At 43.1% G+C, this 283,946-nt stretch overlaps 1 protein-coding gene and 6 long non-coding RNA genes across 21 annotated transcripts, besides 16 other annotated features; 2 read left to right on the forward strand and 5 right to left on the reverse strand.

The window, feature by feature from the left end:
• Positions 18,161–18,390: a silencer, noted in NCBI's record as "silent region_19182". NCBI's record gives its function as "represses an Ori minimal core promoter by ATAC-STARR-seq in GM12878 lymphoblastoid cells {active_cell/tissue: GM12878}" and the evidence as "EXISTENCE:reporter gene assay evidence [ECO:0000049][PMID:35858748]".
• Positions 18,461–18,570: a silencer, noted in NCBI's record as "silent region_19183". NCBI's record gives its function as "represses an Ori minimal core promoter by ATAC-STARR-seq in GM12878 lymphoblastoid cells {active_cell/tissue: GM12878}" and the evidence as "EXISTENCE:reporter gene assay evidence [ECO:0000049][PMID:35858748]".
• Positions 18,761–18,840: an enhancer, noted in NCBI's record as "active region_27332". NCBI's record gives its function as "activates an Ori minimal core promoter by ATAC-STARR-seq in GM12878 lymphoblastoid cells {active_cell/tissue: GM12878}" and the evidence as "EXISTENCE:reporter gene assay evidence [ECO:0000049][PMID:35858748]".
• LINC02947 (long intergenic non-protein coding RNA 2947) lies at positions 19,498–21,728 on the reverse strand. 3 transcript variants are annotated; one of them, NR_183463.1, is made up of 3 exons: positions 21,646–21,728; positions 20,704–20,860; positions 19,498–19,999 (listed from the first exon to the last, which is right to left on the reverse strand). It is a non-coding gene; the product is annotated as a long intergenic non-protein coding RNA 2947 (long non-coding RNA). The 3 variants fall into 3 exon arrangements; NR_183462.1 differs by having other exon boundaries at positions 19,498–20,002; NR_183464.1 differs by lacking the exon at positions 20,704–20,860 and having other exon boundaries at positions 19,498–20,002.
• Positions 33,702–34,265: an enhancer, noted in NCBI's record as "OCT4-NANOG hESC enhancer chr8:49442616-49443179 (GRCh37/hg19 assembly coordinates)". NCBI's record gives its function as "activates a minimal SCP1, AML or CMV promoter by ChIP-STARR-seq in primed H9 embryonic stem cells {active_cell/tissue: H9 hESC(primed)}" and the evidence as "EXISTENCE:reporter gene assay evidence [ECO:0000049][PMID:30033119]".
• Positions 45,648–46,261: an enhancer, noted in NCBI's record as "OCT4-NANOG-H3K27ac-H3K4me1 hESC enhancer chr8:49454562-49455175 (GRCh37/hg19 assembly coordinates)". NCBI's record gives its function as "activates a minimal SCP1, AML or CMV promoter by ChIP-STARR-seq in primed H9 embryonic stem cells {active_cell/tissue: H9 hESC(primed)}" and the evidence as "EXISTENCE:reporter gene assay evidence [ECO:0000049][PMID:30033119]".
• Positions 46,262–46,874: an enhancer, noted in NCBI's record as "OCT4-NANOG-H3K27ac-H3K4me1 hESC enhancer chr8:49455176-49455788 (GRCh37/hg19 assembly coordinates)". NCBI's record gives its function as "activates a minimal SCP1, AML or CMV promoter by ChIP-STARR-seq in primed H9 embryonic stem cells {active_cell/tissue: H9 hESC(primed)}" and the evidence as "EXISTENCE:reporter gene assay evidence [ECO:0000049][PMID:30033119]".
• Positions 48,803–49,368: an enhancer, noted in NCBI's record as "H3K27ac-H3K4me1 hESC enhancer chr8:49457717-49458282 (GRCh37/hg19 assembly coordinates)". NCBI's record gives its function as "activates a minimal SCP1, AML or CMV promoter by ChIP-STARR-seq in primed H9 embryonic stem cells {active_cell/tissue: H9 hESC(primed)}" and the evidence as "EXISTENCE:reporter gene assay evidence [ECO:0000049][PMID:30033119]".
• LOC112268027 (uncharacterized) lies at positions 53,651–61,937 on the reverse strand. The gene is made up of 2 exons (XR_002956708.2): positions 59,866–61,937; positions 53,651–56,202 (listed from the first exon to the last, which is right to left on the reverse strand). It is a non-coding gene; the product is annotated as an uncharacterized LOC112268027 (long non-coding RNA).
• On the forward strand, positions 55,213–202,156 carry LOC101929268 (uncharacterized). The gene is made up of 4 exons (NR_105002.1): positions 55,213–55,311; positions 55,462–55,718; positions 199,070–199,132; positions 200,204–202,156. It is a non-coding gene; the product is annotated as an uncharacterized LOC101929268 (long non-coding RNA).
• Positions 85,236–86,820: an enhancer, noted in NCBI's record as "VISTA enhancer hs1431". NCBI's record gives its function as "enhancer in: limb[7/7] | branchial arch[7/7] | facial mesenchyme[7/7]" and the evidence as "EXISTENCE:transgenic organism evidence [ECO:0001131][PMID:17130149]".
• Positions 93,316–94,515: an enhancer, noted in NCBI's record as "BRD4-independent group 4 enhancer chr8:49502230-49503429 (GRCh37/hg19 assembly coordinates)". NCBI's record gives its function as "activates an origin of replication core promoter dependent on BRD2, P300/CBP, MED14 and CDK7 cofactors, and independent of BRD4, by STARR-seq in HCT116 cells {active_cell/tissue: HCT116}" and the evidence as "EXISTENCE:reporter gene assay evidence [ECO:0000049][PMID:35650434]".
• Positions 93,795–94,089: an enhancer, noted in NCBI's record as "tiled region #14341; HepG2 Activating non-DNase unmatched - State 23:Low, and K562 Activating non-DNase unmatched - State 24:Quies". NCBI's record gives its function as "activates a minimal TATA promoter and a strong SV40 promoter by Sharpr-MPRA in HepG2 and K562 cells {active_cell/tissue: HepG2 | K562}" and the evidence as "EXISTENCE:reporter gene assay evidence [ECO:0000049][PMID:27701403]".
• On the reverse strand, positions 96,571–98,956 carry LOC124901943 (uncharacterized). Its single transcript, XR_007060909.1, has 3 exons — positions 97,701–98,956; positions 96,927–97,080; positions 96,571–96,659 (listed from the first exon to the last, which is right to left on the reverse strand). It is a non-coding gene; the product is annotated as an uncharacterized LOC124901943 (long non-coding RNA).
• On the reverse strand, positions 100,732–124,617 carry LINC02847 (long intergenic non-protein coding RNA 2847). Its single transcript, NR_187517.1, has 4 exons — positions 124,414–124,617; positions 105,754–105,875; positions 104,258–104,382; positions 100,732–101,164 (listed from the first exon to the last, which is right to left on the reverse strand). It is a non-coding gene; the product is annotated as a long intergenic non-protein coding RNA 2847 (long non-coding RNA).
• LINC03054 (long intergenic non-protein coding RNA 3054) lies at positions 124,049–127,541 on the forward strand. Its single transcript, NR_105004.1, has 2 exons — positions 124,049–124,175; positions 127,318–127,541. It is a non-coding gene; the product is annotated as a long intergenic non-protein coding RNA 3054 (long non-coding RNA).
• Positions 127,790–128,294: an enhancer, noted in NCBI's record as "H3K4me1 hESC enhancer chr8:49536704-49537208 (GRCh37/hg19 assembly coordinates)". NCBI's record gives its function as "activates a minimal SCP1, AML or CMV promoter by ChIP-STARR-seq in primed H9 embryonic stem cells {active_cell/tissue: H9 hESC(primed)}" and the evidence as "EXISTENCE:reporter gene assay evidence [ECO:0000049][PMID:30033119]".
• Positions 130,867–132,066: an enhancer, noted in NCBI's record as "P300/CBP strongly-dependent group 1 enhancer chr8:49539781-49540980 (GRCh37/hg19 assembly coordinates)". NCBI's record gives its function as "activates an origin of replication core promoter dependent on BRD2, BRD4, P300/CBP, MED14 and CDK7 cofactors, with strong dependence on P300/CBP, by STARR-seq in HCT116 cells {active_cell/tissue: HCT116}" and the evidence as "EXISTENCE:reporter gene assay evidence [ECO:0000049][PMID:35650434]".
• Positions 140,463–141,662: an enhancer, noted in NCBI's record as "BRD4-independent group 4 enhancer chr8:49549377-49550576 (GRCh37/hg19 assembly coordinates)". NCBI's record gives its function as "activates an origin of replication core promoter dependent on BRD2, P300/CBP, MED14 and CDK7 cofactors, and independent of BRD4, by STARR-seq in HCT116 cells {active_cell/tissue: HCT116}" and the evidence as "EXISTENCE:reporter gene assay evidence [ECO:0000049][PMID:35650434]".
• Positions 149,505–150,005: an enhancer, noted in NCBI's record as "H3K4me1 hESC enhancer chr8:49558419-49558919 (GRCh37/hg19 assembly coordinates)". NCBI's record gives its function as "activates a minimal SCP1, AML or CMV promoter by ChIP-STARR-seq in primed H9 embryonic stem cells {active_cell/tissue: H9 hESC(primed)}" and the evidence as "EXISTENCE:reporter gene assay evidence [ECO:0000049][PMID:30033119]".
• Positions 200,070–200,569: an enhancer, noted in NCBI's record as "H3K4me1 hESC enhancer chr8:49608983-49609482 (GRCh37/hg19 assembly coordinates)". NCBI's record gives its function as "activates a minimal SCP1, AML or CMV promoter by ChIP-STARR-seq in primed H9 embryonic stem cells {active_cell/tissue: H9 hESC(primed)}" and the evidence as "EXISTENCE:reporter gene assay evidence [ECO:0000049][PMID:30033119]".
• A 12,278-nt stretch (positions 202,157–214,434) lies between the features above and the next one.
• Positions 214,435–238,957, reverse strand: CLXN (calaxin). 13 transcript variants are annotated; one of them, XM_017013827.2, is made up of 8 exons: positions 238,740–238,957; positions 238,181–238,330; positions 236,783–236,905; positions 234,994–235,149; positions 234,186–234,290; positions 233,366–233,517; positions 232,688–232,792; positions 227,037–228,447 (listed from the first exon to the last, which is right to left on the reverse strand). In XM_017013827.2, exons 4-8 carry the CDS (start codon positions 235,019–235,021, stop codon positions 228,388–228,390), a joined length of 450 nt encoding a protein of 149 aa, XP_016869316.1. In that variant the 5' UTR covers positions 235,022–235,149; positions 236,783–236,905; positions 238,181–238,330; positions 238,740–238,957; the 3' UTR covers positions 227,037–228,387. The 13 variants fall into 13 exon arrangements, 10 of the variants coding, with proteins under 10 accessions (XP_011515891.1, NP_001136329.1, XP_016869316.1 ...); XM_011517589.2 differs by lacking the exons at positions 236,783–236,905; positions 238,181–238,330 and adding an exon at positions 218,567–219,174 and having other exon boundaries at positions 228,362–228,447; XM_005251303.2 differs by lacking the exons at positions 236,783–236,905; positions 238,181–238,330 and having other exon boundaries at positions 227,037–228,280; positions 228,362–228,447.
• Positions 238,319–238,993: an enhancer, noted in NCBI's record as "H3K4me1 hESC enhancer chr8:49647232-49647906 (GRCh37/hg19 assembly coordinates)". NCBI's record gives its function as "activates a minimal SCP1, AML or CMV promoter by ChIP-STARR-seq in naive H9 embryonic stem cells {active_cell/tissue: H9 hESC(naive)}" and the evidence as "EXISTENCE:reporter gene assay evidence [ECO:0000049][PMID:30033119]".

Here is a 283,946-nt window from a genome sequence, read left to right on the forward strand (position 1 = left end):
CTGTGTAGGTGAAGTTTGGCTGATGTTTTCTTTCCTTTGCTATCTGAATTTGGGAGATGGGTTGGGGGAGGGCGGTGGAGGAGGAACTCATGTTTTCTCTGTTTGTGTCTCTGGTGGACACTGCAGTCCAAGAGGGATGCCCTCTGGGCACGGTGAGGCAGCCGCATGCGAGAAGCCGATGGTGGGAGCTGAAGAGAAGAGAAGGTCAAACCTCAGCAGGAATGTCCATCTCAGGGAATTGTGCAGGGGGCACCTAAAGAGTTTCCCAGAGGACCCCCCTATCCCAACCAGCACCCCCAAAAGGTGTAGCCAGATGGAGAGAGGGCAGAGAAGCCAGTCAGCATTATAGAGGGAGACAGTCACAGCCAGAGAAATAAAAGGAAACCTGTCCTGTTTCTGCAACCTCCTAATCCCTCCAACCAACTGGAGAAGGTACATCTTGAAGAGACAGGAAGGAAATCTCTTAGAGCAACAGAAGGACCTCCCTCCCTCCACTCCAAAGAGTCAGGCACCTACTCAAACCTCCTGTAGACTGGGGAAGGGAAAAGGTTTTAATTGGGGTTAAGACTGAAATTTAAGTGGGACTGGGATTTACTAGCTGGAAGAGATCAGAAACAGGAAGTCTGTCATACATTTCGGGAAGAGACGGGAAAGGGAGATTCAGAGGAGCAGAGATCAGCAAACATTTTCCGTAAAGGGCCAGGTATGAATAATTTAGGCTTTGTGATCCACCAGTCTCTGTTGGAATGACTCAACCCTGCTGTTATAGCACAATGGCAGCCATAAACCATATGTAAATGAGTGGGCACAACTGTTTTCCAATAACACCTTACTTACAAACACAGGCATCTGAGGCAGGTTATGTTTGCCAACACCTGCGACAGAGTATGACTGGAGGCAGAGACTGGAAAAAATAAAAATCTTTATTTTGATAATGCATCAGCCAGTTCCTGTTAAAAAATCAGTTTCCACAATATGTCCCGAATCTCTTCGGGCCCATGTATGCTTCCTCTGTGCTGCCTTCCCCAGCTGTCCTGGCTGGGAGCGTGCATGCCCTCTTCAAAGGTCCTTCCTCATAGGACTTGCTCCAGGCTTCTTCATCTGCAGACTTGCGGGTCTCACACACTTTTGCGTTTTGCCACATGGGTAGATTTGAAAGAACTTCATGAAGTTATGCACTTTTGTTTGTATTATGAGCCAAATGTGCTTTCATGTTTCACAGCCAACTTAATTTACTGAATGAAAAAAATAAAAAATCAATATATAAACTTTAAAGGCAGATGGCATATTCTTTTTGTCCACTGCATATTAGATTACCTCACACTTACTGCCCACTGAGTGTCTTGAAACCACACACATTTGCTATCTCACAGTCTCTAGGGGTTGAAAGGCCAAGAGTGGTGTGACAGGGTCCTCTGCTCAGGGTCTCACAGGGCTGCAGCTGAGGTGTTGGTGAAGGATGGAGTCTCACCTGGGGGCTCGACTGGGGAAGAATCCACTTCACCATTTGCATGGCCATTGGCAGCTTTCTGTCCCCTGCAGTCCAGTCATTTTCCTTTTCTTCTATTTCACTTTCTGCAGTTTCCATTACCTGCAGTGAACTGTAGTGCAGAAACATTAAATGAAAAATTCCAGAAATAAACAATTTATAAGTTTTAAATTGGGTGCCATTCTGAGTCGCATGATGAAATCTTGAACCATCTCTTTGTCCCGTGTCTCCATGCTGGTAGGCTTGTGTGCTGTCAGTCACTCAGTAGCTGTCTAGGTTGTCAGATCAAACCAGCACGGTGTAGATAGGTTTGGGAGTATCCACAGTGTCAGGCATCCACCAGGGGCTTGGAGTGTATCCTGCAAGGACAAGGGGGATCTGTGTTTGTAGGAAGGAGAGCTTCAGTTTCCTTTTCTTTTCTTTCTTTTTTTTTGTTTGTTTGTTGTTTGTTTTTTTTTTTTTTTTTTTGTCTGTTTGAGAGGGAGTCTCGCTCTGTCACCCAGGCTGGAGTGCAATGGTGTGATCTTAGCTCACTGCAACTTCCACCTCCTGGGTTCAAGTGAGTCTCCTGCCTCAGCTTTCAGAGCAGCTAGAATTATAGGCACCCACCACCACAACCTGCTATGTTTTTTGGTTTTTTTTTTTTGTATTTTTAGTAGAGACAGGGTTTCATCATGGTCTCAAACTCCTGACCTCAGGTGATCTGCCCACCTCCACCTCCCAAAGTGCTAGGATTACAGGCATGAACCACCACGCCTGGCCAAGCTTCAGTTTTCTGTTGACTGGAGGCAGGAGGCCTCCAGTCAAGGAACTGAGGTTCCTTGCTACATGGGCTTCACCAACAGAGTTTTTTATCTCATCAAGCCTGCAAGGAGAGTCTCTGGCACAAGTCTACTGTGAGATGGAGCCCTACAGAGCTTTGGCAACCACTGAAAGGACATCTCCCCACCTTGCCACATTCTATTTGTTGTCCTGTCCACCCTCAAGGAGAGAGGTAGCACCAAGGCGCACAGTCAGGTGGTGGGGGTTGTTGTTGGTCCTACTGTCTGCCTGCCACAGATGGTAAAGGTGTTCATATGTTCTGCAAAACCCCGAATTGAACTAATTAGTAGCAAACTGAGGAGCTGACTGAGGTCCTTACCTTTTCCCTGCCTGAGTATAAGAAGAGGAAGGAGGCAAATTCATTTCTCCCTAGCATCTCCTGCAGACGGAGTGGTCTCCAGGCCTCCCTGTCCACGGTTGACTGAAACCAGCCCCAGTGAGGAGCTTCCTCACAGGACTTGCTTGGTCTTCAAGGGAAATCTTCCTATTTTTAAGGAAATTTTAGGAAGAGTTCCTTTAATTCCATCTAGCTAGAAACCTGTCTACTCATAGAAGCTGTCACATCAGAAAGGGCTTTTTTATCTGGACAACAGCAGCAAAAATATCCCAGCCAGTCAAGTTTTTCTCTATAGGGAAACTGAGGCTCAGAACCAAAGACCCCAGAGGGCGGCTCGGCATGATGGTAGCAGAGTTCTGGGTCTCCCAAGGCACTGGCTGAGATTTGACTCCCCAGATGCTGCCATTTCTCTTTCAATGGCGGGGGATGTTAGCGCAGTCCTGAACTTCGTCAGCAACCACTAGCCACAGAGTAGCTCTGGCAGGAGAGTGGGAAAATCAGAGGAGAACATTGTGCCCCTTCATAGCAAATGAGTTCTGAAGAGACTGTCTTAAAGTTCAAAGTACTTTTTTTCTGACGTGAAAACTTTAAATTACTGTTCGTATGTTCCATGAAAGGTATTTTGTTTTTTACATTTCTGGTTTCATCAGGAAGAAAGTTGTGTTTTAATCTATTAATACCTTGTAGAATTATTTACAGTCAATTCAGACCATTAGTTCCCCTCTGTCCTAGTTCGGGCTGCTATAGTGGAATACCATAGACTGGGCTGCTATGGGCAAAATTAATTTCTCCCAGGAGGTTGGAAGTCTGAGTTCAGGGTGCCAGCATGGTCAGGCCCTGGTGCGGGCTTTCTTCGGGAATGCAGACTGTGGGCTTCCCATCGTATCCTCACGTGGCACAGAGAGAACTCCCTGGGGTCCCTTCCATAAGGGCACTAATCCTGTTCACAACGGCTCCATCCTCATGACCTAATCACTCTCCAAGGGCCCCACCTTCTAAGGTCATGACATGGGAGGATGTGTTAGGGTTTCACGAAGTGAATTTTGTGGAGACACATTCAGTTCATTGCATTCTTTTAACCAAAAGGCTATGTTCTTGATTTAGGATTTGCACATTATAATAGTAGTTTGGGGTAATAAGGAAGGGTTTAAACCTGGAGCTATTCTGAAAAATAGAATATACACCAGTACACGGGGGAAATATTTTAAATGAATCTTCAATTCTTGTTTGTGGAGCGGTGGTTCTCAAACATTAGCATGCATAAAAACCACCAGGGAAGTGTGTTATAAAAGTAGATCCCAGGATTCCATCCCAAGATCCTGATCCATGAAGTCTGCTAAAATGCTCTGCAGTTGTTTGTCTTTTGATAAGCACCCAGGTGAGGTGAGGCAGGTGCACAGAGCTGTCCTGAGAAGCCTGGCAGCCTCCGTGTCTCATCCAAAGCCTCGCTTTATAGATGGAGAGCTCAGGTCCAGAGAGGTGGATGATGTGCCCACATCTGGGCAGGTCATAAGAACCCCAGCTCCACTCTCAGGTCAGTCAGTATTCCTCTCAGGTTGTCATTTCTCACAGGAAGATTTCTCCTGATTTATATTTTAAAGAGAAGAAGCACTGCAGGAAGATGGCATAAAGTAGAATTTGAAGAAAGTTCCGAAACTGATAACTTTGCAAAAGTAAATAAAATTAAAAAAAATTAACTATTTTTCATCAATTCCGTGTCTTGAATTGATTCCTTGCAGGATGGTTAGAGAGATGGGGGAGTCATAAAAGAAAGCAGGCTCTCTCCTGACACTGCATTTTTCCTCTGCTGCTCCCACTTGCCTCCTGTGTTACCTCGGTGCCCCTTGGAGATTTGCTCCTTGCAAACCATGCACCCATAGGCTCTCAGGGCATGCTTGGGGCTGGCCTTGAAAAGCAGCCCAGGAACATTCCTAGTGCTGCATAAATGCTGGTTATGAGACCAGCACACTTGCTCAATAAAGCACTGGGACTGTGCAGTGTCAGCCCACATGGCAGGATGATGAGGGCCAAGGACCCTGCTTGGGCTTGAGCCATGCTTTGCTGTTTATCTTTGTCATCTAAATGACTTTTCTTTCTCATTTGGTCTGAATTCTGAAAATCAATATTTTAAACACAGAGGACAAAATAGAATGAATAAAATTAATTGTCACATTGGGAAGGAACATCATTCTGGTGAGATTTGAAATCACAAATTAGTTATCATTTTTAGAAAGCTGAAAGAAAATGGCTTTGATGGAAGAAGTTAATTGAGCAGTTTAGTTTCTTCCCTCCTGAAACCTAATTCAGAACCTGAAGTAAACGGATAGTCCGGGGACAGCGCCCTGGGAGCTCTCTGTGAACAATGGTGCTCTTGGGATCTGTACTGACACGTCCAGCCCGAGAGCCAAGAGCAGAGCCTGTCGTGGCCTCGATGCCAGTGTGCCTGAGAGACAGCACCCAGTGGGTGTCTCACACAGCCTCCTCTGGATGCCATCACAGGCGGCCTGCAGTAAAGGAACATTTTGCCATTAGATGATAGAATCTTTTCTAAAAGTTGGCAGAACTCCACAGTTCCACCTGTCAAGTTCAGCCTCCTTAGAAATCCCTCAATTAAAACTGGGCTCAGGACTAGAGGTGTGCCTGTGTTGCTGGGTTTGACTTGGACCCGACCGGCTGGGGAAGGTCATGCCTGCCTTTGCTGTTTGTTGCAGTAACACGTTGCTCACAGCAAGCTGTCTTGGGGGTGTGGTAGAGCTGAGATGTGAGAATGACTCATAAAACAAATCTCAGGCTGGGGACTTGTTCCTATGGGATTCCCACGTTACGTGGGAAAGTGTAGAGCACACTGTACACATCCACCCTGGAGCCAACTGTTTGGATGCTATATTGTGAGTGATTGGTCCCTGAGTGCAGGCAAAGTGTCAGGGTGTTTCAGCAGCAACACCCACGTGGGGTAGAGTTGGAAGAAGTGCCAGCAGCTATGTCATGCATCCATTTTTAATAGTTATTTAATTCCATTTTTCTAGCCTGAGTCAATCACCAAAAAGGTTGAGAAATTTCAAAGCTGGATATATCAGATTTGTATCAGATGTTCAATTTGTTATAAAACAAACAGCTTTAAGAGTGTTCTGGTAATACATAGAGACAACTATATGTTTTAAAAATAAGTTCTTAAAGTTGTTATCAGCTTATGTCATAAAACTGATGATGGTAGAAATACACCTTTATTGTATATTAAATTTTTTTATATTTAAAATATATTTTTAATTTAAATTTGAACTGTTTAGTTTCTTTTTTCTTTTTTCCTTTATGGATTTGGCAAATGGCATAAATTTAGTTTTTAATGTGAGACTTAGAAATCTAGACTGCAGCTCTTTGAAAAAGATAATTTCTAAAGCACTTAATTTAAGATTTGGTATGACTTTGTTGTAATGCAATGTTGGCAGACATAATAGACATATATTAATTTTTTAAAAAGAAAGTAAACTATTTTGCTCTACTCTAAAAGGCTTAGGATGATATTAAATGTGGCTTAAAATAACTTGTACATTAGTAACAGCTTTAATTTTAATATTTCCATGTTTATTAGTGGAGACCACTTTGATCTGCAGTGCTCTGCTAGCTTTTGATTTAAACTGATTTTGGTTATGAACTAAGTGGGAAAGATCACACATTTTTTTGTTTCGACTGTTCTGAAACCACTTTACTTAAACACTCTACAAATAAAACTGACTAGTTGGCCAGTGCCAATGAAATTTACATATAAAGGTGGCCATGAAATCTTGCATGTCTTGTCATTTTAGTCTGGTTCCAAGGATAAATACCTTGGTTTCAAATCCAAATTTATTCACTTTCTTAAAAAATATGCTATTTGCATGTATTTTTAAAGCACATAGGCCTTTTTTTAAGCCAACATTTTGAGGAATCAGGGTGGTACTCAGAGGCATTGTGTATGGACTTGGACATAGCTGCTTTCTTTTCTACCTGGGGTCTGCTGATGGGATTTGGTCCCATAAGGGAGGGCAGAGATGGGCTGTGGCTTCCTTCCCAGTGATCCCAAGGCCTGGCATGGCTCTAGCAACATAGCAGGTGCTCAATAAATATTTGTAGAACCAGTAAGTGAAATGCTTGATAATTTCATTTTTTAATTAATCAGTTAATAAATAACAACTTTGGGAGAAAGTGCTTAGTGTGACGACAAATGGTTCACTGCTTCTGCACTTACTGGTCCTTTTCCCACCTATAGGCAGCTGTCATAGAGAAATACTTCAGAGGTACTTCTCAAACCAACCTAAATTTCTTTCCTTTTGTATATGACTATATAATATATGATTTATATGAATACATCATTATATACAATTATAAATAATATAAATATATACTTTGAGTATATTGATATGACATATACATATATATAGTATTTATCCATTTTCCTTTTGGAAAGGCAAATGATATGGGACTAGAAAGGAAATTGCCACGGTGCCAGTGTTTCTGCATGGTCCTGCTTGCTGCCTGCTTTTTCTCCGCCCCCAGTTTCTTTGGTTGAGGCTCATTTTCAAAAAAATTTGTCTTCGGAAGGCTGAGGCAGGAGAATCGCTGGAACCGGGGAGTCAGAGGTTACAGTGAGCCGAGATCACACCACTACACTCCAGCCTGGGTGAGAAGAGCGAAACTTCATCTCAAAAAAAAAAAAAAATAAAAATTGACTTGATTCAGTTACTTAAAAAACCCTTAAGAAGGCACAAGTTCTCAGCCACTTTGCACCAAGTTCTCAGTAAAAATTAAAATGTCCTCAAGAAAATGAAATGGTCTGAACATCCATTTTTGGGTGCTTCTAAGTATGTGTTCTTTCCATTTTTTTATTTTAATTTTTAGTTTTCGGTACATATGCAGGATGAGCAATATCCAGAATCTACAAGGAACTCAAATTTACAAGAAACAAACAAATAACCCCATTAAAAAGTGGGCAAAGGATGTGAACAGACACTTCTGAGAAGAAGACATTTGGTTTTTTATAAACAGTATTAAATGTGTGTGGCTATTTTGCATAAGAGTCAACCAGGAAAGAACCCTAATAAATGTCGTTTTGCAGAATGGATTAGGCATTGAGGGCAGTGCCAGGTTCCCATCCTATCAACGGCGTGAGAAAATTTCCCAGGGTGTTCCACGGCTGGGAACCTGCTGCGCCGCTTTGTCCCTGGCCACTCGTGGCCCATCCCTAGAAGCCAACAGCCTCGCTCACTCCGGCGCACCTGCAAGCCCGGCTGGAGGCAGCTTTCCCACACCGCTGCTGCCGCTTGGCTTCCTGGAGATTGTGAAACCTGTTTATTGAGTGCGTTTCACGGCAAGCTATGGATTATGCATTTCCCAGGAAGCCCTGCCCTTTCTGTTAGGGTGGATAATTAGTTCATCGGGTTAAATTTTACTGTGTGGCCTGCCAAAGCTTTGAATGCTGTCACTTTCTAGGGGTTGTTTCTGGTCACTCAGAAGAGTTTGATACAGCAAAGTTCTTTGATCCTCTTGGGAATCAGATTCAGTTTAGTGGCACTCATTCAGTGTGTCTCTACTTAACAAACTCACAGATCAAAACAAGTAGGTCTTATACCTCCCAAACACATCCTACCCAGGATAAGATTGAAATAAAGCCAATGCCTCTGGCTGTCACCACAGAGCACCTTCTCTGTCTCAGGCCACACTGCACTGCTGTGGAAAGGGGGTCCCTGATGCTGGAGATTCAGGCTCTGACACTCTGCACGGAGCCACCGCTCTACCTGACTTCATCACGTGGCCCCTTTTTCATGTCAAAATACATAAAAATTTGTGGAAACCACCCCATTTGGGGAACTTGTTTTTTCTCTCCTCAAAACTCAAATTTGCTGAGATGATCCACCAGCACTGGGTAAGCAAGGACTAACAAAATTGAGAGGGAAGAGCCAGGACGCATCTGAAACCACGATGTTTGAGAAGTATCATTCGCTTCTTTTTATCTTGCTGTACCTTTGCTCTAACCTCAAGCAAAACTCTCTATGATGGCTTCCATGAACAATCAGTTACAAAGATTAAACAAAACATAGCCTCGAATGCACTTTCTGTGCGTGGATTCCTCTCTCAGATGCACTCTTGCTCCACTATGCGGACCTCTGACTTCCACTGGGTTGAGGGGTGCACTTGTGAGGGACGGGCTGGCCCAGGGGACTTTAGGAGGTCAGGGGGTGGCTCTTCTAGGGATGGGCATGGTGCCCTCTCAATCCAGCACACGGAAAGTAAAATAGCTCCCTTAGTCCTTTATTATCATGTGTTCCAATGCAATCTATTATTTTTTAGTGAAGAACAAAAAATAAAACACATGAAGGTAAATTTGGTTTTGTCTTTGTGCCGGATCCTCAGGAAAATGGAATCGAGTGCTCTGTCTTCTCACATCAACCTACTGCTTCCCACTGGCTATACTGATGACCCACAGGGTCATTCATTTTTCTGAATAATGCAAGTTGTAACCTATATGAATGGTTCAAGATTTGACTGCTGTTTGAGTCTGTTTCATGAGAAGTTAGAAGTTCTGCATTAACTGCTTTTGCATTCAGTGCTATTGCAAACCTTAGGTGGTGTGCAGGGTTCACTCATTAACTATTCAAACTCGTGGAAGTCATGATAAGTATCAGGCACTGTACGAGGTCCCGGGACACAGTGATGAACAAAATCGCTCTCTCCTGACTGGTGGAGTAACTCTACAGCCTGGTGAGAAAGAAAAAAGTGACCTGTGGGCAGAAAGTACTCGATAGTCTATTTGTGTGTGTTTTCTATTATCTTAAATATTTTAAATTATATTTTGGTATTGTATTATTTAGCATATACAATATAAAAGTACATGTACATACTTTGAAATGAATAAATATATATGTTGCATAGATGAATTAAATGGATTTTTTCCTAATAAATGAGATAAAACAGATGTGGGGATGGTCTGAAGGATGGTCAATGAGTGAAAGTCAGCCAGAAGGTAGAGAGGCTTGGCTCACATAGCAGTTGGCAGTGATTGGATGTGCAGTGAGCACCGTGCTGGTCCTGGCTTCTGTGTCCTGATACACACTGCTGCTGTCCGCTTGGAATTTCCTTTTGCAGCTTGTCCACCCAATTCCCACGCATTATCACTGGGCTTGGCTGAGCTGCCTCCTCCAGGCAGCCGTCAGGGCCGCGGAGGCAGTGTGCAGAGCTGCGCCTATAGGCTCCTCAGTTCCTGAGATAAGCGGCGAGGGCACCGCACCGCAATGCCACTGTGCCCTCTGTTCTGTGGCTGTTGGCGGTGGCATTGCCTCTCTGTGACAACACTGCTTCTCATTCTCAGCCTCTGTTTCCCTGTGGGTTGCCCCACACTGTGATAGTCTCTGCACCTCCGAGATGCCAGATGCCAGCTCCCTAGAGGTGGAAAAGCCTTGAGGAAGAGGGCCCGTGCAAGGTGTGGTCACTCCAAGTATGGGGCCAGGAGGAAGACTATGGAGCTGCTGTGAGGGGTCGCCCTGAGCTGAGGGCCCCGGGTCCCACATGAGCCGCAGTGGACAAGGGGCGAAGTGCGTCTCTGCTGGGACATTGGCAGAGGTGCTGAAAGCTAATGAGGAGTGCAAGCTCATTGGAAGACAGCAAAGGGGGCACGTTTTCGTGTGTATCTCTCTTTCATTAAAGCTCATTGTATAGGGAGGTAGTATTATTATTATGAAAACTTTTGCATGTAGTAAAATATCATTGATCTCTCTTGCCATAAAAAGATTTGAAGAGGTTCAGCCATTCCAGTCTTCAGGTTGAAAACTGGTGTCACTTTTTAGACCTACTGTCCACTGTAGATTCCTTATGTAAACTTTAGGACTTCAGTGACTTGACCTCATTGCCAGGCTTAACTCCAGGCTCTTCGCATTTGACTGGCTTTGTGGTCAACTGTCCAGCCTGCAGCTGCACTCGTCATTGTGTTACTGCTTTTTACCTGAATCCTAATTTACCACAGAACATTCTGGCTATACTACACTGTGAGAAGTTAGTCAGGCCAAGGTAGGGAAAATTGAGAGGTGAAGCCAGCTGAGCTTCTGGGTGGGGTGGGGACTTGGAGAACTTTTGTGTCTAGCTAAAGGATTGTAAATGCATCAATCAGTGCTCTGTGTCTAGCTAAAGGATTGTAAACGCACCAATCAGCACTCTGTAAAATTGCACCAATCAGCACTCAGTATCTAGCTAAAGGATTGTAAATGCACCAATCAGCACTCTGTGTCTAGCTAAAGGATTGTAAACGCACCAATCAGCACTCTGTGTCTAGCTAAAGGATTGTAAACGCACCAATCAGCATTCTGTAAATGGATGAATCAGCACTCTGTAAAACGGACCAATCAGCGCTCGGTAAAATGGACCAATCAGCAGGATGTGGGCGGGGCCAAATAAGGGAACAAAAGCTGGCCACTGCAGCCAGCAGGGGCAACCCACTTGGCCCCTTTCCATGCTGTGGAAGCTTTGTTTTTTTGCTCTTTACAATAAATCTTGCTGCTGCTCACTCTTTCGGTCCGCACTACCTTTATGAGCTGTAACACTCTCTGCAAGGGTCTGTGGCTTCATTCCTGAAATCAACGAGGCCACGAACCCACTGGGAGGAACAAACAACTCTGGACGTGCCACCTTTAAGAGCTGTAACATTCACTGCGAAGGTCTGCAGCTTCACACCTGAAGTCAGCGAGACCATGAACCCACCAGAAGGAAGCAACTCCAGAGACATCTGAACATCTGAAGAAACAAAGTCTGGACACACCATCTTTAAGAGCTGTAACACATACTGCGAGGGTCTACGGCTTCATTCTTGAAGTCAGTGAGACCAAGAACCCACAAGAAGGAATAAATTCCGGACACAAAATTACCAGGAAGGCTTGGTGTAAGCAGTTAGAAAAATGAAACCATAAGCATAGGAGGCTTCCAAGTGAGTCAGAAGGAACTGCAAGCCAATCTCTGCACTCCTCTTGAAAATGTGTCCTCCTCAGATTTTCATGCTTGTTGTTCATTATAAGCCGCTAGACTAAGCGGCATCACTGGAGTACATGTCAGCCATTCATAAAATGGTGTGGGTAGATGGCAAGCTGTGTGCAGCACGTAGGAAAAGCTGAGTCTTCCTCACTAGTTTGTGCCAGATGCCCTGATGGACCTGTTTGTTTTTAATCGCAAAAGAGTTGCCCAGCAAGGGGGCCTGGAAGATTCCTTCCTTAATGGAAAGCACCAGGACTTCAGTTACTATTATGATATAGCATCAAAAGCAAGTAAAACAAAACAAAACATTTTCCTCATATTTTCCTGTGATCTATTACAAGGCATGTCTCTAAGTTTTGCTTTATATGGCTTGTGTTTTGTAGTCTATTAGAGTAAGGCACTTGTCTTAACAAATAACTCTAAAATCTCAGGGTTTTAATGCAGTGGTTTATTTCTCACAGTTTGCATCTAGACTTGGAGATGATAAAGGAGGGTGGAGACAATTAAGTGGATATGCAGGATGGAGGGATGGGCAGTGCTTGCTCCACAGAGTCACTCAGAGATCCAGCCTCTCTCCACCTGCAATGTCGGCCATTGTCTACAGCCAGGTTTCTCAATCTCAACACTATCAACATTTTGGGCTGGGTAAATAGTTGTTGTGGGCACTTTCCTCTGCACTGTAAGATGGTCAGCAGCATCCCTGGTCTCTACCTACCAGTTGCCAATAACACCCTGCCCAGTTGTGACAACCAAAATATCTCCAGACATTGCCAGTGTCCCTTGGGGGCAAAATTGCCCCTGAGAGCCAGTGGTCTAGGGCCTCCACATCCTCCCTGGGCTCCTGTGAAATGACAGGAGAAGCACAGGTGACAGGAGCAGAGAGAAGGAGTGGAGGATCACACAGGGAGCTTTGCCAGCCAGTGCTAAAAACTGTGTGTCTCATTTAACCCACATTCCATTGGCCAGACATAGTCACACGATGGTACAAAGAAGGCTGAGAGTTGCAGTGAAGCTGTGAAAAAATAGAAAACCCCTAAAAGACACAAGTAATATTTTTACTTAAAATGACAATGATAGACTGTATAATAAATGAATGTTCTGATTCTCTGCAAATAATATCTATCTTCACATATTTCTGAATTTTTCTTCCTGGTCAATTGCAGCTGATTTTTGGTGGAGATATATCTATATATACATTTTTTTTAATTGAAAAATTTTTAAGAAATGAGACAGGGTTTTGCCATGTTGCCCGGGCTGGTCTCAAACTCCTGGACTCAAGCAATCTGCCCACCTTGGCCTCCCAAAGTGCTGGAATTACAGGTGTAAGCCACTGCGCCTGGGCAGGCAAATATCATATATTGTGCGTGTATGTGTGTGCATGTATGTGCACACATGTACATATACAGACGTAAACGCTTTTCCCTACATAATGTCTCCATACAACGCAGTTGATAACTGCAGCAGAGACTGATAGGAGATGTAGCAAAAGAAAGCAAAGCAGTGGGTCCTCCATGGCTGGAACATAAACGGAAGGGATTTTAATCACTGCCTACTCACACATAATTGTTGCGGGAAAGCCTTTGAGACTTGTTGAAGGGGAGATTCTAGAGAGGGGAGCCATAGGCTCACTCTAGGTGACAGGTCCTGTAGTGATGGAGACCTTAATGTCTGCCCGTACTTGGCGAAGGTGGAGCGCTCTATCTACACTGTAAAAATCTGTTAAAAAGTGTGCTGGTAGCAGGAGAGAATTAACCAAATAAATGTGGTATATCTGATCTTATGTATTAAAATAATATATATGGTTTTGGTTTTTTTGAGGGAGACGTGGCTTGTAAAAACAGGTTTAAACATTGAACAACTGACAATGTTTACTGACTATGAATTTCATGCAGGCTATTGTACTATGTGCAGGGGAGGGGTACAAAGGAAATGGAAGTCATGGCCCATGTACTTGAGGAATTTACAGGCTAATAGATTACATACACATGCTAGGGAATAGGCAACATGTTGGCTGACAGCCAGCTGGAGATCTGTTTGCTCGTTCACTCTATCTTCCTATATTTTCTGAGCGGTATCTCACACCAGAATAAGCAGGCCAGTTTCAAAGAGCTCTTCTTCAATTAGATGAGTATTCTTGTGTCTTTTATCATAAATACCAGACCACTTAGAGATTAGGCATGGGTTTACATGGGCAGAAAGAGATGAGTGAAATACTTTTTGAGTAAATTAAATCAGTGTGGATTATCACTCTGGGTGCTATTGATTTTTCACCACTCTCTCTTACTATTCCCAGATCTATAAAGATCCCCCATAAGTCAGGTTTCTGCCAGAAACAGGTAACTTTAATTTCACAGTTTATTTTGCTCACACAACTATTGCTCAAGTCCCTGATGGGGTTTGTGGGCCGGAGGCCACTATCCCAGGCTGCTTCATTGAGGACAGGCCTGGGCTTCTGCTCTCCTGGGGAGCACAGTCTTTTTCTTAAGGGGAGGGATCTTTCCTGGGAGGAGAGGAAAATCTCCATATATGAAGTGGAGTCTTGAAGCCCTACATAACTCAGGGTACTGCCATTCTTCACCTTTGTTAAACAGGGGGAAAACCCACCCAACTCAGCTACTGAAGAATTCCTTCAGACGTCCCCTGTCTGTTTCCTCCCCACTCTTACCCGATGCTGACCCTAGGTAATAACTGATTAGTCAGGAGAGGTATAGGAAGGGTCCTGCAGGGCAAATGCCTCTGCCTCCCATACTGCAGCACCAGAACCATGGGGCCTTCGCAGAGCAGGGTCACTGGGCAGCAAGAGCTTTTAAACATATTTGGTTATTTTTGTTTGAACTCATGTTGGAGGAAAAGACCCAAGTGAAATAACATAATACCTATTCAGGTTAACACTGGCTGAAACTCTTTTTATTTTTAGCATGCGAATTCCTTCATTTCCCAGGTTTCCTGTAATGGCTGAACTTTTAGTGTAAGCTGATCAGTTCTCAAAAAGCTAACTGAAAAATAATCTGAAATAGAGCTCCTTTTCAAATAAACTAACAAGGACTTTTGGGCAAAGGTACTTACTTCATTTCATTTTAGTTAAATAGTGTTCTGTTTTTAAATAGAGGTGGGCTTGTGAAAAAAGCTGATTTACTGATTTCCTGGCCCTCCACAAAGTACCATTACATGCATTATCTCATTAAAATCTCATAGGAAAACCCTTGGAATAAGCACTTCTTAAAAATCTCTATGTATGAAGAAATGAGATCTGAAAGACTATCTTAGTCTATTTTGTCCTGCTGTAACAGGATACTACAGGCTTGGTAATTTATAAAGAACATAACTTTATTTCCTCAGTTCTAGAGGCTGTGAAGTCCAATATCAAGGTGCCAGCCTCTGGTGAGGGCCTTCTTGCTGCATCAAGCCATGGTGGGATGGCAAAGAGAGAATGAGGGAGAGCAAGAGATTGAACTCACAACCTCAGGGTCTTTAATAAATTGGCATTAACCCATTCATGAGGGTGGATGCCTCAAGACCTAAATACCTCCTATTAGGCCTCACCTCCCAACACTGTTGCACTGGAGATTAAGTTGTCAACACATGCTTTTTGGGAGGCACATTCAAACCATAGCAAAGATCTTAGAGCAAACTGCCAAGGTTACAAAGCTGGTACATCTAGGGGCCAGAACCTGAATCTAGGGCCACATACTCTGAGGTTGGTTCTTAATGCTCACAAAGCTAATGCTTTAAGTGGGGCCAATTAATGAGGTGGTAGCATAAGGATAGCTCAGGAATTAGTTGGTCATTTAGTTCTCCCCATCCTCCTTCTCTACTCAAGTTTCAAACCAAAATATATTTGGGGTGTATCTGATGTATATTTTTGTTCCCAAAAATTTCTAGTTGTCTAGCAGATGTATATATATATATTTTTTTTCTTCTTTTTTTTCATCAGGTCATGATATGTTGTTCTTAGTACATGAAGGAATCCTGTGTGTTGTGCAGTTTCTCTTGAGATACTAGCTTTGTATTCTCATCCAGTCAGTCAGGGCCTACAGCCAGGTGATGCAGTAAAACCAAGGATGTGCATAGTGCTCATTTGGAGGTGAGCGCTATGAACTGAATGATGTCCCCTTCAGATTCCTATGCTGAAGCCCTAACTCTCACTGGGATGGTGTTTGAAGGTGAGGCCTTTAGAGAGGTAAGTAGACTTAGATAATGTCCTGAGGCTGGAGCCCTCAGGTGCTATTAGAGCCCTCAGAAGACAGACATTGGAAAGCTTGCTTCCTGTCTGTACTTGCCACCATGTGAGGATGCAACAAAAAGATGACTGCCTGCAAACTAGGAAGAGACCCTTTGCCGGACATCAAATCTGTTGCCATCTTGATCTTCCCAGCCCCCAGAACTGTGAGAAATAAGTGTTTGTTGTTTAAACCACCCAGTCCATAGCAATTTGTTATAGCAGCAGAAACTGACCAAGACAGCCCATAGATGGATTTGGTTCAGCTATTCATTAGCCATGTGACTCAAAGTATTTAATTTACCTGACCTCTGTTTCTTCACCTGTTAAGTGGGGGATAACAACACTTACTAAAAGAGTCATTATAATAAAATAATATAGGGAGGTGTGTTGGAAATGACCAATGTCACTGCAGGCAGTAGTTGTTATTGCAATGTTACTATGAATCAAATCTGACCTCATCCCCAAAGAACCATCATCATGATCTCTAGCTTTGATCTGGACAAATTTCAACCTTGAATCTTGGTAGAATCAAACCAAAGTTGGGAAAGGAACAGGGGTGCAGAAAGAAAACATTTCTACTTGCTTTACCTTCCCACTTTCATGATACAGACTGTAATTACAACTGGGAAGGTTATTAGTAAATATCATTTGGTGATACTTAGTATATTTTGTTATTGCTCCTTAGAGGCCCAACTGTAATACTCTGCAATACATTCTTGTTGGCTCATTGGGATTTCATTTTTTTCCTACTACTTGTATATGGATAAGAACCTAAATCAAAGCATAGAAAAGTCAGATGGGCTGTTTTGAAATCCATGTAGTTAGAAATTCCTTTATTCTCAAAATGAAGACTTTTCTAGATCATTGGTTAATAGAGATAGGGCCTTTGAGTATTTTGAACAGTTTGAAGAAAATCAGCTGTATAAATTTAGTTTCCCCCAACAAAACAGATTTGCTCGGTTTTCCATATAAATCCATTCCCACAAGAGCTAATTTCTTGTTTCTCCACGGTACCAGAAATTGTGCTATAGATAAAATCAAAATGAGATTTTTATCCTTTCAGTTGTTGTTCAGTATACATGTGTTCAAGGGTTTTCTAAAAATAAAGCTCCTTGAATCCATGCACATACTTTTATGTCTGGAGAGTGGAGCCAGTGTTTAGCAGTATTTGGTCTGTAGGAGAGGAGGCAGGTATCACCTTCATGTCACCTTCAAGTGGCTGTAATATGCTTGTGAAAACTCACCTGCCATCAGATGGCAAGTACAAGGCAAAACGCCAGCATCATTGTAGGCCTCTTTGGGGTTCTAAGAAACAATACAGGGTACATTTAAGACAGACGCCTAAAATACTGGTATGTTCTTCTCAGGAAGTTATAAGAATCTGTAAAGTCTCAGTACACTGATTAAAAAATAAAACAACCCACTGTTCTGCTCTATACTTGCAGGCCTCCATGTCTCAGCTCTAAGACTAGGCCTTGTGATGCCTGCCTTCACTCAGGTCGCTCAGGCTTCTGTGACCCCCAGGTCTTTCTTCTCTTGTCAGTGAAGAACCCATCATAGCCCCAGAGCCCTGTGAGGGTAGTCCTGTGTGAATCCAGTGGCCTCCAGCATCTTTGCCTCCTTTGGCCAGGATCTTGGCCATGGCTGACATTTCCAAGCCTGCCATCTCCTGCAGTATATTCAGCACATAAGATGAGCCAGATGCGCACTATACAACACTGTTGCATAACCTGGCCTTTCCTCTGCCTGTGACCCCCGTGTCCCCACCATGAGGTCCTGGAGTTGGTTCAATTAATTGTAGACAGCATACTATAAATTGTATGAGATGCTCATTGGCAGACACTGTGAAGGTTTTCTTTGGGGTTGCTATTTATTTGCGTGAACATGCTGGAGGTATAAAACTGCCTGTGTGTGCACACTGTGTGAGCGAGGCCAGGGCCGCCACTCTCTGGGGCTCCTTCTGGTTCTGGATAGGTCCTTGTTGGGACTCTCAGCAAGCTCATCTGGCCCAGCCCACACAGTTCCAGTAACATGACGAGCAGCCTCCTGGCCAAATTCCTCCTGTGCCACAAGGAACAGTTACCTCCTCTCAGTACCCCACCCCCTCTTGTAAAAGTAGGTCCAGAGGCAGTTGTGTGAGGAGTGCTATAAAGAGCCTGGGTTGTATCCTGCAGGCAGCAACATCGCGGTTCAGGAAGGTATTTTATGCGGAGGATGGCTCCCTCCAGGACCAGGAGAACTGGTGGAGGGAGAGAGACCCCCAGGCAGCTGGCCCCCTGGTGAAGCCCCAAGCTTCCCCCGCCCCCGCAGACACCCGGCGCCCTTCAGTCTCAGGCGGAGCGGACCCGGGTGTCTGACTCGGGCGGGGGCGGGGTGCTGACGTCAGCCCGCGCGCATGAGCTCTGGCCAGCGGCTGGGCGGAGCCAGGTGGGCGGGGCGGCTCCTGCTCCGGGGTGCTAGCCGCTAGGCGGCTAGTGATGGATAGCTGGGCTTGAGCCCCGCCAGGCCGCCGAGTCCACCCTGGCGTCCGGGGGCTGGCAGGCCGGCCCTCCACAAACAGCGGCCTCCCGCCCAGGCCGGCCACCCGCCACCGGCCTGGTCTGCTCACGTCCCCTGGACCCGCGGGCCAGCCAAGGAGCCGCTGCCCTTGGCACCTGTTCTCCGTGCCTGCAAACAGACAAGGCCCTGCACTTTTCTCCTCACGTGTTTCAGGGACTGGTCTGTCTCCTAATTCTCCCAGCTCTGGTTCTCCCAATTAATTGCAAACAGTGTATTGAAAAAGGCATGCTGGGACTGCCGAGCAGGGTTTTCCGCGGAGGGAGGAGCGGTTCCCTGCTGGCGATGCCCGCGGAGGCCAGCCCCTCCCGGAGGCTCGGGAGGAGGGTTTTGGGGAGGAGCGCCATGCAGACGCAGCCAGGACTGAGAACGGCTTCCGGGCCTTCATTCCCACCAGCATCGCCTTCTCTCCACGCATCTGTTTTCATTTTCTTAGTATTTAAACTTGATTCCGCCCCCACCTCCGTGTCCTCCCACCACTCCCATGAAAGACAGAAGATGGATTTCATCTGTGTCCTGAAAGAGGGCAGAGAACACGCAGTGACTGGATACCCTAGGGAATGCGAAGTGCAAACTGTCGCCTGGGCTGTCTCTGGAGAAAAGTAAAGGAATGTAACAAGTTTTCATTAAGAATCCAACTGAAAGCATCATCATTTTTCCCCGCTTAAACACGCTTTACCAATGACATGTGAGACCTATGAACTAGAAGTTTCTCAGATCTATTGCCTTTTCCCCCCTTCATTTAAACTTTAACACCGATAAGCTGTGGGATCATGAGACACTCATTCCATCTCTTTGTACCTCAGTATTTGGATGTTTAGAAATGGCACAACCCTATTTACTTCACATGTTTCGTGTACATAATCCGATATACCACCCACATTGTCCTAGTATAGTTTCTAAAAGTGGGCAGCAAAAAAATTTGCACAACATTGTCAAAATGTTCTCTTTAAATTGGGTAAATGAGTGTTAGAAGACTCATTTGGGTTTTCTAACCGTCCCGGTGGCTGCCCCCGACCCCCAACATACCTGAGGTCTCCAAGTACACAGTCATGTCCCTTCCCACTCACAGTCTCACAGTTTGGGGGCAGCTGTATTTTATTTAAATACTTTTAAGCTACACTTCAAACTAAAGGGATTAAGCACTAAGGTCAAATTGGAGTCTTTCCGGTAGGGTGACAATGATTCGAACTTTCATCATTTTATATCATGGAGATTTCCTAATCTCCCCACTCCAAGAGAAGCCTACATGGAAAAAGAGTCCTTTCCCCTCTATTCCTATAAAATTCACTACTCCTCAAATTCCTATCAGATGGCCTTGTTGACTTAGGACCACTTAGCAGGAAACTTGTCCTGTGCTTACTCCTTGAGAAGAGCTTGGGTCTTGTTTCCACTGCACTGTGGGGTGGAAGGAAAAACCGTGTAGCTAGAAGCTTCTTGGCAGCAAGAAGTGGGTATCGTGGCCGGGTGGTGAGCTTCTTCCCAGAGTTGTTTCAGAAGGTATTTTACTTTTTCTTCAGAGCTACTGTAATGCCTTTGACATGGCACTTCAGTAGGACTTCAAATATTATTGGGGTTAAATCTGCTAAAAACACAAAGAGCTTTGTTATTTTCACTTGAATATACTCTTCAAAGTTTCATTTGATGAGATAAATTCTAAATTGCCTAATGCAATTACCTAATATAAACTGACAAAAAATAAAAAGGAGTGAAAAATTTCAGTTTGTGTACTTATATGATTGTATAAATATTCTAATTATTTTACCATTTAATTAGTTTTCATGGTGTGTTAGATGTTATACAGACATACACAATATAAACAACACTTGGAAAACATATGAAATGACCTATTTCACCATAGGGATTTAAAATGAAAATTAGTTTTCTTTGAATCCATTTTTGATTCATTTGAAAAGCTGTGTACCAAAGGGCACAAAAAGATAACAGAATCTAAAGTCAATCCCTCATGAAATATCTAGGTTAGCTCAGTCTCACAAATCAAACCTCATGTTCAGTGTGGCTGCTCAGTAAACCCCGTAAAAATGGAAACCAACAATGAGAATTGCCCCCCAACCACTCTCTTCTTCCTCTTCCTCCTTCTTTGTATTAAGTAATATTCAAATAATATTTGAAACCATCAGCCGCTTCTTTGGCCATGGGTAACTGGCAGGAAAGCAGAATGAACCATTTCAGAGCTAGAGAAGAAAACACTCCTTGACCCTCTTTCATTGTCATCTAAAGAAGCGAGCCATTGAAAGTATCCATGTGGTGTCAAGAGCTGCCTACCTGCAGGGCTGCTCACTGACGGCTGGGGCCCCAGGGGTCCACCCCATTCCCACCATCTTCAGAATTCCCCCGGGGCTGTGGATAATCTCTCTCCTGGCCTTCCATTGTGAACACTGGAGAGGCTAAAGTTGTTATCAATGCAGCACCTTCACTGGAACTTTGAATGGACAAGGAGAGAAGATTCAGAACCACAGGGAAAGTAAGCAATGTGAACATTCTCAATGGGAAGGCTGTTTTCAACGGGCACTGGGTGACCCTTGCATTGATAGAAGTGGGGCACAGTATGCTGTTTGTGGAGAAGAAACACTGTACCTTTATTCAGAGCTTGGAAGGTTAAGAGGCCTGAGATTTATGGAAACAAGGAGGGATTTTAAAAAGAAGAAACTTCCTCTTGCCTGGCTGCAGGTGCAGGGGCAGTGGGGCCTCTCCTCCCTAGTGGGGCGAAGAGACCTGCCTCCTGGAAGTCACTGTGAGGTAATGTTCTGGTCTGCAGAACCTCATCTGACCCTCTGTGTATTGGGATCAAGGCCCAGGGAGGAGGTGAAAGCTCCATTTGGGGAGAGCAGGCTTGCTGTCCAGAAATAGAGCTGGGATATGGAGTGGAGCATTTGAAAGGTTCTAGGATCCCAGTGGATAAGCCTTAAAGTGCTATGTTCTGGATTATAGCAGTCTCTTGAATGCTCTTCTGGGTCTCTGTGTCTCAGTTGAACTTCACAACAGTAAAAAGCTGCCTGTGATAGTGGAATCAAATAATGACTGTACCCAGAGTTGCTTGGATAAGTTAGTAAATCTCCCTGAGCTGGATTTGGTGTGAGATTGCTCAGGTTTCAACACTGGCACTAGCTCTGCAATCTTGAGTAAGGCATTGTATTAGTCCATTGTCACGCTGCTGATAAAGACATACCTGAGACTGGGAAGAAAAAGAGGTTTAATTGGACTTACAGTTCCACATGGCTGGGGAGGCCTCAGAATCACTTTGGGAGGTGAAAGGCACTTCCTATATGGCAGCAGCAAGAGAAAATGAGGAAGATGCAAAAGCGGAAACCCCCGATAAAACTGTCACATCCCGTGAGACTTGTTCACTACCACGAGAAAAATATGCGAGACACTGCCCCCATGATTCAAATAATCTCCCACCGGGTCCCTCCCACAACACTTGGGAATTATGGGAGTACAGTTCAAGATGAGATTTAGGTGGGGACACAGAGGTAAACCATATCAGGCATTCAACCCCTCTGCACCTTAATTTCTTGCCTATAACATGGACATAGTAAAGTACCTGCCTCATTTGGTGGCTGTGAGGGTTAAATGAGAAAACGCTTGTGATTTAGTTATAATTCTTGCTTGCCAACATTGTAGATGACCACTGGCTTTCCAAAGCAGGGATGAGCTTATGAGAAGGCAACCATCGCATGACTGAGGAAGTAGGTTTAACAATGAGCAAGAGCCAAAGCAGCTGGACCTTGACCATTTCTCATCCCTCATGGGTAGTCCACTGCTGCTGCAGGGGAGACTGGCCAACTGTTTCTGAAATGAAACCATTTCTTCACGAGTCAATGGCCCATCTGAATGGTAGGATGCAAGCCACCAGAGGGTGTGCTGAGGGAAAGTGGGACTCATTCCTTACCTCCACTCCTCAATAGGATGGGGATTTAGATGCTGCACTACTAGTTAATGGAAAATGTGCCCTAAGACACATAAAGTGTGTAGGATAATGCTTGGTGCGGGGCCAGCACTCCCTACAAGCCAGTTGTGACAATGATTCATTTTTACATTTCATGAGTAGTTATGACAATATCTGCCTGGAAAGGCATAATTATAGCAAAGACCTAGTCCAGTACCTGGCAAATAATACACGCCCAACATGTGCTAGCTGATGTTGTTACAATATAGTATAGATAATCAAAGTTTACAGATGCATTAAAATATTTTAGTCTGATCTGTAGCTTCAGTGCCCTTTTCCACTAATATCATTTTTAAAAATTAATATAAAAGAGCAAATTAGCCGCAGTTCCTCTCCCTGGTTTACTTTTCTACTTCGCCATCAACACCTCCTTGTGCCATCCCAGCTTTATAGGAGGGAAAACATTTGCTTAAAGCTGAGTTTTCTCTGAAAAACAAATTCTAATAAAAAATGGCCACATGACACAGAAAGTAGCATTTACTCATTTCCGTTTTATTTTCTAAATCTCAGGCAAATGCTTATTTTTAACTTAGAGCAATGTATACTGTCTTGGAAAAAATGCACATGATATAACTTCATAGATTTTTCTCAAAAGGTAGAGCTGTGTGTGTTAGTGATCCTCTTAGGTTTTATTTTATTTTTTAGTCACATCAGCATTGTGTGTAGGTCCTCTTAGATTTTAGATGAGAACAAATTAATGATTAAGGATTTCAGGTATTTAATATATGTCTTTAGCTCCCTGGGAAAAATGTAACCTGTTCCAGGCAGGGATTAGGATCTAGAGGAGAGAAAATGCATTTGGTGTGTGCTTTCCTTTCTCCCTCTGAGAGGGCCTGTGTGTTTCCATATAAGGAAACTGCACATTTGCAAGGTACGTCTGCTGCAAAATTTCCATAGTGATCTGTACTTTCTATTCCTCCTGTGCTTATTTAATGTTATTTGCATTTGTTTAGTTTCTGAATTCTCCCTTGTGGGACCCATGAGGGCAGGAGATGTTGGTATTTTGTGTGCCAGGGTACCCCAGGCCCTCCAGTGGATTCGTGCTTAGGCTTCTGAGCCAGGTGACCTGGGTGAGGTGTCACATTTGCTGCTTCCTTGCTATGTTGTGTGTGCCAGTGGCTTCACAGCTCCGAGTCTCAGTTTCTTCATATGTAAAACTGGGGTAAAAATGTCATCTACCTCATAAGGACATGAAGAATGGGAGGGAATGCCTGCAAACTACCCAGGATACTGGAAGGCCTGAAATAAATGCCAGCCAGGAGCTAGCAAGGCCCATGAGCTCAGGAAGTGCTTGGCGACTGGCTGAGTTGCAGATAGGCTGTCCAGCAGTGAATGGATCCACCTACCCCAAAGATGGAAAACTTTAGAATCATTCAAGACAAACTAAAATAGCAAGGCCATTTGCAAGAGGCCATTAGAGACACAAACCTTAAAGGCTCGGGCTTTAGGATGCATGTTGGAAGCAAAACAATGGAAAACATGAGAAGATCCTTGTGAAATGTCCAGGTTTGGAGACTGGTGTTGACTTAGAAAAGCTGACTTGGAAAGCATTTTCCACTCGGGCAGGGGTTTGTTTATAGTGCTCACCTGAAAGCAAGCCAGCAGTTCGAATGGTTTTGAATGATCCTAAACACCTTGGGGGACTTGGGAAGGGGATTTCTGCACACTGGCAGTAACATGGCACCAAAGAGGGTGAGGATCTTAAACAGAGAAAGCTGGCGCTCTTTGTGCTCCGCCCGGCACCTGCTCACTCTGGTGAGATGGCTTTCGGGTGGTGGGCGCTGCTTTTTCAAAAGGGAGTTAGGTGAAGATAAACATACAGTGAGGGAACAGACACGTTGGATTTCTGTGCACATCCCACCCCTCATCCTTTTAACAGTGTGTAACCATTTTAAGACCCTAATTAAGGTTTTACAAGTCAATGTGCTTGACTCTGAAGCTCCGGGAAAGAATGCAGCTGTCCATGGGTAAACCCAGGTCGCCACGCTCACGATTGTATTTCTCAGCTGCGGGGCCCTGCCCAGGCTTCTTTGAACACACATGCCATTTTCCATTGAAATCAAAGCTGCTGAGAGAGTTGGACTGATAGACAAGGGCCTCAGTTACACAGCTTTACCTGTGGCCAATAGCACAGTAAAGTTGCAAAGTAGAGCAGGTGGAAATTGGCTGTCTAGGCTGGACATTTCCCATGTCCATGGATCCCCTGGGCCACCTAGCTGTGCTTGTGAGCCCTGGCAACCTTGCCCATCCCTTTCACAGGTGCTTCGTGGGCTTGGTCTGCCTGAGGGTCTGGGTCTCCCATCTTCCTGTGACTTGCTCCTGTAACTGAGTATTGTTTGCCAGGTTAAATGAGATGCTTCTGCAGCTGGCTTAGTGCCAGTATTTTTCACTGTTGCCTCTGCATTGGCACTGCAAGAAGAAGTAAGCCTTGGGCTTCTGAATATCCATGCTAGAAGGGCAAAACTTGACTGACCTATGTTTATAAGTGGTCTGATGGTTAGGAATGTGCTATGGACAAGGCTTTTGGGGGAGGGAGAAGGGATGATAATACGTTGGCAACATTAAAGATGGCACCTTCATGGAACAAAATCCAGGGGGAGACCACAATATTGACCACAGTGGGCCTGACCGCAGACCACAGTCCAATAATAGACCAGTCACCACTTCCTGAACACAGTGGCTCTGTTTGCTGTGACCATGGAAAGGGGGAAGCTGGAGCAAAAGTAGGAATCTCCCAGCTTTTGCCTGTGTGGAACACTGGGGATTTGGGGGCTCTGCCCAAATTGGGCTTCAGATATTTCACGGCAGCAGCTGTTCCTGCATGGCAGAGACAACAGGAAAGCACTCTCTGGCCCACACTCTGCAGCTATAACCCAGGAAAAGAAGGGCACAGCCAGAGGACTTATAAAGAACCGTCAAATTATTTTTCCTTTGTCGTAAAAACATGTCTTCTCTGTGTTTCATTCTAATCTGAAATTAGTCTATGGAACACACTGATGCAACTCCCCATTTACACGTGGGTTATCAGGGCGCTAGGCTGCTCTTGAAGAGTCTACTCATCCATTGTAGCATAATGAAAGCATTCCTTATCTATTATCACCTAGGCACTAATTCAGTGTCTCTGTGCAATTAGATTTGGCTTCAAATGGGATTCATTTCTCAGCAGGATTACTCAGTGAATTACTTTATTGTCTCTTTGTTCCCATAGTGGGGTCCTTTCATACAAGCACAGGGGGAAATGTTGCTTCTGGGCAAATCCCAGCACAGAGGGCCAGGAAGTGACTGATGGTGTCCTCTGGGCCTTGGTTGTCAGGGCTAGTTCCTTTCCTACTGTTTGGCAGCAAAGAGTTATGAAGAAGAATCCAAAGCTGGTTGCTTTTAATTAAAGAAAATCCCAAAATATGTTGGATGTGGAAATTCATGCTCCATAGTGAGCACTTTCTTTCACTCTGAAAATCTAACCACCCCATTGGGCTCTTGAGCTCCACAGAACTTTCCTCTTCTCGTTGTAAGAAAGTGTGAGCAGCAAACATTCTTTTTCAATTGGAGACAGAGAGCATTGTTAAGAATATAACTGTGGTTCGCAAACACCTGCTCACCCTCCCACATCATGCGTGCACGTACAAGTAAATTTTTCAGCAGGTACAAGTCTATTTCCCAATTGCTTTAACAGGTAAAAACTGGCAGAATTTCCTGGCAGAACACGTACTTTAATTGTCCTTCTAGCTGATACCTGTTCTGAGTTGCTCCAAGTAGATTCATTATAAAGTCCTCTTATGACCATTCAGCTATGAAGCATTCCAGTGGACTTGCTTTGAAAGCTCAGTGGTTGCACAGACCATATAGAACGAACTGGAGAAATACAGAGTTGAAAGACGTTTCCCAACCACCCTGGGCAGAACAGGTGTATGCAAAGGTGACCCTGACTCCCAGGAGACAGTGCCTCCGGGAGCTGCAAGTCAGAGCATGCGGCAGAGTTTTCAGGAGTGAGGTGTAAAATTCCAAAGATTTGGGTTCAGTTCAGATAAGCACCCACATGTTTGGGTCTTTAGCAGAAACCTGTCTGAAATGTCTCCAACAGCCTGTTAAAACAGACTGGAAATCTTGCAGCAGCTCCATCCCTCCTGAGGTTTTTGGTACTTCCTGTAAGACTCAGCCCAGAATAGCCTTTCCATGTCTGAGCCAAAGATGGAAAAGTAATGAAACAGCCTTCTCACTTTCCATTGTTTTGTGTTAAAAGATTGTGCTTCTTGGATGGTTGTGAGCACTTTATGCGTAGATGAAGTAATAGAAACGTTCAGACATTAAGGCTCCTGTTTGGTTTCGGAAGTCTGCAGAGGCAGTGTTGGGAGAGGGTTCTCATTTCACTCAGACGGTTTACCCATAGACAGGCATTTCCCTTGAAGAGGTCATTTTTATTCTGAGGAAGGGGGAAAGTAGCAGAACTGGAGAGTGGTATTTGTTCCAGAGCTCCCAGTTTTTAGGAGGTGATGAGACGACACTGCTGACCAGTGAATCCGAGTTGGTTCCTGGAGACTGCACCAGCAGGCAGCATAGGGATGGGGCTTCCCCGTGGTGGCCCTGCAGGGCTGAGGTGGGGGCTACAGGCTGGGAGCCAGCGGGATCCCAGCTCTTCACAAACTCCTGCTAATCACAAAACAGCCACTTACTTCAGCAGAAAAACTGGCTGGTCTTTCCTCATGGGGAGGAGAGACACCACCATGGCTGGCACGTCCGTTCCCTAAGGCTCCCGCACAGAGGAGCCTCTTTTCTGGGGGGCAGGAAGGCCATGAAAATGAGACCTTCTGAATGGTGATGCCATGTCTCAGCATGTCAAGGTGCGCTTTCTCTGGATGGGAAGTGTGATAGTCTGTGCCTTGGTGATGGATACAAAACACTGTTGTTGCAAATTAGCTTTAGCTTCCCTGTAAGTCCCCTCTGGTGATGGCACATCTGATTTTCGAAATTGAAAAGGACTGGCAAACAGCTTGTTCAGCCATTTCCTGCGTTTTCCTGTTGCCCCTGTCTATAACTTACATTAATACAACCACTTGATTCCCAGTTGAGAGGCTTCTCACCCACCTCCTCTGGGGGATGCTGGCCTGGCTGCAGCGTGGGTCCCTCTGCAGCAGAGAGACTAAGGTCAACCAGGAGGCAGCTCGTAATTGTGGAGAAGTGTGATGGTATCTAAAGCCAAATGATAGAGAACATTTGGAAATATTTGAAGAACAGATCAAAGCCTGTGAATTTAATTACTCCACCCTACCTAATTAGCTGCCGCCTGGCTGTGCGGTCTTCCCTGCTGATGATTATTGATGGGCTGCTGCCCTCCGTGCTCCCTTTCCTGGGCCAGCTGCACCCCCAGGGTGGCAGGTTTTCAGAGATTTGCAGATGAGAATTAATGACAGTTTGTGGTGGGGGAGTTGGAGGCAGAATGGCCGGGAAGAGAAAGGGTTGGGGTGGTGGAGGGATACATGTTAGGGGTGGAGGCCTCCTCTGACAGGCTGCGGGCTTGGCTACACCTGTGAGCAAAAGTCATGGTGGTTCAGAACCCGGAGACACCAGATGGACCCACCGTCTCCTATCCGATATGCAAACCTTGGAGGTATAAAACGATGAGGCATCTCCAGGGAAGAACATTCTTTTGGTAGAGTTGGCTGGGGCATGGCGTGGGTTGGGTGTGGGGTGTTACAGCCTCCTAAGGTGAGGGTCTGGATGGCTGTGACCAGGGACCGTGGCTGGCTGGAATTCAGGTTGGTCCACTGTGGGGAGTGGACGCTGGGGGTCGAGGTGCCACTGCCCTGCTGACTGGACCTGGGAATTTTCCCATTTCTCCTGGGTCGGCCTGCGCTGCACAGGGCTGACCCCACCTTTGAGCAGAGGAAATGTCCCTGAGAGGTTGGCTGGCAGTGGGTTCCTCTTGTCCCTGTGGAGCTGACACCACGTGCCTTACACATGATCAGAACAAAGCATATCTTTCATCCAACCTCCATAAGAGAAATATTTTAAGAAGACATTGCATTATTCTATTTGATCGAGTCCTTAAACTTTGCAGATCAGTTTGATGAACACAAAGACTCCCATAAAATGATTCTTTTAGATTTCTTGGTCTGATGATGAAAAAGATGGAAAAAAAGTTGTTTTGTATTTGTTTCTGTGGGCACAAGTCTTCGGTAGATGGTGTATTTTAAAATGCTCACACATCCTGAACCTCTTCACTCACCTGTCTGGTGTGTCCTCAGACCCTGTCTTCTTTGAGGGCGCTGCCCTTTCTGGAAGTTTGGGTGTAGCAGATATTGACAAAGTGAGTCTGGTTGCTCAAACCTCGTGCCACAAAGCTGACTTTCCGTTCAGGATTCATTTTTTTTTGTTTGTCTCTCAAATGCTTTCCTCAGGAAATCTATTCTGGGTCACTCCTATCCAGGAACCCCACACCTTTCTTGGGGATGCATGTTATGGGCTTTATTTCAAGGTCGGGCTTTGGGTTTCTCTTCCTGCACCTGAATTACTTTCCTTATGCAGTATCTCAGGGCTCCCTTTTTTCCTTTGTATTTTATGCGTAGACTAAGCCTTAGGTCTCTGTATTTAAAACAGCTCCTCTATTTCCTATTCCTAAACTTCCTTTATTGACCACAAACTTCACAGATTATGGGACTTCAACAGGAGATGGGATTGCCCAGCCTGAGCCTCAGGGAGCTCTTGTGGAGGCTGGGTGGGGGGCAGAAAGAAGCCCCTGGGCAGATGCAGTTGGGAGCACCAAGTCCCTGAGGTGGACCGTGCACAGCCTTGCACAGCCCACCTCAGATGGACCCTACCCACGGCAGGGTTGCAGCCACACCAGCAGCTCTTCCAGAAACCCTGATCTGTCCCCTGGGGTCCTTGCTGAAACTGGCTGATTGTTTTCAAGTTGTACTACTCTTCTAAATAGCACTTTGGAAGTTCTGCATTTTATTTTCTAGAGAATTTCACTAGCCTGTCTTCTCTGCAAGAAACCCAGTCTGGGAAACCCACCAGAGTGCAGCCAGCTGGTGCATTAGTGCCAGAGGTGAGGTGAGTGCAGACCTGCCCCCTAGGTTGTCACGGGGGTGCAGGAGGGTCCTGGAAAGTGTGGAGAGAAGGCCAGCACTGTCCTCTGCCATCCCTTCCTCAACAGCACAGCTGAGTTCACGCCTACCTGTTTGGGGGAGCTGGGAGTAGTTGGTGTAGTCGGCTTTCTGGGCCTTTTCTGACCTGGCCAGTCTCAGATTTTCAGTCTCCGGATCAAAAATTGACCTGGCCCTTGGCCCTTGCCCTTTAATCCCTACACTGCCCGGGGCCCACATGCAGGGCAGCCCGGGTCTGTGGAATGCATGCCTCCATCTCGGGCTTCGTAAGCTTTGTTTGTTTACCCTGCGCACATGTGTCTGCCGCCGAAGCAGTCAGAGTGGGGGTTCTCACTTTTTCCTTTGGGTGTGTAAAAAGCACAGACATTTCATGTTTATTATTGTTGAACTTTTCTCAGCTAAGCTGAAGAAATATATCGAGATGGTTTATTCTCAGGGGACTGAGTTCAGACATTTCACGACGTACAAATAATTATCTTTAACATAAGCCACTTATTCTATGTCTTCTTTGTTTACAAAAAAATTCCCTTATTCAATGTTAATAAAACAACTAATGCACACTTTGTGAGCTCAGTGACTAATCCTGTATTCTTGACCTAATCTCACATCTTTGGTGCTAAGAACATTCTCATTCCCACGTAATATTGGTGCACTTCACAAATCTTTGCCCAGCCCCACTGTGTACTGTGTACTACACCAGGGGCTGGGGATGCAGTGTGGAATGAGACAAAGACTGACTGTCTACCTGGGGTTCAGTCTCAGTGCCTTCTCCAAATGAGCTTTTCTAACTACTCTTTGAATGGCAATGCAAGTCAGAAGGCCAAAGGGACCTTAATAAATCATAAAGCCGTAAATTAATTTCTTCTACAGAACTTTAATCCCAGGTCTTTTTAAAACTTACTGGCCATTCAGTCTGTGACTAGGAGCTTCTGTTAGTTTTTCAAACATAATACATCATGCTTTCTGGAAAGGGCTGTGTGCAGTGGCTAACCTGACCCCCCAGATTCTGGCATCTCAAAATGCCCACAGGAGTTTCTGAACCAGAATGTGTGGAGCAGAATTTCTCCCTAACTAGAGGCAGGCTAGTTCCCCTAAAATCCACATGTTCTCTCTGAAAATGTGCAGTATCTATGTGAATCAGTACTTCTGCAAAAGTCATGATTTAATTTAACAATGTTGATTTTGGTTGCCTTTACCGTACACGACGAACATATTCTGAACCCTAAAATAAAATTGGAGGCCAATTCTTCTTCATCTTGTTCCCATAACATTCCAGACTCAGATTCAAGAAGGAGATTGTGCCAAAATGCAAAACTTTTGGGAAACAAGAAAACCCAGGAGGCATTATTAAGCAATCAGCATCTGAAGGTTCTAGGTTTTGGCCCAACAGCTTATTTAAACATGCTTTGGAGCCAGGCCGACCTGGATTTGAATTCACCATTGCCACCTTTTCTGTCACTGGACAAGTTCCTTTGTGATCCAAGTGTCCTCTTCTGGAACATGAGGTGGATAGGCACCCACCTCACAGGACTGGGTCCACACACCAGCACCTGGCAGAGTGGGTGCTCAATGTGAGCACATTTGCTTTCTAAATTTTTTAAAGGCCAGGCGCAGTGGCTCATGCCTGTAATCCTAGCACTTTGGGAGGCCGAGGCGGGTGGATCACCTGAGGTCAGGAGTTCAAGACCAGCATGGCCAACATGGAGAAACCCCGTCTCTACTAAAAAAAAAAATAGAAAAATTAGCCAGGCATGGTGATGGGTGTCTACAATCCGTGCTACTCGGGAGGCTGAGTCAGGAGAATCACTTGAACCCAGAAAGTGGAGGTTGCAGTGAGCCGAGATTGTGCCACTTCACTCCAGCCGGGGACAGAGTGAAACTCCATCTTAAAATAAATAAATAAATAAAATAAGTAAAAAATGTTTATAGATGTAGCAGGTACAAGTGCAGATTTGTTACATGGATATATTGCCTAGTGAAGTCTGGGCTTTTTGTTTAACCATCCCCTGAACAGGGAACTTGGTACCCATCCCTCAAAACCTTCCACCTTTCCCAGCCTCCAATGTCTATGATTCTGCTCTCAGTGTGAACACATTTGAACATTCCCCATCCTGTTCCTTCCTTCCCTGACTGTAGTCTACCAAATTTAAGAAATGGGATCCCTTAAAAGTTGATCCCATTGTGATCACAGTCAGTGAACTTTTTCTCCTAAGAAGGGAAGAATGTGGTCTTGTGTGGATATTAAGGATATGAAGGGTGTGAGATAATGGTGGAAAGAACACTGAGTTGGATCAGGCCAAATGCATTGATACGGGCCCACTAAGCAGAGATTCTGAACTAATTTTTGCAGCGGCTTGGGGAGTTGAAAGGGGCTCTAACTCTTGGGCTGTTTGGCAGAAACAGACCAAAAGCCCACAGTGAATGAGTTAGAGATGATAACCCTGTCATGGCTTAATGCAGAGGAAGGGATTCAAAGCCTTGGGGAGGTTGGAATGCAAGAGAGGATTCGTCTTTCCAGACATCCTCACTCACCCTGGGAGGGCCCAGAACTCACACCTTTTCCCACGATTATGGGAAATGCATGTGAGAGGGGAGCCCCAGAACCCTTGATGAGCTGTGACTGCTCTTCTCTGTGGGCCACACCCTACAGTGGGGAAACATCCACACAGTGGGAGTATTAAATCCTTAAGTGGCAGGGGCCAAGTAGCATCACTGCATGGATGTGGACCCTGTAAAGGATGGCAGAATCCAAGCTGCAATCAGAAGAGCCTGACTCATGCCAGCCCGGGGCATCGGCTGGTGGATCATGGTATTCTCAGCAGTGAAACACACAGGAAACCTACTAAATTCTTACTCGAGCTGTATAAGCAGTTAAATTCTGGATCAAGCAAACTAAAGTCTAACTTGAACCATGAAAAGAGAGTCATGCCCCCTCAATCAATTCCCAGACTTGAGCCAGTTTACAGACTCAAACCCATTGAATGAAGGGGAGGTTGGGTCTCCTTGAACAAGGACCCTGGTATGCAGCCAAAAACTTACACTCCATCTTTCTTCCAGCCTTCCCTAAAGGAACTTACAGCCTTCAGAATGGGACTGCAACATAAGCCTTTTCCTAGTTCTCCAATCTAATGGCCATTAGGCTTCAGCTGCAACATCAGCCTTCTTGGGGTCTCCAGCTTGCCAGCCCACCCTGTAGATTTTGGACTTGCCAGCTTCCATAATTGCATGGGTCAATCTTTAAAATAAATTGCTCTCTCTCCCTCTATGCATATATACCTCCTATTGGTTATCCTTCTCTGGAGAACTCCAGTTAGTACAGGTATAGTACAGTCATTGTACACAGAGCGAGTGGATGTCACTGTCCACTCACCCTGGGGTTGCAAGTTCAGAGGGTGGTGATCTCTGTCTGATCACAGGGTGAGCTGTGTGAGCTGGGGACACTGTTCCTCATGTGCTTGGCATGGCCACTTGTGCTTTTGTTCTCTCTTTGCTCGTCCCACACAGGCCCAGACTCACTGCCTGTGCCCCTCCTATGGCGTGCTCATTCTCTGCCTCTGCACCTTCAGAGCTGTGTTCTGTGACACTTTGGAAAGCCCAGTTTCCCCATTCACCTCCTGGCCCCTTCTGACAGTCACTAACTAGTCTCTGTCCTCGTTCATTTTCAAACACTTTGCAGGACTCTGCTTCTCCAGATGCTCTTCTGTTTAACCTCTCTAGGCTCTAGTTGAACCCAGCTCTGTGAGCCACCCACTGCTGTCCACCAGGCTGTGTTTAAGATGTTCCCATGGCTTGCTCTTGGTGGGGTCCTCCCTCGCAGGCATTCAGTTTATCATCTGCTTGACTGTGGAATTGTAAATGTTAATGTTTTGTCTTTGTTCTTCCTCTACGTCTCTAAGGAGTACAGGCACCTAAAGTGCAATGCCTGCTGTTGACAGGACTCAAGTAGATGCTGAGTGGTGACACTTAAAAGTCCCCTTTTCTAGAATTCATAAAAAACAAGTGACTTCACCTGTCTGAGTTGTCATTCCTTGGTGCCTTGTTGAACTTTTAGCATCGTCACTGCCATACATGATAACTTTTCAGCGAGGTGCTTCCTAGCAGCAGGGCAAAAAATACTAAAGTCTGACTGTTTTCCCCCATGTCTTACTCCTTCATGCAAGCTCGTCTTTGACATCATGGTTCTTTCTTTGCAGAAGCTCTTCAAGGTTCTTAATGGTGTCTGTCAGCCTGTCTCCCTTCCTGCTGCATTCTGTGGCTTTTAACAAAGGCAGGCATTGGAATGCATGAATATTGAAGAGGTACACGCCGACAGTGTTACAAACACATCTTGAATTTTGAATTTTAAGTTAACATCCAGTAGAGCCAAGTTCTTCTGCATGTGTGCACCACCCATGAGCCTTAACACACGTGTAGATTTGTCTCATTACAGGCAAGACACAGGGTAGCTGCAGCACCTGGAGGCCCTGAGCTGCCCTGGGGCGATCACACCCTCCCCCATGCCACCCCAAAGCCATCAGTCTGCTCAGTCATGTAAATAGGGTCATACAGGTAGAAACCTCTTGATATTGGCGGTGGCTTCTCCTCCTCTTCCTCCTCCTCCTTCTTCTTCTTCAAGCTATTATTATTTTCATTTTAGGAAACAGAGATTCAAATAAATTAATTGTATAAGGTAACAAAATTCAGGGATGCCAGAGTTGATTCTGAGCCTAGTTCATTTTGAGTTCCAGTCTTACAATTAGAGACTATACAAATCTGTCCCCACACTGGATTCAGAGCATCTTTAAAATAATGAGATATTGTACTTGATAGATTGAAACTTACAATAAATATTATTTGCCTAGCAGCATACAGACATGGTTTGAAATATCATAAAATGGAGGAATTAACTTTGGATATTGGCATCTTCTGATTCACCCATGTGATTGAGGATATCAGTGGTTTGTTCCTTGTTGCTGCTGACTAGTATTTCATTGTATAGATGTGTCATAGTTTGTTTATTCATTGGTTAAAGGACATTTATATTGTTTTCTGTTTTTCATGATTATTACTAGAGCTGCTATGAATATCCATTTACAAAATTTTTGGTGAACATAAGTTTCCATTTCTCTAGAGCAGGGATGGAAATCTTTTTTTTTTAATGGTCAGATAATACATATTATAGGCTTTTCAGGTCACAAAACAACTCAAAATCGAGGCTACTATGCAGGAACTTTTATAACCACTTAAAAATGTTAAAACGATTTGAAGTTTGCACAAACCATAAAAAACAACAAAATGAAACAAAGCAAAAACAAGTTCCACTTGTTTTGTGAAGTTTTGCTGAAATATAGCCATGCCCACTTGTTCATGTATCTTTGTGTGGCTGCATTCTACAACCGGGGAGTTGACTTTCTGTGACAAAGACCTTGAGTCTAAAACATTTACCATCTGACACTTTAAGAAGTTTTCCAACTCCTGCTGTAAACACTGAGGAGTATATTTTTACATTTGTAAGAACTGCCCAACTTTTTCAGGGTGGCTGTGCCCTTTTACACTCTACCAGCGATGTATGAAAGACCCAGTTTTCCCCCATCCTCCCCTGCACTCAGTATTGTCAGCAGTTTTTGTTTCAGTCATTCTAATTTGTGCGTAGTGTTACTTTACCGTGGTTTTAATTTGTATTTTCCTAATGAATTATGTTGAACATCTTTTCGGTGGGCTTATTTACCATCTGTATATCCTCTGGGGAAATGATAAGTCTTTTGCACATTTTTATTTTTATTTTTATTTTTTTGAGATGGAGTCTCACTCTGTAGTGCAATGGCACAGTCTCAGCTCACTGCAACTTTCGCCTCCCAGGTCCAAGTGATTCTCATGCCTCAGCCTCCCAAGTATCTGGGACTACAGGTGCCCACCACCACACACGGCTAATTTTTGTACGTTTTAGTAGAGACAGGGTTTCACTATGTTGGCCAGGGTGGTCTTGAACTCCTGACCTCATTATCCGCCCACCTTGGCCTCCCAAAGTGCTGGGATTACAGGTGTAAGCCACCGCGCCTGGCCTTTTGCATATTTTTTAAAAATTGGGTATTTGTTTTCTTATGCAGCACTTTGAGAGTTCTTTACATATTCTGGGTACAAATACTTTTTTGGATATGTAATTTGCAAATATTGTTCCCCAATCTATACAATGTTTGTTTTACTCACTTAACAGTATATTTCACAGAGCAAGAGTTCTTAATTTTGGTGAAGTCCAATTTTTTATTTCTTTTATAGACTATGCTTCTGGTGATACATTTAAAAACTCTTTGCCTAATTCCATTCATGAAGATTTTGCTTCATGCTTTTTTTCTAGAAGTTGCATAGTTTATGTTTTACATGCAGATCTATGATCCATTTTGAGGCAAATTTTGTATGAATTGTGAGGTTAATTTGAGGTTCACCTGGATATCTGGTTGTTTCAACCTCATTTGTGAAGGTGACTACCCTTTCTCCATTGCACTACCTTTGCACCTTTGTCAAAAATCATTTGGTCACGATTGTGTGGCTCTATTTGTGGACTCTGCATTCTGTTCCATTGGCCTACATGTCTATGCCTCACCAAGACCACACTCTCTTCTTTAACACAGCTTTCCGTGTGAGTCTTAAAAATGGGAAGTCCTTCACATCTCTCCTGAGCATTTACCTTGCATGTTTCACAGGCATCCTGGTCCTCATATCACTAATGCTTAGTTTAGTCCATCAAACCTCCATTTGGTAAAAGGTAACCCAGAAAACAGGAGCACAGGCTTGCTTCTGTTTCTACAGAATTTGCACCGCAAGGCGCAAAACCTTGTAACTCTCTTAGTTACAGAACTTGGCTCTTTACAAAGTGTTTCCCAAGGCATTATTTTGTGTGATCCTCCCCCAGGCAGCATATTTTCTGAGGTATATTTAAATATAAGGAAACCAGGGCTCCTCATCTGCCTGAGGGCCACGGCTTCTAAATATGGAGAGGGGCTCCTGGGCATCCCCTATTCTAGCCCCAGTTCACACGCTCCCGAGAGTAGGGTCCAGAGAGGGCATAAGGTCCGCTGGCCCTCCCACAGCTGCCTCACTCCATCGGCCCACTCCGCTCCAGCCAGGCTTCTCGCCTTGCAGGCCCCAGCGAGCTCCTCCCACTCTTCTTGCGGCTTAGCGCGTCCTTCAGGCCTCGCCCGACGTTTCTTCCTCGAGGAGTGGGCCCTGACTACCCCATGGAAAAGAGCGTCTTACCCCTTCCTGCTGTGTGGTCTCAAGTAGCATGCATCACCACTCTGCACCTTCTGCCTCTTACTTGGCTATTTTGTTTATTTTTTATTATTCTCGCTGGACTCTAAACTCAACGATGGCAGGAAGTTTTGTTTTGTTCACCTCCCAACCCCTAGCCTTTGGACAGTGCCTGATATATAATAGATGCTCACTATTAAATAAAAAAATACCATGAGAGATTGGCTTCTTATGTAGGATAAGTGGTTTATCTTTTTTCCTTCTTTGGCCTCCAATATATAGACAGACAGCTGCAAAAAGGTGAGTCTCGCAGTGCTTTATAACCCCGCTTCTTGTTAGGGATATTTCCTGGTGATACCTAACCTCTTGACACATTTTAAAAATCATCTCCAACACACAAAAGTCACTTGTGATTTTATCTGCCAATAATAATCTGAAAGAGAAATTAAGAAAACTATTCTACTTATAATAATAATATCAAAATGAATAAAATGCTTAGGAATAAGCTTGACCAAATAGACAAAAGAATTGTAGATCAAAAACTAAAAAAAAGTTGAAAGAAATTAGTCAGAAATAAATGGAAAGGCATCCTGTGTTTATAAATTGAATGACTTAATATTGTCAACTAAATTAATTTACTGTTAATAAATTGAATAAAATATGTGAATTCTACAACCCCTATCAAGTTCTTAAAGGCATTTTTTTTTTGCAGAAATAGAAAAATTAATCCTAAAATTCGTATAGAGGCTCAAGGAATCTGACTAGCAAAAGCAATCTTGAAATAAAATAACGAAGTTGGAGAACTCATACTTCCTGATTTTGAAACTTATTACAAAGCTGCAGTAATCAAAACAGTGTAGTGCTGGCATAAAGGCGGACATATAGACCAATTAAACAAAAGAAAAAGCCCAGAAGTGAATCCTCATATATACATAGTCAATGTATATGAGGTCACAATGGTGTCAAGAGCATTCAATGGGGAAAGGACAAGCTTTTCAACAAGTGATCCTGGGAAAATGGGATAGCTACATTCAAAAGAATGAAGTTGAACCTTTATACCATATACAAAAATTAACTCAAGTGGATCAAAGCTCTAAACATAAGAGCTAAAACTATAAAACACAGTTTTGTAGAAAACGGGAAAAACTTCATGACATTGAATTTGGCAACTATTTCTCGGATATTGAAACCAAAAGCACAGGCAACAAAAGAGAAAAATAGATAAGTTAGATTTTATCAAAATTAAAAACTTCCGTGCATTAAAGGAAACTATCAACAAAGTGGAAAGAAAATATTTACAAATCATATATCTAATAAGAGATGGATATCCAGAATAAACTCCTACAACTCAACAACAACAAAAACAAACAACTCAATTAAAAAAATGGGCAAAGAACTTGAATAGACATTCTCTAAGGAAGGTATACAAATGGCCAATATGCACATGAAGAGACGCTCAATATTACCAACCATTACGGAAACACAAATAAAAAAATTTGCTACTATCAGAAAAACAGAAAATAACATGTTGGCAAGGATGTAGAGATTACATTACATCCTTAGGATGGCTACTATCAGAAAAACAGAAAATAACATGTTGACAAGGATGTAGAGAAACTGGAACTGCAATTACCAGCATTGTTGCTAGGAATGTAAAATGGTGTAGACGCCATGGAAAACTATATGGAGGTGCCTCTAAAAGTTAAACACAGAATGACCATATAATCCATCAATCCCTTTTCTGTGTATATATCCAAAAGAAAGCAAGGACTCAGATATTTGTACACCAATGTTCATAGCACCAGTGTTCACAATAGCCAAGAGGTGGAAATAACCCAAGTGTTCATTGATGGATGAATGAAGAAACAAAATACAGTATACATATATACAGGAATATTATTCAGCCTGAAAAAAGAATGAAATTCTGGTACATGCTACAACATGGATGAACCTCAGAGATATTATACTAAGTGAAATAAGCCAGATGCAGAAGGACAAATGTTGTCTGAGTCTACTTATATGAAGTATCCAGAATCAGCAAATTCATAGGAACAGAAGGTATTATAGCAGTTGCTAGGGTATAAATGGGGGGAATCATGGGGAATTATTGTTTAATTGGTACAGAATTTTTGATTTGGATAATGAAAAAGTTCTGGAGATGGCGGGTGGTCATGGCTGCACAGCAATGTGAATGTACTTAATGCCACTGAACTGTGCACTTACAAAGAGTTAAACTGGTAAATTTTATGTTATGTATATTTTACCACAATTAAAAAAGTCATCGTGTTACTGTGCAGGAACCACAAGGTCCATATGTAATGCTAAGTCTCCTAAAACAGTGCTCTGTTCATGCCTGCTAGAGAAGTCATTCAAATGTAACTGGTGACACATGTGCGTGGTAGGAGGCCACAGTGACTTCTGGGAGCCATCGGCTCATTCTAAATAAAGCAGATTCACTAAATGAAAAAAATGAGCTGCAATTGCAGAAAATTTTCCTGAACACACGATTATTGTATTAAGTTCCCCTGAACCACAAGCTCTTATTACATGAGTTCTTTGCCCATGTCTGGAACTCTATCTTGTGGTCAAAAAAGGGAAAATTTTGTTAAAACTTTGAGGATATATATTGCATGCAGAAAGAAAGAGGCCAATTTTTTAAAAAGCCTTTCAAAGCACTTAAAAAATAGCCATCCTCAACACCCTCTGAGAAAACGGACAGTAATTGCTGTATGGCTTTGACTAACAGCCCCCTCTTTTGTGTGGGCTCCAGTTTAAACCACATGGCTTTAAGGTTGCAAAGTGGGTGTGGCTTATAAATGCCCAAATTACAGCAGCAAGTCTGCATGAATGATTTTTTCCCCTTTGTAATAATAATGTCAGGACTGTTATTACACTTGGCTCCACGGGGGATTGGAAGTGTTTCTCAGAAGGGAAGTGCTTCCAGCTCTAGGGCTCTTTCAAGAGCTCCATTCCCATGTACTTGCTGGAAACTTTCAGGAAACCGCATTCCTTTTCTTGTCCCCATTTAGCAATGTGATCTCTCCCAGCTAGAATGCTTCCCAGACCACCTCATCAGCCAGGCCTGGGAATGGAATGTGGCCGCGAGGGGCTAACGCGTTGGGGTTTAGGTCTAGTTTCCATGTTGTGTTTGTGAGTAAGAGAGGAAAGGAATGATTTTTTTCTCCTGAGAATATTTTGTCAACCCCCAGCATATTTCAAAGCATTCAAGGTCTCTAATGAATCAAAGGATTCAAAGTCTCTAATCTGGGGATGAGGGGGAATGGAACTTGAGATGGCAATGATATCAAGTTCTGTCTCAAAGTGGCTAGAGTTGGCCTGTATTTTAGGTCAAGAGGCATTTGACAAGTGTCAGAAAAATCCATAGGAATCTTACTAGTGATTTTCTGTCACTTCCTTTGGAAATGATCAGACTAGAGGAAATTAACTGTAAGAAGAGCAAGACTGTGTTAAGACTGTTAAAAAGGGTTGGGGGGGAGGGCGTAGGAGGCAAAAAAGAAAAATCAATTGGAATATTATATGATTTTGGACGAATGATTTCTTTATTTTAGAAAATGCAGTAAAGCAAATTGCAACATAAAGCAATAGAATCCAACAAATTGTACCACAAGGATTATTATATACAATCCCAAGACAAAGTCAATGTTGCCATGGAAACACTTGGCCATAATGAAGTTCCTTGCTACATGGAGAACAGCCTCAGTGGGCTGTTCCTTTCATAGCGTGTTGTTTGCATTTAAATGGGTAAGTATATGTGGGGGAGTTTTGACAGAATGGAAGACTAGATTGTGGAAGTGATAATATTCACAGGGGCAGTGATATTTAGTGGTTATATGTGGCACCAGTTTTGTTTTTTCAGGTATGGATTTGATTCAACTACTTAGCATTCTATATAAAACAATTAAAATTAATTTTCTCCCTGACTAAAGTCTGTAAACTGAAATCGTGATAGTTGTCAAAGATTTCTAGGTAGCACCAGAAAATATGGAGGCAGCCCTTTTAGTCCCTAAACTACTTCCTGTGGCAGAAATGTTGACCCTACAGTCCGCTTCTATGGGAAAGAACTGGAGACAGACGTGGAAGTCTGTTTGTAGAATAACAGAGCCCAGGATTTGCTAGAAAAATGATACCAGAGAGGCAATTTCTGTGCTTGTTACCCAAACGGCCTCTTCAATCATAAGCTTTCGCTATGTGCTGCATAGGTTTTATGTACATTTTAAAGTCAATTGTTTAGATTCACATGTGCGTCCCTCTGTGTCTCTGCTCACTGACGCTTCCTGCATTTACGTTTTTCTCTGGCTTCCTCTCCCATCTTCCTAACATATATCCTTAGCAGTTATTTCAGTGAAGGCCTCTGACTGATAAGCTCCTCTTTATCTGAAAAAGCCTTTATTTTGCTCTCACTGTTGAGTAATAGTTTGACTAAGTAGGGAATTCAGGTCAACAGTAATTTCCTCTCCAGGCTTGGAGGGTCTCATTGCATTGTCTCTTTCTTTTGAGGAATCTGCACTGAATCTGTGATGTCTTTTCTCTGTGGTTACTTTAAGATTTCCTTTCTCCCCTTGATGTTTTGAATGTGTCAAAGTACAGACTTATTTTTAACCTTTCTGGTTGGGACTTAGTGAGACTCTTCCTTCTAAGTGTTTACGTTTGATTTGAAAATTTCTCAGGGATTTCTACTTAAAGTATCATCTCACTTCTGTTCTCTTTATTCTCTCCTTCAAGATGCCTCTTAAACATTTTATCAGTTAGAGACATTACATCCAGCTGCATCAGATAGAAAACACAACTTCACAGTGGCTTGAATAGATGAGAGTGATTTTTTTCCTCACATACCTAGCTGCCTGGAGGGAGGCAGGCTCAGGACATTTTAGCTTTCTGCTTCATCGTCCCTTGTACATCTGCCAGGTAACTGCTCCACCTCAGCACTGTCTTTGGTCCACACAGAAAAAACCCTAAGGACACAAGGTAGGATTTTAAACTATACACTCAGGAACGCCACTTGGAAATTTCTGCTTCTATTTCACTGGATAGAATTATGTCACTTGCTGACTTTTTTGCTCTGAGGAGCTGGGAGATAAATATATATTTAGGGGTATTGTCACCCCAAACAAATCAGCAATCTGGGAGGAGAGGCGGCAGAATGGAAGCTGTGCGAGCAGTAAGCAGGGTCTGCCCAGGCATGTGGGGGACTCTGTTCTCCAACTCAGGTCTCAGTGCTGCTTGCATGTTATTGTCTCTCTCTCTCTCTGTGTCTTGAGATTCTGGGTGACTTCCTCAGATACATATTCTAGTTCACTAATTCTTTATTTACCTATGTCTAAGGTGGTATCCCAGCCAATCCTGAATTTTTAATTTTAATAACTATATTTTATTCTAAAAGTTTTATCTTTCTCAAAGATATCTACACTAATTTTAAAGTGTCTTATTATTTATGCTAGGATTCTTTATCTTTTTTTAATTATACTTTAAGTTCTAGGGTACATGTGCACAACGTGCAGGTTTGTCACATATGTATACATGTGCCATGTTGGTGTGCTGCACCCATTAACTCATCATTTACATTAGGTATATCTTCTAATGCTATCCCTCCCCCCTCCCCCCACCCCATGACAGGCCCCAGTGTGTGATGTTCCCCTTCCTGTGTCCAAGTGTTCTCATTTTCCAATTCCCACTGATGAGTGAGAACATGCGGTGTTTGGTTTTCTGTCCTTGCGATAGTTTGCTGAGAATGATGGTTTCTAGCTTCATCCATGTCCCTACAAAGGACATGAACTCATCCTTTTTTATGGCTGCATAGTATTCCATGGTGTATATGTGCCACATTTTCTTAATCCAGTCTATCATTGATGGGCACTTGGGTTGGTTCCAAGTCTTTGCTATTGTGAATAGTGCCACAATAAACATACATGTGCATGTGTCTTTATAGCAGCATGATTTATAATCCTTTGGGTGTATACCCAGTAATGGGATGGCTGGGTCAAATGGTATTTCTAGTGCTGGATCCTTGAGGAATCACCACACTGTCTTCCACAATGGTTGAACTAGTTTACAGTCCCACCAACAGTGTAAAAGTGTTCCTATTTCTCCACATCCTCTCCAGCACCTGTTGTTTTCTGACTTTTTAATGATCACCATTCTAACTGGTATGACATGGTGTCTCATTGTGGCTTTGATTTGCATTTCTCTGATGGCCAGTGATGATGAGCATTTTTTCATGTGTCTGCTGGCTGCACAAATGTCTTGTTTTGAGAAGTGTCTGTTCATATCCTTTGCCCACTTTTTGATGGGGTTGTTTGATTTTTTTCTTGTAAATTTGTTTAAGTTCTTTGTAGATTCTGGATATTAGCCCTTTGTCAGATGGGTAGTTTGCAAAAATTATGGATTAAAGACTTAAATGTTAGACCTAAAACCATAAAAACCCTAGAAGAAAACCTAGGCAATACCACTCAGGACATAGGCATGGGCAAGGACTTCATGTCTAAAACACCAAAAGCAATGGCAACAAAAGCCAAAATTGACAGTTGGAATCTAATTAAACTAAAGAGCTTCTGCACAGCAAAAGAAACTACCATCAGAGTGAACAGGCAACCTACAGAATGGGATTCTTTATCTTTTTAATGTTTAAAAGTACTTATTTTAGGCTGGGCATGGTGGCTCATGCCTGTAATCCCAGCACTTTGGGAGGCTGAGGGGGGTGGATCACGGGGTCAGGAGATCAAGACCATCCTGGCTAACATGGTGAAACCCTGTCTCTACTAAAAATACAAAAAATTAGCCGGGTGTGGTGGCGGGCACCTGTATTCCCAGCTACTCGGGAGGCTGATGCAGGAGAATCACTTGAACCTGGGAGGCGGAGGTTGCAGTGAGCCAAGATCACACCACTGCACTCCAGCTTGGGTGACAGAGCAAGACTCCATCTCAAAAAAAAAAAAGTACTTATTTTATCTTATTTTATAACTTTTTTTTATAACATCCTTGAGCACATTGTTCTATTACTCCTAGGGTTTATTGTGTCTGCTAACTCATGCTTAGTAAATACTTCTTTGTTTTGAAATTTTTGGTTATGAGATTCTCTTGAGAGAGAATCTTCTCCTGCAATCCTGTGTGGTCTCCATTGAAAGAATGTCCCTCAGTGCCGCCTTGTGCTTACTTTTCCAAGTGCCTCTAGGGCTCCTGAACAAAGGATCTGAGACCATGCAAGTCACCATCGTAATGTTTCTATTTCTCAGAAGAGACTTTTGGAACTACCAAAGTCTAGGCATCTGGCCTGGTTTGCAGCCCTTTTTGGTCCCAGCTGCTTTGGGGTTTTGGTTCTCATGTGTCTCTTTGCCCCATGTGGTTCCTGGTTGGGCACACCACGTCAAGGCCTTGGAGGGATGGGCAACACAGCAGAGCTCTCAGCTCTTCATGGCACAACTCCTAGCTTGGTGCAGAAATGGAGGCTGTGAGAGAAAGAAGTGTCAAGGCAATTCTGATCCAATGAGGTATTCTGGGGCCTAAAGTTGAAATGAGGAATGGAAATCTACAAAGCAAAAGGACATTCAAGGTGCCACCTTGCATGGGCCTTAAACCTCAGACTACATGTGCATCTTTAACAGCAGCCTGAGCTAGCCATGGGGGCTGTCACTCCGGGCGTAGAAGTAGGAAATAATGTTGGGAAAGTAGAAAATGATCCAAAGTTTCATTTCTTTAACTGCCTGTGGCCATCCCACAATGTGGATGTATTCACATGGTCATCCTCTTACTGGGGCAATTTTCTTCTGACTGCCCACCAGGTGCAAGGTACTGTGCCATACTGTGGTCAAGGTGAGTGAGGCGGGGCTCCTGCTCTCAAGTGTGGAGGCAAAGCTACAAACACTTCAGTCTAATGTAATAAAATCCATAGTGAGAGGACTAGAGGGCACGGAGGAGGGGGCTCAGCTTTGTAAGTAAGGACTTCTTGAGGACGTGGCACTTGGGCTAGGTTTTAAGAGACAAGCAGGATTCTGACAGGTGAATGAACAGGTCATGGAGCCCTTAGCTCACCCTGATCTCAGCTGGGATGTCCCCACCTTGGGGAGGCCTTCCCCGACAAGCTCGTTTAAAGGAGCTCTCCCATCATTCTCTTTAATCCACTTTGTCATACTTCTATCTGACATTCCTTGTTTGTCTACTTCTGTCTTCCCCCTAAGATGGCAAGGCCCATGAGAGCAGAAACTTTTTTTTTTGTCCTAGTCATAGTAGCACACCCAGAACAGAGAAAAATATTTAGCACATCAGAATGTAGCTCTGTTGTGTGAGTGGAATGGCACACCTGGATTCCCAAGGCAGGAGGACAGAGGACACTCCCTCTCTGGACTCTGGCTCTATGGGTGACCAGGCACACAGGAGCTGTACCGCGGCCACCTGTGCAGCCACAGGCCCCGGGCACACCATGTGCCATCCATGTACCCTGTCCTCTGGCCCTTCACTGGTGGCTATGCCAGCCAAGACTCTTTTTATTTTCTTTTTTGTAGAAGGGAGCGAAATCATCTTTTTCTCTTAAACATTATACATAATATCTACAGAATTTACTTATATTTGCCATGAATTACTTAAAAGGCGAAGCAGTTTGTGTCACTCAGTCTGGTTTGCTTCATGAGAAAAATCTTTATGTTAATCAGATCACGTCCTTTTGCTTTGTGTTATTGTGCAGATGAGGAACCCATCTTAAAGTTTAAAAATTATAAAAGAAAGAAAAGAGAAAAATCATTTCAAATCCAAAACAACAGCCTATACCTTCAGCTTCTTCTTCTGGTTGGTGTGAGTTCATCAGATAACTCTAAGGATTAATGTGGTGCTAGCATCATAATGTCTTTGAAAATCAATGTGCGCTGAACACTTTTAAGGCTTCCTTACCCCAATAGGAGCAACTAACTGGGTGCAGGGTCAGCAGATTTAGTCCAAGGTCCACACAGACATTTCCACACATGCTTTCACTGAAGAGGCCACAGAGTTCTTGCCCACATAAAGTATGTGCATTCACTAATAAATGCAAACACTAATTAGCCAGGTGCAGTGGAGTATGCGCCTGTAATCCCAGTTACAGGAGGCCAAGGCAGGAGGATCACTTGAGCCCAGAAGTTGGAGGCTACAGTGAGTTGTGATCATGCCACTGCACTCCAGCGACAGAGCAGAGGCCCTGTCTTTAAATAATAATAATAATAATAATAAATACAAGCACATAGCCTTTACTTTCTTATTAAGAAAGCAGGGATATAGCCTTACTCTTTTGTTCTCTGTGTGTATTCTTCTAGAACTGCTAAATTTGTAGAGAGGAAAGTGGTTCCCTCTTACACCACCCCCCCGGACTTCTTCCCAGTACAGTGAGAGGCGCAGCTGTAGCACCCCATCTAGCCAGTCGCAGGCCAGGCTGTGCTTTGGGCAGTGTTCACAGCCAGCAGGCCCACGGAGGGGGCAGCACCTGAAGAACGCCTTTCAAAGAAAGACATTTCCGCTGTCTTCAGAAGGGAGCGTCCTTTTGTTCTCTTTCCAGAGGGTCACATGGTCAGGCAGCCTCCTCCAGAGCAGGAGAAATTCCTCAGGAGTTCCCTGGAATTGTGCTTCTGTTCTATATCAGGCCACAAGTGGCTGGCCGCACTGTTTACAAGATACCCTGTGGCTTCCAAGAGTGACCTGGTTTCAGAGAGCTGGTCCCAGGTGGAACATGAAAGCTGTCCAGGCTCCCAAGACAGCAAAAGGCATTTGTCTGAGAGGCAGGCTGCTTGATGGAGAGAGTGCAAACGCCTGTGAGAGGGGCAGGCCTAATGCAGTGCTCTGGTTCATTAAGGAATGTATTAATTTGTGCTGGCAAATCAGTGCCATTAATTTCTCTGCCTGATCAAAACCCTTCCAGATCATTTGGTAGGTAAAGAGCCTGAGATCCCAGGAAGGAGAAAAGCAACACTACAAATGTCCTCTGCTTCTAGGGAACAATAAATATCAACACATTTCTGTTTTCTTTCCTATCTTTTCTTTTCTTTTTCTGAGATCATCCATGGGAAAACACATTTTAAGCCATTTTGGCAAGACAGCAGTTGGAGATTTTCAAGTTGTTGTTTGGGGAAAAAAGACACCAGTTGAGCAGGATTTAAAAGTTCTGTTAATGGAGGAGAGCAGAAGTTGTTTTTCTTAATTAAAAAGTATGAAGACAGATTGGATAGCAATTTTCCCTCTTCATCTCCTCCCCACCCATTGAACAACCCAATTAATTTTTCAAAACAAATTTTATAAATACATGTAAAAAAGCTTTACTGTATAAACTGCTTAAAAATGTGCCTTTCCACCTGTCCTGGTGGTAGACGTCTCAGAACTGTCTTTGTATTTGTTTATAAATAATAGGACAATGTGAGCTGTGTAATCTGCTTGGAGATTAAAATAATTTACCCTCTCCAACTCCATGGGCCCTGTGAAAGATGTACAAACTAAACTCCATGGGAGAACAACACTGCAATATAAATGCAAGGAATGGAACGTGAGAGAGATAGAGATGAAAGGAAAACGAAACAGGAAATCCTAGTGGCGAAGCTCCATTCTCAAGTCCCATTAAAGGAAGAGGTCAGAGTTAAAGAGAGTGCTGAGCCCACTCATTCGCATATTTATTTTGGCCAGACGTCTGCCTTCTAACCTAGAAAACTGCAGTTTTGGAGCTGGAGGCTCCCACGTCGGATGGGGACCAACTTGTAACATGCAAGTCCTGTGAAAACTTGTTAGTAGCTCATGAAACAGCTTCTTCCACATTAAATATTTTCACTTCATGGTTTTTGAAAATGAAGGATGTTTTAATAGAATTCTAGGCCTGAGATAGAACTTATAGTTGCTCAATCAAGAAGAAAGGGCTGGCTGTGAGTACACCATCTCCTCTGTGGCACTTTTAAAAATATTGCTTCTTTCTCCCAAAGGGAGATTGATGCATAACTCCCAGGACTTAGCTTAGCTGTCTTGGTTTACTGGGATTTTAAAGTATGCAGAAGTACCATTTTGAACCAGAAGAATAAAAACCAGTATTGTGCTTTGGAAAAGGTTTTATGTGCTGCTCAGCCTGTCTCAACTGCTATCTCAAGTTTCCTTCCTGAAATGCAGGGGAGCAAGCATTCGTTTTTTTGTTTTGTTTTGTTTTTTTTTTTTTTTGAGACGAGTCTCGCTCTGTCCTCCAGGCTGGAGAGCAAGAGCGATCTCGGCTCACTGCAACCTCCGCCTCCTGGGTTCAAGCGATTCTCCTGCCTCAGCCTCCTGAGTAGCTGGGATTACAGGCGCCCGGCCACTACACCCGGCTAATTTTTGTATTTTTAGTAGAGAGGGGGTTTCACTGTGTTAGTCAGGCTGGTATCGAACTCCTGCCAAGCATTCTCATGATCGGTGTGGTGGTGAGTTAGAAAGACTAAAGCACTTTAGCTGAAGTCACTTCGTGTTTTTGCAAGCTGAGGGAAAGCCATGATTCAACCAGCTTTGACTTGTTCCTCACACAGATGATAAGCATTCAACAAGGTTTGTCTACAAATGTAATTCTTTAGCATTTTTCTCTTAGTTTTTGATGTCTGTGTTTTTGTTGCCGCACAATATAAAGATCAGCGGACAAAGTTTGTTTTCAAAAAGTATTGGTGACAAGAAGCCTGATTTTGACTGCATGATGCTCTCTGTACCTAATCCTCTTAAATGAAACAGCTTTCTCTGCATTTCATGATACAGGACAGTGACTCGCTTTGTGCCCTAGGTGAGCTCAGGCTGCCACCAAAGAATGCATGACGTCTCATATGAAGCTTGCATGAGCACACAGATGTTTTCACACCCCAGATGGTAGCCGGTGTTTCAGGAAGCTGTCCTTTTGACACCGCATCACCAGGAAAACCCTAGGAGGTTAACGATATCATAGAGGCAACTTTGGGAGTAGCTCTGCAATTTCAAGGGCACCAGGCCATTGTACCAATGCTCAGGTGTGGGGACCGGGCTTCAGGGCAGCTCTGTTGATAGTGTACTTGGCTGTCCTGCGTACGTCATTTTGCCTGCTTTAGAGTTGATCTTCTCACCTATAAAACAAGGAGCTTGGGCTAGAAAATCACAGGGCATGATGCCAAAGTCCCTCCCGTCTCAAAGAAGTCATTACTACAATGGGGCGGGCCAGGCAGGTGAGGCTTTGAGGAAAAGCTCAGGTCCCAGCAAGGGCAGGAGTCTCAGTAGGAACCCCGGCCGCCTTGTCTTGCAGGGTCTGCTGGGAGGTGGGCAAAACGGCTGGCCACAGGGGGGCGAGCCTGGGAAGCCTGGGATCACCTGAGATGCTGTAGAATCGGATCTAATGGGGGAGGGGCTGACAGGAAGCAGGATGGCAGTTTAGAAAGAGCTTGGGCTGTGGAGTGTGGTACGGGAAAACCCCAACTTTAAATCCGATTTCTGTCACAGTGAATCAATCTCCCAGTGATTGTGTTTAGAAATGAGGATAACAATGTCCATCCAGCAAGATTGCTCTGCAAATGGAGTTGGATATGGGAAAGCTCTTAGTGTATAACAAGTGTTTGGCAGATGTTTGTCCCTCCCAGGGCTTGGGGATTTGGTCTGTGGCATGCACATAGTGAGGCTCTTAGGGCTTCAGGGACTGCCGTCCAGTGAGCTGGACTAGCATGGTCCCTGGTGACCCTTCCTTCCAGTTTGGACTTCCTGGTTGGGTCCCATAAGGGCACCGTGCATTCCTGAGACACACCTGGAAGCTTTGCTGGAGAGAGTGTATGTTTGTTTGGTTTGCTTTCAATGGCAACATCACTGAACTTAGAGGCAATGGGGCAGCTAACGTCAATGGTGCAGCTCTGACCTTCCTTGGAAAGCTAAGGGCAGACCAAGGGTGAAGGGAGAGGGTGAGGCAGGCACAGTGTGTTTCTGTGTTCCTTCAGCTTTCCTTTTTGATGCTTAGAAATGTCAAGAGAAGGCTTCTCCTTTAATCTCATATCTCCTTTAAGTCTCATAATCTTGAGACTTAAATGTCAGGGGCAGACTTTGGTTCTCTTACCTTGTGTTGGATAACATCTCTGGTGCAGACACACCCTGGAAGCATGCCTCCCTTTTAAATGTGGCACATGCAGTTTGCTTCAAGATGGTCTGAGTAATGTCCTTTACAATTTATAGAGAGGTCGTAGATGCCATCACACCGCATAAAGATTGCATCTCAGCTGCAGGGAGGGTTCACAGTGACCAGGGTTTGCCCTGGTGCAGCCTCCTTCCTCAGGTTGTTGGCCCATTCCCAGGGCGTCATCACACTGGCATGAAAATCTCCCATCCACAAGAAGAGCAGAGGCTGGCTGCCCCCCATCCCATTCCACCTTGGATGGAAAGACTGACACCTGTATTTAATTTTGCAGCCCTAGCATTCAGCACAGGGCCTGGTACACAGTTGATGTTTACAAAACATTAGCAGAACCAAAGGCTGGAGCGTGCCCCACGGAGCTGCAAGACTCCACCTCAGCACTGTGCCCCTTCCACATTATTCAGGTCTCAGCCCAAAGGGCACACACCCCACCTCTGCCATGTCGAGGACTCCATCATAATTTCCTATTGATGTCCTTCTCAGGACGCATCCTACCCTCATATGATCTGCTCATGAAAGAGTTCACTTGTCTACTATCTCCCCCTTCCCACTAGAATGCAAGTTGTGGCCTGTAGTGTAAGAGACATTTTCCATCTTGTTAGTTGCTTTTCCCCAGTGCTTAGAACAGTACCTCATCCAAAGTATGCACTCAATGACTATTTCCCCAGTGCTTAGAACAGTACCTCATCCAAAGTATGCACTCAATGACTATTTCCTGAATTTGTTGGGTGGTTTATGATGATCATTGAATAAATAAGTATAACATACAGCAATATGCTCATTTTCTAGGAGTCAGAAATTTGGCAACTTGAACTTTCTGGAAAAGTCTTCAAAGTTGGAAGTCTCAAGAAGAAAACTCCTACACACAAAAGAAGTCTTAAGCCAGGTTACCTTGTTTTCAAGCCCACACTGCGTTAGAAGGAGTGAACATGAATAGTGTTGAGGGTAGATCCAGATGCAACAGCTTTCTGACAGAGTGCGGTTCAGAAAACTCAGAAGTAGCTAGGGTTCTGTGAACATGGACGCCAGGCTGGAGCTCCTGCTGCAATGGGGGCCCCCAGAATTGGTTGGGAACCCTGCCATGCTGAAGGAGGGGCCACAGGTAGCTCGTCTGTGCATATGGGTAAGGCCTGCAGAAGTACACACTGTTTCTGGACAGGTGCAGGCACTTAGAAGGGCAAGCTTCATTCATCCGGTGCTCATTTAGCTGTTTCTTCATTGTTCGGTGGGTGTTTATTTTGTCAGGAAAAGTAAAAAAATGATGTTGCTTCCAAAGTCCCACATGAATCTATTTTTCTTTTTATGTTGCAGTTTTTGCAATACACATACTTTGAAGAAATTGCTGGAGATAGATCCTTTAGATGACTTCTTGTCTAAAGACAATGACATTAGAAACACAGCTGTCTTACCAAAAAAGACCTACACACTCCCGTCCTGTAAACAAGGCTCTGTGTGCCTGGCACAGGCATGGCTGCTCTTATTTTTAACTGCTTTTGTGTGAGAATACAAAGAGAAATATTACGTAAAGAGCAGGATGTTTTGGACATCCACTGCTACTGCATTACCTAATCCCATGACTGCAGATTTCAAGAGATTCATCTGCAGGTGTTGAGAGCCTCAGAAATGTGTACCACAGGCATTGGTATATAAGAGCAAAGTTGAAAACTCCACAAGTGATATTGGAGATGTCAGAGGTAATTGTGTGTCTTCTTGGACTGGAATGATGACACCAACTCAATACAGAAGATTCCATTTATGGAAATTGGGTTCTAATTGTGTCACCTGGGGGAGTTAGCTCACTTTTTTGAGGGGGTTGGTTTCCACGTCTGTGAATTGGGAAAAGCGATGCGCCCTGTGACTCACGTATTACAGTCACATGAGATGTCAGGTAGAAGGACTGTGGAACTCTGGGTGCCGCCCATATGAGGTTATTCATATTTGGAGCTTTGAACTTTTTCTCAGAGCATGCTCTTCCCTCTGACTCAGTGGTCACAACAACCAATGAGGTGCCCATGTTTCACCAATGAGGACTCACTTCCAAGGTCAACTTAGTGGGAAGCTGAATGTGGAACTGCCCTCTCTCAGCTCCTGTTTGAATCCTTCTTCTGTTACTCAAAACAACAGGGGCTATAGGTTAAGATTAAAGTGCAGCTCCATAACTGTTCCTTCGAAGACTAGAAGCAGCCAAGGTGGCTCATTGTCTTAATGACTACTCCAGAGGACAATGTGAGCATCGCTCATTTACTCCAGCCAGGAGGCACAGTGAAGAGGGGAGCATCATGGTGGAGAAACAGGCAGCCTGTGCTGAAACCTTAGCTTCCTCCGTCTGTGTGACCCCGGGCAGTTATATAACCAGTCTGTGACTCAGTTTCCTCATTTGTACTCATAGGGCTCTAGGGAGATTTAAGTTAGATGACATATGCAAGCCACCCAGACCATGCTTGGCACATAGCAAATAAAACACTGCTAATTGTTCTGTTAGTATTAAAGCTCAGCTTACGGGTTAGGAAACTGAGGCTCAGGAAGTAAAATGACTTGCTCAAGATTCAGTCTAATGCAGCTAGTCTACAGGTTTCTCTCTTAAACACGATACTGGTTTAAACCTCACAACCAACGCTGTAACGCAGGAGGAAACCTCAGAAAGCCTGCTGTTCTCTGCTGAGGACAGAGTTTTGTCCTCTTTTGAGGTAGGACTACCCCTTTAGGCTTCTCCAAGATGAAGGCCAGTGAAATGCTGGGATCATATGAGCAAAACCCCGAGGATTGCCATTTGCAGGAGCTATCATTTATTCTGACATCCATTCTGAAGTCTTCACATCTTACTCAAGGAAATCAGATACAGACCACAAATGAATAGTGCTACTGCATAACAGGGCAAAGACTTTCCTTTTTTCCTTTCTAAAACTCACCAAGATAAAATATTTTTCTTGAAATCATATGCCTGTAATTCTCGCTAACTACTTGGCAGAAAGTGACCGTGGTCTGAGGGTGACATTGATTTTTATTTCAACCGATTTTTGTAGGGGTTTGGGCCATCACTCTTGCTTTGCGCAGTCTACGCTGACTTCTAGTTCTGGTGAACCGACTCGATTGCAGGCTCTTCTGCCAAGCTGTTGTGGCAGCTCCATGTTGGCTCCTGCCTTGGTAGCTATGAAGTCAGAGAACACTGCGGGACAGTTGTATTGACACACTCTTTTGGGAGGGGAAGGAGGGGGGCTCATGTGTTAAATTGGGGTTCTCAACCTTGGCACTGCTGACATTTGGGACCAGATCCTTCTGAGTTGTGGGGTAAGGGCTACCTGTTTACCGTAGGATGTTGAGTAGCATCCCTGGCCTTTACTCACTGGATGCCAGTAGCACCCACACCCCACAGTTGTGACAACCAAAAACATCTCCAGACATTGCTAAATGTCTCCTGGGGGGAAGATCACTCACAACTGAGTACCACTGTGTTAAAAGCCTGGAGTCTTAGGCTTTTCCAGGGTGATCAGAGACATGGAGGATTTTAGGGTCCCAGGCTAGGTAGACATGGAATAGGTTGGGAGGCATTCCTTGATAGGGTTATTTGCATATTAAAACACATTCTGATTACCTGTGTTGGCTATGTTAGCAGCATAGTTCTTCAATGTGTGGCATAGCTGTCCTTATAGAAAAACAAAATGGTTAATTCAGGTTTGGTTTTTGAATGATCTTGTACACCTGGAGGTATGTTGGGCTATGTTTCTCACTATTTACAAAAACCTGTTATGTGTAAATACATCTGATGCTTACCCATATCATCCCCAGTTCTGTAGAAACAAATTCAACAAAAGAGGAGAAGCCTGGAATAGTGGAATACTTTAATCGTCACACCAGTACTGTTGTGTGGTTTTCTTTTCTTCTGCCCTGGTTTCTCTAAGCTCACAATGTGTTTGCAGGGCTGGTCTAGGTCTTCCTTCTTGCCTTTACTGGGCAGAACTAAGATAATAGGAATAAAAAGGGGAAGCAGAACAAAAGGATGGGCAGGTTCTCCCAGGTAGAATCGACAGTCCAGTCCAGTGCTCCTGCCACTTCTCTTGGACCTGCTGCTCCCACTGTGTGTGTGTGTGTGTGTGTGTGTTTCTGTGAATGAGTGTATGTGCACATGTATGTCTGCATGTGTGTGTGCACATATGTCTGTGTGTGCTTGTATGTGTCTGCATGCGTGTGCATGCATGTGTCTGTGTGGTTTGGACTTGGCGTGTTATCCCAGGCGGGCCTTGCCATCCAGAAAAGAAGAAGGCAGTTAGGAAATGCACTTAACTGCTGCAGGGAAGCTAGAGTTGCTTTGTGGAGCTTGTTTCAAATGGGTTTTGTTTTGAATCTACAAGTTCATTCAAATTCAATCACAGCAAAATTCACAGATTGTGATGTCATGCGGATTGAAACCAAAAAAGGCTGTATAGAATGCTTTCTGCCAGATTTTACTCATGGCTTCAGGAAACTCCCCCACCCACCAGTCTTTTTTCTTTTTTCTTTTTTTCCTTTGCATTGTGAGCCAAGACTTAAGGGCTGTGCCTTACTAAGCCTCACTTCCATTTACAGAGTTTTCTTTTTTTAACAGCCCTTGGGCCTACGGCCTTGACATCTGTGCTGCGATTTCTCTAAGCTCCTATCACTCTGCTTTGCTTCCGCATTAAAAAGAGAATAGATCCTTCTAATTGTACAGACACCAACATTGTCTAGGGCAGGGGGAGGGTTGGGTAGAGAAGGAATTTATCAATCATGAACCTAGTCCACCTGTTTATTGTTATTAAGCTAACTGCATGGAGAAGACACCCTCAATCCACAAGGAAGGCCCCTCGGAGGTGACTGTTACTACTGGGCCTTCCTTCCCCATGACGTGACACTTGCATTCCTCTGGCCTCCTGGCAGATGGAAACCTCACTTATGTCATCCCTGTGTGGTGGCTTGGACTTTGGTAGTCCAGCACTGTTATGGGATGACTTAAGGAAGGGCTGTGCCCTGGGTCTGTTTAAGGGAAGGTGTGGGCCTCGGGCTCTTAGGATAAGGAAGGAGCAGGAGCTGGCATGACCTTTCATTCCTGTGTGTCGGCCATGCTGGGGCTGTGGCTGGGAGCACACCAGTATGGCCTTCCTGGACGCAGCCCTCTGTGGACAGTAACTGGACCCTTTTGGTCTAGATTGGATTAGAACTAGGATTACATTCGATTCCTTGTGGTGAGTCTTTTTCTAGCTAGAGAAACCTAAACCCACCTTCTCCCAGTGTGATTCTTGAGTGATACCAACATGTAAGAATGTTAGTTCAAACTGTCAGGCACAGGGAGTGGAATCTCAGTGTTCCCACGAATGAATGGATAAATATAGAAGTGGCATAGGAGTCAAATTTACTTAATTTCTTGTCTCAGTCTAGACCACTGATGGGCTGAATTCCTATGAGTGGGGATGAGACCCTCAATCTCCCTGTGCCACTCGGGGGCTCTTCGCCTTGTGCCTTGCCTTGAGGTCAGTGGTGGTTCAAGGATGATCTCGACCTCTTGAGAGTCGTGAATTCCTTCTTCTTGCTGCTGTGACACTGTATTATCTCTTATCACAATGCTCACTGTTTTGTCTTGTATGTTTTCATCCATGTCCTCTCCCAACGCTTCCTTTCAGAATGCGAGCTTCTCCAGAGAAGCTGTGGCTTCCCGTGTCTCAGCACCCAGTGCGCTTCCCAGCGCCCAGCACGCTGATTTGAAACTCTCTCAATAAGTGTGCCAATGAAGTTTTGTTGATAAATAATTAAGAAATAAATGAGAATAGTCTCTCTGGTGCACGAGCCTTCCTATTCGCTCTCAGTGAATTCTTGGTTTGAAAATGCAGTGGTGTGGTAGACCAGAAACAAGGTCAGAACTCCAGTACAGAATAGACAGGTGAGTACTTTAAAGTGCAAAAAAATTACAGTGGAATAATTATGATATTATTTAACCTGCATGAATCAGTTTCTTCCCCTCCTCCTTTCGCTCCTCCTTTTCTTCCTTTCTTCTTCTTTCATCTTATTACAGTTTTACAGCTTCTTCCTCTAAACAGATTGTATTCAATCTTTCAGGAACTCAGATTTATTCAAAAAATAGTTAGTGGGGCTCTGTGCAGCGGCTCATGCCTGTAATCTCAGTACTTTGGGAGGCCAAGGCAAGGAGGATCGCTTGAGCCCGGGAGTTTGAGACCAGCCCTGGTAAGGTAGCAAGACCCCGCCTCTACCAAAAGTACAAAAATTAGCCAGACATGGTATTGCATTCCTGCGGTCCCAGCTACTCCGGAGGCTGAGGTGGAAGGATCACTTGAGCTCAGGAGGTCAAGGCTGTAATGAACCAAGATCGTACCACTGCTCTTCTGCCTGGGTGACAGAGCGAGACCCTGTCTCAAAAAAAAAAAAAAAAAAAAAAAAAAAGGCGGCTATTAGGCACCAATCACGTTTAGGACATACTGTTAGATGCTCTGTGGGTCACATCCCTCCAAAACTTATACAATTGCATTTTTACAAAAGGTACTTAAATATCAAATGAGTACTCACTCGCTCACTCAGGGTACCGTATATCAGTCAGGACATGAGTTTTCTTGGCAGAAAATGCTCTCAACCTGGGCGGTGTGAAGAGAGCATAATGAAGGGAATATTTACCAAGCTGTGAGCAGGCTTAGGAAGAGCAGAAGAAATAGTGCAGGACCTGGGGTGCACGGTGGGAGGAGCAGGTTCCCGCCCGAGCTGCACTGCCCATGGGAAGCTGGAGGACGGGGCAGCCAAGGGGAGTGGGGAGTGGCCTCAGAGCACCAGGCAGAGTGGGCAAGGCTGAGGGGTGGACCTGAGGGGCCCTTTGGTAAAGGTGGCAGTGGTGATTGGCCTGAAAACACACACTTGCCAAGACGGTCCTGCCCACGGAGCCCTGGAAGGTGGAGGAAGGTGGCAGGTGGCAAGTAGAGTCCTCTCTAAGAAGCAGAGCGCCAGGTCTCAGTTGCTGCTTGGACTTCAGAGTGGAGAAAGGAGAAGAAGCCCGGGGTTTCTGAGTTTTGATTTAAATAAAACCAGATAAATAGACCATTACCCTAAAGTTAACAAATGGAGGATATGAAAGAATGAAGAGAGTTCCAGGGGAAAGACAAGGAGTTTGATTTTAGCACTTCTGAATTGGAAGTGTGGTGGGACATCTGATAGGCACCAAAACTGTGGAATGGACCCAGTGCTGGGGATCAGCCAGTCATTGACCTCACTGGGGGTGGACAGGGTCTCTCTGGGTTCAAGGGCCATCCCTGCGGAAGCTTGTCCTCTGCAGAGGACTGTAGATTTGATTTTGAGTTTGAGGTTTGGTTAGAATTTACCCTGGTAGAGAGCAGGAAAGAGTTTAAATCTCCTTTAGCAGCCAAGATCTGTAGGAATGGCTCCCCAGGCTGGGTTTGGGAGAGTCCACAGCAGGCAGGGGCCAGAGAGGCTCCCGAGGATGAAGGCGGCTGAGGACGGAGGTTGTGGTGGAAGAGGAGGTTATCACCAGTTGTGGAAGTTTCCAAGGTTAATGCACGTGAACTTTTTCACACAAGGCAAAAGTGAGGGACCACAGGGACAGCAAAGTTTTGAACAGAAAACTTACACTATACTGTGAGGGTGTTTGATGGGCACTGTGATTGTCTGCTGACTGGGCGGGAATGGGCTTCTGGCTCTCTGGTTCACTATTTGTCTGCAGAGCAGGGGGACAACACCCAGAGCTCTGTTGCAGAAATTAGAATACAAACCAAGCAAGAAAGGAATGAGTTAAGGAATGAGCCTATGGGCCTCTATAATGAGAGAGTGATGCTATCTTTGGTAGAAATTGGAGAGTCAAGGGGGCTGAGTTAAGGGAAGGTGTGGCCCTCTGGCCCTTGGGATAAGGAAGGAAAACCACGCATTTCCTTGTCAATGCACCAAATTTGAAATGATGATGTGAAATTCAAGGGGAGATGTCTAGTTACAGCTGGAAGAATGCACCTACAACTTGAGAAAAATGTCAAGGCTGTAGCTTCAAATTTCAAAGTCAGTTCTATTAGTGTAAAGACAATTGCCGAAGAATACAATCTGCAGAGACAACTGCAAAGGGCAAGGTCTCAGCTGCAGGGTTCGCCCACAGTCAGGTGGGAGGCGAGATGGTGCGCTCCCACAGAGAAGCAACCAAGCACTGAGAGGAGCTGGAACAGGCTTGCCAGCAAAAGCATGACACTATTTTTGACCAGTTCTGAAGAGACACAACTAACCTGCTGTAGACCTGCCTCTGGTAAAACATGCCCAGCCTGTGGGCAATGCAAATCGGTAGGTCAGGGACCCAGTTCATGAGGATTTTCCAGTTAGTCTCTGATGACAGCTTTTCCACGAACAGACTTCAAAGCTGTATGTTATGAAGGTAAAAGTCATTGGCAGATAAGGAATTCTTGCTGTGCTCATTTCTATCTCAGAAGAGGGCCCAGATATAAGTAAGTCCCTCTCTGGACTTTGGAGATACAGACACAGGCATGGGGAGTTGGGCTCGGGGAGTAGAGTGTGCTCATGTTGGTTCTGTGAGAATCTTCATCTCTTGTCTGGTTTAATGTTATTTTAAAATAGTGTTTGTGGTTTAATCATTTTTTGAGATCTTGCTACTAGATTTTTAAAATCTGTTGTTAGAAGCCAGGATAATTGGCTCATATAATTGTTTTTGAAACAGATCTAATGCAAGACATTTTGTCCTGGTGAAGCTGAGCTGTGCATCTGCTGAGCTATGGGCAGACACTAAGAAGGACCCCAGCTGATTAGCAGAGTTGTGCCCTTGCCAGGAATTGGATCTGAGGCACATGTGGCCATCCTCATGACTCAGAGGAGGTGGGGACTGAAATCACTGTGGGCTGAAGAGGCCTGGCTGGAAGCCGGCCTGCATGCTGCTGAGATAAGCAGTTCTCTCCCAGCCAGCAACATATGCCTCCCTGTCCCTGGGGAGTGGGCCCCAGCTTCCTCTCCTCACCCCCCTACCCGCCACCCCCCAACTCTCCCACTCCCTGGAGGCCCTGAGCTATCACAGCCCTTCCCTGGGAGAAGCCTGGCCCAGCCCGGGTTTTGGCCTGCAACTAACACATTGCGTACACCACCGTTATCTCTTCACTTAAGTCCTGAAAGGGGTCAATAAAGTTACTCAAGAAGGACTGGGAGGCTCAGCCAGATCCATTTCAGATTGTGATGTTACAAGTTCTTGGACTCTTGACTCTGGCAAAAAGCAGAAACAAACAAAAAAAGATTTCGATCATCAGAATTACTGTAAAATTAAAAACCGTTTTCAGCAACCATGACCACAGGCCGCTTGAAGCCGGTGACTGGTAGGAACTTGGGATTGTAAAAAAAATAGTTCCTGTCTTCTCCTTTTTATTACAACTCAGCTAGCAACGACTGTGTAGGCGGCGGGCGATCAGAAATAAATGTCTGACTTGGATTTTGCACAGTTGGGTCTCGCTTCAAAGCATACTGCCTGCCTGCTGACCCAGCTAGAGTTTTTACAGGGACAGCAACTAGGTGTCGTTTGGGAACTGACAGGGCCGCTCCGGGGCTGCGCCTGGGAGCTTGCTGCTTTGCAGGTCTCTGCTGATCAGAAAGCCGCCAGCTGTCCTGTTTCCCGCGCTATTCCCGGAACACCATAGAAACGCATCCCTTTTCTTTTGCTTTTTTTTCCCCCCCAGGTCATTTTATTCTTCTTTGATTCCTTCTCCTCCCTCCTCTTTCTCTTTCTTTTGTTTTTACAGTCCCCTGTAATGACTAATTGGCAGTGTTTCCCAGCTTTTTTATGTTTCTCTTGCTCTGGTTACAAGTCGTACTAACGCGGTAATACCCACAGGGACCTATAGACAGCCAACATTTCCAAATGATATACAGCATTCCCCTTTCTTTCAAAGTGTAAAACATTTACAAGGAAATGTACAAATGTATTAGGAACATTTCCCCGGTCGGTCATTAGCGCGCGCTCTCCCCGCGCCCAGGGTGCCCCCGTGCCCAGGGTGCCCCCGCCCGGCGCCTCCGCGGTCCCCTCCCGCGCGCACCTTTCCGAGTGCCAGTGGGGCGGCCCCGAGACCGCAATTGCTCTGGCCCGGATTGACGAGCCTCCGATGCCCATTTACTGCGCGCGGCAGCCACTCTGGAGCCGCGGCACATCTGGATGGAGTCAGCTGCCTAGCGCCAGGGGCCAGCACGGCCCAGCCAGCGGAGCGCGGCGGTGAGCGCTAGGGAGGCCGGCGCCCGGGCCGCCTCCGCGGCCGACCCCCTGTCCCCACCCGAGCAGGATTTCCTGATGTAAACACAGCGGCTCTGCGAGAACAGAGCTGCTCTCCTGAATGTGTCATTTAGTGTTCTTTATCTGCTTGGGGTCAGCATAGCGACTTAGAAAAACAGCAGTCTTGCTTTGAATTTAAACAGCGAAGAAGCCAGAGGGTCCTGTTCCGTATGGGGGGAGGGAGAGGCCTGGAAACCTAGCTCCTGCTTTCGTGTTTACTTTTTCCACTTTATGGTAATTTGGGGGCTAATTTCATTATCTACAGCCAAACTGGAAACAAGATGCTGTTTCTGTGAATGGTGCTAAAGGCATGTGTGAGTTTCTGTGCAGTAGGTTGAAAGTTCCAGAGGCCCCACCAGTGCCTGGCAGGCTCTTGCCCTGCTGCAAAGTGTTCGGACAGTGACTTTTTCAGGGGGAAGCGACTGCCCCGCAGGTGGCAGAAAGAGCATCGCTTTCTGTCATTGAGTACCAGCCAGGAATGTGCTTCCATCCTAGGTTTCCAGAAAGGCTCTGGTCTTGGGGGCTGAAGGGACAGGTTTCCTATCCCAGACGGTGGGATGTGTTTCCTCTCCTATTTTTAAAGGAATGGGAACAGCTCCTCTGCTGTGTCTGGCGGCAGGCTGGTCCCTTTCTCCATTTAGCTGTGCGGGTGGGCTTTCCTCTTTCTATGACAGGGAATGGGATCTTAAGGATTTGTGGTTCTGAAGGTTCATTAAAGTAGAAGTCAGCCGATGATAAAGCATGATAAAGTCATTTTGAAATAGACGGTAGAGAGGGAAAATACAAAATGATGGCAGAGTTTGTGTTGTCATCACCAATAATTAAAATGAAATGTAGATGTGTTTCCAGTTCAGTCACAAGCCATTTAAGCCGTCGCGTCTAGAAAATTTCAACTGGCGGCATCATCCTCAGATACTGGCAGAGCTTCCCTAACCCTCAAGTAGGAACGAGGTTTGCAAAAGCCTTTAAATGGAAATCAGGAGGCCATGTGTGCATATCTGAGGGTAGAATTTGGCCAATATGCAGGATATGAACAGGCTTGGGAGAAGCTCTGGGCTGCTGGTATAAGATTTCAGTAGTGCAGCTTCATGGAAAGATTTGTCACACTGTTTTCAGTCTTCTGCCACAGACAATGGCTGGACTTCAGGAGCACTTTTCTGTTGGAAGAATTGGGGTACATCACCAAACTTCACAGTCACTTCTGTGTTAACGAAGGGGTCAGTCAAAGCCAACTCTTATTTGTGTTGGGGGATTAATCACCAATGAATTGGTTAATAGAGAACACTTTTTCATCCCACACACTGTATTTTGATGAATTTGCCAGAAGGTGAGCCAGGACTGCTGGAGAGAACCAGGGTCCGACTTGGCAAATTGGCTGTTAGCAGATCTGCGTGGTTGTTTGATAAGGAGATGGGGCCAAAACCAGTTAAGACGAGGTTTGTTTACAGCAATTCCCCCCGTGCCTGCAAAGGCAAATATAGGACTGGCTCTGAGCTCCCTTCACGTGCCAATATACTAATGTCACAACTAGGATATTGATATTGACACAATCCACTTACCTTATTCAGTTTTACTTGCACTCATTTATGTGTGTGATTATTTGTTCTGTATAATTTTATCACATGTGTAACTTCCCACACACACCACCGCAGTCAGGAAAATAGTTCCATCTCCACAGGTATCTCCCCTGTAACCATTTTATAAAAGGCCACATCCACTTCCACCCTGCCTGTGCCTTCCCTGCCTCTCCTTTTCTAATCCTTGCCATCATGAATTTGTTCTCTATTTCTAAAATTTAACCATACCAAAAATGTTACATAGAGAGAATCCCACAGTGTAACCTTTTGGGATTGTTTTTTTTTTTTTTTTTTTTTTTTTTTTTTTTTGCTCAGCATGATTTCCTGGAGATCCATCCAAGTTGTTGCATGCAACAATGGTTTCTTCTTTCTGTTGCCGAGTAGTGTCCCAGCACTACTCAGTGTTTGTCTCAATCACAGTTTGTTTAGCCATTCACCGGTGGAAGGACATATAGGCAGATCCCCACTTGTTGCTATTACAAATGAAGCTGCTACAAATTTTGTGTGTAGATTGTTGTGTGAATATCATTTTCATTTCTCTGAGATAAATGTCTAAAAGTACTATTGGTGGGTTATATGGTAGCTTAATGTTTAACTTTATTGGAAACTACCAAATTGTTTTCCAGAGTGGCTGTTCTACTTTATATTCCCACCAGCAATATATAAGTGACCCAGTTTCTCTGTATCCTTGCCAGCGTTGGTATTGTCTCTTTTTATCATTTTAGCCATTCTGGTAAGCGTATAGCAATATCATTGTGGTTTTAATTTTTTATTTCCCTAATGATTAATGATGGTGAACATTTTCTCAGATGCTTATTTGCCATGTGTATATCCTCTTCAGTAAAATACTTATTTATGTCTTTTACTTATTTTCTAATTGAATGTTTTAAATGTTGAGTTTTGAAAGTTCTTTATATGCTCTAGGTACTAGTCCTTTGTCAGATTGGTTTGTCAATATTTTCTCCAGTCTATAGCTTGTCTTTTTATACCCTTCACATGGGCTCTTACAGAGCAAAAAAGCTTTTTAATTTTAATGAGATCCAAGTTATCAATATTCCTTTTATGGATGTGCTTTTGATTTCAAGTCTAAGGACTCTGCCCAACTTGAGATCCTGAAGATTTTCTCGTAATTCTTTTTCTAAAAGTTCATAGTTGTACATTTTACACGTGTGCCTATGATTTAGTTTGAATTAATTTTTGTATAAGAGGCTTAGGTTTAGGTTCTTTTTCTTTCTTTCTTTTTTTGTCTCTACATGTCCAGTTGCATCAGTGCTATTTTGTGAAAAGACTAGCCTTCGTTCATTGAATTGCTTTCACACCTTTGTAAAAAAATCAGTAGAGAGCATTTGCCTGGTTTTATTTCTGGGTTCTCTATTATGTTCCATTAGTCTATGTGTCTGTCCTTTCAGCAGTACCATACTGTCTTGATTATTGTAGCTGTAAGACTCGATATTAGGTAGATTGCTTCCTCTTACTTTATTCTTTTTCAAGATTATTTTACCTTTGTCTTTCTACACAAATTTTAGAATAAGCTTGTCTGTATCTACAAAAAAATCTTTGCTGGGTTTTGATAGAAATTGTATTTAACCTATAGACCCATTTGGGGAGACTCGACATCATTACTAATGTTGATTTTTTTTCAATTCATGAACATGGTATGTCTCAGCATTTATTTATGTCTTCTTTTATTTCTTTCATCAGCCTGTGTAATATACAGTACAGAGCTTCTGTTCAAGCTTTGCTAAGTGTATATCTAAGTATTTCATTTTCTTTTGTGTGCTTATAAGTGGTAAAATGTTTTTAATTCCAATCACCACCTGTTCATTGTTAGTACACAGAAATGCAATTGATTTTTCAGGCTGATCTTGTATCCTGTGATCTTGCTGAACTCACTTCTTACTCTAGATATTTTCTTTGTAAATTTTTTGGGGATATTACCCTTAGGCAATCATAATGTCTGCAAATGCAGACAGTTTTTATTTCTTCTTTTCCAGTATGCCTGCCTTTTATTTCTTTTGCTCGCTTTTTCAGTGGCTAGAACTTCTAGTACTATGTTAAATAACAGGGGTAGAGCATTGTCTTGTTCCTGATCTTAGGGGGAAAGCATTCGGTCTTCTACCATTAAGTATAACGTTAGCTGTGGGTGGTTTTTTGTTTTTTGTTTTTTGTGTTTTTTTTTTTGTAGATGCTAGACACTTTTTTATCAAGTTGGGGTAATTTTCTTCTGTTTCTAATGTCTATTTTCATCATTCATAAGTGTGGGATTTTGTCAAATGCTTTTCTTACATCAATTAATATGATTTTTCTTATTTGCTTGTTGTTATGGTGGAAGACATTGACCAATTTCCAAATGCTTAACAAGTTTGCATACCTGGACTAATTATACTTGGTCATGGTATCTAATTCTTTTGATATGTTGTTTGGATTTGATTTGCTAATATTTTGTTAAGGATTTTTGCATTTAAGTTTATTACATATATTGATCCGTAGTTTTCATTTTATTTGCATTCTCTTTGTGTGGTTTTGGTTTCAGAATAATACTAGCATTAATAAATAAATTGGCAGTGTTTCCTCTTCTTTCATTATCTGGAAGAAATTGTGTAAGATTCATTTCAATTTTTCTTTAAATGTTTGGTAGAATTCTTTTATCTAGTAAAACCATCTGTCCTGGAGATTGCTGTTTTGGGCAGCTTTTTAATTATAAGCTAAATTTTGACCAATGTCTTTATTGGTTATAGGACTACTTGGATTGTCTATTTTGTCCTGGTTGAGTTTTGGTACTTTGTGGCTTTCAAGGAATTGGTTCATTTCTTTTAAGTTGGAGAATTTATAAGTGTAAATTTGTTCACAGTATTCCCTTGTTATCTTTTTAATGACTGCAGCATCTGAAGTTCTGAAGTGGTATCTTTTATCTTATTATTATTATTATTATTATTATTTTTTTTTTGGAGGGAGAGGGGACAGGGTCTTACTCTGTCACCCAGGCTGGAGTGTAGTGGTGCCATCTCAGCTCACTGCAGCCTCGACCTCCTGGGCTCAAGCAATCCTGCTGCTTCAGCCTCCTGAGCTGCTGAGACTACAGGCTCAAGCCACCATGCCTAGTTATTTTTTGTAGTTTATCTAGAGATGGGGATTTGCCATGTTGCCCAGGCTGGCAATCTTGTAATCCCAGGCTCAAGCAATCTGCCTGCCTCAGCCTCCCAAAGTGCTAGGATTAAAGGTGTAAGCCACCATGTCCAGACTTTCATTTCATTCTTAGTAGTTGTGATTTGTGTTTTCACTCTTTATTTTTGTCAGTCTTACTATGGGCTTATCAATTTTATTAACTTTTTTCATATAACTAGTTTTTTGTTGCATTGATCTTACCCATTGTTTTCCTATTTTCAATTTTATTGATTTCTGCTCTATGTTATTTTCTTCTTTCTGGCTCCTCTAGATTGTTTTTCATTCTTTTTTCTCTAGTTTCTTCAGGAAAGAATAGAAACCTTTTCTTATTTCTAATGTAAACATTTAGTGTTATAAATTTCCTTCTTATTGCTGCTTTAATTACATCCAACATCTTTTGATATATTAAGTTTTTTGTTTTCATTCTGTTATATGCTTTTTAAAAAATATCCCTTTAAGGCTTCCTTTATAGCCCATACATTATTTAGAAATTTGTTTGGAGGTTTTCCTGTTGTCTTTGTTACTGGTTTCTAGTTTGATTCCATTGTGGTCAGAAAAGATATTCTGTATCACTTTAATTCTTTCACATTTGTTGATGTTTGTTTTATTGCCCAAACATATGAACTGTCTTGGTAAATGTACCATGTACACTTGAGAAATATTTGTATTGTATTGTCGTTATGTAGCTTGTTCTATGTATGTCGGTTAGATCCTATTGGTTGACTTTATTGTTCAGTCCTGTATATCTTTGATGAATTTCTGTCTTGTAGCACTATCCATTGGTGAGGTAAGGGGCTGTCAAAACAATCAACTATAATTTTCTATTTGTATATTTCTTCTTTCAGTTTCATCTGTTGGTACTTCATGTATTTTGAGGTTATGTTGTTTATTGCATACACAATTAAGATAAATATTTCTTTCTGGTGAATTATCTTTATATCCATATAGACTCTTCTTTCTTGTTTCTAGGAATTTTCTTTGCTCTGAAGTCTACTTTATGAGATATTAATATAACTACTACTGGTCTTCAAAAATTTTTATGTTTATATAGCTTATCTGTTTTCATCATTTTCCTTTTGACCTGCCTTGTGTAAGAGTTTTTTGTAAGCAGCATATAATTGGGTCATGTTTATGCATTCTGATAATGTCTACCTTTTGATTTAGACAATGCACATTTAAGGTGATTATTGGTATGTTAGTACTTAAAAGTGGTATTTTATTATTTGTTTTCTCAGGTGCTTGATCTTCTGTGTTTCTTCCTTTTCTCAGGATTACTTGAATGTTGTTTTAAAATTCCAACCTGATTTATTTTTAGTGTTTTAATGTGTCCCTTTGTATAGTTTTTGTCATGGTTGCTCTGGGTTTTACAATATACATATATGACTTACAAAAGTTGATTGGTATCAATATTTTACCATTTTCAGCTGTGTGTGGAAATCTCACTTCTCTTTAGGTCTTTTTATCTTTCCCCTTTAACCATCATTTTGTTATGAATCAGAAGATATTATTTTTGATTCAATTATAAATATAACTTATAAAACTCACCAGGAAAAGGGTAGTCTAGTGTATGCACCCATGTGTACTCTTTGTCATTTCTTTTACTTTCCTGATTCTCAAAAATTTTTTATCATTTTCTTTCTGTTTGAAGTACTTCATTTATATAATATTTAAGGATTGACCTGCTCATGACAAATTATTTAGTTTTCTGCATCTGAGAATGTTTTCATTTCCCCTTCCCTCCTGAAGGTGAGCTTAGCTGGATATAGAATCCATGGCTGACTATTCTTTTCTCTCAGCACTGAAAAAATATTGTTTAGGGTTTGTTCAGCTTTTTGGATCTATAGATTGATATGTTCTTGACAGATTTGTGAAGTTTTTAGTTATTATTTCTTTAAACACTCTTTAATTCCCCACCCCCTTCCTTTTCATTTTGAGACTCCAGCGATTTGAATGTTGGCTCTTCTGTCTCAGAGGTCAGTGAGGGAGAATGTTTTAATTTTTTAAAAATATCTACTTTCTCTCTGCTGTTCATATGGAGTGAATTCTATTGTTCTGCCTTAATGTTCACTGAAGGAATGCTCTTCATCTCTGCTCTACTGTTGAGCCATTGGGCAATTTTTTTTTTTTGAGATGGAGTCTCACTCTGTTGCCCAGGCTAGAGTGCAGTGGAGTGATCTTGGCTCACTGCAACCTCCACCTCCCAGGTTCAAGCAATTCTTCTGCTTCAGCCTCCCCAGTAGCTGGGATTACAGGCACCCACCACCACTCCTGGCTAATTTTTGTATTTTTAGTAGAGATGGGGTTTCACCATATTGACCAGGCTGGTCTCACACTCCTGACCTTGTGACCTGCCCACCTCGGCCTCCTAAAGCACTGGGATTACAGGCATGAGCCACTGCGCCCGGCCTCCATTCGGTTCCTTTTTATAACTTTCTTGAGATTTACTTTTTCATTTGTTTCAATAACATTTTAAATTGATTGTTGAAGCATTTCCATGGCTATTGCTTTTACATTCTTGTCAGATAATTCCAAATTTGTATTAATATCACTGTTGACATCAGTTTATTGGCTTTTTAAATTCAAGTTGTGAATCTCCTAGTTCTTGATATGACAGGAGATTTTCAGTTGTATGCTGAACATTTTGTCTATTATGTTAGAAGTCTCTGAGCCCTATTTAAATCATATTTTATTTTAATTTTTTATTTTATTATTATCACTTTTTTAAGACAGAGTCTCACTCTGTCACCCAGGCTGGAGTGCAGTGGCGCAATCTCAGTCGGCTCACTGCAACCTCTGCCTCCCATATTCAAGCAATTCACATGCCTCAGCCTCCTGAGTAACTGGGATTACAGGCGTGCACCACCACACCTGGCTAATTTTTGTATTTCCAGCAGACATGGGGTTTCACCATGTTGGCCAGGCTGGTCTCGAACTCGTGACCTCTGGAGATCCACCTGCCTTGGCCTCTCAAAGTGCTGGGATTACAAGCGTGAGCCACCATGCCCGGCCCAAATCTTATATTTTAGCAGCAAGTCACCCAATTTAGGTTCAGCCCACAAGTTTTGGACTGTTTTTGTGGACTGTGGTTCTGATGGCAGCTTAATTTTCGGAGTCTTTGCTGTGTTGTTTGGTCTGCTTGGTTTTTCTGGTTCCCTGGGGGCTCCCACTGGTCCCTGCTGGTGTGGCCTGTGGATTGGGAAAGGCTTCACTGGGCCAGCTGCCAGGAGGCTCTTGGTGGAAGAAGGATGTGGTGGGACCCATGTGCCTGTGTCCTGGGCAGCCCAGGCACCTCTGGTCAGGGCAGGAGAGCCCCAGGCCATGGACAACAGAGTTTCTCTGAGCAGCTGCTTGCAGTGGCAGGCCCCTTTATGGTTCCGCCTCCCACTCCTGTGTGTCTCAGCAGGAAAAGGGCATCTCAGGCCCAGTGGTAAGGAGACCTCCCCTCCAGCCACTGATTTCTGGTGGGGCTCTGATGGGCCCCTGCCAGTGGTTCCCCTGGTGCTACTGGAACAGCTCTGCTCCATCTGGAGGATGAGCCATCTGAGGACCTGCTGGTGCTGGGTCGGGGGTGGAGACCATGACTAGTGGCCGTCCTTGCTGGGTGGAGACTGAGACCTGGCACTGTGCTGCTCCTCTTGGGTCTTGGACCCTCTCCTCCAAGAGTCCTCCTGGAGTTGCTTCATGTGCCATCCATGGTTTCGCAGTTGTGCTTAGTCAGGGGAGCAGGAGCAGGGGGAAGGGTCTAGCCATCTTGTTCCTCCATATGGCTTCTATCTCAGCCTCTTATCAGTAAAGTCATCCAGTGATTTATTGGGTTTTCCATCATGCAATGAAGCAGTATGGCTATAAGCCCAGCCCTGAATTCTGACATCCTGGGCTCCATTCAGTCTGTACCATGGCCTTGTAATGTGACCTTGGCCAGTGCATTCTCTGTTCAGGACCAGGATGACCTTCATGCCAGTGTCCTGAGCTGGTCCAGATTTATTCCTGCTGCCATGATGCAGTAATTAATAGTGAGCCCCTCTCACTCCCTTGGGACTTTGGGTTGGACAGTAAGTTATGTGGGCATCTCATCCCTATGGCTGCTGTGAGAATTCATTGAGTTAACCCAGGTGACCCAGGTGAAGTACTTGTAATAAATGTCTCAATAACTGTTACCTATTGTTATTATTATAAGAATTTATATCAAAAGTGTTATATGTATATAATACATATACATGTCCCACATCAGTCATTTATTAAGTATTAATAAAGCTCTACTTTTTAATTTTAGTAAACACGAATATAAATACAAGTTCTAATCTCTCCTCCCACACCCTAGTGGGTTGTCCAGTGTGCCCCTGGAGTCTGATGCTCACAGGTGAGCACAGCAGGGCAGTGAGTGGCCGCACAGATGCAGGAGGGATGCATCACTGCTCGGTGAAGAATAATGCCACATGGTAATGCAGGGCACTGATTTTGAGGCTCCTCTCCATTAACTTCATATCACATACACTGTTCCCAGGGTTATTCCTGCTCTCAGAAGCTCTTAGGATGTGAAGAGAGCAGTGACTCTCTTTGCTTTCAGGCTGGGACTTAGCTTAGGTGTCTGGCTGTTGGGAAAATTTGGGAAAAGCTTGGCATGTTAATTTAGAGAGGGAAGGATTTGCACAGTGAGGATAAAATATCATAAGGAGAATACAGGATGCAATATGCTGTTTAATTTGTGATATTCTCTAATTAAGATTATTTCATATTTTATGATGCAACATAGTAGCATGCGATTACTCTGCCCTTGGGAGTAAGCAATCTGGTGAAAAAACAACTCACACAATTAATTGATTCGTGGATTGTCCCCTCTTGGCGGAATCTGTTTGAACTTTGTTCCCCTGCTGGCTTATTTAGCACCCAGGCATTTTTAATAGTGACAGAAACAACTTTCTTGGTAATTTGCTTTGCTTGTCGATTACATTTTTGTGTCAGTTTAATGACATGTAGGACACCGGGCGTGGGGCCAGCTCTGCAAAGGTGTTGGTTTTACCTGTATTTTCTTGCCAAAGGATTTTCTGACAATATGGATGTTTGGAGAAGACTTACCAGTCTGTTTTTCAAAAAAGATTCATATTTACGGAAAACTACTTTTTAAAAGTTGCGAATAAAAGTCCTTTTTGCCATTCAGGGAAAGAACTGAAGAAATATTAGTCATTTATGTTAGGAATTATCCCTACTGCTATCTGCTATAAAGTTTTTAAGAGATAATCTTTTCTTCCCCAGTTTTTATTTTAATAATAGTTTTTAGTTATACAGATGTCTTAAAGGGAGTAAATGAGATTCATGGTTATACAATGTGGGAGTCAATGACCCATCAACTACTTTCTTTCTTAATCTTCAATAGCATTTTTCTTTTATTCTATAAAAAACTTTTAAACCAATTAGTTCTCCTCTGAACTATCAGACTTAAAATTGCTTGAAATTAATGTTCTTTGTACCCCAGTGAGATATTGAATCTATCTAAAAATCCTTCAATAATATGATGCCCTAAATGTATTTCTTAAGGGCTTTTGGCTTTATCTCTATAGCTATGTTTTCTTTTAAAAAGCGCTGGAGACCTTTTCACCTATGGAGTTATTTCTATGTTATTATTAAAAGAGCATTCAGAATAAGACATTTCTCAAAAACCTAATACTAGAATTATATCTTGTTTGCACAACTTTCCAAACACCTTTAAAAATATTTTATGTTTTCTTACCTGCCTTTTTTCCCCCCACTGGAAAAACCAAGGCCATTGATTCTATAGTTTTGTCATCCTGATGGGATACACTACGGGCCAGTGTGCTCATGCACATTCCATCCTGCAAGTGCTTACACATGGCAATTAATTTATGAAGTACACAGATATTTAAGAAAAAGTCATTCACAAATAGGTATCATATGATGTGAAAGTGAAACAAATGGAAAAAAATTCCATGCTCATGGATAGGAAGAATCAATATCGTGAGAATGACCATACTGCCCAAAGTAATTTATAGATTCAATGCTATCCCCATCAAGCTACCATTGACTTTCTTCACAGAATTAGAAAAAACTACTTTAAATTTCATATGGAACCAAAAAAGAATATAGCCAAGACAATCCTAAGCCAAAAGAACAAAGCTGGAGGCATCACACTACCTGACTTCAAACTATACTATAAGGCTACAGTATCCAAATCAGCATGGTACTGGTACCAAAACAGATATATAGACCATGGAACAGAACAGAGGTCTCAGAAATAACACCACACATCTGCAACCATCTGATCTTTGACAAATCTGACAAAAATAAGCAATGGGGAAAGAATTTCCTTTTTAATAAAATGGTGCTGGGAAAACTGGCTAGCCATATGTAAAAAACAGAAACTGGACCCCTTCCTTACACCTTATACAAAAATTAACTCAAGATCGATTAAAGGCTTAAATGTAAAACCTAAAACCATAAAACCCTAGAAGAAAATCTAGGCAATACCATTCAGGACATAGGCATGGGCAAACACTTCATTACTAAAACACCAAAAGCAATTGCAACAAAAGCCAAAATTGACAAATGGGATCTAATTAAACTAAAGAGCTTCTGCACAGCAAAAGAAACTATCATCAGAGTGAATGGGCAACCTACGGAATGGGAGAAAAATTTTGCTATCTACCCATCTGACAAAGGGCTAATATCTAGAATCTACAAGGAACTTAAACAAATTTACAAGAAAAGAAACAAATAACCCCATCAAAAAGTGGGCAAAGTATATGAACAGACACTTCTCAAAAGAAGACATTCATGAGGCCAACAAACATTTGAAAAAAAAGCTCATCATCACTGGTCAACAGAGAAATGCAAATCGAAACCACAATAAGATACCATCTCACACCAGTTAGAATGGCAATCATTAAAAAGTCAGGAAACAACAGATGCTGACAAGGATGTGGGGAAATAGGAACACTTTTACACTGTTGGTGGGAGTGTAAATTAGTTCAACCATTGTGGAAGATAGTGTGGCGATTCCTCAAGGATCTAGAACTAGAAATATCATTTGACCCAGCAATCCCATTACTGGGTATATACCCAAAGGATTATAAATCATTCTACTATAAAGACACATGCACACGTATGTTTACTGCAGCACTATTTACAAGAGCAAAGACTTGGAACCAACCCAAATGCCCATTAATGATAGACTGGATAAAGAAAATGCAGCACATATACACCATGGAATACTGTGCAGCCATGAAAAAGAATGAGTTCATGTCCTTTGCAGGGACATGGATGAAGCTGGAAAACATCATTCTCAGCAAAGTAACACAGCAACAGAAAACCAAACACTGTGTGTTCTCACTCATAAGTGGGAGTTGAACAAGAAGAACACATGGACACAGGAAGGGAAACATCATACACCAGGGCGTGTCAGGAGGTGGGGGGCAAGGGGAGGGAGAGCATTAGGACAAATACCTAATTCACGCAGGACTTAAAACCTAGATGAGGAGTTAATAGGTGCAGCAAACCACCATGGCACACATATAACTATACAACAAACCTGCACATTCTGCACATGTATCCCAGAACTTAAAGTAAAATAAAAAAAAAAAGTGATGTGAAAGTGAAGTGTTATGAGCAGCTCAGGTCCGACCATGGGGCACTCAGAAGAATTTGGAAAGCCCACATGGGAGGATTAACATCACATCAGCTCTGCACTCAGGGTGCTGGTCAAGGGTGAGGATATCAAGTAGGCCACTTTCTGGGTGCATCTCTGTTAAAAGATAATTTTCAGAAAGTGAAAGTGTGATATTCATATACATACAAAAACAAACCCATGAAGATTTTATTTTACTTGTAATCAGTGAGGGAACCAGATGTTAAAAGCAGTCCAAAGGAAAGTAAAAAAAGCACAAATTTATATGGAGTAAATGAACTGAATTGCAAATGGAGGCAGAACTGATTTTTCACAGGAACCCTGAAGTCAGCTGAAATTCCACAGAACACTACAAGTTTGCACATCCATCCCTTGCCTGCTGTTTACTAAGAGGTGCAAAATAGCTCGGTGACAATGAACAAGGTAAAAATCAGACCATCTGGAAGAATGTGCTATAGACAATGCAACATTTCTTCACTGAAGCACAAATTTTTTTTTTGCTACTCCATCCGTGGGTTCATTTTCATTCCTTGCCTCCCCTCCATAAGTGAATTAAATCAGGGAAGGGAGCAAGGGAAAAATCCTGCTTGTGCAATCCTTCAGCTCACTGGGAACAAACCAAACAAATGAATACACATTGTTTCTAATTCACTTGATGAAAGGCACACTTGAGTTATAATGGGAATGGCCTTTTCATTATTAGTAATAGCGTTTTATTACTCTTCCAACAATACATTGAGGCTGTTACATTACTTTTGAGTCCAGCTAACTACTGAACCAATACCCTACTGAAGAAAGATCAGAAACAACAAGAAGGCAGGAAGTAACAAAGCTTAATAAAAGTAGTGGTAGATTAGATAAAATAGTTACAATTTTACATTATGTATAAGAAAAACATTCCCTGTAATATCTTCTCACATATAATTTGAGTGCATCCTCTAAAGAGAACCATGCAGAGTCCATGTCCCAGTGCTGTCCTGCTCTGGTCTTGTGACCTGGACATGCCTCCTCTAGACCAGGAGGATGGGATTTAAAAGTTGGGGACTTTAGTTCACAGGTTCCTCATCCACTGCTTCAGCTTTTCCTTATCCACTGCTTCAGCATACAGTGGCAGTTTCTGAGGGCAGCTTACAGGTAAAGAGAATTTAAAATGCTCTCAAGAATTTAGGCTTTGGTCAGCTTCTGGGAAGGGGAGAAATGGAAGAGAGTGTTGAGGAACTAGTTTTCCTTCTTGGTAAGAAAAACAGGGTGCATGTACAAAAGAGCTTAAGGAAGTTTTGAATGGTGCATAATAACAAATTCTAGCAGACAAGATGAGCTAGTTGATGGGCTTAAGAAGGATCTTGAAACCCTGTCACCTGACTGGGCACTATATCTCACACCTGTAATCCTAGCACTTTGGGAGGCCAAGACAGGCAGATCAACTGAGCTCAGGAGTTTGAGACCTGGGCAACATAGTGACACCCTATCTTCACGAAAAAGAAAAAAACATTAGCCGGGCCTGGTGGTGCATATCTGTAGTCGCAGCTACTCTGGAGGCTGAGGCAGGAGCATCACTTGAGCCTGGGCGATTGAGGCTGCATTGAGCTGTGATTGTGCTACTGCACCCCAGCCTGGGTGACAGAGTGAGACCCTGTCTTTAAAAACAAAACAAACAAACAAAACCTTTGTCTCTCATGGGTCTGGTGCTCTAAGTCTGAGGAGAGATCTGCTCGGGGCCTCTTTTCTCAGATAGGAGCTTGATTAGGTGTCCTGACTGCTGAAAGCCACTTAGAGCTTTGTTTTGTTACAAAACCTACTGAATCTTGGTTTCCTCATCTAATAAATGGGGATAATGATAAGTACCTTGCAGGGTTGTGAAAGTAAAGTAAAATAGTGTATACAATGCAAAAGCAGACTGGTTCTTACTCACCGGTGACTCAGGGAACGCAGCTGTGACGGAGGCCTTCCTGAAGGAGGGTGCTCCTGCGGCTCTGCCTGGCTCAGGGATGGGATGGGAGGTGGCCTGGCACAGGGGAAAGGACAGGCTTTGGACGTGGAAGAGTGCAGATTCACATCCTGGCTTTGTCCCCAGCAAGCTATAGGTGTGGGCAATTGGCATCTCACTAAGGTCACCATCAATGCATCATTTCTGAAATGGAGATGATTCTGCCCCCGCAGTGAGAGTTTAGTAAGAACAAAATAAGTTTAGTAAGAACAGATTGAAAGCTCTGGGCATGTGATGCGTAGGAGATGGTGTCCTGTCACCATCATGTTCCTACTATCACCGTGGTGATTCAGCTACCTCCTGCCAGGCCGGAAGTCAGCCATGCCATTGCCCTCTTCTATTGGTCTTTGTGTTCCATTCCCAGTCTTCTATGGAGATCTGGCACAATGACTGCTCCCCTGTGCTGCCTCTCTGACCTCCTGGTGGATGGTGCAGTAGCTGCCTCCCTCCCTAGCCCTTGGCTCCCAGGCGGAGCAACAATGGGCCTTGGGCCATGAGCACCGGGCACCTGGGGGCTCTCAGCAGAGGCTGGGGAAGGCATTTCAGTGCTCAGAGGTCTATCTGTGACTGTGTGCAAAGGGAAGAAACTACACCCTGCCCTATTCCTGGACAAAACTTGGCAAAAACATCTCTTAAAGTCGGAGATATGAGGGCAAGCTATTTAACTTCTCTCAGCCTCGCTTTCTGTATCATCACAATGAGGATTAAATGTAGCTCATAGATGTTTGTTACAGTCTTCTGAGCAGGCCGCTTCTGGGCATATAAAACAAGAGCTTACTAAACGGCGACTCCAGCAAGCCCAGTGTCGAACTGGATTCCCTCCGTAGGTCTCAGGCTGGAGTGTACACAAGTGTGTCTTCACAGTCAGCCCAACACAACACTTATGGCAGAAGCCCCTCTTGGCAGGGGGCACATCCTCTCATCCTTAGGACCTGGCTCGGGTACATGCTGAGAACAGAGAAAGCAGCTCTCATTGGAGGTTTTTCCTCAGCATTTCCTCAGGGTGTCCTGAAGCCACCCAGCACATGGTCCACCCTCTTTCCCTTGAGCCTCTGATGGTTCCAGCAAAGTCAAAACCCAGGAGCAAGCTCTTCTCCACTCAGGCTGTTACCTAACCTGCTCTCTGATCATGCAGCTTCTGTTGTGAGAGGGTGCAGCCTGATAGGTGAGTGCCAGCCACAGCTCTCTGGGGGCAGAAAGGGCTTCTGTCTCCTGCTGTGTCCTGCATTCATGGTGCTGGCAGGGACAGTTTTACTTGAGCCACTGATTCCTGAAATACAGCACTTGAGCAAAGCTGCATTCAGTTCAGGGAACAAGGAGATATAGCAAGCGAAAAAAGAGAGCACTCTGGGCTTAAATTGTGGTGATGAAGATGATTTTTCAAAAGCTTCCTGGATGGGATGGTCTTTTGGGTTGGGTACCTCGCCACCTGTGTGGCTGACCTTTCCTCTGGAATTTCCTTGTGTTTGAGGCCACTGTGGTGCAGTGAAGTGGGGCCTGGCTTGGAGTCCGGTGTCCTGGGCCTAACTCAAGGTTCTGTCTCTCTCTAACTGAGTGATCTGAGATTATTTATTTATTTATTTATTTTGAGATGGAGTCTCACTCTGTCACCCAGGCCAGAGTGCAGTGGCGTGATCTCAGTTCACTGCAACCTTTGCCTCCTGGGTTCAAGCAATTTTCCTGCCTCGGCCTTCTGAGTAGCTGGGACTACAGGCGCGCGCCACCATGACCAGCTAATTTTTTTTTTTTTGTATTTTTAGTAGAGATGGGGTTTCACCATATTGGCCAGGCTGGTCTCAAAGTCCTGACCTCGTGATCCACCCGCCTCAGCCTCCCAAAGGACTGGGATTACAGGCGTGAGCCACGGCACCCGGCCTGAGATAATTTATTTAACCTTTTTGGTGCTCCATTGCCCCAGCTGCCATAAATGAGAATAATAAGACTTATGACTCATGTGTTGTAAGGAATAAATGAGAAAATCTGTGAAGTTGCCGGGCACTGAGGAGATACTAAATCAAAGTTCGTTTATATATATATTTTACTTTGCCAATCCTCGTGTTGACATGATTTTCCTAGGACTTTATTTTTTATTCCTATTAAATAGCAGTACTTTTATTATTTATTCTATCATTATTTATGATGGCTTTCTACTCGAGAGCCTCTATCCCCACGCTCTGTGGTGACACTTGGACCCTGAGAACTGAAAGCACGCCCTCCTCTGTACATCAGCATGGCACTGTGCAGGTCCTCTGCCATGAAGGCCTTATTTAATTTTTCCACCCCATCTCCTGCCTGGAAGAATGGTTTGGTTGTTTATTACAGGAGCTTCCTCAAAGACGCAACAGAGCTTCGGTGGAAAACATCCACAGTTCATGCTCTTAAGACTCAAAGGTGTCCCTCAGCTCAACGTCTTCACCTTGCTGTTTCCTTCCGTATCTTGGACAGGTTTGCCATGATCCTTACCCGATTCTAACTATGCCCTGCTTTAAGCCAAAATTTGCAATTTTCAGTCAATCCTGACTTCACCTTCCCGTCTCTCAGTTCTGACAAAGCTTGCAAGATGGCCTTCTCCCTTACTGCAGTTAAGTAACAAACTCGACTTCGCTGTCCCAGGTGGTATTGTTAATATTTGGGGAGCCCAGCTGCAATGATTCTGGAGGCGGGACTGAGACTCCACAGCCACAGCCCTTAGCTGGTAGACGAGCCCTCCCCAGGCCTAGGGCTCCTGATCACGAATCCGGGGAAAGTAGGTGCACTGGGGAGAACGCCAGTCTCACAAATGCCAGGATCTCAGATGCTGAGTTCATTTTATCTCCTAGGAGCAGGAAATGCTTTTTAGATCTCCATTGGATATCTGATTGGATTTGAGAAATGCTGTCCTTGGTGGAAATCTGACTCATTATTCACCCTCTGGTTTGCCTCTGCCTGTCCCTGTCATTTTTATTGTTCCCTACTAAGAGGGACCTTGATAGGAAACTATTCCTTGGGCCACCCCCAGGAGCTGGGAAGTTCCGACATTTTCCTTTGAGACAAGCATTCTTTGAAGACAGTTTGCCCCAGGTCAGCCATCAGCATATCTGCAGGACTTACCCCAGTCTTGCCTCCTTTTGTGGGAGGCAGAGTCTGGTTCTGGGAGATATGGCCTCTTCAGGCCTCTCTGTTGTTCTGGGGCCACAAGCCTCTTTGGGGGTTTGTAGCTTGATGGCCCATCTGTACGGTTGGGGGGTCTGGGGCATGTTTTTGACAGAACATTCCTAGACTCTCGTGCATTTGTCTCAGCCTAAAGCCCAGGCTGGCCTCTTGCCTCATGAATAATGTGTTTATGTTACAATGCCAATTTGTGGGCTTATCTTTCTAAATGGTGTGCTTTCACTAGGATGTTTGTTAAACTTTTGATATGATCAAGAGAGTTTGAGAGATGTCTTTGAAGAAAAAAGGAGCAAAATTTCAAACTTTGGTAATCTTTACTTTTTAATTAGTATGAGGAAGCATCAAAAAAATTTAGTTTCCAGAATCTCTTCCTTAAGAGATTCTATGACTAAGGCAAAAGAAAAAAAAAATTGGAAAATTTTAAAATTGTGTCTTTTAGAACTTGAACCTAACAGCCTACTATTTCCTTGCCACACCGTCCTCCATTTTTTCTGCCCCTGTCTCTCTCTTTGACCCACTCCCTTCCCTCCTGACAAGCCAGAAACTCCCAGGACTCAGCTGCATCTTAGAGTCAAACCTTCAGAACAGGAGCATTCGCTGTTGATCAGAAGACCTGGTCTTACTCTGAGCTGAGAGCCGTTGTGAAATTTTTCAAAAGCTGGCTGAATAGGGAGACATTTGCAGAGGGATTTAATTTTAGGAATTATAATACAGGGCTCTCTGGTATATATCAGTTGATTCATTATTAGTGAGGACCTCAGTTGATAAAAACTGGGTGGAAAAAGCAGGATGAGAAGCCCCAAGGAAGATTTTTAAAATCTCGAATTTCATAGAAACGAGAGGGGTTTAGAAAAGCTGTCAGTGTTGGAAAAGATCTGTAAAAGACTATACCCGAAGTCTTTCCTATGAAGAGAGATGGGACTTTGACCAGTCTTGTAGGAAGAGACAGGACTGGGGATGGGGGCCTCTGACACTGGCAGGCAGCCTCCAGGGTGGACCTTGAGTCAGATGGATCCCCACTCCCTCCTTGCTTTTTGTAAATGTTATTAAGCCAGAAATTGGGGATTCATATGTAAGTGCAAACTGGAATGAGAAATAAACCCAGCATCAGAACTCCTTGCTAAGCATTTTGAAAACACCTTAGAATGGAAGTAAAGTAGAACCTGAGTAAATGCATGGCTTTATAGATAAACAACCAGATGCCCCTCCCTTTGTGGTTCAGCCTCAGGGGAGGGAGTCTCTTGACAAAGATGCCCATGGATGCTGGAACAGAAAGGATGCTGGAGTAGGAACCACCTGTCTTGGCTAAGAAAACACAACATACATAAAGAGTGAAACAACTGATTCATACACTGCTCAGAGGGAATTTTCAAGGTGAAGTTGATCTAAAGGTTAAAGGATCTCTTCCAGCTTGTAGAGATAAATAAGTGCAAGTAGTGGATCGGAAAAGCTATGGCATGTTGAAATCTAAGTGAAACTTGCTTAATTTTGATGAGCTTGTTTCTTTGGTTTACTGTTTATTGTCATCTAAATTATGAAGGAGTATTTTTTCTGTGTAATCTGTCAAAGTACTGTCTTGCCAGCATACCTTTTTGGGCTTAATCAAGTTACCTTCTACGTTTATTTCTAAGCATTTTATTGTCACTTTCAAATAAGTAGCAATCCCCTGCAGTTACAAAGGGACAAGTGTATTTTAAAATATTTCAGCTTCCTGAACACCATCTAATATAAATGCAATGTATTTTTTTCAAAGTTCAACACACAATTATTTGATTTTTTTTTTAAGTTAATGACTGGCTATTTATTGGTCAGTCTTGTACCACCCCCAGACAGTAGATCTATCGAGGTGGTGCTGGCAACGATTGGGGTGGAAATGAGCATCTACATGTGCCAGGCTTTGTGTTAGGAGCTGCACACACACCACGCCATCTTTACCCTCCCAGTGACCTGCCATGGGCCCACCTTGTTTTGCAGATGAGGAAACTGGCTCTCAGGTTAAAGGATTTCAGACCCATGTTTGTCTTCCTGTCCTTCCCCAAGTGCTGGGCACAGTGTGGGCTGTCCAGGGACACACAAGCATTCACAGACATGTAAGAATGTCACAAAGTATTGTGACATTCTTTGGGAGATGCAATGATGTACTCACAAGGTGTGTTGGGAGCATTCAACTCCTAAAGAAGGTAATGGGCCACCTAAAAACGTGGCAACCAGCCTGCATCTTAGGTCTCAGCTGAACTAGATGGTCGGAAGTTCCCTCTTCCCCAGAGACTTCTCAAGGGCTCCCCTGTTGGGTGCTGCCCCTGTCTTCTTGTTTGCCTGGAAGGCCAGCATGTGGAGTTAATGGTCCTCATCTTCTGCTGCTATTGCCCTTAGACCACCAGGAAGTGTGGGCCAACGTCACCCTCTAGTCCCACGGGGGATTTTGCAAGCTCCCCGTCTGTGCCTTGCCATTCTTAATGGGCTTCCTGCAAGGGTTCTTAGGTTCTCTTTAGTGTAACTCTCTTACTACGTTCCCGATCTGGTGCCTGGGGAGGCAGAGGGCATTCACCCATGCCACACAGGTGCATCTCCATGTGTCCTTTTCTGTGCCAGCCTAGATGGCAAAAAGTCACTTGAGGTCTTCAACTTTCTCTTACATCAGAAGGAACTTGCTGTCCTTTTAGAGGTTGCCCCACAGGTAGTCCAATCTTTCTCTTAATTGGTTCTCTCAGGAAAACATGAAGTCTTCATGCCAGGGAACTGCTGGCTCACCATGAATTCCCAGAGAGAAAATCAGATAAGGTGGATCTGGGATATTTAACACACACACACTTTAAATGACTGGATTCCTTGCAATGCTCTCAAGTGTTATTCAGGGTAGCTTTTCTTAAAATGAAGAAAGCACTCACATTGTTCTCTCTCTTGCCCTTCCCTTCTCTTGCTCTGTATTTTCCTAAATACTGTCCCATCAGGTAGCTATTAGGAAATGTGCTGGAGGACATCTGAGCTTTGGGAAAGCAAAGCCCTTCTCAACTGTCATGAATTTAATTTAGGTTACATAACTTTTCCTTGGGCCTCGGCCAAAGAACATTTTTATTGGGAATAAGTTATTACTACTAAGTACTACATTCCTAATACTTTTGGATATTTAAGAATCTTTATCAGAAGCAAGTGGGACACCAGTAACTTTTGGTCCTTTCCAAATAAAATAACTTTGTTCAAATGTAGCAGGAATTTATTTCAGTGTTATGACAGATTTTAATTGTATTATTTACAATTCACTTATTTGTCTCTTAGAGGGGATGATGCCTTGAGAGAAAGTTTAACTGAATCAGATGTGGGCAACTTTTCAGCATTTCAGGACAAAGAGTGCTTCTCACCCTGTGCAGCTCTGCTGGGACTGGTGCCTTTGACCACCTTGGGCTGTTGGGAGGGGCACCATGGAAGGGATTTGGAGATGGGGTAAGGCCAGTGAGTCAGCGCTGGGCTCTAGATGCAAGGATAAGGGGCTGTGTAGCATCAGAGTAAATCACCTGTGATGTCAAAAAGCAGTGCTGAAATCAGCATCCATCCAACGAAAATAAGATCTTTTTTGTTTTGAAAACATCGTAGGTTATAGAAGCCACAAAACATTGAATGAAAATAAGAATTCTTTTAAAAATGCAAAGGGAAGGCCAGGTGCGGTGGTTCATGCCTGTAATCCCAGCACTTTGGGAGGCCGAGGCGGGCAGATCTCTTGAGGTCAGGAGTTCAAGACCAATCTGGCCAATATGGCAAAACCCCGTCTCTACCAAAAATACAAAAATTAGCTGTGCGTAGTGGTGCGCGCCTGTAATCCCAGCTACTTGGGTGGCTGAGGCATGAGAGTCACTGGAACCTAGGAGGTGGAGGTTTCAGTGAACCGAGATTGTGCCACTACACTCCAGCCTGGGCAACAGAGCGAGACTCTATCTCAGAAAAAAAAAATGCAAAGGGAAGTCTATTTTTCTTCCAAGTAATATCTCATATGATATCATCTTGAGCATTTTGGCTTGGGTAGCTCTCTCTGCTTTGCAGTGGAATTAATTTTATTTTTAAAAATTCATTCATCTCCAGGTAATCATTGCCCTCTGCTGATGCAGGCCATTCTTCAGCAATTCTATGGAGTAAGAGCCTTCATTTCAGGTTTCAGGAAATCTTTTTTTGTTGTAAAATGAATTCACAGTAAAACAAAATGACAGTTGATAGATTCTTTTATTCAGAACTTACAAGTTCTTTATAATCATGAATACATCCTTACTAATTTGAGTAAATGGCCAAACCTCTGATAGTGACAGACAGAAACTCCGGGTCAGAGAAAGCCCAGGTCAGCTGCGGTGGGTGTCACTCTTTCTCTGTATGGTCAGAGCCCTTGTGAACAAGGGCCTGTTTGCTTTGCTTGCAGAGTAAAGATGTTAACTCTCCCCAGTAGATTAGATTTAGTGTCTGGCCACATCCTTAGTTTACAATGTTAAACAACAGAGATCCTGCACTAACCTTGTAATGCACTGTCATCCTCAAAACTTTAAATTGAGTTAAATGAATAGCACACAAGAGGTATGTTGTTGAGAGCCACATCTGTTTTATCAGCAAATGCGTGACATCAGAGCCATCTTCTCTGCTGCTTTTAACATCCCATAGTTGCCTCAAAGGCAGCATAACTGAGTAACATTAAAAGGTGTATGTAGCTTAAGGTTGCTGAATCAGAAGCCTGCAAATATGGTTTATTAATTTACGAGGCTCATTCAGGTATATCTGGATCTCTCTGTGATTGTTCTAGTCATTGTCAGATGGGTGTTTACTGAAGGCCTTGTCTCAGCTCCCCAGCCTTTTTGGGCACAAGCTGAAAGTACTGCATGTTAATGAATGTCACTCTTCAGTTGCAATTCCACTTTCACTGCCCCAATTAAAGCTTTGAAACATGCTGCAAATTTACCCGTGCTGCCATCGAAGAGTATTTGGAGGGTAAAATAAAAGAGAAACTCTGGTTCTGAACAAAATACCTGAAATTACAGTTAGAGTAAAAGTCATTTACAAAGAAGCAATGCTGAAACAGTCTGGCCAGCGACCCCAAAACTGCCATGTAGGGTTTGTTTGGGTAAACCAGCCAATTTGGCTGTATTGGGAGTATCAATTTGATGAGCTTTGCCATTTTCTTAGGCATAGCATGAGGCCCATAATTGCTTTGTTTCCTTATGCAGGGAACACCAACTCGCGTTAATTGGAGTTCCTAACTAGATTAAGACTGGTTCGGAGAGAGGTTGTCTGTTCTTCTGGTAGTTGTGTTCTGAGTTAGGGGAGAAGGCACACAAGATTGCAAACCTGGTTCTAGTAATGCCTCCTATTTTTATGCGCTGGCTGCACCCACATGGGCAGGGCTGATGGTGGACTCAGTGCCAGCTACAGTGGCCAGTGGAGGGTGTGGCCAGTGCTGACTTCTGTCTGTGAGAACATTGCATGAATGGGGATGGGCTTTTGGCAAAGCAGCAGGAAAGGATGGGATGGCTGGGAGGGGCTAACTTCGAGAAAAAAGTGTTACAAACCATGTACTTATCATCTACATTTTGAAATCTCTGACTTTGCATCCCTAAAATCTAAAGTTGGCCCTAACAAATACTCCATTGGGGGAGAATTTGGGTGAAGTCACCATGGATGGCTTACTTGTGCTCTTTCAGGATGGCAAATGGCATTTCTTATCTTCTCCACACTGGTCTTTTCAGTTGCTTGCCAAGTTTAAGGGGGAAAAATCCTTTAATTCTGGTTAGAAGTGATTTATGTGTTACATAAAGGATAGCTTGGTTGGTTAACATGAAGAGAAGTGTGCTAGCTTCTAAACAAGTTTATGTTCAGAAAGCGTTTATGCATGCTTTGTAGGATAGCACTGCTAGTAAATACCCGTGATTTAATGCCCTCCGTACACCTTGATCTCAGCATCCCCTCTTTACTGACTCATTTTTCTGCCTAAGCGCACCAGTATATAAAACAACAAATGCATTGTGTTTGCTGAAATTCTTTGGTTTATATTTGCAAAGGTGCAATGAATTCCAAATTAAAAAATAAAATTCTCTGATGAAAATGTTTCTTTTCCTATGTTTTAGGTTTTGCATCTTGACCTTCAAAGGGAATTCGAAAATTGGCACATGGTAAAGCCAGAGCTCCCATATGATTCCACACTTCTAGTCCTAAAATTCTGTTTTCATTTATCAATGAAATCAGGAAATGCTGTGCCATTGGTAACATTTTGACTCTCCAAGTGTTAGCATTAGATCAGTTTTTTGGCTATGTATTTGTAATTGTGTAGATCAGAGAGCCAAGACAAATTCCACTCTCCACTAAGTGTGGAGAGGGGAGCGTTAAGCATTTATGCTATAAAAGTCTCTTTTCCTTTAACCTGGCATTTGCAGTTTGTAGGAACAAATTTTGTGTCCCTGTTCCGGTAGACTCAGTGGATGCCACAATGGTGTGTCTCAGTGCTTTGTGGTTGGGAACAAAATTTCATGGTCAGTCACAAGTGGAAAAAAGTTATTCTGCATGACAGGCATGGCCATGATGGAGGACTGTGCGGTGGCTTCTGCAGCCGCAGGGTAATGTCACCAGGCACTTAAATGAGCGGGGGCAGCGGCTAGTGGAATCTCTTCAGCTGTTGGCACTTCATTTCTGGGGAGAGCTTGTTCCCAAGTGCGTGAGTGATTCTGTGCCAGGACTCATTTGTTATGACAAATGCAGTTCTTATATTTCTGAGTATGGTGGGAGCTACAATGTTTGCACAGGGCACCTGTCATCAGCAATGATATCTCTCCAGGAAATTTCCAGCGCGTTGTCCACAGATGCTTCTCTAGAGGTAAACATCCTCTCAGGGGAGCTGACTTCACTAGGTGACTTTCTGGGGCTGGAACCTGAGCTGATTCCGCGGAACACTCAGTCCTCTGCACAGGCTCCCCATTCATTGCCCCAGTCATGAATTTATTCCCTAACACTCATTTTGTTGCTCTTTAAGGCATGATTTGTTTTTCTTAAGAATTCCTTATATAATACATGGAGCTTCTCATCAAACCTCCATAATTGAATGCTGTGTAGAGAACAGAGAAGACAATTAAACAAATATGAATTTATATTATTTCTATGAAAAGATGCTGCACCGACTAAGTGTAACCGTTTAGGCCAGCAGGTTAGATAGCCTGCATTTTGCTGAAACACACACATCAGTGACACACTTTAAACACAATGTGTTTTAAAATGCAGGGATACCGTGGATTGCAGTGAGTCAGGGATCCTGGATGGGCGAGCCGGGGGAGGAGTCCAGTGCCCAGGCTGTAACGGCTCTGTTAGTTCGGATAAATCGCACAGCCCTGGTCCCGGATCCCCAGTCTTCAAAGCCAGAGTGTCCGGTTACATTTTATAAGTAGAAACTCAGATTCAAAGGACTCACAGAGATAATCTAGCCTTAACTGGAAGGCCCTTCATACATACTTTTGATATTTATATGCTTTATTTTCACAGGCACTATCTTCTGCCCGTCTTTTTGTAGGTCAGTGGTTTGAAGGACGGTGCCATGGTCATCCTTCCCAGCGCAGGGCCGGCGTGGCCCTGGGCGGCTGCATCATCCCCATGGAGGCTGCCCTGCCCGGGCTGTGCATGATCTCACAGGCGCGCTGCCAGGGGCTCTGCTGTCGCCAGCCCGGGCTCCGGGCGCTTGGGACAGCTCGCCGGACAGGACAGGGTGACTTGTAATTTACTCCCGCCTGTGTGCGTCTGTGGGGCGGTTTCTCAATCAGTGCAGGGCTTGCTGTACAATTCCATGTTTAACTAGAGGCATCTGGTGCCTCTGCTGCTGTTTACTGAAACCCTTCGTTGCACTTCATAAAGCGGTTGGCCGGGGGCTGTTCTTCCTCAGGCGCCCAGCCCGCCCCGAGCTGGCTGGGATGAGGCTGTGGGAGCGAGGTCTGCAGGGCGGGCTCCGCGGGCCTGTTTGGACGGATGCAGATGCTCTAGCGGATTTGCTTCTACTTCAACCCCTGGGCTGTCTTAATGGGATTTGGGCCTCTTGGCCAATGCCAGTTCAGAGAACCATTAGACACTTCCTGGAATCTTTGCTTCACCAGGAACCGCTCCATGTTCTGTGCCGGGGCTCCTGCCGGCTCCCGGCAGGACTCGAGGTCCAGGCGAGGGGCCCTCCGTGTCTTCTTCCCCTTGGCGCCACGTGGGTCTTTTGCTAACAGAACACAGCCCCTTCCCAGCTGGGCGGTCCCCGCAGTCCAGGCTCCCCTCTCAGCCTGGGGATGCAGCCTCGCCAGGCGCTCCTTGCCACCCTTGCGAGGGACATGGGTTGCTTTCTCTTGCATTCCACCGCCCCCCTGCTCATTTGAGCACTTTGGAAACCCGCTGGTGGTGGCTAAGGCAGATGGAGGCAGGGCTGGAAGGGGAAGAAAAAGCCCAGGGAGTAACTAAGTGTCAAGGAACTCATTGTCTGCTCTCCACCTGTTGTTATTCTGGTCCCAATCAACCTGCTCGCCAGGCTGGAGCCAGCGGCCATCTGGAAACACTGCTCTGTTTATAAACTTGGCATGAAGCAGCACTCCCGGGCCCTGACCTCCCACACGAATCTGGAAACAATTAGAGCAAGATGATAGGCAGGCGGGGAGCGCTCCGGGGAGGGGAGGGAGGGGGCGCCACAGAGGGGGGCGAGCGGGAGCCAGGGGTGGGAGGCCGGTGGGGGAGGAAGTTGGGATGGATTTGGGAGGAGCGGCGGTGAATGGGGATTGGGTGGTAGGGGGGCGAGGGAAGCCTGGGTCTGGGCTGGAGCTGAGGGACTGGGAAAGAGTCTGGGGATATCTGGGTCTGGGCGGGGTCCGGGTGGGAGCCAGGGATGGGGTGAGCCAGGGGGAAGGGTGGGGATCCCCAGGACGGTGGTTTTGGGGGCCCTTGTGGGTCTGGGAGAGTCAGGGAGGAGTCTGGTGAGGTCTGGGCCCTGCTGGGAACTGGGGACGGCCAGCCCTCCTGGGGTGTGAGGACCAGGAGAGGGGCCTGGGCTGTTTGCTGAAGATGGTGTGATGGCAGCCAGGCTCCACACTCCCCTGCGGCCTCAGCCTCACAGGGTGCCCTTCCTGGGACCCCCTCAGGCAACAAAACATACGGGGTGGGGGGTAGGGGGAAGGAAGTCATTCCTGCCTGTGCCTTCGCTTTGAGCAGCGAGCAAGTGGACTCTGGTGAATGAAGTTCTCTCTCACCTTGTAAGGAATGCATTGTAGAGTTTCAAGTCATTTTATTAGTTTCAGAAACACATTCTTGAAGAGCACTTTTTAACCAAAGGAAGTTTAAGCGTGTCCCGTTTTGCTGGAGAAAAGCTGAGATTCTTGGGCCATGGGGGGACATTCCTATACTTGCAGAGCGTACAATCTAATCTGTGTAGACGCATGCCATGTTTCTGTGTCTGGGGAGCTGATTCAGGCTTTCAGAGTCCTGAGTATTTGTGAGATGAATGAGTCTCTTCCTCTTTTCTCAAGAAACAATCTCTTTCGCTCGCTTTTTTCCCTGCAGTTTTGAAATGTGATTCTTAGCTCCGAGTCGATGCTGTTTTCACGCTCAGCTGGGTTTCTAACTCCTGAAATATTAATCTGTGGGAGTTGCTGGCAAACCAATAATTGGCACCAATTAACAAGCTCCTCGTTGGCCAAATGATACTTGAAGAGGGAAGTTGACTGTGCAGGTCTTCTTGGCTCCTGGGGCTCAGGCCCGGCGGCCTCTCCCTGGCCTCTTGTCCTGCTTCAGATGCACAGAGCTGCTGATTTCAGCCGGGAACATTGGCCCCGAGTGCATCTGCTTAGATCTTTAAGAAGAATTAATCCGTGGAAAGCGGTGCCATCAACCGACACTCGTCCTCCCGCCCTTCCCTGCCCAGTCCTCGCCTGACTGGCCTCTTCCCTACATGCTGTTCTCCACGTTGCCTTCCCGTGAGCTTTCCTTTTTGCCTAAACACATTTTTCAGCTCCATGTTTCTGACAGACTGGTTACTAAAATCCAACCCAACAACGTGTAGGACGGCCAAGTGTATAATATGCATCAAGGTGAAAAAATAACCAGCAAGGCCTGCAGAGGTTTGGGGCACAGCCCACAGGGCACGGCAGTGGGAGCTGCACCTGGGTGGTGCTTGTTGCCCGGTGGCTGCAGCTCCGCACAGGGCTCATTGCTGTCCCTGGAGAGGCTGAGTCTGGTAAACCAATTTTTCCCTTTGAGTCTTGTTGCAAATGGATGCATTTGAACTGTAATATAAAGTATTGTGTTTATTTAACCCTGCAAACGGATCTCCTTTGTCTTTGTGAACTGGCTGGGCAGCTAAAGACCCACATTCCTTCCACAGTTAATAAAACTTCTTATTTTTCTCTGTGCTTATAACTTTAATTACACTCAGACTCATTTAGTCTACTTCAGTTTTTCAAACCACCTAAATTAAAAAAGAAACAGCCTCTCTCAATGTGCAACATAATCATCATCTTTAGATTAAAAGACACAAATTGAAAACGCATCTTGTCAGTTTTGTCTTCAAGGCGTCATCTTAAGTATTGTCCATTTTCAGACCTGGAGCTGGTAGAGATGTGAATGGACTGGGCTGTACTTCCACCTGAGAGAAAAGATTTATGCTTTAAAGGACTCCATTACTAAATTTCAAACTTATTAAAATAAAACAAAAAAGCGCCATAAAACAAAAACCAAGCCAGATCTAGTTTACTTTATATAAGACTCTGTACATTCTCTCAGATATTCAGAATGTACTTGGGTTTGCATATGATCAGGAGCTGGAAACTGAGCTGCCTGGGTAAGGCCCCAGCCTCGACGCATCTCCCTCACAGTGGTTAACACAGTTTCCTTCTGTGCCTGTAGCTCCTCACGGGGTTTTCATGAACATTAACGGCATTTCTGTAAAGTGTTTTGCTCCTTCTGAGAGACGTAAATGCAAATATCAGCATCCAGGAGCTCCCTGAATCTCTGGGCAGCCACCTTACAGACTGGAGTTTCATCCTTCAGCTAATGGCTGAAGTGTTGTCTAGTTTGGCCTTCTCTTGAATCTTCTCAAAACAACATCTATTCACATGGTGCTTAAAAATGATCTTTTGTGATTAAGAACACCACGGCCTACTCTTAGTTCAAAGCATTCATCTCCATTATCAGAGATTTGCTTTCTTCTCCTTCCCCATGGGCTCTCTTTAGGGAGCCCTTACGTTTTCCTCTCTGGACAGATTCATTGCTAACCGCTGCCTCCTCTGTTCCTATCTGTTTGCTACCTTTTGGGTTTTTCCTAATTTGATTGGTAAGATTAAATCTTTGCTCTCCCTCCATATACAAAAATTAAAAGTTGAAAACCAAAACTTCAAAGCAAAACAAAACCTAGATATTGTCTAGAGAATTATTTTTTTATTTGATTACTTCTTGAAATTTCATTTCTACATAATGTGTTGTTACAATAACATTTTGCTTCAATGTTTGGCCCAAGGAAGACTTTACAAAATGATCATCTTTGTGACTTTCTCATTGGGTAGTCAGTAGCTAATGGGGAACTATTTGCTGAATGGAAGAGCACAGCTTTTAGGTTTTCTCTCCTGGAGAATGGAGCTATAGAGGAAAGTAGCTTTGAGGTATTCTCTCTTTCCAGAAATGTGCAGCTATGTAGCTTGGATTAAAATTCTAAAATTCGTGACCTCGAACCCCCATCTAAAGACTGGACATTTTATCCCTGCTCCAATCTTGTTTCTGGGGAGATGTTGGAGGGAAGCAGAGTCAGGAGCATTTCCAGCCCCCTGGTGCTGCTGTGTGGACTCTACTGGCTGTTTGATGACCAGATCCTTTAATGGAGGATGATTTTTAAGGGAAATGTAGGACTAGGCCCTCTGTGGGTTAGTTCCAATGATTGCTCGCCTCTTTTTCAGAGGAGTGAGTAGTTCTTGGACCTTTGCAGTTGTTCACAGCAGTTCAGACTCCTGCAGCTACAGATAAGCAATGGATGAGACTGGGCTCAAGCCCACATAAGACTCGCATGTGGTGCTAGCGATGCTTGTGTGAGCATGGCGTGCTCCATTAGGGCTTCTGTAGGAAATGCTCCATAAACCTGTGGTGCCATGGTGGAAGAGCTACGTAGGGAATGCCGAGAGGGCTGTCTGTGTGACGGTCCCTCTGCCTGTCTGCCCTTCTAGATAACGTGCATCATGTCTGCCTCCTTCGCCACTATACACCTGGTTCCTAGCATATTGGCTGGTGAATTGTAGGCATTCAGTAAAAATGTGCCGAATGAATGAATGGCCGGCAATATTTTTTGCTTTGAGAAATTGAGAAATATAGCAAAAATATCAGAAAGTCCAAGTCTAAGCTGGAGGGATAGTAATCAAATAATGTTCTTTCTATCTCCTACTGTTCCGCTCGAAGGAGGCTTTGCCACGTAAACATATTTGTCATTATTACTATTATTGGGAAGCAGCATTATGCTGCTACTAGTGGTGATAATAGGAACTGGAATTTTGCAATGGGGGTGATACTTGCAGACATATTGTTATATCATCTTCATCTTGTGTCCTACAGACTTCTGGTTTTGGTTCTACTGGAAAAGGGCAGGTATCTACTGAACAACAAAGATTTCTCATTTTGAAATTCACATCCACTTATGGTTTGGCAACTTAATGTGCTGGAAAGCAAAACTTTGCAGAGAGAGAGAGGAGAGACAACACACACACACACACACGCACGCACGCACACACAAACACATTTTCTAAATTCCTTAGCATATCAAGCATGGGCGATTCAGAGCATAGAGTGTCACCCACCAGCATCAAGAAGATACCGCCATGGTGGTGCTGCTCCAAGGAAAAGGAGTGCATTGACTAAGAGGTCAGAGAGCCCAGGGCCCCAGTGCTTCTGGTACAGAGGTCTACCAAAAGAAGGTAGAGCCTGTTTCAGTTTTTTTTTTTTTTTTTCTCTGAGATGGAGTCTCGCTCTGTCACCCAGGCTGGAGTGCAGTGGTGCGATCTTGGCTCACTGCAAGCCCCACCTCCCAGGTTCGAGCGATTCTCCTACCTCAGCCTCCTGAGTATCTGGGATTACAGACGCGCACCACTATGCCCGGCTAATTTTTGTATTTTTGGTAGAGACGGGGTTTCACCATGTTGGCCAGGCTGGTTTTGAACTCCTGACCTCAGGTGATCTGCCTGCCTCGGCCTCCCAAAGTGCTGGGATTACAGGTTTGAGCCACTGTGCCCGGCCTATGCCAGTTCTTACTAAGAGCTTAAGGCCTACCTCAGGTACATTGCTTTAGAAACATTCAGATTAGCATGGGGAGCCTGGAGAACTCGAGGGCTGGAGGCCTCCCCATCTCTCAGGATATGAGGGCTGTGGCTCATGGGAGCCCCATTCATAGCCACCAGGACATGGGCCCTGTGCATACCTTTGGCCCATGGGCAACATCAGAAAGGCTGGTGAGTCCAAGTTATCCAAAGGGGAACGTTTGAAACAACCCTGGTGGGGGCTGTGAGGACGCTGGACAATCACAATGCTGCTCACACCTTTCCTTCTTTTCTGGTTTGTAGAGGTAGGGAGTGACAAGGATTGTGGGCTTCCGAGGGCAGGGTATAGTCCCTGTCTTCAGGGACAGGTGCTCTAGCGTCTAACAAGCTGCCTGGAATGCAGGGGCCCCTCAAGTGAACAGGGGCACATTGACTACTCCTGTAGCGATGCTCAATACAGCTTTGTTGAAATCAGAATGGTCCTGTCTATTCCAGATGTTCTCTTACTAAGGCTGTCCCCGACTGCACAGAAATACTGGACTGAACAGCAGGCTCACAGCAACCTTACTTATTGGGTGTATGCATGTATAGGTATTTCTATTCTGTTCTTCTGTATCCCTCTTTTACCAGGCCAATCATAGTTTATTTCTGTTTGGACGTCTGTGGAGTAGTGGCCACAATGGTACTTCTGTTTTTGTTTTTACTTTTTCATTTTTTTGCTTCTAAACTGTGCAAATTTTTCCGGTGTATCATCTCTACTGCTCTCACTTTGCGTTTTCTTTCTCTTTCAACCTCTGTTCTTTTATTTTGCCTTCCCCTCCCATTCTCTACAAGGTGGTTATTCCAAGCAGTGATCTTAGCCGTGACTGCAGCTTGTTCAGGTTCCCATCCTAGCTCAGAGCTTCCACTCAGAGCCCACACCTCATTCCACACACAGCACTCTGGCCACTGTCTCTCTGGGAGATGGATAGCAAAAATAACCCCAATTCTCCCTTCTTCCCTGCAAAGATATCCATACCATTTGCAATATGACTTTGCAATTTTCCCATTTGAGGCTGATCTATTTCTCCAGTCTCTGGGGCTGCATAGTCTAGTGACTTGCTTTGGCCAATAGAATGTGATAGAATGTGCTGGTTCCAAGGCTAGTCCCCAAGAGGTCTTGCATGCATCCTGTCTTTATTTTGGAACTCTACCACTGCTATGAGAAGTGTCTGGGCTAACACTCTGGAGAATGAGTTTTTGTGGAGCCCAGCCACTCTCAACTGTCAAGCCCCAGCTGACCTACACAAAGTACCAACTCATGAATGAAGCTGGAGGACACCAGCTGAGCCCTTTCCAGATCAGTAGAGCTTCCTGGCCAATCCATAGCCCATGACAAACAGTACATCATTGATTTTTCAAATCACAACATTTTTGGTGTGGTTTGTTGGGCAGCAATAAAACTGATACAGTCAATAACCACCTTTTGTTGCTACATGGAAAGGATCTTTCTTATCAGTCCTTATGGCAGAAATTGTAAAGGTTAACCAAAATCTGTTTCCTTTTCCATCACAGGCACACAGCTAGGTGATACTGCCTGTCTTGCTTGTGGCCATGTGACTGAGTTATGGCTAATGGGATATAGGTAGAAGGATGCATGCCATGTCTAGGTCCAGTCCATAAACGCCTCCATCTCTTAATCCCTTCCCCATATGCTGGCCCAGTGGAGAGGAGCTGGGGGAGGCCAAGCCACTGGATGGAAGATGCACGGTCCCTGAGTGACCATGTGGATGACTGCGACTCAGCAGGGATGTCTACAGAAGACTTTGTGCAAGTGAAAAGCAAGTTTTCATTGTGTCGAGTCACTGGTACTTTAAGGTTCATTATCACAGCCGGAGTTACTTACCATCACCACCCTTCTTCTCCCTCTTGGCCTCCCTGTGGCTGTGGGCAGTAGATATCTCCCTCCTTTATAACTCCTCTTCCCTTGGTTTCCTGGATGCCACACATCATGGTTTTCCCACACCTGTATCAATGGCTCCCACTACCTTGCAGATAAAGCCCAAGATTCTGAGCTTGGTTGAACTCTCTGCCCGTCGTTCTCACCACACACCTTCACACCCTGTGTGCTTCCCTAAACACACCATGCTCTCATTTACTCTGTGGGTTTACATTTGTTGTTCCCTCTGCTTGAAATACTGTTCCTACTGATGTATTGCTTGTTCTGAGAACACTGGGCCCTGAGATTGGGTTGCTCCCATGGGTTCTGATGGAATCCTGTGTTTGCGCCACCATGGGACTTGCTGTTGTAACACTTCTCCATCTCTTTCACCAGCTGACTGTGCAAGCTCTGAGTGGTTTCAGCCTGCTGGGCTCATGACTGCGTGCCTAATGCATAAACAAGTGCTTGTCACCTAGCCATACTAATCACCATTTGGTGAGTGCCTGAATTAATGGGCTTTGTAGGACTGGGGAACCAACAGGGCATGGAGTCTAGAAATTGGACTTAAAGTTCAATAACTGCTAATGAATGAGGAAATCAACCAGAAAAAATGATGCTGCTTAACTTTCCTTGGAGATTATCTGTACTTGGTCCCCCTAACAATGACTAGACTGTTTGCAATTATAGGTACAGAATAGCCTTCTTTCAAATAGTATTTCCTTCTATCATCATTAGTGATGAAAATTGGCCAGGATTTATTTCACATATTACAATGCAGAATTTGATGTTGTTTTTATGTGAACATAACTGCTCTCTAAAACCTCAAGCATTTTTCTCTATTAGAATTGGCAGAGGAGAGGTTATATAAACTTGTGGCCAGTTGAGAAGTTCCCAAAACATCACTATTGAAGTAGAGGGAACTGAGAGCATAGCATGGTGTGTGTGATTTACTCCTTTAGGATGGCTTAGACCCATGATTGCATCTGTTCTTGATTATGGCGCCGCTTTTAACCACAGAGATGACTCAGCACTGGAAGGTTAGCTGTGCTGCCCAAGGTCACACAGCAACATGGGTTTGATGGGGTATCCAAAAGCAGGGATAGCTGTTTTTCCCTAGGAGCCCACACTGACTCCCTGCCTCCAGCACATGGAATGAATCACAGAAAGCCTCTGTTGAGTCATGATGACAAACGTTGAAGTTGACGGCATGTACCCATGAGGTCATATGGAGAATTCCCAAGGGGCACCCTAGCCCACGTTCACTATTGAACACAACGGAAGGGGGAATTATTGTGCTTCTTGCTTTGATTCCCAAGCTGGTGTTGTCTGAGCCTGTCTGGCATGTGCTCTGCCTGCCCTGACTTCTGACCCCAGGAGGAGCATTCAAGGAGCCAAGGAATGGGTCCAGGCATTGTGCTAGTATCTAGCCATGGCAAGATGCTAGATCTAACCATGACGAGAGCAGCTAAGATCGGACTGTACCTGAGTGAGCCCATTGAATCCTCCACCAGCACCACACGGGGTTTCTATTGTTTGTCTCAGCTGCAGGTGAGGAAGCTGAGCTGGAGAGGGCTTCAGTGGCTGGACCCAGGCTGTGTGGGCTTCAGACTGGTCCCCAAAATGCATACCCTCCTCTCCTTACAGGGTACCTGTCATGAGGAGCTCTGCTCACTCTATGACACATTCATCCCAGGGGGTCTTTTCTATGGCCAGGGCTCCTTTCCACAAGTGCTGTGTCCTGCCTTCAAAACAAATCCTCTTTCATGTTCTCTTTCAGAGTCCCTTCCCCAGATATCTCTCTCCTAGCCTCTGACTATTTAAGCTTACTTTATAAGGACTACTTCTTATACCTGAAGTGAGGGCATATGAATTTGAATGTGCAAGGATGGAGAGTGAAATGATCCCATTGAGAGTAAATGAAGCATCCTTATATCCACAAAATATTTGTGTTTGTATGGAGCAGTTTGGCTGAGAAACCTACATTCTTTGCCGTTTATTTTTATGTTGATTTGAATATGCCCATCACAGACAGCAAAGGATGGCCTCTGTGAATGTAGGCAGGAAGGGACTCTCCTCCAGGCGACATCCATCTCGTTATTTTGAGTGCATGACCCTCTTATGACTCGACCCTTCCACACAGGCCGCTGTGCAAGACCTACCCCCATGCATCCTGTTCAGGGTCAGCGTCAGACCCTGCAGAATTTTCCTTCTATTTTTCAGCAACATAATATGAGACAAGGGCCAAGAACTGCAGAACTGTGCACGGTGTTTAGAAGAGGCTGCGAGCTGCTGCTCTGCAGAGTTGGGAGGTGCTTTCGGGCTCTGCAGGCTCCCTGCAGGCCCTTGCTGACTGTCCATGGCCTGCACCTGCCCTACCTGCTGAGCTGCCCCATCAGCTGCTCCTGGCTGTGGTTTCCTGAGGGGTCCCGTCTGCATCGGCTGCCCTGTGTCCTGACACTATGGTGGGTTTGCAAGTGGCAAAGTCCAGGGAAGGAGACTGGGGAGCATGGCCATGGGTCATCCGGGGGGCACGGAGGGTTCCGGCTCCCGCCCAGGTCCACCTGCTTCATCAGCAGTGGTCACCAAGATTGCATAACCAGGACGATGACAACGCTGAGAGCTCTGTTGCAGTTAAAGACTTAAGAACAACTTGTGCCTGCTGACTAATACATTTTATCACCCAGGCAGCGTCAGGACTCTGAGAGCCTCTCACATGCTGCTGTCATCTGAGCGAGACCTCAAGATTTGTCATCGAGCAGGCTGACCCTTGCCTGAATGGACCTCACATTCTTGAGGCAGGGAGAGATCTGCAATCAGCATGATCGATCAGCGATTTTCATAAGACGTTAGAAGTCATCAGAGCTTAGGAAACAGGGTGAGGAAGTAGGGGAGGAGCCGGAAGGGCCCCCATTTAAAACAAGGTGGCCAGGATAGGCCTCTCTGTAGGGGTGACATTGAAGAAATGGTGGGAGAGGGTGTGAGGTGCACATCTCTGAGGGCAGAGTGTTCTGGAGACAGGAAACCATCTGTGCAAAGGCCCTGTGGTGAGAGGGTGCTAGGAGCTAGCAAGCCCAGTCTACTCAACACAGCCATCATTTTAAAACCTCGGTGAGCCCTGTCCCTTATCTTCTGAACCCCCTCCCACAGAAGCGGATGTCACTGAGAGTGAAAGCTGCAGTGTAGGGTGGCCTCCTCTGCACACCGGCCCTGGCCCTCTGACCTCTTCTACCCCATGATGGTCCCCTGTCAGCTGGGTCTAGAGTGGACCGTCGGGGCAGACCTGGAAGGGGAAGGCTGTCAAGTTCCTGCTCCCCTGTGACATACAGCAACACATTTGTTTCCCCCTGGATTCTGGGGATCAGCAACATGTGCGGGTGGGGGCAGGGCAGTCCTGCTGCTCTGGGATGGGCTGCCCCCTCAGGGAGGACTGGCCAGCTGGGTGGCTCTGCTCCTGGAGAGTGACCGGCCATTTGCTGGGTGGATGGGGTGACTGTCCTGAGAGCTTGGCACCACCAGAAGTGTAGTCCACGCAGCCCTTCACAGGTGGCTCAGGGTGCCCAGCGGGGCAAGAGGTGGCCCTCAAGCTAAGCTTGAGCTTAAGCCTAAGCCTAAGCTTGCCACGCTTGGGCTAGGATGCCAAGTCTCCATGCTGGCTGCTGGTCACAGCTCTGTCCCTGTGGGAGAAGACGACTGAAGCCTGGCCAGGCTGGGCCATCTCCCCAGCAGCCACCAGGGCTTGCTGTGAGATGTGGGAGCCATGCTAGGGTCCTGCCCCGGGGATGTTGGTAGGCATGGTGGGAAGCAGTGCAATTATGGATATTTTCTGGAGATAATCATCAACAGGATTTGCTGATGGAATGGACCTGGAATACAAGAAGAAAAGGAATCAAGGATGGCTCTGAGGTTCGGGGCTTGAGCAACTTGGATGGGGGTGCTGCTGAGTCAGGTGGGAGGGGAGCAGGCTCAGGGGATGCGGACTCCATTTGAAGTGGCCGCGTTGGAGATGTCTGTGGACATCCACGTGAAATGCTGAGTGGCCAGCTGGACATGTGGATCTGGTGTCCAGGGGGAAGTTTGGGCTGCAGATACAGATTTCACCAGGACATATTTTTAGTGATGCATAGACTGACCAGGCTCGAAAGAAGCACAGGGTGTGCAGCCCCATTCTGGTAAGCGTGTCTCTGCCTTTACTGAGGTGTCTCCACTGCATCCTTGATTTAATGGAATTCAACTGAACCATCATTGAGCATCTGTTGTATACGATGTACTCTGGAGGCATAAAAACTATTGGGAGAAATGAGGAAGTAAATAAGTAATATTGATATAATTCTTCTATTAATAAGAATCAATTTATCTGAAAACAAAAAGTCTCTTAAGCATTTGAATAAAATAGAAAGCCTTTATTAACATATGAAAATAAATCCATACCCATAAATAAAAATCTGCACACTCACGGGTGCTGACCAGTATATCCTAGCTCACCAGCACAGTGGGCTGGGTGTGGAGAAGGTGGGCATTCAGCTTTCACATCAGGCAGAGGGAGCCTTGGAGCGGAGGGTGCTGGCTCAGGACTGCTGGCCAAGCCCATGGTGGAGTCAGGCCGGCCTGCAGTTGGACACTCTTGACTGATTAAACATTAATAGGCAATTCTAACAAAAACAGAGAGGATGGCAACTCCATAGGAAGGAGGGCCACATGTGGGGGTGAATTCCAAGTCAAACATTTTCCCCAAAGAATTTGTTGTTAAACTTTTAATTTTGAGATAACTGAAGATTCACATGTAGTGGTCAGATATAATATAGCATGATCTTCTGTGCCTTTTACCCAGTTTTCTCCGTCATAACATCTGCAAACGTAGCACTATATTACAGTATCTCAACCAGTGTATAAATGCATACACTCACCAGTGTCACTGGGGTTCCTCCAGTCTCAGTTCATTTGTGTGCATTTATTTTCCGTAACTGTATCACTGCTGTAGAGTAGGATGGCCACCTTGACAGTCAAGAGGCAGAACAGCTCCACACGAGGGTTCCTGTCTTCCTTGCTCCTGGAACCATTAATCTGCTCTCCGTCTCTATAATTTTATCCTTTGAGACTGTTACATAAACAAAACCACACAGTAACCTCACAAGGCATTTTTGCACTCAGTAAAATGCCCTTGAGACCCATTCACGTTGCTGTGTGTATCAGAGCCCGTTCCTTTCCATAGCTGAGCCGTGTTCCTGGTGTGGACACACCACTGTTTAATCAGTCATCGTCGAAGGACGGCTGCCTTGTCCCCCATTTTCGACCATTACAAATGAAGCTTCCATGAGCATTCATGTACAAGTTTCTTTGTGAACTTAAGCTTTCAAGAAATTAAAAAAGAAATGTTTTCAAATGCTTGAGCAAATAGCCAAGATCCCAGGGCACCGTGGGAAAGTGTGGAAGTGAGGATTTTTTTTTTTTTTTTGAGATGGAGCCTTGCTCTGTGGCCCAAGCTGGAGTGCAGTGGCACAATCTCGGCTCACTGCAACCTCCGCCTCCCGGGTTCACACCATTCTCCTGCCTCAGCCTCCCGAGTAGCTGGGACTACAGGTGCCTGCCACCACACCTGGCTAATTTTTTGTTTTTGTATTTTTAGTAGAGATGGGGATTCACCGCGTTAGCCAGGATGGTCTTGATCTCCTGACCTCGTGATCTGCCTGCCTCGGCCTCCCAAAGTGCTGGGATTACAGGCATGAGCCACCGCGCCTAGCTGGAAATAAAGATTTTAACTTGAAAATTGTATGAATAAAAGTTACTAGTTGGCAACCTCGACCATGAAACTAAACTTCAGCATGGCTCACTTGGAGCCTGTGACTTTGAGAGCGCTGCCTCCTGCTTCTGCCTCCCTGCATGAACTGACTTAGTGAAAGACGCTATGGAATATTACCCGTTTGAATGCTGGAGAATGCCTGACAAAGACCATTTAGCTTTGCCACCGTCAGCGTTCTTTCTAACTGCACCGAGCTGACACTGAGTCTTCAGTGTGCCTCTGCGAATAATACAATTATGCTACCAGCTGAGAAAATAGCTCCCATCTTTCTTTTGGCTTGGGCAGGATGACATGTGTTCATTGCATTTTTTTTTTTGAGGTGGAATCTCGCTCTGTCACCAGACTGGAGTGCAGTAGTGCGACGTTGGCTCACTGCAACCTCTGCCTCCTGGGTTCAAGCTATTCTGCCTCAGCCTCCGAGTAACTGGGACTACAGGGGCACGCCACCACATCCAGCTAATTTTTGTATTTTTAGTAGAGACAGGGTTTCACCATGTTGGCCAGGATGGTCTCGATCTCTTGATCTCATGATCTACCTGCCTTGGCCTCCCAAAGTGCTGGGATTACAGGCATAAGCCACCATGCCCAGCCAATTTCAAAATTTTAAGTGGTTATTTTGAGAATTTAAAACGTGGGGGATGAGGACTTTGGATGCTGCTGTATCTGTAGTGATTCTGAGAGTTGTGTTATTTTGTAGTCATACCTTACACAAGGCCTCCTCTGCTTTCTGAATGTGGCATGCAGGGGAGAGGGTCTGCACTGGTCCTCAACCCGGGTACAGCTGGAGTATGTGGCTGACACCAGCGTGAGTGCTGTCCTTGGAGGAGACTGCATTTCCCAAGTGGTGCTTCAGAAGAAGTTCCTGGAATAATAGTGGAGGACATTTCACTTTGATTTTTTGGGCATGCTGTCTCAAATGTCCTCCATGCCCTCGGGCAAATTGGAAGTCAAGGTTGGTCAAATTTAGGGGTGTCTAAGACAGGCATCTCCACCGGATGCCTTACATTGATAGCAGTGACATCATTGTTTAAATGATCATCTCTGAATAATCAAACATAACATGTTATGTGTGGATTTGTCTGCTATCGCTGAAACTGTTCTGGATTTGGAAGAACTGGACAGAGGTGCCTTGAGTGACGGTCAGTATTCGAGTGTGAGGGCCATATTTTGTCACCTGAATGAAGTAGGGTGCCATTTCCAGAGGAGGCGTGGCGGAAGTGGTGCTTCTTGGCTGGGTGCCGGCTCATCTATTCAGCCTGACACAGTTCCACATGTGCCTTTGACCAGTGCCACCCCTGGCCTGCACTGAAATGCCGTAGTCTCTCTTCTTGGTGTGTTTCTAGACCTTGATGATCTTCCTGCCTGGTTATCCTCTGAATACTGCATAGCCATATATTGTCTTCCCTTGAAGGTCCAGATTCAAACTTTTAGGAATTCATTCACCAAGTATTTACAACATGCCACAGATTTTGTTAGTGTTGGGGAGACAAAAGGTATAGTTCCAAGTGCCTTTAGATGCCTTCAAGACAGACACAAGACACAATCTGCACACGAATTCCTGGTGTGGTGGCCCTGGTTGTGAGGTGTGACGGGAGTGCTGATGAGGGACCCCAAGCCACCTGGGGCCAGAAGGGTCCTTTCCTCTGAGACCTGCTGGGCCACTATCTCTTAGCTGGGTTAGCAGGTCTCCTTGATAAGCATCCACGTGGTCCATGGCACACTGAGAGCTTCTCTCCCTGTCAGGCACCTAGGCATTCCCTGTGTGTCTGTCTCAGGTCTTTCAACTGGCATTGCATTTGATTTCTTTTCAGCCTTTGGTTAGTATTCTCACTACACTAGGAAAACATGTGAGGTGACCTCCACAACAATACACAGGACCATTAAAAATAACATCAGGGGGAAGGACCAGCCAGAGGAAGAGTGGGAGATGATGCCAGCAAAAGTCTGTCTGCAGGTGCATCTGTCTGCAGGTTGCCCTGGGCTCCAGTGACCAGCCTGCTCTGTCTACCTTTGCATGATCTCCTGCAAATTGAGTAGCTTAATTTTTTTTATTTTTATTTTTAAAATGGTATCTCTCTGTCACCCAGGCTGCAGTGCAGTGGTACAATCACAGCTTACTGCAGCGTCGACCTCCCGGGCTTAAGGGATGCTCCCGTCTCAGCCTCCCAAGTAGCTGGGACCACAGGCACATGCCACCACGCTTGGCCAGGTGGCTTACTTTAGTGTTAGTTGGTGTGCTACTAAAGAATTAAAAAAAATTATCATTGAGAGTGTAATATAAGCTGATAAAAGCTTGAAAATACTAGATCTTCATTGTTTCTAGAAAATTTGGAACTCCATGTTGGGAATTCTAGAATGGCTACGGCCGCCAGCCCTCATTAGACCCTGAAATGAAGGAACTCAGTCCTGTGGTTTGTTTTTAACTTCCTTTCTGTTTCTTTGTCCCTGTCTTTCTGAGCCTGGCTTTTGTTGTTGTTGTTGTTGTTGTTAATCTGTATTTAATCCAAGCTCCAATACTTTTCCCTGTGCAAGTCTTCAGGACATTCCTTGCTCTTGAGTCCAAGTATTTGCCTGTGAAAAACAGGGAAAATGATATGTACCTTATGCTGATGTCACTGGGTAAATTAAATGATGGCTAACTATATAAAATGTCTAGTGAGGTGCCTGGAAGAAAACGTGTTCTCAGCAGCTCTTAGGAGTCCAGGTTTCAGTCCTGATCTGCTGACTTCCACTGGAGTCCTGCTGGCACTCTGGGTGGTTAGAGGACAGGAGAGCCATGCAGTGCACGGGGAGGAAGGCGGCAGTGCCAGCTCACATCTGGCAGGGGGCAGTGGCCCTGGTGTTGGGAAGCCCATACCTCCTGGCTGCTGTAGTGTGCTGTGACCCGCTTCACCTGCACCCATCTACAGACCTGCCCTCGGGGTCCCTCAGTAAGAACCAACTGGGATTCAACTTTAGCTGACATGGAAGAGTGATCTCTACACTGTAGATGAGTAAAAGGCAAAAGTCTTGTATTTAATGATATCAAAGCATGGTAAATTATTCAAAAATTTTCACATGGAGCAGTTGTTTTGAATGAGGTCCACTTAATGCTACTCAATAAGGTCTTAATTTGTATATGATTTCACCATTAAGTCTATCATGGTGCAACCATTAATAGCGAGCATTGGTTAAATACTTGCATTATTTGTAAGGGGATTCCATAAAATATATATAGTCATTAAAATTGTTTTGAGTAGGTAGCACAGTCATAGAGTTCCAAATTCAAAACGTACAAAAGTTTAAATAATGTATTCTTCCACTCTTGTCTTGACACAAATTCCCTTCCTATGAAACAGCCAGTTCTATAATTTTTCTAATATTTTTCAGAAATAGGTTACATCTCTACAAAGGAAGTTAATTCATGTTCGTATTCTTCCTTCTTTATATAAGTGGTAAAAATACTGTACACACTCTTCTGCCCTTGTAAGAGCAATATATTTTCAAGTGCATTCCATATTTGCACACAAACATTCCTTGCATCCTTTCTACAGCTGCATTATATTCTATTGTATGATATGCTGTATTATTTAAAAGTCCTTTAATGATGTATACTTATGGCTGTCTCCAACATTTTGATCTTACTAATAGTGTTATAATAACAAGTATGTGTATATGTCATCTCACATGTATTAGAGTATTTCTGTGTGAAAATTCCTAGAAATAAAATTGCCAGATCAAAAAATACATGCATTAGTAATTTGTATGTATTTTGCCAAACTGCTTTTATAGAGGTATGACCAGTTAGCAGCCTCACCAGCAGCACAGAAGCAATGTAGATATGACATCCCCACAATCTCTCACTGACACACCATGTTACCCAATTTTTTTTCCTCAAAGATCCTTGTTCTGACCATTATCCAAATTTTGATCTCTATGAGAGAGGTGAAAAACAATTTAATATAATTTTATTTGACATCACCTTATTAGAAGAGAGGTCAAGCCTTCTTTCCAAATGTTTGAAGGGCATTTGTATATTCTTCCTTTTCCCCCCACATTTTCCTACTCTGTTTTGACCTGTTGGTTGTTGGTTTGTAAGAGTATTGTATTTATTGGAAAAACTAGCATTTTTATGTTTGCGAAATGCAATTATGTTCCCTAGCTTGTCTTTTTTTTTTTTTTCGAGACAGAGTCTCGCTCTTGTCGCCCAGGCTAGAGGGCAATGGCGCGATCTCAGCTCACTGCAACCTCTGCCTCCCGGGTTCAAGTGATTCTCCTGCCTCAGCCTCCTGAGTAGCTGGGACTACAGGCATGCACCACCACGCCCAGCTAATTTTTGTATTTTTAGTAGAAACTGGGTTTCACCATGTTGGCCAGGCTGGTCTCGAACTCCTGACCTCAGGTGACCCACCCACCTCAGCCTCCCAAAGACCTGGGATTACAGGGGTGAGCCACCGCGCCTGGCCGCTAGTCTTCTTTTTTAAGTACTCACTTAGAGTGGTTCTTTTTTGTACACAACTTTTTATAATTAAAATTGCTACAAAGTTATTAATTTTTCTTTTATATCTCCTGGGTTATATGAAGTAATTTTAAAAGGCCTCTTTCATTGGAAGATTATTAAAAGTGAATTATTACATACTTTTCAAGAAATGTATTGATATATATTCACATGGATTATGTATAAAGAGGTATATATAATTCACATGAAATATATATAAAAATATACATTCTGTGTGAATTTTATTCTGATTGTTAGGTGTGATATTTTCAATGAATCTATATAATACTGTTTTTAAAATTGTGTTACAATATATACAACATGAAATTAACCATTTTAACCATTTTAAAGTGTACAATTCAGTGGCATTGATGGTGGTACACACTAGCCATGTGCACAACCATCACCACTATGTGGTTCAAGACCTTTTTCATTGTCCCACGAAGAAAACCCATAAATTAGGCAGTCTCTTCCCATTGCCGCTTCTCTCCAGCCCTAGGCAACTACGCATCTGCTTTCTATCTCTATAGATTTGCTTTTTCTGGGCATTTCATATAAATGGAATCACACAATAATGTGGTTCTGGCTTCTTCAGTTAGCATGATGTTTTCAAATTTCATCCATGTTGTAGAATGTATCAGTACTTCCTTTTTGTATGACTGATTAATAGCCCATCTTCTGGCTATGCCACATTTTTAAAATCCTCTCATCAGTGGATGGACATGGGGGTTGTTTCCACTTATTGTGGATAGGGCTGCTATGAACATTGGTGCACAAATTCTTGCTGGAACACCTCTTGTCAGTACTCCTGGCTGTGTACCTAGATGTAGAATTGTGAGATCATATGGTAATTTCATGTCTACTTGTTGAGGAACTGCTAAAATCGCATAGAAGGAACTTTTCAGAGGCCCTGTTTACCCGAGGTGTCACAGGCTGGTTTTTCCTCCCAGGCTTTGGGCGCGTCTGTTGTCCACTCCAGCTGTTACTCTTTGCTCCCGGCAGCAGTAGCTTGCTCACTCACTTCTGCTGTTCTGGGAAGCCCTGTCCTCTTAGCCACCCGCCCTGATCACTCCGAGATAGGCAAAGCAAGGACAAGCCCTGTGACCCAGGAAATCCCCGTCGGGTCAAAACAGACACAGTTCCCTGAGATCCGGGTCTGGTTTGCTTCCTCGGAGCCCAGTACTCACCCCAGGCATGGGAGCAGCCACCTCGCCAAGGAGGGCAGTTGAGGCTGCAGCGAGGGTCTTGGTCGCCTCTGTCCTAGCTGGGCTTTCACTTGGTTGCTGCAAACCATTGGCTATCTCCCAGCAGTCTGAAAGGTTGATTTGACATTTTTTTGTAAATTTTTAAAATTTATTTATATTTATTTATTTATTTATTTATTTATTTGATACAGAGTCTCGCTCTGTTGCCCAGGCTGGGGTACAATGGCATGATCTCGGCTCACTGCAACCTCCGCCTCCCGGGTTCAAGCGATTCTCCTGCCTCAGCCTCCCAGTAGCTGGGGTTACAGGCACATGGCAGAGGCCTGGCTAATTTTTGTATTTTTAGTAGAGAGAGGGTTTCACCATATTGGTCAAGCTGGTCTCCCACTCCTGACCTCAGAAGATCCACCCACCTTGGCCTCTCAAAGTGCTGGGATTACAGGTGTGAGCCACCGTAAGTGGCTCACTTAGAGTGGTTCTTTTTTGTACACTCTAAGTACTCACTTAGAGTGGTTCTTTTTTGTACACTTTAAGTACTCACTTAGAGTGGTTCTTTTTTGTACACAACTTTTTATAATTAAAATTGCTACAAGGTTATTTTCTTTTATGTCTCCTGGGTTATATGAAGTAATTTTAAAAGGCCTCTTTCATTGGAAGATTATTAAAAGTGAATTATTACATACTTTTCAAGAAATGTATTGATATATATTCACATGGATTATGTATAAAGAGGTATATATAATTCACATGAAATATATATAAAAATATACGTTCTGTGTGAATTTTATTCTGATTGTTAGGTGTGATATTTTCAATGAATCTATATAATACTGTTTTTAAAATTGTGTTACAATATATACAACATGAAATTAACCATTTTAACCATTTTAAAGTGTACAATTCAGTGGCATTGATGGTGGTACACACTAGCCATGTGCACAACCATCACCACTATGTGGTTCAAGACCTTTTTCATTGTCCCATGAAGAAAACCCATAAATTAGGCAGTCTCTTCCCATTGCCGCTTCTGTCCAGCCCTAGGCAACTACGCATCTGCTTTCTATCTCTATAGATTTGCTTTTTCTGGGCATTTCATATAAATGGAATCACACAATAATGTGGTTCTGGCTTTTTGTCATATGGCCTTTTTGTCATATTTTTCAGTGTTTTTGGGAGGGACAGGTCCCCAGAGTTTCCTACTCTTTCGTTTTTGCTGTACAAGTTTTAAAAAATTTGAATAACTTCTGTCCTGTAGTTGTAGACTAACAGCAAAGTAAAAATGTTGCCCTGGTTGACTGCTCAGCTGCATGCTCTGCCAGGCTGGCAGCTCAGCAAACCCTCACAGGTGCTCGATAATCACAACCCTCAGAACTTATGAATGAGCCCTTAGATCATCACAGGAGGTCAGTGAGATTTTTGGCCCCATCATCAGTTGGGGATTTAAGCTCAGAATGCAAATTACCTTTGAGACCTCCTACCTGAAGGGGGCTGCTGGCTGTGGGGTCCCGCTTGTGCCCGCCTCCTCCTTCTCTGTCTTCTATGTCATGTGAGGCTGGCATTCCCACGCGTGATTCCAGGCTTGTTGTTCATCTACACAAAACTTTTAATACGATTTTGACAAAAAACATAGAAAAGGATGACTTGCCCTACTGAATATTGAAATGAACCGTGGACTAACTATGAACTTTCAAACAATCCATTAGCGGCTGAGAAATAAACAGAAAAATCAATGGCCCAACACAGACAGTGGAGAAACAGGCTGAGGAGCATGTCCAAGTTTGTATGGTCAGGAGTGTGCCTTTCAAGTCTGTGGGGAAATACGTGTGGAAAAGCAAGACAGGAGTGTATTTCATACCACAGGGCAGAAGGATTCCAGACTTATGTGGAAGGAATAAAGTCATCACAATGTGAGCTTACATGGGCCTGTGGGGCAAAAGGCTTTCTAAGTATGACTTCTAAGGGAGAAATCATAAAGGAAATGCATGAATAATAAAAAAGGATACATTTTCTATGGTAAAATAATATCACAGAAGGAAAATTGCAAACTGTGAAAATATATTTGCATCATATGTCAGATAAGGGTTTTATAAGAAGACACAGAAAAAATGTCTCATGGCCAGGTGCGATGGTTTATGCCTGTAATCCCCGCACTTTGAGAGGCTGAGGCAAGTGGCTCTTCTGAGGTCAGGAGATTGAGACCAGCTTGGCCAACATGGTGAAACCCAGTCTCTACTAAAAATACAAAAATTAGCTGGGTGTGGTGGTGCATGCCTGTAATCCCAGCTACTCAGGAGGCTGAGGCAGGAGAATCACTTGAACCAGGGAGGTGGAAGTTGCAGTGAGCTGAGATTGCGCCATTGCAGTCCAGCCTGGGCAACAGAGCGAGACTCTGTCTCAAAAAAAAAAAAAAAAAAACCCCAAAAAAACAGAAAAGAAAAGAAAAAATGTCTCACATATGGATAGGTGTAAATATTAAGTATGTGTAATCAAAATATATTTATTAAATATATATCTACATATAGAAAGGAAACGATAAATCTACCAATATAAAAATTAGTAAAAGACGGCCAAGAAATGTATAAAAGAGCAAAAACAAAGACCAGTAACTAATAATTGAAAATGTTCAATCTCATTAGTAATCAAAGAAATACAAAAAAATCTAGTGATGATATGCCATTTCCCTTTACCAAATGACAAAAGTAAAAAGAACTGATGGCACCCAGTGCTTTTGGGAAGGTGGCACATTTCTATACCACTAGGGGTATTATAAATTCGCACAACTTTTGTGAAGGATAATGTGATCGGATGCATCAAAAGCCTTAACATGTTCACCAACATTTTACGTGGCACTTACACTTACAGGAAAATATTCTAAAAATTGATTATTGATTTATGCAGACACTTTGTTGTGATGACACCAACTATAGTGCAGGCTAATTACAGCAGAGAAAACTTGAAGAAACGTAAAAGTTGAACATTTGAGTTTAATTGGATCAATTATGAAATATACATACCATTAAAAATGATGCCATTAAAAATGATGCCATTTTAAGTGTTTTTATTGAAACACATGTTCCCAATACATCATGAAAAGGGAAAAAGAAGTTTACAAAACACTCTATTCAGTAAGACCACAAGACCCTCCTTTTGTAAAATGTGTATTTATGTATACTAATAAACATATGATAGTGTATTAAATCATACCATTTAGTATATGCATGGAAAGCTGCCTGAGAGAGAACTCCAAAGTGCACTACAATGGATTCTATCTGACTGGTTTGCTTATGGGTTATGTTTATATTCTTTTTGCTTATTTGTTTCTGATTGTTTTATAATATGTATTTGTTGTGTAATAAATCTTGAACCAAGTGTTTATTTAAAAAAATAAAGCCCTTGAAAACTCTCCACTGTCTTATGAATTAGGTGAAAACTCCCAGGACTGTCACTGAAGGCTTTCCACAGTGTGTTCCCAAAGTATGTTTCCAGTTCTATTGTCTACTATTTCCCTTATAATGAAATCGGATCACGTTACTTCCCTGATTAAAACCTTCAGTGGTTTCCCATCGCACTTGCAGTCGAATCAGCCTCTACCTGCTCTGTAGCCCCCTGGTCATCTGGTTTGCCTTCTGCTCCGCCTTATCTTAAGCAAATCTCCCTTCTACCTGCTTCCACTACTGTGCTGGCCTGTGTAGAACAGGAATCTTGCCTCACACAGAGCCCATCCAAACGCCGTGTTCTCCACTTTTTATCTGCCTGGTGCCTGCTAATCCTTAAGGTAACTTTCTCAGTGATGTTTCCCTGATATCCAACTCAAAATAACACTTCTTTGCCCACTTGAGCTTTCTCTTTCATAACCATCTGTTTTTATTTAGAGCAATTATTTAATAGAATCACTGTTACAGATTTTTTTAGTTTGTTCACTTGAAACATACCTGTCTCTCCTGTTAAACTTTGCTGTGTGAGGGCAGGGACCTCCATCTGCTTTTTGAAGCCACTAATATTAGACACTATTCTAATATTATTATTATAAATTAATTATTATTAATAATATCAGACAGTATTCTAAGCTAGTGCTTAGAATAGTGTCTGATACTTAATAGACATTTACACATTTATGGACTTGGTGAATGAACACGCTCTGCTTCAGTCAAACATAATCATAGCATTTGAACACATATCATAATCACATACCTAAATGCTGTTATTATTCTCTCCATCTCTGCCTGTCAAGTTCTATCTGTCCTCAAAAGTCCACTCTAATTCTGTTTCTCCAGTTGAAGCTTTTTCTGATCGGTAAATGGTGGGAGGAAGGGTGGCAGGTTATCACCGGAAAAGAAGAGAAGTGAGTTATTGCAGACATGCTAAGTCAGACATCTGCAGGAGTTATGATCCAGTGAAGGGCAGAGAGTCCCCAGCATCTGGAGGAGAGGTTGGAGGAGGGTGGAGATGGGAGGGTCAATGGCAGAGTTTATTGTAGTCTGAGCGGTGGGTGGAGTGGGTAAAGGCGAGAAGGGAATGAGAAGACAAAAGGAGCACCCAGGAAATTTAAATTATCTTGCCATGGCCATATAATGTCATTTCATTTAGTAGTTTAAGTTTTACTAAAAGTCATGAGATTAAAAATACTTAATCATGAGATTAAAAATATGTGAATTGAGGCTTCTGCTTCCAGGAAGATGCAGTGGACATACTTTTCCCCATTCCTTTGTCTAAACATAACTAAAAACGCAGGACATTATACATGAGCCAATCATAAGGAGACTGTGAATGGAGGAGAGAAGGCAAACCTACTATGGGTCTTGGGACAAGAGAGAAGACATAGTTATGAATTCCCTGGGTTTTCTTTTGGCCCCATATATCCTAGACTTGGAGCTGAAGAAGCCAGGAAACTGGAAACAGTAATAGGCTGAGACCAAAAAGCCCCAAAAGAAGCATGCTCTCTCCAACCAAAGCCAGGAAAAGGGCACCAAGGCAGAAAACTTCAAGACAATACAGCTTTATTGTAGCCAAATGCCACTGAGCAAGCTGGGCCCAACCCCACTCATGCCAGCAAGGGCTGAGTAGGGAGCCTGAATTCTTGCACTTGGCAGGCTGTAATGAGGCACCTCCACACTCCTGCCTGGATGGTGTCAGAGGAGGCCAAATAGGATTCCTTAACTTTCACTCTTGCCAGCTGGTAATGAGCCCCTGCCACCCCGTGTCAGTGGGACCATGTGGAGAGCCTGGACTTTCACTCTCACCCAGCAGTAATGAGGCTCCTCCCTCTACCAGCTGGGGTGGTATCAGAAGAAGACTGGAGGAGCATCAGGACTTTCACTGTGGCCCAAAGAGAATGAGGCCACCCCTACCCCACCGTGGTGCTAGTGGAGATCATAGGTAAAGTTGAAACTCCCACATCTGCCTGGCAGTGATTAGGAACAACCCCCCTGCCCTGCCCTCAGGTGCCAACAGAGGTGCTGTGAAGAACAAGAACTTCTACTTCCACCTGGTAGTAATGAGGCTGCATCCTGCCCTCTTCCCCTGTGGGAGTGCTGACAAAAAAAAAAAAAGAAATTCAGCTAAATCGGAACACCCAGGCTCAAAATGCAAATATCCCCACTGAGACAGGAAATATCACTTGAACCTGAAAATTGCCCACCATTCAAAAACCCAGGAAGATCCTAAACTGAAGGACAAAAGACAATTAACAGATGCCAACACCTAAAGACAGAGATATCAGATTTATCTGAAAAGAGTTTAAAGTAGCCATGACAACAATGCTTCAATAAACAATTTGAACACACTTGAAAAAAGTGAAAAAAAAAAACAAAACCTCAGCAAATATATAGAGAAGAACCAAATGGAAATGTCAGAACTTAAAAATAAAAAAACTGAAGTGGATGGGCTCAATAGCAGAAGGAAGTGAGCGGTGAAAAGAATCAGTGAATTGGAAGAAAAAATAAGAGAAATTAACCAATCTGAAGAACAGAAAGAAAATAGAGTGAAAAAAATGGACCCAGCCTGGCGTGGTGGCCCACGCCTATAATCCCAGCACTTTGGGAGGCCAAGGCAGGTGGATCACGAGGTCAGGAGGTTGAGACCATCCTGGCTAACACGGTGAAACCTTGTCTCTACTAAAAATACAAACATTTAGCCAGGTGTGGTGGCACACGCCTGTAGTCCCAGCTACTTGGGAGGCTGAGGCAAGAGAATCACTTGAACCTGGGAGGCGGAGGGTGCAGTGAGCTGAGATCATGCCACTGCGCTCCAGCCTGGGTGAGAGTGAGACTCTGTATCAAAAAAAAAAAAAAAAAAAAATGGACCCATGGGAATATAACAAAACATCTAACATTCGTGCTATCAGAGTCCAAAAGGAGAGGAGAAAGAGGGTGAAGCTGAAAAATGCACTTGAAAGAACAATTGCCAAAATCTCCTCAAATTTGGCAACATAAATAAATCTACTGATTCAAGAAGCTGAGATAACTTCAAATAGCAAACACCTGAGACACATCGTAATTAAACTTCTGAAAACTAAAGACAAAGAAAAAATATTAAAAAGTGGTCAGAGGAAAGCAACACCTTACCCACAGAAGAGAAGCAACTTTAGTGACAAAGAATTTCTCATCAGAAATCACGTAAACCATAAGGAAGTGGCAGAATATTTTTCAAGTTTTTAAAGGAAAGAACTGCCAACCCAGTGAAAATTTTCTTCAGGAATGAGGGGAAAACCAAAACATTTTCAAATGAAGGGAAACCAAGAGAATTTGACACCACCAAACCTACCTAAAGAATGGCTAAAATAAGTTCTCCAAACAGAATGGAAGTGATAAGAGAAGGAAACTCAGAAAATCAGGAGAAAAGAAAGAACATCGTAAGCCAAAATATAGATACATAGAATAGGTTTTCTTTATTGCTTTGAGTTTTCCAAATTATGTTTGAAATCTAAAGAGGAAATATTTATGATAATTATTTTATAAGTGGGGGAAGGTAAAGAGACACAAAGGGAGGTAAGACTTCTGTAATTTACTTGAACAGGTAAAATGATGGCACCAATAAGGGTGTGATAAATTTTGTGTATATAGTGTAGTACCTAGAGAAACCACTTTATTTATTTGTGTATTTATTTTTTTGCGGCAGAGTCTCGCTCTGTCACCCAGGCTGGAGTGCAGTGGCACGATCTAGGCTCACTGCAAGCTCCGCCTCCCGGGCTCATGCCATCCTCCTGCCCCAGCCTCCCGAGTAGGTGGGACTACAGGCACCCGCCACCACGCCCAGCTAATTTTTTGTATTTTTAGTAGAGACGGGTTTCACCGTGTTAGGAAGGATAGTCTCAATCTCCTGACCTTGTGATCCGCCCGCCTCAGCCTCCCAAAGTGCTGGGATTACAGGTGTTAGCCACCATGTCTGGCTGAGAAGCCACTTTAAAAGTTTTACCAAAAGAAATAAATGGAATTATAAAAAGTGTTTAAATAAAAGTCAGAGGCAGGAAAAAGGAAACAGTAAGAAAAAGCAGAAAAAAGCTGAAAACAAAAAAATTAAATGGCAGACCTAAACCCTAATATATCAATAATTAAATTAAATATAAATGGTCTAAATATTTGAAATAAAAAACAGAAATTGGAAGAGTGGATTAAAAAATATGGCCAACTATATGCTGTCTACAAGATACGCATTTCAAACATTACTTTATAGGCAGATTGAAAGTAAAATAATAAAAAAATGTCATGCAGATACTAATTATGGAAGACAGAAGTGGCTATATTAATATCAGATCAAGTATGTCTCAGAGCAAAGACAGAGAAGGAAATTACATAAAGATAAAAGGGGCCAATCTACCAAGAAGGCAAATATACCAAAAATAGAGTTGAAAAATATGTGAAGCAAACAGATAAAGCTGAAAGGAAAAATAGATAAATCTTTAATTATAGTTGAAGGCTTCAATACCTATCTCTCAACATTCGATAGAACTAATAGAGGGAAAATCAATAAAGAAACAAAATAACTGAACCATACCACCAACCAACAAGATCTAATTGACATATGTAGAGCACTCCACCCAACAACAGCAGAATCCATATTCTTTGCAAGTGCCAAAAGATTATACAGCAACATAAACCATATCCTGGGCTGTAAAACAAACCTCAACAGGTACAGGAACTGAGGTGATACTGAGTGTTCCCCTGCCATGACTGGATACAACTAGAAATTAAAAACAAAAATACAACAGGAATATCTCCAAACACTTGGAAATTAAACAGCATGTTCTAAATAGGTCAAAGAAGAAGTCAAAAGTGAAGTGAAAAAGTACATTGATTTCAACAAAAATGAAAATACAACATATCAAAATTTTTAGGGCTCAGTTAAGGCAGTGCTGGAATGGAAATGTATAGCACTACATGCATACATTAGAAAAGAAGAAAATGTTAAATTGGTAACTTAAGATCTCATTCTGGCCGGGGCAGTGGCTCACGCCTGTAATCCCAGCACTTTGGGAGGCTGAGGCGGGCGGATCACGAGGTCAGGAAATCGAGACCATCCTAGCTAACACGGAGAAACTCCGTTTTTACTAAAAATGCAAAAAATTAGCCGGGCGTGGTGGCGGGCGCCTGTAGTCCCAGCTACTCAGGAGGCTGAGGCAGGAGAATGGCGTGAACCCGGGAGGCAGAGCTTGCAGTGAGCCGAGATAGCGCCACTGCACTCTAGCCGGGGCAACAGAGCGAGACTCCGTCTCAAAAAAAAAAAAAAAAAAAAAAAAAAGAAAGATCTCATTTCAAGAACCTACAAAAAGGAGAAGAGAAAGGAAAGCCAAAACCAACAGAAGAAAGAAATACTAAAGATAAAAGCAGAAATCACTTGAAATTGAAAACAGTAAAATAACAGAGAAAAATCAATGAAACAAAGAGCTGGTTCTTTGAAAAGATCAATGCAACTGACAAACCAAGCACCACTGATGAAGGAAAAGGAAAGAAGACACAAGTTACCAACATCACAAATGTCATTGTCACAGATTAGCAGGGACATCATTTAGACTCTACAGACATCAAAAGGATAGTAAAGGAATACCATAAACAACTCTTCATACATAGATTTTGCAACTTAGATAAAATGGACCCATTCCTCAAAAAACAACAAACTGCCCAGACTCATCCAATATGAAATAAATAATTTGAATTATCCTATCACTATTAAGCAAATTGAATTCATAACTGGATTCATGAAAAAATCTCAGGCCTGGTGATTTCACTGGTTCAGTTGACCAAATGTTTAAAGAAGCATTAATATAAATTCTGTAGAATCTCTTCCAGAAAATAGAAGAGGAGGGAACACTTCTCAATTCATTTCATGAAATTAGTATTACCTTTATACTAAAACCAGAAAAAGAGAGCAAAAAAGAAAAAAACTACAAACCATTGTCCCTCATGCATACAGAGGGATAAAGGAATATAAAATTCTTTAACAAAATCATTAGCAAATGAGACGTAGCAACGTATCAGAAAAATTGCAGACTGTCACCAAGAGGGTTTTATTTCAGGGATTTAAGACTGGTTCAATATTCAAAATCAATGTAATCTTCCTCAACAACAGAACAAATTTACAATAGCATACATATGATCATGAAAAACATTTGGCAGAATTCAACAGCCATTCGTAATAAAAACTCTCAGAAAAATAGAAATAAAGGGAAATTCTCTCAAGTTGATCAAGAATGAGCCTGTGCAAAAGGCCCGTAGCTAACATTATATCTGAAGATGAAAGAAAGACTGAATACTTTACATCAGAGGTAAAGACAAGGATGTTAGCTCTTAAATCTCTTACTCAGCATAGTGCTGGAAGTTCTACCCTGTGTAAGAGTCAAGAAGAAAAAGTAAAAGACACACAGGTTGAAATGGAAGTGAAATTGTCTTATTTGCTGGTTGTCTGTGTGTAAATGCTCAAGAACCTACAGTAAAACTCTTAGAATTAATAAGTTACTTCAGTAAGGTCATAGGCAATATGATATGCTTAAAAATCAGTAGTATTTCTACATACTAGCAGTGCACATGTGGACAATAAAATTTTTTAAAATATCACTCACATTCAGTCAAAAATGAAAATTCAAGACTTGAATGATAAAAAGTACATATATTGATGAAAGAAACCGAAGAAGATCTTAATAGACTGAGTTCATGGATTGGACAATTCAATGTGATAAGAATTCAGTTCTCCTAAAAATGATACACAAGTTTAATGCAATTCCTATAAAAATCCCAGCAAGATGTTTTCTAGATAGCAACAAGATTAGTCTAAGATTTATATGGAAAGGCAAAGAAACTGGAATAGGTAAAACCATTCTGAAAAAGAATAACGTAGGAGAAATCAGTCCACCTGCTTTCAAAATGCACCACACAGCTAAGTAATCAAGACTGTGGGATATTGGTAGAAAGATGGGCATTTTGATCAAGGCAAAAGAGTAGAGAACCCCAACATAGACCCACACAAATATGCCCAACTGATCTTTAACAAAGTAACAAAAACAATCCAAAGGAGGAAAGATAGCCTTTCCAACAAATACCGCTGGATTAATTGAGTATCTATAGGCCAAAAGATAATGTACTCTGGACTGTCTTACACTTGTACAAAAATTAACTCAAAATATATCACAGACTTAGATGTAAACTCTAAAACTTTTAAGAAAAAAATTGGAGAAAACCTTTGTGATCTAGAGCTAAGCAAAGAGTTCTTAGATTTGACACCAAAGAAAGCATGACCCATAAATAGAAAAATTGGTAAACTGGACTTAAAAAGTTTTTTTCTTTGTGAAAGACCCTGTTAAAAGGGTGAAAAGACAAGTTACATGCTGAAAGAAGATATCTGCAAGCCGTGTATCTAACCGAGGGCGAATATCTGAAATTCATAACACCTATAAGCCTGAATAATGGAAAAATGAACAACTAAAACATAGACAAAAGAGAGGAAAAGACAATTTACTGAAGAGGATATGTATATACATGTGTGTCAAAAGACCACATGGAAAGACGTTCATCATTAGCTATTAGGGAAATGGTAGTTAAAACCACAGTTAGATACTGTTACACATTGATCAGAATAGCTAAAGTAAAACATAGTGACAACACCAAATCCTGGCAAAAATTCAGAACACTTACACATTGCCTGACAGAATGTAAAATTGTACAGCATGGTGGATTCTTAAGAAGCTAAACATGCAGGTGGCTTGCAACTCATAATGTGCACTTCTGGACACAGATTCTAAGGAAATGAAGGCCTATATGCATACATGTATGGGAATGTTCATAGTGCTCTATTTGTAATAGTCACAAACTTGAAACAGTGCAGATGTCTTTCAAGACTGAATGACTTAACAAACTGGGGCAAGTCCACACCATGGGACACAAGTCATAATTAAAAGGAACTAACTGTTCACACACACAACCATCTGGATGAATCTCCCAGGAATAATGATGCTGAGTGAAGAAAGGCAATCCCAAAAGTGAGATCTGTTTGACATCTTGAAGTGACGAAATTATAGAAACAGAAATTAGATTAGTGGTTGGCTGGGATTAGGGAGATAGTGGGTGTGACAGGTAAATAGATGCGTGGCTACATAATGTCAAAACGTGGTGTCCTAATATCAGAAATGTCTGTGTCTCTACTGTACCATGTCTGTATCATGCTGTGCTATTGTACTATAGTTCTGCAAGGTGTCACATTGGGATAATCTGCATAAAGGGAACAGGTATCTCTCTGCTGTGCTTCTTACAGTTGCATGTGAATCTACAAATTTCACAATAAAAATTTAGTCAAAAATGAATAGTATATAAACCTTTATAAACAGATTAGGAAATTGGGCAGAAATTTGGACACTGTCAATTTCTCCTCTGAAGCTGAAAGTAGATTGTATTGAAAACATATTAATCAAAGAAGCCAAGCGTTAGATTCACGAAGAGGTTCTTGGTCAATTACAGACAAATCCAACTTTTTTTGGCAATCACAGGATGCTTCCTTCCCTTTCCTCACATAAGGGTTCTGCCATGGTCCCTTTACCTCTCTGTAGCAGGGTGAGGGATATGAAGATTCTATAACCAAATATTTCATTTCCCCCTCACTTGTTGACCACACTTCTGGCAAATCAAGAAAGGTATAAAAAGAAATTGACTTTGTGGAGTTTGCAAGTTAATCGGGGACGTGTTAATAAAAGTAAGTGTGGAGGCTGGGCGCAGTGGCTCACACCTGTAATCCCAGCACTTTGGGAGGCTGAGGTGGGCGGATCACAAGGTCAGGAGTTCAAGACCAGCCTGGCCAACATGGTAAAACCCCACCTCTACTAAAAATATGAAAATTAGCCAAGCATGGTGGCAGGAGCCTGTAATCCCAGCTACTTGGGAGGCTGAAGCAGGAGAATCACTTCAACCCAGGAGGCAGAGGTTGCAGTGAGCCAAGATTGCATCACTGCCCTCCAGCCTGGGCGACAGAGCAAGGCTCCATCTTGGGGAAAGAAAAGAAAAAGTAAGTGTGGAAAGTTTGGGATCATCTCTTAAAGAACAAATATGAAAGTGACAGATACGGTGAAGCCTGGAGCTTATAACAGCCTGCTTACTCTGAGTGGGTGTGTGTTCTCAGATCAAGAATAGTTGTTCATTGTTGTTCATTGTTGCTGGAGGGAGAGGGGTTTTCTTGTAACAATAACAACAACAACATCAGCCATCATTTACTGAAATAAGTCCTACTGTGTCCCGCAACAACAGTAGCACATTTATCAAGAGATCATTCCTAAGTGCTTTACACTTATTAACTCCTTAATCTTCACAACCACCCCATGAAGTAAGGACTATTATTTTTTTTCATTTTACAGATAAGAAAACTGATTCATAGAGAGATTGAGTTATTTGCTGAGAGTAACTAAGGTAGTAATTGGTCAAGGTGAGTTGAACCCAGGCAGTATTTTGGAGATTCTAGAAAAGTCTTCCATTCCTGTTGGATGTCTGTAGAACGTGTGACACAATGTGAGTTTGGATTTGTCATTGAGGTGGGCTTTACATTGGCATTCGGTGTGTGGCTCCCACAGGCAGCTCTGTGCGGATCCAGGATTAGTATCAGCTCTTTCTGCTGCAAGCACAGGGTTGCGTCTCAGCAGCTGTCCTGCAAGCGCACCTATTCAAATACACAGCCATACTCAGAGCTCTTTGTCTGGAGAAAAGGATATAAAAGTCAAAGTACTTTTCCTGCCAGCTATTTGGTTGATCAGGATGGAATATATTGTATTGTAGGACACAATTCAGATTTGTGAGTTATTTCCTCTCACCCTCCCCCGGCTGCTGAATACACACTTTTTCTTCTGACTTTTAGGAAGTGTTTCCTGTGCAACCACATCTCACTTTTTGCATCATCTCCCACAAGACCACCTGGCTCCTTCCCACATCGTCCTCCATCCAGAGTGCAATTCCTAAGTCCCCTAGGGTGGCATTCTTTTCACATACATGATTCCAACCACAAATTTTTGCAGAGGTGTTCAGTGCAAATGGGACAGCTCCATTTCAGTGGGTGGGCGCAAGTTGGGGCGGAGGAGTTTCCCGAACTCTTTGCCCTTTTTGGAAACTCAGTGAGATTCTTTTAATCGTCTGGATGACCCTGTGTGTCAAAGGCACAGGTAGCATGTGCTATCAGATCTATTGGTGCCTGCGTCCAATATGTATGTATAAAACTAAAATCTGTACTTTCCCCATTGTTCTGTTTATGATGATGGGATCAGGAGTTGAGCCCTGGTGGCATTTAATGCACTATTGGGGAAATGTTAGTTGCAAGTGAATTACATTCTTTGCTTGCTGTCTAGCCTGAATTTCATATTTTTATACAAAATCTTTTTTATTTATTTACTTTTTTTGGTTTTTATTTTTATTTATTTTTTGTGTGTGTGACGGAGTTTCACTTTTGTTGCCCAGGCTGGAGTGCAATGGCCTGATCTAGGCTCACTACAACCTCTGCCTCCCAGGCTCAAGCGATTCTCCTGCCTCAGCCTCCCAAGTAGCTGGGATTATAGGCGCCAGCCACCACACCTGGCTAATTTCGTGTTTTTAGTAGACACGGGGTTTCACCATGTTGGCCAAGCTGGTCTCAAACTCCTGATCTTGGGTGATCCACCCTCCCTGGCCTCCTTACATGCTGGGATTACAGGCGTGAACCACCATGCCTGGCAAAGAAATCTTTAGGTTATCGACACACTTTACGTATCATGAATCTATAATATGTATTTATACATACTCTGTGTCTTTTCTTCTCTGTTTGGATAAGGTATGTTTATGCTAACCCGTATTAGCAATGGGACTGGTGATCCCATAGCTTGCAGAAGCTACTGGAGCATGGGCAATAGGACCAGTGCTGGCCGCGGCTTCTCCTTGCACCAAGTCCTCTGAGTGGCAGTGCCGGCTGACTGTCCTTCATTTCTTCTTGCTGGTCTGGAGGGAGTTCTCGGGCTGCGGAGCAAACGCTGCTGCCACACGACCTTTCCTGATGTGCCTGTGAATTCCTTCCTTCTGCCGCTTCATTTTGGATACTCTCATGCTGATTTTTGCTCAGTGATGAATTGAATGGCCTGTCAGTGTTTTCCAGTAGAGATGAGCTATTTTCCACCCTGAGACATGGCTTCTGTAAACTAAATTTGCTTTAGTTTCAAAATCAAAAGCAAATGGGCCCACCTTTATGGTGGGAAGGTAGTGGGCATGGGAAGTCAAGGAGCTCCCTGGGAAGGTCTGGTGGCAGCTCCCATGTCACTCCTCAGACAGTTTCTCAAAGGCTTATTTATCCTAGGCTGTCATGGATGTGTCAGCAGGGATGGTTTGGACACAGCTCTAATGCTGAGAACATATATTAAAAAAAGGTCTTGGCCAGAGTTAGTTTCTGAAATTCCTCTCTCAATTATTGAGAATAGTTTTGCTTTAACAAGCATTCTTTTCCCTCACAGTTCTGCTTCTCATTTGGCCCATCCTCTTGTGAAGTCATAATTTTGTGCTTATGATACGGCAGATAGTGACCAAGATGGAAACGATTATAATATCATGGGTGCCCAACATGCATGTTTATAGCAGCACAATTCACAATTGCAAAAATATGGACCCAACATATATGCCCATCAACCAATAAGTGGATAAAGAAAATGTGGTACATATATACCATGGAATAGTACTCAGCCATAAAATGGACAAAATAATGGCCTTTGCAGCAACCTGGATGGATTTGAAGACCATTATTTGAAGTGAAGTCACTCAGGAATGGAAAACCAAATATCGTATGTTCTCACTTATAAGTTGGAGCTAAGCTATAAGGATGCAAAGGCATAAGGATGATACAATGAGCCAGGTGTGGTGGCTCATGCCTATAATCCTACCACTTTGGGTGGCCGAGGCTGGTGGATCACAAGGTCAAGAGTTCAAGACCAGCCTGTCCAACATGGTGAAACCCTGTCTCTACAAAAATACAAAAAGTATCTGGGTGTGGTGGTGGGCGCCTGTAATCCCAGCTACTTGGGAGGCTGAGGTGGGACAATTGCTTGAATCTGGGAGGAGGAGGTTGCAGTGAGCTGAGATTGAGCCATTGTCCTCCAGCCTGGGTGACAGAGCGAGACTCTGTCTCAAAAAAAGAAAAAAAAGAAAAAAAAGGAATGATAGAATGGACTTTGAGGACTCAGGGGAAAGTGTGGGAGGTGGGTGAGGAATAAAAGAAAGACTACACATTGGTACAGTGTACACTTCTCAGGGTGATGGGTGCACCAAAATCTCAGAAACTACCACTAAATAACTTATCCATGTAACCAAAATTCAACTGTACCCCCCAAACTATTGAAATTTGAAAACAAATCACAGATGCCTAGCACTAAGGATGGACAGACGTGCAGGACAGAAGTAGAGACCTGCTCCATCCTCAGCCACAGCCACTTGTCCTCTTCCCCACCCTGTCTTTTGTCCGAATCAGCTCAGGCAAACCAGTCTGCCTGCACTCCATCGTATTCTTACAATTTGCCAGTTGTTGCCTCAAAAGTTTGTACAACAATCTCTGGACCAGCTGTTAGCTGTTGTCTCCCAGGGTTCTGGGATTCCTCTGGGAATAAAATGAGGCCAGGCTTTCTGGGACACCTTTCAAGTGGGGAACTCTACAGCAGATGCACTCATGGGCGGCAGCTGGAGGAAGTCTGGCAGAGATGATGGTATACGCTGCTGAGAACAGGAATGGAGCCTAACCATGTACTTGGAAGGCTCGGAAAGAAAAGAGGATTTGGAAGGAAAGAGGAGGGAGAGTCTATATTTAAGATTAACCTTGGAGGGAAGCTCACACAGGCAGAAAACTATGGCCACCAAAATTCCAAGTTACTAAGCTTTTCAGGGGATGTCTTAGCCAACAAATTTAACCTTTGAACAATGCTCTTTAAAAGAAAACAAAAGAGGAGATGTTCACAATGTAATAACAGAAACAATGAGATTTTTGCTTGCGTGTACTGTTCTTGAACTTGATCTCATCCCACATTATTGTTCCCACCACAGTGGGTGACTGAAAACCAAACCAGGCTGCTGCTCTCCTGGCCCCGAGGGTTCACTGGTGCTGGTGTTGCCCAACTTCTTAACCCTCCTCTGTCGAAACCCGCAGTGGCTGGTTGTCTCTTCTGTCATTTCAGAGGAGGGGGGACTTAAACCTCACGGGCATTTTCACTGAAACACAGAAAGCTCTGCTTTTCCACAGAGGCTGGGCTTTCTGAGCACATGCCCCACAGCTGTCTCAGATATCTGGAGCCTTCTCAGTTTTTCACAGAATCATCTAAGTTCCATAGCATCTGAGCAGGGTTGGGAACCAGCCTTGGAAAACCTTTACTTCTTAGGTAAATGGAAATTAGCACGACTCGATGTGAATAGTCAGGGCTGAGCTAATGCAAACTGACTGACCTTCTAGGCCAGTGTGGCTCAGTGTTTGCAGGAAAGTTCTGCCTGAAACCGTCTGATGAGGGCATATGGGAAAGGCAACACTGATTTTGCCCTCACATGGACTTGCATTAGAGAAAATAACAGTCCTGGTCTGAGAAGATAATTTTGAGGCATGAGAAAACTGAAACATTGTTTGGCAGATGTGTTTTCTGCATTTTCCTGTTCGTGTATTTTAGTTTAAGTAAAAGTTAGGGGTTAGGAATCTATCCTGTTGCCTGCGGGCTTACTTTAATCAAGCGAACACACACTGTCTCTGTCTTGATGGAGCCTGTGTTACATGTAATTGAGGGGTAACCAACATAAAGAACTCTCGGGTTGAAGAATGAGGACTTTGAGCTTAGGACCACTGCAGTGTTGTAAACTATAATCCTTATTTCTGTGCAAAAAATCACTCAGAAACTCTATAGAGAAGGTTGATGTTGTAATAACTATTGGTGATAGGCATTCATTCACCAGTAGATCACAGCCAGCATAGCTAACAGGACCCAGGTTTGCCATTTGAGAAGTGTTTGCTGGGAGGGGTTCCCCCAGGCAAGTGCTTGGTTCTGGAGTTGTCAGGCTCCATTTGCTGAGGGTCCATCGCTGTTGTGATCCATATGCTTAGTGTCTTCCTGAGAATCTGCACAGCCCAGAGTTTTTGAAGATTAACAAATGGATTTGATTTCCACTTTGCAAAAACATTCCCTCAGTTGAAAATCGTTTTTGCTTCCCCATTAAGTGCTATGTGGGAGAGATCATCAAGTCTCCTTCTGGGAGTTTGCAAAGGAGAATTGTTAACAGTTCAGCCAGAACAGAGTCAAGACCTGCATCCCTGAGGGTGGGCTGAATTTTCCTCTGTGAGGTGGCAGGTTTTGAATAATTCTAAATGCAGGTGGCGTCATTTTCACTGGGTGTTATGTCTGATGGTCATAAAGGATTCAAGGACAACAACTTCAAATAGGGAATCAATGCCGTAAGTACCAGCCCGTCCTTCCCACAGGCATGCTAACAGGCAAGATGGCTGGCAATTGTGGAAAACAGTCTCAAATGGCAAAAATGCAGTTTTGAGGCTGTTCCAGATAATTGCTGCTGGAGAGTTTAAGCTTTTGGTAGAAACTGATTTCATGGGCAGATGCTACTGTGGAGCCAGAGGTAATTTAGGTCTGAAAATTGGCCCCATTCTGAAAGTGGTTGTTGTGGATGATTTCAGATAAAGAATCCACTCTGCCAGATTGGACAAAGCCTATTGGAGTATCAGATCTGTTGCAGTCTCTCTTTACTATTGCTGAAGGAATGATTTAGCTAATTAGAACTATGCTTACATGAGATCAGTGTATCGAATCACACTTTGTCTTTTGCCCCAAGATGTCTTTTTTTCCCACTCTGTTTGGTGGGCTTCTGGGACTGCAGAGCAAACCAGTGAGAACAAATGTTGTTTCTGTGTGCACAACTGTCCAGGCATCCCCTCCCGTGTGGAGGACCCGTGGTGGAGGGTGTCAGACGAAGTTTCTGGGATGATGCGCCAGAAGGGCCTCTTACCATGTTGACTCCTTCTTTGAGTCCAATATTTTTGACTTAAGCATTAACGTTTATCTTAACAGTATTCTGATTCACAGTGGAGATTCTGAGGAATAGTCTAGCCTTGATAAGTCACTGAAAGATGAGACTCCGGGCTCTCTGATGGATGAAGGAGCAATGATAATGTTAAGCTGAGAGGCAGGAAGAAACCAGGGTTTGGGAACCTGCTTTGATAGGAAGAATTACATATGTGGAGAACGCCAAGTTGCCAGGCCTTGTTAGTCATACCTAGGTCTCTTTTCACTCTAGCCCTTTGCAGGCTTGGGAAACACAGCCTCTCCTCCTGTGCTCTCACACGGGAGCCCCCAGCCCATCCCACCTGCACATCATGACCAGCTCCAGGGTCAAGCCTCTCCCCTACAGCCACTGCTCCTGTTGGAGTTCAACCTGCATGGCCTCTGGCTTCTCTGCGTCGTGGCCTTTTACCTGTTCTCACCCCCTCTACTACCAGTCACTTTCAGCTACCCCAGCTCAGCAACTAGTTGCACTCATCGAGGACAGCAGAAATGATAGCGATAGCTAGTGCCCAGTGCTTGCTTCCTGCATGGCAGGCACCTTCTAAGCACTTTACACATGTTGATCGATTTATTTATCCTCCAGTGCTAGTATTATCCCCATTTCATAGATGAATACACTGAGGGGTGAAGTCACGTAGATAGCACTTGGTAAGTTGGATCTCAGGTCCCGATGTCACACACTCTAGTGAACCAAGTTAGTTTTCTGCCATGGGTGGCCATCCCACATCCTCTAGGAACACCCGAGACAAGCCTACGTGTTTCTCTTTTCTCCCCAAATAGGCAGCACATCGGCCACAGGCAGCCTTGGACAAGAAACTGGAGTGTTGATCATCACATTCCTCCCTCCCACCATCACCCAGGCCAGGAGCCGTGGCCGAGAAAGCCCTGGCCCGGATGCTAGACCTCAGCTTCGTATCCTCCCCCACTCCCAAGAGAACAGAGATGGTGAATAGATTTATCTTGAGTTCCGCCCTGGAGGACTGGCTGGGCTGTGGAATGTGTGTGGAGGAAGACCTTGAGGTGAAGTCTGCCCTGCGCCCAGTAGGGGAGATATTTGCCAGCCCCGCCTAAGGGCAGTTTCTCTGATGTTTCATTTTCTGTGCTCTGTGAGAATCACTGAACACACGGCCAGCAGTCTTCAGGGCATTTCTTTTCCCTGTTGGAGAGACGCTGTTATTACGCTATTATTGGTCCACAATGTGCTGACTCAGTGGTTACGGCGTAACCCTCCCCTCCACGCTGACTAGAGCATTGGCCTGGCGTAGGCAAATGGCTGAGCTCTTCTGGATGAACTCAGGGCATCTCTGAGGACTGTGGACCTGGCCCAGCCCTCCGCAGGGTGTAACCCTGCTCTGGGGTGAACTTTCATTCACTGTGGAGCAGGTAAAGGGCCCATGGTCACGGGCACCATCTAGTTATCTAACGCTGTAGTTCAGTGTTCTAGAGAAGGGGAAATGGGCCAAGTTGATCGGTTCTTACACGGCAGAAGGAGTCACTGCTTGTACTGAGGTTTCAAAACTGTTACTGCCTCATTGATTCTGCAGTTTAATGTCTACCTTCTCAGTTGGAAAATAATGGATTTTCATAACTCATAAATGGCTTTATGAAAACCATTTCTTACCGTGGTAGCAGATGAGATGAACAGCTGACCGAGAAGGCATGACTGGGCAGGTCCAGGGTCAGCACTCCGGCCTCACATACTGCAGACGGGGTTACGCAGCCGTGGTCTCTTGACCACGCTGCTCTTCCATAAAGACTCCACAAACGACTGCAAAAGCCGAAGGCTGGCCACCTTCTATGCCGATGTTGTGACTCCAGAATGCTTGCAAAGGGGAATCCAGGCACAATCTTCAGCTGTTGTGCATCCAAAAACGATTATGGAAATGATGCTGGTAAATCTCAATGACTTCCACATTGCCTGGCGCAGTTCCAGGACTGCACGGCTCCCCTCCCTCGCCTGTCAGACTGTTCCTTTCGTATCCCGTCTCCGTGGGGCTCTGACAGTACTAAAGTGCAGAGATATGAAATGTGGAATTGGCATTTCCCCCATAATTATCTCTCAGTCAGACAGTATTTGAACAAGACTCCTCGGCCTCAGAGAGGGGGCTGCTGGAAGTCTCCGTGTAGACCAATCTTTTTGATTTTTTTTTTTGCCCATTGTTCTGCTGAACCTGTGCAATACCATGGCTTATATGTGCCCATTGTCCTTCCAGTTCTTTTCTTCCCTAAAACATGTTTCCAGGTTTCTCATCCTTTAAAGTAATTAGCATTTTAAATGTTTCTCACAGTTGGCAAATCTTAGTTTATATTCAAGGTGTGGAGGTTCTCATTCCAAACCATTTAATCTGGAAACAATTCTTCACATCTTCTAGGTAAACATATGCTAGCCTTTTGTTAACTGTTTACTTCACCACACTGTTTATTTTTCTTCAATTGCTCCACAAACATTAGGTTTTATACAGCGTTCAAATTCTGTGATTTCTTTGATTTCTCCTTTCTTTCTTAGAAAACAATCATGGGTGGATAGGTAGAAAGAAACTACCCTTGGCTCCCGTGAGTGGCTTTCTCCTCTGGCACCAGGTTCTAGCTAACCATAAAGTTCCTGGCAATGACCAGGTTCAGCCAGCACACCACAGAACACACGGCGTGCCAAGGGCCTTCCCTGGCTGCAGTGCCTTCCTTGCTCCATACCTCCTTTTCCTTTTCCTTCACCCTGGGCCACCACTTGGGGCTGTGTGACCTTGGGCAAGGTATTCCCCTTACCGTATTTAAATGGGAATCATAGCAATACCAGCCTCAGACAGTTGTCCTGAGGGTTTTAATGAGTAAATGCACACAGAACATTTATTATTTATTTATCTTTGGCTCTGTTGCCCGGGCTGGAATGTAGTGACACAATCATAGCTCACAGCTGCCTTGAACTCCTGGGCTCAAGGGATCCTCCTGTGTCTGTCTCCTGAGTAGCTGGGACTATAGCTGTGGGCTGCTGTGCCTGGCTAATTTTTTTTTTTTGAGACGGAGTCTTGCGTCTCGGTCTGTCGCCCAGGCTGGAGTGCGGTGGCACGATCTCGGCTCACTGCAAGCTCCGCCTCCCGGGTTCATGCCATTCTCCTGCCTCAGCCTCCTGAGTAGCTGGGACTACAGGTGCCCGCCACCACACCCGGCTAGTTTTTTTGTATTTTTTAGTAGAAATGGGGTTTCACTGTGTTAGCCAGGATGGTCTCGATCTCCTGACCTCGTGTTCTACCTGCCTCGGCCTCCCAAAATGCTGGGATTACAGGTGTGAGCCACCGCGCCCGGCCACCTGGCTAATTTTTAAGTTTTAGTAGAGATGGGGTCTTGCCATCTTGCTCAGGCTGATTTCGCACTCCTGGGCTCAAGTGATCCTCTTGCCTCAGCTTCCCAAAGTGTTAGGATTACAAGCATGAGCCACTGTGCTGGGCCACAGAGAATATTGAGACTAGTCTGGTGTGTGGCATGTGCTGTTCAAGTGTTTGTGATGATGCTCTTTATTACTATGGTCATTCTCTATTTCAATTTCTCCTTGGCACTTATCACCAGCTAACATACTATAGATACTTCCTTACTTAATTGTGTTTATCGCCTGCTCCATTAGAAGGTAAATTCCGGGCAGGGCCCGGTGGCTCACGCCTGTAATCCCAGCACTTTGGGAGGCCAAGTTGGGCGGATCACAAGGTCAGGAGATCGAGACCATCCTGGCTAACACAGTGAAACCCTGTCTCTACTAAAAATACAAAATATTAGCTGGGCATGGTGGCGGGTGCCAGTAGTCCCAGCTACTTGGGAGGCTGAGGCAGGAGAATGGCCTGAACCCGGGAGGCGGAGCTTGCTGTGAGTGAAGATCACTCTAATGCACTCCAGCCTGGGCGATGAGACTCCATCTCAAAAAAAAAAAAAAAAAAAAAGGCAAATTCCATTAGGGTGGAGATGTTTGTCTGTTTTGTTCACAACAGCATGTGGAGCCTAGAGCAGGCATCTGGCAGGTGTGCTCCACAAATGTTTGTGGATGCAACTGGTACCACCAGGCTGTATAAAAAACAGTTTAAAAGGCCCAGCAATTTTAAATAGGGTTGTGTTAGGGATGCCATTTTGGGGGCCTCCTGTTTTTGTAGACCCACCTTGGTACCTAGGATGCAGACTTATTGGGCTCCAAACCTCCAGGACAGGGCAAGGCTTGAGGTGGCTATTTGGAGCTAGTTCCCAGTGAAGTGTTTGCATCACTTGGAGTGTGGGCTGGAGGAATAGGGACACAGGGACCCCAGACCAAAGCCATGCAGGAATCCAGAACTCAGCACTAGGAAGAAGGACTTGGGGGAGCCAGATTTTAGGAGAAATGTGCCATGTGTCTATCCAAATCAGCTACAGGAGGTGAAGGCAACAGCCCTTTCCCTGGAGTTGTTCAAACTTGAATAAGATTAGAATCCAATAGCTACAATGCAACAGAAGAAAAAAAAAGCTCATCTATCACTGATAATTCCAATAAAACTCTGCACTCTCTTTGCAGAAAATGCATCTATGAGCATCAATTTACTGTGTCCTGCCTGGCTTCAGGGCCTCAGATGCATCCTGAAGAGCATCCAGGGAAGTCTTAGAGCCATGGGCTTCTCTGCTAAGAACTGGTGATGTCACGCAGGCTGGAAGCTGACAATTTAAGTCAATTCACTCTCCAAAATGTTGCACCCCTGCTGCGTGTTAAGCTCATTAAAGTTGGAGAGTTGAATGAGCTAATGTTCATGACTCGCTGTGATGCAAATGTGCCTTCAGAAGGGGAGAGGGTCCTTCCCTGGGGGCTTCCACAGACTTCATAGAAGGCAATGCTGTAAGGTGATGATCCACCGGAGGGGATAGAGGGTGGGGACAGGGAGATGGAGGCTTTCTCAGAATCCATGGCACACCTCCTGGGCAATTGGAGCTCAAGCTTGTATTTTGGCGAGAAAGTCAAGCAGAGCTGTAGCCCGGTGAGATGCATTAGTCAGTGCAACAGTAGGGAAGACGTTTCCAAAGAGGGTCGCCTTGCATGTGGAGAGATTTCTTGGTTTGATGAAAAAACCTGGGGAGGGAATAGTGTGACTGGAGGGACTTGGATCAGGGTCCTCTGGCGCAGGTGGCCTGGGCCGTGGGAAGCCCTGGGTGCACCCTGCTCTATGCTGAGCTGGGCTCTGGAAAGCCTCTGTGCTTGCGTCTCACCTCATCGCCCTCAGAGCGTTGCCCCCGTCTTGCCACTCTCTCTCTCAGCCTCATTTTGTCCCCTCTCCCTGCACACCAAGCTCTGCCTGGGCCCCTGTACCCTCCACATGGAGCTTGCACCCAGGAGATCTCATCCAGGGCCTGGTTTGAAATTCCATTTGTATACCAAGAACTTTTCAGTCCTTTTGTCCATCCTTGGCGGGCCTCAGAGCCCACTCCCTCCAACCTCACAACAATTCCACCTGTCTTCTTGCCATGCCCACTGGGGTATCCAATGGGAATTTCAAAGTTAACAGGGATACATGTTAGGTTTTTATCACCACCCCCTCTCCTTCCCCCACCCCCAGAATTTTCATTTCAGGAAATGAGACCACCACCCACTCAGTTCACTTGAGTGAAAACAATGGGGCTTCCGCGATTCCTTCCGTCCCCACTCCCACACACCCAGCCTGCTGACGAGCACCGCTTCCTCTCCCTCCAAGTGCACCCGGGCATCCTCCCCTCAGCCCTGCTGCCCTCAGCCCCCTCATCCTGTCTGGCCCAGGCCGGCAACAGGCCCCCATGTGGCTTCCCTGTGCCCCTGGCCTTCCACTACGGAGTCCCCACGCAGCTGCCCGGAGGATCTTTTGAAACTGTCATCAGATGACTGCCCTGCCGCACAGGAACCCCCAGTGTCCTGATAACATCAGCGTGGTCCTTCTGCCCTGTCCTGGCTTACTAAGCTCTGATCTGCCCGCCTGACCATAGCTAGTCTTCCTCTTCCTGGAGCACTAGCTGGTCCCTCCGCTGGCCTGGCCGTTTCCCAGCCCAGGACGCCCCTGCCCTTGCTCCCCATGCCTGGGTCCTTCAGCACCCTGAAGCCAGCCCCTGCAGAGGGCTCTCTGAGCTGTTAACCTGACGCAGAACCTGCTGTGGCCTCTGGGCTTTCCAGCCCTGCTCTGTGGCTGTTAGTGTCAGGCGCGGCTCTGGGCGGTCTTTGATGCCTTCCTGTCCTTTTCCCCAAATCGCATCTGTGCGTATGAGCAGAGGGGAGTTAGTGCACACCCAGGCCCTGAGGTGGCACCTGGTTTGCAGCAAGTGCTCACTGCATCTTTGTGGAGAGCTTAGCTTTGGTGAACGCCCCCTGAGGCCCATGCCCCCGCGGACTCTCTGCAGGCTGGGTGGGGCACAGCCATAGCAGGTGTCTCCTGGGGGGCCGGCACAGCTCGGAGCCCCAAGGCCGCCAAAGAGCTAACTAGCTCAGGGGATCCCATTTCCCTTGGCTGAGGGACCCACAGCCCGCGCATCCCAGGACCAGCTCCCTGGACGGGTCTGTGCGCCTCTCCAAAGGCGCTTCCGTGGAGTGCTGGCAGGGTTCTGGGAAGGGCGGGAGACTGGGCAATGCTGGCCTCCCCACTCCAGCCAGACCTTCTCCCTCCCTCCCCTCGGAGCAGGGAGGACCTGATTCAAACAGCCCAGGAAACCTCTGGTGTCCCCAGCAGCCTTTCGGGGCCAGGGATTTTATTTTAGAGCTTTGTCAGCAGTGGACCGCAGGGACTCCCAGTGCTGGTCCCCAGTCGTACAACCTGAGTTAGGAGCTGGGCGCCAACTGTGTGTGTGAGAGTTGTGAGTGTGGGTATTCATGTATGTGGATGTAAGTGTGTGAGTGTGTGTATTCATGTGTGAGTGTGTGAACATGTACGTGTGTGAGCATTGTGCATGTGAATATCTGTATGAGTGTAAGGGTGTGAGCATGTGTGTGTGGACATGCATGTGTCTGTGTGTATAAGGATGTGTTTATGAGTATGTGTGTGGTGTATTTTTATGTATGTGAGAGTGAATGTGTGAGTGTGATGTGTGTAAATTGGCTGCGTGAGTGTATGAGAATGTGTGTAGTGTGTGCAAGTGTGTGAGCATGTGAGTGCGAGATGTGTGTAAGTGTGCAAGTAAGCGTGTTAGTATGTGTGATGTGTAAATGTGTATGTGTGTGAGTGTATCTGTGTGTGATAGGTTGTACAAATGAGGGTGTGCGCATGAGAGGTGCGTCTGCAAGTGACAAAGTGTGGTGTGTATGTAGTGCATGTTTGTGTGTGAGCATGTGTGTGAGGTGTGTGCAAGTGTTTGTGTGTGTATGCTCTTGTGCAAGTCAGTGTGTGAGCATGTGTGGGAGGTGTGTAAGTGCGAGTGTGTGTGTGTGTGAGAGAGAGAGAGAGAGATGGATGAGGAGGAGAGCCAGTGGATACAAGAAGCCGGGCTGTGGGGTATCTGAGGAAGAAGGGGCCTTGCTGAGGGGTCACGGGGGCTTTGGAATTGCAGGTGATGTCCAGAGGGCATCGGCGTCTGTGTGTGAGGACCTGGGACACCATAAGGGGCACAGGAAAGACAAAGAGGGCGGCACAGACCCAGGCTCAGGGCAGCTGCCCGGTTTGCCTCGTGCACACTGATCGGCTGGGGTTCTCGTCCTCCTCATTCCCAGCTTCTGGATCCCACAGCAGGCACTGCTGATTCTCTTCTCCGGTCCCGGAGAGTCACTAGGATGTGTGTGTTACCCCTCCCCCTTCCCACAGACTTTAGTCTACTTTTTATTTTAATTAATTAATTAATTAATTAATTTATTTATTTATTTTTTATTATTATTTTGAGACGGAGTCTTGCTCTTTCGCCCAGGCAGGAGTACAACGGCGTGATCTCGGCTCACTGCAAGCTCTGCCTCCAGGGTTCACGCCATTCTCTTGCCTCAGCCTCCCGAGTAGCTGGGACTACAGGCACCTGCCACCATGCCCGGCTAATTTTTTGCATTTTTTAGTAGAGACGGGGTTTCACCATGTTAGCCAGGATGGTCTCGATCTGCTGACCTTGGGATCCACCCGCTTTGGCCTCCCAAAGTGCTGAGATTACAAGCGTGAGCCACTGCGCCCGGCCAGACTTTAGTCAGCTTTATTAATCATCTTTCTGGAATGTAATTTATAGCAATACCATTGACTCTAAGATGTTATCCGGTATGACACATTCCAACTTCTGAGGAGTGAAGAGGTGAAATTATAAGAGATGGTGGCCTGTTTGTCCTCTCCTGCCTTGGGAAGCCCAGGGGTTCCCAGGGGCCTGGCCACTGCCTGGGCTGCCAAGCTCAGGAGCCCAGCCCAGCTTCCAGGGCCTGGGGTGCACAGGCAGGGTTGGGGTGGAGAGGCCCAGGGTCATCCTGGTATCCTGCTTCCTGCCCCACACCTCAGCTGCTCTCTAGGGTCTGCTATGTTGGAGAAGGCTCCAGGAGCCCCTGGATCATTCTGAGCTAGGTCCAGTGTACTATTTTTCTGGGATCTTTGGGAAGCAACTTCTATTCCACAAGGATCTCCCAGTTCAGCTGCCCCCAAACCAACGCCCCCAGAGCAGTTTTCGGTTCATTTGGTGAGTACCTGCGCACAGACCTGAGCCTCACTGCGGGCCAAGGATGACTCCAGGCTTGAGGGCCACTGTGCCTCCAAGCACTTCCTGACGGACACACGCGTCCTGTCAGATATGATAGATACTTAGGATACATATCGCAATTATTAACAGTATATTTTTATATCTTACAAAAATAAGATCACGTTGCGGCTTCACAGTCTTGACAAATTACACTGTAACCCTGTAAAAGAAGAGAGTAAAATAATGTTTGGTTTTTATTTTTAATGAAGTTTTTATTTTGGATTAACTTTGTTTTTTTGTTTGTTTTTGAGATGGAGTCTCGCTCTGTCACCCAGGATGTAGTGCAATGGTGTGATACTGGCTCACTGCAATCTCCGCCTTCTGGGTTCAAGCGATCCTCTTGCCTCAGCCTCCCGCGTAGCTGGGATTACAGGTGCCCACCACCATGAGTGGATAATTTTTGTATTTTTAGTAGAGGTGGGGTTTCACCATGTTGGCCAGGCTGGTCTCAAACTCCTGACCACAGGTGATCCTCCCACTTTGGCCTCCCAAAGTGCTGGGATTACAGGCATGACCTAACTTGGGTTTTATAGATAAGCTACAAGTACAAGAAGTTCCTGTCTACCCTTCACCCCATTGTCTCATGTATTAATATCTTACATAATTGTGCTATATTTGTCAAAATTAAGAGATTAACATTGGTAAATTACTGTTAACCAAGCTCCAGACTTTATTCAAATTTCTCAGGCTTTTCCACGGATGCCTTCTTCTGTCCCAGGATCCCACTGAAGATGCCACGTGACAGTTAGTTGTGTCTCTGGAGTCCCCTCTGAGACAGTCACTCAGGCTGTCTTTGTTTTTCATGGCCGTGGCAGTTTTGAAGAGTAGTGGTCAGACAAACCTGTAGAATGTTCCTCAGCTTGGGTTTATCTGATGTTTCCTCATGATTAGACTGAGGTTACAGGTTTGTGGAAAGAATACCACAGAGGGAATGTGACCTGCTCCTATCAGGGGTACATGGTGTGAATATGACATCACTGATGTTAACCTTGATCACTTGGCTAAGGTGCTGGCTGCCAGGAATCCTCACCGCAAAGTCACCACCTTTCCCTTCCCACACCCTGTTCTTTGGAAGTGAGTCACCTGGTCCCACTCACACTGAGGGAGGGGAACTGAGCCCCGCTTCTGGGTGGGAATCTGCACAGATTATTTGGAATGCTTCTTGAAGGACAATTCGTTTCTTCTTCCCCATTTATTTATTTACTCAATGATTTATTTCAATCAGTATGGACTCATGTATATGTATTTTATACCTTAAGCTATAATCCAATGCTATATTTTGTGTTTTGATGTTCAGATTCTTCCAGCTTTGTCCACGGGCAGCACTCTCAGGATGGTTCCTGGTCCCTTTGGCATGCCTTCATTTGTTTGCTTTGTGAGCACTTCCTTGATTTCTGGCATTATAAGATGCTGTAGGTCATCTTGTGTATCCCCTGCCCTAGGCCTAGGATCAGCCATTTCTCCAAGGAGCCCTTGTTTCTTTTATTGGAGGATATTATGTAGAAACCAAGATCTGGCCATAGTTGTACTCATTGCTGCTAGGGTGTCATTCTGTCTGGGCCTTCCCCAACAGACAGAGCTAGGAAATACATGAGTGGCTATTAACCCAGGTGTACACATGTATTTATAATTGCTTCTGTATTCATGTATATCTCTCTATATATAATGATAAACTAAGTGTTAAGTTTATACTGATATCTCTGACTCTAATCCAGTAGTCCAGGGTTAATTCTAGACTTCCTCTCTTGCTTTTTTTTTTAAAAATAACTTGTGTTGTGACAATGAGAAACCAGACCCCTATTGTCATTTATTCATTTATTTGTTCAATCCTAGTATAGACATAAAGAACTTTCTGAATTGTTAAAACAGTTTTACCAACTACAGTATAGTGTATATACAGTTTCATTTTAACTTTTAAATAAACAATTTTTATAAGAGCTTTATATGTACAGAAAAACTGGAAATTGTACAGAGTTATCATATAGTCCATATGCAGTTTTCCCTGTTATTAACATCTTATATTAGTATGGTGCATTTGTGATTAATTAATATGACAATTAGTGATCTTAGTACATTTGGGCAGCTATAACAAAACACCATAGACTAGGTAAGGGAAAAACAGCAGGCATTTATTTCTCACAGTTCCGGAGGCTGGAAAATCCAAGATCAAGCTGCCAGCATAATCAGTGTCTGGTGAGGGCTTGTTTTCTGGCTCGTAGGTGGCATCTTCTCTGTGTGTCCTTACATGGTGAAAGGGGTGAGGCAGCTCTCTGGGGCCTCATCCCATTCATAAGGGATGTACCTTCATGAGCTGGTCACCTCCCAAAGGCTTTATGTCTTAATATCATCACATCAGGAATTAGCTTTCAGCATATGAATCTCTGGGGCATACAAACATTCACAAAGCCAATACCTATTTCAGGTTTTCTTGTTTTGACCTTTTTGCGTTATTTCTGTCCCAGCATCCCATCTAGGATACCGTATTACATTAGTTGACATAGCCCCTCATGACAGTGACAATTTCTCAGACTTAGCTTGTTTTTGATGAGCTTAGCAACTTCGAGGAATGCTGGTCAGGTATTTTGTAGAATGTCCTGCTGTTGAGATTTTTCACATGTTTTTCTCATGGTTAGACTGGTGTTGTGGGTTTTCTGCACAGAGATAAACTGCCATTTCCATCATGTCATATCAAGGTTACATACTATGAACACGACTCATCACTGCTGATGTGAACCTTGGTCACCTGGCTGCAGTGGTGGTGCTCAGGTATCTCCTCTGTGAAGCCACCCCCTCCCATCCTGTGCTCCTTGGAAGGAGGTGACTGCACAGCCCACACTTAAGGAGTGGGGAGTTAGGCTTACCCCCTTCAGGGTGAAATGTCTACATAAATTATTTGGAATTCTTCTGCATAGGAGATGTGTCTCTTCTTCCCAAGTATTTATTTGTTTATTCAGGCATTTATTTAGTTATATGAGTATGGACTAATGGACATTTATTTTATACTTTGAGTTATGGTCCAACACGACTTAATTTTGTGGCCTGAATTGTTCCAGCTTTGTCCAATGGGAGCTATTTCAGTTGGCTCCTGTGTCTCTTCCACATCAATTAAAAATTTTTTTTTAGCACTTTCTTACTTTCTGGCACTACAAGATGCTCCTGACTCATATTACATATTTTCTGTCCCAGGCCTAGACTCAGCCATTTCTCCAGTGTGCCCTGGTTCTTCTCACTGGAGAACGGTATTTAAAACCATGCTGGTGCTCCTGGAGTGTTTTTGTTTCTGGGTCCTCTTAGCCTACATAGTGTGGAGGTATGTGTGTGTATAGTAACTCTGGTATATACACTTATCTATAAATAATTATATATAAAACTAGCTGTGTCTATTTTAAGCAAAACAGAAATTCATACTGATGTCTCTCATCCATTACCCCATGAGTAATTCTAGCTTTTTTCTTTTGCTTATCTCTAACCTCCCGCTTCAACAGTAAGAAGCAGGAAGCAGGCTCCTACCATCTGCCATCCATTAGTTATTCATTTCCAGTGTTCATCTATAGCAGTATCAGAATTGTTAACCAGTACCCCCATGGGAAACAGCTTTATCAACTAAAGTAGAGTGCTTACGGACAGTTTCTTTTGTCTGTAGTCCTATAGACCCTGCTCATTCCTAGAGTTGCTTAAGTCAACACTTTTCCACCCTAACCCCTTTGGGGAGATTGTTTGTTAATACAGCTAGATTCTTTTGTCACATATTGCATTCCATCCTGGGGTACCTCGACCTCCTGAACAATTTTAGTTTTAAATTAGCATCCATTAAGATTCATTCTATGTGCCATAAAGTTCTATGTGTTTTGACAAATAGCACTCTGTATCCACAATTATAGGATCATACGGATTAGTTTAAACTCTTTAAAAAAACCCTATGCTCCACCTATTAAACTCTCCCCGCTTCCCCAAAATTTCTGGCACCCTTTGATCCTTTTAATGTCTCTGTAGTTTTGCCATTTTCAGAAAGTCCTATAATTGCAATTATTGGTATGGGGCCTTTTCTGACTGGCCTCTGTTACTTAGCAGTATGCATTTACATTTTCTCTATGTCTTTTTGTCGCTTTATTTCTTTGTATTGCTGAATAATATTCCAATATATGAAAGTAGCAAGGCTGTTTATCCAATATTGGTTGCTTCTACCCTTGGCAGTTATGAAGAATGTTTCTATAAACATTTGTGTACAGGGTTTCTTGTGAACATGCCTCTTTAATATGCTTGGGTAGACACTTACGAGTGGATTGCTGGGTTTTATGGTATGTCTGTTTAACTTTGTAAGAAACTGCCAAACTATCTTCCAGATTGGAAGACATTTTCCTTTCCCACCAGCAGTGAATAGGAATTATTTTTGTCTTGCCTTCTAGATAACATTTACTATTATCTTGTTTTAGGATCGTCACCTTTCAATAGGTATGTAGTAGTAACTCATTAAAATGTTAATTTGCATTTTTATAATGATAATTGGGGTCTACATGCTATTTACCATCTATACATCATTGTTGAAATTTGCCCTTCTTTTTAGTGTTATTTTTTATTGTTGAGTTTTAAGAGTTCTTTATAAACTCTGGATATGTTTCTTATCAGATATATGATTTGTGGGCCAGGTGAGGTGGCTTGCGCCTGTAATCCCAGCATTTTGGGTGGCTGAGGTGGGCAGATTGCTTGAGGTAAGGAATTCAAGACCAGCCTGGCCAACATGGTGAAATGCCGTTTTTACTAAAAGTACAAAAATTATCCAGGCATGGTGGCACACACCTGTAATCCCAGCTACTCAGGAGGCTGAGCCAGGAGAATTGCTTGAACCTGAGAGGTGGAGGTTGCAGTGAGCTGAGATCCAGTCTGGATGACAGAGCAAGACTCCATATCAAAAAAAAAAAAAAAAATACATGATCTGTAAACATTTTCTTTCAATCTATGATTTGTCCTTTCATCCTATATTAGTGTCTTTCATAGGTGGAAAGTTTTTAATTTTAAATTTTTTCTTTCATTAACAGTGCTTTTGGTATAGTTCTTATCTTGATCCCATTCTTTTAACATTTGTGGATTGGATGTGTGAAGTTTCTTAGATTTAAAAGTTGCCTTGTCAGTTTTAAAAATATTCTTTTGGAATTTCAAATAACCCAAGAAGAGTCATTCTAATTACATAGCAAAATTGAACCTGGTTAATAATTATAGAAAACACCACGAAACTTCCACAGTCTTTTAAAAATGACCATATGTATTGTTTCTTGCAAAAGTTTTGAAAACTAAGCTAACAGGTTTGTGCATTGTAAAAATTTTTTTGAATTATTATGATACTATATTTATATTAAATTTCTTTATGGATTGCACTAGTTTAGGTGCTCTTTAAACAGGCCACTTATATAGAGTCTGCCCTTTAATACCTGCATTAATAACAGTAGCACCTATTTATTAACTCCCTCTGTGTGGAAGATATGCAAAGCACTTCACATGAATTCTTCTATTCACTCATCATTATTGTAAGCAGTCAGCATTACTGCTTCTGTCTTATAGTGGGGGACACAGTGCAGAGAGGCTGGATGCCTTGAACTTGCAATTCACAAATGGAGAGCCAGGGAACTGGATAAAGTCCATTGCCTCTATAAGATGCCCCTGAGAAAGCAGGAGTACCAATGAATGGCTCCATGGAATAGCTGCTGGGAATCCAGATACAGAATTATAGAAGTACAGAGCTGAGAGGGACCTTGGACTTCTTGTAGTCCAGCGTTGGGACATTTGGCTGCACGTCGGAATCCCGTGGAAAGATGGGATAAAATACGAACACTGCCCAACCCCAGCTGTGACCTCATACCTTTAACCATTTCATGCCACGTGGTTCCAAGATTTCACTTTGCCGCTGGGAGACTCTGATTTGATTAGACAGAGGTCTGGCCTGAGTAGAGAAAAATGTTAAAGCAGCCAGATGACTCTAAAGCGCAGCCAAGGTTATGAACCACTGTTATAGTCCAAACTCCTGCTGAATGTTGGCATTCTTCTTCAGCATTATCAGGCAGCCTCTGACTTGAAGATTTCTAGCAATGGGACACTAAGATGTGTTGACAAAAGGAGCGTATTTCATGTCAGGCAGCACTTTCTGTGCCTCGTCGCATTTAATTATCTTCAAACAATCATGATGTACTGTTAGTCATACCTGTAGTAGGAATCCCATTGTACAGATGAATGTGTTACCATCTCTTTTTTTTTTGAGACAGAGTCTTGCTCTGTCTCCCAGGCTAGAGTGCAGTGGCGAGATCTCGGCTGGCTTCAACCTCTGCCTCCCGGGTTCAAGCAATTCTTCTGCCTCAGCTTCCTCAGTAGCTGGGATTACAGGCACGCATCACCATGCCCGGCTAATTTTTGTATTTTTAGTAGAGACAGGGTTTCACCATGTTGGCCAGGCTGGTCTTGAACTCCTGACCTCGTAATCTGCCCGCCTTGGCCTCCCAAAGTGTTGGGATTACAGGCGTGAGCCACCGCGCCCGGCCTGCATCCGCATTTTTCACAGGCTCAGTGCCCGAATGAGCTGCAGTGTAGTCTGGCTGGCTCCCCAACCTGTCGCACAGGCCTTGCTCACCACTCCTGACTTTTCAAGGCAGTTGATTTCACTGTTGAATACTTCCCTATTCAAATAAAGCTCTTTACTCCAATGTTATTCGTTGCTCCGGGTTCCGTTTGTAAAGAGCAAGGCTGCACAGACCTGTCTGCTCCGTTGAGACAGTGAAGGCCGTCTCACAACCGCACCTTGGGACTCGCTTCCACATAACACCTCTTCTGTTCCTCTCACGGTTCCTCACAGCGCCAGGGCCAAGATTCTCTCGGGGCTGGTTCCCTGCCTCGCAGTCCTGCCTGACATCTTGGGGCTTTCGAAATGGGCAAGTCCTACGGCTGAGTTTTGATCCTCCCGGAGTTCAGTGGGTCTCACCCCATCCCCCATTTTCTGTTGTTTCTGCAAAAGGTTTCATTAGCTCTGCAGACAGCTGCATCACAAGTGGCTCATATTGACGGATTTTTGCTCATGAACTTCTGGCAAACAACCTGGTTTCCCAAACTTGCATTTAAATTGTTGGTGTTTTTAGGGCGGGCGCGGTGTCTCACGCCTATAATCCCAGCACTCTTGGAGGCCGAGGCGGGTGGATCACGAGGTCAGGAGATCGAGACCATCCTGGCTAACACGGAGAAACCCTGTCTCTACTAAAAATAGAAAAAAATTGGCCGGGCGTGGTGGCGGGCGCCTGTAGTCCCAGCTACTCGGGAGGCTGAGGCAGGAGAATGGCGTGAACCCTGGAGGCGGAGCTTGCAGTGAGCCGAGATCGCGCCACTGCACTCCAGCCTGGGTGACAGAGCGAGACGCCGTCTCAAAAAACAAACAAACAAAAACAAACAAACAAAAAACTTGGTTTTTTTAAAAACCCCAATACAGAACTCTCATCTGTTCTTATTAAACTTAAACATTCTCGTTTCCTACACATTATTCTTATCTATTCAGATCGTTTCATAAGATTGCCAAATATACTACCATCACCAATTATTCAGTTTTCTCACAGGGTTGTTTTTTAAATATTTGTTATACGCTTCAATAAAATCCTGATATATATTTTGTAGATACTAATTTGCTTTGAGTTATGCAAGCTACCATTTTTCCTTCCAAATTTTCAGGCATTGTACCTGACCAATTCTGCTTCACTTACTCTGCTGTCCCAATTATCTTTAGTCAGAATGGGGATTACTTCAGGCTTTCTACACAGGTGGGAGAAAAAAGCCAGACTCAGGCAATCTCTGATCCATCCCCTTCTAAGTTCACATGTTCCATCCATGTAGCTTCATGTATTAGTCATCCATTGCTGCCTAACAAATTGCCCCAAAATGTGCTGGCTTAAAACAAGAAAAATGGATGATCTCACAGTGTCTAAGGGTAAGGAATTCACGAGTGTCTTGGGTAGGAGGCTCTCGCTCAGGACCCCCCTCATGAGACTGCAGGCAAGGTGTCAGCAGGGCCTGTACCTTCTGAAGGCTTCCCTGAGGCTGGGGGCTGCTTCCCAGAAGGCTCACTTATGCGGCTGACAGCTGGAGGTCTCAGTTCCTTTCCACAGGCTTCACAGTGACCTCTAGACAGGGAGATTAACTTCCCCCAGAATGAGTGACCCAGAAGAGAGAGACCACCATACCTTTTATGACCCAGTCTGTGATGTCAGTCACCATCACATCTGCTTTATTCAAGTCATTCAAAGTGAGCCACTAAGCCTAGCCCACCCTCAAAAAGAGCAGAATTAGATTCCACCTCCTGTAGGATGGAGTGTCAAAGCATTGTGGACATATTTTTAAATTAGTACAAAACAGATATCAGAATTTTTCTCCCTAGTGCAAATAAATATTTATAGCTTTGTATGCATATTTTTGAAACCAAAAGCTAGCCCTGGGTTTGTGATAAGGAAGGCATGTGCAAAAATACAGCTGGAATGTTTATTGCTACACAACTAGCATAGAACACTCTCCTTTGCTCTCAGAGTACAGGACTCTGCACCCTCTGATCACTGCTCTTGTCTCCCATAGCAGTCACGGTCCTGCCACTTTTTGGAGAATTCTAAGTAGAGATGGGCATCTTCTTTCCTAGCATGTGATCATGTGTTTGTGTACTGCTATGGCTTAAATATGGTCTGTCCCCACCAAAACTCATGTTGAGGTTTGGTCCTCAACGCAGTGAAGTGGAGAGGTGGGGCCCAGTGGAGGAGTTTGGTTTCTGGGGCTAGATCCCTTATGAATTGATTGATGCTGGCAGGAGTGGATTTGTTCCTGAGAGAGTGAGTTATAAGGCAAGGCTGCCTCTCCTGTTTAGTCTTTTTCACAAACACCTTTTTTCTTCTGCCTTCCACCATGAGTTGAAGTAGCACGGGGCCCTCACCAGATTGGCTGCCTAATCTTGGACTTCCCAGCCTGCAGAACCATGAGCTAAATAAACCTCTTTGCTTTATGATTTATCCAGTTGCATGTTGGTATAAGTTCCATAAGAGCAGATGAAGGCTTTACCCAAAATGTGAACCATGCCTAGAAAGTTCATTTAAAATCACCCTTTTTCTTGTTTCATTTCTTATTTTTAAAAGTAAACTTTCAACTTTAGAATAGTTTTACATGTATAGAAAGTTGCAAATATAGTACAGAGAAATCCAATATACTCCATACCCAATTTCCCCTATTATTAACATCTTACATTTGTGTGGTACATTTAGTATAATTAAAGAACCAATATTGACACATTCCTATTAACAAGTCTATATAGATTTCCTTGTTTTTGCCTTATGGGCTCTTTCTGTCCCGGTACCTATGTTACATTTAGTCATTTTGTCTCCCTAGGCTCCCATTTGCCATGACAATTCCTCAGACTTTGCTTGTTTTTGATGAGCTTAGCAACTTTGAAGAAAGCTGGTCAGGTATTTTGTAGAATGTCCTGCTATTGGGATTTGTCAAATGTTTTTCTCATGATTCGATCGGTGTTGTGGGTTTTCTGCACAGAGATAAACTGCCACTTCCATCACATCATGCAAAGGTTACATACCATGAACATGATTCATCACTGCTGATGTGGACCTTGGTCACCTGGCTGTGGTAGTGCTGGTCAGGTGTTTCCTCTGTGAAGCTACCCACTCCCCTCCCATGCTCTTTGGAATGAGGTGACTGTGTACAGCCCACATTTAAGGAGTGGGGAGTTAGGCTCACCTCCTTCAGGGTGAAATGACTGCATAAATTATTTAGAATTATTTTGCACATATTTGTCTCTTCTCTCTCATGATCCAGTATTATTTTATTTTGTTGCTCGACTTTATTCCAACTTTGTCTAGTGGATACATCTGGCAGCACCTTTCACATTCCCTGTTCCAGTCTTTGAATTAGTTTCTCCAGCGAGTTCTGATTCCTTTCCTTGGGCAATAGTGCTAAAAACCAAGATCTGGGTGCTGGGTGTGCTTATTGCTATTGTGGTGCCTTTGCTTCTGGGTCTTCTCAGCCTACAGAGCAAGAAGATACGTGTGTGTACTGTAACCACTGTATATACACTTATCTATACATAATTGTATGTCTGTTATCTATCTATCTATCTAATAAATATGTATTTAATGAAACAGGAGTTTCTTCATCCAGATGTCTCCACTTTCATCCATTACCCCGTGGACATTTCTAGCCTTGTCCCTTTGCTTACTTGTAACCTCTCCCCTCCAACAGTGAAAAACAGGTTCCCACCATCTGACATGCATTTGTTTCATTGTTCAGTTCCTGTGTACCTCTATACAGTATCAGAATTGTTAGCACACGACCCCATGGGAACAATGTTATTAATCAAAGTAAAGTGCTTATGGACAATTTATTTTGCCTTTACACTTACAAACTTCATTTATTATTATTTTTTCATTGGTCTCTGCAAACCTACTTTTCTTTTTTCATAAACTTCATTTGTTTTAAAAGTTACTTAGGTCAGCACCTTTATTCCTCCAACCCCTTCACTGAAGTATTAGAATTTCTGGTGGATAATCTTATTTTATGTGAGTTTCAGCTCAAAATATTTGGATAAAGATGAATAAGTGTCTGAATCCTAGGATATAATTTGGGATTTGTTCATTGCCACTTAAAATAACCCTGATATGTTTCAGAGTCTGAAACGTTGACATGAACTCCTCATGGATTTCATCAAACCACGTTTGAGGGGAGAAGCTACATGACTATTTTTAGCATTTATGAGGTCAGCAATAGGTAAGTGTGTCTTGGATGAAAAAGAAAGAAAGGGGGAAAGCTAGGCTTGGTGGATTCCTTGTATTCTGTGGTTTATGTCCACACAGGCAGAGAGGCACATGGAGTTCCAGTATCCTTTGTAACACTGGGGATTTGTGTAAAGGAGCAAATGACAAGGGTTCTTGATTCAGAAGAGAATAAATACATTGTATTTCTCTGGAGCCCTGAATGATGATGAGATTCTTCCTGTGCTCTGGAGCCCTGAATGATGAAGAGAGTATTCCTGTGCTAGACCATTATTTATGTTTCTTCCGTTGAAAGTTTTGCTCTAGGAAATTCCTTCAATATTCCCCCTTTTCTTATTTTAATGAATGAAGTCTTCTCAAAATAAAATCTGGGGGAGTGAGTTATTTAAAACCCTCACAGAGGAGCCAAGGCTCTACTATTCCTTGATGCACAAATATGTGTGCCATGTTGGAAAGCTGACCTGCAATGCTTCTATCCTTGTGAGGTGGTGGATTTCCCCAGATTGAACACAAGCCATATTCCATTCTTCTGGTCTCCTACTTCACTTTCTAATGTGCTTTTTGAGTGAGCACCTAAGGATAGGGCAAGGAACTCACCCTTCGCTTTGCCCATTGCTGCTCATCCTGAGCCTGAGCCCAGCAAGTGCACATCACTTGACCCTTGCAGCTGAGCAACTTATCGGTCTAGCAGCATTCACTTCAAGCCCACATTGACATTCACTGAGTTCCCAATGCCAAGTATTTACTGTTCCCCTAAGATTTGAGCTATCAGTCAAAAGAATAATGAAGAATGCCTTCCAATCCCTACTTTAGAATTTTCTAAGTTCCTATCTATCTAAAACATCGGTTTCCCATGTAACCTGTCAGTCCGTGCCATGCTCTTCAATGCTGCTTCAAATCCTATGTGACCAGTTGCTTCTATAGCTCGGGAATTCTCCCTTTAATGTTGCAATAGCCCTGTCTGGGGATAGCTGGATAGAGCTCCCCTTGGGCATTGCTGTGACCTGGGGGTGCCTGGGTGTAATTGACCCTGCAGCTTTTTGCTTATTCCATGAAACGTACCTTGTGGTGATGTTGAAAAGTCCCAGAGCTGCAGGTTTTCAGAGGATGACTGTTTTTAACACTGCTGCATATGTAGGTGCTCTCTTTCATCGCAGACCAGGAGCTGGATTGCTAATACTGACACTGTGACCACCTGGCGAGCTAGAAGCTTCTGGATGTCATGGTTATGCCACCCTTTTGATAGGGGCATCAATACCTCCCAACCAAGCTTAACATCTTATTCTACACTTTTTTCTCAAATGTGAATACCATATTTGGGAAGAGTCCTTGTCTACTAGAGGTCTTGGCTGCATTGAGAACCTCCAAAGCTCTGGCAGTACCCATGGAAATAACCTTGGGTGTTCATTCATGCCAGGCCTTCCTCTCTTGGTCAAGACCCACACCAGAGCCAACCTACATGCACCGGGGGCTGCATGTGATGTAAGGGAGAATGATGTGAGTGTGCCAATCAGTTGTTTTCCTGTAGCCCCCATCTTTTGGCTCTTAACCAGGAAGACATCTTCAACTCATGCCTCACACCTTCTTTCTCACATTGAATTCACCAAAATCCTGCAGACATTTTGTCCCCAATGTTTGTGTCTTCCCAGTTCTACTACCATTGGCCCTAATTTCACCCTTTTTCAAATCTAGCAGGACCCTGTAGCCATCCACCCCCCCGTTTTGTTCTCTTGCAATCCATCCTTCACTCAGTTCTCAAAGTGATGCAGCCCTCATTGCTTCCCATGACCTCCACAATGAGGTACTTGAAGGATTTTGTTTGACTGCCTGCTTACCTCCCGAGCTGTGTTTAGACACTCCCCACCTCATACTTGTTGCTCTAGAACGGTGCTGTCCAATACAGGAGCCATCAGCCACAGTGGCTGCTGAGCACTGGAATGGGGGCCAGTCCAAACTGAGATGTGCCACGAGTCTAAAACACATAGTGGGTTTTGAAGACTTGCTATTTGAAAAAAAGACTGTCAAATGCCTCCTTAGTAATTTTTATATTGGTATCATGATGAAATGGCAACATTTTGAATCTATGTGGTTAAATAAGATATACTTTAAAGTTGATTTCAGCTGTTTTTCAATTTTAGTACAGCTACTAGAAATTTTTAATTTTAGTGTGGCTATTAGAAATGTTTTAAGTTATACTAGCAGCTTCTATTTGTGACTCACATTAGATTTCTGTCAGACAGTGTGCTGTCTAGGATCAAACTGCTGTTGTTTCCCTGAACACATTGTGCCACCTCATGCTTCCTTACTTTTGCTCTTGGTATTTCCCTTGCTTGAAACCACTCCCCACCCTTTCTAGCTAAATTCCTTATTGGTTAAAATTGAGTCAAGTAACCCCTATGTGAGCTTCCAGAGTGCACTTGCTTACCTTTATCATGGCACTTACAACAGGAGATACGTTAACATATTTGTCTTCCCTGCCAACAGGAACAGGGATGGTGTTTATTTGTTTTTGTTTTTGTTTTGTTATGTTTTGTTTTGTTTTGTCACAAACACCTGTCACATGCACCTAATAGGCCTGCATTAAATGTTGCAGAACTGAATTATGGAACAGAGTTCCGAGTCTTATATGAGAATGGGACAGCATGCTATCGTTTTGAAGTCCATAAAATGTAAATGTTGATGTAATGGAGCTTTACAATCATATTATGTCTTACTTGTAAATATACACTCGCTGGCTCATGAAAAATTAGTAAGAATTTATGATACAGTGAATGGACTAAGATGTAAATCTTGTTTATTCAATATATAAATCAGACACTAGCATTTATTGAGACTCCCCCTTGTATATACAGCACTCACTGGTGTGTTTCACTGATTCTACAGTTCTTCCACTTAGGGCAGAAATCATTTGTGTGGGCTGATGATTCTTTAAGATAATCTCAATTTCATTATTATGTAAAGTTTGGTTGCCCTTATTTACAAATTATGTAAGATACTCTGGAATTTTCTACACGATAAAGGCCCAAAACTATGAAAAGTATTTAAAAATAGAAAGCACTTTTTTTTGTTAAAAGCCCCAGATTCCCAGGCATTCTTAGGCGTCTCCTATAAGGTTGACCTCCCTGTTACTGAGTCCACTGTAATAAACATCTCTTTTCCTGTGAACATTCTGCCTGCTCCACCGTGGGGTGAAAGCCTTCCCAGTTTCCTATGGAGAGCCAAACTTTTCCCACCTCATTTTCTTTGGGGACACTTCACTTTGGGGAGATCACAACCTCAGACCTCCCCCATCACCACAGTTCATCTACCTTGTCACAATATTTAGTTTGGGGATGCACATAAAATCTGCTTGTGGCCAATACATGCTAGGAATCTTCTCAAGTTGCTGGTGGTGGGGGGTCCTCTCTTCTCGTTGGCATTACTAAGTATAAGGGCTGTGGTGTCTAGGAACCGACTTTGACCCCACGGTGGGAGCTGATTAGCCTCCCCTCTTGTGGGTACTAGTTTGAGTTGGGTTATGTCACCTGCATGCAGAGACTCTTGGAATATCATCAGGTGAACCTGAAGCCATGTGTCCTTAAGCCTTTATGTCCCCTGAGTCCCTGGGCCCTGTGTTTCCTGGAATTGACACCACACTGCAGGCACAGACAGGGTAGCACACAGAGACAGAACAGTATAGTTCTCAGGCTCTGAAACCTGTCTGTGTGGGTCCAACCTGACTCCACCCATTCCTACCTGAGTGAACTTTGGTGTTTTCTCCACAGTAAGACTCAGTTTCCTCATCTTTTAACAGGGAGTAACCAGAGAACCTGCCCAACAGGATTTTTAAATAAAGATTAAATGAGTGTATATATGTATACATATATATGTACACACACACACACACACACACACACACACACACACAGCACTTAGTATTGGATTTGGCTTATAAGTGTTCCATAAATGTCAGCTGCCATGAAGCTAGTGGTGATGAGGATGACATTCTGATACTTCTTCCTGGCAGTTTCTAGGGTCTCTGAAGACACATGAATGTGTAAGATGATTGTGTAACATGGAATGTGTAAGTTGGTTGGAGATGGAGTCTTCCAGAATCAGGCACTTTTGTTGTTGTTTTGGCTCAAACCTCCTACGTGGGCCCTGTCTCACTAGCGGATTGACCATGAGTACAGAGATCTGAAAGTTCATGGGTATTTAAGTTCATGAGTAATTAATGCAATTTAAAAACTTCCTGCAATGTTTCTTTCTGCAAAATTCAAGCCCAGAGAAATGTTTTTGTCAATGAACCACCTTCTTAAGACGTTGCGTTAATATCTTAACAAGTGACAAAGGTTTCAGCCTTTATGATGAAACGTGTGTGTGTATATGTGTGTGTGTGTATATATATATATATAGTTTCCATATCTGTATCTGTGTCACAGTAATCTGCATACCATGATACAGATTATAGGGACGTGAAACCCAGGCTGTCTTTTTGACAGCATGCTACTCTAAGGAAAGCCAGTTCTTCCCTGCCTACAGATACTTGACAAATGATTAACATCCCTCTGGTTGTAAGTAATAGAGGGAGTTGGGGGAATTACAGAGAAATGAAGAACAGTTTTCATTTTAAAACATCAATAATTAGATACCTGTTGCCTTAAGAGAGTGTTTTTCATTCTAATGGAAGTCCAGAAACTGTGGCCTAGGGGCTGTTTAATTATGGGCTAATTGGTAGCAAAAGTACTTTTTGAAAAGAGAATTGTTACATCTTTCCTGCAGACAGTAACCTAAGAAAAAAACCCTGGAAACCGCTGGGGCTTAAGAAAGAGCAAAATCCTCTCTAAAGTTGCTAAATTACCCCTTTGTATTTAAGTGATTCATCTTGATAACGTTAAGTAGGAATTCAGACTCTTCAAGATTTTCATGTTTTTTATCTTTTGAGTGATTGGGAACATTCTAGAGTGTTGTGAAAATGTGTCTGCATGTCCTGCACTTGGAAGGCTCCCGGCCCCCGCCCTCTGGCTTATCTCCCTGGGAAATGTCAGCTGGATTTCTTGTGGCTCTGGGATCCTTCACTGTCCAGCTGGACACTGGTGGAATGTCCAGCTCTGCAGCCCCAAGCGGCTCTGTTCTTAATCCGACAAGGCAGAAGTGCCAGGAGACAAGAGGCGCAAGCTCTGAGGAGCTGGGATGGCATTTCTGTGGCTCTGGGAAGTCACTGATATTCAGAACTGGGGTAAAGCTTAAAGAATCTCCTCCTGCTCCTCATTTGGAGATAAGAAAGTGAGGCCTGAAAACACTCCCTTGTGCTGAGGTCATGCAGTGGGTGGATGGCAGAGTGAGGCTGGATCCCAGGTCCCCCGACTGTAGGACCAGTGTGCTTGCCTCGGAAAGGTTTTTGTAGGAGCATTTCCTGTTGGGCAGAGAAACAGAGAAATAGAGGAAATACACACGAGGGAGCTAAGATTTTGACAAAGAATAAAATGCATTTTTCAGAGTAACCATAAGTGAAAGGCCATTATTTCCTCTTGACAGTAGTGAGGCAAACTTTGGTGCATCTTCTCATGCTGGAACTGGGAAATGCATCATTTCATTGGGAATGGTGTGCAGACGTGCACTGACTGCAGGTTGCACAGCTGGACTTGCCAGATGTGGAGTTATGTGGATTTTTGTATGCAAGACATGACTGGGGGCTAGGCATGATGGCTCACGCCTATCATCCCAACACTTTGGGAGGCTGAGGTGGGTGGATCACCTGAGGTCAGGAGTTCTAGACCAGCCTGGCCAACATGGTGAAACCTCATCTCTACTAAAAGTACAAAAATTAGCCAGGAGTGGTGGTACATGCCTGTAGTCCCAGCTACTTGGGAGTCTGAGGCAGGGAGAATGGCTTGAACAGGGGAGGCAGAGGTTGCAGTGAGCTGAGATCGCACCATTATACTCCAACCTGGGTGACAGAGCAAGACTCCATCCAAAAAAAAAAAAAAAAAAAAAAAAAAGACATGACTGGGTATCTCACTTCTGTGTACCCCATGGTAAAAATGACTCCATCCAAAAAAAAAAAAAAAAAAAAAACATGACTGGGTATCTTACTTCTGTGTACTCCATGGTAAAAATGAATTCTTTTTTTAGACTCTTCATTGTGCTTGTTGAATAGACTTATTGGGAGAGAAATTAAATGTGCTCAGGCTCTAAGTTCATTTGAACTACATGATGAAAGTCTAGAGCTCAAGTGAGAATAAAATTATAGGATTTTAAAATTCCTAAGACAGAGCAGTGGAGCAAATGGGAACCCTCCTGGAAGCTGCGCTCCTGGAAGACAGAAACCAACTTTGGTAAGAATGAAAATCAACAGCCCTACCTGATGTCCACGAACAATGGACTTTAGAGTTAAGATGAGCAACTTTAGCATCAGACATTTGATGAACAAACCTTGATTTTGGTGAGGCCCATTTGATGAAGTCCCAGAGAGAGGAGGTTTCAGGTGTGGGGTGAAGGATGGTTGCTGTTTTAAACTCTATTCTTTCTGGTTTTCCTTCTTTTCAAATAAGAATATTTTTGCATCCTTCCTTGATTTCTAGTTATAATAACAATGTTTGCAAAGAGACAATTTTTATTTTATAGCATGCTTTCACATATATTATTTATTTAATCCTTACAATAGTCCTGTAATGTAGGTATTATTAATCTTATTTTACAGATTAAAAGACAGACCCAAAGAAAAGGGCAGAACGTGGTGGTTAAGAGTCCATGATACAGAATCTTGGGCCTGTATTCCCGCTCTTTACTCTCTGGGTTGGGCAGGTGTCATCTTTCAAAACCTGTTTCCTCATCTGCAAGGTGGGCATCACCAGATTAATGTCATCAAAGGCAGCTGAGAGAAGTGAAGAATGCGTGAATGCATGCCAAGTAGTGAGCACAGCTCCTGGACGCAGCGCGCATGAGCTAGGGCTGCTGCCCTCACCACCGCCCTCTACCAGAGCCTTATCATGTGAAACCGTAAGTGGCAAAGCTGGCACCAGTTTCTCCCATGCAACTCTGTACTCATTCCAACAAGGCGCATTTCCACAGTCACCTCCTAGATCTGCGGGCCTGGAGGATGGGGTTTTCGTCTCCTTTCCTTCCTCTGTCTCCTGCTCCTCCCAGTCCCAGTGGGCCTGGGATGCCTTGCTGTGCTTTGGATACCACTGCCATGAGGAACGTGTGCAGCCTACCCAGAGGGTTTGGAGCCTGGAAGGCAGGTTTTCTGATGAATGTTGTCCATTGTCAGTCTGTAAGGACAGTGGCCTCGTCCTTTGTTTTTCAGGCATGTGCTGGGCTGGGCGAGGGCGAGAATGGGCCTCCCTCACTCCCTGACCTTCCCACAGGGGGTCTACTCCAGACACCACTTGCCTGGGCAGGATATATGGGGGCTCCATCTGCCCACCCAGCAGGTGTTGCTCACTGCCACCCTCCCCTGTAAGTGTTCCCTGGACAATACCTGCAGTATCTTCACCTCTGAGGCTGGGCCCCAGTGTGGAGGAGGGACAGGGTACGGAGACCACCTGACCTCCTTTATGCAGAGATGATTTACAAACTCGTGTGGGATGGAGGGCCCAGTGCTTATTTCTTTATAGCTGAGAACAGCTGACAGGTTCACATTAGGGGGATCATGATCACATTTCCTTCAAGTCTTACTGTTTGAAAAGGGGTTAATTCCAGTTAATATCAAAAGAGGAGGCTGGCAGAAACAGAGAGGGGAAGAACATGCATGCCATCCCCCACCCCCCACCTCTCTCTCCTTTCTCTTTTTTAAAGCATAAAAGCCAGGAAGTCAAGCAAAACCAAAAACAACCCAAAACTTATAAAACACAATCTTTAGAGTCCTTGTATTGATCACATACGTTTCTCTCGGGGTGTCATGCCAGCTTGTTTGGGAGCTTTGCAGAGTCTTGCATTTTCTACTCCTGATGTAGGGAGTCTAAGCAACAGCACCTCCCTGGGATTATGTAGCCCCATCTGTCTTTACCCTGCAGTCAGACCCATGAGTAGTTTCAGTTTGCACGAGCTGCTCGCAAGGAGTGGGCATTTGCTGTTTCTGACACAGAGAAGAGTTACAAGAAGTGGAGGGAGAGGGACGCTTGTTCCTGAGACGCAGCCCAGGCCCGCTCACTGCTAGGCAGCCCTGGCTGCAGCTAGGGCCAGGTCTTCTCTTATCATGCTTTACTCCAGACAAAGGGAAAGTCTTTAAAAACACAAGCTTTGTTTTCGTAGTCCCCGTGAAAAGCTCACAGATATGTCACGGAAACGGAAACAAAGCTTTTAAGAAAAGTTGCAGATTTTGAAAGTCAAATTTCCAATTTCCATGTAATTTTAAAATCCAAGTTACTTGCATATGTGGCAGTTTATTATAGCACTGGGAATTCAGGAAAGCTTATATTTAGGTGCTCAGATGTCATTTCAGATCTTTAAGTTGGTCTGCAGGATGAGATGCAGTAGAAGCAGAAACACACAGGTTATCCTTTTACTCCCACCCCATCCCTCACTCCCACTCCAGACCATGAGGAAGCAGGGCAGGCTCTTCTGAGCCCCAGGCTCGGATCCTCTGGGGCAGGGCTGTCTGTCACTTCATCTGTTCATTCCTTTCCTTCCTACGAGATCCCAGCTCAGTGAGGACAGCTTTCAACACCCAGCACTCAACATAGCGCCTGGCCCATGGCAGGTGTTCAGTAAATCCTCCTGGAAGGCAGAAAGGAAGGACATTCGGTGGCTGTGGCATGAGGTGTGGACGTCAGCCTGAAGAACATGAGAACTGCAGGCACAGAACGAGGCTCTCAGATTCCTGCAGCCTATGGGTGGGCTCAGTGAGGGGTGGTGTGAGGATGGAGCCAAGGAAGTGTGGAAGGACCTCCCTGGCAGGGGGAGGTTAGAGGAACCCACTGGAGGAAGGAGACAGCAGGCTGAAGCCTAGGGAGCTAGATCAGAAGACCTGCCGAGAATCGCTGCTTCCCTGTGAACCAAGTGTGCCTGGTCTGGGAAGCCTGCTTTTGGTTTTGAGATGTGAGATGCTTATGGGTAACGCTGAACATGGAGTTGAGAACTCAGGCAGCTTGGGGCCTGTGCAGCACCAATGAGTTGTGTCTGGTTTTGTGCAGATTACAGAACTCTAAGCTTCGGTTTCCACATTTCTAAAATGGGCATTGAAATCGAACCACCTCCAGGATTCAGTGAGGAAAATGCATGTGGAGTGTTTATTTGAGAACCTGGTCTACATTAAGTGTTCAGTTAGTGAGAATTGCCATCAAGGTCTTAACTGTTAATGGACTTTACTGCGTGGAGGAGAAGCTTTGGTGGTGAAGGAAAGGTTGAAGATTAGCAGGGAAAGGAGATGATGGATGGAGAGAGGCCTGCACGGGTGTGGGTGGGAGGGACAGGCTGGGTGCAGAGAGCAGAGAGGAGGGCAAGGTGTAGCTGCGTGTGGGGTTCCCTTTGCCTCCCCTCCAGTCTCGGCATTACTCTCCTTCTGCAGAGCCTTTGTGGCACGCGAGAAAGGCGAGATTCCATGCACATCCTGGGATCAGAGACCCTCGAGCACTCCCAGGACCACGTCTGGGTGTGAATGAAGTGTGCCTTCAAGTGCATATGTGCATGGGTGTGTGTACGAGTCAGAGGCTGAGGACAGGAGGAAAGTCTGCAAAGCCATTGGGCCTTTCACTTCTATGCCACATTCCTCTCCATTTCCCTCCCAAACTCTTGGAAGACCGTTCATGTTTGGCACAGGTAATGGGCCTCAGAGGGACTGTGACTCAGGAGAGCTGTGAATCAGGTGGTTTTTGGACCTCTCCTGAGCCACACCTGGCTCTGCACTGGGGGCACTCGGTGGCCTGTAGGCCCTGTTCCTGAACACAGGCATCGGCTGGGTGAGCCGCTTCTCCAGTTTTCTTTCCATCAGAGTTGGCACCTCTACCACATGTGTGATTCAGAAAGCAAGACCCGTTTCTCGGTAAGCAGCCTGACATGTGGCACACATATACAAAGAATTCATACACGGACGGGAGGAGGAGCCTTTGCTGCACACTTGGATCACTTTTCATATGATGCGAGCAAAAATCCTCACGCACTCATCTTTATATTTAGGAGGTGATTTCACATTTCCAGAATCCTTTTGCAGTAGTCCCAATTGCAATGATACATCCTTCTTCTATGTATTAATGAAAAGAGAGGGGTAGTTCTTAGGATACAAATAAAGGAGGAGAAACAAGGGAAGTGTGATCATGAGGAATAACCTCTCCCATCCCTGTCCCAGTGAGATGGTCCATATACTGTTGACTCTAAGTTCATTCACCTCCGTTTCCAACTTTCTTTCTTGCTAGGTTCAGATTGTCAATAGCCGATTTAAATTTCATCTCGGAAGTTCTAAAAAAAGAAGATTTGGGAGTGAATTACCCAGGGCATCTCAGGGTTTCCATGGCAAAAACGCATGTGGGGGGTACGATTCCGGTGCCAGGCCTGCTGACTCCTTCAGACTCCAGGATTCATTAAATATTTTAAAATAACAGAACAAAGAATGCTTATGGCAAAAGTCTGCTAAGCACTGATGTTTGTTAGGCCAGGAAGGGCTTTCCCAAGAATAACACAGAGCAGCCTCATGGCGGAGTAGAGAAATCCAGGCGAGGCTGTTCCTTCTGGCCTTGCGGTTAATCTTTTGTCCATGAGTCTGTGGGTAAAGGCTCCAGTGGCTTTGCTTTCTGAAGAACAGACACAGTGTACTAGGACTTGTGTTTTACTGCTGTGTTTTTTTACAGGGAACAAGGACACCGTGTAGACTTGTGAAGCCTGTAAAATACCAAATTGCATTTGGCAGCATGCAATCCTGAAGATGGGAGTATAACCTTTCTTTATCCCAGGGGGAATTTCCACAACTTGTGATGATTTATATAGCTGGGGTCTTCTGTGCTTAATGTAAAGGATTTTGCCCACTCTGAAGCTCCTCTGTAGCCTGAGGTGCGGCCTGTAAGGGGAGAGCCGGAGGCCAGCTGTGGGCTCAGTTCCCTGAGGCCCCCGAGCAGGTGGTTTGAATTCTACTGACAGGTGTTATCTACTTCCTGTGTCAAGGACAGCAAGCTTGCTCTCTGTTGCACAGATACTGGAAACAAAATATTTCTTTTTAAGGAAAACTTTTCAAAGCCAAGCAGATTTATTTCTACCACAATCTGGAGGCTAATTCCCTGTGTGATGTTTGTTACAGCCTTAATTACACAATATCAAAAGTGCTAGCTCTGCACCTCACAATGTGCCTGTGGAATCACTTGATTTGTTTTGGCCCAACTCTTCTCGCTTGCTCAATAATATGAATCTTGGCAAAGAAAAGGGAGCCAGAGTCCAAGTTCATATGACTTGGAGTTTGCAACCCAAGGATATGTGAGGTCTCTGTGTATGTGCATGTGTGTGCATGTGTACATATGCATGTGCGTGCCCGCTCACTTACCACCTTTCAAACAGCTCTGGAAGTTGGGTTACAAAAATATTTAATTTGTATATATTGGGGAAGAAAAAGAAAGGAACAAGATGGTGAAGCAGTGACCAGGTGTCTACACTGGCTGCAAAGGGTGCTTGCCGAGGGCTGTAGCTCGAGCAACCCCAAGCCCAGGCAGAAACCAGCACCAGCCTGACAAGTAGCACCCAGGGGCAGGGTGGGGAGAGCAGGGCCCACACCCTCTGGCATCCTTCTGCACTCTTGTCATGGGCATTTTGGCGCTCTTGTCACCTGCAGAACTCTGTGGTATGTTTGACACCAATAGGGGCATGATGGCCACTGGTTCTAGAGAGGTTTCAGGAGCATTTGCAATAAGGGCCAGGGGATATCAGATGACAGGCAGCTCCAGACCAATGCTGTGGATGGCACCTACTCCTTGGGTGGAACGTCAGGGGTCTTCATCCAGAACCGACCTTCTTCAAGGTCATGACACAGCAAGACTCAGCCGGGAGGGTGAGCAATGACAGTATCTGATAGGGAGTATACATGCGTGAGAATTGAGGGTTTTTTTAGTTGATTCAAGTTATTAAAAAATTTTTTATTAGCTGGACTAAAGTTTGCACATTCCAAAATGTGTTGGAAGGAACAAAATAACTTCCGGAGAATTGAGGTTTGGTGCCAAACACTTACAAGGGGAAAATGCACAGGGGTTTTTGGAAGACAATTCTGAAAGTGATTCTTTAGCAACTAGTTTATAAACTGCTTTTGACCAGAGAGAAGTAAGTATAAAGAAATCTCAATAAATTCATTATTTTGAAATAATTTATGGTTTTTATATCTATTTCTAAAATGTACTCAAAGACAGGAAACAATCTTCTCCAGCAAGATGAGAGGATGAGAAAGGTTTACAGAGCACTCAAGGATAAAGAGACCTACTGAAATCAAAGCACAAAGTGAGTCATAAAATAACTAAAGTTTGTATTCTACTTTAAAGTTTAAAAATTCTTTAACATGCAAAGAGGATGTTTGGGCACAGGAATAAAAATTAAATGTTGAATAAACTTCTCTTCCTTTCTGCACAAATTTTGGTGCTCCTAATTTCTTTGATTGTGAAAGTAACACTATTGAAAATTTAGGAAAAGAAGCATTAAAAAATGAATTCAAAATCACTGCTCCCATGACATAAAGATAATAGACCATGATGCACATTTTGGAATGTTTACTTCTGGTTAAGGAAGTGTCTAACTACAAAAGGGGAATCATGTTGTTCTGTACCCACTTTTTAAATTTACATCATGGTACAAGCATTTCCTCATGCCGTTAGATAATTTTTACAATCATGAGAGGAGACAGGGTAACCGTTCAAATCTCTGGTTCCATGATGATTTCATCATGCAGCCTGAGCTCTCACTCCCCCGGCTGCCAGCTTCCGGGTCCTCTATCAAATGGCAACTGAATAATAGGACCTTCCTCCAACTGTTGTTACATCATTGCTATTCCATGAACTCTGTTAGTGGGTATAAAGGCTTGCTGATACCATGCACCTGCACCTGTGAGCTACTGTTCCGGATGGTGAATGGCTGCATAGTGCTCCGTCTCATCAAATCATCTGCATCCTGATTCTGAAGACCACCTTTCTGTTGTTCACAATGGCTCACCCAAATAAAGAACACTGTCTTGAATATTCCCACACATAATGCCTGGGGTCCTCTCTGCTTTCTTCATTGAACCCCCACCCCTCCAGAGCAGGTTCTTGGAGTGGATTGCTGCATGGCTGTCTAGAACTGCGCTAGGACTACCTTAACAGCTTGCCATTTTCGTAAACAAATACTTTTCCACTTTTCCAGGAAGAGTTTCCCCTTTCATAATATTTATCTCACCACGCTGTGATGGGAAGTGTGTGCCTGTATTTTCATGGATATGAAGGTCTGTGTGGAAAACAGAGGGTGTGTTTGTTTTAGGCGGTCTCGCACCTCCAAGCCCAAGATCCGCAGGAGCACTCAATAGTTTGTTCAATGAACAAGTTGAATCCTCAAGTCATTTTAAGTGAAATGGCTTTAGATGTGCCAGAAAAGTGTTCATTTCCAGGATGTTTGGAAAAGAATTTGTTCAGAAATCACCCTAATTATGATGACCTCCTTTCTACCGGGACGCCCACGGCTGCTCCAACACCACTTTTTCCTCTCGGCCATCCCCTTGGCCCTTTCTCTCATCCCCCAGACCCCAGGTTTCATTTCCAGCTGGTTCTTTCTATTCTGCTAGAGCACCAAAGCCTACCTTGTCCACCACAACAGCCAAAATAAGATACAACTCCAGTGCTTCTGTCACACTGGTCCCATTCTGGGTGCTCAGTGGGCACCACCAGGGATGGCGCAGAGAGAGGGCGTTTCCCAGGGAGCAGGGGGTCAGCTGGATGGTGCTGGGCTGTGGGCCATTGGGAGGCCCTCCCATATCACTGCATCACCTCCTCAGGGAAGGCTGCCTGGGCACAGTCCCATCATAGCCCTGTATACTTCTTTATGAAATGTATGACAGTTTAGATTCATCGTTCACTTGATCAATTTTTTTTTTTTTTTTTTGGAGACAGAGTCTCTGTTGCCCAGGCTGGAGTGCAGTGGGACAAACACAGCTCACTGCAGCCTCAATCTTCTAGGCTCAAGCGATCTTCCCACCTCAGCCTCCTGAGTAGCTGGGACTACAGGCTCATGTCACCACACCCCACTAATTTTTTTTTAATTATTTTTTTGTAGTGATGGGGGTCTTGCTATGATGCCAGGCTTGTCTCAAACTCCTGGACTCAAGCCATCCTTCTGCCTTGGCCTCCCAAAGCCCTAATATTACAGACATGAGCCACTGTACCCAGCCCTGACCATCTTTTTACATGTGATTCCTCTGGCATTGAAACTCCCCAAATACAAGGATTATAATTGCTTTATTCATGGCTGTATTTCTGCATCTAATCTCATATCTGGTATATGGCAAGTTCTCAGTGCTTAGGGAAAAAACGGAGGGAGGGAGGAGGGAGGGAGGCCATGTGGAGGCAGGCCGCTGCCTGGAGTGGAGGCATTGTCTTGAGTTGGTTCAGGAAATGTGACATTGCCTCATGGTTCTGCAGTTGTGGCCGCTGATGTGGGCAGAGGATGACTGGCAGTTGATCAGAGAGGAAGGAGCAGATCCCCAGCTTGCTTTCTCTTCCAGCTCCCCAAGGAGCTGAAACCTGAACTGGAGGAGGAAACTGGAGAGGTTTGGGTTGGATGGGAATCTATGTTCTCTTGACAATGTGGTTTGAACACTTCAGTCTTAGGAGGTGTCATGAATAAACACATGTACATGCTACTATGTATTTTTTTTTTTAGACTCTAAAACTCCTCAGCTTGGGTTGGAGATGTTTTCTAAATATGTGTAGTAACTTAAGCTCTTGGTAGTGTGGTTGAGAAAAGAATGGATGGTAAAATCCTATCCTAGATTTGTTATTGTCTAACACTGAGACCTATTCTAAATTGTTAGCCTCTGTGGGTTTCAGATTATCAAATGGAAAGTAAAATGAAAACCTGGATGTGATGCACTCTGGAAAAGTGTGTGTGTGTCTGTATATATATAATTTTTTTTACAAAAACACAATGTGTTATATACATGCATGGAATGCAAGAAATACATATATTCTCTATATATGACAGTACAGAAACACTTGCAATATATTCTATGAAAATATGGCCTTACAGAAACACTCATAGTCTTTTCTATGCGCATATGGCATTAGAGAAGCACTCAGACTTCTATGATGAATCTCTCACTCATAAACTACTGAGTGTTCCTTTAGTGTATTTAGAATCCAGTCACATTTCCCTTGCACCCTTCCTGGAAGTGCCTGGAACTCATGAAGACATCATTGCATCATTTGGTGATTTCCTTGCCCTTCACTCATGTCCAGAGGGTGCCTCATCTGAGGTTGCTTTGCTCTGGACTTGCTAATTCTAAGTCAGACACCAGATTGTCCAAGCACTGCCCTCTGCCTCTCCAGTGAGTCAGGAGAAGGGAGCTGGTGGGTAGGAGACCACAGAGGACTGGTTGGGCGGCTCTGGGTGCCTCCAGAGTGAGGGGCAGCAGGATGGCCCTCGGGCTTGCATAGGAAAGAGGGCACTGCTGCCTCTTGAGTGTGCAAGGCCCAGGGTGCGTCTCACATTCACACTCCACCTCGCGCCCTGGGCCGTTGAGACCATCTGGAATGTCTCACATCTCCCGGAATTTCTGCTAACCAAAACAATTTTGCTGGTCAGCCAGCTTCACAGACAGGCCACTGCATAGTCAGGCCCATCACTAATATATTAAATATAGCACCCAGTTTCCCAGACACAGGCGGTTCCTTCCTTCTTCCTCTCTTCCATTAACTTTGCAGCATTCCCATGATGACTTAGGGTAGAGTTTTGTTGCTTATTTCAAACCAGTTTTAAGGCATGCATTTCTTCACCCTCCACCCTTGGGGTTTTTCCCTTTAATAAATGTTTATGAGAATGCACTGTCAACTCCAGGAACCTCAGAGAAGGGGGCCCAGGCTGCCAGGAGGTCGTGTGCTGTGTCAGGGGAAAGAGCACACTGGTTAGCACTGTCCTTCTGCTGTCTTGCACCCATGCTGCCATTCCAGGACCCTCAAAGGGAGTGCCTGTCCTGCAGAACTCTCATTTCTTTACTAAAATATCTATAATTTTCCTTTAGATAATATTTGAAGCTTAGAGGAAGGTTGATGTCAGCTCCTATTTTTTTCCGAACTAATATTAACCTAGCCTTAATTAAGGAACTTGAAAAGAACAACTGCACATGGCCCGGCATTCACCTGGTCATTATTCAAAGGGCAAGGCTAGTGTGGAAATGACGCTGAGGCCATGAACTAAGCTAAACATGCCAGGAGATGCGTGCTCCACACCGACTCTGACTCTCCTGCACAACCTGAAAGACACTGGAAAGAAACGTGGACGGGAACGTTCACCTGAACTGTCCAGGCTTGGCTTTATGGTCGGTCATAATTTAAAATGTATTTTATATCTATTAACTTATTGTCTATAAATTTGTTTATTCACAAAACATTTATTCGGTGCCTGCTCTGTCTCAGGTGTTGTAATAAACTGTGGCAATGAAAAGAAATTCAGAATTCCTCCCATATCAGTAGGGAGACAGGCTGACTCTAGTAGTAGCAATTAGTAGCAGAGTGAAGGAGGGATTTGAAAGTGTGTGTACACAAATGAGCAACCTGAAAGACTTGGGCCGGACCATCAGACACAGAATCGGTTGTAAGCACGTGTCCTTTGTCATCAAGAACTGGCACAAGCTTTTCTAAAATGGTGGAGAAATAACCAAAAAATTCCATAGAATCTATTAAGAACCCATTCTATTCCGTCAGTATGTTCTCCAACATTTACTTATTTTATTTTATTTATTTATTTATTTTGAGACAGAGTCTCACTCTGTTGCCTAGGCTGGCGTGCAGTGGAGCAACCTCAGCTCACTGCAACCTTCACTTCCCGGGTTCAAGTGATTCTCCTGCCCCAGCTTCCCTGGTAGCTGGAATTACAGGCCAATTTTTGTATTTTAGTAGAGACAGGGTTTCACCATGTTAGCCAGGCTGGTCTTGAACTCCTGATCTCAGGTGATCCACCTGCCTCGGCCTCCCAAAGTGCTGGGATTACAGGCGTGAGCCACTGTGCCCAGCCCCGGCATTTATTTATTTTTAAAAAATTTTCCCAAAGGAGAGAGAATATAGGATATTGGGCATCCTCTATATGAAACCCTGTGATGAAGCATTTTATGAAGTCAGGAATTAATTGTCATTCCAAACCTTTGCCCCCATTTGTATGTTTATTATTTTAAAATCAGATTTTCATAAGCATGAGCATGCTATATATCTAGATCTACATCTATCCATATCTATAGCTGTTGCAAGAATATAAGTTACTATTCATTTAGTTAGGCAAAAGATTCTGTGAATAAGGCTAAGACAATAAAAGTAGAAGATTGTAAGTGATAGAGTTCCTAGTGGCTTTGCAACTAGACCTGTTTGGCTTGAATCCAACTTATGCTTTTTAGCTTGTTTCCTCAACTGTAAACAAACAAACAAACAAAAAAACCAAGTTATTAACTACTTTCTAGGTTTGTTGTGAAAATTAAAAGTAAGTTTATTCACAGAAAGCATTTAGCAATGTACCTGGCATTTAGTAAATGCTTACTACATACATGGTACCTTATTTTACTGTAGCAGGTTTTAAATGAGGTAATGTAAGCAGAGCATCTAAACGAGAGATCTGTCAGTGGATCAGCAGAGAATAGGAGCCTTTGCTTTCACCCAATTACATGTGATTGCAATGTGGGGTTTTATTTCTCCATATTTTTTCCTGAATTAGGCAATCTTCCTCATTATCTTGTGCTTGATGACACCATTCTCGAGGAAACACTAGTTTTTGAATCTCTTAGATAGATAAGTAGAAAATAACTTCCAGATTGACTTAACTCCAATTCTCTCCAGCATGGGTACTTTTTCTGGCTGATGGTCCCCAGTAGAGACAGTGGGGGATCCACCTTCCACGTTCTGCTCAGGTGAGGCAAGGAAGCCACACAGCTGGGCTTTCCTGTCCTCAGGAAAAAGAGGGGTCACATGCCGCTCACCACCGTGTCACCTCCACAGTGGCTGGGGTGGAACTGAGCTGCTGGTGCTGACTCTGAGGATATCCTAGACAGAATGCTTTATTCTGACGTAGTGCCAACTGTTTCACAGGACCTCAGACTCCTTCTAGACCAGATCTAGAGCTTCGCCATACAATAGGATGGTCACTAGCTGCAGATGGCAATTTACAGACAAATTAATTCATATCAAATAATACTGACAATTGAGTTCCTCAGTCACATTGGCCACGTCTCAAGTGCTCAGTAGCTGATGTGATGAGTGGCTCCCTATTGGAGAGCACTGAAGTGGAGCTTTCGGTCGTCACAGAGCATTCATGGGGCAACCTCAGTCTCTGGATGCTTACTCCATTGTTAGTTTGGGACAGTTTGTGCTTAAGATCAACAAATTCAAGATGCCCCACATCAAGTTCAACTTCTGTTTATGCCACACAGCACATCGAATCACCTTTCTTTCTTTAAAAGCTGACAATTTCACTTTGGGTCAGATTGTATTTTTGAATTCCCTTTTCCATCTTCTTCACTGAGCATCTGTGAAATAACCCAAGTGGCAAAGGCATTTCAAAACTTGGAGCAAAATGGAGATAAAAGGAATCTGTCTGAAAGAGTCACAGAAATCCAGAGCTAAAGCCCTCGGAACAGTCACAAAGTCTGCAGGAGGCAGCTGAGACAGCCTGGAGTAAACTCTCACCAAAGACAGGAGCCTTCCATGTACACTGCGATCGGCACCAGCAAAGGAAGTCTTGGGTGAACGTGATGAATATGCAAGTCTAGAAGAATGCCATGCCTTCAGCCAGAACAGAGGAAAATCCTTTCATCAGCTAAGAGACACCTCAGAACAGACTTCAGCAGAGCTTCCTACACTCTGCATTGGAATTCTCTCTAGCTTTATTTTCTTAGATATGTAAAAGACAGTGCCCATATTCAGGAAATACAGTATTACATAATTAATCAAGATCCTTCATCTTGTTAAAGAAAAACAGAAATCTTTGCAGTTCACCTGAGAAATGAAAAAAATGAGGAAAGAAAAAAATCCTTGGTAAAAGAAAATGGAAATATCTTAAATCTAGGATTCAATGAATATTATTTAGTTGTACATTATTTTATTCTCTGTATCCCTTGAGTTCTTAATAAATATGATTTTGAGATGTAAGCTCTTTTTTTCCTTTTGTCAATAAACTTATCTTAGGGGTGACTTATAATTTCTTCAAAATAGTTGTACATGGAGGTATTTTAGTTTTTGGAATTGCAGAGTCATGTGGAAAACTGAACCATTTTCCTATAATTGCAAGCAACTTATATTTTGAGACACATCAGGTAATACATATGTTATATATAATACATACAACATATATAATGTGTGTGTGTATATGTATGTGTATATATATGTGTGTGTGTGTATATATATATATCTACAGCAGACTTGGAGAAAAAGAACATTAAAAGCAGACCAGGTGAATGAGTTTGAAATGGCACACGGAACTAGAAGAGAGAAAAGGTTGCAATTACTGCTCAAACAAGTTCATACATATATATATACACACATAAACATGTATATAAAACATATATACATACATATATATATATGTATATATATATATTCCCTGATATTCCAGTAAGCATTCGATAAATATGTGTTGAGTAGATGAACTGTTGGGCCCTAGTGGAATGTAACTAGAATGAGAAGTAAGCTCAGAAATTTCATGTACAGTCCCTATCCCATGGGGTCTTGGTACATAGGAAAACCTGATAGAATTGGCTGACCTGTAAATCAGTGATGCTCAAATTCAGGTATAGTTAGAATTGTAAAGGCACACAGCCCAGCTCCAACATCAATCAAGCAGAATCTCTGGGCAACTGCCTCTCTGTGACAGTTTTCCAAATGACTCTGCTGCTCCATGAAATTTTAGGACTTATTGCTATTGTTGAATCAGGCGACTAATTTCAGGGATCTAAAAAGGCCTTATGATCCATCATCTTTTCCTTCATCTGCCCACAATCCCCCAGCATTGGCCAACATGGCAAACTCCCATCTGAGTACCTTGGAACTTAATCAGTGTGGGGCAGAGAACCTGGAACGGATAGGCTGTCCGGGAACAGTGACAGGACGGCTGAGGTGAGAGAAAGGAGACAGGCCAGCTGTTTCCTGACGCCCTTGCTCAGTACAAGCACTGAACCTGAGATCTCGGTAGGTTTGTATGGATCTGCAGAGATCGCCCTAGGTTGGGTTGCTATGGGAGCAGGTCTTTAACTGGAGGAGTTCTGAGAACGTTTTACCCTCTCTGGATCCATGAGGAAATTCTGGAGGGCAGACACGTTCTGTCTCTAGCTTAGCTCTCACTCGTTAAGGTGGGTCTGCCACCGCTGAGGTGCCCCCTTGGGTGGTCTGTGAGACTCCTGCAGCAGCTCTGCACGACTTCTGGGGTCCACAGTCCAGGACAGATGTGAAGTTTTGGCATCAACATATTCTTGGGAGGCTGCGTCGTCCTATCACAGTTAAGAAAGAATTATTTCGTGAGTTTTACCTAGCAGTTTACATAAATCAGTTTACAGCAGATTTGGAGAAAAAGAACATTAAAAGCAGACCAGGTGAACGAGTTTGAAACGGCACACGGAATTGGAAGGGAGAAAAGGTTGTGATCACTGCTCAAACAAGTTCTTCCTTCCCTCCAAGAAATGAGGCGTGGGCTGTGGAACCCATTGCGGCTAATCGTAAACAGGTGCATCTTAAACATAGGATGCCAACCTGCTCCAACATGCTGGGCACCGGGCTTAGCTGCAGCTAATTACGCGTGCGCTCTGACCGGGCGGCCCACAGCGGCTCTGCAGGCTCAGCGGGGCGAGCGCAGGAGGCGCGGGCCCGACACGCGTGTTTAGACCTGCGAGGCTGTCGGGGGTGCGCCTGGGACTGAGCTGGGCTCGTCTTCATTTCCCTCAACTCCCAAAGCCCTGCTTGACACCCAGAGATGCTTCATCAGGATATGAAAGTATTCCACTTCTCCTAGAGAGCTATGGGAAATGTTATTAGCGATTTTTTAGGTCTCAGAATTCTGACACAAGCCAACCGTAAGGGTAACATTTTTGTCAGATGGCCCTCGGGTTACCTCCGGGGATGATTTTTGCAGGATGACGGATTTGAACGAGCGTGTTGCCTCTTGTTCTAGTCTTCAGCCTGCGTTCTCGCCTGCTGTATTTTCTGACAACTTATTCCCCTTTTGTAGGATCTGTAAGTCTGCCTGGGCGAAATTCCCGCAACTTATACTCAATTCTCAGAAACGGTAAATTTCCTAACCCTGTGAACTGACTGCTAAAGGAGGGTAAGAAATGTTTTCCCAAGCTGATCCAGAGATGAGGACCCTGAAGCTGAGGAAGTACAGCATCCGGGTCCTTCTGCTGAAAGTGAGGCTCTCCCAAGGCTCCTAACTTAACTTTGTGTGTATAACACTATATTTTCATTTTCGAAAAATGTGCAGTCTCTAAAACTGTACAAGCTGAGGGTCCTTCAGAATCTGTGTCTGCCACTGTGTTGATCATTAGGGTACAACCTCTTCTCAACAGAGTCAAGACTTCAGTGTGAGAGTCTCACTGACAGTAAAACAGACACTTGAAAAGAGTGGCAATACATAAATAATATGCTCAGCATGATCTTTAAAAGATAATCATTAGTTTAATATACTTTTTTATTTTAGAAGAGTTTAAATTTATAGAAAAGTTGCCAAGAGAGCACGGATGATGCCTGCATCCCCTGCACCCAGCTTCTCCTATTGGTCACATCTGTCACAATGGATAATCCAACACCTACATATTACTCACTGAAAATTGATACTTGGTTTAGATCTCCTTAGTTTCACGTCTCTTTTCTATCCTGGCATCCCATCTGGAACCCCACGTTGCATTCACTTGCCTTGTCTTTGAGGCTGCTCTTCACTGATGGTTTCTCAGACTTCCCTTGTTAGATGACATTGGCAGTTTTGAGGACTGTTTTTCTCATGATTAGACTGGTGTTATGGATCTTGGGGGCAGAGAGCTTGGAGGTAAAGTACCATTCTCATCACATCATATCAAGGGCACATATTCTCAACATGACATCACTTCTGATGTTAACCTTGATCACCTGGCTGAGGAAGTGTTTGCCAGGTTTCTCCATTGCAAAGTTACTTCCCCCAGCTTTTCCATGCTGTACTCTTTGGAGGGAAGTCCCTCTGTGCAGCCACACTTAACACGTGGGGAGTTATGCCCACCTGTGTAAGGAGTCGGTATCTACATAAATTACTTAGAATTCTTTTGTATTAGAGATCTGTCTATCGTTTTCCATGTATTTATATAGTCAATCCTTGATTTGTATCATTAGGGAATCATGGATATTTGCTTTACATTTGGGGGTATTTATTTTGTTGCTCAAATTGCTCTGACGTTTGGGAGCTCTTTCTGTTAGTGCTGGTATCCCCCTGTCATAGTCCATCACTGTGGGTTTTTTGTTGTTGTTTTTTGTACTTCCTGACCTTCTGGCAACACAAGGTGTTCCTGGCTTATACTGTGTATTTCTTACCTCACACCTAGAATCAGCCATCTCCCCAAAGAACTCTGGTTTCTTTTATTGGAGAACAGCATTTAAAACCAAGGTCTGGTTGCTAGGTGTGCACGGTGCTAGTGGGATGTCATTGCTTCTAAACTCTCTCAGTTACAGAGTAAGGAAATATGGGCGTATATGCTAACATATTTAAACACCTATGTATAAATATTTCTATATGAAACAACCTGCATCTATATTAAGCTAAATATGAGTTCATATTGATGTCTCCAACTCTCACCATTACCATGTAGAACATACTGCCTTCCCCTTTGCTTGTCTATAGCCTCTTGACCCTGCAGTTTGGAACCTACTCCTACCATCTGCCATCCATTTACTTAATTGTCCAGTGTACATGAACAGCAACATTAGAATTGTTAACCCTTGCTCACATGGGAGGCAGCCTTAACAGCTAGAGTATAGTCTATAGACAGTTTCTTCTACCTTTAGTCTTATAGTCCCCATTCATTTCTAAAGTAACTTAGGTGACCACCACTTTTTCCTCCAACCGTTTCACTGATGAACCTCAATGAAATTGCTTTGTAGATGTATCAAGTAGTTAGATTCTACATTTCATCCTGGGAGCCCCAGATCTCCTAAAAATGTTTTTAAAGAATTGCGGCCGGGTGCAGTGGCTTATGCCTGTAATCCCAGCACTTTGGGAGGCCGAGGCGGGTGGATCACGAAGTCAAGAGATAGAGACCATCCTGGCCAACATGGTGAAACCCAGTCTCTACTAAAAATACAAAAAATTAGCTGGGCATGGTGGCAGGTGCCTGTGATCCCAGCTACTTGGGAGGTTGAGGCAGGAGAGTTGCTTGAACTTGAACTTGGGATGCAGAGGTTGCAGTGAGCCAAGATTGTGCCATTGCACACTCCAGCCTGGGCAAAGAGTGAAACTCTGTCTCAAAAAAAGAAAAAAAAAAGAATTGCATACATGAATGTTCACTCTGTGCTCTAAACTTCCATGATTTTGAAAAATGAGTAGGGCCATTGAGCCAACACTTACAGTATCACACAGAATACTCTTTCCACCTAAAAATATTCCTGTACTTTACCTTCCAACACCCACCCCAATCCTCTGCAAACCACCTGAAACCACTAATTTGTTTTTCCAATCTATACGGTTGCCTTTTCCACAATGTCAGGTTTATTAGTCTGTTTTCATGCTGCTGATAAAGACATATAGCAGATTGTATAATTTTTACAGAAAAAGAGGTTTAATGGACCCACAGTTCCACGTAACTGGAGAGGCCTCACAATTGTGGCGGAGGGCAAAAGGCACATCTTACATGGCAACAGACACGAGAGAAAAATGAGAGCATAGTGAAAGAGTTTTCCCCTTATAAAACCATCAGATCTCGTGAGACTTATTCACTATCATGAGAATAGTATGGGGAAAATTGCTTACATGATTCAATTATCTCCCAGTGGGTCCCTCCCACAACGTGTGTGGGAATTACGGGAGCTACAATTCAGGATGAGATTTAGGTGGGAACACAGCCAAACTATATCATCCGGTAAATGGAATCATGAAGCATTTTCAGACTGGCTTTTTTCAGTCAGTAATGTGCACTTAAGTTTCACTAGTGTTGTTTGTTGTGGGGATTGATATTCACTTCTTTTCATCAATGAATACTATTCCATTGGGTGTTTGTACTACAATTTATCCATTCACCTGCTAAAGAACATCTTAGTTGCTTCCAATTTTTGACAATTATGGATAAAGCTTCTAAAACATGTGTGCACACATTCTTGGAGGGTGAACAGAAGCATAATTGCTAGATTGGGTAATAAGACTGTTTAATTTACAAGAAACTGCCAAACTGTCTTTTATAGTGGCTGTATCATTTGCATTCCCACCAGTAATTAATTGAAGTTTTTTTTGGTCCACATCCTCACCAAAAATTGGTATTGTTAGTCTTTTTTGTGTTTAGAACATTTTATTATGTGTGTGGTGATTGTTGCTTTAATTTGCATTTCCCAAGTGAAAGATGATGTTGAATAGCTTTTCGATATTTATTTGTCATCTGAATATCTTCTTTGGTGAAATGTTCAGTTCTTTTGCCCATTTTAAAACTGGGGTTTTCATTTACTTATTGATGAGTTTTAAGAGTTCTTTGTATACTTTGGATACAAGTCCTTTATCAAATATGTATTTTGAAAATATTTTCTCCGAGTCTGTGGCTTTACTTGTTATTCTCTTAACAGTGCTTTTCACAAGGGAAAGGCTTTAAATGCTGATGAGGTCCAGCTTATTAGTTTTTTTTCTTTTATGAATCACCTTGCAGCTCTATTAGTTTTTGTTTCATATAATGTGAAACTCTGTTACTAAGTCCACAAATAATTAGGACTATAATGTTCTCTTGATGAAGTGAATACCTTAAAAACTTCATTTTATCATTTCTTGTAGTGTAAATCCGCTGGCGATGAATTATTTCAGCTTTTGTAAGTCTTAAAACACCTTTATTTCACCTTCATCTTTGAAAGTTTTTATTTTTTTTCCTTTTCTGGGTGTAGGATTCTATATTAGCAGTTTTTTGTTTCAGTATTTTAAAGATGTCATTCCACTGTCTTCTTGCTTGTATTGCTTCTAGCGAGAAGCCTGCTATCATACTTATCTTTGCTCCTTTATAAAATGTTTCTCTTTTTCTCTGGCTGCTTTAAAGAATTTTCTCTTTATCAGTGATTTTGAGCAATTTGATGATAATATGTCTTGCTCTAGTTTCTTCATTTTTTGCCTTGAGTTTTGTTGTGCTTCTTGAATCTGCATGTAAATTTATAGTTTTCATTAAATCTGGATTTTTTTCCAGATATTTCTTCAAATACTTTTTCTATTCTATCACCTTCTCTTAGAACTCCACTTACTTACAGGTGAACCTTTTGAAGTTGTCCCACAGCTCAGTGATGCTCTGTTAACTATTTTAAAACTCTTTTCCCTCAGTTTTGTTTTGAATAGTTTCTATTCCCGTTTTCAAGTTCATTAATATTTTCTTCAACAATGTCTGTCCTGCCATTAATCCTATTGAGTACATTTTTATCTCAGACATTGTAGTTTTCATGTCTAGAAATTTAATTTGGGTCTTTTAAAATATCTTCCATATCTCCACTTAACTTTTTGAGCATACGGAATATGGTTATTGTAACTGTTTTAGTGTCCTTGTTAGCTAATTTTAACATATATGTCAGTTGTTGGTTTTGATTTATTGATTTTGCTCATCATTTTAGATTTTTCCTGCTTCTTTGTGTGACTGACAATTTTTAATTAGATGCCAGACATTGTGAATTTTATCTTGTTGGAGACTGGATATTTTAAACTCCTATAATATTCTGAGCTTTGTTCTTCAATGCAGTTGAATTACTTGGAAACAGTTTGATTCCTTTGGGTATTGCTTTTAAGTTTTAGGTGGGGCCAGATAGTGCTCAATTTAGGGATAATTGTTTCCTACTATGGAATTAATACCATTTTGAGTACTTGGTCCAATTCCTGGTGAGTTGTGGTTTTTTCCATTCTGGCTGGTGGGGACAGACACTATTCCCAGCCCATGTGGGAGTAGGGTACTCTTACCTCTGTTCCTTTCAGAGGGCATTTTGCCCAGCCATGCTGCACTGATCAGTCCTCAATTAAACACATGAGCGAGACCGTCTGTGTATTTCTTTAGTTCCCTCTCCTCTCCAGCTCTGCCAATGCTAGCCTTCTTGGTCTACGCAAAATCTCAGCTTCCTCTTCTCAACTCAGGTGTCTGCCGGCTCTCTGCCTGGGTTTCCCCTTTACATGTTGTGGCCAGAACTCTCTCAAGGCAGTCAGCTGGGCAGTATCAGCGCTCCCCTGGTTTGTTCCCTGTCCCTCAGGGGCTAACGTTCTTTGTTGTCTGATGTGTCTTAGAATTTTTCTTTCACATGTTTTGTGTGGATTTTTGCTGTTTCAGCCACGAGGGTAAATCGGCCTGTTATTCCCTCTTGGTTGGAAGCAGAAGTCCTGGGCAATGTTCTATTTGCCTTACCTGCATTGTTTTACTTAATCCTTATGACAATTTTATAAGATAAGAATTATTGTTATACTCAGTTTTTAGCAGAGAAAACTGATGTCCAGATAGGCTAAATAGTTTTCCCTTGGACCCACAGCTAATAAGGAGGGGATTCAGTATTTGCTCCCTGTGACATACAGTTCTGGAGCTTGCAAGATTGGTGACCATTTTAGAGATGGCTTAGATTAACTTCCATAAGAACATTTTATAATTGCTTTCATCATTGTTTAAAAAATGGCCTAATGCTGTTATCAAAATTTGGGAAAATAAATAATCTTGGTTTCTGAAATTTCCACTGCTATGATAAAAATGATATTTCATTGATGTAATTGATAATGCTTTAAAGAAAGGGCTTTAGAACACTCAGGTAGTTGGCACTTTCTAACAGGGACTTACACAAAATTTGACTTTTTAAATTTTTAAGTTCTAAACAGAGACTTCAGTCAGAGTATTATATTTAGATGAATGTGGAAAGAAATTATCTGGTAACCAGGTTAAAAAACAATCTCTTATATCATGGGTTTAGAGGCCCACATTCAGAGGGGATAAAAACAAAAAAGCACTTTCTTTTCCGTGCTAGACAGAGTGATTTTAAGTGAAATCTGAACAAGGAGAGGAGTGACCCCTAGGAAGAATGCTTGCAGCAGAGAGAAGAGCCTGTGCAGAGGTCTGGAGCTTGGAGTGGCCAGGGAGGCTGGACCCCAGACCATCAGAAGGGTTCTGGGATGTGACACTGAAGGTGCTGGGTGGCCACACGGGGCTCTAGGGGGATGGTCAGGGCAAGGCCTTTATTCTAATAGCAATGCCAGGCCATGGAAGTCGAAGGGCATTTCATAATCTATGGCCTTTCACGTTTAATGAAATATGCTATATTGAGTCATATAAGAAGTGCCTGCTGCTGTAGTGACATCTCCTCATTTAATCCCAAGTATGATCCTAAAGGAGGTAATGGTGTCTCCATTTGGACATGTGGAGTCAGCCTAAGAGGCTGAGGGATCTGAAGCTGATGGACTTTAAGTGTGGATTTACATCCATCCACTTCCTTCCTGTTATTTCATGCTGCATCCTATAACACCATCTTTATCTGACTCTAAGATTTTGGAAACTAAAACTCCCATGTACAGAGGTTGAGTTTCCTCTTGTGATTTTAAAATATTGAGTTTTGAATCCCTAGCATCTAGACTGTGGTATCTAAATATCATTGCCGACTGGGTGCGGCGGCTCATGCCTGTAATAGCAGCACTTTGGGAGGCCAAGGCAGGCAGATCACTTGAGGTCAGGAGTTTGAGACCAGCCTGGTCAACATGGTGAAACTCTGTCTGTACTAAAAATACAAAAATTAGCCAGGCATGGTGGTGTATGCCTGTAGTCCCAGCTACTTAGGAGACTGAGGCAGGAGAATGGCTTGAACCCAGGAGGTGGAGGTTGCAGTGAGTCGAGATCATGCCATTGCACTCCAGCCTGGGCGACAGAGCCTGGTAAATAAATCTCATTGCCAGTGCCCCTTTGAGGATGGCTAATTCCAGGTCTGGGGCAGGAAATGTGCAAGATAAGACCAGAACATCTTGCCATTCAATAAATCAAGAATACTTGCAAAGCCTCCTGGGGTTTTGTCAAAAGGACTGAGGAGCCAACCTGAAGGGGTTGAAGATAGGATAATTTGTGGATCATTAAGGATAGTAGCTTTAATAGTTTCAGACCATCAGATATTGCTCAGGAATCCTTCCCTGCTACCCTGGTCTGAGGTAGAAAGTCCCATCTGTTTGCTTAGTAAATGGAAGTTCTTCCATAGTATTTCTTTCCATCTGCACTTCCAAATTAGCCCAAAGAACCCCTAATATAAGGGATATATGTGTCTTACCTACCAGTGGATCCTACATAGCCACTTGAGGCTGAAATGAAAGTCCTTAACCCCTCTGGCAGATTAGCAGGCCCTCCTTTGGCTAAAAGACCCCCAAATTGTAAGTTCCTGGCTGTATTAGTTCATTTTCACACTGCTATAAAGAACTACCTGAGACTGGGCAATTCAGGAAGAAAAGAGGTTTAATTGACTCACAGTTCCACAGACTGTACAGGAAGCATGACTGGGAGGCCTCAGAAAACTTACAATCATGGCAGAAGGGTGATGGGGAAGCAAGCACATCTTCACAGGGTGGCAGGAGAGAGAGAGCAAAGGGGGAGGTGCCACACACTTTAAACTATCAGCTCTTGTGAGAACTCACTTACTACCAGGAGGACAGCAAGGAGAAAATCCGCCCCGATGATCCATTCATCTCCCACCAGGTCTCTCCCTCAACATGGGGAATTACAATTCCATATGACATTTGGGTGGGGACACAGAGCCAAACCATATCACTGGCCATGGTGGGATGGGAGTCTGGTCACATCCCATTTGCTTCCAGCCCCCTTCCCCTTACTAATCACAACTAGATTTTCTCAAAAGCCAGCTTGAGGGAATGAAAGGCTCAAAGACCCCTTGGCTTAGATCAGCTGGCTGCCCAGAGTCGTGCATGGGTCTTCTTCATGAATATTCATAAACTTTTCTCATATCCTGTTAAATATGTACACCCTGCTGCCCCATTTAGCATATTTACCTGTCTCTTCTTCCTTCTCCCTGAAGCAAGGTTCTCTAGTTTAGCCTGAGACTTTGCTTCTTGCCTGCATGTTGTAACTGCCTTAGAAATAAAGGTCTCCTTTTAAATTCACCGACTTTGTGACTCTTTTCACTCCACACAATCCATAAATATTAGTTGGATAATAAGTAAGTGAATAGACAGAATAAAAACATCATGTATTGAAATGGTTATAGTAAAAGGAAAGGGTTAATGGGCTCTTACTCTTTTTAAGGCAAGGTGGCCCTTGGATAGCTAAGGGAGGAACAGTCCCTTCTCTCTAGGAAAATTCACATATGTACATTACAACACAAACACAAAGTTTCCTATACAATTACAAGAGATTCAGAAATTTACAGTAATCTGTCTAACCTCCATTTTCAGAAACCATGATTTAGTATATGGCAGTTACTTTCTTATCAGGTTCACACGTATTTTTTTTAAATTGAAGAATGAGAAGGAATGTGTGAGGTGAAATTACTTCCAATATGATTAGAAGCCACACCATAAGATCTTGCACTTTACCTCATGTAGTGCATAACATTTTGATGGATGGCTAAAAACCTGGAGTCTAGCTAGGTAACCAAAAATCCCAGTTATCTAACGTCTTTATTTTTTGTAATACAATTTACTGAAATTAAACCTAAATTTAAAATTTGAATGATTGTCCAGAAAGTTTCAACAAGTACAGTCTTAGGGAGATTTTTTTTAAGCTACAGAATACTCACATCTCACATATACTTGTAGCCAACTTTTCAGTGCACACTTAGGGAAAGTGGTGTGGCATGATCCAATAAGCAAATCCATACTCATTCAGTCAAAATACACCCCATTCCCATTCTTCCCCCAACATCTTGCTCAGCTTTTTTCCTCTTTGCATCCCATGGCCCATTGCTTAATTTTGATCTTGAAATCTTAGCCATGTCTGACAGCTGAGTCTTTCCATATGCAGAACTGAAAGCACATCTCATGGCCAGGTTTGTACTCACAGAACATTATCTACATAGAAGTTGCTGTTAACTGCTGTGGATATGACATCAGAGAGAATGTATGTTATTCACAGCCTGAAGACGCAACGTAAGATTATATGAAGCCCCTGGCCCTTTGGATGTCTACAATACTCCACAGCTGAGGCCTCTTGAGCTTACATTTCATTTACATCAAAGGCACATCAGAAAACGTAATAATGTTCTCTGGAGCAGATAGTTGTCTTTTGATTAGTACATGTGTAATGTGTCCAGAAACCCCTGAGCTTCTGTCCTTGACCAGTATAAAGATAATTTAGGATTTCAATGTGGGTTTACACAAGAAAAATTCTACTAGAACATTATAGAACATAATTGAAAACTATATTAGAACATTGTAAACTGCCCGCCCCCCCATTAAAGCCAGTAAATCGTATGTAGTGAACCTTACTCCAGGCTACAGAAGTGCTGTTTCCATAACTCTGATGTATTGTAACAACGAACCTTTTTCTATTAACTGTTCAGTTCACTTTGGTTTGATTCTCTGTTATGGCGTCAACTTACAAATATTCCCAGGAGGATACACACTCAAGGCTCAGTGTACAGAGGGATAGAACTTTGAAGTGAGATCTATCAGGATGATGAATTTCAGTCACTTTGGTTTCATGGGGAAGAGATCACTAAATCAGTAAAGCACACAGCCAGTTTCTAAGGGTGATTTTATTATTAGGGGTAAGGCTGAAATTCTATATCAAAGGTCTAGGCAAGAAGATGTTTGTTTAAACGACTATTTTCTTGTTCTCTTGCCTAACAATGGGTGGGATTCTGGGAAGGGTTTGAGCTAGTAGATGCATCTTTGATTAAGCCGAGGATATCTATAAGTTGGTGATAAACCCGTTGGCCCATGTTAACCTTTGGTTTGCAGATCTTATTGGTGCATCAAACATACAACAACTCAGTTAGCTTTCATCACTTGAATTGTGTTCTCTGACACCCAGCAAGACAGTTTTCAGCCAAAAAGCAATTAGTAGTTTTTCGAACAATAACAACAACAAAGGCAAAAGAAGAATGATCCATTGTTTCACTAACTGCTATAAATCAGGAACATTCAGTGTCATGAGCAGGATACACAAAAAATACACAATGGTGCCCAGCCTGGCTCCCTGCAGGATGGTCTCCCAGCACTGCAATGTGGAAGATGGCCCCGGGCAACCCAGTGACCTCACATTCACTTAGATTTCTTTGGAACAGAATGTTTCATTTGCAAATGTGAAAATGATGATGAAGTTATTTAGGGTCTGAAGGGAGTTTGGAGTTTTGAAAAATGGAAAGGAAATGATCACAAACAGCAGATAAAAAGCTGAAGGGTTTTTGTTGACTCCTTGTTCCGCTCCCAGCTGGGGGAGACGACGGAACAACAGACTCCTCTCCCCATCCGATTCAGACTTGATAAGCAGGTGATGTAAGGCTGGGGAGGCCTGGGCATGAGACCTCCTCCTCATTCTTGCATCCCTGAAGTCAAGATTCGTGTCTCTTTGGACGCGGCCTTAACCAACTCACATTTGTGTTTCCCAGAGTTTTTTCCTCAACAGTAGCCATATACATATGTGGATGAGGCGCTGTCAGCCCCATCCTGGGTTTCCTACTGACGTTCGGGTGATGCTGAAATGACAGTGCTCTCTCCGGGCTCTCTGTTGGTTTCTGTTTGAAACCGTCCCCTTGTTTCCATCGTGGGCACCTCTCACCGGCATCCAGAGGTCCCTTTTGGCAGGCGAGGCGGGTTTCCATCTTCCCTGTGCCTCTTGGATCTAACTGGGCTCAGGAGTTTATTTTCCTTCCTTTCCTCCCACCTCTCACTCCTTCACTGCAGGCTCTTAAAGACAAACTCTGAATGTGATTAATGGTGGCAGAGATTGGGAACATAAAGTGCAAGCACTGGAGTGTTTATTTGTTTAAGAGAGTTGTTTTGGGGCTGTTTCTTCATGCAGCTACATGGCCACTAGAAGAACCTTGGCTCTGCTGTGAGCTGGAAGAGTCCTTCTAAGAGTGCTGAAGAGAAGGAGAGGCAGGGGAGAGGCTCACTCTTCTGAGTAACTCCTTTCCATCTTTAGCATAATCTTTTTTTTTTAAGAGATGCCCAGGCTGGCATGTAGTGGTGTGATCATAGCTCACTACAGCCTTGAACTCCTGGCGTAAAGTAATTTTCCCACCTCAGCCTCCCCAGTACTTGGGATTAGAGGCATGGGCCACCACACCCACCTAGGATAATTCCTCTTTCAACCTTTACAGGGAGGGAGATGCATCTTTTGTGAAGTTTATCTCAATGTTAGCAAGTCTTGCGAAGGCTGGTACCTGACTGCTGGATTGAAGTGCGTCATTCGATCAGAAGTAGGGGAAGAGGTCTTAGCGAAGCTCGAAGTTAAGTGGAAATGTTTTTAGTATATGCTTATCATATCACCAGCTATGTTCAGAAAAGGATTCTATTCAAATTTTGCATCTGGGGCTCCTCATTCCCCAGATCTGCTCCTCAGCCGACTTGATGTAATTCCCCAGAGAGAGATTTCAGGATAGCACGTTTCTTTTTAGAAACAAAGACCTCTCTTTGCTGTTGTGCGTGGTTGTGCGTGTGCCTGTGTTCCTCGGCATGACTGAGGCCAGGTGTCAGGTGTCAGGTCTGAAGACTGCACAGCAGGGGAGGCTGCCCAAGTATGTCAGTAGCTCCTTCCGGAGGCGAGGCCTTTGGCCTGGGGCAGGTAACGCACATTTCATGTGTGGTATGGGAAGGAGAAGTTCACAAGTGTGTCGGCTAGATTTCCACCAGCTCATTATTTGTTTAGCTCAGATATTAATAGAGTTTATGTAACATGTTTGAATTTGGTACCTACACACTTGAACAGGATTTCTTGAGTTCACCTGTCTGGCTTTCCTCACCCTGAGCTGCTGTGCTGTTGGACACCACTGGACAGGTGTGGCCTGAAGGGTGAGCTCCTGCTTGGAGCAGGTGGTCTTGTCTCACTCAGGAGGCTCCCTTGCTGGAAGTCAGGCTCCCTGTAAATGCAGCCTCTGCACTTCATGACTTCTCTGCCATGATGGCAGTGTTTTCAAGGGAAAGACACTAATGTGTTCTCCTTTATTTTAATGTTTTTTTCTTTCATATTCAACATGATGATTACATTAGCTCTAGATTCTGCCTTTGCAAAATGCTCCCTTCTGTTTTCCTTATCTGAAAAGGTTTTGAGATTGGAATAAAGTGATTCCTCATCGTGTTGCCTTTCTTGAGAAGAGGTACTATGGACTCTTTCAATTATTTATTAGCTTAGGCAACTTTAAATCTTTACTCTTTCTCCTATGTCTGCCACAGTAAATGCTGACAAACTGCAGGAAGATATAGAAAAGTTTTAACATTAAATTTCTGAGGATATTTCTTCCCACACTTAAAAATCTAGGATTGTTATTCTTCATAGGTTGATTGCCAAATAGTTCTTTAAAATTATAGCATTTGCTTCCTGTTTTCAAGGGTTATCTGAAATCAACGATTCAAATATAGACTAGTTGCAAAACACAGAGCTTAAATTAGACTTTGTGGGGACTGTAGGGACAGCTCTGTCCCAGGGCAGGTGTGGAGGCTCCAGCATGCAAACACAGCTACCACATTTGTGGCAGGGCCTGACCCCCACAAATACCCCACCCCACATACTCCAGGCTAATGTGAGTGTCCACAGGCCCCTAACCCCCTCCTCAGCTTGGTGTCACTGGGGCTCTGAAATCCAGAGGTCAGACTCCACTCAGGAGGTCTTGGTGGTTTTCCTGGAAGGTGAGTGATTGCCTGAGTTCCTTTATACCTTTGTTGCCTCCAAGTAGAAATAAAGAGAAGAAATTGATGTTTCTTCACACATTTCTTGTGTGGATCATATCTTCAAGGAAGGTATGATCTTTCCTTGTGACCAGACATATTTATAAGTGTTCTCTCCATGTTACATTTTCTGTAGGAGGCTCTCTATCAAATTACTGTATTATTGGCTTTCCATTCAGTGGCAAAGGCCCATTTTGTTCTCATTAAGAGTGCTCTTATATATGAGACCCAGTAATTGCTCAACAAATAATAGTAACTGAATTAGTTCATGGTTCTGATAATGCCAGAGATTTCCAGGAAGAAAGGGTCAGTGATACAGAATGGATACATGTGGTTCTGTGAGCAATCTTGAGTAGGTGATATTGTTGCATAGTTATCTCTGTCTGTAGCCTAATACTGAAATGCCAGCCCAGCTAATTCCATTTATTCAACACTAAAAACACCAATGTGATATTGATATTAATGGTCTGATCATCCCTCAATACAATTTCCTCTCATTTGATAATGAGGCCACTGGCCACATAGTTCTCCAGCAGTGTCAGTGTGCAGACATCACCACTGAGTGACCAGCATTATTTGCAACTTTTTGTTGGCTGGTCCCCAAAGCCCCGCTGCTTTACTTCAAGGGCAAAATGCCCCAGACACCATACCTGCAGCAGTCTCTTCACTCAAGATGCCTAAGTTCTTACCTCCCATCACTTACTTAACTTACTTCCTGTCAGGTGCTCAGCTGGTCAACGTGCTGGATGGTATCTTCTGTGTATAATAGCACTGGTACTGTTAGGGAGCCCTTTCACCTCAGTTCACTGCATATCATCTGCTTGGATAGCTTACTCTGGAAGGATGTCCCCTGAATAAGTTAATTCCTGTGTGTTCTTGTAGTTCCACGTGCCTGTGGCTTGTCAAGAGAAACCATCCACATTGGGTTTCTCATCTGAAACCCCAACAGCACTTAACTGGTGAATGTAAGCTGCAGTTCTGCTATCTGGCACAGCCTGAATGCATCATCTTGCCATGTGGCCTGGTCTGGCATGGGTGTGTGTGATGATGCTCCCATAGCCTTGGCTACACACCGGCTGTATCCCTGGGGTGCCCAGGGGCCCGATGAATCGGCTGAAGGTACATTCCTCACTTGCTTCTTTTCATGACCTTGGAATTCAGCACTGAAATTACTGTCTACACATCTTTACTTCCCATTCCTGATTCACTTGTGGTTGAACGTCTGAGGGCATTAGACCACAGGAGAGTCTGTATTTAGCTCCAGGAATATTCTGAGGGCTGGGCACCAAAGCCGGTGGCAGCGTGAGTGTCCACAGTGCTGCTCTGCATTCCACCTTGCAGAGGTGGCGTCTGGTGAGTGTCCCCAGTGCTGTTCTGCATTCCACCCTGGAGAGGTGGGCATCTGGTGACCTGAGTGGCAATGAGGAGCTGGCTTCCCAGACCATCAGTTCAGAGGGGGATGCATCTCCTTTGTCTCCTTTTCACCTGCAGGCCATGTGTGTGTCTCATAGCTCAGTGGCTCAGCATGACTTTGTTTCTAGACATACAATTGCTGTGGGGTTCGTCGAAGAGTTAGGAAATCCTTGTCATTCCTCATCACTATTAAGCAATCAGTTTCCCTGGAATCCTACTTATGTTGGACCAGATAAGCTGTCAGCACTCCAAGTGGCCTTTCACTGATGTGCAGCCCCTTGTCCCCTGTTTACTTAGAGCGTGCCTAATGGTCAGAACCTGTCAGATGTAGTGGGTTCACGGGTTGTCTCCAATCCGCCAGCCAGGCCTCCCTCAGGTGCATAACTGAAGGGAATAATTAGAAGAAAATACTAAAGGATGTGCAGATTGACTAACTCCAGTGGGGAGAGTGAGAAAGGAAGTCTGCATTATGGGTACCGCAGCTACACAAAGCTCAGCGGACTGGCTGCATCGCTTGGCCTGGGGCTGGCTTTCTTCTAGCAGATAGAGACAGAGAGCAATTAGCGTTTGAAAGCATAAGCAAGCCAATCTGTTTTGTTTATACAGAGAGTTTCCCCCAGAAGTGAGGCAGAAGCAGAGACATCAGTAATGAGCACATGTGTTTGGAAAGAGTATGAGGTACTTATAAATATTATAGTGGCGTCGCTATAGTTAAAGGTCTGGCAGCATTTCCATTATAAACTCTCAGTGTCAGGGGTTTAAAACTCAGCTGTAAAAATTCCAGGCTACAGCTTGGCATCCCAGGCTCTGCCTGGGAACCAGGCCTGCATCCGTGACCTCCTGCAGGTCTCTGCTGGTGTTCCCGTGCTGTGCTGCTTCTATCTTTGTGCCTCTGGTCCTGTTTGCACCAACTAGGGGAGGAAAGAGCTGACTCTGGAGCTTGTATGGCAGGGTAAGGCCTCCTCGGTTATTGGAAAGGAGAAGCCAGACAAGAGGTATCCACTGATTTCATTGACCTCTGTTTCGAGCTAGAGCTTGGTTTGCATAAGACACCTTCCAGTTGTTACAAGTGGCTCCTGTGAACCACAACGCCAAGGGCCAGATATCACTGGACATGCAGTCGGGTTAGGAAAATGCAAGGACAATCATGCTAATACCTGACAGCCAAGCATTTTACATATGCACCTCCCTTAAGGTCGTCCAGCCATTTTAAGGGAAATCCCCAAGGCTATCCAGGAGACTGTACTCTCCAAAGAAGGCACTGTACTTTATCTTTGGTCTATAAGGCTAACAGTCCAAAAAATTGATTAGCAAGTTGGGCACAGGGTTACTTGCAGACAGTTAAAATAGGTGTAGAGAGTTCCAGAATTAATACGCAAACCATCTTGGCTAACATGACTTTTGAGAGAAACATTTTTCCCCTCATTTTGTGATAGCAGCACGTGTGGAATTTAAATCAACAGATGCTCTTTCTATGATAAGCGTTAACCTAAACCGAAGACCAATCAGAGCGACGAGCATCAGTCTCCAGAGAGTGGCCACATCCCGTGATCTGTGAGAGAAGGGCTCACCTTGTTCTCCAGATGGTACACGGATGGCTGTGACTCTACAGAAACTGTCTGGACCTTGCGGGAAGTGGAGGCTGGAGGCAAGCTTCCCCCTGCAGTCTCATCTTATCTAGTGCTAGCAACACCCCCCTTTTATCATTACATTATCCCCGCTGTTGTTACATCCCTGTAACAGCTACACATTTTCCTTTTGTAATAGACTGACATGCACTGTGTTGCCAGAGATATCCTGAATTGTTAAGTGAAAAAAATTTTTTTTTTTTAGAGATGATCTTGCTCTGTTGCTTAGGCTGGAGTACAATGGTGTGATCATAGCTCTCTGCAGCTTCAACCTCCTTCGCTCAAGCCATACTCCCCTCTCAGTGACCTGAGTAGTTGGGACCACAGTCATGCACCACCATTCCTAGCTAATTTTTATTTATTTATTTGTTTAATTTTTTTTTAGAGATGGAAGATTCTTAAGATAATACTTCAGAAGTCTTAACAAAGCCTAGGAAAAGAGCCAAACAATTTATTTGGGACCCGAGACTCCGTGAATTCATAAAAGGTCAAGTGCCAGTGTGAAACTTAAGAAAACATCTTCCTTTGTCCGGGCATAGTGTCTCATGCCTGTAATCCCAGCACTTCGGGAGGCTGAGGCAGGCGGATCACCTGAGGTCAGGAGTTTGAGACCAGTCTGGCCAATATGTTGAAACCCTGTCTCTACTAAAAATACAAAAAGATAGCCGGGCATGGTGGCGGGCACCTGAAATCCCAGCTACTTGGGAGGCTGAGGCAGGAGAATCGCTTGAACCTTGGAGGTGGAGGTTGCAGTGAGCCGAGATCATGTCACTGCACTCCAGCCTGAGCAACAAAAGTAAAACTCCATGAAAGAAAGGAAAAGAAAAGAAAAGAAAAGAAAAAAGAAAAGAAAGAAAGAATCTCCCTTCTGTTCTCAGTCATGGAATCCTATTTGATCCTAAGCTAATGTCACTCTCCAAATCGCCACATTATGTCTACATAGGTAGAAACAATATTTATCAAAGGGAAAATTTCTAAGAATCATTTGCTACAATCATAAAACCATTTGCTGTTTATTCTATTTTGTGAGAAACTGGATTTAAGCAAGGTATAGTCAACTGATTTAAATCACTAAGAAAGAAAGATATTTGCTGTTAAAATGGACACTTCAATCCTAGCTGAGTCCACAGTATAAAAAAGTAAGAGGCAAAAGCCAAACTTTGTGGGTTAAACATAGTAAGCTTGGGTTTCCAGCCTTGCCCTTGGATGCTTTGGCTTCAGGTGAGATCTGAGGAAGTACAGGATGAGGGCTGAACACACTGCTTTCATTACAGACACACTTTTCCCTCAGTGGCATAGTGAGGGCTGGGGCTGGGGCGGGCATAGAAACCATGCTGAATCCAAAATAAATCAGGAGTAAAATTCAAAGTTCCCTTTTGGGGTGGGGTATAATAGATTGGAATATTTTTAAAGAAAATTGAATACCTTGAAACATGCTTCTGTTTTTGTGTGTGTGTGTGTGATGGAGTATCACTCTTGTTGCCCTGGCTGGAGGGCAGTGGTGCGATCTCAGCTCACTGCAACCTCCGCCTCCTGGGTTCAAGTGATTCTCCTGTCTCAGCCTCCCAAGTAGCTGGGACTACAGGCACCCACCACCACACCTGGCTAATTTTTGTATTTTTTGTAGAGACGTGGTTTCTCTATGTTGGCCAGGCTGGTCTGGAACTCCTGACCTCAGGTGATCCACCTGCCTCGGCCTCCCAAAGTGCTGGGATTACAGGCCTGAGCCACCGCACCCAGCCAAAACACGCTTCTTATCTGATCAGGAGCAGTACTTTCTGGGCTATGCGTTGCTGATGAATTGTATGTTTTCGTTTTGTCTGGAGACAAGTGAAGGATCCGTGGGGTTTTCAGGTGGCATACCTGCCCTTCCACCTCTTCCTCTGGGCTTGCCCCCTCCTATTCCAGAAGCTTCCTTTACCATCTTCACTCTCATCTTCACTTCTCAGCATCATTTTAAGGACCTATAGCCAGCAAGATACATAAAATCATTTAGACGATTACTTACAAATGAGCGCAACAGGCAGACGAAGCAAGAGGGTGGCAGCACGCAGCCCAGGCTGGGCCCAGGGTCTCAGAGTCTTGGGTCTTCACAACTCACCTGTGGTTTTCTCCCACAGGGTTGTAGGCCTGGCATGCAAAGACATCTAATTGTGTGCAAAACCTACAAACACCGTGTTGATTTGGGTCACACACACAGAAAGCACCGTTACTACATTTGTTTTGTAATTAATAATGGCTTGAAAAATTTGTTTCTCATTCTTAATGAATTTTTCTTTGAGGGACATTTGAAATCTATTATTTCAAGCTTAAGTCTTGCAAATTTATATTAGCTCTTTGCAGCAATACTTTTCTACCATATTAACATAACACACACACCCTTCTCAGCAGAGCAGTCACAGAACACATATTTCCTTTCATGAGCCAAAAGATTAACATCGTCTTCAAATAGTTCCTGAACTGATTTTTTTTTCTTGTACTGAAGATGTTGATTAAAATGACAGTACTTTACTCTAGCTACTATTTGTTTCTTTTTCTACCATGCTAGAAGAATGAGCCTTTAATCCTAAAGTTCCCCAGCGCCTCAGGCTATCAATAGTGTGGGAGATCCACTTAAGACTATTTTTTATTGCTTTGTTTCTTCTCACGGTAAACAACAAAGTTGGGGATAGGCTGGCAGTTCATCACTGGGTAAAGTTTTAGTAGCTGCACATCTGTGGATGGCCATGAGTAATCATCTCGCGCTGGTTAGGATTAGGCTGCTGGAGGGGGCGACCCTCAGGCTTTCAAGTACAACGGACGCACCTTGACCTTGGGACGTGGGGGCCTGCACACCTTCCATAGAAGAGCAGGGAGCTTAATAAGGTTTGTTAAATAAGGAATGCAATTTGTAATCACTAGTTGATTCTAACGTATTATAAGACCTGAAATCCTGTTTCCTTTTGAAGACTGCCTCTTTGTAACACCATAAATAAATACGTATATTTCTCTACATGGAAGGCCTCTATGTTCCCTACAAAGTGTGGGAACTTTGTAAAGTGTGATTCCGGGGAAAGTGCTCACAACCCTTGAAGGCCATATGTCCAGCGATGGAGAGCCATGTATGGATTTGCCTCCGGTAAGTGCTTTACTACCAGACCTCTGTGTCACAGTTGTAGGCCCTTTCTACCACAGGATTCCAATATTAATCTTCAAGTTTTAGGAGTTATATGTAAAAACTGGAAAAGGTGATAAAAGAAAATTGTAAGGTAATTTATTTGAATATTGGAATTGGACATAAGTTGAGCTAATGTGACTGTTTTAACCTAAAGAAGAAAAGGTTACATTTGTTTTCAAATATTTGGATGACAAAATAATGTAGCATTTTATAGAAAACAGATTAAAGAGATAGAAGAACCAATCAAAGTTTGAAATGGATCATGTAACAAGTCCTGTGGATGCTTTAACCTTGAAAATCAGAAACAAGATTTGCAATAGTTTGATCCTGCCAAGGCCCTTTCAGTACTAGAATTTTAGGGCAGTTTTGGCTAAATATTTTCTCCAAAAGAACAAATATTGCTTTCTGACATTAGGATCACACAGGAGATCATAACTATTTGGTAGTTTGAAGACATAATCATTGTTACGTTAGTAAAAATGGAAAAGTACATATTTCTTACAAAAATCCTACAACTTGGAGAACTGCCAAGTACCTGTTGGCCGGGAAGGGAAGCTGATCTGACCGGCGTGCTTCCTTCCCTTGGTGTTGTTTTCTACAGAAATAGAGTAAAATGCCTCCCACAGTGCCACTCCTCCACTGTCAGGCTGGAAGTGCTCCTAGCCCAGAACAGAAACAAAAATGATGTGCCCTTTGTTGATTTCTCCTCATCGTCAAATGGCCAGTGGCCAGGAGGCAGCCCTTGGCAACTAACAATGAAATCGGAAATGGCTTGTGGTAAATATTTCCCTTCAAGGCCCTTTTCCTACCACAGCGCTGGTCAGGTTCAAGATGGACATACTCAGATGACTAATGTGTGGCTTTCCAATGATTTGAACTTGTCTGAGGGATGCTGTGAAAATGAATTATTGTTTTCCCCACATTTAAAAAATTGAGACCAAAACTGACGAGGTAACCACCTTAAAATATTTTTTAAAACTCCACAAATTCAGATGAGCACAGTGGCTCACACCTGTAATCCCAGCACTTTTCAAGGCTAAGGCAAGAGGATTGCTTGAGGCCAGGAGTTTGAGACCAGCGTGGGCAACATAGTGAGACCCTCATCTCTACAAAAAATAAAAAAAATTAGCTGTGTGTGGTGGCACGTGCTTGCAGTCCCAGGCACTTAGTAGACGGAGACTAGAAGATTGCTTGAGCCCAGGAGGTTGAGGCGGCAGTGAGCTGTAATCGTACCACTGCACTCCATCCTAGGTGACAGAATAAGACTTTGCCTTAAAACAAACACAAACAAACAAAAATCCACAACTTTAACATCTCAAAATATTTTATTTTTAAAACCTTTCTTTAACGCAAGGTATTAAGTTGTGAACACAAAAAGATAATGAAACAGCTCAACGTTGGAGAAAAAATTGCATAAGCCAGTGCCATTCAAGATGTGATGGATATGGAATGTTTAGGAAAAGATACACCATCAACTTTTCATTATGTGGTTGCAATCCTGGGGTTTCTGCTAGTTGGAACCTGTAAGAGGGATCAGCACAAAAATTGTATAAAATTAATACAAATACATAGTATCCTCATCATTAAGCTTTTGTATATCTTAAACTTTGTTTCACAATGCTGTTTATGACCATTAAATTACTAATGTACTTACTCAAGCTAGGAAACCTTCCTGAGAGGCTTCCCATTTTTGGACTTAGGTTGAATACTGTCTGTTGCTTTGCATGTCTTTGTCCATCTGACAGGTTGCATCTTAGGATAATATTCACTGGATAGGACATTTCTGTATAATTTACTTTTTTTCTGAGTCAATAGCCTCTTTGCCTTCTCAAATGCATCATGTTTTCTACTTACGGATGTTGGAATCTACTTAGTCTTCTAAAGTTTTGCATAATACAAATTATTAACCATTGTCATCTGCACAATGAAAAAAGTAAATTAACATCTTAGATATTAGTATACTTTATAAAGTAATCATTTCTTGATCTTTTTAGAATAGTAGAGTATATTTTCCCATGCCGATCCTCCTACCTACATGTTTTACAGGTCTGTGAGTAGCAAAAGTGAAGAAATGAGAAACAAGTTAATTAGCTTGCTTTCTTGCTGGCTGACTGCCTGTGCTTTTAGCTGTTTCTCTGAAATTCTGATTGACCTAATCTTGTAATTTAACCTGCTTCATGGCAAACTGGTATAAAATCTATAAAAACTATTTATCAAAATTGTTAAAAGTGGCAGAGGTGCTGGACGCACATGTTCTTTATACCTCAAAGCTTTTAGAAAATCTTTCAACTGGCTTAAGTCCCCACATACAAGAAAAACCCACCAAGCCTCCTTCCCTCTTCAGATTCTCCCTCAGCCTGGAAGGAATGGGAGTTTCTGCCTCAAGACTGATCCTAGGTTCATTCCCATTTTCTCACCCAACAAAGTCCTGGCATCTTGGCTCCCTGATGTTGATGACTGAAGACACAGGTTGTTACCTGTTTCCATTTTTTAGGTGGAGTACTTCTTTTTTCTTCTTGAATGTTTAGAAAGCATGGTCAAGTTAGACTTATCTTGCAAATGTCAATATAGATCAAACAAAAGATTGAATATGAAAAAGGATTTATGATTTGGAGGTTTGGTTTGGTGATTCTGTTGGAGGAATTCTGATGTGAAGATTAAGAAGCTTGCTATAGGCAGGATACTTAATGGAAGGACAAGAGGTAGATGGAGCAAAAGAAAAAAAAAATCCTTAAATCCCAGAGTTAAAACAAGGTGGTGCTTATAAAAATCATACTTGCTTTGTATAAAATTTTATCATCTATAATTTATTAATCAGTAAAACTGTAGGTATCCTTGATGCCAAAAAAGATTAAAATTCTATTTTTCCTAAACAGATTTTTTGATTCATTAATGTTTTCACGCTATAGAGAATCTGAGTATAAAGTTACCTAACTTTTAAAAACACATAGCGATCATAACGTAATGTCCCAACACACAGGGGCTCAGTTTCTTTGGGCCCTGGGCCTGTGTGGACACTAGAGGTTGGGTATAGAGGGAGAGCTAGAGAAACACACATGTAACCACTTTCATTGTGAACCCCCAAATGAGGAGGCCTCCTGGGAAAAATATAGTTTCTTTGCAAGACTTCAAGATGCATGTATCTGAGCATATCACAGGATCAGAAAGTTACTCTCATCTTGGTCAGTACAAAATCTCTATGACTAAGGCACCTGGGGTGGGCTTTACGGTTTCTAAAACCACTCGTTCCTCTAGGTAATAGGATAAAAGTGGCAGAAAAAGTGATGTCCTTCCTTCCATTGAATCATGTGACCTCATTAGTGTTACTTGATATTATACAACCAGGTTATTTTGGGCCCACTTAAATATGTTTATTTTGATTACTTAGTTTTCTGTGGTAATTTCATGATTATTTCTTAAGATATCCAGAAACGTACTCTTCCTTCATGCCCATGCTCATCATAGTTCTGATTTAGTAACCATTTTATTTTAGCTAGAAGATGGGTATTTCAATAATTTGAAATGAGTTAATGTGAGCCTAGATCCCAATCAGATCCAACATTTTAAGTGCTCATAAAAATGTGAAACCCTGCAATAACATTAAATCCCCATATGCAGAGGAAAACAATTCACATTTTTGTGGCACTGGCAGTGAACTTCCAGACATTTCTGCCTGGATTGTCTGTTAAGCCTCCTGCTATATTAATGTAGCTTTGGAAGAAAAGGGCGAAGTTAGGTTTAAAACGTCACATTCAAAACATTGTGCGTATGAGAAATATAACCCCAGGGCCAAAAGTCACCAATGAAAAGAAATTACACTGGTTGTGTAAACACTGTGTTCTTGAGGCAAGGAGGTGATTGTTTTTTGGTGTAAAGGAAAAATCTATTCCATTAGGGGAGGGAGGTGAGGCCTCCTAGAGAAGAGCTGGGAGTGTCAAATTAAAGAGAGGCTGTGGGTGGTGCCGGTTTGCATGTGCCTGAGGGAGGCACAGCTGGGCTCGGGGTCAGGCGCCTTGCGCCGCTATGTTAAGACAGGCTTTCCCGTCTCTACAGCTCCTTCCGGTCTTTTCTTAGCAGGCTCTTTAGTCCACCACGTCGCAAATGGGACGCTGCTTCCTTTGGGCCTTTCCTGACCCTTCCATTGTGGATCAGTCTTCGTTTTATGAGCTCCTTTAACGCTTTGTGTTGATCCCTCAATCTCAATGGCAGCTAAAAGGATGTAGCCTAGGGCACGTGCCCAGACTGTGCGGCTGCCCCGCTGCCCGGTGAGTGGCTCTACTGCGCTCCGCCCGAGGCGCCTTCTCATGCACCCCCGGCGTTCTCAGGAAGCACTTCTGCCAGCAGTTTACAAAGCATTTGACAGCAGGGGATTGGCCTCCTGCACAGGAAGTATGTGGCTGATTACAATCGTGAGTGTATAAATAGCTCAGAATTTAGAATTAATATTCAAATTTGTTGAAAATTGTTGAGAAAAACAAACCCATAGTTCTCAGGGATGGATGCTCTAAGGAATAATAGAATGGAACTGTTCTAAGAAGCCTGCCAATGACCTCTGGTGTAAAGCCACTAGGTAGAGTCATAGACCACCTCCTTCTCCAATTTTAAGACATAAAAATGCAGGTGACCCCTTGTGTAAGGTCAGTGGGTCACATCCACAGACCCCTCTTAATCTTCTGGTTCTAGATTGTTCTAGAAGAAAACGTGAGTTAAGTGGAACCCAGTCTCATTTCTGAGGCTCTGCAGGTTTCTTAAGCTTATATGGAAGCCACTTTTCCAACTACAGTGGGATGTGTTATGGAAGTGGGTACTCCTTGGGAGTCGATGTGGTAATATATGTGAAAATGGGCTTTGCGTCCTCAGGAGACTAGAAGATATAAAAATCCAAGGTATTACTGTAATTACTTGGCCTACAGTTAAATTGAGACTGTACAGCTGTCTCTTGGTATTTATTCTCAGGGAGTTCATCTGCTGTCTAACTAAGGAAATGGGAAAATGATAGGACACCCAGTCCATGTTTCTCAGGAGTGATTTATAAAGAGTGCAATGGAGGTGGAGAAAAGCTCACTGTTTAATACAAATATTTTTTCGTTTAGGCTCAATTATTTTACATAATTTATTGCTTGTTGAAGTCTGTGAATAGATGCAGCTATTTTCTTTGCTAATCAGTGACCTGAAGTTAAAATGAGTGGAGAGGTTTTAGGCACAAGTGTGTTAGTTTTGCTTCCTCCATTTCATGCTTCTCTAAAAGCCAAAGTCCTTGAACAGATGTTCCTAAGATTTTTCCACAATGTAAATAAGTGACCCCTAGAGAAAGAGAAAAACCATAGCATGGAAAGTTTTTGGGAAAAAAATACTTTGTTTTTCAGAAAATTATAAATGAAGGTAAATAAATATGAATATGATGAGAATATTTATGAAATTTAAACTTTAACATTCTCTTCCTAATACCATAATAGTTTGGTTTTATTTTTTTACAGATATTTCTGTTGTAATTTTGGTCATCAGAAACGAAAATTTATTTCTCATTCGTTTTTGACTAGAAACTCTGCTTTATTTTGTATTAAAAGATTAAAAAATCTCATTATTCGTGTTTCCATGACAGCATAAGATTTTTTTTTTTAAAAGCATCAGTATTTCTGAAAGTTGTACGGTATTTTCAATTGCATATCTAGGGAGCAATTATAATTATAGTTTCAAGAGATGGTTTGGAGCTTAAACCATCTTAATATTTGCTAGTAGAATTTTAAGTCTATTAATTCACTAAAAGACAGATTTTACTTTCTCAAACCTGAACCTATAATTTTAAACTTTAGTCAAAACCATATATTCTGTAACCTGCCATTGAACTTTCTTGGGTGCAAGCATATTACCTGTGGAAAGATGATAGCTTGCAAAAGACTCTGAGGGAAGGGGAATATGGAAAAGCAGGTACGGAGTGGCGAAGGAGCATTTGACTTGTTCGTAACTAAATGACTCATGATTTGAACTAAGGTGTATCTGCCCCATCCCGCCGCCACTGAACGCAAAGCCGTACAGAAACAAAGACGAGATTTTAACTAAAGGAACTGAGATTCAGAAAACAAGCTAGTCCAGAAAACAAGGGTCACCGCCACTTCACTGCTGTCTCTCATCTGTTTTGCAACATGTGTGGCATCTATCTTCTGGGACAGTTATAAAATATGGGCTAAGGAGGTGAAGTTGCAGGGATGGTAGAGAAATAAAAAAGTGGCAGATATACAAGAAGGGAGGAACTAGCGCAAGTAAGAAAAATGTACAAATCCAATTTTATATCGAGCCGATTGCTCTGGGTCTCATTGACCTTGGCAGGACTCAAAGGGTCATATTTTATGTGGATGAAGCATCTTCAATTTCTCCTGCATCTCTGGAGCATGCAAATGTTTTTTTCCATCCCGCATCACTACATTCCTTATATTCCTCAAAGTTCTTTTATATTAATAGATGTTTCTTGACGTCAAGACATGTTTCTTGACATTAAGACGTGTTTCTTGATGTTTTTTGAATCTGTCTTGACATGATCTTTTTTATTATTAAAGAAAAGTACCTTTTTGATTTTGCCTGAACTTTTGAACCTCTAGCCTCTGATATGATACTAGAGCTTTCCTGACAAATTCTCCACTATATTTTAGAAATAGAATAACATAATTAACTGAGTTTATGAGTCACATGAAGTCATCGTCCTCAGATGTCATCATTAAACATGATGGTGCACCTCAGTGTTCTTTTCTTGACGGATTCTGACTTGGGGAGGTCATCCTGGTGGAGTTACTGCACATCTGCACTGGGCAAGTGTTTCTAGCAGGATCATTTTCTTGACCTCATCTTCCCATTCCTTATTGGGAGCTGTATTAATTTAGAGAAGTACACTCAGATGGAGTTAAAGATAAGGGAAAGGGATGGAAACACATTCTGCCTAGAATACTTCTCAGCAATCACATATGAAAGAATGCACAGCTCCCTGGCATGCTCCCCTGTCCCTGGTTCACTATCACCAGCTGCTGTGCCCCTCAAGCAGTGGATAATATCATTTTCTATGTGTAAGAGATCAGGCTGACTTAATCCTTCAGGCTGCAAGTGGTGATAGCACTTTGTCTCACAGGAAATTTTTCTAGATGCAACATACATTTTTAGAGTAGCTTGGGCCAGTGCTTTTCACATCTTTGACATACAGACAAAAATTAGTAAAGATTTATTGAGTTGCAAATAAGAGAAAACTCTAACAATAAAGACATTTAGCATCTCAGAAAAAGAAGTCCAGAAATAAGACAGGTTTCAGGTCGGTTGATTCAACACTCATGGGTGTCTTAAAAACCAGGTTTAGTTCATCCTTCCCTCTACCTTCTGTGTCAACCCATTCTCACCTCTGAGAACAAGATGTTTGCAGCCCTTTCAGGTATCACATCCAGACCAAAGGATGTCCAAAGGCAAAAAATGGGCTATATATCCCAGGGTCTCCTTAGGAGTACAAAAACATTTCTTAGAAGCCCCCCAGAAAGTCTCCTTTTACATTATATTGCCCAGAAATGGATCACTTACCTAGAGAATCCATTGGCAAGGTGAATATTACCATTATCGCTGGCTTAGACCAATCACCACTCACACCTAGACTTGGGGAAAGGGTAAGCTTACCCATAGTGGTTGACATTTAAACTAAATATGCATTCTGCCTTCTGAGAAGAAATTGTAATGGAGACAACCAAGAGTAACTGCTACACTCACAAACAATTTTGAGGAATATTTCACAGAGATCTTAAAAGTTCTCTAAATCCCCAGATTCAAACCACAGAAGGAATTTTATATTTGAAAATAAAAATGTTGGCCTGCTTTTTTGTATCTATGTCCAGTTACTGCGATGTGATGACTGTATTTCATAGGCACCCACTGGAATTTCAACATTTTCAGATATACTACCACAAAACAAATATACGCAAATTAATAGTGAACTATGCCTGAGTAGAGAAGAAGCTAAATGCCTCTCATTTACAAAACCAAATTTGTTTCTCATAACATTTCTATGGCATAGATATTAACCCATTTTTCATGTAGACAAATTAAGGCTTAGAGAAGGTAAAGGCTTAAACAAAGTCTCATGGCCAGTAGGAATCCAGATTCAGTTTCTTGATATTTTGAAGATATTAATTGAAATGAGTTAACATAATCTGGGCTTCAAGTTTTTTATATAATATGTATATTCAATGTTGCCAGTTACAGATGGTTGGATGCAAGTAATTCATTTACCTTTACTGACCTGATATGGTTTGACTCTGTCCCCACCCAAATCTTATCTTGAATTGTAGCTCCCTTAATTCCCATGTGTTATGGGAGGAACCCAGTGGGAGATCGTTGAATCATGGAAGTGGTTTCCCCATAATGTTCTTATGGTAGTAAATAAGTCTCACAAGATCTGATGGTTTTGTAAGAGGAATCCCCTTTCACTTGGTTCTCATTCTCTCTTGTCTGCCACCATGTAAGACATGCCTTTCACCTTCCTCCATGATTGTGAGGCCTCCTCAGCCACGTGGAACTGTGAGTCCATTAAACATCTTTTTCTTTATAAATTACCCAGTCTTGGGTATGTCTTTATCAGCAGAGTGAAAATGGACTAATACATGATCCATATTCTCTTGCAGGAAGGGCTTAGTATGTGCATATAAAATAAAAATCCTAATATTCACAATTTGCCTTTCTTGGAGGTGGTGTTTGCAAGTTCCACAAAAGGGCATGTAGGATGTGCACAAAGCATTCATCTTCATCTGTAGATAGTATCATCATAGATGTTAGTTACAGAGCACTTTTCCCCTGGGCAGCTTCAAGCACTCCTTGGAATTTACTCTGGTGAATACTCTTGTGATTAATATTACTATCCTTCCCTTTTGATACATGATAAACAAATGGAAGAAATACAAATGTACCGAGTTGGCTAGTCTTTCACATTGCATAGGCTAGTGAACTGAAAGAAAAGTGATGTGATGGTCCTTATGGAGCAGGGAGCTGGTTGGGCTGGAATGAAAATCAGCCCTCTCCCTTTACTACCTGAGGCTTTCTGCTGGAGTTCAGGCTTCATCTGTCCGTTTGAGATGGCTACACAGAAGGGGCCACCATATCTATCCTCTGTGCCCTCATGGAGCTTAGCACCTTACTGGAAATGCACACACCTGCAGCTCCATGGTTAAGCAAATGTGTGCTGTTGAGCCAGTGCTACCCATAAGAACGTCTGTGCAGATAGATGCACAGGAGAGGTGAGTGTAGTGGGGGTAGTAGGTGGGGATGCAGAGGCAGTTGGTGGGGATGCAGCCGCCATCCCATGCGGTGGCTTCTAGATGGGGAGCTGTGGATGGTGGCCCAGTGGCAGGGTTTGTAGCCAAGCAGAAACATGTGTGGCCAGCGGGGAGAATCAGTAAAGCAGAAACACAGGAGAGACTGTGCCGCCAGGACACCCTCCTGCTGCCTACTACTCTGCCAACTGCTGGGACATAGCCACCTTTCTATCTTGATTTCTTGGTATAATAAACCCTTAGTAATCTCAGTAATACTAATCATATCAGTCCTAATAACTAATGATGGGAACAACAGCATTATTGATAACCAAGCACCATACAGAGTTAATTTACAAGCATGACCTCATTTTGTGATCACAACCAGCCTGGGAATTAGGCCTCATTATCCCTACTGTGTATATTAAGAAACAGAGCTTCTAAGAGGAGGTGACACTTGTTCAAGGTTGAGCAATCACTAAGTGATAGAGTCTTGCACCCCGTCCACTTGGTTCCCTAATTAAGGAATGGGAGTTCTAAATAAGCACACAGACACTCAGTTGCCCTACAAATATGGTCTTTGAATAACTTTGAGTGACTATTCCTTTCTTAGTTATTATCTGAACATACAGACCTCATTCATGCTGGCTGCCCATTTATGACGCCTTTTCCCATTAAGACTGACCTTGATACAAAGAATAAGACAAACAGCCCATAAAATCCTCCTGTCCAAAACCACCTGGTTGAAGGCAGCATTGTGGGGTAGGCAGAAGATGAGTGGTCTCTCCCACACCTGCGGTCACCAGCGAGGCCAGCATGGCTCCACACTGGTCTGTTGACTGCTCTCCTCCACTTCACTACATTTCACTGCATCCGCCACTCCTTACTCCTACTCCTGGAAACTCCCTCCTCCCCTGGGCTTCAGACGCCAGCAGAATTCCCAATAGCTTGGCTTTGGAGTCAGATAGACTCAGTCCTGGCCCCCACCTGTTCCCAGGGATGCTGTCTAGCCTTACAGCTCTGTGCCTACTCTCCTTGCAGCAACAAGAGAAAACAGCAGGACTTGCTGCAGAGGTTCCTGCAAGGACTGGCTGGTGTGCTTGTCAGTACCTGGTGAACCCTGCAGTGCAGGGAGCACTCACTCCTCCCAGCCTGGGGGAAGGGGGTAAGAACGAGGGTCACTGGTCAAAATGAGAAAGCAGGCATGTGGTCGTCTGTGCTAGCACCTGACCTCTTCCTGCAGCAGAGGATCCTGGGAGTCATTGTTGGTCCCTCCCCTCTGTTCTGAGATGGCAGGACCCCAGTGGCATCAAAGAAGCAGAGACCTGAGGGGTAGCTGTCTGCCCCGTGAAGCCTGAGACCCCCTCTCTGGGCAGCCCCTGCACTGGCCACCACCTGGGAGCGCATGGATCCTTCTAGTTAATGCCTACTCCCAGATCTGATGTGGAGTGTTGTTTATTGTAGACATCCATGTCTCTGTCTCTCCAACCAGGCCTCCTGGGTGGCTGGAGGCAGGGGAGATATTTATTCTCAATGACATATATAGTAGGCATTCAGTAAACCTTAGCTGGACTGGTGAATTATCTTTCAATCACTCATTGTCCCTGTGAAACCATGTGAAAGAGAGAAACGTCAGAAGATTTCTGCCTGTTGTATTAATTCCTTCAAGGCAGGGATCCACAAACTTTTTCTCTAAAGGGCCAGAGAGTAAATACTTAGGCTCTGTAGGCCATCCAGTCTCTGTCAGAACTACTCAACGCTGCTGTTGCAGTGCAAAAGCAACACACATAAATGCACCAGCCCTGCTATGTTCCGGCAAAACTCAGTTTACACAAACATGGGTGGGCTGAGTGGGCACAAAGGCTGGAGTCTGTCTACTTCTATTGGAAGGGTTGCCACAGAGCTTTTAAACTCGGTGCCATAAGAAAATTTCCATACCATGTGTCTTCCAAACATAAAGCCTTCAAGCAACTATGCTAACCCTGTGGGCAGCCTCCACATATCATTCATTCATTCATGTGCTAAATGATTCTGGGCCCTCCCATGGCCAAGTGCTTTCCCAGGTGCAAAAAGAAACAACCCCCAAGCTAGAACCTCAGGTTCCTAATTAGTCCCGAGAGGCGTGCCCCGAGAAGCCTTTCTTTGCTCAAGATTTCAATTCGGTTGATCCTTTGGCTTTTGAATATTTCCTCAACTGGTATGGCTTCAACTCAATGAGTCCTCAAGGAGACCCCTCACTGCAGCCTTGTCTCTGTTTTGGGGACATGCTTTGGGCTTTCTTGGGCAATGCTCCTGTGGGATTGAGCTAGAGCTGGCAGTGGGACCTTGAACCCTTCCCTGCTCCACTGGGCTGACCGTGCGGTCTGAGCTCCTGGGAAGAAGCAGACGTTAAGTGTGTTGGAACATCCCTGCGCTCTCTCTGCTGAAAGAGTACAGTATATGTCGGTGTATTTATACATATATGTATAATTTTTAAAAATTACACTAAAATTTTAGGAGAAAAAAATCCTTATTTAAACAATTGAAATGATGAGATATATAAGATCAGTAACTGTTTAGACAAGAGTATAATTTATTTTATTTTATTTTATTTATTTATTTTTGAGACGGAGTCTCCCTCTGTTGCCCAGGCTAGAGTGCAGTGGCACGATCTCAGCTCGCTGCAGCCTCCGTCACCCAGGTTCAAGCAATTCTCCTGCCTCAGCTGCACCCACCGCCCTGCCCCAGAGTAGCTGGGATTAGAGGCATGTGCCACCAGGCCTGGCTAATTTTTGTATTTTTAGTAGAGACAGGGTTTTACCATGTTGGCCAGACTGGTCTTGAACTCCTGACCTCAGGTGATCCACCTGCCTCAGCCTCCCAAAGTGCTGTGATTACAGGTGTGAGCCACCACGCCCGGCCCAAGAATATAATTTAAATGGACATATGTGAACAATATTTTCTGATAAGCAATACTACTGAATAGTGAGATCTAAAACATTTTTCAATATAGTCCCAGCATTTTGGTAAATTATCTTTTGGTAAATATCACCGAAGAAATTCATTTCTTCATTGACAGTGTTTTTTCTGCAAAACAAAATATCCCTTACTGTTTCCTGAGGAGAAATATTTAGGCAAATAGATCTCCTTTAGATTGGCTAGAATTTTCATACATAGAGAAAAACTGAAAAGGGCAGGTAGCCAGTGGTGTGCTGGTAAATGTATAACAACCAGATCTTCAGGAAAAAATGTATGCATATATATGCACATAATTTTACTAACCATCATCTATGCATAAAGATGTACTGTGCACAAGTTGCAAACAATCATAGCATATATGATGATAAAACATATGCTTTATCATAAATTCTGTTTTATCCTCACAGAATGCTTTCGTTGATTTTGCTGAAATCTTGTTTCTGTAGCCAACCTAGTGTTGCAGCTGATGTGCAGATGTGACTTCGACATGAATGTTGGTTGATATTTTCATAATAATACTAACAAGTAAGGTGAAAAGGAAACAATGAAGATGTGTGTTGGAATGTCACTTGCTCTTCAATGATGTGAGCTATTTATTTGCTGAATTGGATAATGGGTTCTGAACAGAGGAAGAATATTCTCTCAATTGCTGTGCTATTTCACAACGTAACAGCTACCTACACAACACACTTTTAGGTTTAATCTGCATTATACACATTTTATTCTTCACTTTCATAGGTCTAAGTAATGCATGAAGCTATAAATAAAGGTCTGATCTGTGGCATTTGCTGATTCCAGTGGTATAAATACTCCCACCGTGGCTGATTTCATGATACGAATGAGACATCATGAGCTCAGAGCTGGAACGAGATGTGCAGTAGCTTGCTGTTAGGCTGTGCTTCCACCACACAGATACCAGAGATCTAGAACGTGCTAAAGTGGAGTAAAATATGGACAAAGTAGTGATTTTTGAGTTCTTACTAACTTTGCATTTAATATAAGTCATTCAGTTATAGTTCTATATAATTTGACATTTAATAATGGCAGAGTTTAACAAAAAGCTCACAGAATTCCTGATGGTTTAATAGATTTTTTTTGTAAGCCATTATGAGCTAGTTCCAGCATGCTATTGTTCTTTGACAAATATATATTTTCCACTGATGCTGTGATTACTGAGCTGAGTTTGCTGAATGGCTCAACAATTAAAATGAGAAAAAACTTTTAAAAAATTGTAACTTTTTTTTGCCGAAATAGTCACAATGGCTCCCAACAAGATATGTTGTGTGCATTTTTTCATGGAATTACCTTAGAAACTCATATTGCTTCTGGTGACTCTTACTGTATCAACATAAGTATACATATTGCAATAATAAGACAACTCATTGACCTAATTACTAATAGTTCATATTGAGGATTAATATTGACAAAACTGCAATAATGAGACAACTCATTGACCTAATTACTAATGGTAATATTGGGGATTATACATTGACAATAATGCAATAATGAGACAAATCATTGACCCAATTACCAATAGTACATATCAGGGGTTATATATTGATTCTATATTCAGTGAACATAGAATTATATTAAACATAGACTGCAAATTCCATGAGTGTAAGGACTGACTCCTCTAAGTTCTTGTAAAATATCATATATATATATTTGGTAATGTATCTAAAATTATTATCGTCTATCATCATGATAATGTGTAATTCAGATTTAAGCCACTTAACACAGGTAAAATTAATCATGAGGCCAATACAAAAAATATCTCACCTGGGCAACATAATGAGACATCATCTCTACAAAAAAATTAAAAAATTAGCTGGGTGTGCTGGCATGCACCTGTCATCTCAACTACTGGTGAGGCTGAGACAGGAGGATGGCTTGAGCCCAGGAGGCTGAGGCTGCAGTGAGCTGTGATCAAGCTATGATGCACTCCAGCCTGGACTACAGAGTGAGGTCCTGTCTCAAAAAAGAAAAGTGTAGAATTTTGACTGGGTGTTGGCACAGAGTGATTACTGAGTAATTACTCAGTGAATGAATGTAGATAGGAAAAGGATACGCCATATATTAAATCTTTGAGTCTCTGGACTACTTTAAGATTTGCTAGGAGGTTGTCTAATTATTCAGGTGAAATGAACACAAAGTAGTTCTTTCAGTACCCACTTCTTTCTGTTCTGCTTCCTTGTAAGACATTTGCTACTTGATTATGAATTAGGATGGTCGTGAGTGTTGGGAGTAAAAATGCCTCAGGTGCTCGGTGTGCAGGAAGTGTAGGGTGATGAATAGATAGTGTTCAAAGTGGATGAACTCCAATAATGATCTGCTGGAGGAGATAGAAAGGGGAGCCCTGTCTCTGGAGCAGAGACTTTGCCTCAGACCTGGTCAGTCCCATTGCAGATGTAATCTGGGGCCAGGATTGCGTGTGTGTGGGGCAAGCCCTGTGAGCTGGGGTGGGGCGGCCCCTCCTCCAGCCTGTGCCACCTTGTCACTGCTCTGCAGCAGGCCTGCGCAGGCTCATCTGTGCAGGTGTGGCATGCAGTCAAATTTAAGCAAAACAGGTACCCAGTTTTCTTTTTTTAAAAAAGAGAAATAGCTTTCTCCCTAACTTTTTCTTTTGGTGGGCTACTTGTATTTACAAAATTGGATTTCTCCAGTGGGGTGGGACGCACTGGTCTGTGGTGGCATGGGTGCCGCTGGGTGTTCAGTGTGGGTTCTTGTTGGGCTGCTGGCCTGTTAGGAAGGTTTGGGACTCCAGCAGTTATGCTGCTGGCAGAATCGCCTCTGACTTTGGCTGCAGAAGCAATGGCTGGGCAGAGCAGTTGCTGTCACTTGGCTTTATGATCCCCTGCCAAAAAGACACAGGTAGTCCATGTATAAAACAAACACAGCTAATGAATTCAGGAGGAGACTGGGCCCAGCCCTCCTTGGCACTGTTAAACATGCAGCATCAATCACTGTGAAAAGCTGGCTTGCTCAGTTCCCATGCTATACGCGGGGTTCCCAGATCTCCTCCACTCCAGTGAGTCCTGTAGTTTGCTTTAATTGTTCTGTCTATAGAAAGAATATATAATCCATTTATGGTAATAGGAGGTGAAGCTTGGAATCTTTCACAGGAACAGGTTCCCATTCTAGAACAAGTGACTGCTGGAAAACTATCCTGATGGTTTACCCCTTCATGCCCCTCCCCTCAGCTGGAAACAAAACATCCCATGAAAACAAACAAAATCATCACACATACATACCCACACCTGCACCAGGGACACATGCGGGGCCATGACAACTCTGCAGTGTCTATTTCACGGGGTGGTTGATATATTTCAACAAATTTCGTTAAATTGCTATGGCTTTTAAGGAGATCTGATAAAAAGGAAGTTAGATTATTTAAACTGGCCAAACGTAAGAATTAGCTAAGCCTTTCTAGGAAAAACAGCATAAAAGTGGGGTAAGTGTCAAAGGGAACCAAAACAGTATCGGAGAAAATGCTTTTAAGACATGTTGCACTAATAATACTAAGCATGATACAAAGAATAGCTGAACACTTGATACTGCTCTAAGTACCTAACGTACTGACGGAAAATTACTTACTTGCTCCTCTAGAATCAACATCGTCATCCCAAGTAGGAGACCAGAGTCTGTAATCTCAGAGAGGCTGAGATGCTGCCCTCCAGTGTGATGTGAGAGATGAGTGTTGGGGACATAGCAGATGATAGCCTCGCTTTCCCTATATTTGTAGAAGAGCAATAAAGGCCCATGCATCTCACCAGTGTAGAAGAGGAACTGGAAGGGAGGGAGGGAGGGCCATCCGGCCATGGGGAGCTGCCTGAGCAAGGCTTCCCGCTCTGCCAGGCTAAGGAGGGCAGGCCAGGCAGCTGTCGCTCACATGCTCTGGCCTGCATATTTGGGAGGGGAAGAGCGCCTCCTTGCCAATGTGCTGCAAAGTGCTCAGCCATGAGAATTGCCACAAATCCTGTGGAGCATGCACCTTTGGAAGCATCAGGCTGGAGCTTTGACACACAAAAGAATTTTGGAAAGCCAAGTGGCCCTTGCCAAGGTTTTAGAGCTGGGATTTATCAAAGGCTTACCTGCCACACTAGTCATAAGGAGCTCCAGGTGTCTGGGGCTCACCTGAAGCCACCTGTGATTTCCGTAGGGCCGTGTGGGAGCTATGGGTAAGCGCCTACTCCAGCTCTTGGGTAGGCCTACTTTGATCAAATGTTCTTGCATCGTAAACATTAGTCATAGGAAAGTGAGACTTCTGTGTTCTCTGTAGGTTTGTCTTCTCCTGAGGAAGTGGATGCCATGTGTCACTTTGCAGATGGATCAAGTGCAGGAGGTAAAATAACTCCCTGAGCTTCCCAGATCTTCCATTCATCATTCTTTTTCTTTCCCTTGGAAAACTGATTTGCACAGAAATGAGAAGTTTACTCTCTTGCTTTTGGATCTGTTGCATGATCGCAAAGAAAAGAAATGCCTTACTTGATATTTCGACATTAAACTTTACAATCTGGAGAATTTTTCTTCCAGCACCTCGTCCTGGGTAGTTGAGTATAACGGCCCCCATATTTTGACCAGGAACTGAAATGAACCCCATCCAGGGCTTGCTTGGGTGTGGAAAGCTTTCAGACTCATGGGTGGAGCAGAAATCCTCATGCTGCACTCCCCCATGAAGCAGAAGTCACAATCTGTGTAGAGTCATGGAGAGGAGGAAGTTGAACTTCACTGTGCTCCGAAAATAAGACATTGTGTGGTAGAGTGTGGGCCAGCAGCCTGGGTAAGGCATGGCCCAGGTAGAGAGCTCAGGATGACTAGGTGTCTTCCCTCATTGCCACTAGGAAGTGAGTTCACTCCCAGACTCTCCTAGGACCTCAGTCTTAAGAGCGATCACAGCTGCCTGTTAACCAGCCTGAATGCAAAAAGTGAAAAAGCATTGCCTTCAACTGGAAAAGAAGGGCACCTTTGAAGGAGCTGCTGCAGAGAGGTCATTGGAGGAAATCTCAGCATCCCCCACGCCCTCCCCTCCCTGTGGCTGGAAGCCATGGGGGGGCTTTCATGTTAGGTCAGAGGCTTCCCCACAGCCCCTTTCCCTTGTCTTGGAATGTCTGTGTGAGGGCGTGGCTGGCAGAGTGGCCGGAAGTCCACAGAGTGAGAGGAGTAGGTGCTGGACCTGGCATGCAGACTCTGGGCTGTGACTCAGGCCCAGGCAGGGTGGGTGGGGAAGGGAGTGGTGGGGACATGGGGTCCTGACGGAGGTCGGGAGGCACAGGGTGTGGGTGCTGCTTGTCTCCCCAGCTTCTCCACCGCACCATGTGTCTGGGTCTGTGATTACCGGAGGCGACTCGCAACAGGCCCAGACTCGCCTGTGTGCATAGCACTAAGGGTAATGACAACTCCTCTGTGTGTGCAGGTGCCTGTTGGAGACGCAGAGCTCTGCAGCAGCAGGTGAGCTGATGCTGCAACCTGCTAAACGCCGCTCCTGCGGAGCGCCAGGGCCCAGAGTGCACATGGCTCTCAGGCTCCGTGAAAAGCTTGCAGTGAGCTCAGCCACTGAAAAGTCACTACGAAGATGGAAAGCAAAATGAAAACCGAGTCCTCGGTACCCTATGTTTATCTGTCTCTAAGAGAACATCCTTGGGTTTATTTATGATTTGAGTACTTCATAAGAAAAGTAGTATAAAATAGAAAATAATGTGTTGATGTCCTATATAAGTGAATCTACTCAATACAATTTATAAAGCATATGCTTCTACAGAAATGTCTTTGTACTTAGAAATGACACTTTAGTTAACTTCTTAGCCAGTCCTTGGACATTTGAGTATAAAACAAAATGGAAGTGGCTCCAGCCAGCGCCAAGAGACCCTGGGAGGTTTGCACTGTGTGCTCTGCAGGGGCCAGGTATCCTTCATCACAGCAGCAGCCTGCGTGGCCCAGCACAGCCTGCAACTGCAGAAACAGAGCTCACCGTGGCTGCTCCCCATTTACAGTTTATGCCAAAATCTAGGTCACTTGAGTTCTCAAGTGAGTTCTTAATCAGGGAGTACATGGATAAGGCCTATTTTAATGTTTTTATTTAATCCTATTTAGTTTTGTGTACTTACGGCATCATCCTGAGAAGGAAGTTTGTAGGTTTCATAGGAGCCAACATGGTTCACACACAAAGACAGGCCAAGAACCCCAAACATGCCATCGGAGAGCAGCCAGGGCCCCCAGGATTGACCCTGATCCCTGTCTCTCTTCAGGCCACTGCCTCCCCCAACCCCAGGATACCTCAGGCCTGGCACTTAGGCCCACAGCGGAGGGCATGTTCCCCCACTTCGACCTACCCCAAGACAGGCCTCTCCTTGTGAATACTGACAATGGAAAATGTTTCCTTCTGCCAAGGGAATCCCGTGGCCCTCACAGGAGTGTGGGTTTGGCCTTGGGTCTGAATAGATGGCTGCATGACTGCCTGGGGTCATGCCGCTCAGAGGCTGAGTGCTCTAGCCTGCAGGAATAGTGGGGATGGGGGTCTACACACCAAGCCCTGGTGGACTGTGTTGGGTGGGGCAGTGTCTTCCTCAGTCTGTTGTCAAGGAGGCTGTAAAAATACTGTGGCTCAATCTCGTCCATGGCTACAGAGCTGCATGCAGAAGCCAAAGGTGCCTGGTTTTGCCTTAGTATTTTTCACGTAGAAAGAGAAGAGACAAGTACATTCGTTTAGAAGAAACTCACCAGGAAAAGCAAGCACGGACTGACTTTTTAGGCATGTGAGCTGGATGGGAGGAAAGGCAGTGGTTGGGTGGAGGAGGGGATGACTGTTTTGCTCAGAGCCTCCTTCAGTTCAATTAGTCCGTCTTCCATCTTCACCTGCACCTGTAGACACCGCTTCCTGGAGCTGTTCTGTGCAGAAGTTGAGTGAAGATACTGCAGCGAGCCCTGGGTCTGAACGCCTGTGTGCTGACTCTAGACCTGCTCCTCAGCCCCAGTTTTCTCTGAAAAACCAGGATTCTAGCACAACTCGTACCCCCATTCTTTTCAGTCCTGCACCCACCAGCGAGCCGCAAGGCCCAGGAGCTACTGGCCCTGTTTTCCTGTCTCCAGTACTGGCCTTTGATTTATGAGATGTCCCCTGTCTCCCCTGCTTCTGACCTCCCAGGATGGCATTTGGTGATTTCTTGATGTTCTCTTGCTTTGGCATTAAAATATGGATGGGAGTGTCATTTCCAGATCTTTTCCAGACCTGTGCAATTCTTTCCATTCTTCATAACAGCCCATGACCCACCTTCCTCTGTTTCAGCCACAAAGCTAGCCATGCCTGTGTGCGCACTGCTGTTTCTCATTGTTAATATTTTAACTGTTATTAAAAAAAAAACTTTCTTTTAAACTGTGTGTGTATGGTTTTAAAAATTGACGCACTTCCAGAGCTCTCAACTTCTGCAGTCTTTCTGAGGTCCGTGTTCCTCTTCTTCAGCTGGGAAGCAAATGCTTGACTTAATCCTTTCCCAGGTTTTCTTCTACAACTCCACGTGGAAAAAAAGCAACACACTGAGCCGGAAATGCCTTGCCCAGGAGGATTTGTTGCCAGGCTGCATGGAGGGGAGTCCTTAGAACCTGGGCAGCCTTCACCTCCCCATTCCTGTCGCTCCCACGCAAGTCTTCCTTGGACAGCAGGTTGGGGCATTGTTCAAAGAAAGTCCCTGCTAACGAACAGAGTATGGCTTCCCTCATTATTACGGCAGATTTCCTCCCACTTTTTTCTTTTGTAAAATGAAGAACTCTTCACACTACAATTTTTATGGGAGATATTCCTTCTACCTTGGGTGGATGTGTGAAAAGCAGCCAGAGGAAAATATGATTAAAGAACAGGGTGGCAGAAGTTTTGGTCAAGTGAAATATTTCCTGAGAGCCCTGTCTCTTCTCTCCAGGTATCCAGTTTCCAGGCAGGTTGCATGGGAGAGAGGCAGGTGTGTGTGTGCATGCAGAGGAAAGAGAACAAAGCCCGAGGGATCCAACTTCCAGGAAATCTCTGCTGCGCTGGTGCAAAGGAAAAATAACCCCTGCTCTCCTCTCAACTTAAAAAAAATTTTCTGTTTGGTTTTAGTTTACAGAAGTCTAAATATTAAGCAGTTTCGTGGTGATAATGATGCAGCCACATTTTAGATAAATTCTTTGAACTTTTTAAAGCCCTTTGTGTTTTCCTAATAGTTACTCATAGAAGGGCTGGGATAGGAAAAATGCAGGCAGGCCAGCGCCTGCTCCTGAATGCCCGTTTGAGCAATCGTATACCCTACAAATTCAGCTCGTCACTTTTTTTTTCCTGGTGGTGGCGGCAAGAAGTTGGACGGGTTTCTGGGTACATCTCGTCCTGTGGTGAGATGAATGATTTCCTTTCAGCCTTGTATGTTTGAAATGGGTTCCTGACATGGTGTCTGTGCCCTGATGGGAGCTGCTTGTCTGTGTGAAGACAGCTAGCAGGACACAGAGGGCTCCGGGCAGCCGGGGTCACTCCGCTCCTAGCAGGCCCACCTGCACCTCCCTCACCTGGGGGCCCTGGAGGGGGGGCTCACATGGCCCCTCTTCCCTCCAGATGTCTCAGGTCAACTCTGGGCTCTGATGTCCTGGGACATGTGCTGGGTGCTCCTGGCAGGAGCTGCTGTCGCGTCTGAAGTGTCCCTGTGGTTGGGGCTGGCAGGCAAAGGGCCAAGAGATGTTATCTTTATAACATCTGCCGTCATCTCTGCTGTGTGGGAACTAATGGCTGCGTTTGAATAATTAGGCCTTTGCACCATAGCACAACAAAAGCCGGCATTGCTCCATTAAAGCAAACATAATTACTGTAGCTCACACATTCAGAGCCCCTTTCATCCCTCCAGAAGCTGCAGAGTCGGGAGGATCTGAGTCTCTCGCTCAGCTCCCAAGGAGCCTGCCCCCTGGGTGCAGTGTGGGCATCAGGGTGGTTTGTCTTTCTGTCTCCTCTGTGCTTCCTGAGCACTTGTGGCAGACCTCTGCTTTGGCCTTCTGCATGCTACCTTTTGGTCCCATAAGCTGTTGTCTCTTGGGCCCAGCGCTGCATCTTGCCCAAATTCATTTCCCTTAGGCAGATGTTGGGGCTTAAGTCTCCTGACCTCTCTGTGCCTCAGTTTATTCATCTGATAATCACCACATCTGCCCCGTCAACTTCCAGGATGGTTGTAAACATCAAACGAAGTCATGGATATAAAAGTGATTTGCAAAGTGTAAAAATGCCACACAAATAATAAAAATCTTACCGTTACTCAGGTTAGGGCACGGATACTATTTAACCAGTCACCAGTCCTGGGACTCAGCATGTGGCCCTCCCACTGACAGCTTTTGGAAACTAGGCTTCATTTTCATGGTGGCCAGGATAACCTTAAAGACTAATGGTCATGTTTACTAGAAACTCTGGCCTTCAACTTCCTGGGAGATGTTTCCTTTCTCTCAGTGATCAGTGTGTTCTTTTCATTAGCCAATTAATCAATATTTTTGGAACACCTATACCAAACAAGATACTGTGTTAGTCAATGTTGCAATATGAACATGTGTGAGGGCAGTGGTGAATACAAATCTCTCAAGTCCCTTATCTGAAAAAGTTGTGCCAAATTGGTGATAAAGACAAAGATGACTCTGGATTTGGAGCAGGGACTTCCTTCATCCTTCTCTTATTTTCAAGTTCTGTTTTTTTATTCATGAATCTAGGGTTGGGGATGTGTCATGGAAGAAGTGGAAGTTGACGTACACCTTCAAAGAGGGATACACTCTTAGTCGACAAAGGAAGGATGGACTTGTAACATCATTCATTGAGAGCTCAGATGGGAATCATATTTTGGAATTTGCCCTAAGACACCCAGCCACCCATTGCTTTCCTGGGTGGCACACCTCTCACAATGGATGGGTGAGAATCCTGCAGGCTGTCACTTGTAAGCAAACCCAAGATTAATCTGACACAGTCTTTAAGGAGCAGTGATTGTATTGTGGGCGAAAGGGGAAATGTGGGTAAATTCTTCACACCAACTTCTGAATGGAGATGTGTTGGGTTCTCCCATTTGAATTTCAAGCCTGTAGAGAAGGACACATGGGTTTGGTTTTCTTTACTTAGCAATCTTCCTGGAGTGCTCTAACTTTCCAAGGATCCAGAGAGCTCTTTAGCCTCTGCAAAGCCCTCTGCTCTACAGAGCCGCCCCAGGCGGCTTGTAGAATCTTCACACAGGGTGGGAGCTTAACTGTCATGTATTGACATGGAAATTGCAGGTAAATGAGATCTATTTTGTCTCTTGAGGAGTTTATATTTTGTAGAGTGTAAAGATACACTAACAGGAAATTGTGTTTTACAGGGCCAAGTACGACAATAGGGTAACAGGGGAGTGTGGTAACCCTACTAAGGGAACACAGCTTGCCAAGAGCCACCAGAGAGAGTTTCTGGGAAAAGACAACGCCAGGAACATGTCTGGTGCATGAGAGGGAGTCACTCAGACGGAGAAAAGGTGCGAGGAATGCCCAAAAGGGAGGAGGGAAAGAGGCCAGTGCAGGCTGGAAAACTGGGAGAAAATGTCAAGACTGAAGTAGGTAGTGGGGGCGATTATGACATGGAAGACAAAGTGCAGTTTGAGAGGAAGAAATTGAGGAGATGGTGTTCAAGGTTTAAAATAATGAAGATGCAGATTGTGGAGGGGAACACGTTCCAAAGGCGGCCAGGTCCATGGGGTGCATGCTTGCTGAGAGGCCCTGGCACTGTAAGGCTCCCACAGATGGTTTGCTACAGGACATTTGTCATTTGCAAAGGAAGAGCTGAATTCTGGGGATGTATGGGGAAATTTCTGAGATTCTAGCATCACGAGTTTGAGCTGAGCATGCTCTTCATTTGTCATCAGTTTAATGCGGGTTTATTATACACCAGACAAGAGCACTGTGGGGAATGTGAGTCCCAGGCCTCATGACATCAAAGTTGATAATAAGTGTGATGCTCTCCCAGGCTGTAACAGATGCCTGGACAACACACTCAGGGTGGCCAGACTTCTTGGCAGAGGCTGGAAGGGCTTCACTGGGGAGGGAGAGCAGAAATTTTCCAGGCAGAAGGGAGAAAAAGGGAAGGAAGTCCATTCCTGCAAGAGACACGGAGGTGTGGGAGTGTGGACAGGCCTAGGGTTGCAGCATCATGGCAAAGGTGACTCAAAGGATCTCCAGAAATCCATTGTCTTTCAGAGAGTTGTAGTGTGTGCCAAAAACCTCAACAGCCTTTCAGAAGCACCAAGTTGCCCTAACACCCTCTCCTAACCTCCTGACTGGCTCAGAACCTATCCTGTCTAAGAATAACAGTGTCTGCTGAGGAAGGGAGAGAGTTTCTCAGTCAGTGTAACATTTACCATATAAATTCCTATTCTGTTGACCTGCACATTTACCTCCTTTGAAAGTTATGGTTTTGTGGTTAGCCGAGTGCTAAAAACCTATAGGTTTCAAACCCCTCATCATTGTAAGTTTACCAGGAGGCTGAAGATGAATAGAATCATCACCCTAGTGAAATCCTTCAGTTACCTATACCTGCAGGGGCTCATCTTAGGAATCATAGAATATCTCATAGCTTAATTTTTAAGTTTCACAATGATGTTTATTTCTTAATGCATTGTCATAGCTTGTTCTAACCTTATCAATGTAATAATCTATTTAAATCAAACCAAACTTATTATACACTTCAGTTTAGTCTGCTTACTTTACTTCCATTTTTTTGAGGATATATTCCAAGTAATAAAATTCCACATGCAGAGTTCAAATAAAGGCATTGAATCAGCCCTTGCTGTTCTCCAGGCAAAGACATGCTTATTCCAGTAACTTTGCCAGGTGTACGAGTGTCTGCAGTTAACCCCCTTTTGTTCTCCAAAGGTCTTGCTTTATCACCCAGCCTGGAGTGCAGCGTTACGGCCTCGGCTTACTGCAGCCACGACCTCCTAGGCTCAGTGATCCTCCCACCTCAGCCTCCCGGGTAGCTGGGATTATAGGCAAGTGCCACCGTGCCTGGCTAATTTTTGCATTTTTCTGTGAGACAGGGTTTCACCATGTTGCCCAGGCTGGTCTCGAACTCCTGGTCTCAAGCAATCCTCCAGCCTCGGCCTCCCAAAGTACTGGCATCACAGGTGTGAGCCAGCACATCCAGCCTACAGGGGCATTTGTAATACCAAATGAAACAGGACCAAAATGAACTGGCTGCTACTGCAGCCATGCACGGATGAGTAGAATGGAGACATCCATTTCTGCTCTTGGTTTCACACAGCACATCAGAGGCTGTCAGAGCTGTAGGCCATAGAGAGTTACCAAGCCCCGCAATTTGTATTTGTTGGGTATACAATGGCGTCACATCTGCTTTCTTGAAAAACAACATTGCCTTGAGCACACACACTCCGTTGACATTCAGGTCAAAATAAGTTTTCCACTAATGCTGTGCCGTGGGGTTCAATCCTTCACTCATTCAGCAAATATTGACTGAGTGCCCACTACCATATGGGTAGACAGCACAGAAGAGGACTGACCAGGGCCATGTTTTCATGGATTTACGTTCTATAGAAGGGGAAAAAAAGAGAAACATAAACAGAAAAAAATGCAGCAGGGCATGATATCGGGGTGCATGACTGTGGCCAGCCATGTGCAGTCCCCTCTGTGGGCACAGGTGAGACCTGGTCCTCCCTGAGACCGCACTGACATGGCTTGCCCTAGCAAACTGTGGTGATGGCACGGTTAATGTCACATTTATCTTCTAAAGTGTTGCGAGCTTAACATGTCTTCCTTTTTTCACAAAATAATGGAGGGAAATATTAAATACTGGCCAAGGACTGAAGCCTGTTGCAGGCAGCGAGGGCTGGATTTGAAGGTGTGTAGGGCTCCCTGTCTAACTTTCCCAGACATCAGGAGACAGTGTCACCCTCCTGGGGGAAGAGAGGCTGCCTCAGGACTGGCAGAGTAGTCCCTACCCCGCCTCCTCTGGCACAGGCTCAGCCAGCCCACACCAGCACCCTGGGATCTCCACTGCCTGCCCCACCTCCTCCCACTGCCCCTCACTCTGGAGCTGCCCCTGTGTGTCATCAAAGCCACCAGAGCAGGAGACTCCACACACCACTCCCTCCCTCTTGTCCCCCCACAATGCACACCATCATCTTGCAGCCAGACAATGAGCATAGGACTGCTATTCAGAAAAGCGCGTGGCTTCGGAGGCTCAGGACATGTCCTGACGGCACCTGCAGGTTTTCTTTTCCTGGGGCCACGGGCACTGGCGGTGCTGCACCTGCCGTGGGCCAGCGCCCTGCCTGTCAGCCGCATACCTGGGCGCTGGTGCAGGCCCTGGCCTGCTCCACATCCTGCCCTGCTGCGATTCTGTCTCCCCACTGCACCATCTCTCAGTAGACTCTGTGGAGCAAGGCTGTCCCTCCCAGACTGCTATTTGATTTTCTAGAATCCTGCGGCCATGAAAGGAGAGAGAAACACCGCCCTTTTCGCCTCTCCCTCCCGGCCGCAGGCCAGGGTGAGAGCTTGCTTGCCTCATTCAGTCTGTTGTCAGTCAATTTCTTTCCTTATTATGGTGTTTCAAGAAGCAAACCCATCTCACATATATGGGGTCATGTTGTGTTTATACTAGTGCGTATCTCAGAAGAGAGGTGAAACTCATCGTTTGGTGAAATAGGCATTTGTTGACATGAGAAGGCCAGCGTTCATCAGAACCAACATGTATGCTTTTTATAAAACCAAAGGTTGTGTGCTACTGGATCTTGAAAGATTTATATAATTTTTTCAAGCTCTAAGAGATGTCTGCAGAGATGAGCCTGTTCAGAGAGCCAGGGAGAAGCTGACTCAGAAGTAAGTGGCAGCAAACAACTCTCAGCAGGGGCCTGGCTGAGAGCAGAAGAGGGGCATCCCTGTGGGTGCAGGAGGCCCGTCCTCTGCCCTGGGAGCTGCATCTGGCTCGCAAGGCTGGACTCCAGGGTCTGCAGTCTTCGCCCCTGTGATTTGTTCCTTGGCACTGGAACAATGAGGAAGTTTTGCTAGTAGTGGTGGAGCAGGTGCCACTGACTTTGTGACCATAGCAGTGATTGAAATACTCCAAGTATTCTCCAGTGACAGGAGTGAAAAATCTCGTTTTCTGCTTTATTGGACCTCTTCACACAGGCTGTGCATTTCATCTAGGGTACGAGAATGCTCTGTCCACTGCACAGGTGACAGGCAGTTAAGTGACCATTGTCTAGTCAGTGGATGTCTGCTGGCAAAGGGAGGGAGGTGGTGACAGTGCACTTCAGTGGGGAGGGAGCCTGAGTTTCACCCATGTAGACTAATGTCCTCTCAGCCGGCAAACCCTGCAGGCCCAGAACTCTGTGTGAGTGGCTGGGGCCCCATAACAGGGGCAATGTGGAGAAAAACAGCCAGGAGGGAGGCAGAAATAAACAAGGGGATGTGTGTTAGGGGGAGGAATGTTTTCTTCAGGGACTAAGTGGCAGCATGAGGTGCACAGCAAGCCATAAATTACGGAGGAAGGGGCCACGCCGTGCAGCACCCATGCTGGGGCGATGGCATGCAGACGTGAGAACACATGGCGGGGGGTGGTCTGGCAAGTCCTGGGCCCTCCCCGTGCTGCCCCCAAACTTTCCAGTCAGAGACCCATGTGTGGCAGTGCACTTGTGGGTGAAAGGCGGTGAGGGAAGCCTCCGTCCACTTGATGGGCACAGTGGGGATAAATCTCTTTTTAATATTAGATGTACTGACATGCCTTCCAAAGTAGATAATTCCTCTCTTCCCAGCTGGCAAGCCCACTCGGCTCTCCAGGACCACCGCAGAGGGATGCTGAGGAAGGTGGTCTGCCTTACTTCTGGCAGGGCCCATCAGTGTTCTTCCTCATTGTGGCTGGCCACATTATTTCTAACTGCCAAAAATACCATTTGCTTTACTTTCCCTGCTTACTGCTCATGCTCATCCAGCTTGATGCTGTCCATCAAAGAGCAATTCTAGGTGCTACTAGATGGACTTGTACAGTGAGTGCTACTGTGGTCTCATATCCACACTCTTTCTTGATTGTTTATAAGGAACCAACTTGTATGGCCACATACAGTTTGTGTGGCCTATGGGACTAGGGCATTACTTTTCTACCCTCTCAGCCATCAGCATCAGCCAGCTGGCCTGCTCACCTGTGCCTGCCCACCTGGGTCTGCTCACCTGCACCTGCCCTCCCGCCCCTGCTGCCGTCAGAGCTGAGAACAGGGCTGCTTTTGCAGGTCAGCCTTCAGGAGCCAGTGGGCAGGAGCAGCCTGCAGCCTGAGGCTGTAATCACAGGCCTGAAGGCACATCTGTTGCTCATGATCCCAGGACTGTCCAGCTCACCTTTATCATGAACTCTATTTTCCCATAACCCTCCATGAAGTGACTGGAATAGTCACAGGGTGAGTAGAAAACCATGTGCATTAATCTAGAGGCTTCCTCAGCAAGACATGCAAGTAAATGCAAAGCCAGGTGGAGCTGATGACATGGGAGATCCAGAGAGGAGGTCTCACTTCATGTGTGAGCTCATGCATGCATGCATGTGTGAGCTCATGCATGCATGCATGTGTGCATGGAGGAATACATAACACACATGCACACCCACACATGCACGCACATACAACCAGAACTTAAATTAAGACCAGATAACAAAGTGCTCTAAAACTCACATAGCAATAGGTTTCAGTTGGGTGGTTAGCAATAGGTACAGGAAAAGATTTCTTCACAGTAAGCTGTGAGTTTCTGAGGCACTGTTTTCCTAAAGAGAACATCCCTGGATGCTCAGCCAACAGGGATACTGATTTGACCAAGAGTCAGCATTCTGTGGAAGTAGACAGTGCATTCTTAGCTCGGCAATTTTGCAGGGAAGGTATTTGTGTATCATACAATGAGGAATCTCTTAATCACCTACTCGTGGCAGCTGAACTGCACCTTGGCTTCTGCCAGGCCTGCCCACTTAGGACGCGGAACCCTGGAGGAATTCCAGTCCTGCCCTGGAATAGCTGCAGGTGGGCTGGCAGCCAGCAGCATGCACTGAGCGCTGCCTGAACGCTGGGAGGTGTGACCCGGGTGGGATGTAGGGTCAGCATGGCTGTTCTCAAGAGCATGACACTGAACAGAACACTGCAATGCATATGGACTTTTGCATTACGTCACAATCACGAGAGTTGACAAGTACTGAACATCTCCTATGTGCTGGGTACCACTCTCGGTGCTTTCAGTCTATTCACCTAAATCTTCCCCACCCTGCATGGCAGGTGTTCTGAGGAAAACCCCACCCCGCAATGACTGTGTAAAGTGAGGCACCGAGTGCTCTAGGCACCCGGGCTGCAGTCCCTCCTGGCAGCCGCCTTTCCTGTAGGGTGCACGCAGGGGCATGGTGGGTTCTGGAGGAGGGAGCCCTGGCATGGCGCTGAGTTCTTGCTCAGTGGCCCAAGCAGAGGTATGCTTGCTCCATCCAGGGGGATCAGCTGTGAGCACTGGGTTCAGAGCACAGGGCAGGGTGCAGGGCTCAGAGCACCTTTTCAGGAGGCTGCAGCAGTGGCCCTGTGAGGCCGGAGAATGAAGGAAGGGCTTGGGTGCACCTCTAGCTGGGGAGCAGTACTCTTGTCCCGGGGTCTAGCTGGGGTGCACTACTCCTGTCCCTGGGTCTAGCTGGGGAGCACTGCTCCTGTCCCTGGGTCCAGTGAAGAGCACTACTCCTGTCCCTGGGTCTAGCTGGGAGCACTGCTCCTCTCCCAAGGTCTAGCTGGGAGCACTACTCCTGTCCTTGGGTCTAGCTGGGAGCACTGTTCCTCTCCCAAGGTCTAGCCAGGAGCACTACTCTTGTCCTTGGGTCTAGCTGGGAGCACTACTCCTTTCCCTGGATCTAGCTGGGGAGCAGCCTTTCCCTGGATCTAGCTGGGAGCACTACTCCTGTCCCTGGATCTAGCTAGGGAGCAGTGCTCCTTTCCCTGGGTCTAGCTGGGGAGCAGCCTTTCCCTGGATCTAGCTGGGAGCACTACTCCTGTCCCTGGATCTAGCTAGGGAGCAGTGCTCCTTTCCCTGGGTCTAGCCAGGGAGCATTGCTCCTTTCCCTGGGTCTAGCCAGGGAGCATTGCTCCTTTCCCTGGGTCTAGCCAGGGAGCATTGCTCCTTTCCCTGGGCCCAGCCGGGAGCACTGCCCTGCCTTCATTCCTGCCTCCTTGCTCCTTGGCTGCAGCCAGTAGGACAACAACCACAACATGGAGTTAACTTTCTACAAAGGGAAAATGTCCTCCTATTCCCCACTCCCCCAAAATGTATGCCAGCCCTTTCAGAGGAGGGTGGGAGATCCCCTTGATCAGGTATTCAGAGCTGGCAAAAGACAAGTGGCTCCATTACTTTCTCCTGCTTCCAGCTGAACGTGATAATTGCTTATTTTTAGAACTGCCTCTGGTGACAGGTCATGAGCGGGCTGAGAGGTAACTCAACAGAGAAGCCCCGGAGCACCAACAGTGTGTACTAACCCATGTGCGCTCCTGGCATGTGCAGGGACTCAGGCAGCATTTATAAATTCTTGGGATTGTGAGTACTGAGCTGAACTGCTTAGAGCCAATGTGCCGCAGATGGCTGAAGGTAGACAGAGGAGAGTCCCAGGCATGTAGGGACAGTGGATCATACTCACAGGGGTGCTCTGCAGTCAACAGACTGCCCGCGTCCATGCAGCCTGGGAGAGAGGGCAAGGAGGGGCGCTCTTCTGGGGGAAGAGGAGCTGCCCCGGGACTGGCAGGGGAGTCCCCACCCCGCCTCCTCTGGCATAGGCTTAGCCAGCCCACACCAGCACCCTGGGATCTCCACTGCCTGCCCCGCCTCCTCCCACTGCCCCTCTCTCTGAAGCCACCCCTGTGTGTCATCAAAGCCACCAGAGCAGGAGACTCCACACACCACTCCCTCCCTCTTGTCCCCTCCCAATGCACACCATCATCTTGCAGCCAGACAATGAGCATAGGACAGCTATTCAGAAAAGCGCGTGGCTTCGGAGGCTCAGGACATGTCCTGACGGCACCTGCAGGTTTTCTTTTCCTGGGGCCGCGGGCACTGGCGGTGCTGCACCTGCCGCGGGCCAGCGCCCTGCCTGTCAGCCGCATACCTGGGCGCTGGTGCAGGCCCTGGCCTGCTCCACATCCTGCCCTGCTGCAGTTCTGTCTCCCCACTGCACCACCTCTCAGTAGACTCTGTGGAGCAAGGCTGTCCCTCCCAGACCTGCTATTTGATTTTCTAGAATCCTGTGGCCATGAAAGAAGAGAAAAACACCACTCCCTTAACTCTCTGCTTGCCTGTTTCCTTTTTTAAAAAATTCATGGCATGAAAACTTTTTTCTCCACTCAGTTAATCTTTTTCTTTTTCCACCTCCCCCTCGCCCCACTCCGTGTTTTTGTTTTCCTCCTCCTTTTTTCCTTTCCCCTCCTCTTCCTCCTCTTTCGTTTCCAAGACAGCAAACAGCAACTCTGTTCTTCTAGACTGAGAGCTTGGTGCGGGTAGGGGCAGGGCCGCTTCTCCGCAGCGCTTCCGTTGTCTGGGATGGGGTCTGCCGGCGCTGGCTGCAGGGGCTGCACACATCACGCACACATCCCACGGCGTAACCGCCAGGGTCCCTGGAAATACGGAAGGTGCACCCACTTCCTGGTTAGTGACTAACTTGAATTTCTGGGGCTGCTATGTTCTTTTCTGTGTTTACATGGATCAAAATACAGTACCAAGTAATGAGAGATATGAAGAGGGAAGCAGCTTGCCTTGCACTTAGTCAGATTCACACTATCCCAATTAAGAACACAGCAAGTGGACCACGGCATGAATTTGGCTTGTTGGAGCTCACGTAACTTGGATGCAAGTTCATGTTTATCTAATGGGATTTTAGACTTTTATCCTTTCATACAAATCATATCTCATTAATTTCCCTTTGATATTTTAGCACTTTAGAGCCAGCATAACAAACACATTAAATCTTGAATGTGGTTAATCAGAACCCTCGACGTGAGCAGTGTGATGCCAATTGCTTTAGAATTAATGAACTCTTGATGGGATGAGAGAGATTCAAATAACTCTACTGCATGTGGTAAATGGGATACACTATGGTGTGTATGTCTGTATGTTCTGAGTGTGTCATGAGAGAGATGTGTGTGTGTCTGTGTGTGTGTGTGGGGGAGGGTAGTTGCATTAATGCTGACTCCAAGAGGGTAGCATTCAGGAGCATTCTGGTGATGTTTACACCAGCACTTTACCGGACTTTCATGAAATTAATTTTTCTAAATTCAATTATTAAAGATACTTTAGAAACATCCTTCGACTTCCTTATACTAGTAAGAGACTTAAGCAATGCCATGCATTTATTACAGGGAGGGATCCAGAAACCAGGGTTCCTCATTTCCAGGCTTTTGGTGCCCATACTTAATCATTACACATGAGCACCTATGAAGAACCTAAGCACACTCCAAGATGGGCACACATGTCACTGTCCTGACACACCTACCATAATCCATGCATTCAGATTATACTTACAGTTTATTCAAAGGGGGAAACAGCTTCCCTCTTTGTAACATGATGTAACAGACATTATCTCATTCAATCCTACCTTACAGAAACCCTGCGAGGTAGAGGCAGAGAGAGCAGGTGTTATTCCAATTTTACATAAATTTAATTTGTGGAGTAATTCATAACCTATAAATAGGGTGACAATACATCCTGCTTTGCCTGGGACAACCCCAGATTACATTGTGCTGATGTAACTATGAGCATCTTCTTTCACGATAGCATCCCATTTGGGATGATAAATGCCATGGTTCCTACCAACCTATAATCACTTTTCACTTATATCACACTTTCAAAGTTCATGTGACCTGTGCCATGCCAGGTGGTATCTTGTGACAGTAAGAGGCAGTCAGGGCTAGAACATGGGTAATGGCCTGGGCTGCAGGTCAAATCTGGTACAAATCCCAGCTCTACCATGTCCCAGCTGTCTATCCTTGGGCTAGTGACTGGCACCTGGAAAGCACCACATTATAATTTATTATGTTTGCCACTTCATTTCATGGCCTCTTATCATTGGCATCTTCTTCTTCTCTAGGTAGAAGCCTTTCCCTGACATCATCCGAGACGGCCCAAAGAAGCATTCCTTGTCCCTCTCTAGTTGAGGAGTCTGGCTTCCACCATTCTCCTCACAAGCAGGTGGTGGTCTCTACCTCTCTTCCCTCTTAGCATAGTCTGTTGACGCTCCTCTCACTCTGCCTCTCTTGGTGCCAACAGAGTTTTCCAGCCTAGTGACCACTCCATGTTCTCCACCACATCTGAACTCTTGTTAAGGCCAGGTCCCAGCCTAATGTCCAGATTCTTATTAGCACCAAATATGAAAGGCATTACATCCAAGCAGGAAACTCCCACTAAAGAAAGCAAATCCCAAGGTATGTTCAGATGAGAAGAGTGGATAGGAGAGGAATCAATGATCTCACAATACATGTACACCACATAGCAACCCAGCCTGCAGCCACGAGGGTCTGCCGGGAGATTCTGGAGCTGGAGACACTCACTCACTCCACAGGAGTAAGTGGAGGATATGTGGCGAGAACAGATTTGCTTTAGACAAAGGTCTTCAGCATTAGAACTAGATAAGGTCTGAATCTTGGCTTTTGCCCTTTTCTAGTTGAGACACATAGGACGTTCCTGATTTTCCAAAATCCAATTTCCTCAATCTGTAGGATGAAAATAGTAAGTAATGTTTACTTCTTAGGATAGTTGGGAGAAATTAGTGAGACAATGCATGTAAAATGCTTAGCCCAATATCTGGAACAAAAGCGCTCATTAGATTTTCATATCATGTATTATTGAGATTATGGGGATCTTAAAAATTTAATTTATTCCATTTTCTGACTTTATCATGTTTCTAAAGGATTCATGAAGGAAGACATGACTAAATGGTTTTAATTAACCTCCCAGACTTCCCAGTGCTTTTGGGCTAATTATTTCTGCTGGGAGGCAGTGACTCAGGCTCTAAATGCCACTCACAGAGAGGATTCCTAAATCCTTCTGCTTACTTCCACACTGTTCTCTGTCTTCAGGCTGTGTGGCTCCAAGTGGTGGTGTCCTCCCTCAGGGAGCAGGCTGCTTAGGTCCCCTTCATCCACACGAGGCTTTGGAAATGCAGATGGGAGGTGGGCAGGTGCAGCTCAGGCTAGGAGAGGGCAGCCTGGGTTTCAACCAGTGCATCCAAATGTCCTCCACGCTGACAATCTCTCACCCCAGGGACCTCTGTGAGCCTAGCTGGGACCACATAATAGGGGCAGTGTGGAGCAAAACAGAAAAGAGGGAAGTAAAAATAAATGAGAGGATGTGTGTTTTAGGCGGGGAATATTTTCTTGAAGGGTAGGTAGGAGGCTTGAGGTCCACAGAAAGCCACAAATGACCAATGGTGGAGCTGGGTCAGTGAGCTGCTGCCTGGGCAGTGATGCCGATAAAGGCACTTCAAATGCAGACGTGCGCCCAGCCTCATTAAGGATGCCTCCATTAGATTTCCTGTTTTTATTACTTTCCCACGAAACTGAGAAAGTTTGGCCGGGCGTGGTGGCTCACACCTGTAATCCCAGCACATTGGGAGGCTGAGGAGGGCAGATCACAAGGTCAGGAGTTTGAGACCAGCCTGACCAACATGGTGAAACCCTGCCTCTACTAAAAGTACAAAAAATTAGCCAGACATGGTGGTGCGTGTCTGTATTCCTAGCTACTCAGAAGGCTGAGGCAGGAGAATCGCTTGAATCTGGGAGGCAGAGGTTGCAGTGAGCCAAGACCGTGCCAGCTTGGGCAACAGAGTGAGACTCCTCTGTCAAAAAAAAAAAAAAAAAAAGAAAGAAAAAGAAAAAAACTGAGCAAGTTTACTTGAGATATATCTGTGAGAAGTGCACTTTGATTTACTTGCTACCTGTTTGGGAGGGCTTGTCCCTCAATGGCAACTTAGACTGGAAAACACTGCAAGACACCATCTGCCTCAATCCCTGACAGAGAGGGCAGTCACTCCATCAGAAAATGCAGATCTATTACTTCTGCCTCTTTTGGAAATATTACCAAACCATCCTCACAACTTGCTAAATTGTAATTAATGTATATATGGGTTAAATTTCTATTTTATTATGTATCTTTTGTAGTCGCTCTATGTCTAATGCAATTCCCAATCCTCCCTTGGTTGCACTTGATGAGAACTAAACACTAGCTGTGAACGACTGGGCGAGCGTCAGAGGTGACTCTGGGAGGAAATGGCCCCCTGAGATAAGACACAGGGTCAGGAAAAGCACGGGAGCTACAGAGCAGCTCAAAGGAACTTTCTCCAGATGGTTGTCTTCATAGTTTCAAAGTAATTGATTTGAATCCCCTTTAACAACCTTCTTTAATACAAATGATATAACTTTGTGGGGGGAGGCAGGAGAGGCGCTATTACCATGAATCCAAGCAGTGACAGGTGACGACACAAGCAGCCCATGAAATTATCACTTTACATGGTGAATGGGGTTAGGGCAGGGACAACCAGCTTAGAATACATTAACCCTCATGGTGTTGCACAAAGTAGGAACTTAGTGAATGTTTTGGATGATTTTATGGTGCAAGCAATTGCAGGCCTGGTTTCTTACAAGTGCAGTCTTGTACACAGAGATATTTGCAGGTTAAGAATGCAGGACTACCAGTTTTCAGTGGTGGTTTTTAAATCCTGTAGTTAAAAAAAAACACTTAATTGTTTCCCAAATAGAATTTCTTCATGCTGCTTGCGAGGTGATGTCTACCTCTCCTAAACAGGCCTAGCCTGGCTTTCTGGTACTCCACATAGAGTGCTGGGAAGAGAAGGGGAAGCCAATGAGAGGAGCCAGTTAGAGGAAGGCTATCGCTAATCCTCCAAATTATAACTGCTCATCCACAGTCCTAACCCACCCCCCCGACAAACCCAGGCAAAGACCAAGGTCAGTCAGGTTGGCTGTACTTAGCGGGGAGAAAAGTCAGGCCAAGCCTAGCAGTCGGGAGGTGAGGGCATAGAATGGGCAAGAGGGGAGAGACAGCTCTTCCTTTAAGCTACCCCAAGGGTACTTAGATACCCTTACTATGTGGTGAGTTAATTTTCAGTGTTACAATCATTTCTGAGTTGGTACAGTAGTGAAATTAAGAGAATCCATCAATCTAGATATTGCAGCACAAGGAAGTGATTTGGGCAGTTTATGATGAACGGCAGAGGAGATGTGTTCTAGATATATTGAAAGGCTCTTGAACAGAGCTTATGAATTCTTACAGTCAAGTGCCACGATCATCTTAAGCTGGATTAAAATTACTTAGGATTTTTTTGTTGTTGACATCTTTTAGGTTTAAATAATGTCAAGTAATAAAAGAGGGTTATTCATATGGAGGTCAGTATATACTCAACATACAGTAAAAAGTTTAGGTACAGATGTCTAAGAATAGTACTTTAAATGATAAATTAAAATCATGCTCATGACGGTCCGTGATACTGGTAAGGAAATTAAAAGAATGTATATTGCAGGGAAAGGGAGTCTCGTACATTGGGGATGGCAGTTCAGTTGGAAGCCTTTCCTGATGAATGATCTGGCAACACGTGCTAGAAATCTCAGAATTATGCAGAGACTGTAACCCAACAATTCTACTTTTACAAACTTATTCCAAGAAAGTAAGCACTGTGTTATGTGAAAAGGTTTATCTACAGGGAGTGTTCAGTATTAGAATTATTTATAATAGCAAAAATGTGGAAACATCTGACATGTCAATGGCATGAAAGTGGTTTAATAAAGTCAGTCATGATGGAATACCAGGCAGCCATTACAAGTCAAGCTACAGACAAATAATGACCTCAAAAAATGTTCACAAAATAGTAGTACACCAAGACAAAAGTGCATTTTCAATATGATCATCTGAAAAATACAGTATTCTCTTTGCAAAAATGTAGATGTACTTACAAATGCATTGTAAAAGTCTGGAAGGATTTATACCAGAATATTAATCAATATTTTCATCTTATTTTAAAATTTCCTAAATATCTGAAATATTCTTCAGAGAACCTCAATTCCTTTGTAATCAGAAAAATTAGTTAAAATATTAAAAGCAGGCAAGTAATATCAACAAGATGATACACTAGGAGATCCCAGCTCTTGTCTCCCCAACAAAAGCAAGAATTTAACAGCTACTTGCCAACAAAAATAGCTCTGAGAATACTCCAGAGTACAGTGAAGAAGCTGCAGGAACCCATTAAAGCACCCCCAAACCAAGGACAGCTGTATATAAAAGTGTTGGAAGCGTTTTATCTGCATCACCTCATCTTCTACCCTGGCACAGCTTGGCAACAAAGGGGATCGTTTTGGCTGTGACCTCTCTCTGTGGGGAAAAAGGAGAGCAGAAGTCCAGTAGCCTTTGCCACTGAGGACCCCAGCAGCTTTTGTCACCATCATGGACACCCACAGTTTTTATGACTGATGGTGCCCACAGTCTTCACTGATGCTGACCCCAGCTGATTAAGCTGCCCAGAGTCCAAGATGTATCCACCTGGAGCCAGAGCTGTCACACCCCAGCTGGTGCCTTCACACCCACCAATAGGTGAAGGTCTTTCCCCACCAAAGGCAGCCCATAAAAGTGTGGAAGAGGTGACTGCTCCTTCGTGTGTAGATATAAATGCAAAGCTACAAGAAACATATAAAACCAATGAAACATGACTGATTTTCCAGTAACCAACCCCAAAGAAATGGAAATCCTTGAATTTCCTGACAAAGAATTCAAAATGATTGGTTTAGAGAAGCTTAGTAAGCTGTAAGCTGCACACTTGCACTCCTCAGCCCTTGGGCAGTTGATGGGACCAGGCACTGTGGAGCAGGGGGCAGGCCTGTCGGGGAGGTTCGGGCAGAGCGGGAGCCCACCCAGACAGGTCGGGTGGGGCTTGGGCATGGCGGGATGCAAGTCCCGAGCCCTGCCCCGTGGGGAGGCAGCTGAGGCCCAGTGAGAATTCTAGCACTGCTTGGGCGGGCCGGCAGTGCTGGGGGACCCAGCGCACCCTACGCAGCTGTTGGCCCGGGTGCTAAGCCCCTCACTGCCTGGGGCCGGCGGCACCCGCAGGCCAGCCGGCCGCTCCAAGTGCGGGGCCTGCCGAGCCGGCGCCCACCCAGAACTCGTGCTGGCCCATAAGCACCACGTGCAGCCCCGGTTCCAGCCTGCGCCTCTCCATCCACACCTCCCCACAAGCAGAGGGAGCCGGCTCTGGCCTAGGCCTGCCCAGAGAGGGGATCCCACAGTGCAGTGGCAGGCTGAAGGGCTCCTCAAGCGCGGACAGAGTGGACTTCGAGGCCGAGGAGGTGCCGGGACCGAGTGAGGGCTGATAGCACATTGTCACCTTTCAAGAGAACACAGTCAGACAACTCAATCAGGAAAACAACACGTGAACAAAACTAGAAGTTCAACAAGGAGATAAAAGTCATTAAAAAACCCAGAATTTCTGGAGCTGGTAAGTACAATGAATGAAACAGAAAATGCAACAGACAGCCTTAAGAACAGATTCAATGAAGCAGAAGGAGGAATCTGTGAATCTGAAGACAGGTCATTTGAGATTATCCAGTTGGGGAGAAAAAGGAAAAAAAAAACAGTAAAAAAGAATGACGAAATCCTACAGGATTTATGGGCCATAATCAAGTGAACCAATATATGCATTGTGAAAGTATCAGAAGGAGAAGAGAAAGAGTCAAGAATTTTACTTAACTAATTAATGGCTGAAAACTTCCCAAATCTTGGGAGAGAAATGAACACCCAGATTAAAGAAATGCAGAGGACCAGGCTGACCAATATGGAGAAACCCCATCTCTACTAAAAATACAAAATCAGCCAGGCATGGTGGCACGTGCCTGTAATCCCAGCTACTTGGGAGGCTGAGGCAGGAGAATCACTTGAATCCAGGAGGCAGAGGTTGCAGTGAGCCGAGATTGCACCATTGCACTCCAGCTTGGGCAACAAGAGTGAAACTATGTCTAAAAAAATAAAAGAAACACAAAGGGCCTAAAATAGGGTCAACCCCAAGAAGGGTACAATGAGGTACATTATAATCAAATTGTCAGAAGTCAAGAATAAAGAGCATTTTGAAAGCAGCAAGAGAAAGGTGACATCATATGTAAGGCAATGTGGATAAGACTATCAGTGGATTTCTCAGCAAAAACCCTGTAGACCAGGGAAGAGTGAGATAACAAAATCAAAGCACTGAAAGAAAATAAAAAAAACCCTGCCAATCAAGAATACTATACCTGCAAAATTATACTTTAAAAAGGGAGAGATAAAGTCTTTCCCAAATAAACAAAAACTGAGGAAGTTTGTTATAACTAAACCTCACTTACAAAAATGGTAGAGAGTTCTTCAATTTGAAATAAAAACATGGTAAGCAGCAACATGAAAACAAATGAAAGCATAAATCTCATTGGTAAAGATAAATATGTAGACAAATACAGAATAATGCAACACTGTAGTATGTAAATTACTGTTAACCCTAACATAAAAGTTAAAAGATAAACATTTAGTAAGAGACACACAATGTACAAAGAAGCAAACTAATTACAAGAACACAAAATGTGTGGGAGGATTAAAAGTATGGTTTTTGTGTGTGATCAAAGGTAAATTGTTATCAACTTAAAATAGACAAGATATTTTATGCAAGCCTTGAAATAACTACCAAAACCCCTATAATTGATATATACACAAAAATACCCAAAAACAATCATTACAAAACATCATCAAATCAAAGAGAAAACAACTGCCAAACAGAAAACAATAAACAAAATGGCAATAATAGGTACATAGTTATTAATGGTTGCTTTAAATGATTATAGATTAAGCTGCCCAACCAAAAGGCATAGAGTGGTTGAACAGATTTTAGAAAGATCCAGCAATACGCTGTCTACAAGAGACTTGCTTTAAATTTAAAGGCACATATAGGAGGAAAGTTAAAGGATGGAAAAAGATATTCCATGCAAATGGTAACCAAAAGAAAGCAGAGGTGATTATGCTTATATCAGATAAAAGAAGTATTAAGTAAAAAATTATCTTAAGACAAAGGACTGAGAAATGGTCAATTCAACAGGCACATATAGTAGTTTTAAATATATATACAACCAATATCAGAGCACCTAAAGTATATAAAGCAAATATTGACAGATCTCAAGGAATAAATTTATAGCAATACAGTAATAGTAAGGTACTTTAATATCCCACTTACAATAATGGATAAAATATCCAGACAGAAAATCAGTAAACAGATGACTTGCGCAACACTATGGATGAAAAGACCTAACAGACATGTACAGAACTTTCTATCCAACAACAAAAGAATACAGTCTTCCCAAGCATACATGTAAGGTTAGATCACATGTTAGGTAACAAAACAAATCTTAACAAATTTAAGAAGACTGAAATCATTACAAGTATCTTTTCCAACAGTAACAGAATGAAACTAGAAATCAATAACAGTAAGAAAATGGGCAAATTCACAAATATATAGAAACTAAACAACACATTTTTGAACAGCTATTTGTTCAAAGAGGAAATCAAAGGGAATTTAAAAATTATCTCAAGACAAACAAAAACAAAAACCCAACACAAAACTTATACAATGCAGCAAAAGTAGTATTGAGGAAAGTTTACAATGATAAATGTCTACTTTAAAAAAGAATAGAGATCTCAGGTAAAAAAACCTAACTATACACCTCAAAAAACCAGAAGAAAAGAACAAACTAAGCCCAAAGTTAGCAGAACGAAAGAAATAATAAAGATAAAAGCAGAAATAAAACAAATAGGGAACAGAAAAGAATTAACAAAACTAAGACTTGGTTTTTTGAAGAGATAAACAAAATTGACAAACACCCGGTCAGACTAAGAAAAAAAAAAGACTCAAAATCATAAATGAAAGAGGAGCCATTACAATGGATGCTTCAGAAATAAAAATGATCATAAAAGACAATGAAAAATTACTATGCCCAAATTGGATAACAGAAGAAATGGATAAATTCCTAGAAATATACAACCTACCAAACTGAATTAGGAAGAAACAGAAAGCCTGAACAGGCCAATAACAAATAAGGAAACTGAATCAGTAATCAGAAAGTTCCTAACAAAGAAAGGTCCAGACCAGGTGGCTTTCTAGGTGAATTCTACCCAACATACTAAGAAGAATGAATACCAATTCTTTTATTTTCTAAACTCCTCTAAAAAAATAGAAAAAAAGGGCCCACTTACAAAAACTCCTTTCTTGAGGCCAGTATCAACTTGATTCCAAATCAGCACAAGAAAAGAAAACTACAAGCCAATATCCCTGATGAACATTGGAACAAAAATTTTCAATAGAATACTAGTGAACTGAATTCATCAGTGCATTAAAAAGATCAAAATGCCATGACCAGGTGGAATTCATCCCTGGGATGCAAAGATGCTTCAGCATATGCAAATCAATTAATGTGATACAACACAATAACAAAAAGGAAAGTAACCTCACTATCATCTCAACAGATGCAGAAATAAAGCATTTAACAAAGTTCACCAACCATTCATGATGAAATCTCTCAATAAAATAAGTACACTAGGAACTTACCTCAACACAAGAAAGGCCATGTATGAAAAGCCCACAGCTAACATCATCATTAAAATAAAGAAACTTTCTGTAAAACTTCTGGTAGAAACGGTGCTCATTCTTGCCATTTCTATTTAACATAGTACTGGAAGTTCTAGCCAAAGCAATTAGACAAGTAAAAGAAGTTAAAGCATTGTTGCGGGAAGTCAGGGACCCCGAATGGAGGGACCGGCTGGAGCTGCGGCAGAGGAACATAAATTGTGAAGATTTCATGGACATTTATCAGTTCCCAAATAATACTTTTATAATTTCTTATGCCTGTCTTTACTTTAATCTCTTAATCCTGTTATCTTTGTAAGCTGAAGATGTACGTCACCTCAGGACCACTGTGATAATTGTGTTAACTGTACAAATTAATTGTAAAACATGTGTGTTTGAACAATATGATCTCAGTGTACCTTGAAAAAGAACAGAATAACAGCGATTTTTAGGGAACAAGGGAAGACAACCATAAGGTCTGACTGCCTGCGGGGTCGGGCAAAAAGAGCCGTATTTTTCTTCTTGCAGACAGCCTATAAATGGACATGCAAGTAGGGAAGGTATCATTAAGTTCTTTTCCTAGCAAGGAATATTAATATCCTGGGGAAGGAATGCATTCCTGGGGGAAGGTCTATAAATGGCCGCTCTAGGAATGTCTGTCTTGTGCAGTTGAGATAAGGACTGAGATACACCCTGGTCTCCTGCAGTACTCCTCAGGCTTACTAGGGTGGGGAAAAACTCTGCCCTGGTTAATTTGTGGTCAGACGGGTTCTCTGCTCTCGAACCCCATTTTCTGTTGTTTAAGATGTTTATCAAGACAATACGTGCACCACTGAACATAGACCCTTATCAGTGGTTCTGCTTTTTCCCTTTGTCCTATTCCCTCAGAAGCAGGTGATCTTTGTTAGACCCTTATTAGTAGTTCTGCTTTTTGCCCTTTGAAGCATGTGATTTTGTACCTACTCCCTATTCTTACAGCCCCTCCCCTTTTGAAACCCTTAATAAAAACTTGCTGGTCTGAGACTCAGGTGGGCATCATGGTCCTACCAATATGTGATGTCACCCCCAGTGGCCCAGCTGTAAAATTTCTCTCTTTGTGCTGTCTCTCTTTATTTCTCAGCCAGCTGACACTTACGGAAAATAGAAAGAATGTACATTGAAATATTGGGGGCAGGTTCCCCCAATAAAGCATCCAAGTTAGAGAGGATGGAGTAAAATTACCTCCATTTTGAAACATCATCATCATATATGTAGAAAACCCTACAAACACAACAATGACAACAACAACAGCAACAACAACACACTGTTAGAACAAATAAGTGAATTTCATAAAGCTGCAGGACACGAAATCAACTTACAAAAATCAGTCACGTTTCTACCCACAAATGAGCTATCTGAAAAACATTAATAAAAAACTCATTCCTAATAGCAGCAAAAAAATAAAAAATAGTAATAAACTTAAGCAAAGAGGTGAAAGTCTTATACACTGAAAATTATAAAGGCAATGATGAAGGAAATTAAAGAAAATACAGACCAATAAAAGGGCATCTCATATTCATGAATTGGAAGAATTTATATTATTAAAATGTTCATACTACCCAAAGTGATGTACAGACTCAATACAATCCTTATCAAAATCCCAATGGCATTCTTCACAGAAATAGAAAAAATAATCCTAAAATTCATATGGAACCAGAAAAGACCCTAAATAGCCAAAGCAATCCTGAGCAAGAGGAACAAAGCTGAAGACGTCATACTTCCTGATTTCAAAATACAGTGCTTTAGTAATCAAAACAGCTTGGTACTGGCATAAAAACAAACATATAGACCAATGGAACACAAGACAGGCCTAAAATAAATCCAAGCATCTACAGTCAACTGATCTTCCACAAAGGTGCCAAGAATACACAACAGGGAAAGGAGAGTCTCTTCACAAAATGGTGTTGGGACAATTGGATTTGCACATCAAAAGAATGAAATTGGACCCCATCTCACAACATATACAAAAGTCAACTCAAAGTGGATTAAAGACTTAATGTTGACTTGCAGCTGTAAACCTATTAGAAGACAACACAGAAAAAAAGCTTCATGACATTAGTCTAGGCAATGATTTTTGGATATGATGACAAAAACACAGGCAGCAAAAATAAGTGGGATTGAATTAAACTTAAAAACAAATCTGCAAAGAAAAGGAAATAATCAACAGTGAAAAGGCAACCACTGGAGAAAATATTTGCAAATCATATATTTGCTAAGTGGTTAATGTCTAAAATATATAAGGAATACCTACAACTCAATAGCAACAACAAAAACCAAACAAACATAAAACCCCCCAAAACCTGATTTAGAAATGGGCAAAAAACCTGACTACGCATTTTTCAAAGATAATAGCAATGATCAACAGGTCTATGAAAAAGTGATCAGGTAAATGCAGATCAAAACCAGAATCAGATATCCCCTCTTACAGAGGCTATTATCACTAAGATAAATGATAACAAGGGCTGACAAGGATATGGAGAAAAGAGAATCCTGTAAATTACTGGTGGGAATGCAAATTGGTACAGCTAGTATAGAAAGCAGTATAGAGACTCTTCACAAAATTAAAAGTGGGACTACCATTTGATCCAGAAATACCACTTCTAGGTATACAACCAAAGAAAATAAAATCAGTCTCATGAAGAGAAATCTGTGTCCTTATGTTTATTTCAGTGTAGTCACAGTAGCCATGATATGGAAACTACCCAAATAACTGTCAATGAATAAATGAATATATGAAATACATATATGTATATGTGTGTGTGTATATACACATGGCAGTTTTCAGTGTATCCCTAGAGTCCTTCCAGGCAATTACTGCCCCGTGCATTGCAGTTGGTTGCCAAAGCCCCTCTCTGTCCTGGCACCCAGTATCCCTCCACCCTAACTCTACATTTCACCCCATGCCACTGCCTAAGTGCATCATAGTGTCCCTGTCTCCCCATTACACACACACACACACAGACACACAATGAAATATCATTCTGCCTTTAAAAAGAAGGAAATTATGCCATTTCCAACAACATGGATGAACCTGGAGGACATTATGCTAATTGAAATAAGCCAGACACAGAAAAAAACAAATACTGCATGTTCTCACTTATAAGAGGGACCTAAAAGGGAAAAACTCATAGCAGGATAGAGTAGAATGGTGGTTTCCAAGGGCTGGGGATAGCAGGGTGGGGCAAAATGGGGGGATGTTGGTAAAAGGCTACAAAATTTCAGTTATGAAAGATGAATAAGTTCTGGAGATGTAATAAACAGCAATGTGACTATAGTTAACAGTATTATATATTTGAAATTTGCTCTAAAGGTGGCTAACACACACAAAAAGAAAATGGTAACTGTGTGAGGTGGTGTATGTGTTAATTAACTTGATTGTGGTGATTATTTCACAATGCATACAAATATAAAAACATCAAGTTGTATACCTTAAATATATACAGTTTTAAATTATCAATTTTCCCTCAATAAAGATAGAAAAGCATTGTGTTGCATTATTTATATTTACTGCAAATAGAAAAATTGTGTCAAAGTCCATCTATGTAAGAATCTAAAATATAAAAAAAACTTGGACAGTAAAATATGTTTTCTTTTATTTCATGGATCTGTTTATTCCATTTATTAGTAACAGTGCATTTTTTCACACAATATTCTATTTTACTTAAACTTAATGCATATGTAGTAAGAAAGATTTACTATCCCAACTAGCCTCTCAGTATTTAGATGAGGATAGAACAGATACGGTGTAACACGCCTCTCCACTGCTTACTGTGTGTACCAAGAAGGCAGAAAGCAGCTCACCCAAGCCTAACCTGGCCCTGTCTTTTTCAGGCTTCTCAGGATGCCCACAGCACATACTGGGGAACTGGATGCAGGGAGAAGCCAGGTCTGTCTTCAGGAGGTCACAGCCAGCAGGGCACAGTTAGGTCGTGCCCTGATAAGGGGGTACACAAGGGGAACTCCAGGCAGTGGGGGGATGGGGACACTATGGTGCACTCAGGCAGTGGCAAGGGGGCAATACGTGGAGTCAGGATGGAGGAACACTGGGTGCCAGGACAGAGGGGGGCTTTGGCAACCATCTGCAATGCATGGGGCAGGGACTATCTGGAAGGACTGCAGGGATACACTGAAAGCTGTGCCAATGCATTAGCCATGAAACCTAAGAAACTCAGTACATGTTCTCCCTCTGCTCACCAAGAGTTTGCATTTATCTTGTGGTACTTTTTGATTTTCAGTCCAATCTACAGTAATTATGGACAGCCCATTGTATGCAGAGGACTAAATGCTATGGCAGACAAAGATGTGGTGGATAAAACCCTTGCCTTCAGGTGCTTACAATCAGTAACGTTATTTAGCCAAAGCCTCAAACAATAATGCAAATCATATTATATTTCAATATAATATGATTTCCATGTATCTTTCATCTCTCTAGATCTCCCTCAATGCCTACCAGAAAGGCGTTTCAATGCTCAATAGAATACTCTTATTCTTTTGATGCCATCTTCATTATTTGTTTCAAAGGAAATCCAGTAGTTTCAATGATTTTTCAGTGTACACCCAGCTTCTTTTTGACATGCAGAATATTTGTATTAACAATTCATAATTATGTAATCTCTCTATTCATTTAATGAACCCAAAGGTTTTATGCCAGTTATGTGCTTCGACAGATAGTCTATGTGATAAAACATCTGTAGAAAAGTTAACTGTCTTGCCAAACCCATCATCTAATAAGGGACTTCTTGTCTTCCATCTATTTTAATTGCATCTTACACTGATGTTAAATGATATATGTAAGTGAACCTCATCTTCACCCTGAAACACACAATTCAACATCATTTTTCTGAACTAAGTAGAAAAAATAAGCAATATGTGTGTGCCTCCTTTTTTACTCACTTGAGACAATATAGACATTTAGTTATTCACATATCATTGAATTCATTTGGATCTTTGAATACTTGAGCTTCAAATTCCATCTGGCTCTGTAAAAAAAGGTACTCAATTTAGTATAAATTTCCAAAAAAGGTAGAACACCACAAAATATTCTGTATGTCTCCTTAGTGTAGAGACAGGATAACTGAGGGTTAGTGGGCATCGAGAACTTCTGGTGTTCAAGCGTTTCACTCACAGATCTCATGACTACACTCAAAACACAGTGCTTGGTTATGTGGCCACAAAGATGAGCAAGACCAATTGACCCAACTCTCCAAAAGTCTCCAGCCTGGTGGCAGAGACTGGCCAGAAACTTGCAAGAATCAGTCAGGGCTGCATGGGCTGTGGTAGGGAAAGGCACATGGTAGACTATGGGAGTCCAGGAGGAACAATCAAGGCACAGCCGGGCCTTGGTTGGGAACGAGGCACTCTCTGGAACAGGAAGGCTGTACTGAGAGCCAAGGGTGAGGGGGATGTGGTTCAGTAAGGTAAGAAGCCAAGAGCATTCAAGGGATTTATTCACAAGGTGGGAGGGTGACCTTGCAATAGCAGATTCAGGGGTAGATAGGAAGAAGTGATAGTAGTTAGATATTAAATCTGGACAATTCTTTCAAGAAGCTAGGTTTTAAGAAGGAAAGCCATTATATAAGAAACAGAAGTAATAAGTGTGAAATTAAGGTAAGTTCTCTCCTTTTCTTTCCTTCTTCCTCTCATTCTTTCATTTTGCTTTTCAGATGGGACAGTTTTGAATCTTTTAAAATTCTAATGGGAGCCAGGCATGGTGGCTCATGCCTGTAATCCCAGCACTTTAGGAAGCCGAGGCAAGCTGATCACTTGAGGTCGGGAGTTCGAGACCAGCCTGACCAACATGGAGAAACCACGTCTCTACTAAAAAATATAAAATTATCCGGGCGTGGTGGCGCATGCCTCTAATCCCAGCTAGTCGGGAGGCTGAGGCAGGAGAATCACTTGAACCTGGGAGGCGGAGGTTGCGGTGAGCCGAGATTGTGCCATTGCACTGCAGCCTGGGCAACAAGAGCAAAACTCCGTCTCAAAAATAAATAAATAAATAAATAAATAAATAAATAAATAATAAAATTCTAATCGGAAGGTTTCACTAGAGAGGGAAGAGATTGAAGATGTGGTATAAAGATAAAGGTAAATGAATGAAATAGCTCCTGAGGAGATGGAGAGATCCAGAGCTCCCCATCAGGCACTTCTGAGACCCACCCACCCACCTCACCATCCATCCACCTCATCCATTAATCCATCCACCCATCCATCTACCCACCCACCTACCTCGCCCATCCACCCACCTCACCCATCCATCCATCCATCCACCCATCCATCTACCCACCCACTCCATCCATCCATCCATCCATCCATCCATCCATCCATCCATCCACCCACCCACCCCATCCACCCATCCATCCACTCATCCATCCATCTATCTACCCACCCTCCCATTCACTTCATCCATCCATCCATCCATCCATCCAACCATCCATCATCTATCTATCCATCCATCCATCCATCCATCCACCCACCTATCCATCCATGTACCTACACAGCCATTCACCTCATCCATCCACCCATCCACCCACTCATCATTTCATCTGCCCATCCATCTATTCACCTACCTCACCCATCCATCTGCTCACCTCATCCATCCATCCACTCATCCATCTACCCACCCACCTACCTCACCCATCAATCCATCTCATCCATCCATTCATCCATCCATCCATCCATCCATCCATCCATCCAATCCATCCATCCACCCATCTATCCATCCATCTACCTACCCGCACATTCACCTCACCATCCATCCGTCCATCCACCCACCCACTCATCTTTTTATCTACCCATCCATCTACCCACCCACCCACCTCACCCATCCACCCACCTCATCCATCCATGCATCCATCCATCCATCCACCCATCCATCTACCCACACACCTACCTACCTCACCCATCCATCTACTCACCTCACCCATCCATCCATCCATCTACCCACTTACCCACCCACCTCACCCATCAACCCAGTTCATCATCCATCCATCCATCCATCCATCCATTGTCCATCCATGCATCCACCCATCTATCCATGCATCTATCAATCTATCTATCTATCTATCTATCTATCTATCTATCCACCCACCCATCCATTCACCCACCCACGCATCCAACCATCCATATAACCAATCACCCACTTCACCTATCCACCCACCTCATCCATCCACTCATCCATCCATCCATCCATCCATCCATCCATCCATCCATTCATCCATCCACACACCCATCCATCCATCTACCCACTCACCTCAACTATCCATTCATCCATTCACCCATTCACCCATCCATCTACCCACCCACACACCCACATCACCCATCCATCCTTCCATCCATCCATCCATCCACCCACCCACCCACCCATCCACCTCACCCATTCATCTATCCACTCATCCATCCATCCATCCATCCATCCATCCATCCATCCATCCATCTCTCATTACTAGACACACACCATGTGCTACACACAGGGTATGGGGAAACACAGTGAAACAAAGACTAAGTTCCTGGCCTCAGTGAGCTGACATGTACAAGGCGAGACAGATATACCTAGGTAATAAAAAGAGCTGCTAAGTAAAAGAAAGAAAGAAGGGCTGGGGGATGAACAGGGAAGATTGTTAAGATGGTCAAGACAGGGCTCTGTGAGGAAGTGGCATTGCAGCAGAGACTGGATGAAGTGAGAAAATGAGGCCCAGGAGGGTCTGGGGAAAGGGCTTCTGGACAGAGGCAGCAGCAAGTGCACAGGCATGGAGGAGGCACATGAGCCAGAGGCTGTGGCTCCAGCAGCAAGAGAGAAGGGAGATGATAGGACATGTGGGTGGAGAGAGGGAAATGGCCCACTGGGTCCACTTCAGAACCCTCTGGGGGGTTTTGAGCATGGGAGGGGCCTGGCAGCATTTGCATTTTAAACATACTGGACATTGTTGAGAAAAGTCAGTAGGGGATGACAGTGGAAGCCAGAAAGCTAACAATCTAGGCTAGGTAACATATAACAGTGGCTTAACTTAGAGTGGTGGCAAACAGATGTGAGGAGAAGAGGCTATATTCAAGGACATATTTTGGAGGTGTAGCTAACAGTGTTAAAAGAGAGAAATTAAAGATGGCCCCTAGGTTTTGACTGAACAACTGGGCGTATGTGGTTGCCACTTATTGAGATAGGGAAGACTGGGGGATGGGTGAGTTTTGGGGAAAAGTCAAAAATGTGTTGAGGAGATCTAAGTGGACATGTTGAGTAGGCGGCAGGAGACACATGCTAGGGCTGGGAAGAGTGATACTGTTTCTATATCACATCACACTGCCTGCCTCAATCTTCCAGGGATGCCTCATCACCTTCAAGACTAAATCTGAGCTCCAAGCTCCACAAGCTGTGCTTCTGCAGCCTCATCACCAGCCTCAGAGCACACCAAAACCTCGTCCAGTGCAGATGCATTTGCATCTCTTGTTCCATCTCTTTCTTTCTCTCTCTCTATCTCTCTCTGTCTCTCTTTTGTGCATACATCACCCATTGCTCAGATTATTTTTCCCCATCTGACCTGGCTATTTTGTCCTTTGAAAACCAGTTACTCTGATAAGCTTCCTGCCCTACCAGTCATTTACCAGTCCTCCCATACAGCTGTTTAGATGACCTCTTCTCAAGTTCCACAACACTCTACACATATCTCTATGACTCTGGCACCAGGGTACCCAGGGTATTCCACTAATAAGTGAGTAAACTTGGACAAGGTGCCTAAACTCTCCAAGCCTTGGTTTCCTCATCTGGAAAATGAGGCTAATATTACTACCTACTTCACAGGGTTATTATGAGGATTAAATGAGGCAATATGAGGCTTAGTGTTTACAACGTTGCCTGGCATTGATGAAGAACATACAAGTAATTAAGTATCATTATAATAATATGTATCATACTCTTGTGTAATTATTTTCACTGGAAAATATGAGCCCTTGAGTAAAATCACTGAGCCTTTCATCTGTGCTTCTGGCACACATTAAACCTCATTAATTGTTTCTGACATGAATGAGTTAATGAATGAAACACAGCACTGGGTCACACTAGTACCAAGAAATGAATCAGCAGGTTATTCAGTGGGCTTTCTGTATTTAAAAGGTATTCTTTCTTGGTGGACAGGATTTGTCTGATCCACTACCCATTAAATCAAGAAGTCCTGGGTTGTTCTACATTCTACTTTGATTACCGTTCAGGGAAAGTCATATCAATACCTTTGGATCAGGAAGACATGGCCCAAAGGCCTCCAGTAGAAGAGTCTCTTCTCTCACAGCCAGTTCATAGTCTGCAAAAGACAGCTTCCCATCATGGTCATGATCCTAGGGGAATGAGAAACATGTTAGGCAACACGTAAAATGATTACTGCAAATACATGCTCTTTTCATAGTCAAGTGTTAATTTAAAAAAATGTGCTAGGCTGGGGATGGTGGCTCAGGCCTGTAATCATAGCACTTTGGGAGGCTAAGGCGGGGTGATTCCTTGAGGCCAGAAGTTTGAGACCATACTGGGCAACATAGTGAGACCTCATCTCTATTAAAAAAAAAAATTAGCTGGGCATGGTGGTATGCGCCTGTAGTCCCAGATACTTGGGAGGCTGAGGCAGGAGAATTGCTTGAGCCCAAGAGTTTGATGATGCAGTGAGCTGTGATCATGCTACTGCACTCTAGTCTGGGAGACAGAGCGAGACCCTGTCTCAAAAAAAAAAAAAGTGCTAGAAAAATAAGAGGTTAGGTGGTGAAACTGAAAAGAACTATTAATATGTTGAGGAGCATAATTTATGTGTTTTATTTAAGCAAGCAGAGAACTGAAAATTATAATAATTTGAATTCTTATTTCTAGCCCATATCTGGCCCACAAATTTTAATAAAAAACTTGACATTACCCATATTTACCATTTTCTTCAGTGTTATTTCAACCAAATCTTTAATTCCTTCATCAGGGTCTTCCTCAGATGGCTGTTTGAGAAGGCTGTTCTTCAACATGTGAAACATTTCCTCCTTTGAAATGAATCCGTCACCATTCAAATCAAACACTTCAAAGCAATCTTTTTAAGAAAATAACAAATCATGAATTTGATGCTATCAGTAAGGTAATATTTTCTCTGATAAACTTTTCAGGGCCAAGTTCTATCTTGATGCTGTACCCACAGGTCTTAGTGCAGCCTGATTTGCATTGTAAGTGTCAACGTATACTAGGATATATACAATAATCCTTAGAAAATATTTCCTGATTCTCAATTATGAAAAAGCATACCAAGGAACAGTAACTTGAATATCTTCACCTTGAAACTCTTGGAAAACTGATTGAAATATGGCTCATAAGCAGAGTTCATCAGAATTAATTGAGAGTTAATTAAGAATAAGAACACTTGAATCAATATTCTCTAGTTTTATGGTTACAATTCAAGTAATGAAATCTGTCAAATGCTTAACATATAAATGTATATGTACATAATTAGCATATGTAGTAATGCCTATGGTGTCTTCCTTCGCATAAATTACTCCTCAGAATCACTTGAGTTTTCTTTTTATTAACTTTCTTTCATATTTTATTGACTTGAATTCATTCCATAAAATAGGTTAGTGGGATTCAAACCAACTAACCAGCCAACCAACAAACCCACTTTACTGTCTTGGTTGAAAGACACTGATTTAAGTGCTTTAGATATGTTATTCATAATGTACGAACCAATAGGACAACCTGCAATCTTACATTTCATTTTTTCTTCCAAAGATCCTCGAAGAAACAGTGATAATCCATGAATCCACTCCAATACATTTACACAGCCATCATTATCTTTATCAAAACCTCGGAATACTAAAGGGAGAGAGGTTAAATGGAACACCTGTCCTGCATAATAACTCTCAGTAAAGTATCTACATTGGCATCACTCACTTTTAAAATTAAGAGAACACTTCAGCTTGTGAAGTCCAATATTCTCATTTGACGAAAGAGGAAACTAAGACATCATAATATCATGAAACTCTTTTATTAAACATTCAATTTTTAAAATGTTTTTGTGGGAACAAATACAATTCTCAATGTCTAAGTATATTAATCATTATTTAATAATAAATATGTTGCTATAAAATATGTTGGTCATATTAGATAAATATATGAATATAAATAAAATACTTAATAGTTTTGTTACTCAAGTCATTACTTGATGCATAGAATTATATCTTGTCACTGAAATATCTTCTATGATGTAAAGAATGTAAATGTCCTTTTAAAACTATTCTATTTATTATGTTTATTAAGTGGAAATCGAAATGTTTTAGGTTTTCTGATATAAGGTAAGAGAAAGATGTCAACATGACTTTGTCTTCTTCTTAAATACACAAAATAAAGCCAATATTACCTCCTTTTCTATGATCTTCTCAAAATTAAATTTGTATATTCCAATGACACTGGGAATGCAAAACACTAAGCTTCCTACCAAGAGGATGTCCAAGCACCAAACCCTTTTTTTTTCAGTTATGGCTGGATTTGGCTAATTTGAATCTTGTGTGTCTCTTACCTCTGTCCATAATCATGTCATCTGTCATTCCAAATGTCACATGCAGGATGTTTCGAAATGCATTACGATCCAGTCCAACAACCAGACCTTGCCTCTCTACTCCTCCCACCAAGTCATAAAAAAGCTTTATAAGACAGTTCACTTCAAATTTATTAACTGAAATAATAAAATAGATATAACAAAAATGAACCCTTAATCTTTAAGTTCTAACTTAAATTTTGCAATAAGTTTACAGACAAACAACGTCAAAGACATCAAATAGGTAATTGTCAATAGAAGACTCTCCTGTTTTGAGATTCATGAACCCTTAACTTAATAGAAATAAAAAAAGCAGCATACCCTCCAAACAGGAATTCCCATGTTTAGGGAAAAAAATACGATAGTATTAGCCAAGTTACTAGAATAATGATGGTGGTGTCGGATTCTAAACTCTACAAGGCTAGTAGAAATACGTCTCAAAATAAGAATGGTAAGACTAAAGAATGGTAACTTTTTCTCAGTATTTTTACCATGGCATTTACGAGATTTACAACTTCTTTTCCCTGGAAATAGATGTCAGATTCATGAGAATTAGGTAACAATTTTCATTTCAGTTTAGCCTTCATTAATTCATAAGCCAGATTTTGGAAACTAGAGTCACCAGTTTTCCAATAAAAAAGCTTTAAAGCATATTTTAGCACCCAATATGGCTCTTCTTGAGGATTACGTAAAAATTAACATGCAACTATTCAGTAATAGTTTGGAGGAAGGAAATTTTTATTTAAAGGATATACACACAAACAGATACTTGCTCATACACATTATTGTATAAAGGACCATGGTTATAAATACCGAGTTAATTATTTGTGTTCCAATCCCCATTTGAGAATGTAGGTGGAAGGGTTATTGCCTGGTCTTGATAATATAAAAGCTCAAATACCAAGTATGGGCGGAAGTTGGGGAAAATTTATTTTGAAACCAGTCAAAACTGTGATTGAGCATTTTAACAAACAAGGACAAAACCTGTGTGTGTATAACAGAAGACAGCATCTAGGAATGGAAAAATCACACCTCATCCTAGAGGTCAGTACAGGCATTTGTGGGATTTCTGGTTTGGAAAACCACATTTAAAGAGAAACACTAAAAAGTCTGGGAAAAAAGATTCAGCAAATAAATAGTAGGAAACAATATAATGGTTATGATTTCAAAAACAGCTGTTAGTCACTGTGGAAAACAGTATGATAGCTCCTCATAAAAATTAAACACAATTATTGCGTGATCCAGGAATTCTACTTCTATTTACATACTCAGAAGAACTGAAAGCAGGAACCTGTACAACAATGTTCATAGTGTCATCATTCACAACAGTCAAAAGACAGATGCAAGAGTCCATCAATGGAGGAATGGATAGACAAAATGTGGTGTATTCATACAATGAAATATCATTCAGCCTTAAAAAGGAAGAAAATTCTGACACATAGATGAACATTTATGGATATTGCACTTAGTCAAATAAGCCAGACACAAAAGGACACATATTGTATGATTCCTCTTATATAAGGTACTTAGTCAGATTTATAGAGACAAAGTAGAATGATAGTTGCCAGGGACTAGGATGAGGAGGGAATGGTGAGTTAACATTTAATGGGTAGAGTTTCCACTGGGAACAATGAACAAGTTACGGAGGTGGATGGTGGTGTTGCAAGCAGAACAGTGTGAATGTACTTAATGCCATGAAATTAAGCACTTAAAATGGTTAAAATAGTAAATTTCATGTTATATGTAACCACATACACACACACACACAAACCTCCTAAAAAGCAAGAGCTGTTAGTTGTTGCGGAAGAAAAGCCTGCATGAAGAATGATGTACTCTGTTCATGTACATAAAATGGTAGCAGAGGGGATGTTGGTTAGCCATTTTTCCATCTCAGCTGAAATAAAAATTTTTAAAAACTAGTTTAATTTATTACCCAAAGGATCAAAGGTTAGCCATAAGAAAACTTTTATTGCTAAACATTTCTTAAATTCTAGAATACAATACTAAATGAAACAAGAAAATTCAAGAATAGGTTTTCATCTTCTTGGAATGCTGTGAATGTGTCCTGCAGAACATATCTGTAGAACAGTGCATGAACTAGATGTTCTCTTAAGATCTTTCACTCTTCTTTGATTCTACAAAATTTATCCATTGAATCTTGATAGCTTTATTGTCTTGCAACTAAAACAAAATTTAACTTTAGGGGAAAGTTCTTCCGTTAAAGAAAATTTAAAATTATTATAATGTCCATGACGTATAACTATTTCTATAGACTTTAACTAATAATCATCTAAGTTTGTAAGACTCATTGAAAATTTTTTAGTAAACAAAAAAATCAAGAGCAGACTTTTTCCTGCCATATTTTTACTTACCTTTAAAAATATACACTCACCTTTTGATTGTTCACAGAATGATTGTCTGCAATGCATTCAAACTTACCGAACAGAGACTAAATCAAATTCAAACTTACGGAAAGGGACAAAATCAGTATTGTGTATAGCAGCTATTGCATTGTTTTTGAATATTTATCAAAAATGTTTACTAGATGTTTACTAGAAGAATACCTATTCTCCCAGAAATGAAAGTGTTTTAAGAAAAACAATAACAGAACAAAACCCTCATCAGAGTATAGTAGTCATAATAATATCTTAAATTACAGGATTTTTTTCCTAAACATTTTAAGATGCGTACACACACCATAATATTCATTTATATCACCATCCACTAAGAGAGCATTTCTTACCAGGTATTAAATCAGATACTAATGATAATTAGAATGCACTAGATCTTACAATCTCTAAAACTACATCAACATGTTTATTCCTTCTTTTTTGAGCGACTCGGTTATTTGGGGGATTGTTGCTTCTGTTTCTTCAAGTGGCCAGTAGTTTTGCAATTAGCACACACAACTTCTAAGTTTGCTCGACAGGAAATTATCTTCCTCATCTAAACCATACCCACGGCTTCCTTGCTAAAGTGCAATTATGTTTTTCAGTCTGAATATAAACTCAAAGTTTCCTATGAAATTCTAGGACCACCCTTTCAAATGCGAGATTAGAGCAGGTGCCTTCAAATAGGGCTCATCTTGTCACCTGCAAAGTCTCCTTTATCTTTCAACACCAGGGGCCACTGGAAAGTGGGAGTCTAAAGTTGGGAACCCATTCTTTACCACGTGTTTAGTTGTGCTGAACTCTGGTTTCCAAACAAATATTGTTCTGAGGCACAGATGAGATGACACAACTCATCTCTCCGAAAGATGTTGAGAAGTTGAGCACCGTTTTCTCCTATGGGTCTCTTGGTAAGCTTCCAGAACTTGGACCTGCGGGTGTATGTGCGAGCTATAAAGCAGGGTGAGTGCACGGTCTACCTTGGTGGTGCTACTTTTCTTGAGACCAGTTGGTTTTAGCATTTATTTTACACCTCATTGAGGCTAACATCACATGTTTCTATCAGGTAAAAGAAGAGGGTTGGAGAAGCAAGTAAATGCATGTGTGGGAGTGTAGGTAGCACCAGAGGCGGAGGCCTGGGTTCCTAAGATCAAACGCAAGGAGCTGGCACCCCGGGATTCCCTCTCTGACTTCTGCTTAAGGGGCCGGGGTGGAGGGGCGGTAGGTAGCCCACAGAGTCCCAGCAGGCGGGAAGCAGGCACAACAGCGGACCTTAGCACGGGGTGGGACCCAGGCTCGGTCCAGGAGCCTCGGCCTGTCCAGCACTACATTCTTACTTACAATGCTTGCAATTTTTGGTTAAGGTGTCCGTCAGCTTCTGCAGTTTCTTGCGGTTCATGTCTGGCGCTCAGAGAATCGGGCCGCGGCGGGGGTCTCTGGGCGCGCGGCTACCGAGACCCTCGCGGGACCCCCGCGAGCCCTGGTGCTGGGTCAACGCGGTGAGGTCTCAGTTACTGATCTCGTGCGCGGCCCTAACAGACGGTGTAGCCAAGGCAACGGCTCAGCCCGCCGCGGATTGGCTCCCAGGCTGCCCGCGACGTAGCCAAAGCTACAGCTGGGCCCCGCCCATCGGCTCAGCGACTGCTCGCGCTGGGTTCTCGGTGCGCGGTGCCGCCGGCAGGGTCCCAGCTGGCCGCCTTGAGGGCTGTATTCTGACTGTTGACGTTGGAGTTTAAATGTTCAGTTGTTGCTGGCTTTTGAGTTCGCAGCCTCTTTGCTTGATTGCAGTGTAAATCATTAAAATCTGAAATGTGGTGTGCACGCTGTATGAGAGGTGTTTCGGGTCGTGAGCGTCACGCCTCAAGGGAAGGCCCAAGATCTTGGACATCTTGGGGGCTGGAGCAGCGTCACAAAATAGCAAGGTGCTGTCCAGAGGACGATCTTGCCGGGCCTCCCGTCAGAGGGCTAGAAGCTTGCTCTTTGGGCGGAGCCACTGCTTAGGTTTTCAGTCTTGGTGAGGTAACAGGAGGCAGTCTGTCACCTGAGGTCTTCGAGCTTTTAGTTGTGTTTCTGAGAGCAAGGGGAAATTGGAATACAGCCACGGGTTGCCTAAGGAGCGGGACGCGTTCCGAGGTCACTAGGAGATTTCATCACTGTGTGCACATCACGGTGCACCGACACAAACCTAGATGGCCTTGCCTACTGCACGCCAGGCTGTATGGTACAACCCATTGCTTCTGGGCTGCACCCCTGCACAGCAGGTCACAGCGCGGAATGCTGCAGGCAGCTAAAACAGAGTGCTAAGCACTCTGGGGAAGGTGCAGTGTTCCAGTACAGTGTTACATCTTATGGGACCACTGTCCTAATGTTGTCTGATGTTGACTTAAATGGCGCTATGTGGCTTGTGACTGTAGTTTTTTTCTTTTCCCACTGCCCTCATCTCACTTCCAAAAGATGGAGGTTGTCTGTGGAATCTGAGGAAAGCCACGAGGAATTTTTATACTGCTTAAATAGGCATTCCCCCCAATGAAAACGGGCTGACAACACCACTTGGGTGTGGGGTACAGCCCAATCTTGCTTTTCCGGAAAATATCTCAGCAACCTTGGTCCTTTACTTATTTGAAAGACAAGTTCTGTGCCGGCAGACAAAGGATATTCCTTACATCTTCAGGGTGGGAGGACTTTCTGCTTTTCCTGATCACAGAGGGGATATCCTCTTTCAGCTAAGGCAGCAATAAAAAGGGGTGGCTCAGCCAGGATCACCAAATCTACAGTATTCTCCAGAGTGCCTGCTCGTTTAACTTCAGAGGGGAAAATGACAAACTATGTTATTGTACACATACTGGCATTTTTAGACTGAAGGCAGAAAAATTCTACTAACCATGAGTAATAATCCCAAATGAAATAATTCCAATGTCGAGGCCTCTGGTTTTTCTTTACTGTTTCATTTGTTTGTGGAATGAAGGATTGGGATGCTGTTTGAAACTAGAGCAAAGGGTGCTTGGTAAAGGCATGGACTGTGTTATCCTAAAGCAAATGTCCTAACAACAGTTACCCGATATGAATTGATGGTGATTATGAGTTTGTAACAGTAGTATTTTTAAATAGTGTTTCTACATATCCCCTTGTCTAGAAGAGTGAAATTCCTGAGACCATAGAGAACAAAAGGGAAAGACTGGACATATTTGAATTATACTTACCTGTGACACCTTATTGATTTCTGTTGGATCACAGAGCTGTAGCAAATACTTAATTCCTAGAGATTGCTGCACTGCTCACTTCAAGAGACAAGGAACCGAAAGAGTGGTTGTCAGTAATTACTAAGAGACGCTGTGGGCTCCCCACCTGATGTACTAGGCCTGTGTTGGGGAGCAGGCCTGCGCTGTTGGTGAGCACATTGGTGGTTATTTCTGGTGGCCTGGGGAGATCGCATACACCGGGTGCTTGCTATAGGTAAGCTAATTAGTTATTCCTTCACGAGTTTAAGGCCTAGAGCCCATCAGCCATGTTCCCTTAAAGTTAAAAAAATAATAAAAAGATGTAGGGGCAATATCACAGATTGTTGAAATTAAAATATGCCGGGCCAAAACTCCTTAACCTGTTGAGCAAACTTTGTAAGTCACCTCCTCCTCTTCCACTTCTTTTATCCTCCAGTTCTTTCTTCCATGCAGTTCTTTTAGCCAAAAAAATCAACCAATCTATCTATCTATCTATCTATCTATCTATCTATCTATCTATCATCTATCTATCTATCTTTCTATCTATCTATGCAAATGCATTGTTTTGTGAATCTCACTTATCTAAGAGAGTGATTTGCAGAGTTGACCTTACAATAAGGTCTTATCATCTTTTTCAGGGAAAGCACAATGTTTATTTGGAGTATGTTTTGTCAACATACGGGTAAACTTCAGAGCTTTCATTACATTCTTGTGAAGTTTTGGAACTTAATATTTTTAGACTTTAGAAACAAGTTGCAGGCCTGATTGAGTCAGTGAATAACATTTCAAAGCAAGTTGAAGTTTCTATTTGTAGTTTTAGTTGCTTATGCTGAGTAGACACAGGACTGCTTTCCCCCAAGAGCTTTCTCAGAGTAAGGCAATTAAGCCTAAGAGGCTACTTCATATTAAATCAATCAATAATGGAATAATAAAGGATTGTGTTTAATTCGTATTGGACATAAATTTTACTGTGCATGAAATGATCATAGAACTTTCCAAAAATCCAAGCAACCTCAAGATGAATAACTTTGTAAACACAGAAGTACATTAAAGTGACTATTAATGCTATGTTTCCTTTAGTTTTGTGTGCAAAACAATCTTCCCTTTGACTCAGCATTCACTGGATTGTTGCCATGATAAACAGCTTGGACCTTGACTTGATGAAATTGTTTTCCTTAATGTGGACCTTTTATGATGAAGGCCTTTGGAAACTGTTGAGGAAATGACATCATAGAATTGATCTCCAAGTATATCACAAATCTATTATAAAATTGCTTGAATAAAAGGGAAATAGGTTAGTTACCTGCATAATAGAAATTCAACTTTACTAATTTTATTTTGTGGAGACAGCGATAACAAAAATAAGAGTTATATGTGTGACCAGTTGTTTGGGTGGTCGAATCTCCAAATCTCTACCACTTGTCACTCTCCCCTTTGCTGTAGGGTTGTGGTGACAAGCTAGAGTCTCAGTATTCAGACCCACAGAACACTGTCTTATGCACAACTTCTGCATATTTTTCACCCCAACCACTCCCAGTGGCAACTCTTCAAAGAGCTCTTTCTGACACCCTACGTGAAGTGAAGTGAACCCTTCTCCACCCAGCCATTCTCTTCCTTGATACTATTTTTTTAGCACTTGCTACTGTGTGAAACAATTGTTTTTTTCTAACCTCTCCTTCCCACCAGACTAAATCACATGATCTCTCTCTCTCTCTCCATATATTTAAGTCTATTTCACTCGCTGTATCTCTGCATTTGTTTGTTTATCATCTGTCTGTACCTCTGAAATTTGACCACATGGTCCATGTTGTGTGGTCTGTATTGATGGAAAGTGGTAGGAGAACCACTCCAGCAGGAATGAACCCCAGGTTTCCCTGCAGCACCCTGGGGCTGAGTCCCTGGTACAGTAACCACAATGGAGCCTTTAAAGGGAGCTGGGCAATATAGAAGAGCTTTCATTTAAACTGACCTTTCTCCAAAATTCACACTTGATATTCACTGGTGTTGACGTATTTCTAGACTTTTTTTTTTTTTTTTTTTTTTACTGTAATCAAGTGACCAGCCAGTAAGACAAATGCCTAAGGTTTACTAAGGATAGGATTCTTGTATCTCAACATGTAATTTATAAAGTTGTAAATTAAGATGTGGCCTGTGACAGTTAATTATTATGATAGCCATAATGTCAGCAGGTCTGAAGTTTTCGGTAAAGAATCTGGCTCTTTGAGACCTGGCAGAGCTGACCAAGAAATCCTGCTGAATGTGCTGGGCTTGATCCCCTCAGCACTGGGTCATGCGCCACTGTAGCCAGAGTCATGGCAACTGTACTACCTGCAAAGCTGCCTCAGAGACAGAAGATACCCACACCTTTTTCTTACCAAGCCCAGGGCATCTTGCAACATTTGAGCCCTAACCAGGGAATTCATGAGCATCACTAAGCACAGAACAGGACCTGACCTACCCAGAGACCCCACCAGGCAATGCCTGGTCCTCTTAGCCAATGTCAACCAGAAAATAACTGGTATCACTTCTGATACTTGCCACCATTGTTTAAACCACTTCCCCCAACTCCATAGTTCTTGCTCCCTAAATGAAAAGGAAGCACCCAAGATCGCCTACCTTGAATCATGTTACCCCTTTAGTAGACTCTGTTTATTAGCCTGCACTCTCTAACCCCTTTCACTCATATCCAACAAAACTCATTTCAACTGTGAATGTTTACCTTACCAGATCCATCTTTGCACAAAGCCAACTCTCCACCTTTCTTCCCTGAACCTGCTACTCCCCTGAAAATATTGCTTGTCCTGTAGATATTCTCCAGAAAAAACTACCCATTTCCTCAAATCTACTCACTCATAGCCAGAAGAAAGTCAAAATCATCTGGACTGTCATCAACTTTCCATGATCTTATGAGCTCTATCCATTCTTCTCTACACTTCTTAGAAAGTGCAAGTGCTGCTCCCCCCTCCAGTGCTGCACCTCTTGCTTTGTTCATCCTTTATGCTCCTGCCTGTTTCCTGAATTTGCCTGCTGTCTTCCATCTTGTGCTCCTCAAAACTGCCTGCTGGATTGCCAAAGTGATCCGACCATTTCTTCCTCCTGCTTAACATTGAAAGGCCTTCCCAGTGCCAGCAAGATGGAGTCCAGACCCAGTAGCATGGTTTCCATGGTTTTCCAATATGTGGCATCTGCCAGGCTTGAATGCCTCTTCTCTGACCAGTCCCTGTTTTTAAAGGCTGGAGCCCTAGCAGCCCTGTTAGACTATGAGGTTCACTGGGACTTTGGGCCCCTCAGAGTGTCACATTAACTAGAAGAGGCTGTGTCTCTCTTACTGTGGGCACTCCTCAACAGGCATGTGAAATTAGCTTGTCTCATTTATCCCACTGATATTTGGGGTTTTTCAAAAAATTTCATTTACACCCAAACCTGCAAATGCAAACTTAAAATGAGAATGTTGGACTTCATTTATTAAGAGTCCTTTGAGCTTTGTGATTCTTGAAAACAAAACTAAAGTTGATATCCATATATTCTCACTGTCCTTTCACGAGGCCGACCTTATGAAAATGTCAGCAGTTGACCATTTTGACTACAAAAAAACTGCAATTTCATATCAACCTAATGCATGACTGTATCTTTTTATGTTTACTCAATATTTCAGATGATCTAAGCAAAGCCAAGATTCATCTGCAAATTTAAAGTAGCTGTGTTATTATCAGTCATTCAAATTCCGTGTGATTTCCACTCTAGATGTATGTCATGCTATAGGAAGGAATTTTGGATTTGTTTTTTCTGCTTGTCTCCTGTGTTGGTGGGGAATACCAAATGGCTGTACCTGGAGCAAGTGCCATATATATATATCCTTTCATTAAAATTAATGTTGCCAACCAAACCACTTAGAGCACACTTTGTCTAGCACTTAAGAAATGCAAGTCTGTTTTAAAAAAAATCATTTTCCTGCTCTGATGTAATCTTTAACATGGGATTACATTCAGGGGGATTCAAAGGGGAAATTTTTTTTTTTTTTAGTACTAGAAACTGGAAAATTAGAAAAAGCGATTTCACATCCATAATTGTAGGAAGTATTTGGTCCTCATTGTTGTCTTTATGTTTGTAAATATGTGTTAGGTCTGTTTCAGGGTAGCCGTTTTTCATATGATCCAATTCCTAGAATCAAGTGTCATGTGGTGCACTTGCTGAATCCACACATCCATCTACACAGTAGTTTTGGGTGCCTGCTCTGAGCCAGGTGTGTCATGTTAGGGCCTGACAAATTACCCCTGCTTTCCACTTGCTGGGCACTGACCCTTTTTGCTGGAACATGGGTAACGTGGTCTATATATATGAGGCTGGGAAGATCAAACTCTGCACGGTATGGTTCCACAAAGGAATTCAGTCCTTGGGACATGCTAGTCCAGGGAACACTTTCTAAACTCTAGAGTGTAGGAGGGCTCAATTTGTTCATTTACTTAAATGTTATAATGAGATAAGATGTGATTGTGCATTATGATAAAAGATTGGAATCTCTGGGGAGAGCAGAGCCCTGGCAACTGCTGTGCACGTTGTCCTTTTGGTTTTTTTTTGTGTGTCATATTAATAGCGTCCTATGGTTTCATATCTGGCTGTTTTCACTTAGCATGCTTTTGAGATTCACTCATGCTGTTGCATGTGTCATGGTCTATTTTATTTCTCAGCAGCACTTAGACTTGCGAGTCTTTTAGTCATTCTGGTGGGTGTGCAGTGGCATTTCATTGTGTTTTAATTTGCATTTCCCTAATGATTAATAGATTGTTCATCTTCTTTTTTTTTTTTGTGATGGAGTCTCACTCTTGTCACCCAGGCTGGAGTGCAGTGGCATGATCTGGGCTCACTGCAACTTCCACCTCCCAGGTTCAAGCAATTCTCCTGCCTCAGCCTCCCGTGTAGCTGGGACTACAGGCATCTACCACCACGCCTGCTAATTTTTGTATTTTTAGTAGAGACAGGGTTTCGCCATGTTGGCCAGGCTTGTCTCGAACTCTTGACCTCAGGGGATCCGCCCACCTCAGCCTTCGAAAGTGCTGGGATCACAGGCATAAGTCAGTGCACCTGGCCTGTTTATCGTCTTAATATTGGGCTGTATGTTTTCTTATGGATGAAATATCTTTATCAGATATTAGTCTGTGACGTCTTTTATTCTCTTGTTAGTGGCATTTAAGAAGTGAAAGTTTTGGCTGGGTGCGGTGGCTCATGCCTGTGATCCCAGCACTTTGGGAGGCCGAGGTGGGCTGATCACTTGAGGTCAGGGGTTCAAAACCAGCCTGACCAACATGGTGAAATCCCATCTCTAATAAAAACACAAAAATTAGCTGGGTGTCATGGCGGGCACCTGTAATCCTAGCTGCTTGGGAGGCTGAGGCATGAGAATCACTTGAACCCGGGAGTCGGAGGCTGCAGTGAACCGAGATCACACCACTGCACTCTAGCCTGGATGACAGAGCGAGACCTTTTCTCAAAAAAGAAGAAAAGAAAGAAAAAAAATGAAAGTTTTGAATTTTGATGAAGTCCAATTTATAGAATTTTAATTTTATGGTTCATGCTTTTTGCGTCCGATCTAAAAAATCTCTCCCTAACCCAAAACCACATAGATTTTCTTTTCTTTGTTTTCTACATGGTTTGTAGTTTTATCTCTTACATTTAGATCCCTGGTGCATTCAGTTAATTTTTGTATATGTGTGAGGTAAGTGTTGATGTTCATTATTTTTCATGTGGCTATCCAATATCAGAAAATCAGAAAATAAGATAATCCATATTCCATTGAATTACCTTAGCATTTTTTTTGGTCAAATAACCTAATAAGTGTGGATTTAATTTTGGACTTTCTATTCTGTTCCATTGATCACTGTGTCTGTCCTTATTACAATATTGAACTGTGTTGATTTTTGTAGTTTTACTGTTAGTTTTTAAATCAGATAGTGCAAGTTCTTTAAGATAGTTCTTTTTCAAAATTGTTTTGCCTAGTCAATATTCTTTTATTTTATACGTATTTTAGAATCAGCTTGTTCATTTCTACAAAAATACTGCTGAGATTTTTATTTGGATTGCATTATACCTATATAGTAATTAGGGTAGAAATTACATCTTAAAAACGCTGGCTTTTCTCATCCATGGACATGGAGTATCTCTTCATTTATTTAAGTCTTTATTAGTTTCTCTTAGCATTGTTCTCAGGTTTAAAGTGTACAGGTCTGCGCATCTTTTGTTATGTACATCTTTTATATTCATAGTATTTTTGATGCTAATATGAATGCAATGCTTAATATAACTCTATTGTTCTTTGACAGTATATAGAAATATAATTGATATTTTAATATTGGTTATGTAGGTTGGAACTGTGCCAAACTCACATATTACCTCTATTAGATTTTTTGTAGTAGATTACTTAAGATTTCCTACAAATAAAGGCAGTTTTACTTCTTTCTTTCCTATCTGTATGTCTTTTAAAATTTTCTTCCTTTATTAGCCTGGCTAGACCCTGTGGGACAACATTGAATAGCAGTGGTAAGAACTGTCATCCTGGCTTGTTCCCACCTTCAGGGGAAGGAAAGCATTTGCTTTTTTCCATTAAGTTTAATGCTAGCTGTAGGTTTTTCCCAATGCCCTTCAAAAGGTAAAGAAAAGTCCATCTATCATTACTTTGTTGATACTTTCTATCCTGAATGAATGATGAGTTTTTTCAAATGCTTTTTCTGTATCTATTGAGGTTCTGTATCATAGGTTTTTGTCTTTTAGTCTGCTAATGTGATATATTATGTTGATTAAGTTTGGAATGTTAAACCAACCTTGCATTCCTAAACTCTTGGTAATGATGTCTTATCCTGTTTATATATTCTTGGATTCAATTTGCTGTATTTCCAGTAATGATTGTCACACCTACCTTCAGGAATATTGGTCTGTAATTCTGTTTCCTTGTAATATAGCTGGTTTGGGTTTCAGGAAAGTGGTGACTTCATTAAGTAAATTTGGAAGTGTTGCCTCTTCTTTTATTTATTGTAAGTTTGTGTAACATTGGTGTAATTTCTTCCTTAAATGGCTAGTAAAATTTGTAAGTAAAATTATGTTCCTGAAGTTTTCTTCTAGGGAAGGTTTTTAATTAACATTTTTAATTTTAACTAATAGATGTAGGATAATTTGAGTTATCTATTTTTTATTAAGTGAGCTTTGATAGTTTGAGTCTTTTAAGAAATTTATCCATTTCATATAAAATGTAGTTTATTGGCATAAAGTTGTTCATAATATTCCCTTATTGTCCTTTCAATGAACATAGGATCTATAGCGGTGTCCACTTTTTAATTTTTATTACTGGTAATCTGTATCTTCTTTCTTTTTTCATGGTCAGTCTGGATAGAAGTTTATCAATTTTACTAACATTTTCAAAGAACTAGCTTTTGGCTTTATTGATGTCCTCTATCATCTTTCTATTTTCTGTTTTTTTAATTTCTGTTCTCATCTTTTATTTTCTTTCTTCTCCTTAACCAAGATTTATTCTTCTCTTCTTTTTCTTATTTATTTATTTATTTATTTTGAGATGGATTCTTGCTCTGTCACCCAGGCTGGAGTGCAATGGTGTGATCTCGGCTCACTGCAACCTCCGCCTCCTGGGTTCAAGCAATTCTTGTTCCTCAGCCTCCCGAGTAGCTTAGAGGCACACATTGCCATGCCTGGCTAATTATTATTATTATTTTTTGTATTTTTAGTAGAGATGAAGTTTCACCATGTTGGTCAGGCTGGTCTCAAGCTCCTGACCTCAAGTGATCTGTCCGCCTTGGCTTCCCAATGTATTGGGATTACAGGCATGAGCCACTGTGCCCGGCCCTATTCTTCTCTTCTTATTCTAGTTTTCTTGAAGGAAACCTAAATATTACTATATAGAAGCATCTAATGTTCTACATTTCTGTTTAAATACAAAATTAAATTCACATCCTACAAAACTGACATGTTGTGCTTTTATTTTCATTCCTGGTAAATTGGAATAGACACTGAACATTGTGAATCTTATATTTTTTGTTGCTGGCTTTTGTTGTGTTGCTTTAAGTGAAGCTGAATTTTGTTCTACCACCCAGTTATGTTACTTGGAATCAGTGGGATTCTTTGAGGTTTTTGACTCTAGAGCAGTTATTTTCTGGAGCTAATATAGTCCTACTACAAGGGTGAGACTGCTCTGAGCATTCCACCTGATGCTCCAGTTAAAGTTCTTTCAATCAGACTTGTGAGACCATGGACTATTCCCAGCTTTGTATGACCTCTAGGGATGATTTGATTATTTGTTTGGCCAGTCAGGGTTAATTTCCTGTCATTTTTTACAGATCAGTACTCAGCCAAAAATCAAGGTGACCCCTCTGTGATGCTGTTCCCAACATCCAGCCATCTCACTCTTCATGAACTTCCATCTGAGTCTCAACCCAGTGAGAAGCTCAGCCTGTTCATGCATTTTGGCCTGGGCACAGTCTCCAAGGGGTGAGCTGTTATCACTTTAGGCTCCCAACCCTTTGCTTACCTTTTTCCTGGGGCCATGATCCTCTGCTACCTTCTCTCCAAAGCTCAAGCCATATTTAATGTATTTTGCCTGCTTTTCTAGTTGTTTAAGTTAGGAGAATAAATCGGATCCCTGTTCCTTATCTGGGACAGAAGAGAAAGTCCCACTGTATTTTTTTTTCTTTTTCTTTTTCTTTTTTTTTTTGAGACAGAGTCTCGCTCTGTCACCCACGCTGGAAGTGCAGTGGCACGATCTCGGCTCACTGCAAGCTCCGCCTCCCGGGTTCATGCCATTCTCCTGCTTCAGCTTCCCGAGTATCTGGGACAACAGGCACCCGCCACCATGCCTGGCTAATTTTTTTGTATTTTTTTTAGTAGAGATGGGGTTTCGCCGTGTTAGCCAGGATGGTCTCGATCTCCTGACCTCGTGATCTGCCCCCCTAGGCCTCCCAAAGTGCTGGGATTACAGGTGTGAGCCAGTGCGCCCAGCCAGTAATTCTATAATATATAATAAACTCATGAAAAGCAGCCTTGATATACTTTCCAGCATTTAAAACTGTTCTAGATCTCTACACTTTTATGGTTTCATAATATCCTTTTAAGAAAAAAAATGCACATATTTTCAAACGTATATTTTTACATACTTATATATTATGTACATTCATATACATGTATTTTATATTAATGCATTTATGAATTATAAAGCATATACATCTATAAAATCTACGTCTATATACATTTATAAAATGTATAAAAGCATACACATTTTAAAATCTTTTTTTGTCTGATAAAAATTATTGCCTAGTGAGAAATGTGATCAAATGTGCTTTGCATTTCAAGATCAATTTTGTTTTTACGTAAAAATCCTGCCGCGGTTATGATTGGGATACCATCAAGTCTATTGACTAATTCTCAGAGGACTGAGACCATAACTGTGTTAAATCTTCCCGTGCATATGCATGGGATATCCCTTTTATTTTAGTTTTCTTTAATTTTCTCAGCAACATTTGATAGTTCTAAAAAGCATATTCTTAAACGTTTATGTTTTTGCTGCTGCCATATATGTAATTCTTTTTTTCAAAAAGTTTGTTTCCGATTGTTTGTTGCTAGTATATAGAAGTACAATTGGTTTCTGTTGACCTCGTATTTTTCAAACATGCTAAATATCCTTCACTTATTAGTTTTGGTAGCTGTTTAGTAAGTGCCTCAGGATTTTTAGAGAAGCAATCATGTTGTTCATATATGTTGGCAATTTTACTTATTTGTTTCCAAACTTGATTTTTTTTTTTTTCTGGCTTTATTGAACTGGTTAGGTCATCCAGTACAATGTTGATAAGCGGTAAAAGCAGACATCCTTGCTTTGTTCCTTCCACCACTAAATATGTTAGCTGAGGATTTTTCATGGATGTCCTATAGCAGATTGAGAAATTTGTGTTCTATTCCAAGCTTCCTGGGAGTTCTTATCAATGGTTATTGAATTTCTTATTGCTTACCCCCATTTGCTGGAAGCAACACAAGTATCTATTAGGTGATAGCTACATGTTAGAGAAAGCGTCAACGAATCTCAAATGCTTCTCTTCTAGTAAGAAAAATGATGCATAACTTACTCTTAAATTTGACAGCTTTTTGAAACTGTGCCACACTATGATCAGCAAACATGCGTGTGGCACAAAAAAGACACATAATCTCTCCCCCTCTTGTTATGAATTGTCAAGATTTCACAATTTTTGTAAAGCTCTTGTTTTTATAAAATTGAGTATATCATTGGCTTTGTTCACTTTGGATTTAATTTCCTTACTAAAGTACTTGCCCATGACTTATGGAATAGAGTCACTTGATAGCCCTACCTAGTCGTTTTTGTTTTCATCTTGGTTAAAAATTCATAATTTTTTGGTAAAATATTGTTTTTATTTACTACTTCCTTTTGTGTTAGATATGCTTTCTTTAGCATATCTGTCCCTTAGAGGCTCACAAAATTTCCTTCCTGAAATGAATTGATCACATACTATAAGCTTATACATATTAGAAATCTATGTGGACAGTTTGAAACACACCTTTATTTTTCCTCTGAGTTATATGGGAAGATGACTCTTCTCAGCCCCTTTGCATCAAGATGAGACAACGTATCTGGGTTCTGGCCAGTGAAATATGAGCAGAAACAAGAGCAGTTCCATCTAGGCCTGGCCACACAATGTCTCTTGATCTTCTGCTTGGCTCCCCCTCTCTGTGCTGCCAGAAGCAAAGGATGCTGCATGGTGTGGGCACATGACAGTAGGAGCTTGGGCCCCTTTGGTTAACCCTTGGAGGGCAGCCATTCAGGATGGCTTCACAGTCAAGGGTCCCCAGTGGACACTGGATAAGTAAGAAATACTCATATATCTTCATTGCTTTACAACACTGGGATTTGGTGGTTGTGTGCTACAATAACCTATCCTGACTAATACATACATATATATACACATGCATATATATACACACACACAATACATATGTGTATATATAGTATATATACATATGTATACATATGCATGTGTATATGTATGTGTATATATAGTATATATACATATATACATGCATATATACATATACATAATATATAAATATATATGTGTGTGTGTATATATATAAAATTAGTGTAGCTAATCTTCCAACCAGGTAACAAAATTTACTCCTTCTTTTAATGCTTTAAATAAATATTTTATATGCATCTTCTAGTAGTATTTACTAGCAAATTGTGATGTTTAATTTTAGGTGTCAACTTGACTAGATTAAGGAATACTTACAGGACTGATAAAGCATGACTTCTGAGTGTGTCTGTGAGGGTGTTTCCTGAGGAGATTGACACGTGAGTAAAGATCTGCCCTGCCCTCAATGTGGCAGGCACCATCCAATTGGCTGGGACATTTGAATGTGTCCCCCAAAAGAAGCATGTGTTGGAAACATAATCTTGAGTGCAAAAGTGTTGGGAGGCATTTAGGTAATGAGGGCTCCCCCATCATGAATAAATTTATTGCTGATTATGGAAGGGCTTGGGGTTATGAGTTTAATCTCTTTTTCTCTCTCACGATCTCTTGCTCTTCTGTCTTCCTTCCTGGGATGATGCAGCAAGAAGGCCCTCAACAGATGCCGAGCAGATGCTGACATCATGCCCTTGGACTTTCCCACTTTCAGAACTGTGAGCCAAATAAGCTTCTTCTTTTATAAATTGCCCAGTCTGTGGTATTCTGCTATAGTAATATGAAACAGGCTAAGACAGAAAATTAATACTGAGAAGTGGGTCTGTTGCTAAAACAAATACCTGAAAATGTAGAAGCAGTGCTGGAACTAGGTAATGGGTAGGGGCTAGAAGAATTTGGGGGACAAAGCCAAATTGCTGTGAATAGAATGTTAAGGGAAATTCTGGTGAGGGATCAGAAGAAGACAAGAATGTTGGAAAAGTTTGGTACTTTTGATTACTTAAGTGGTTGCAATCAGAATTTTGGTAGAAATATGGACAGCAAGGGTCATTTATACGAAGCCTTAGGTGGAACTGAAGAACAAGGTATTGAAAACTAGAGTAAGGGCCATCTTTGTTATACAGTAGCAAATAACTTGTCTTAATTGTGTCCATGCTTCAGGGCTTTATGGAAGGCAGAATTTAGGAATGATGAAGCAGGATATGTGACAGATTGAATTTCTAAGCAAAATATTAAAAGAGTTGCATGGCTACTTTTAAATCACATATAAGAAGTGAGAAGAGGGAAATGATTTAAAGATGGAATTTATAATCCAAATAGAAAGATAACATAAAAATTTGGAGAATTTTCCAAATTCTGGCCATGTAAAGAGTGAAAAGGCATCTTTGAGAGAGCAAACAAAAGGTCTGCCCAAGTCACTTTTTCTTTTTTTTTTTTTTTTTTTTTGAGATGGAGTCTTACTCTGTCACCAGGCTGGAGTGCAGTGGCATGATCTCAGCTCACTGCAACCTCTGCCTCCTGGGTTCAAGCGAGTCTCCTGCCTTAGTCTCCTCAATAGCTGGGACTACAGGTGCATGCCACCACACCCAGCTAATTTTTATATATATATATATATATATATATATATATATATATATATATATATATATATATATTTTTTTTTTTTTTTTTTTTTTTTTAGTAGAGATGGGGCTTCACCATGTTGGCCAGGATGGTCTTGATCTCTTGACCCTGTGATCCGCCTGCCTTGGCCTCCCAAAGTGCTGGGATTACAGGCATGAGCCACTGCACCTGGGCTTCCCAAGTTATCTTTTGCTGAAGAGACTAGTATAGATAGAGGGGAGCCAGATGCTATTCATCAAGACAATGGGAAATGACCCTTAAAGCACATCAGAGATCTCTGAGGCAAGCTAAGATCTTGAGGGAAAATTGCCAGAGGGGCACCTACAAGAACTTCACATGTGCCTCCTCAGAACTCTGTTCCTTGCATTGCAGTGCAGTGCTCCTCTGTCACCCTAGCCTTGGCTCAAGTGGGTCCACATGTGGCTCATTCCACTGCTTTGGAAGGTACAAGCTGTAAACCTTGGTGGTGTCCACATGGTGCTAATTCTGCAGGCATGCAGAATGCAAGAGCTGTGGGCCATGGTGAATTCCACCTAGATTTCAAAAGATGACAGTCTGGAGATCCAGGCAGAGGCAGATCTGAGTCCCCACCAGGGCAATGACTAGTGTTTCATGGAAGTGAGACCACCTCTGAGATCCCAGAACTGGTGTTCAACTTTAGCTTGGGAGAGTTGCAGGAAAAAGATTCCAACTCATGAGACCTGAAGCATAGGCTGAACTCAGCAAAGCCATGAGGATGGAGGTTTCTGAGACCTTGGAGGCCCAAACCCTGCCCCAGTGAATGAATATTCTGGAATTTTAAGATTCAGTGTCTGCCCTGTTGGATCTTAGGCTTACTTAAGACCAGTTACCCTTTCTTATTTCTAATTTCCTTTTTATAGAATGGGAATGTCTGACCTATGCCTGTCCCACCATTCTATTTTGGAAGTAGATAACTTGTAGATTTAACAGACTCAAAGATAGAGGGGAGTTTGTCCTATGATGAATCTTGACTTGCGTCTCATCCATATCTAATTTAGATGAGACTCTGAAATTTGGAATTTTGAGTTGATGCTGGAATGAACAAAGACTTTTGGGCCTAATGGATGGAATTAGTTTTGTATGTGAGAAGAACATAAAAACTGGGGGCTAAGGACAGAATTCCATGGTTTGGATGTGTCCCTCAGAAAGCATGTGTTGGAAACTTAATCCCCAATGCAACAGTGTTGAGAAGTTGCGCTTAATAGGGGGCATGTAGTTCATGAGGGCTCCATTTTCATGGATTAATTGATGCCAATTATAAAGGGCTTGAGGCTGCCAGTTAAAACTCTTGCTCTGCCTTGTGGTCTCTTGACCCTGCCTTCTGCCATGGGATGATGTAGCAAGAAGCCCCTCACCAGATGCCAAGCAGATGCTGGCACCATGCCTTGGACTTTCCAGCCCCCAGAACCGTGAACCAAATAAATGTATTTTCCTTATAAATTTATCTGTCTGTGGCATTCCGTTACAGCAACACAAAACAGACTAAGACAAATGAATGATTTAAACATTGTTGACATTGACATATTCATTTCCATGTATTATTTCAATAATTTTTCAGTGGCAGGAAGAACAAATGTTTTCCCAAAGCGATTTGGCTTTTCTTGGCCTCTTTTATTATCTACTGAGATGCCATCAGCAAGACTTACAAATATTTCTCATTAAGTTAATAAAAATTTGTAAAGTGCAATATTGAGTATTCTTGGCTTTATATATCTTTCAAAAATTTTAAAGATTTTTCTCCGTATTCTAGACAGCTACTTTTAATTATCTTACTAACCATTCTATCATTAGTTTATATTTTAAATCACAGTGCACAGTTAGTTCAGGTTTCTCTTCATTGAGTCACTTGAATCCCATAAATCAAATGATCTTTCTAATAAATTTGTATTTCTTTTGGTCAGCATCTTACAGATCTGGCTAGATCATCACTGATATGACCTCATGTTGGTGACAGTGATCTTGTGCTGGGAGAGGGAGAGAGGATGGCTCTGCCACTCTTGTTGTTGGCTAGTGATTTGAGTGTCAGTATTATCTTCAACTCAGGGTTTCTGTGAAGGAATGATTTTAAAAAACTTGTCCTTTTTTGTCAGGGTTAGTTTAGTTAAAACCAGGTAATAGAATCCATAAATTTACTTAGCCAGGCAATACCTATGATATTTCAAAAGCAAATAAACAAATTAAGATGCCAGCATTACTTCCTCCATGTTCTCAGAATACTTGTCTTAAGGATACTGTTGTGGACTGAATGTGCTTCCCTAAAATGCATCTGTTGAAATCCTCATCAGAAATGTGACACTGTTAGAAGGTGGGGCTTTTAGAAGGTGATTAGGTCATGATGGTTTCGCCTTCATGAATGGGACTTGTGCCCTTATAAAAGTGACTCCAGAGGGCTAACTCACCCCCTCTGCCATGTGAAGACACAGTGAGATGGCCCCTTAGGAAGCAGAAAATGGACCCTCGCCAGAGACTGAATCTGCAGGAGCCTTGATCTTGGGTTCCCCAGCCTACTGTGAATGATAAATCATTGTTGTTTGAGCCACCCAGTCCATGGTAGTTCATTATAGCAGCCTTAACTGGTTAGGGCAGGTATGACTATTCTCTATATGTATAAGAGCATGTTATTTTGAGAGCCTGCCTTCAAATACACCCCATAACTCAAAAACAAAACAAAATGAAAACCTTGGCTCATTCTAACTTAATAACCAATGTTGGAGAAATTTTCCTCTCGGTAGTTTGTGAGATGTGTCATCGCATTTTGTGTGTTCCTCGTGGCACTCCATAGGTGTCACATCCTTTGCACATAGCCTTGCCCCATGCTTCAGACAAGAAGTAGAGGTCATCCTACAGAGTCCTGAAACTCTTCCCTCTTTTCCTCCTCCCTGAGCAATCACATTTACCCTTCCTTCCTGACTCATGGGAAGAGTATTATCGCCCTGACAAAAAGAATAATCTTAATGTTTCCAAAAAGCACATAAAATTCTCTTCAGTGTTTTACCTTATTTTCAAGTGTACTTTTGAATGACATCCTCAACGCTTTGAAAATCAGTTTTCTATTTTTTATTTCTATTGTTTTTGAGCATCTGCCTACCTTGAACCGTATTGTATTCTGTAAGGTGATATCATGTCCTGTACTAAAGATATATCATATTAAACAATAAAAAGTTCCAACTAGAGCTTTAGTTATAATGACATCATTTGACATGTCAAAGTGGGTTTTGAATTTGCAGATAATTAGTTTCCTGTCATTATTTGGTTGTTCATCATCTTGCTGTTGAAGCCTCAGTATTGAGCCAGCCTCAAGATCAGGAAGGCCTTCACTTTCTCTTTCACATTCCACACTGAATGCAACATGAATACAAATAGAGTTACTTGTCCTGGCACTGTGGCTCACGCCTGTAATCACAGCATTTTGGGAGGCCGAGGCAGGTCAGAAGTTTGAGACCAGCCTGGCCAACATGGTGAAACCCCGTCGCTACTACAAATGCAAAAATTTGCTGCGCATGGTGGTGCACACCTGTAATCTCAGCTACTTGGGAGGCTGAAGCATGAGAATCACTTGAACCCGGAGGTGGAGGTTGCAGTAAGCCAAGATTGCACCACTGAACTCCAGCCTGGGTGACAGAATGTGACTCTGTCTCAAAAAAAAAAAAAAAAGAAATAGAATTTCTTGTCTTCCACTTCCTTTTAGCTGTACACACAGTTTAGCTACACTTGAAGAGTTTAGAGCCAAGAGATTCTTTACTTTAATAAAATATTGACTTTTATAGGGGCCACACAATGACTTTGGTTTGTTTAGGGGGAGCTTAGGAGGAATCAAATACATTTTTCTTTTTCTTCATTCATCCCTGGTGAAATCAGTTCCTCATTGAGGTCAAGTTTAAGAGTCTTAAACTTGGCAAATCTAAGAGTCTCTCATTAAAACCCTGATGGCATACACATGGCTGTTTAAGAGTTACAGTAGGCAAGGGGTCATGGCACAAAGGCTGATGTTGTTTCTGCTTCTTTCCCCCAAAGTATCCAGCATGTGGAAAATGTGTATCAACTGACCCTGTGTCAATGAAACCTCACAATGGATGTGTCTTTTGAATTCCCCTGAAGCAGTGCCATTCAATTTAGACCCGTGGTTCTATGAAACAACATGTGACTAATTCTGATTTTAGAGGGCATAGTTAACAAGGCAAGTGCTATAGGTGATTTCGGGGAGAAAAGCAAACTCCCTACCCATGCAGTGTTGTTTTATAGTCACTATGACATCAGCTGATTTTCTGTAGATAGCGATGATGCATTTGAGAAGCTGGCTTTGAGACTGGGAAGTGTGGGTGTTGTTAAGTTTAGGAATCATTATGGGACTAGCAGGGACTTGAGAAATTAGAGGAGACTAGTGAATCTCTATAAAGAGTGATTCAATTTAATGTCTGCTTGGGAGCAACCAATGGCTCATCATTAAAAAGGTTGTCTGTGATTGGGCTGTGCTGCAGTAAGCTAATTGAGGAATCCTGCAATTTCAAATTCAATCTATGAACTTAAATATTGTCTCCTTTTAGTGGTCAGAGAGCCATGCATTTAAACAAAAATGAGCCAGTGTTGTAGAAGCCTTTTATGTTGACAGAATCCTAAAGTGTTTCTTGTTCTGGATTTCAAGTTCTTAAAAGTCTTTGTTTCAGTCTTTTGTTTGAATTATTGATGTCTACAATACACATATTAAAACTTAAACTTATTTTACCACTCTGTGTATATATCGATATAACCAGTTAACAGTTAATCAAGTCATACCTTATTTAGATTAAAAATTGGTTCATTTTAGTGTTCCCTTTTTACTAGCAAAGCTCTGGATAATGGAGCAACACAGCACAAAGGGTAACTGACTTATAAAAGCTCTTTATGATGCCAGGAGCAACAGAACACAGTTAATGTACTCCCCTTCCTTGCTTGGGTCTTCACATAAGATATTCTGTAAGGCTGTGCTTTCAAAATAATGCCAGCCTTAATAGCAGAATTGTGAGTTTTGTGTAAACAAATATACTTTCCAGTACTTTGGGGGTTATTCTTCTAACAGTCGTTGAACAATTGTTACTTAAACTAAGCCACAGTGTCTCCGCGATGAGTGTCTTCACTGCAGTTGGCTCTGTAGTGGCTGTTACCATTTCCTTTTCATAAACAGGCTGTAGGGTTTCTTCAGTGTAGACAATGGGTTGGGCATGGTCAGTACTCGTCGTTCCCATGCCACCTTTGATTTCTTGGGCCATCTTTTGGATATAATTGTTTGGAGGTATTCCCTTTTCTTTTTCCTTTTGGGCTTACGGACCTTTAAGCATGCCAGGTCTGTGTGTGTGAGTGCTTCAAGTAAATGTAGTACCTGTGTTTACATTTATAGCTGCATTAAAAAGAAAACAAACTGTAAAATCATCCAAGTGTTACCTCTATGGCGGTCATGAAATGCCCTACATTTATTTTTCTTCTTATCACTGAGTAGTAATAATAAGGATGACTGCCATCTTAAGGAAAATTTGCTAATTCCGAGAAATATGTATTTCCCCAGGACCAAATTGGCCCTTAGCTGGTTGCTGTGTGCCTCCCCACATTGGTCCAGGTCCTTTCCAATGTTTATGCCACCTTCTGGGTTCCAGTCTGCTTTCGCTGGTCATTACTTAATTTCATTCTCAACAATACCCTCTGAAGCTACTTCCTGCTTTTCTAGAGAAAGAAGCCAATGATCAGAATGGTGAATTGATTAGTTCACAAACCAGCCAGCCAGTGGCAAAGTTGGGCTTGAACTGGGAAGGGCCCTGCTGCTCACCCCAGCCCCGGGGCTGTCTCTCTCTTCCTGCTTTCCTGTCTAATTGAGATTGGATGCTTGTTTTCTCTTTTCTGATGTTTGGCTAGACCTCTATCTACTGGCTTTTGGTAGACCCCACCAGCTAATCCATCATGTCTCTCAGTTAAACCTAAGGAGCCCTAGAAAGAGGGGTGCATGTATATCATCTATTTCTCCTTTTTTATTTTAAATTTCAATGTTAATTATTTTGGTGCAAGTTCCACAAGCACAATTCCTGGGAAAGCTATTAATTTCTGATGGAACTGGGGCCAAGTCTGTTGCTGATATTCAAAATCTCTTCTCTCACCAGTCATAGGCTTATAGCTGGGCACACAAATGCCCTGCCAGGCCCTGGCTCAGCCTGTATTGTGCATACAGATGGCTATAGGAACAAATGGATCTGTGCACCCCAGGGCCTGTGATGTGAAACACTGAAGCAGATTCACTCCCCCACGAACTGAGGCGAGAGTGTCTCCTGTCACTCAGCCTCAACCATGCAGGGGATGGTGGAGAATTTAGATGCAAGAGCTCCAGTCCTTGAAGTATCTCATGGCACAGAGCCCCCTGCCGGCCTGGGACACTTACCTTGGGTCTGAGAGGATATAGCTACTTGTCCTAGTCTGTTTAGTGTTGCAAAAAGGAATACCTGAGACAGGGTAATTTATAAAGCAAAGATGTTTACTTGGCTCATGATTCCTCTGGCTGGAAGATCGGGCATCTGGGGAGGGCCTCGGGCTGCTCCCATTCCCGGTGGTGGGAAAGGAGCAGGTGTGTGCGGAGATTGCATGACTATGGAGGATTCAGGAAAGAGCGGGAGGCACCGGGCTCTTTTTAACATGGCGACAGAGGACGCCGGAGAGCGCGGGAGCGCCGGGCTCACCTTGGGTCTGAGCCCTGGCACGAACAACCAGCCCTGGCACGAACCAACAGAGGCAGAATCCACTCACTCCCCACCTTCAGAAAGGGCATTCATCTATTCACAAGGGGTCCACCCCATAACCCAAATGCCTCCGCCCCATAACCCAAATGCCTCCCATGAGGCCTCACCTCCCGCCACCCCCACAATAAGGTTAAATTTCAAAATGAGATTTGGAAGGGTTGAGTATCCAAACTGTTGCCCTGCCTACCTGTTTTAAGCCACTAGGTTGTCGCTGGATCTCTCCCCAGCGAATACAGTTTACAGTGCAGGTAGTATTCCAGGACCTAGCCAATGAAAACTTCCCTCATGGAATTCTCCTGCCTGAGACAGACATAAACAACCAGAGTTGAAACATGTACAATGTGAGATAGTGGTGAGGGCTGTGGGGTCAAGGAGCAGCCTTAAGGAAGGAAAATGAAAATGTTAGGGAAAATGGTTGCAGTTTCAGATGAGGTCAGGGAAGGACTCCTTGTGCCTGAGGTGCAGTTGTACTGGTTATCTATTTCTACAAAACAAATCACCTACACTGTGGTTTAAAACCACAGTCAGTTATTAGCTCTCAACTCTGTGGGTTGGCAATCTGGGCTCGGCTCATCCAGGCAGTCCTTCTCCTGGTCTCAAGTGAACCGAGGCTCCACAGGTGCCAGATGGCCCAAGATGGCTCCATCAGGACACGTGCTGGTTGGCCTTGGTCTCTCTCACCAGGTATCACCCTCATCTTCCAGGAAGTCAGCTCGGCCTTCTTTCCACGGGCATTGCAACAGCAGAACGACCCTGAGTGGATTCTACTGGCCCCTTGAAGGCATGCTTCTGAAGACCTCACATTCTAATTGTTGAAACAAGTCCCAAGGCCAGCCCAGACTCAAGGAGTACAGAAGTTGCACCTCTGGTTGGTAGGAGTGGCCACTTTGGAGGGGTTGGGGGAACCACCGTGGTCCTCTTGACAGCCTTTCTACTGCAAGAGTAAAGGAGGCTGACAAGGTTAGAATGAACCAGGACCCAACCATGTGGTTCTGTGAATTCTAGTCCAAGATACCTTCTTCAGGTTTTGGCCAACTATTTTACAGAATCTCCAAAAATTACTGGGAATAGATTGACTGAATGAACACTATGTGACAAGGAACTCTGACTGGTGGCAGGCAGAATACTACCACTAAACAGATGACCTGTATAGCTCACTCTGCCAGCGCCGGGAAAGACCTTCTACCCATTACTGCACTTAATTCTGGGCAGCACTGTAGGTAAGGAGTGGGGTAGGGGCATTCCAAGAAGGCCTATGTGGCAGGGCTGGGACTTCCACCCCACCCATGTGTCCAGAGAGCTTGAGCCGTCCAAGAGACCCTCTGTGGCCGCTGAGTTCCCACATGATCCAGAACGTCCAGAAGGCATGAAGTCAGAGGTCTCACCCTGGGAATACTACCCACAGGGAGGAAGAACTCCTAAAAATAACTGGGAGAGATTCTAAAGGAAGAGCCAAGAGGCAGCCCTCCCATGCTTCTACTAATATGGACTTTCTTCACCACCAGGAAGGACTTTGTTTCGAAAACAGCTGGGGCTTTTCCCAGAGGAACCTTGGCGCTGTCAGCATCTGCACCAGGCCAACACTCAGGGGCTGCTGCGGGAGGAGGGTGGCCTCTGGGAATGCTAGCACCGGCTTCCTCGTTCCTGCTGTGGCCGGGTTTGTCATGCCCGGGGTAAAGGGGACCTGGAGACCAGCAGGAGGGGCTTCCCCTCTTCCTTTCCTAAAGTTGGAATTGTTAGTGTGGAGCAGGCATCTGAAAACACAGCTGAGAAACTGGACAAGTTGGCTAAGGCTAAGGATTTGTCCTAAGAACAAACTTGGAGCTTGCCTAATTGGAATTTAGCAGCATTTGTAATCACAGATTCTTGTTTTAACAGGTAAAAAGTTGGAGGTAAAGGGTAGACATCAGTAAGGTGGCAAGGAACAATGAACATTTTGTTCTAAGAACAAGCTAACTTTTAGCAAGTGCTTACTATATGCTAGACACTGTTCTCAGCATTTTATATGTACTAAAGCATTTAATCCTCATGAGGACTCTAAGAAGTAGGTACTATTATTTTCTCTGTTCTGCATTTGAGGAAAGTGAAGCTCAGAGTGATTAGTAAGGTGCTCACTATTACAAGCTAGAAAAGGCTATCTTTAACTTCAGAGGGGCTATGGTATCCTGCCCAAATGTACTGATGACGGTTTTTATGCCGTGTGTGTGCAGGCATGTGTGTACACATGTATACTTTCATGTATGCACGTGTGTGTGTGTGTGTGTGATGTTTTTGGCAGGCATGCATTTGCCTGCATAACTTCCGTCAACATTGTACTGGCTTTCCCATCCTCAGGGGGCCATTTGTCCTTTGATGCTAGTGCTCTATTTATCACTTGCCATTTCTTATCAGCCCGCGGTCCCTGGAAAGCTATTTCCCTGGGAAGATGGATGTGGACAGGGTTTTTTGGGGAAAGCGTATGTTCTGTTTCCACATGCCCCACTGCAGGGTGTCTTTAGCAGATGTGTATGTGCTGTGATCTGAGCACAAGGTTCTGCTCTCAGTCTGGTTTGTAGACTGCCCTTTTTTCTTTTATCTTAGGTGCAGATTTAATTTATATTATATGCATTATAAAGCAGGCTTCTTTCTGCAAAGAGAAGTTAAAGGTGAACAGTAGAACCCAAGTGTCTGAAAAATAACCTTATATTGGTGTATGAGCGTATTTGTTTCCTTTGTATACTTTGTCACATTTAATATTATGTTTAGACTTGACCTTCCTTGGTAGCAAGGAATTATCTTTTTTAAAACAAACAAAAATTTTATTTGTGTTTATAGCTGCAATGCATCGTTACACTCCATCTTATCACATACCTTAGCTTGGCTACAATTTACATTTGTAATATATCTGAAGACTTACTTGCTTTAAATTCATAATACAAGCAGGGTTTGAAGCTGACATAGAGCATATTAAAGATAACATTTTTGTGTTCTTCCGTATATGCCTTATATTCAAATCAATGTCATTAAGTACAGTGTAGAATTAATTACTCCTTAGCTTCTTGTGAACTAACAGTTCAAATTACTAGATGTGCAATTACTTGAAAGAACTGACACAAAATTTGGTTAAAATGTATTATAATCCAAAATCATGCTGCTATAAAGACACATGCACACGTTTGTTTATTGCGGCACTATTCACAATAGCAAAGACTTGGAACCAACCCAAATGTCCAACAACGATAGACTGGATTAAGAAAATGTGGCACATATACACCATGGAATACTATGCAGCCATGAAAAAGGATGAGATCATGTCCTTTGTAGGGACATGGATGAAACTGGAAACCATCATTCTCAGCAAACTATCGCAAGGACAAAAAACCAAACACTGCATGTTCTCACTCATAGGTGGGAATTGAACAATGAGAGCACATGGACACAGGAAGGGGAACATCACACTCCGGGGACTGTTGTGGGGTGGGGTGGGGAGGGATAGCATTAGGAGATATACCTATTGCTAAATGATGAGTTAATGGGTGCAGCACACCAACATGGCACATGTATACATATGTAACAAACCTGCACATTGTGCACATGTACCCTAAAACTTAAAGTATAATAATAATAAAATTTAAAAAAAGTATTATAATCCAAAATATTTATTATTTAGACCCTATCACTGACTACTCTGTTTTCTTGTTATTTTTATGCATATACTCACTTTGAAATGCTTACCGGGCCCTATTTTAATTTTGATGGGGTTATGTCTCATAAACTCATCATTAGTTGAAAATATTGTAAGTCAAAATGCATTCTCCACCCCAATAAGCCTGTTGTAAGGTCAAAAAATCAAATCATCATGAGTTGGAGATGATCTGTATCTTGTTCTTCATCTGTCTTTTTAAAAATTTTATTTTTAATTGACAAATAGTAATTGTATACATTTATTATTGGTCTTTCTGAACGCACACTGATTACTTTCAGTTAGCAGTGGCTCAGCTCAGTGTGTTCTGAAACTGAGAGGCTCAGGGGACCTATGTCTTCTTGGATCCTGGCATTTGCTCAGACTTAGTGGTTCTCTCTGCCTGGGAATGACTTGGTACCTTCTTTTTTCTGGAGGAGATTATATGAAACTGCTGTTGATTCTTAAGTGTTTGGTAGCATTCTCCATGGAAACTGTGTCTACGATTACCTTTTTAGGATACTTTTGGTTACAAATAGAATTGTTTTACTAGTTATAAGGCTATTCAAATTAGATATTTCATATGGTTGAGTTGTAGTAGTTTGTGCCAAGGAATTTGTCCATTTCATATAAGTTGTCAAATTTTTCTGTGCAGAGTTGTTCATTTTACTCCTGTATTATCATTTTATTCTCTGCAGGGTCTACAGTTATATTCTCTATTTCATTCCTGATACTTGATAATTTGTGTCCTTTCTTTTTTTCTCTGTAAATCTTACTAAATGTTTGTCGATTTTGTTGATATTTTCAAAAGAAAAGCTTTTTTTGCTTTATTGATTTTCTCTATTTTTGTTCTGTTTTTAATTTCATTGATTTCTGTTCCTTTACATTATTTTTCTTCCCTCTGCTTTCTCTGTGCTTAGGTTTCTAGGGTCTTGAGATGGGAGCTTATTGATTTGAAATTTTCCCTCTTTTCTAATATAAGCATTTAGTGCTATAAATTTCCTTCTCAGCACTGTTTTAGCTATGTCTCACATTTTTTCTTTTTTTCTTCTTTTAAAAAATTTGTATAAATATAAGAGGTACAAGTGCAGTCTTGTTACACGAATATATTTTGTAGTGGTGAAGTCTGGGCTTTTAGTGTAACCAGCACCTGAATAGTGTACATTGTACCCAGGAGGTAATTTCTCACCTGTCACCCCTTGCACCCACCCATCCTTCTGAGTCTTCAATGACCCATGATACACACTCTATGTCTATGACGTGTTGTTGTTTCATTTGCATTTAGTTTGATGTATTTTTTACTTTTTCTGAGATTTCCTCTTTGACCCACGGATTATTTAAAGGTGTAGTCATTAGTTTCAAGAGTTTGGAGATAATTTTCCGTTATTGATTTCTACTTTGGTTCCATTGTAAGTGACATGCTGTATGATGTCAATTCTTTTAAATTTGTTTTGTTTTGTTTTCTGATGGAAGATATGCTCTCCCTTGGTGTGGTGACTAGATTTTGTTGGTAGATGGTATTGAGTTCTTCCATATTCATGGTGGTTTTCTGTCTAGTTGTTCTATCAAATATTGAGGCAGGGTATGTGTTGAAATCTCCCACTGCAATTGTGGGTTTGCCATTTCTTTTTTCAGTTCTATCAGATTTTGCTTCATGTAACATGCATCTCTGTTGTTTGATACACACATTGAGAACTTTTATGCCTCCTGGTAGCTTGACACTTCTGTCATTATGTCATGTACTTCTCTGTAACTGGTCATTTTCTTTGCTCTGAAGTCAACTTTATCTGATATTAATATAGCTATTCCTCATTTATTTTAATTAATGATTGTGTGCCATATCCTTTCCATCCTATTATTTCTATTTACTTATACCATCGTATTTGAAGTGAGTTTCTTGTAGGCAGTACATACTTGGGTTATGTTTTTGCAATCCACTCTGCCAATATATTTTAATTAATTAATTAACTATTTCAGACAGGGTCTTCCTCTGTAGCCCTGGCTGGAGTACAGTGACTATAGCTCATTACAGTTTGAAACTCCTGGGCTCAAGCAATCCTCCTGCCTCAACCTTGTCAGTAGCTGGAACAGTGGGTGCATATCATCACATCTGGCTAATTTTAACAATTTTTTATAGATATGGGGTCTTGCTATATTGCCCAGGCTGGTTCAAACTCATGGCCTCATGTGATCTTTCTGCCTCAGCCTCTCAAAGTGCTGGGATTACAGGTGTGACTGCTGTGCCCTGCCTGTCTTTTTTAAATCATATATTTAGACTACTTAAACTAAATTTAATGTAATTATTGAATTGTTAAACTTAAGCCTGCTATTTTATTTTTCTTTCTGGTTTTTCATTTTTTTTTGGGGGGGTGTGTGTCTTTTTTCCTGGCTTCCCATGGGTTAATTGAAACTGATATACCAACAAACAGGCTTTGAGTTCCTCTTTTGCTCAAGGCGTGAATGTATGTGTCATTGAGGCATAAGAAGCTGTATTAGTTTATAAGGGCTGCCATAAGAAAGCGCCGCACACTGAGGGGCTCAAACAACAGAAGTGCATTTCCTCAGAGTTCTGGAGGCCGGAAGTTGAAGGGTAAGGTGTCAGCAGGATTGGTTTCTCCCGAGGCCTCTCACTGTGGCTTGCAGACGGCCGTCTTATCCTGTGTCTTCACATGGTCTTCCCTCTGTGTATACTTATCTCCTCATCACTTCTTATAAAAACACCAGCTGGCCAGGTGCAGTGGCTCATGCCTGTAATCCCGGCACTTTGGGAGGCCGAGGTGAGTGCATCACCTGAAGTCAGGAGTTCGAGACCACTGTGGCCAACATGGTGAAACCCTGTCTCTAATAAAAATACAAAAAAAATTAGCCAGGTGTGGTGGTGCGTGCCTGTAATCCCAGCTACTCGGGAGGCTGAGGCATGAGAATCGCTTGAACCTGGGAGGTGGAGGTTGCAGTGAGCAGAGATCGCACCATTGCACTCCAGCCTGAGCAATGGGGTGAGACTCTGTCTCAAAAAAACAAAAAACAAAAACCAAACCCACCAGTTATATTGAATTAGGACCCACCTTAATGATGTTATTTTACCTAAACTATCTCCTTTAAGGCTCTGTCAAATACAGTCACAGCATGAGGATCTGGGGGTTAGGGCTTCAACATGTGCGTTTTTAGGGGACACAATTCGGGTTCGGCTCATAACTTAGGATTCTGAGACAGCCCATTTCAATGGAGGACACAGCACCACACCTACCTGTCTGCTGCCCCTGGATTCAGAGGTCAGCCAGGCCCAGGTTGCCCATGGAGGCCGGCTGCCTGAGGTAGACGTTATGCTGGGTGTTCAAGGGGGGTTAGGCCAGCTTTCAGGAAAAGATGGCTCCTAAGTGAGAGAAGCCCTCTCACTCTTGTTCTGCTCAACCTCCTGCTTGAAGCAAATAGGGTATTTTTCTCTCACAATAAAGGAGACAGAGGGCCTGGGGCATGTGTTCCTGTGCACTGGGATAGCTGCTGGCTTCTTAGAGCCCACGGCTATCCAACAGTTCCTGTACTCATAAGGATATTTCATAATTTTTGAAACGATTGATGGTTTTTTTTCTGCTTTCTAAAAGAAAACTGATTCTTAAATTTTATTGAAATAGAAAACAAATGATGTATTGCAATAGATCCTTTTGCTAAGAATTCACATATTCTGAGGATAGGTTCTTGTTTTTTTGTTTGTTTAATTTTAATATAACATCTGCACTTAGATTTAGCAACTGGATTTTCTTTGACCTCAAAAATCCATGTAAACCAAAGCTCCAAGTATGAACTGCCTCCCCACCCCTTTTTTTTTGCCTCCTACCTCCAACACATACACATTTTCTGTTGCATTCAAAAAGCCTAGTGAAGTCTCTGAGCAGCAGTTGGTAGGGAAAAAATAGCAGCATAAAAGCCTCCTTCCAGACATGTTTAGCAAATTCTTTCTTATTTTAATCTTTCATTATGATTTATTGACGTATTCAAAGTTTGTCCCAGCGACCCATCCCAGCAGCCCCAGGCTGTAGAGATAAACATCCTTGCTGACTCTTAGCTGCGTTTGGCCATTTATTCATGGCTAGTTTTTACTGCACCCCTAAGGAAATAAGAGCACTGTGTATTCTAGGGAAAAAAAACACTCTTTTCAAATATCCCTTCTTTCCGCAGCTCTGTGTGTGTGCCCTGCAAGCAGTCCTTGGTGGCAGTGAACAGAGTGGCTTTCTGTGGAGCCGCCACTCCTGTCTCAGGCTGCCGACTCAGTGTCTGTGAGGGGAATTCCTGTTCCTGGCCCAAACCCACAGGCCTTGCTCGTGAAGGCCTCTCACACACTCTCTTTTTCTTGCTTGGATAAGAATCTGTGCTCTGGAGACTCTTCCATGGAACCCAGAAAGAAAAAAAAAAAAAAACAGAGAGAGAGAAAAGCTTTCACTCACATCCATGGCTGGAAAATTCAACTTGCTCTTTGTAAAGCAGACTTTCCCCTGGACATTTCTACTGGGCAGTAGAATGCAGATAAAAAGCCACATACCTGCCAGACCCTGCTTTCTGGAGGCTGAGCCAACTGTGGAAACCATAATTCCTACTCCTTGTCCACAGCCCCGGGGGGTGCTGCTCCCACCCACACCTTTCTCCTTTCCCTTTCCCCAGGGTCTTATCTGAGTGGCCAGTGAGTTATTCTGCCCTATGAAGCTGACCAAGGCTCTGTCTCCAAGGACTGCTTCGTGTCAGATTTAAATTGACTCACCCAGAAGCTTCTTGTTTCCAGAGCTGTTTGCTAGCGTCACAGAGTATACGCTGCTTTACGAAGCAGTGGCCTTTGGGCAGAGCTGCATTCTTACCTCTTTAACCCTCCACGGCCAATCAGTGAGCCCCTCCACCCCTCTTCTCAAGAGAACTCTCTGGGCTCTGACAGTGAACCCTTGTCAAGGTGTCTTGTGAGTCGCAGGGTGAGAGGAGGAAAAAGCAACCCTGGAGTCTGGAGCCAGTTTTTGCTTGTAGGTTTTGCTGGTAACTATCGTAAAGATAAAGGAATCAGGTGATGCCTGTGGCCTCCACACCTTCCCTGGCTCATTAGAAATGCCGTGGACACTTTTGAGAAATAAAGACTCCTAAATCCTGGCGTAGGAGAGTGTGATTCATAAGCGTGTTTGGGAAGTGTCCCCTGAAAGTGTATTTCTTAAACGCTCCAGATGTGATTCTAACTTCAGCAAGATTTGGGAACCATTTATTCTGGTGAATTCTAATATCCTCTGAAAAGCAGTTGCCTGGGAAGGAATGATTCAGAAGAGGAATCCTTCTGAGTCCAGCCCAAGTCCCCATGACTCCTTCTATTTTTTCTTTGAGACAAGGTCTTGCTCTGTCGCCCAGGCTGGAGTGCAGTAATCGTGGCTCACTGTAGCCTCGACCTCCTGGGCTTGAGTGATCCTCCCACCTTAGCCTCTTGAGTAACTGGGCACATGCTACAGGCACATGCCACCATGCCTGGCTATTAAAATATATATATATTTTCTGTAGAGATGGGGTCTCCCCATGTTGCCCAGGCTGTTCTCAAGCTCCTGACCTCAAGGAATCCTCCTGCCTCTGCCTCCCAAAGTGCTGGGGATTACAGGTGTGAGCCACTATGTCTAACCACCTCCTTCTATTTTTGGTGAACGACTGGGAGTGCCATGGAACAAAAAACCCTGAGTGGCTGCAGAGCTGACATTTCCAAGGGGACCCTTTCAGTCTGCTGACAGGGGCCCAGGAGCAAGGATGGGCAGGAAGGCTTTTCTCTGCAATGCACTTGTATTTCCCTCAGCACAGCGGGGCCGGGCACATTCAAATGCACTCAGCAAATGGTTAGTCCCTAGGAGATTTTATCTTGGTAACCTCAGGTATGCACCAATTGTTATATTTTTAAAATTCTCTTCTGTAGAAACTAACACCTTGAGAATCAAAAACCTCTTTGTCAAATTGCATTCTTTTTCTAAGCTTGTTCACATACACTTTAGGATGGGGCCACTGACTCTCTGAGGAAATACTTGGAATTATGCTGGAACATTTCTCTCTCCTGCACATCAGGGATAACCCTCCATCTCAGGAGGTGAGCTTTATGCTATTGAGAGGTCGTTTCCATTGGGACAATCATATAAGCTGTTCACTGGTGATATTTTAGTGGAAACTAAAATACCTTTATACAAGCACCTGGAATGCTTACACAGAAGTAAAAAGAGGTAGCCTGGTGCTGCCACATTAACACTTTAATGTTCACTAATATGCATTGATCAATATCATGGGTGGCCTGAGATCTAGGGTAGCTTAGCTGAGTATTTATTTGTGTGCTTATTATTCATTCCTTTTATTTATGAATTAGGTAACTTATTTGTTTAGGGTAACTAGACTGAATTGTTATTATTTATTTAGGATAGCTTAGTTGAATTAACTTATTTATTTAATGCCTCTGTGTTACTAAAAATACTGGGAATTCATTCTAAGACTTGGGAAATATTAAGTCCTTACTTCTGAGAAATGACATGATCCTCTCTGAAAAAAACAACAAAACAAACCAAATAATCAATCTAAAATCAAACCAGAAATGGTGTCCCATCAAGACAGTTAGAGAACTGAGGACAGGGTTGAGAGAGGCCACAGCAGTGAGCTGTGCAGGTGGCTTCAGAACCCTTCTTTAGCTTGAGGTGTCTGGAAAGAGGCCATCTTCTTTGTTCAGACCTGATGTGGCTGCAGAGAGGTTGAGATATTAGAGTGGCACTTGTGCTTCCTGGAAGGTGAATTAGATGTGCTTTCCCTATTCCTCTCACCAAGAGCAACTAGATGCAATGGACATTATACATCAAACAAACAAAGGAAGACTCAAAGGTGGAGAGAAGAAGGTGACAGGCTAGGGGCCTCAGGACCTGTGGGAGCTGTGGCAAGTTCCCTGATGTTGTGGTCTGAATGTCTGTGTCCCTCCAAAGTTCTTATGTTGAAACTAACTCCCAAAGTGATGGTATTAGGAGGTGGGGCCTTTGGGAGGTGATTAGATCAGGAGAATTGGAGCCCTCATAAATAAGATTAGTGCCCTTATGAAAGAGGCCCCCGAGAGTCCCTTCCATCATGTGAGGATGGGGTGAGAAGGTGCCATCTGTGAGCCAGGAAGCAGGTCCTCGCCGGACTCCGAGTCGGCCAGTGCCTTGATCTTGGCCTCCCCAGCCTCCAGAACTGTGATCAGTTAAAAGTCTGGTGTTCATAAGCCACTCACTATATGTTTTTTTGTTACAGCAGTCTGAATGGACTAAGACAAAACTTGGTACCAAGGAGTGGGCTGCTGCTATAACAAGTACCCAAAAATGTGGAGGTGGTTTTGGAACTGAGTAATGGGTAACAGCTCTAAGAGTTTTGAAGTTCGTGTTAGAAAACACCTACTATAGACTCTGCAGTATCAAAATGATAATAAAGGTATAAAATGAACAATTTTACACTCACACACGCACACACACACATACACATTTTACAATGTAGATGTAAAGGACCAGTTTCTTGAAAAAAAAAATCACTACAATTCACTTATTATAAGATATGTAATTGGAATAGCCCTTTAAATATTAAGAAAATTTAATTTGTAATTAAACCTCTACTCCTTTCCAGAAATCTTGAGGCAGAGGGTTTCCATGGAGAATGCTATCCAACCTTTAAAGAAGAATTAGTATAAATTTTAAACTACCTATTCCAGAAAATAGGAGAGGAAAAGACCCTACCCAATTCATCATACTGAAATCACAATCAGATGAAACAAAACAACAGCAACTGTAGACCACTATCCTCCTTAAATATTGACTCAAAAATCCTAACAAAATATCAGCAAATCAAAATAAGAAATGTATAAAATGAATTATATACCATAACCTAGTGTGGAGGCTAGGCTGTTCAATATTCAAAAACTGACCAAAGTTATATGCCCTATTAACAGGCTAAGAAGAAAAATCACACGATCATGTGCATAGATTCAGAAAAAGCATTTGATAAAACTTAACACTCATTCAGGATAAAAACTCTCAGAAAAATAGGAATACAGGAACACTTTGAAAATCTCACATAAAGATCATCTACAAAAATGCTACAGTTGACATACTAGTGGTGGAAGACAGCTTGCTTTCCCTTGGGACTGGGAAGAAGCCTAGCATGTCTGCTCTCACTGCTCTAATCCTGCATAGCAGTGGAAGGTATAGTCACTGAAATAAGGCAGGAAAAGACAATCAAAGGCATGTATACCAGAAAGGAAAAAATTCACAATTCTTCCTCTTTACAGATGGCAGGATTGTCTCCTTAGAAAAAACAAGGAATCTACAAAAAAACTCTTAGAACTAAGTGAATTCAAGTTCACAGGATGCAAAATCAACATACAAAAATCAACTATATTTCTCTATACTAATAATATCTCTTCATACTAATATTTCTTTGTACTACCACGTGGACTACAAAATTAAAGATACAAAACTACAAAAATACACACAAAACATGCACTGTGTAGAGAAACCTACAAAACACTGATGCAAGAAGTCAAAGAAGATCTAAATAAATTGAGAGACATACCATGTTTATGAATTGAAAGACTCAACAAAGTAAAGGTGCCAACTCTACCCAAATTGATATACACGTACACAATTCCTATCAAAATCTTAGTGAGATTTTTTGTAGATATAGACAATATTATTCTAAAATGTATATAGAAAAATAAAATAAATATAATAGCTGAAACAAGGTTATAACTCTCAAAACCCAAAAGCAATGAAGACCCCCCAAAATTATTAGAAATGGCAAAAGTCATGAATAGAAATTTCACTGGATAGAATATGTGGATGGCAAATCAGCACATGAGAAGCTGTTCTCAACACTATTGGCCAATGAGGGAATGTAAATTAAAACCACAGGAGAGAGATCATTCTACACATATAAGAATGGTTAAAATAAAAAATACCGGCAACATCAAATGCTGATGAGGATGCAGAGAAACTGGGTCTCATATATGACAGGTAGGAATGTAAAATGGCACATCTACTTTTGCAAATAGCTGGGCAATTTCTTAAAAAACTAAGCACTCAACTATCATACCAACAAGAAATTACAATCCTGGGCATTTATCCCAGAGAAGTGAAAATTTATTTTCATTTCACCCAAAAACCTGTAGCCAAATGTTCATGGCAGATTTATTTGTAATAACCCCAAACTGGAAACAGCCCAAATATTTTTCAGCAAGTGAATGGTTAAAGAAACCATGGTACATCTACACCGTGGAATTGTACTCAGCAATAAAAAGGAATGAACTATTCATGCAAGCAACAACTTACATGAATATCCAGAGAAATATATAAAACAAAGAAAAAGCCAATCCCAAAAGGTTACACACTGCGTGATTCCATTTATTCAATGTTATTGAACTGACAAAATTATATTGATGGAGAGCAGCTTAGTGCTTGCCAGGGATTAAGGATGGGAGCAGTGGGGAGGGACATGGATCCTATTAAAAAATGAAATAGGAGGCATGGTTGTGGTGATGGAAGTGCTCAGAATCTTGATTGTATCAACATCCACATCCTGGTGGCATTGTACCATAGCTTTGCAAGACATGAATGCTGGAGAAACTGGACAAATATGTGTGAGATTTGCCTGTATTATTTCTTGTAACTGCATCTGAATTTACACTTACTTCAAAATAAATATTTTCATTTAATTTAAAAAATGATTTTCTGACCAAGTGCAAATCCTTCAAGCCCTGCTTTATGGGGAATGCCTGGAACTCCCATGCCAGGTGCTGCGGGGTCCTTCACTGATGACAGCTGTCTCTTGGTGCTGGGGATGGAGACTCCTGCTTGATGTGACTGTGACCTCATAATAGTGCTCCATATCTTTAACAACAAAAGGTCTGAATTGGGGGCTCTTTGTTTTGACAGTTTTGGAGCCTGGGGTTGGGAGGGAATGAGGAACAGTTCTATACATACCTGAATGAACTGTGCGTCTGGTGCTCTCGGAGTAGATTCCATGCTGTTGAATGAAGTTTTTATGGTTCTTAGAACAGTTGTGACCACTCCTCTTGACGTCTCCTCCCCACATTCACATTTAAGTGCTTATTGAATCATTTAGGGTGCTTTTTCTGGCAAAGATAATAGAAACCTTGCTTGAATACTCATATAACAAGAATTTTGGAGGTAAGGCACATAGACAGTGCAGATGCATTATCAAGATGCAGGTCCTTTCCTTCTGTCTGCACTGCCATTCTTAGTATTCAGGTGACAACATTCATCCCCAGTTGTCAACTCCAGGCACAACTCCCCAGGCAGGTGAGGGAGCATGCATCTTGCCTTGTCTCTCTCCTGTATCTGGAGGCTGGCCCTAGCAGAGGGTGCCTCATCCTCCCATTGCCCAGAATTGGGTGACATGCCCATTCCTGACTAGACCACCTCTGCCTAGATGGGTGGATGTATGCAGTGTGTCCTGTGAGGAAGACAGGGGAGGTGTTCCTGCTAAGGTAGCCTCATGGCACATTGTACCCTGCTGTGTACCAGCTATGTGTTAGGTGCATTACATTTGGTTCTGCAACAACTTTACACACTAAGTAGTGGAGGGTCCAGCAACACAAAGGGGAGTGTCATTCATGGTGGTTGAGGCACACATGTCACTACACATCAGAGGACAGGGCTGCAAGAGGAGGAGACTTTGAAAACAGAACTACCTTCACTCTCATTAAACCCCTCATTCTCAACAGTGGTTATTTTGTGGGTTTGTACTGTCTAGATACCTTTTTTATTGTATTAACTTGTGTGCTTATTAATTATTTTTAGACAAAAAGCAAACTTTTCAGCCAATGTGACTCCTGGCTCAGCCACTTTCACATCTGGGCTCATCTTTGTGAATGAACTTGTGAATAGTTCGGGCAGAATTGTTGGAAATGCAGAGGGTGTCTTGGAATGAGCATCACGTCCCGGCTGATGTTACCCATTTGAGCATATGCCATGCTGACTTTCTATTTCTCTTCTGGGTACCAGCCACGTGTGGTTTTCAATTCTGTCTTTGGGTGATCCGTCTTTCATGTTTACAGATGGGCGAACTGACCATCCGTGGATTCCTACACAAGAGTTCCTTGATGGGCAAATAGGTAATTATTTACAAGTATGATCACAGATTTCTCAAAGCAGTGTGCCAAGCTACAAGACTCCTTTCTGTAGGAGAAAAAGGAAACTTGTAGGAATAGGAGAAGTGGAAAAAACCATTTCCTGACACCAGCATTTGTAATTAAGCAGAATATTCCATGTTGTTGCAACCAGGATTCCAAGCATTACCTGTTTCAGAGACCCCCAAGGAGTTGCTAGTTGGTTTGTTTGTACATGGTGTGTGGTAGGCACTCAACAAGTGTTTGCTGGTCAACTTTTGGTGGGTCTGGCATTTCTCTTATAGCACCTAGCTATTATAAGGATTCAGAAGGGCAGATACTGCAGATTAATGATGATTTAAAAGCAGCAAAACCCAAAGCTAACCCAGTTTTTCCTTATTATGCTCTTCAAAGCAGTTTTGGTTTGGCTTCAGCATCCCTTAGGGAAGGGGTTTGGATCCAGTCATATTTTATCTGTAATGATTCCCCATCTTAGGTTTGTAGGCAGTGCCTCCAGTCCCTATGGGTATCTCTGCCAGTCTAAACTAAATAGTGCCGATTGTATATTGAAAACATGCACTGGATTTTACAAACCAAGAGAAGCAAGAGAGAGATTTTTAAATTCTCATCAATGCATAAATACATTTAGATTTTTAAAAATAAATAGAATATTTGTCAAGGATCCACCTTAGCTAAGTCAGCATTCACACACTTGTGTGTGTGTGTGCATGCTCCTGTTCCTGTCCATGAGGAAGTGGAGGAAGGGATGGCCCTGAAGACTCTCTGTGATTGGCTTCAGTCACCATTCTGTCTAATTGTTCATTAAAATATCATAGCGCTACCCATAGGGTGAATACCTACATAAATTTCACAGTAGTTTCTTTTTGAAATCTTTCAAACAAGAAAAAGTTGTTTAAGGGCTAAGCCATGTTGCTCAGCAATATTATGTGTTTACATAATTTTATTTATTTTCTTTATTTCACAGCTCCTAGGACTTCAGGCATTAGGATTAATTCATAAGAAAGCTCACTGTGTTTCTCTGAAGTTTATTTTATGGTAGGAGAATATTTTCAATAAATTATGAACTCTGTGAAATGTATATGTAGTTGATGGACATTGAGTATATTTTCACTCTCATTGGATAGTTCTTCTGTCAAAACTTATTTCTTGTCTGAAAGCTACCAATCGGGCAACATTATCGGTACTACCATCTTCCTTACTCTTCACCCCTCCTCCTTAAGTAACAAATGGCTGTCTTTCATCCTTTGCTCTATTAGTTCTAATCAATACCCTAATTATGTAAATGATACTCAGCAGTGTTATCAGAAAGCGACTTGTTAGAGGAAAATTGTTAAGGCATAGATACACAAGGAAAGACAAAATAAACGCTTCAGAATTTTATACAAAGAAACCTTTCTATTCAAATAACAGAGAAAGTAATTTGAACAGCAGGGAGAGTGACAGAAGTTGGGGAAGGGGGCAGAAGATACATACATGTATATATCAGAGAAAAAGAAGGCATAAGAGACATGGGAAAATCCATATATGTATGTATATATATAGGTATATATACATACATATATACACACACACATTATTTTAAAAGATGCTTATAGAATCCATATATTACATTTGTGAATGTCTTTAAAGATTTGAAAAATAACTTTTAGTGAATCTAGAGAATGATGGCTGGGCATGGTGGCTCAGGCCTGTAATCCCAGCACTTTGGGAGGCCAAGGTGGGTGGATCACCTGAGGTCAGGAGTTCGACACCTGCCTGGTCAACATGGTGAAACCCCGTCTGTACTAAAAAAAAAAAAAATTAGCCAGGCGTGGTGGCAGGTGCCTGTAATCCCAGCTACTGGGGAGGCTGAGGCAGGAGACTCGCTTGAACCCGGGAGGCAGAGGTTGTAGTGAGCCGAGATCGCGCCATTACACTCTAGCCTGGGCAACAAGAGGGAAACTCCATCTCAAAAAAAAAAAAAAAAAAAGAAAGAAAAAAAAAGAAAGAAAATAATAGTTCAATTTTACAATAAGAAAAGTGTGCTATAACATAGGTTAAATAAAGTCGCACATGAAGTGTACCTACCCTTATTGAACCTCTTCATGGGTTCCATCTCCTAGCATCATGATTTCGTTATGTTTGCCACCTGCTGTGTAGAATAGCAGATTGTTATTTTGTTCTGCTGTACTGGCATTTAATAAAAAGGCCCATGTTGAATCCATGTAGACTTTCTTTTTTTTATTTTGTTTTTATTTAATTAATTTATTTTTTTTGAGATGGAGTCTCGGTCTGTCGCCCAGGCTGGAGTGCAGTGGCGCCAACTCGGCTCAGGCTCACTGCAAGCTCCGCCTCCCGGGTTCACGCCATTCTCCTGCCTCAGCCTCCCAAGTAGCTGGGACTACAGGCGCCCGCTACCGCGCCCTGCTAATTTTTTTTGTATTTTTAGTAGAGACGGGGTTCACTGTGTTATCCAGGATAGTCTCCATCTCCTGACCTCATGATCCGCCTACCTCTGCCTCCCAAAGTGCTGGGATTACAGGCATGAGCCACCGCACCCGGCCCGAATCCATGTAGAATTTCACACCTGAGTGACCTGTGCTTCAGAGCCTGTCAAAGTCCAGGTGACAGACCTTTGACAACTCACCCCAGGGGAGCTTACCTGCACTTTCTCTGTGGCACTGAAGTGTTTGTCCTGGGACCCTGCCTGCTGGTTTCCAGCAGTGTTTGCGTGGCCTGTTTTTCTGTGGTGACACGCATGGACGTATGATTTATACTTGTGGATCACTCCTGCTGCACAGCAGGTGCTATCCAGCCAGCTGCAGCTCTGCTACTTCTGCTCAGAAGCACGTGGGAACACACTGGAGAGGAGAGTGAGTTTACCACAGGGAGAACTGCATACTTTCTAATTTACAGAACTTGGCGATTCTCTACTACTTAACAAAGTTAACAAATAACTTTTGGCACACCTCACAGAGAGGTGACATGCAGTGACCCTTGATTGCTCTGCCTGCACTGTGGCAAACACGGAACCAGAGCCACTGCGCTGCGGGAAGGCAGAGTTCAAGGGGTGGAGGGCGGGGGTTAGAAAAAGCCCTAGGTGAGCCCTCCCTGCTTCCTCCTGCTTCAGCTGGCCAGGAAGGTGACTGAAGCCATCAAAGCCTCTGTTTCCTCATCTGTAAAGTGGGAATACATGACCCCCAACCTCATTAGACTTTTGTGATTATGCAATGAAATGACCAGCTTAAAGCATTTAGCGTGGTGCCTGGCACAGAGTGAATAGCTGATATACCCTAGCTCTATTATTATAGCTAATCTAGCTATCTCATTTGATTGTCTTCCTGAAGAAATGCTTTCAGTAAGTGATGTTTCATCATAGACATCATAAAACTTTACATTCTCAATGTTTTCAAACTTCTTAGCAACAGGATCTATTACTAACAAACAAGATCATTAGAAAATAAAAAGTATAACATTCAAAGACCATAGCTATGATGAAAAGGACAATTTGTGTAGTATTATTCAATAGTGTCTTGAAAGATGCCATCATTTTTACAGTTGGTGTTTTAAAATATCTTTCTATATACAGAGAAGTCGATTACTCTGAAGATTTTTATGGGACCGGTAGCCTTTGTGTTTCTTCCTGCTATAGCTTTCAGACCATCAGCACATAACATTTTTGCCAACTTATTGATTACGTTTTTAAAATTAGCATAAATTCTTAAAATTCTTTCTTCTTTTGTATCCATGTCAAAAGGTTAGCAAAATAGGATATATTCACGTTTGTCTGCATTTGTCTAAAAATGCCAGAAAAAAGAGATCTGTATATTTGTGCTCTTTTGAACTTTGACGATATCACATAATCTTAAATATCAAACTAACTCAATAGGTATTATAATTTTTTTGGAGTATTCATTTTATTATCAGAAAATGACTATATAGCCCTCTACCAACTACCATACTTATTACAATGTCTAAGTAGAGGCTGTAATAATTTTTTAATAAACTGATGCATTTCTTCCTCGAAGGCTACACAGCAAATTGCTTTGAACAACCTCCCAACTCACTTTAAAAAGGTTTGAATTTTGCATATATTTTCAATAATACTAAGTCATTCATTCCTTGTGTGCATAAAAAAGTTAAAAAATATTTTCTTGTCCTCAATATGTTTTATTTCAAGATGCCCCAGCAGAGACCCCAGAACTATTCTGCAAACGTTTATTGTAGAGGTTGCTTTGAGGTCTTGGGTGTTTTCCATCCCATAGTTGGATATGTTTTGCCATCCTTTCTTGTCACTGACTTCGTTTGAAGGTCAGCATCTACTGTGTCATTTGCATCTTGTCACACAGTGGACAGCAGGTGATGAATTAGCTCATGCAATATGGTTAATTTCATATAAAGCCAATCAATAACATTATATTCATTATTAAAGCTTCTATTAAACATCTTGTTTTTAACCAGAAATTTACTACTAGTTTTAAAGCGAACTATTTCGTACTGTGCAGTTTTCCACCAGAGAAAAAAATACACAGGCTGAAAATTATAACTTTACTTGAATAGATCAATTTATTAGAACATATAAACTGAGATAGGCACCTGGTTCCATTGAGATAAGCAAGGGTTCAAATCCTGGCTCCTTCACTTCTAAGTAGGATATAATGCTTATAGTATTATAACACAGTTTTAAATTTGTGGATTGAATTTACCAGCCCATCCCAAATTTATAGGGTTTAGAATGTCAAATAAAGGCTGACCATTAAAAAAATACATAAAGTTGGAGTGGTTTATTATTAGTAAACAGAGCTTTTTATTTTATGAATAATATAAAATCTCTAAACAGAATTGCTTTTTGTAGATACATTGTCTTAAAACCAGCATTTAAGTTGCTTATATTTTGTGGGTTATTTCCTTTCCATTTTAAGTCTTGAGTCTAAAACGTGAAAAGGGGATTGAACAATAAGGAGACTCCTTCAAAGAACTGATACTCTAGAAGACATCAGCACTTGAGAGAATAGCTTTTAAACAGCAGCTGAAATATGAGGCCTCTCTTTTAGATATCCTAAAAATCATCTTCTTTATCGTGTTTTATCGTGTTTTCTCTTTCTCGGGAAGCTGTGTCCTCTGTGGGCAGAGCCAGGGTCGCAGACATGAGTGGATAGATCAGCGCGGAAAATGCTGGCGTGAGAAGACCTCACTCAGACTTCCCAGGCCCACACTGATGGACACTTTTCATTCCCTTCCGCTTCTTCCATTCTCCCTCTTTTCCCAAGCTCCATGTTAGATACTTTTAATCTTATGTCCTTCTTCTCCAATTCAACAAGTTCCCACTACTGAGGACCTTTTACACTTCTTTCTCTATTGACCTTTGTTTCCTGGACTTGGTAACAAGATTACACTAAGTATCAGAAAGAGTCCAGATGAGTTATTTTGCTATCTTTTATTTAAACACAAACAAGCAAACCAGCATCTCAAAACATAATCTACCCCATTCTCTTGTTATCTCAAAAGTTTGTCTTGGCTGGGCACAGTGGCTCATGCCTGTAATCTCAGTACTTTGGGAGGCCGAGGCAGGTGGATCACTTGAGATCAGGAGTTCGAGACCAGCCTGGCCAACATGGTGAAACCCTGTCTCTACTAAAAACACAAAAATTATTCCGGTGTGGTGGTGTGTGCCTGTAATCCCAGCTACTCGTGAGGCTGAGACAGGAGAATTGTTTGAACCTGGGAGGCAGAGGTTGCAGTGAGCCGAGATCATGCCATTGCACTCTAGCCTGGGTAACAGAGCAAGACTCTATTTCAAAAAGAAAAAAAGTTTGTCTTTTGATATAGTCACTTAATATTGTTGAATTAGTATAATTTTAATTAATAGATTGTTTCTAAAAAACATAGTTCCTTTTGGTGACACATGTGATTATGGGAGATTGCTAGAGGAAATCATCACAGTTTATCTTTAAAATACCATGGGATTTTTTTGGTAACAGTTACGTAATTGCCATCAGGCATGGAATATTTTGGTGGTGCTGAAATGCCTGTGCACTCAGATATACATTTTCTGCTCTGCAGCAGAAGGAATATTGGAAAATGCACATTTAGTTTTGGGGGGACTATGAAATGGAAATTGTGTATAACCGTTTCTCTTATTCAACCACAAAGGGTGTGGAACATTATTTCATAACGATCTGTTTGTTGGGTCCAGAATTCAGTCTCTTTTAAGGGAAACGTAAAATAAAAGCCATCATGCATAATTATAGAGTTGATGTGTTTATTTTTATATAAGGCAATCATTTCAACAAAAATTTTGAGCTGTTTAATAAAATGTGACCACTATTTACTACTACCCCAAGTCTTGACTTCAGGGGCTGTTTACTAGCCAGCTGGTGGTTTTATACACTGGAAGAGTTTGGCGATGTGTCTCATGGCTTCGTTGAAAGGCTCTCCTATGTCACACAGACTTTTCTTAATTTACTCATGCATTCGTGCAATCTTACTGTGGGTGATTATTCTATAACTGTCCCCCAAGGGCAAGGAAGGGCTCTGGACACTTGGTGCAGGAGTCGGAATGCCCTGTTTCCTGCAATCTCCATCGCTACCCACAGAACAGTTGCTCCTGCACCAGGGAGGGGGTTTCTTTGCATTTTCTCAACCCCGTAGTAAATTCAGGGGGGTTTGTGAATGTGCTGTCATCACAGTTACTGGTTCACCGTCAGTCTGGTGCTGCCACCTCTGAAATCCGACATGAACATCTCACTCCCCCAGCTCTTATCTGGGCTCAGCTGCCCATGCTGCCCATGACTGCACTCCACCAAGCAGCTGGCTGGACCGTCTCACTGCCCTGTGGACAAGCCGTCTAAGGCGGAAGTCTTTGTTAGAGTGTGGTCTGTCTTGTGAAGCTGCAGACATGATGTCCCAGCACACAGTGAGGCAGGGGACATCCTGGAGGCCATCTGAGCAGCCAGAGTTATTGGTTAGTTACTTGGCCTATGGATCTCTTATTTTTTTTTTAAGCAAATGGTAAATGCCCCTTTGGAATAATCAAATAATGTAATCAGCTCTCTTGCTGGGATTAGATCAATAGAGAATTTTGATTTTCAAGGGTTGGTTGAAGAGGAGATATGGGAGCTGCAGTGCCTGGGCAGCTCTGGAGGGGACAGTCCCAGCATTGACTGCCACAAAGGCTGGACTCTAACTGCCTGGCGATATAAGGAAGTTGTCAGCTCTCTGAGGCCTGGGGAAAGAGGGTAGCAAGTCCAGTGAGATGCCACTGAAGATAAACAGACAGCCGAGGGATTTTCCTCTAGGTCTTGGTGGTGACAGTTCTCAGGGTATGTGCTTGATCTCCAAGTCCATCCACCCCCCTAGGCTCCACCCACCTACAGATAAAATTCATGTGATATGGTAAGAGCTCAATAAACATTTACTGTTGTGGACGGAATTGAATTTAATCCTTTCCTAAGCTGTGGTGTTTGTCCTTCAAAGGCTAAATAGCAAAGAGAACCTGTGGCATGAAGAGAATGCATCACTGCTCTGTGGAGACTTCGAATCTAAAGGAATTGCCCACGTGAGGGGGAGAAACAGTTTAGCTAAATGGGAAATGTACAGTTAAAGATTTGCCCATTGAGTTCTGTTAGAGTGGGGAAACATTTACTTCATGCTCATGATTCCTCATTTGACTGTGCATAGATTTCTTTCACAAAGATATGATGTAATTGTAGTAATATTTTCTTAGTATATCAGGGCCTGGAGTGAAATTGCACATTATATTACATGGAGACTTACACATTGAGCTCCAGAGTTCTCATTTGACAAACTTCCCCCACTTACAAAAAGGCTTTTCTTTTGCTGAAAAGGCCAGGTACTTTCTGAAATACTACGTTCTCTGCCTTAATCAAATCCAAATGGTGTTTAGGAAGATGCAAGAGAAATTAATGAAGTTTTTACTTATTTACAAGATACAGACAACAAATTTAGGGCTTAGCAGTATTCAAAGGCTTACTCTCTTGGAAGCAATTTGATGTCTTAAGCCTGCATAAACCCTGTGTCACTTTTTACTACTCTTTTCCAAGTCACTGTTGCTTTTGACCATCCATTTTGTTTCATAATTGCTCTTCTAGTTTTAAAGCAACATCATTCTTGAAAATGTGCACTTGAAAATTTAAAAGGCAAAGAAAATATGCAAAGTTGAATGCAGCTGGCAGGGACTGGCCTAAGTAAAACAGCATACTTCTTTGATGAAAGCATCCAGTGCCGAAACTGTGACATGGTCAAAGACTGTGTGCTCTGGATTAAAAATGTGAATGGCATATTCTGAGCCTAACAGTTAAAAATCCATCAGAATTTAGACTCTGGGCCAATAGACCAAGGGCACCATGTCCAAGTTCAGTATTGCCAGTACATTATCCTGTCTTTCAAGAGATAGATGTAAGAGTATTTTTCTCATTTGTGGATGCACTCAAATGGGTTTTCTTCTTGATAGAGAATTTTAAAAAAGAGGCAAAATTTTGCTCTTTGTCACAGAAAGGTACTGGCAACAAGTGACTTTTGGAACTAGGGTCTGGTAGGATCAACAAAGCTAAAAATAAATGGAACTGAAAGGTTATTCTGGCCTTTTTATGACCTGAGAAACTAAAATGATTTTTTCATAAAATTATTAAGAGTAATCTACCAACATCACAGAAGTTCAGTCACTCATTGGTTCTATGGTGTTGTAAGAGAAAAAAAATGAATCATATTTCTTCCTTAGTGGCATCTCACTTCCAGGGGCTTTTGTTCCTTTCAAGGGTGAGTTCCGAGTGAGTCCTTCCTTGGTGTTTGTATGACCTACATAGTGCGCAGTCTGCCCCCAGCTCAGGAGCCCTGTGTGCAATGCAACTCATTTTAAAATGCAATGCATTATAATCATTTCCTTAATTCAAATCTGATGAATTATTTGAAGTCTTACTCTGTTGTTTCTCTGATAGTCCTAGCATTTCACAGATGAATACTTTTAGGGGAAAAAAGCATTCATGCAAATGAATCTCATCTAATGTTACTGTGTGCCGTTCCCACTCAAAATGAAGCTCTTCTTACCCATTGGAACATTTTCTGTTTCTCCTCCAGACAGAAAAATCTGAAAATCTATAGATCAGAATAAAATAGGCTAGGAAACATTTAAGTAAGTTTGCTCAGTAAAAATGCT

This window comes from Homo sapiens, chromosome 8 (genome assembly GCF_000001405.40).
Source record: "Homo sapiens chromosome 8, GRCh38.p14 Primary Assembly".
Taxonomy (NCBI): domain Eukaryota; kingdom Metazoa; phylum Chordata; class Mammalia; order Primates; family Hominidae; genus Homo; species Homo sapiens.

Excerpts from the sequence above, each read along its gene's own strand:
- CLXN (XM_011517589.2), bottom strand. The coding sequence starts at position 238,797 with ATGAACCGCAAGAAACTGCAGAAGCTGACGGACACCTTAACCAAAAAT. Across the intron at positions 233,518-234,185 it reads TTTGGAAGAAAAAATGAAAT|ATTGCTTTGAAGTGTTTGAT; the intron begins GTAAGATTGCAG and ends TTTCTTAAAAAG. Across the intron at positions 228,448-232,687 it reads CATGTCTTCCTGATCCAAAG|AGCCAGATGGAATTTGAAGC; the intron begins GTATTGATATGA and ends CTTTTTTTACAG.